Raw genomic sequence first — 243271 nt, 5'->3', positions numbered from 1 at the left:
GGAGAGAATGAGAACACTTAAAGGTAAATCTCGTACAAAGATGCTCAGGCTCCGAGAACAGAATGAGGTTATTTAAGAACAAGTGAAGAAGCCAAAGGAGCAAATGATAAATGAGGGTAATTTCCAACATATTGTGTGAAATACGTGGGAGGGAAATAGGTGAAATGGGGGAACTAATATCAACTATCCACAAGTTAATAACTTTTGTAGATTCAGGCATGATGGCATAGCCCTGTAATTTCATTACTGGAGAAGCTGAAGCAGGAGGATCTTGAGGCTGCCTTCGCTACATAATAAAATGTATATAAAAAACTGTGGTAAACATGCACTAAAATTCCTCTTCTATTATTACATAAAAGAACCTTAAGGGTACATGGCATTTTACTGAGGAAAGGAACAATGTATAAAGTTGAAATTACTGAGACAAAACTGTTTCAAATGACATCCCTTATCCAGAGCAATACGTTCTGATAAACATTGACCATTTTCAGCTTTACATCAAATTTATAGAATAAGTCACATTTCTAATTTCCAAGACAAGTTCGTCATATTTGAAATGTCTAACCTTGATACAACATTTGAAGTACTGGGTGGCTATGCATAATTACTTACTCTCGATGATGAAAGAAATTAGACATAATGACACGGATTCTGGGAGTCACAAACCAAAGGACTTACTGTAAAGGTAAGGTGAGAACGCTATGAAAGGACTAGACAGAATGCAGTGGTTATGTGAATTCAGTACTTACCCCGTGGAGCCGCATGATGTCGCTGTCTACCACGGAGTCGCATCTAGCCGGTGTACAAAGCGCGAGCTCTTGATTGCATTCTTCCAAGACTGCTGAATGATGGCGGATGCAGAAAAATCGAACGAACTGATGCGGAGCCACCCATAATTTCTTCTTTATGCTGAAACAAAGATCTTCTGATGGAAAGCACACAGGAGGTATTTGATATGGATTTAGCCACCGAAGGCAGACCGGGAAGGCGATGCCTGCTGCTCTCGCTTCTGCTGCTGGCTGCCTGGGAATCGGGGAGCGGCCAGCTGCGCTACGCGGTCCCCGAGGAGGCCCAGCACGGCACGTTCGTGGGCCGCCTCGCGCAGGACCTGGGGCTGGAGCTGGCGGAGCTGGTGCCGCGCCTGTTCCGGGTGGCGTCCCAGGAGCGCGGGGAGCTGCTGGAGGTGAACGTGCAGAATGGCATTTTGTTTGTGAACGCGCGGGTGGACCGGGAGGAGCTGTGCGGGCGGAGCGCGGAGTGCAGCCTCCACCTGGAGGTGATCGTGGACAGGCCGCTGCGGGTGTTCCACGTGGAGGTGGAGGTGGAGGACATCAACGACAATGCGCCTGTGTTCCCGGTAAGGGAGCAGAGACTGCTGATTCCTGAATCGAGGCTGCCGGATTCCCTGTTTCCACTGGAGGGAGCAGCGGATGCAGATGTTGGGCCGAATTCTGCTTTAACCTACAAACTCAGCCCCAGCGAGTATTTCGCGCTGGATGTGAAAACAAACAGAGATGGCAACAAACAAATTGGGCTTCTGCTAAGAAAATCTCTGGACAGAGAGGAGGTTCCAGAACACAGCCTCCTCCTTCTGGCCACGGATGGAGGCTCACCCGAGCGCACAGGCTCTCTACAGCTGCTGGTCACCGTGCTGGACGTGAACGACAACGCGCCCAGTTTTGAACAGTCCGAATACGAGGCGAGAATATTCGAAAACTCAGACCACGGGACGATGGTCATCAGAGTGAATGCTTCCGATCGTGATGAAGGAGCCAACGGGGCCATTTCATATTCGTTCAATAGCCTCGTTCCACCCATGGTTACGGACCACTTTAGCATAGATGCGAAAACAGGAGAAATTGTCACTAAAGGGAACCTGGACTTTGAAGAAGAAACATTATACAAAATCCGCATTGACGCGACAGACAGAGGACACCCGCCGATGGCAGGCCACTGCACCGTGCTGGTGAAAGTATTAGATGAAAACGACAATGCGCCTCAGATTGCGCTGACGTCTTTATCCCTGCCTGTGCCAGAGGACGCCCAGGTGGGCACCGTGATCGCCCTGGTGAGCGTGTCCGACCGCGACGCCGGGGCCAACGGGCAGGTGAGCTGCTCGCTGCCGCCACACCTGCCCTTCAAGCTGGCGTCCACCTTCAGGAACTACTACTCCCTGGTGCTGGACAGCGCCCTGGACCGCGAGGCCACCGCGGGCTACCAGGTGGTGGTGACGGCGCGGGACGGGGGCTCGCCCCCGCGGTGGGCCACGGCCAGCGTGTGGGTGGAGGTGGCCGACGTGAACGACAACGCGCCCGTGTTCGCGCAGGCCGAGTACACGGTGTCGGTGCGCGAGAACAACGCGCCCGGCGCGCACATCTGCACGGTGAGCGCGCGGGACGCGGACGCGCAGGAGAACGCGCGCGTGTCCTACGCGCTGGTGGAGCGGCGCGTGGGCGAGCGCGCGCTGTCGAGCCTCGTGTCGGTGCACGCGCAGAGCGGCCGCGTGCACGCGCTGCAGCCGCTGGACCACGAGGAGCTGGCGCTGCTGCAGTTCCAGGTGAGCGCGCGCGACGCCGGCGCGCCTGCGCGGGGCAGCAACGCCAGCCTGCAGCTGTTCGTGCTGGACGAGAACGACAACGCGCCGGCGCTGCTGGGGCCGGCCGGGGGCGGGGCGCGGAGCCACGCGCTGGCGCGCTCGGCGGGCGCGGGCCACGTGCTGACCAAGGTGCGCGCGCTGGACGCGGACTCGGGCTACAACGCGTGGCTGGCGTACGAGCTGCAGCCGGCGGCGGCCGGGGCGCGCAGCCCGTTCCGCGTGGGGCTGTACACGGGCGAGGTCAGCACCACGCGCGCCCTGGACGAGGCGGACGCGCCGAGGCAGCGCCTGGTGGTGCTGGTGCGGGACCACGGCGAGCCCGCGCTCACGGCCACGGCCACGCTGCTGGTGTCGCTGGTGGACGGCGCTCCGTCGCCGAAGCTGTCTGCGCGCGCGTCGGCGGGCCGCGTGGGCGCGGAGGCGTCGCCGCTGGACGTGAACGCGTCGCTGATGGTGGCCATCTGCGCGGTGTCCGGCCTGCTGGTGCTGACGCTGCTGCTGTGGGGGGCGCTGCGGTGCTGCGGGGCGGCGCGGAGCGAGGGCGCGTGCGCGCCGGGGAAGCCGGTGCTGGTGTGCTCCAGCGCGGTGGGGAGCTGGTCCTCGTGCCGGCAGAGGAGGCCCGGGCTGTGCTCCGCCGAGGGCCCGCCCAAGGCCGACCTCATGGCCTTCAGCCCCAGCCTTCCTCCCTGTCCTGGAACTGGAGGTGCAGGAGAGAGTCAAGACTTAAATATTGATCCTTGCCTCCAAGTAAGTTGATCTTTCGAAGTTCTTCATTCTCTTTGCTCTATTCGTTGTTGCTCTACTGTGTTTACATTTTGCATGTTTTTTCTCAGTGTATTTGAAGTGGTTTTATCTAAAAATATAACTTATTGCCCCTTTGAAGTATTATCATGGAGTTTTTTTTGGAGACATGTTTTTGTATGTTTAGTATGGTCTGAATTCTTAAGGACCAGTGGTTTCTCAGAAATTAATAACTATCACGTCCCATGCTGTCCATCCTTCAAATCAAGTTTTCATTGAATAATTTCCTCTCATAAGGTACATTGATTTTCCTGCCTAATCTTACTCATTCAAACCTTTGGAATTTGGTGTGTGTGTGTGTGTGTGTGTGTGTGTGTGTAATTTGTGTTGTTTCTTAGCTTTTTTTGATAATGTCTAATGCTCTACCATTCGAGACAAACTCCAGTTTTATCGGATTAATTAGATATGAGTGTTGGAGGTTGGAGGTGTTGCTCAGTTAGCAGAGCTCTAGACAATGAGGGAAAGCAGCATTACTGAGTTGCCATATGGGTTTTAGACCAGAAGGAAAGGAAGGAAGGGAAAAAGGAAGGAAGAGCGAAGGAAGGAGAAGAAAAGAAATAAAGGAGAGAGTGAGGAAGGACGGAAGGAAAGAAAGAGGCAGACTCAGGTATTTCCCTGTTTCTGCTTACACTAACTTAGAACCATGACCCTCAGATCTCAATCTTCTGATTTTCTAGGATTACAGGCTTGAGTCAACACTGCTCGATTATGTTTCAATGAACCTTTAACCTTATTTCATAGAGATTGCTTGAAATATACACTTCACTAATACTTTGTACTTACATTGATGTTCATTTTATTATCTTAATTCATCTATCTTTTTTCTTTTTTGTCCTAAGATATGCTTGTATGTGGAAAGGGTTCCATTACAAAATTTCTATTCATGCACACAGTGTACTTTGAACATTTTTTTCTTTCTAATTCCCATAGTATTTTCCTTGCTTCAAACATGGAGTGACATACTATAATGATTTCACATATTAATTTTCAGTCGAGTGCAGTGGCGAATTCCTGTTATCAGAGCTGCATGGGCAGCAGAGATTGGGAGGATGGAGATTCAAGGCCAACTTAGACAGTTTGAGAAACCCCATCTCAACTAATAAAACTTGATATGTTGGGTGATACTTGTCCTTGCAGTATGTCAGAAGGGTAAATACGAAGATAACCTAGGTGAATTGTGTTTTATGTCTTTCCGGGTGTAAATGTGAGAATCTCCTGGGAAAAACTAAATCTTTTGGAGAATTTTTAAAAAACTTTTTCAATAATTGAACATTTTTTTGTTGTTGTTGTTGTTGGTCCTTGGGCCTGAACTCTGGGCCTGGGTGCTGTCCTTGAGCTCTTCCATTCAAGGGTAGCACTCTACCATGTTGAGTCAGTGCTACTTCTAGTTTTTTGGTGGTTAATTGGAGATAAGAGTCTCACAGACTTTCCTAAGAGGGCTGCCTTTGAACTGTGATCCCCAGATCTCAGCCTTGTGAGTAGCTAGGATTACAGGCGTGAACCACTGGCACCTGGCAATTGAAGATTTTTTTGAATAACTGAAGGTTTTTTGAACAGCTGTGTTTAGGAAATAATTGCATTTAGCCTGCTAAAATCTAACACAAATTCAGCAATATAGTAGTGGTCACTTTTACATCAGTTGGATTATTGTAAAGTACACTTCGTAGAATGTATGTGGTCCTGTGCTCAAATGCCAATAGTATAAGCTTCCCACCCCACATTGACATTTAAAGTGACTTACCAACATATTTTATAAGTACAGTGCATAATGATTAGATTAAATGGAATAACTGGATTATTGTAGATGAAATGTATCATTTGTGTATATCCACAGAATCATTCAGGATTATCAGCACTCATCAATTCATGTAGAAAGATTTAGCATATATATATATATTATATTTGAAAAGTCCAAAGTACTTTTCTTGCTGTATTTCAAGTTTTTCATTCTTATTTTCCCCTCTTTGCTTCTTATGATTGTTTCAGTTGAATTATACTAACAAGTCCTTAGGTTTTGATCATGACAAGACTCAGTATAAGGCTTCTAGTACTCCAGATTTTTTGGGGGGTTGAGATCAGAACTTGAACTCGGTACCTGATGCTTTCACTCATTGGCTAGTCCCCTACCAACTGAACCCCACCTCAAACCTCAAGATTCTTGTTATTCACGTACTTCTTAAATTTTTATCATATGTAAAACAGTGATGTAATCATTTATGATCATATTTTATTTCCTTTGCCCAACTGAAAGGAATCTAAAAGCTAAATTATTTTTCTGGTTCATGCTTAATATTTCAGTTGCCCATTTGGTTTTGTATGTTTAGCTCAATAATATTAGGATGGAATGTTGAGCCTTCTCTTTGTGAAAGTTATTTTACTCTTACACTTTTTGTTCTGTCTACATCTACACTGCCTTCAGTAATGGTATAACTTAGCTAATTTCTCCTCCTAAATGTTATTTTTTCAAAAGGATAGAAGCATGGCTCTTTTCTACAATTGAGCATTCTCCTTAAAACTCATGTCAAAAATGGTCCTCTGTTCTTCCAACTTCTTAATTGACTTTTGAGTATTATTTGGGTATACTCGCCTAAGAAATAATTGGGAGCATTTAAGTTTTTGAGTGTTTCATGAGGTTGAAGGGGAAAATAAACTATGAGATCATGGCAATGGTACAGACAGTAGCAATTCACGCTACCTCTTATTTCTTTTTTTTATTTTTTAATTGAACACAATTTTTTTTGTTTGTTTTTGTTTTTGTGCCAGTCCTGGGCCTTGGACTCAGGGCCTGAGCACTGTCCCTGGCTTCTTTTTGCTCAAAGCTAGCACTCTGCCACTTGAGCCACAGCGCCACTTCTGGCCAGTTTCTATATATGTGGTGCTGGGGAATTGAACCCAGGGCTTCATGCATACGAGGCAAGCACTCTTGCCACTAGGCCATATTCCCAGCCCCGAACACAAATTTTTTTGACAAGGTGTTGTGCAAAAAGGGTACAGTTACATAGTAGGGCACTGTGTACATTTCTTGTGATATCTTACGCCCTGTTTTTCTATCCCTTCTCTAGGTCAGGTAGACATATATACAATATACAATGTATCAAGAACATATACAGTAGCCACGTGGCCACTCCCAAGAAAGTTCGCCTAGGGCTTTAAATGTAATGTCGATATTAGACAATATGTCGACAGTAGTCTTATATGAACGTATATACATAGCTTTTGAGCTATTGTATTCCCCTGAGGGGTCAATTTTTGACCTTTATATGTTGAGTAATTGTTTGGTTTTAGTTACATACTGGGGTCGCTGCCCCAATCCTGTGGGGAATACTATTTGACAAGCAGTTTTTGGTTGCACAGACTTGGTCTCTACTGTCTCTCTGTCTCCCTTTCTTAACAGTCATATATCAGGGAGATCATGCCCCTTCGTTTTCTGTGCTCTAGTCTTGTCTCGCTCAACATTATTTGTTCGAGTTCTGACCATTTCCCTGCGAATAACAGTATTTCACCATTCCTAATCGCTATGTAGTATTCCATTGTGTATAAGTACCATATTTTTTGGATCCATTCAACTGTGGAGGGGCATCTGGGTTGTTTCCATATTTTGGCTATTGTGAATTGTGCCGCGATAAACATGGAAGTACAAATGTCTTTTTGATATCTTGGGTTTTGCTGTTTAGGATAGATGCCTAGGAGTGGTATGGCTGGGTCATAGGGTAGGTCTATATTGAGCTTTTTGAGAAACCTCCATACTGTTCTCCAAAGTGGTTGTACTAATTTGCACTCCCACCAACAATGGAGAAGGGTTCCTCTTTCCCCACACCCCCTCCAGCATTTGTTGTTGCCTGAGTTCAGAGTATAGGCCATTCTAACTGGGGTGAGGTGGTATCTCAGGGTTGTTTTTATTTGCATTTCCTTTACTACCAGGGATGTTGAACATTTCCTTATATGTTTCTTTGCCATTTTTATATCTTCTCTTGTGAAGTCTCTCTTTAGCTCCTTTGCCCATTTCCTAATTGGTTTATTGGGCTTGGAGGGTCTTAGTTTTCTGAGTTCTCTGTAAATGACAGATATCAGGCCTTTGTCTGTTGCTGTGCTGGTAAATATCCTTTCCCATATCGTTGGCTGTCTTTCTATTTTGGTGGCTATGTCCTTAGCTGTGCAGAAACTTTTTAATTTGTAGTAGTCCCATTTGTCGAGTCTTTCCCCTATTTGTTGTGCCCCTGGGACTATATTCAGGAAGTTCCTTCCTGTGCCTATAAGTTCTAGCGTCTTTCCTACTCTGTCCTTCAGTAGTTTCAAGGATTCAGGTCTCATATTGAGGTCCTTGATCCATTTTGAGTTGATCTTGTTGGTACATGGTGATAGGCTTGGGTCTACTTTGAGTTTTCTGCTTATGGCTGCTACCTCTTATTTCTAAGACTCAGAAAGAAACGATAGACAGAAATATGAACAATACAATAAAGATTCATGAATTTTGCTGTAAATGCAAGAAGTACTGAAATCCAGATTTGATCAGTCCATTGTTCTTTGGGATGAGATAACTGAAAAGAGACCTTTCCTGAAGTAGAAAGTAGGCACAAATGAATCCCAAGCACAACTTAAAAATTAACATCATTGTGGGTTGGGGGCATTGTTCAAGTGGTAGAGTGGCAGTCTAGCAAGCTTGAGCCCCAGAGCCACAGTACGGCACGAAAGCATAGAAATTACCTACTAAAGGTGAATAATAAAGAATTAAATGTACTATGGAAAGACATAATACAAACGGTATTGGAGATGGTAAAAAGAGAATTATTCCCAAATGATGAAAATAAAAAGAATTAAACACTCTGTATAGGAAGGATTCATTGCCTGGAACAGATTATATAAATGCTAGCAAATCATTTACTCTAAGCTGATAAAATACATGCATATTTCATTCTCATGCAAGACCTTCAACCAAATTCTATTCTTAAAATTACTGAAGAAAATATCAAATAGTCGTTTATATTTTTTGATTCTTTCCACTGGAGAGAGTGACCCAGGATCCTGAACATACAAACATAGACGGTTCTAAATTTCAGAACAAAATAAACAATCACCCTTTAAAATTTATGGTTGTTTAGCTCTTCAATTTCATTATAAATTCATGTTGACCACATGTAAAAAGTGTGTAGAAAGTTTGGCCAGGCACGAAAAATTATAATTATGGTCAGGCTGTGCTTTGGGAGGTCATTCTAAAAATGCCTGCTCCAGAAGGATACATCGTCTTCTACTTCAATAATGATTAATAAGAAAAAACTCAGACGCTGCAATGAAGTTTACAGGTCAGCGGTGCAGGGTTCATTCATACACAGTCTGTACTTACCCCGTGCGCCACAGGATGTCACTCTTGGCCATGGTATTCTCTCTGACTCAGGACCAATCCTCTCCCTCCCCCCACCCCTTTCCTTTTCACTGTGTAATGAACAATGGCGAGCCTAGGAGAGTGGAGCTGACAGAAGAAGACGATCCCTCTGCATTTCGAAGTAACAGACACCAGGTAGAAGAAGCTCTTGCTCTTGAAATGCTGTCCTCAGGCGGAGCCAAGCTGCAGAGCGGGAATCTCCTGTTATCACTTCTGCTCTTCACAATATGGAGAGCTGGGAGCGTTCAGCTCCGTTACGCGGTCCCCGAGGAGGCCCAGCACGGCACGTTCGTGGGCCGCCTCGCGCAGGACCTGGGGCTGGAGCTGCGGGAGCTGGTGCCGCGCCTGTTCCAGTTGGATACCAAGGGCCACGGGGAGCTGCTGGAGGTGAACGTGCAGAATGGCATTTTGTTTGTGAACGCGCGGGTGGACCGGGAGGAGCTGTGCGGGCGGAGCGCGGAGTGCAGCCTCCACCTGGAGGTGATCGTGGACAGGCCGCTGCGGGTGTTCCACGTGGAGGTGGAGGTGGAGGACATCAACGACAACGCGCCCGTGTTCCCTGCCGCACACAAGACTCTGTTTGTTCCAGAATCCAGGCTGCCAGACACGCGGATACCGCTAGAGGGCGCGTCGGACGCGGACACCGGAGCCAATGCGCGGCTGACTTACGCGCTGAGCCCCAGCGAGCACTTCTCCCTGGACGTCCCGCCCAGCCACGGGCAGGTCCAGCCGCTCGGGCTGGTGCTGCGCAAACCCCTCGACAGGGAGGAAGCCCCCGAGCTCCGCTTATGGCTCACGGCCACGGACGGAGGCAAGCCCGAGCTGACGGGCACCGTGCAGCTGCTCATCACCGTGCTGGACGCCAACGACAACGCCCCGGTGTTCGACCGGACGCTGTACGCGGTGACCCTGCCGGAAAACGTTCCCGTCGGGACCACAGTCGTGCAGCTCAACGCCTCCGATGCGGACGAAGGCGCGCACGGGGAGGTGGTGTACTCCTTCTCCAGCGACGTGCCTGCAGACACGAGGGCCACGTTCCGCATCGACGCGGTGAGCGGGGAAATCACAGTGACGGGCCGTGTGGATTTTGAAGAAAGGAAAGTGTACAAAATCCAAGTCGAGGCGTCGGATCGGGGCTCCCCGCCTCTGGTCGGTCACTGCACCGTGCTGGTGGAAGTGGAGGACATGAACGACAACGCCCCGCAGCTGACGGTCAGACCGCTCCGGCTCCCCATTAACGAAGACGCCCCCCTGGACACGGTGATCGCCCTGGTCAGCGTGACTGATCCAGACGCGGGAGCCAACGGACAAGTGTCCTGTTCCCTGACTCCCCGGGTGCCCTTCAGGCTGGTGTCCACGTTCAACAATCACTACTCCCTGGTGCTGGACAGCGCCCTGGACCGCGAGGCCACCGCGGGCTACCAGGTGGTGGTGACGGCGCGGGACGGGGGCTCGCCCCCGCGGTGGGCCACGGCCAGCGTGTGGGTGGAGGTGGCCGACGTGAACGACAACGCGCCCGTGTTCGCGCAGGCCGAGTACACGGTGTCGGTGCGCGAGAACAACGCGCCCGGCGCGCACATCTGCACGGTGAGCGCGCGGGACGCGGACGCGCAGGAGAACGCGCGCGTGTCCTACGCGCTGGTGGAGCGGCGCGTGGGCGAGCGCGCGCTGTCGAGCCTCGTGTCGGTGCACGCGCAGAGCGGCCGCGTGCACGCGCTGCAGCCGCTGGACCACGAGGAGCTGGCGCTGCTGCAGTTCCAGGTGAGCGCGCGCGACGCCGGCGCGCCTGCGCGGGGCAGCAACGCCAGCCTGCAGCTGTTCGTGCTGGACGAGAACGACAACGCGCCGGCGCTGCTGGGGCCGGCCGGGGGCGGGGCGCGGAGCCACGCGCTGGCGCGCTCGGCGGGCGCGGGCCACGTGCTGACCAAGGTGCGCGCGCTGGACGCGGACTCGGGCTACAACGCGTGGCTGGCGTACGAGCTGCAGCCGGCGGCGGCCGGGGCGCGCAGCCCGTTCCGCGTGGGGCTGTACACGGGCGAGATCAGCACCACGCGCGCCCTGGACGAGGCGGACGCGCCGAGGCAGCGCCTGGTGGTGCTGGTGCGGGACCACGGCGAGCCCGCGCTCACGGCCACGGCCACGCTGCTGGTGTCGCTGGTGGACGGCGCTCCGTCGCCGAAGCTGTCTGCGCGCGCGTCGGCGGGCCGCGTGGGCGCGGAGGCGTCGCCGCTGGACGTGAACGCGTCGCTGATGGTGGCCATCTGCGCGGTGTCCGGCCTGCTGGTGCTGACGCTGCTGCTGTGGGGGGCGCTGCGGTGCTGCGGGGCGGCGCGGAGCGAGGGCGCGTGCGCGCCGGGGAAGCCGGTGCTGGTGTGCTCCAGCGCGGTGGGGAGCTGGTCCTCGTGCCGGCAGAGGAGGCCCGGGCTGTGCTCCGCCGACGGCCCGCCCAAGGCCGACCTCATGGCCTTCAGCCCGGGTCTGACTCCTTGTCCTGCGTCTGCAGAGGGAGTCGGAGAGCCACCCACGTTTGTGGACTCTTCTGAGAAGGTAGGTTGTCTAGAACCTTCTTTATTCATACCTTTGTTTGCTCTGTAAAGGAATTACTTGTTTCCTACGCCGTATTTAGTGTTTTCATTTAGCTTTGGATCTGCGTTATGTCTTTTTCCTTTCCTACTGTGAATTATGCTAAATTGTTGATCAAGGACACATCCAGTATGAACTGAATTAACGTTATTTATTTTTGCCAACCCTGAGGCTTGGGCACTTTGTCTGAGTTTCTTTTGCTTAAGGATAGGCACTGTACCTGTTGAGCGACACTGCCACTTCTGGCTTTTTATTCTTTATGGGGTAATGGGGAATCGAATCCAGGGCTTCATGCATGGTAGGCAATCACTCTATGATTAAGCCAAAATCTCAGCCTTCAATTTTCTTTAATATGGATCTGGTAGTAATTCTGTTGTTTATGATAATCTCTTTGTTTTCCTTATATTTCCCTGGATTGAAACTTTCTTGAAATAAGATTGTTTTGCACCTCATAGTATTCCTCCTGTAATTTCTAGTAAACCCTAGAAAACAATTTGTCGATGTAGTACTGTAACTTTCTCAAAAAAGTTACAAATATAGCCCTGACAACTATGTATGTGTGTGTATATATATACATATATATATATAATTTCCCTAAGTATCTGACAGTGTAGATTGTGAGAATATTTTGATTGACAGGCTGTTCTATATTTAGACATTTATAATACATTCATGTTCTGATATAGAAAATATTTCCCAATAGAGCCTTCCTTCATAAAACAATTTTTGAGGTGTTCTCAGTTTGGTGATTTCATTTTGGAATATAAAGTTTTTGTCTTTAGAATTTTCTTGAAATGTCTGGTTTTGAACTTAAAATTTCCCTCATCTTAGATGAGAATTTACTTTTCCTTCAGTATTACATAAGACAAGATTCTGGATAGGAGATCTATACTTTTTAAGTCAGTTTGTTTTACGCTTACTTTTTTTCTTGCTTGAAGTTTGTGGCTTGCAAGTTGCCCTTATGTACATTGTAATTTTAGACTATCCATGCTGTATTTTCTCAATTCTTTTTTTTCTTTTTGGTCTTGGGGCTGTCTCTTAGCTCTTTTTATTCAAGGCTAGCACCCTACCACTTTGAACCACAGCTCCAATTCCAGTTTTTGGGTGGTTAATCGGACATAAGAGTTCCATAATCACTTCTCTGTCCCAGCTGTCTTTGAACCACAATCTTCAGTCTCAGCCTCTGGAGTAGCTAGGATTACTGGCATGAGACAGCAGTGCTTGGCTTCAACTCATTTCTTCTTTGCTTTTACAAACTTTTCTTATACCCATGTCGAGGTTTTAATGTGATCTGTATATCTCCTTCCCATTCATCTTTTTATGTCATATTGTATCAGTTATTTTGCAAGGTATTCTCTAGTTATAGTATCAATGCTTGCTTCACAAATATGAAGCTCTGCGTTCATTTCCTAGCACCCAAATTATCTCATCTCAGTGGACTAAGAGTAGCCTTTATATCTGAATAGAATCATAGCAATTATGGTGAAAATGCAAGTACATTGTATTTAAGATAGATTATTTCATGGAGTTCTTCCTCTAAAAACAGTATGCAAAACTTGAGTAGAGTCTGAGATCCTGTTGTGAAACCTACGTCTATCAGCATAATTCATGTTATGTTCATACTTATGTTTTCAAATATACTTGGTTTTGTAGCATTTTCTGTTCTATGCAGCAGTTGAGCTTGGGTTGAATTATTTGAGGATGTAGTATTGATTGAGAGAAATTATAAATTGGCATTTGGCACAAGACAAATTCCTTTTTGTTGTTCTTGTCCTGGGCTTTGAATTCAGGACTTGGTTGCTTTCGCTGAGCTTTGCTCAAGGCTAGTGCGGGACCCACTAGAGCTCCAGCCCCACTTCTGGCCTTTTTTTGGTGGTTAATTGGAGATAAGAGTGTCTCGGACTTGCCTACCTGGGCTGACTTTGAACCATGATCCTCAGATCTCAGCTTCCTGAATACCTAGGATTACAGGCATACGCCACTGGTGTGCCACTAAGCCAAATCCTTTTTTGTCTCTTAGAGCTGTTTTTGGAGCATTCCATATGTCTGTACAGGGATATTTACTCCTTATCAATCATGGCTATTATTGGTAAATTAGTCCTTTACATTAATATTTAGTGTCTTCCCAGATTATAGGCTGTCATCACCTTCCACTTTCAGAGGAACTGTACATATCTTAATAGTCAACACATTTTTGAGGGCATTGTAAAACATGAGCACAATGAGATTTAGAAGTTGGGACTGAATAAGAGTGAGAAACTCAACAGAGTGGCGAAAATACGGGTCTCATCTTGTATGCTCTTGTAGGCTAAGCACCTCAATTCAAGCTAGCAGCAGGAAACCCAGAAGGAAGCCCCTCCTATCAGGTTTGAAGAAACAATCAGTAGATAGTACAAACTCAGTTTTGACTCCCTTCTAGGCACTTTAAGAGTGAAAGGGGCAGTGAAAATAAACAAGGTCACAGATATAAACCACACCTGCCCGAGGCATACTGAGGGCTACGGTTAGCACGGCCTTAGGCCTACTAATGTTACCTGGGTAAGAAGCAATGAAATGTCTCCTTGAACATTGACATTTAAGACTTCAAAGTTTCCAAAAGAAAATTGCAAACAGTTACATTTTTTTTTTTTTTGGCCAGTACTGGGCCTTGGACTCAGGGCCTGAGCACTGTCCCTGGCTTCTTCCCGCTCAAGGCTAGCACTCTGCCACTTGAGCCACAGCGCCGCTTCTGGCCGTTTTCTGTATATGTGGTGCTGGGGAATCGAACCTAGGGCCTCGTGTATCCGAGGCAGGCACTCTTGCCACTAGGCTATATCCCCAGCCCAAACAGTTACATTTTGTTGAGCTCCAGTGGTGATTCTTGTTGAACTTATATTTTAGATACATTCTTCGGTTCAATGTTTAACCAAACACTTTTCTATTATTTGAAGAGAAGTGATTTAACCAGCTCCCGTTTTTCAGTATTAGAGATCCATATTGAGATATGGATGTTATTAATATCATTTGGTATAAAATGCGCATTTGCTGAACTGTACTTTTATTTATATTAGTTTCTCATGTTCAGATGATTATACACCTATTTTTTGATTATAAACTAAATTATAAGCTTGGTCTTTTTGCTTCTAGATAATAGTTGGAATTCAATACTAGTATTGTGGATGGATGGACAACTCATTACATTTTAATTTACACATTATAAGGGAATAATGCAATTCCCCAAATCAGGATTTGAATGGTTTTGACACTGAACTTGCTCTAAAAGATTAAAGAAATATAAAAAATAACATATTTTATAGAATGAGCAATTATATGCCAGGTTATATAAACTGCCACTTGAGTAGTTACCATTCCTGTTCATTTTCCTACTTGTAAATATTGTGGCTCTATTGTTTATATTTTAGTAATGACTGAAGTAGTTTGAAATGATCTATATATTTAGAAATATATCTTAAGTCATAATTGTTAAATTTTATCAATTAATTTTACTCAGGACCAAAGGTGTTTTTTTTAAATCACATTTTCCTTTTTTAAAACTGAGAATTTAAAGTTTTAGCCACATAGACATTAATGTATAATTTTGGGTAATCAATATTTAATTACAAGTTTTTAAAGATAAAAAACTTTTTTTTTGTTGGTTGTGGCGCTTGAACTCAGAGCCTGGGTCTTGTCCCTGAATGCTTTTGCTCAAGGCTAGTCCTCTCCCACTTTGAGCCACAGCTCCACTCTGGTTTTTAGTTGGTTTTGGAGATAAGAGTCTGACAGACTTTTCTGTCCAGGCTGGCTTCAAACTGCAATCCTCAGATCTCAGCATTCTGAGTAGCTAGGATTATAGGCCTGAGCAACTGGTGCTTGGTAAGAATTAATCTTAAGTGTAGGCATTGATGAAACAACCTGATGACATTGCATTATGTAAAGCTATTAGATAAATTCCAGAACTATAGCTTCTGTGTATTTGAAAATCTTAAATATAACAAGCATGAAACTATGTGGCTCTAAAAGTAGAAGTCACTAAATTGTCAGCTGCTTTATTTAGAATCATAACTAAGATATATTTTTGCCCCTGTAAAAATACCATAAAGTGAACTTTCCCCTCCATGTAACTGTTAAGTCAATGAAGGAACCTTGGTACTTTCTCAAAGACAAGAGCCAACCCTCTTTGTCAGTGTCATAGCAAAACAAAGGCATTGGAGAGTACAAAATTCCATAGATATATTTTTCCTGATAAGTAAGATTTATTTGTTTTGTTTTTTGTTGCCAGTCCTGGGGCTTGAACTAAGGGCCTGAGCACTGTCCCTGGCTTCTTTTTGCTCTCTGCCACTTGAGCCACAGCGCCACTTCTGGCTTTTATCTATATATGTGGTGCTGAGGAATCGATCCCAGAGCTTCACGTATACGAGGTGAGCACTCTACCACTAGGCCATATTCCCAGCCCCCTGATATGTAAGATTTGCTCATGAACATTATGAGAACTCATGTGTACAAACTGAGGGTTGACAATAATTCTCATGCTTGGAATGTTCATTCTCCTTAAACTATTATCCAAACCATGTAAGATGTTACAATCCACCCATCATAATACAATTTTACCAGTGTTATAAAAGTGGAGGCTGACATCTAAGGATCGTGGTTCAAAGCCATCCTAGGCAGGAAATTCCATGAGACTCTTATCTCCAGTTAATCACCAGAATAAGGGAAATGGTACTGTGGCCCGAGAGGTAGAGAGGTAGAGCCTTGAGCTGAAGAGCTCAGGGACAGTGCCCAGGCCCAGAGTTCAAGCCCCACAACCCACAAAAAAGTGGAAACTGTAAGATATGGTAGTGACCACTCACCAGGCTTGTAACACTCTAAGTGGAGAACTAGCTGGTGCTGAAACTGAATTATCTACATGTTGCTTGTGATTGGCACTTAGGAGTTACATGTATTTCATAGGGAAAAGATACTTGAAACTAGCCTAAAAGTTTACCAAATGTCAACTACAAAGAGCAGTAACTCAGTATTATAACTTGAATATACTTATGCTTGTCACCAAATAAAATCGTATTACACTCAGTATACAACTATTAAGGTTATTTTGAAAAATAAAACAGCAATAACAAGGTTAGGGAAAGAATTACTCCTTAGGTTCTACATGAAAGAAAAATGTGCACTTTGGCTCTATAGAACTTGTTCCATATACGAAAGAGATACAATACGAAGTCTGTTTTTTCTAGCTGTTCATGAGGATAAACATTTGTAAACAGAACTAAAAGGTATGAATGAAGTTATTAAGAATCATGGTTTCGTACTTACAAATTTAGCCACCGGATGTCGCTGTCGTCCATAAAATGCGTAGCTTACAGGAACAAAGAAGTAATCCACTGAGTCTCAAGGACCAGGAAGTGGCTGTACTGTGACATTTCAGCCATCCCGATAAGAAAATGGAACTAAGAAACCGAGCAGGAGGTATTAGTGCGTGTGTGCGTTCCAGACGGAGTCCTCCTGGGTTTGTGAAGCAAGAACAAGGTAGGCGATTGGGCTACAGATCCAGCAGTCTGGGATCCCGGCGTCTGCTGCTCTCGCTTCTGCTGCTGGCTGCCTGGGAGTCCGGGCACGGCCAGCTGCGCTACGCGGTCCCCGAGGAGGCCCAGCACGGCACGTTCGTGGGCCGCCTCGCGCAGGACCTGGGGCTGGAGCTGGCGGAGCTGGTGCCGCGCCTGTTCCGGGTGGCGTCCAAGGAGCGCGGGGAGCTGCTGGAGGTGAACGTGCAGAATGGCATTTTGTTTGTGAACGCGCGGGTGGACCGGGAGGAGCTGTGCGGGCGGAGCGCGGAGTGCAGCCTCCACCTGGAGGTGATCGTGGACAGGCCGCTGCGGGTGTTCCACGTGGAGGTGGAGGTGGAGGACATCAACGACAACCCGCCCGTGTTCTCTGTAGCAGAACAAAAAATCTTGATACCAGAATCGCGACTCCTTGACTCCCGATTTCCACTGGAAGGAGCGTCAGATGCAGATGTTGGAGAGAATGCAGCGCTCACCTACAAACTCAGTTCAAATGAGTTCTTCAGCCTTGATACTATAAACAAAAAAGACAGAGGCAAATTTCCAGTGCTTGTTCTGCGCAAAGCACTCGACCGCGAAGAAAATCCTCAGCTTAAATTGTTGCTGACTGCAACCGATGGAGGCAAACCTGAATTAACTGCATCTGTTTCCTTATTGATCGTGGTGTTGGATGCCAATGATAACGCGCCTGTATTTGACAGATCCATATATGAAGTGAAGATGTATGAAAATCAAGCCAACCAAACGTTATTAATACGGTTAAACGCTTCTGATGCAGATGAAGGGCTAAACAAGGAACTAGTCTATTCCTTTAGCTCTTTGGTGCCACCTCTTGTAAGAAGGAAATTTGTGATAGATGAAAGGACAGGAGAAATAAGGGTGAATGATGCTGTTGACTTTGAAGAGAGCAACAATTATGAAATTCACGTAGATGTTTCGGATAAAGGATATCCGCCTATGGCTGGTCACTGTACTGTCCTGGTGGAAATCCTGGATGAAAACGACAATTCACCAGAGATAGTACTCACGACATTGTCGCTCCCAGTAAAGGAAGATGCCCCGGTGGGCACCGTGATCGCCCTGGTGAGCGTGTCCGACCGCGACGCCGGGGCCAACGGGCAGGTGAGCTGCTCGCTGCCGCCACACCTGCCCTTCAAGCTGGCGTCCACCTTCAGGAACTACTACTCCCTGGTGCTGGACAGCGCCCTGGACCGCGAGGCCACCGCGGGCTACCAGGTGGTGGTGACGGCGCGGGACGGGGGCTCGCCCCCGCGGTGGGCCACGGCCAGCGTGTGGGTGGAGGTGGCCGACGTGAACGACAACGCGCCCGTGTTCGCGCAGGCCGAGTACACGGTGTCGGTGCGCGAGAACAACGCGCCCGGCGCGCACATCTGCACGGTGAGCGCGCGGGACGCGGACGCGCAGGAGAACGCGCGCGTGTCCTACGCGCTGGTGGAGCGGCGCGTGGGCGAGCGCGCGCTGTCGAGCCTCGTGTCGGTGCACGCGCAGAGCGGCCGCGTGCACGCGCTGCAGCCGCTGGACCACGAGGAGCTGGCGCTGCTGCAGTTCCAGGTGAGCGCGCGCGACGCCGGCGCGCCTGCGCGGGGCAGCAACGCCAGCCTGCAGCTGTTCGTGCTGGACGAGAACGACAACGCGCCGGCGCTGCTGGGGCCGGCCGGGGGCGGGGCGCGGAGCCACGCGCTGGCGCGCTCGGCGGGCGCGGGCCACGTGCTGACCAAGGTGCGCGCGCTGGACGCGGACTCGGGCTACAACGCGTGGCTGGCGTACGAGCTGCAGCCGGCGGCGGCCGGGGCGCGCAGCCCGTTCCGCGTGGGGCTGTACACGGGCGAGGTCAGCACCACGCGCGCCCTGGACGAGGCGGACGCGCCGAGGCAGCGCCTGGTGGTGCTGGTGCGGGACCACGGCGAGCCCGCGCTCACGGCCACGGCCACGCTGCTGGTGTCGCTGGTGGACGGCGCTCCGTCGCCGAAGCTGTCTGCGCGCGCGTCGGCGGGCCGCGTGGGCGCGGAGGCGTCGCCGCTGGACGTGAACGCGTCGCTGATGGTGGCCATCTGCGCGGTGTCCGGCCTGCTGGTGCTGACGCTGCTGCTGTGGGTGGCGCTGCGGTGCTGCGGGGCGGCGCGGAGCGAGGGCGCGTGCGCGCCGGGGAAGCCGGTGCTGGTGTGCTCCAGCGCGGTGGGGAGCTGGTCCTCGTGCCGGCAGAGGAGGCCCGGGCTGTGCTCCGCCGACGGCCCGCCCAAGGCCGACCTCATGGCCTTCAGCCCCAGCCTTACCCCCTGTCCAGTGCCGAACATTGGAATGGAAGATCAATTAGTTGGCGGCGATGAATCTGGGAAGGTGGGTGTTCACTTCTTTTACATTTTGCTTCTATGAAGTTTTCCTTGTTCCATTTCATCCAACTTGTGCACCCAACTCGATTTTGGGTTCTTGGTAGGATTATGCTGAAATATTTCTAGTGACGCTTTGAAATGTCGTTTTATCTTAAATTCATTCCCATTTATCTTTCCTACTCATTGTCCAACTTTTCTTGGTACTTAGTATTTTCAGGTTTTCTGCAGGCAGTATGCTTTCTCAATAAAACGATTTAGTATGTCCTATGATGATTTGTTTTGATAGTCGCTTTTATTTTTCAACTATTTCATTTTTGAAATTAAGTTTTGATTTGATCTAATTACAATAGCAAGAGGCTGCACACATCAGTGTCTTTGTTCCTGTGATTTTTCCCCCTTGAAATATAGAGATAATCAGTATATTAAAACTTAAATAATCAGTTCTTCAACATTCCGTGGTTTTATTTGTTCTTTAAACATGCAGTAAGTTACTCTGGAAGTTATCTGGCGATTGTTTTTGAGGTCATGTGAATGAAGTGTTTTAGACTTTAATTTTTTATTGTCATTTCGATAGTATTGACCCCTTCTAGTGTGGATTATTCACTTTTCATTTAAAAGAATCGGCGCTGTAGTTGTTTACTTATTTTATTCAGCTCTTCTTCACTCATTTTATTGGTATTAGGCATTGGTTATTACAGCCAATTACTGATGTGTCAAATTTAAGGATGTTGTCATGATAATGGTTTAAAAATTGAGAGTATTTGAAAATCATCTTAAAACCTCATCCCGTGTGTGTGTGTGTGTGTGTGTGTGTGTGTGTGTGTGTGTGTGATAGTTGAGTTGGAAACAAATGTCTTTTTTATGCTAGGTAAGTTATCTATTAAAGTCTCTTTTTATTTTTAAAATATAGTTTTATTGTTCTCATTAGGTTTACATAGGATTTACCCTTTCGTAACTCAGTTCATGGGTACCTTTCTTTTTTGGACACTATCAACCCTTCATTTTTTTTTTTTTAAATTTTGAGAAGACTGGATACGTTTACTTTTTGTCAAATTAATACTAAAAGTGTTAGACTGAATACCTCTTAAATTATTTGATTTGGTTTGATATATGGTGAGCTTTGTTTAATGGATTCTCTAGTTATTTTTAGCCAGATTTACATTGAATTATATATACTCAAGTGTGCAAGGAAGTATAATTTGCATGGTGGCAAAAGTATGATGGCTTTTCTGAAGCAAGTTGTCAAAGCTGATACTCCTGGCTTCCTTCTTTTTGTTAGAGTATTTCCATGTACTGGTGCAAGTTATCATCTTGACTATAGAATTAGCTTTCTGTTTCATTTTCACCACAAAGATTGAATGTGTTATTCAGTGTGTGCTTCCCAATAACTTCCAACCAATGTTGGCATTTTTATGCAAGTTTAACAAACCCAAACAGGGTCATCGAGGCAGGAATTGGAGCATGGCATTGTTGTAAGAGTTGGTACTTTCAGTGGCTGGTCTAGACTCCAGCTCTTAGAGATTACAAGTGATAAAGTAATGCAGAGTTTACAGTTCATTTGAAAGTAGACTAATATTTTATGAATGATATTCCTTAACCACAGATACTTGAGATGTTCCCCGAATACCTTTTTAATTTTTTAAAAAATCTTGGCTGTTTTTGTAGTGGGGATTGAACAAAGGATCTAATACATAGTATACATGCTCTTCCATGGAGCTACTATCTTTGTATATTTGGTATTTTGGTATTTGTATCTTTTAATATTTGGTATTATGTTAAAGTTTCTTCTTTTTCCTTAATAAGAGACTATCTTCTTGAAAAATACTTCCAAATCTGAGCTATAAATGCAACAGTTACATTTTACCACTTTAATTTTGTTTATTTTACTTTATCATCTTTTTCATGTTTCTTGTTTTACATATTTTTATTTTTATTTCCTCTTGGAGGGACTTGCTATGTAGCCCAGGCTGACCTCTGCCTCACAAAATCCCAGGATTACAAGCCGCCACATCTGGCTTAATAGTATATTTTGAGATGAGTAACTAACACATAGTTTACTGTGATATTATAATTATTAGCTATAGGAAAACCTTAGAATGTGAAACTTGACAAATGGCATTTTTTTTTGTTGATTGTGGGGCTTGAACTCTGGGCCTGAGCGCTTTTTCTGAGCCTCTTTGTGCTCAAGGGTAGTGCTCTACCCCTTGACTCACAGTGCCCCTTCCAGTTTTTGAGTGGTCAATTGGAGTTAAGAGTCTCGGGAGGACTTTTCTGTCTGGGCTGGCTTCCATCCATGATCCTCAGATCTCAACCTCCTGAACAGCTAGGATTATAGGTGTGACCTACTGGTGCCCAGTTGACCAATTGCATTTTATATGTGCTTAATAGGTGGCAGAATTCTTATCACAGAAATTTAATGTGCATTCATTTCACTACAGTGTCATTCCCAAAGAGACCAAATTATTTCAATCAGAAAACATGGAGTTTTTAGTATTTCTTTGTTATTATGTTTGAATTTAATGGACTAAAATTTTTCCTTTTATTATTTTATGCAATATGTTGGCTTAGGACTTAAGTCTTCCAATTAATTAGAACTATAAGTATAAATATAGATTTATGATAATACAATCACTGTCTTAAGGAGACTGAATCCTACTTTTATATAAAATCTAAGATTCTTTTGCCTATTCATTTATGATGGTTTCTTAGTAGGGAAATTTGGGATTTTCTAAATAGCTTCTATTTTGCTGGAAGGATTCAGATATTAGCTAATTTGTTTCTTATATTCTTGAGGAAATTACCACACTTTCTTAAGACAATGCTGATAAAGTTAATTGCCACTGACAAAAGTTTTTTTTTTAATGAAAATGTTAATGTACTTTAGCTAAAAGCAGTAAATAAGACTAAATGAATGAGGATTGGAGCAAACTTTGTATTCTGGCTTCTTCAAATTAATTCTAAAAAAGACTGTAAATAGACAAATATAATTGGACATTCTGACATTCTTGAATGGTAAGAGGACTATCTTCAGAAAAGAAGCAATGGATACAATTCATAGTGAATTTGTCCTACAGAGTGGAAATGGCATTCATTCACCTTTAAGGGATACAGTGATTGGAAAGGAGCTCTAAGATGAAAGATAGTTTACAGACATACTTAGAGCCTGCAGAATCCCATGCTGGGCAAACCCATTAGTGTCAAAACAAAAAAGAAGGGGATAGTAGCATATTGGCATTGATTTGAAATCCCATTGTGCTGAGGTGATATATTGAGTTATCATCTATAAAATCAGACCAAATGTTTAGGACATGTTAACAGTGAAAAGGTTAAGCAGTGAAAATTTGTAGACTTCTAGGAATAGACATGGTAAGAAGACACTCAAAATGTTGTCTTATTAAAACTGAAAAAGAACCCCTATCACTGACATTGTAGAAACGTACTCATGTCCTTACACAGGATAGTGTAGGTCGAGCAGCAGTACATTCTTTTAGATGTGTATAAACAAGACAGAAAAATTTCATGGAATTCTAATTGTAAAACAAAACTACCCTTAACAATCTACTGGTCACATGGAACACAAAAGACTTAAAAGCCCACCAAGAAGAACCTGGGTAAATGGAAAAGTATTCAAAAAGCACCACGAAGGTAAGAGGAGTTAACACACAGTTGCACTTACACCCGGAACCACAGGATGCCGCTGTTCTCCAGGAAGAGTCAATTTTTTTTAACAAAAGCAAGTCATTATCTGCACATCAGAAAGAAACTCCACGGTTCCGGCGCTTTTAAAGACAAGCGACTCACCCAAACCGTAAGGTCAGCTGGAACTATCCAAGGGAAGATCTCGAGGAAAAGGTCTTCAAATAACCGCACCCTTTTGGCTGTGAAATTTTGCTTTACTAATCCAAAGAAGAGACATGGCTTTAACTGCCAGACCGGATGGCCCGGGATCCCCGCGTCTGCTGCTCTCCTGGCTGCTCCTCCCCGCGCTCTGGGCGGCCGGGCGCGGGCAGCTGCGCTACGCGGTCCCCGAGGAGGCCCAGCACGGCACGTTCGTGGGCCGCCTCGCGCAGGACCTGGGGCTGGAGCTGGCGGAGCTGGTGCCGCGCCTGTTCCGGGTGGCGTCCAAGGAGCGCGGGGAGCTGCTGGAGGTGAACGTGCAGAATGGCATTTTGTTTGTGAACGCGCGGGTGGACCGGGAGGAGCTGTGCGGGCGGAGCGCGGAGTGCAGCCTCCACCTGGAGGTGATCGTGGACAGGCCGCTGCGGGTGTTCCACGTGGAGGTGGAGGTGGAGGACATCAACGACAACGCGCCCGAGTTCCCCTCCGCACACAAGACTCTGCTCATTTCCGAAACGAGAGCGCTGGGCTCCCATTTTTCACTAGAGGGCGCCTCCGACGCGGACGTCGGCACCAATGCCTATTTGAGTTACCATCTGAGCCCCAATGACTATTTCTCCCTGGAAGTTCCAACCCAGGACGAGCAGGTAAAACCTCTGGAACTGGTATTAAAAAAACATTTAGATAGAGAAGTAGATCCAGAGCTTCGCCTGGTACTTAAAGCGACGGATGGGGGCAAACCCGAGCTGACAGGAACGGTGGCGCTACGCATCACAGTGCTGGATGCCAACGACAACGCGCCGGTGTTTGACAAAGCAGTCTATCGAGTGAAACTGGTGGAAAACGCAAGAAATGGCACCCTGGTGATTAGACCTAATGCCTCGGATGTGGATGAGGGTTCCAACGGTCACATTCTTTTTTCTTTTGGAGCCGATGTTTCTCCTAAGACGCGGGCCACTTTTCATATTGATCCCTCCAGTGGAGAGATTAAAGTAAACGGAAATATAGATTTTGAAGACACGGAATTATGGAAGATTCAGGTCGAAGCAGTTGACAAAGGCAATCCTCCAATGTTTGGTCACTGCACAATCTTGGTAGAAGTCTTGGACGTCAATGATAATGCCCCGGAATTGCTGGTAACGTCTCTCTCGCTCCCCATTCGAGAGGATGCGCCCGTGGGCACCGTGATCGCCCTGGTGAGCGTGTCCGACCGCGACGCCGGCGCCAACGGGCAGGTGAGCTGCTCGCTGCCGCCACACCTGCCCTTCAAGCTGGCGTCCACCTTCAGGAACTACTACTCCCTGGTGCTGGACAGCGCCCTGGACCGCGAGGCCACCGCGGGCTACCAGGTGGTGGTGACGGCGCGGGACGGGGGCTCGCCCCCGCGGGGGGCCACGGCCAGCGTGTGGGTGGAGGTGGCCGACGTGAACGACAACGCGCCCGTGTTCGCGCAGGCCGAGTACACGGTGTCGGTGCGCGAGAACAACGCGCCCGGCGCGCACATCTGCACGGTGAGCGCGCGGGACGCGGACGCGCAGGAGAACGCGCGCGTGTCCTACGCGCTGGTGGAGCGGCGCGTGGGCGAGCGCGCGCTGTCGAGCCTCGTGTCGGTGCACGCGCAGAGCGGCCGCGTGCACGCGCTGCAGCCGCTGGACCACGAGGAGCTGGCGCTGCTGCAGTTCCAGGTGAGCGCGCGCGACGCCGGCGCGCCTGCGCGGGGCAGCAACGCCAGCCTGCAGCTGTTCGTGCTGGACGAGAACGACAACGCGCCGGCGCTGCTGGGGCCGGCCGGGGGCGGGGCGCGGAGCCACGCGCTGGCGCGCTCGGCGGGCGCGGGCCACGTGCTGACCAAGGTGCGCGCGCTGGACGCGGACTCGGGCTACAACGCGTGGCTGGCGTACGAGCTGCAGCCGGCGGCGGCCGGGGCGCGCAGCCCGTTCCGCGTGGGGCTGTACACGGGCGAGGTCAGCACCACGCGCGCCCTGGACGAGGCGGACGCGCCGAGGCAGCGCCTGGTGGTGCTGGTGCGGGACCACGGCGAGCCCGCGCTCACGGCCACGGCCACGCTGCTGGTGTCGCTGGTGGACGGCGCTCCGTCGCCGAAGCTGTCTGCGCGCGCGTCGGCGGGCCGCGTGGGCGCGGAGGCGTCGCCGCTGGACGTGAACGCGTCGCTGATGGTGGCCATCTGCGCGGTGTCCGGCCTGCTGGTGCTGACGCTGCTGCTGTGGGGGGCGCTGCGGTGCTGCGGGGCGGCGCGGAGCGAGGGCGCGTGCGCGCCGGGGAAGCCGGTGCTGGTGTGCTCCAGCGCGGTGGGGAGCTGGTCCTCGTGCCGGCAGAGGAGGCCCGGGCTGTGCTCCGCCGAGGGCCCGCCCAAGGCCGACCTCATGGCCTTCAGCCCCGGCCTTCCACCGAGTTCTGGTTGTGGAGATAATGGAGTCCAACAGGAGAGCTTTGAGAATGTAAGTACAGTAACCCTGGGTTGTATTTAACGTGTTCATTTCCTTCATGTGGATGACCAATTTATTATTTAAGTTCATGGGTTTTGTGGATTTGTTTCATTTTAGTCTTTTTCCTGGAATGACTTATTCAGCGCACATTGGAGATAGTGCTATCTTTCCTTGCTTTTCATTATTTGTACCATGAATATTCTTTGTATACTCCTGCTGATACAGAATTCAAAATTAGGCATTGAGTCTGCTCTGAAGATAATTGAAATATTTAATAGAGGCACAACTCGTCTACTCAATTTTGCAGAAAGTTCCTTCCTTCCTTCCTTCCTTCTCCCCCCAGTCTGTGTTTCTTTCCTTGTTTCTTTTGCCAGTTTTAGGCCTTGATCTTAGGGCCTGAGCACTGTCCCTGGCTTCTTTTTGCTCAAGGCTAGGGCTCTAATACTTCAGCTGCAGCACCACTTCCAGCCTTTTCAGGTTATATGGTGTTGAGGAATTCATCCCAGTGCTTTGTGCGTGGTAGGCAAGCAATTTACTGCTAAGACCCATTCCCAGCCCCAGAAAGTGTATTTCCATTCCAACTGGTATTTTCTAGTTCTTAGGAATATATTCAAAAGACCCCAGCGATACTTATTTTCATAATTTGAGTTTTAAAACAACATTGAATAATTCTTCTTCCTCTTTTTTTGCCAGTCCTGGGCCTTGGACTCACTGTCCCTGGCTTCTTTTTGCCCAAAGCTAGCACTTTGCCACTTGAGTCACAGTTGCCACTTCTGGCCATTTTCTATATATGTGGTGCTGGGGAATGGAACCCAGGGCTTCATGTATAGGAGGCAAGCACTCTTGCCGCTAGGCCATATTCCTATCCCAACATTGAGTTCTTAATTTTGATAATACAGAATTTATGATCCATCCACCTTCTTTTTTGATGAATTTAATGTTCAATGACATGCTTTTTAGAGATGGTGGTAGCAGTGAGTTCAAGATGCAGTCTTGACTTTGAAAATCATCTTTCTCTTCTCATTAATTTGCTTAATATTTTCAAACTCATTTTTTCCTGTAGGCTTTTGACTTTAAAGGCAGAGAATACTTTGGTTATTTATTTTAACTTCTGCTTATCTGATTGTTGAACTCATTGCTTTTGTCCCCATATGTCATTTACTGTTTTATACTTATTTGGAAGACTACTTTGAGCATGAACCCACTTATTTTTCTTCCATTCTTGGTAGTTGTCCTAAGGGTGTAAAGAAGTACTTCCATGTAGGAAAGTTATATTTCTTTGTGCTGTGAATTTGAGGGTCTGCTTATGCATGGAGAAATGCTACTCCCATTGGGGACAAGTTGATTCAAGTTGGTGTTGGATGAGTTATGAATAAGGGCTATGAAATATCAATAAAGGCATTTCCACTTGACAGTCATGATGTGGATCACATTTCAGAATGGAACATGATACTGCAGATAAGTTCTTATACTGGAGTTTGAACTCAGGGTCTCATATTTCCTAAGAAGGCACACTCCTTCTGAGCCAACCTTTTCCCTTTTATTTGTTTGGTTTTGCATTGTTGTTGTTTTTTTGCCAGTCCTGGGGCTTGAACTCAGGGCCTGAGCACTGTCCCTGGCTTCTTTTTGCTTAAGACTAGCACTCTGCTTCTTGAGCCACAGCGCCACTTCTGGCTTTTTCTATATGGTGGTGCTGGGGAATCAAACCCAGGGCTTCATGTATACGAGTCGTGCACTTTACCACTAGGCCATAATCCCAGCCCCCTTTCCCCATTTGTATACTGGTTATTTTTAGATTAGGTCTCACTTCCTGTTCTGTAGCACCTAGAATGCAATCCATCATATTTTCCACAAAGGTAGAATGATAAGCATGTGGTATTGATTGAGAAAGGGTCTTGATATATTTTTCTTGGACTGGGCTGATCTCAAACTATAATCCTCCTAAGTAGCTAGGATTGCAGGTATGAAACACCAGTGCCCCACGTCTACATACATTTGAAGTAAAACACTTTTATCTCAATACCACATTCATGGGAATTATTTTCTTCAAAGGGATCCCAGAGAACTTGTACTTACAGTTTGTAAAGATGTCTGTCAAACTTTGTAGATGGTTACTTTGTGTTTTTTTGGGGGGTTATAATTTCTCTGTGCCAGTCATGGAGCTTGAATTTAGGGTCTGGGCACTGTCTGAGATTTTTGTGCAAGGCTAGCACTCTACCACTTGATCCACAGCTTCATGTCTGGCTTTTTGGAGATATGAGTCTCATGGACTTTCCTGACTGGGTTGGCTTAGAACCTTGATCCTCAGCTCTCAGCTTGGTAGGATTACAGGCATGAGCCCCTGGCTCCTGGTTCTTTTGGGTTCTCATTGCAATTTTTCATATGGAAGGAAAAACTACACATATGTATGCACGTATGGAAGAGAAAACCATGATATAAGAAGGATGAAGTTAATAGAGATGCTGAGGTATCAACGGGAAATTTTTGTCTTGAAAGTTGAATTTTGGGAGGATGATGGCTATGAAGATGAACATTTGGGACATCATCTCCTATATTCTAGTTTCTGTTGTGGGAGCATTTTTCATTTATAGCTAAAGGAACAAGAGCATTTTTTTTGCTTTGCATATAGTGAACTACTATTCTGTGTATTTGCTAGATATGGTGTGAAGAGCTTAAGATCTTCTATTTCATTTAGTCCTATGTGTGTGTGTGTGCGTGCATGTGTGCACGTGTGCATCAGTACTGGGTCTTGAATTCAGGTACTCAAGGCCTCCTGCTATTCCTAGGCTTATTGCTCATGAGCCACACCTCAATCCTGAATTTTGCTGGTTAATTGGAGATAGAATTAGATTGCAGTCTCCTGAGTAACTGGGATTACAAGAACAAGCCATTCTTTTAGTCAAGGCAATGTAGAGCTTTCTTCAGCAGATCTTTTCTCTGTTCAATACATTGGTTGCAAACTCTTTTCCTCTGGCTGTTCTCAAACTGTTATCCCCCGTCTACTATATAGACAGGATTGGAAGCTTGAGGACCACTTCCATGCAGTATCAGGGTTCTTTAAATGATGTATTCATGGTGTTTACAATGTTGCATATTTTATTAACCACTTTAAGATAGTGGTTTCCCATGAAAAGCTTTAGCTGCGAATAGATCTTTCTGGATCTAGTCTTGTGTGTATCATAGAAACCAATGATCTGAGGTCAAATAAGCTCTGTTTATTTGAATAAACCACAACAGAGCAGAGTCAACGCCCTTGAGTAAATTCTACAGTTTTGTTAGGATAATATTTGGAGAACAACTTATAATCTGATTTTGAATAACCTCTTAAAGTTCTGGGAGTGGACTCACATTTTATTCCTGTGTATGTTTTCCGAAATAACACTAGAACTACATGGAATATTAGAAGATGATAAGACCAATAGACTATAAGATTTTGTACTCTAACATATGATGAAAAGAATTTAAGACTAATCAGATTAGTTTAGTAAACGCCATGCACAAAATCAATTGATCTTTAATTGCACCCACAAAGTCATTGATACAGTGAACCGATAAAATTTCTTAGTATTAACTAGTCTGATGCCAGATTTTAGGCCTATTTCCAAAGATAAGGTCAGAAAGAGCAAAAATCTCTACTCTGGGAGTGACTGAGATGGTGACACCTGAAACACTACAGCCCAAACATGCCTGCAATAGATCATCACCATATTATGGATTCAAATAACATTACCAAATTATTTAATGACTTGGCATTCACTCAGTGTACTTTATATATTCATGAGATATGTACGATTAGCAATTAACACTTAAATTAACATCTTGATTTAATTCAAATATGTGATACCATCATCTTTTCTGGGTTAAAGTATTTACGCTAGAATGATATTTATCCAGAATCACTTCTCTAAACTTCTTTTTTTTTTTTAAGTAAAAAGATGGATTTCTTGGGGAAGTGAAAAGTATACTGACTGGCCAGGGTCATGGCCCAGACTCTGGTGCTGGAACCGCAACCGTAAATAGCAGGCTGGCTGGCCAGGGCTGCAGCCCAGACTTGTCAGCTGGGACTGCGCGCCCCAGGGCCGCACTCGGGGTTGGGTTATAAAGGCCAACACCCACTTCTTTTTTTAAATTTTTATTAATTAAATTTTGTTGACAAGGTGTTGTGCTAAAGGGGTACAGTAACATAAGGCAGCGAGTACATTTCTTGTGATATCTTACACCTTCGTTTTTCTTTCCCTTCCCTAGATCATGTAGGCATATATACAAGACCCAGTGTACCAAAATCATATACAGTAACCACGAAACACCCACTTCTGTTGCACCATTTCTTCTTTACTCCTAAGTGTTAAGTGGATATGAAAATGCAGGGGCAAATGCAACAAAATTACATTTTCAGGATGAGAAAACTAAAAGCAATGATTCCTATTTTTCACTCTAGTACTGTATGAAATTCCATTCTCATCTGCAAGACAATAGTCATTTAATCTAACTGCTTGTTTGCTTGAGTATTTTCTATGGTTTAAGAATAATATCAAACAATGAGTGAATATATGTTCAAAATAATTTCCCTTGGTTCAAATGAACCAAGGAATTGGTTCATCACCACCGGCAAATTTGATCCTTCTACAACAAACCATTTCACCCATGTTTCTTGATTGAATTAATAAAACCAAATTGCTTATGTGGAAAGACCAAAATAATACAGATATTTTCACGGCGATTTTACTGAATGACAGTAGAATTCCCGAAGATTACTTTTGTCATATTATCGACTCTTATGTTTAAAAAACTTATACTATTAACAATGCAACTAATGTGAGAAATCATGTGTGTCAAAGGAAAAATTCATCTATATGAGATTTTTCCTATTTTTATGTTTTCTATGTTCTAAACAACATTTTGAATGTCTTCCCGATTGCTTTCTTGTTGTTCTTAAATGGATATAAAGTCACTTGTAACCCCAAACCAGTTGAATGCAATAGCAAATCAGAAGAAAATTAGGTATGATATATATTGCAATATAAGTAGAAGAGAGGTTTGTTGGCAATTTCACCACAAAGAAATGATCAATATAGGATGTGCTAATAACCCTGCTTTGGTCATGACACAATAGGTACATATGTTGAAACATTGAATTGTACCCCATAAATTCGTATTAGGATTGTATGTCATCTTAAAGAAATCAAGAGTTTTAAGAAGGATAATTGACATGGATAAGAACATGGCATGCAGAACATAAAGTCTGGGCGTGTTGCTCAGTCGGGGAACACTTTCCTAGCATACAGAAGGCTCTAGGTCTGGCAATCTCCCCCCACCTTCCAGGCGTCAGCACTGCCATATGCATTTTGTATTCCTTTAAGTGTCCTAGTAGCCTAAGTAGCAAGGAAGACTGGAATGAAGGGAATTCAAATTTTATATTTTATACGAGGGACAAGGCCTTCAGGAAACGGTTATCCTAGTTTTAACATGATACAAAAACCTATAAATATTTAGAGAAATAAAAAAAATTACTTGAGTGAAACAGAACCAATGCTTTAAATATGATGTTAGCGAAGAAATAAAGTGCCATTTCCACATATATTTGGTTTGAATATAACTTAAAATCTGAATATTCAGCAAATAAGAATTTTGTGGAGTTGTTTACGGAAAAGGCTTTCGGAAGTCGTGGGGGAAAGGAAGGCACTCACAGTTGCAGGCACCAGGTGGCGCTCGTGACTCGAGGGAGAGAGTTGTGTCCTCGCCTGGGCGGCACAGTCCGGCATCCATAGGAAAACGACTCCATCGGGCTGAACGCTGTGCACGAATCCTTTGAACCTTCTCAAAAAACCCCAGCGCGACTTTAAACCTGGACTGAGGTCTCTGGTGCTGTAAGTGCAAAGACTTTTTATTTTAGAAGCCAATTTCCTATGCCATGTTAGGCTTTCAGACAAGGGGATTGGGATCCCCGCGTCTGCTGCTCCCCTGGCTGCTCCTCCCCGCGCTCTGGGCGGCCGGGCGCGGGCAGCTGCGCTACGCGGTCCCCGAGGAGGCCCAGCACGGCACGTTCGTGGGCCGCCTCGCGCAGGACCTGGGGCTGGAGCTGGCGGAGCTGGTGCCGCGCCTGTTCCGGGTGGCGTCCAAGGAGCGCGGGGAGCTGCTGGAGGTGAACGTGCAGAATGGCATTTTGTTTGTGAACGCGCGGGTGGACCGGGAGGAGCTGTGCGGGCGGAGCGCGGAGTGCAGCCTCCACCTGGAGGTGATCGTGGACAGGCCGCTGCGGGTGTTCCACGTGGAGGTGGAGGTGGAGGACATCAACGACAACGCGCCCGAGTTCCCCCTCAAAGAGCAGAAGCTGCTGATTTCGGAATCTAAGCAGCCCGAGTCCCGCTTTCCACTCGAGGGCGCGTCGGATGCGGACACGGGGGAGAACGCTGCGCTGGTCTACACACTCAGTCCAAACGAGCATTTTTCTCTAGAATCGCCAACAACTAGTAAGCAGACGAAAAGACTGTCCCTTGTATTAAAAAAGCCTCTGGATAGAGAGAAAGCCCCGGAATTCAACTTGCTCCTGACGGCTACCGACGGAGGGAAACCTGCACTCACAGGCACAGCGCAGCTGGTGGTTCGAGTCCTGGATGTCAACGACAATGACCCGGAATTTGATCAATTAGAATATAGGGTGAAGTTGACGGAAAACACCCCCGAGGGAACTCTTGTGATAAAGCTGAACGCCACGGATCGAGATGAAGGAATCAACCGCGAGGTCACCTACGCCTTGTTATCGGTCAAGCCCAGCGGAAGACGCTTATTTACACTGGATGAAAAGAGTGGAGAAATAAGGGTGAATGGAACGTTGGATTACGAAGAAAATAACTTTCACGAAATTGAAGTGCAGGCCACGGATAAGGGGACGCCCCCCATGGCCGGCCACTGTACAGTGTGGATCGAAATCTTGGACACCAATGACAATTCCCCCCACATCGAAGTGAATTCTCTCTCATTCTCCGTCCCCGAGGACGCTGAGCCCGGCACCGTGATCGCCCTGGTGAGCGTGTCCGACCGCGACGCCGGCGCCAACGGGCAGGTGAGCTGCTCGCTGCCGCCACACCTGCCCTTCAAGCTGGCGTCCACCTTCAGGAACTACTACTCCCTGGTGCTGGACAGCGCCCTGGACCGCGAGGCCACCGCGGGCTACCAGGTGGTGGTGACGGCGCGGGACGGGGGCTCGCCCCCGCGGTGGGCCACGGCCAGCGTGTGGGTGGAGGTGGCCGACGTGAACGACAACGCGCCCGTGTTCGCGCAGGCCGAGTACACGGTGTCGGTGCGCGAGAACAACGCGCCCGGCGCGCACATCTGCACGGTGAGCGCGCGGGACGCGGACGCGCAGGAGAACGCGCGCGTGTCCTACGCGCTGGTGGAGCGGCGCGTGGGCGAGCGCGCGCTGTCGAGCCTCGTGTCGGTGCACGCGCAGAGCGGCCGCGTGCACGCGCTGCAGCCGCTGGACCACGAGGAGCTGGCGCTGCTGCAGTTCCAGGTGAGCGCGCGCGACGCCGGCGCGCCTGCGCGGGGCAGCAACGCCAGCCTGCAGCTGTTCGTGCTGGACGAGAACGACAACGCGCCGGCGCTGCTGGGGCCGGCCGGGGGCGGGGCGCGGAGCCACGCGCTGGCGCGCTCGGCGGGCGCGGGCCACGTGCTGACCAAGGTGCGCGCGCTGGACGCGGACTCGGGCTACAACGCGTGGCTGGCGTACGAGCTGCAGCCGGCGGCGGCCGGGGCGCGCAGCCCGTTCCGCGTGGGGCTGTACACGGGCGAGATCAGCACCACGCGCGCCCTGGACGAGGCGGACGCGCCGAGGCAGCGCCTGGTGGTGCTGGTGCGGGACCACGGCGAGCCCGCGCTCACGGCCACGGCCACGCTGCTGGTGTCGCTGGTGGACGGCGCTCCGTCGCCGAAGCTGTCTGCGCGCGCGTCGGCGGGCCGCGTGGGCGCGGAGGCGTCGCCGCTGGACGTGAACGCGTCGCTGATGGTGGCCATCTGCGCGGTGTCCGGCCTGCTGGTGCTGACGCTGCTGCTGTGGGGGGCGCTGCGGTGCTGCGGGGCGGCGCGGAGCGAGGGCGCGTGCGCGCCGGGGAAGCCGGTGCTGGTGTGCTCCAGCGCGGTGGGGAGCTGGTCCTCGTGCCGGCAGAGGAGGCCCGGGCTGTGCTCCGCCGACGGCCCGCCCAAGGCCGACCTCATGGCCTTCAGCCCGGGTCTGACTCCCAATTTGGATAGGGAAGATGAAAGGGAGAGACAAGATTCAGGATCTAACCACGCTGGACAGGTGAGTTTTCCAATATAAATTCTTCCTTTGCAAATGTGTATGTTCAATTATTTGTTGTTCGCTTTTGTGGAAAAATTCAAATGGATATTCAACTTACTTTCAATTGAACAATTTCGGCCTTTTAATCATACAGTCTGATCATCAAGCATAAAATTTCTTCTTCATTGAATTATCAGTGAGAAATTTGTATTAATGGCAAGGATTATTTGTCTCTTTGATACTTGAGAAGTAATCACTTTACTTTATCCCCTATTCACACCATTTTATCTCTAATCATAGTTGTTTGGTTGAGCACTGGGAGTTATTTAAATTTGGTCAGGATTGTTAGTAATGTTTCAGTGTGATTGTTTTCATTTCATGAGATCAGTTGACATTTAGTAAAAGGTTCGTATCGATTTTTGAACCCTCTTCATTTGCTCTGAAATGATTCACATTTTTTCTGGTGGTTTTGTATTCATAATAGTTGCACTGTTGTAGTAAAACTGATTTCAGCATGTTTGGAGATAAAGAGGCAAATCTTTCATTCTAATCTACTGTTGGCATTAAAGTAATTAATTGCTCAGTCTGAATTTTTCTCATGAAATGGCAAAATATTTGTCAAATATTGCATGCTCACACAAGACTGCTTGACTTATTCTTCCAATATAACCAAGGCAATTAAAATTCTTCAGTCAAATATTTCACCGTTGCTTAAGGAATGCATGTATTAGCCATCTATCTATAAGCAATAACATCTGCTTTCTCTGTTCATTAGTTTTTTGTTGTTGTTCATTGTGAAGCTTGGACTCGGGGCCTGAGAGATGTCTCTGAGGGCTTTTGCTCATGGCTAGTGCTCTATCACTTTAGACCTAAGTGCCACTTCCATTTTTTGAGTGGTTCGTTGTAGAGAAGAGTCTTACAGGGACTTTTCTACCTAGGCTGGCTTTGAACAAAAATCCTCAGATCTCAGCCTCCTGAGTATCTAGGAGTACAGGTGTCAGCCCGTGGTGCCTGGCCTCTCATTTGCTTTCTTTCCTACTTTTCCATATTTATGTAGAAAGGAAAAAGTTATCTCCATTAAGGTGGATGCATGCTGACAATTATCATTGCATACCTTTCACATTTTAATGGCTTTAAATATCTGAACGCCTATCTTTAATGTTTGTTAGTTTCTCTTTCCATATGGTATAATCGTATCAAGGGTCTGGGAAAGCTCTTTTACCTCTAGACTGTTTTTCGTTTCTATGATGCTTAGATGCTGTTGTGTGATAGAACCACAAACTCCTTCAAGAGCATGGCCATTTTCCCTTACACATTAAGCCATTTGACACGAAGGAATCCTTGCTAAAGCTCATTTTTGATTTTGGGGTCAAGAACATCATACTGAAGCATCAAATCAATGAACCCATTTTTTGGAAATAATTATTTATTGTCAAAGTGATGTACAGAGGGGTTAGTTTCATAGTAAGGCAGTGGGGTACATTTTTTGTACAACTTGTTACCTCCTCCCTCATTACCACCCCCCTTCTCTTTTCCCTCGCCCCCATGAGTTGTTCAGTTGGTTTACACCAAATGGTTTTATAAGTATTGCTTTCGGACTCATTTGTCTTTTTATCCTTTATCTCTCGATTTTGATATTCGCTTTCCCTTCCCTAGTTCTCATACCAGTATATACAGTATCCAGGGCACTCAGATGGGGTCAATGAACCCATTTCTTAAGTGTTTAAAATTAGACAACATGATACATAATATAAAACATCTCCTTAGAAAAAGTGGTTACATTATTATATCAATGATGAAACTATGTAAGGATAATAAATGTGAATATTATGTAGGCCATCCATTATTGCCTATCTTTAAAGGTAGAGAATAACTAGATCATGTAAGTTGAAATTTAAAAGACATTGAGTTATTTTGATTAATTTTTATCAATCCTTATACATGACAAAAATGGTTAATGAACTAATTTTTAAAAAACAGATTTGGGGTTTTTATGTTTAGTCTTCATGATAAGATTACATTCTTTAGTGTGAAATTTTAGTTCCATTTTATTTTCTAGTTCAATCAAGTGAAAGCTAAACTTAGAATTTTCTATTTGTTTATCTCTAACAGTGCATGAGTGGTACAAAATTCAAAGTTCTTTTGCAATTATGGTATGCTGACATTTTTGAAGGTGGAAAATATGGGGTGAATAAACTTCATGGTGACATTAGATTATATATATATATAGAGAGAGAGAGAGAGAGAGAGAGTCTGGTAACACCCCAATTGAAGTGTTTCTTATCATTTCAGATCCAGTTTTAGAACTGACTTATGCTTGTGGAACCATTCTCAGTTGTATTTTATTTTTTATATCAAGGTGTCTCAGTTCACATGATTAAATGTAAAAGATTGGCAAAAAATTGATTCAAAGATTTTGGTGTGTACATTCATGAACTTATAAAATCTATAGTTACTTGTTAACTATGAGCTGTAGCCTTGTTGACAATCTAGTCTTGAACTAATGAAATTATAAATTATTTTTATTTCTACTTGCATAATAGTTCCCGTTCTGATTTTATGAAGAGAAGTACATTTTGAGTAACTACTAACTGACCTGTAGAGGAAGATTTAGAGAGGAACTAAATGCCACATCAGGCTCTACAATACTTAAATAGGTCTTTTTTTATATTAGCCCTCCATTGTCACTCTACAATGTTGTGATGTTTAGTGTTTTTGGTTGAACATTTTACATGAAAAAGATTTCATCTTGCTAGAACAAACTCCCTAGAACTGCCACTCAGGCTTTGCTTTAAAATGTTGCTATGGTGGGGAGAACTGTGGCCATGAAAAGCCATCACATGTAAGCACAAAAGAACCAAAAATAATGACACTTCACATATTTATGTTGAATTCTAATATTTACTAGTTTATGACTAAAAAATTTAGGTAATGAAATTCTGGTTAGTTTTTAAACATTTTTGTTTCTTTTTTTAAGATGAGAGAATTCTTCCCAATATGTTTTATAGACTGCTTCAAAGAGTGAAAATAATCGAAACACTGAATTGTAAGTCATAACCAGGCAGGGGAGAGGTATACTTTTCTTTATATTATTCTCCATGACAGTTAAAGAATAGCTTCTATTAGACCATATTTCAAAGATTAATGATAAGCTTTGGAGCACAGGTTTTAAAAACTACATAACTATAGACGTATTTTTGTTTTCTTACTAGTATCACATGTGTATATAATATATATTTGTGCACAAATATGTGCATATATGTTATTGAAACGGATCCATAAAAATATCCAAGAATCGAGTGACCAAAAAACGATGAATCTCTAAAGAACCTAAGGATCTGTCTTGTATTTACATAATCTGTCGCATGATGTCGCTCTAATCTCAAAATAATGAAAAAGGAAAATTTGTCACCGCACCCACATTCCAACCATTCACAGGACTGACTCCACACTGACAGGAACTCAAGATTAAGCTTACGGAATAAATACTTACAGAAATCGGAGGCTCTTCCTAAAAGATCTCCTGCTCGGGCTCCTTCAAAACGGGCACTTGCACTTGGAGGATATCACTGTCTGCCATGGTGTTCATCTGGGGAGGAGCCCCGAGATCCCCGCGTCTGCTGCTCCCCTGGCTGCTCCTCCCCGCGCTCTGGGCGGCCGGGCGCGGGCAGCTGCGCTACGCGGTCCCCGAGGAGGCCCAGCACGGCACGTTCGTGGGCCGCCTCGCGCAGGACCTGGGGCTGGAGCTGGCGGAGCTGGTGCCGCGCCTGTTCCGGGTGGCGTCCAAGGAGCGCGGGGAGCTGCTGGAGGTGAACGTGCAGAACGGCATTTTGTTTGTGAACGCGCGGGTGGACCGGGAGGAGCTGTGCGGGCGGAGCGCGGAGTGCAGCCTCCACCTGGAGGTGATCGTGGACAGGCCGCTGCGGGTGTTCCACGTAGAGGTGGAGGTGGAGGACATCAACGACAACCCGCCCATCTTCGCAGAAACAGAACAAAAGGTACTCATTTCGGAGTCTGCGCCTCTGGACAGTCAGTTTCCTCTAGAGGGAGCTTCGGATGCGGATGTGGGCATTAACTCTCGTCTGAACTATGTGTTGAGTCTCAATGAGTATTTTACACTGAAACTAGTAAAAAAGGACAAAAGTGTATTGCCTGTATTACTTCTTCGTAAGTTATTGGACAGAGAAGAAACCCAAGAACTGAGTTTATTGCTGATGGTTATTGATGGAGGTAAACCAGAGTTAACTGGATCTGCTCAGATTCAGGTAAGCATCTTGGATGTAAATGACAACGCACCTGAGTTTGGGAAGCCTAGTTATAAAGTTGTGCTGTTTGAAAATGTCCCAAACGACACCAGAGTGATTCAGGTAAACGCATCCGATCCGGATGAAGGCTTGAATGGAGAAATTTCCTACGGAATCAGAAAGATTCTGCCAAGGAGTGAAAACTGTCAATTCTCAATAAATGCGGACACCAGTGAGATTAGAGTTTATGGGAAGCTGGATTTCGAAGAGAATAATGCTTATGAAATTCAAGTTACTGCCATGGATAAAGGAATTCCTTCCATGGTCGGGCACAGCATGGTTCTGGTGGAAGTTCTGGACCTGAATGACAACGTACCGGAGATAACCATGACTTCCATGTCCCTGCCTGTGCCAGAGGATGCGCCCGTGGGCACCGTGATCGCCCTGGTGAGCGTGTCCGACCGCGACGCCGGGGCCAACGGGCAGGTGAGCTGCTCGCTGCCGCCACACCTGCCCTTCAAGCTGGCGTCCACCTTCAGGAACTACTACTCCCTGGTGCTGGACAGCGCCCTGGACCGCGAGGCCACCGCGGGCTACCAGGTGGTGGTGACGGCGCGGGACGGGGGCTCGCCCCCGCGGTGGGCCACGGCCAGCGTGTGGGTGGAGGTGGCCGACGTGAACGACAACGCGCCCGTGTTCGCGCAGGCCGAGTACACGGTGTCGGTGCGCGAGAACAACGCGCCCGGCGCGCACATCTGCACGGTGAGCGCGCGGGACGCGGACGCGCAGGAGAACGCGCGCGTGTCCTACGCGCTGGTGGAGCGGCGCGTGGGCGAGCGCGCGCTGTCGAGCCTCGTGTCGGTGCACGCGCAGAGCGGCCGCGTGCACGCGCTGCAGCCGCTGGACCACGAGGAGCTGGCGCTGCTGCAGTTCCAGGTGAGCGCGCGCGACGCCGGCGCGCCTGCGCGGGGCAGCAACGCCAGCCTGCAGCTGTTCGTGCTGGACGAGAACGACAACGCGCCGGCGCTGCTGGGGCCGGCCGGGGGCGGGGCGCGGAGCCACGCGCTGGCGCGCTCGGCGGGCGCGGGCCACGTGCTGACCAAGGTGCGCGCGCTGGACGCGGACTCGGGCTACAACGCGTGGCTGGCGTACGAGCTGCAGCCGGCGGCGGCCGGGGCGCGCAGCCCGTTCCGCGTGGGGCTGTACACGGGCGAGATCAGCACCACGCGCGCCCTGGACGAGGCGGACGCGCCGAGGCAGCGCCTGGTGGTGCTGGTGCGGGACCACGGCGAGCCCGCGCTCACGGCCACGGCCACGCTGCTGGTGTCGCTGGTGGACGGCGCTCCGTCGCCCAAGCTGTCTGCGCGCGCGTCGGCGGGCCGCGTGGGCGCGGAGGCGTCGCCGCTGGACGTGAACGCGTCGCTGATGGTGGCCATCTGCGCGGTGTCCGGCCTGCTGGTGCTGACGCTGCTGCTGTGGGGGGCGCTGCGGTGCTGCGGGGCGGCGCGGAGCGAGGGCGCGTGCGCGCCGGGGAAGCCGGTGCTGGTGTGCTCCAGCGCGGTGGGGAGCTGGTCCTCGTGCCGGCAGAGGAGGCCCGGGCTGTGCTCCGCCGAGGGCCCGCCCAAGGCCGACCTCATGGCCTTCAGCCCCAGCCTTCCTCAGCCTCGAGAGGATGAACTAAATCATCACAGCGAAGTGAGTAATTGACATCATTGAAATATTTTTGTTTCTCAATTCCTTGGTTTATCATTGAAATGGTATTCAATTTGCTTTCATAATATTATGTGGTTTGTTTTTGTCTTAGTCTTGGCACGTTTCGTTTCAGAGCCGGGTGCTGGTTCCTGAGCTTCTTTTGGTCTTATCATTATCTTTGAATAAACACCTAGTTATTTCAAGTCAGACTTGCCACTATATTATTTTTATATAAATAAAATGTAACAAAATCATTGATTTAACTTGCTGAAACCATCATTGAAAGCAGTAATTTGTTTGGCTCTTTTTCTGTCTTGGTGGCACACGAATAACGGCACATCTTATGATTAATGCTATGGTTTTGCAGTGCTGGGAATTAAACGCTCGGCCCTTGAATGCTCGGCAAGCACTTTATCCTGAATTTACGTTCTCAGCTCTCATAATATTTTCTGTTTCGCTGACATGTGGCTCATTATGTATTCCAGGCTGTCGTTAACCTTTCAATCTTCTACTTCAGCCTCTTTAATAGTAGGACAACACCTTACATGGTTGATGGTATTCTTTGATTTAAAATGTCAGAATAGGTATGGAGTTCTTTTGCTGTCCTTGCCATCTACTGATACTTTCAATTGAATTATTTCCATCAATTATCAAATAAGATCTGTAGTGCGAGTTCTACAACTACCACCCCTAGTTTACAGAAAAGAGTGGAAACCCCATAGGTATGGAGAAGTGGTTTATACCTAGTTTTACAGTATCCCAAAGTCATTATGTTGTAACAATGCTCTGTTCCCATTATAAGTGAACCTTCAAAAGTACATTTTATATTTTCCCACTTTCTCCTACAAATGTATTAAAAAGCTTCTCTGTGCTCAACATATAAAACCTTCTACCTTTTAGCCTGGTTTGGAAAGCATTAAACATACCACCATTTTCTTATCTTCTAACATATGTTTAATTGATCATTTTTGAACAAATATATTGAAATATATTGTCTAGGAAATATTCCCTATCTTAGAAGGGAGTCAGCTCCAGTGACTCGGCAATATTTTATGCTAATGTGTCTTGAAGGATAGATAACATTTCAAAATAGAAAAGAGTTATAGAGGGGCGATAAATGAGCTGAGTTCTCTTTGTTTAATGTATACTCAAAAACTAGAGATTCTGAAGTCTCAAAAGCTAGTAGAGCATATTCTATAAGAGTTTAGATATCAAAAAATGAAGACATGGAGACTTAAGTTATGGCAGTAGAAACGAATCAAAGAACCACATACAAGAGGCATTAGTAAAGTAGAAGCAGAGAAATGATGACTAATTCAACACATATAAGAAAGAAAAAGTTGATGATACTTGCTTTATTAGTTTGGTCAACTAAGAGGATGAGATTTTCCTTAAAGATATTTGCTAACAGAACTGGAGAAACTGTGTGTGTGTGTGTGTGTGTGTGTGTGTGTGCATGCAGTCAGTGGTTGGAAAGCAACGTTTAGGAACGTACTAAATTTGAACCTCTAGGATAAGTTTATTGTGATTGAAAATATGAGTCGTGAACTCAGATGATAGATATTGATTTGATAGTAATTATGAATAATAAAATTATGAAACTATGCAATCATTAAGAGAGTTAGTTTGAACAAATAATGTGCACAAGAAAATAATTTAGGTTGAGCAATTATATTAGTTTCTAGGGCCGATATATGAAAAGACCAATGTGTGGTATAAGAGAAAAACTTTTATTCTCGCAAAACTTGGGGATCAGAAGCCCAAATTCAGGGCATTGTTTAGTTTGTGTTTCATGTGGAGAATTGAGATGAAAACCCTTTTATTTGACCTACTATCGTAGGCTTAAAATCACAGGGAGAATAGTCTAGCCAACATAAAAATAAATGTGCAGTGCATCAAGTACATGTTAATCATTGGTGAAGAAAAGGAGCTAAACAGTTTTCTCCAGAAGTATTATGTTTAATTACATAATTAGAAGTGTGACACTAAAGGAAAAATAGTCATGAGGGACTGACGGCAAAGATGAAAATGTTAAAGAGAAAAGAATGGAAAAATAGGGTTGGCTTTATAAGTATGGACAAATTTTCTTTGAACAAGTAAGGAAAAATGGAGAATATGAAGGAAAATATTGATGTGAAAAAAGAGCCCTAAGTTACTGTTTGATGACTTGTATCTCAAAGGGAAGATCATGTGAAAGTTGTAGTAGAGATGAAGTTGAGAAAGGAGATTATAAATTTCTTTGAGGGTTCAATTAAGATGAGAATAAACATCTAGACTCATCATGGTAAAGCAGGCACTTTATACTGAGAAGATCAGTAGGAAGAATATAGAAAATGTGTAGTTAGGGCTGGGGATATAGCCTAGTGGCAAGAGTGCCTGCCTCATATACACGAGGCCCTAGGTTCGATTCCCCAGCACCACATATACAGAAAACGGCCAGAAGCGGCGCTGTGGCTCAAGTGGCAGAGTGCTAGCCTTGAGCGGGAAGAAGCCAGGGACAGTGCTTAGGCCCTGAGTCCAAGGCCCAGGACTGGCCCCCCCAAAAAAAAAAGAAAGAAAGAAAATGTGTAGTTAGGTTAACTGTATGTTTTCACCTAAGGAGAATGTTAGCAGCTGAATCTATATAGGTGAATGAATTAAGGGTGTCTCAAGTGTATAGAGTAAATGATGGGGTCTGTGGTGTATGTGGAGAAGTGAAGCAATGCAAGTAAAGTCTGATGCACAAAAAGTACTTGGATAAATCAAGTGATGATTCCCATTGTAAGAGTAAAATATGCTAGAAATGGCAGAACAGGAAAAGATTAGGGCAATACCAAATACTCCACATAACTTTTCAGGTGAGCAGGGACACAGAAATGAGTCCAAATGATCATTGAAACTAACATCATACACAGAACAGGCATGATAATTATTGGGGCTGCAGTCTCTTTCTCATTATGGTATTTGGCCAGGTATGACTTGGTATCCATAGCAAAAGCAAAATTCCTTTCTCTTTCTTTTTAAAGGTGTATTAATAGCTTTGTGTAGTTAATGTTACAGACCTGGAACACAAGAATCAGTTTAGATGACAGTAAGGTTTAGTGAGGATGAAATAAGATTGGGGTGGTAAAAGAAGTTTAACTTGTAAGTGGTTTAAACCTATTAAAATGCATAGGTTGTTCTTGATGTCTTTTCTACAAAGAGAACTGAAAAAGTTAGAGCAATGTTGTACAGATTACTGTGTATTTATACATAAACCACAGACACACAGTTGAGTATACACTTCCTACCAGCAAAGATGTATTCCACACTTCACACTCAGAAGAATGTATAAACATGATGTATTCATTAAACTTTCCTTCTGGTACTGAGGTTTGAAATCAGGAACTCGTGCTTGCTTGGTGGTCCGCCTACCGTTCGAACCACACCCCAACCCCCCAAATCAGGTATATTACTTAACAACATCTGCCATTATTGGTTTCATTATGTGATTGCTAAGTTCCCATTTGGAGTCAACGGCTGTTGTGTGTAAAAAGTCTTGAAAACCATCACAAGAAAAGGAAATCACCACAAAGCCTGCATGACTGAAAGAACTAGAGAATGATTGATCCAAAACACATGTGTAATAGTCTTCCTTTAAAAATTCAGCATAGAAATTAGCACATATAAAAACATTTGTGGAAGAAGTGGAAGACATCAAAAATTGTCCAAGGCAGAGTGCAATAGGATGATTATATCTGGAAAGGCAAACATTGAATCTTCAATCATATATTTCCAATGAAAAATCAGAAGGTAAAAAATAAAGCTCTACATTGGTGGAAAATAGGAAGATAGCGATCCTTACATTTACACTCTCGTGCGCATGGTGTCGCTCTTCACTGGAACTCTTCTGCAGAGAAAGCTACCGTTTCTTCCTCCAGAAAATTTGCCAGCTCTCGGGAAATCAGTTGCAAATTCTCTTCCAGTAGGACGTCATAAAAACTGGTCCTTGCGAGGCATTTTCAGGCAAAATATTTTATATACTGTAGCCTTTTGAGCGTACCATGCTGTTTTCCTGGCAAAGAAGCCAAAGATCCCGGCGTCTGCTGCTCTCCTGGCTGCTCCTCCCCGCGCTCTGGGCGGCCGGGCGCGGGCAGCTGCGCTACGCGGTCCCCGAGGAGGCCCAGCACGGCACGTTCGTGGGCCGCCTCGCGCAGGACCTGGGGCTGGAGCTGGCGGAGCTGGTGCCGCGCCTGTTCCGGGTGGCGTCCAAGGAGCGCGGGGAGCTGCTGGAGGTGAACGTGCAGAATGGCATTTTGTTTGTGAACGCGCGGGTGGACCGGGAGGAGCTGTGCGGGCGGAGCGCGGAGTGCAGCCTCCACCTGGAGGTGATCGTGGACAGGCCGCTGCGGGTGTTCCACGTGGAGGTGGAGGTCGAGGACATTAATGACAACCCGCCAGTATTTCCTGAAAGGAACAAAAGCATAATCATTGCAGAATCCAGCCCTCCAGAAACGAGATTTCCACTAGATGGCGCATCTGATGCAGATATTGGAGTAAATGCGGCCTTGACTTACCGACTAGATCCCAACGACTATTTTGCTTTGGACCCACCGAACAATCGTGAGCAAATGTCTTCGTTGTCACTAGTGTTAAAGAGAACATTAGACAGAGAGGAAATTCAGGAACATAGTTTGTTATTGACAGCCACTGATGGAGGTAAACCCGAGCTCACCGGCACAGTTCAGCTGCTGGTCACCATTGCCGATGTGAATGACAATGCCCCAGAATTTGATCAACGCATTTATAAAGTGAGAGTGTTGGAGAACGCATTTAATGGGACCTTGATAATCAAACTCAATGCCACGGATCCTGATCAGGGCACAAATGGAGACATAGTCTACTCCTTTAGAAGACCTGTATCTTCGGCCGTGCTACGTGCATTTGACATTAATCACTACAGTGGAGAAATTAGGACAAAAGGCAAACTGGATTTTGAAGAAAAAAGGTCTTACGAAATTCCCATGGAAGCAAGGGATAAAGGAAACATTCCAATGACAGGTCACTGCACTCTTTTGGTGGAAGTACTAGACATAAACGACAATGCACCGGAGGTAACGATCACTTCTCTCTCACTCCCTGTGAGAGAGGATGCGCCCGTGGGCACCGTGATCGCCCTGGTGAGCGTGTCCGACCGCGACGCCGGCGCCAACGGGCAGGTGAGCTGCTCGCTGCCGCCACACCTGCCCTTCAAGCTGGCGTCCACCTTCAGGAACTACTACTCCCTGGTGCTGGACAGCGCCCTGGACCGCGAGGCCACCGCGGGCTACCAGGTGGTGGTGACGGCGCGGGACGGGGGCTCGCCCCCGCGGTGGGCCACGGCCAGCGTGTGGGTGGAGGTGGCCGACGTGAACGACAACGCGCCCGTGTTCGCGCAGGCCGAGTACACGGTGTCGGTGCGCGAGAACAACGCGCCCGGCGCGCACATCTGCACGGTGAGCGCGCGGGACGCGGACGCGCAGGAGAACGCGCGCGTGTCCTACGCGCTGGTGGAGCGGCGCGTGGGCGAGCGCGCGCTGTCGAGCCTCGTGTCGGTGCACGCGCAGAGCGGCCGCGTGCACGCGCTGCAGCCGCTGGACCACGAGGAGCTGGCGCTGCTGCAGTTCCAGGTGAGCGCGCGCGACGCCGGCGCGCCTGCGCGGGGCAGCAACGCCAGCCTGCAGCTGTTCGTGCTGGACGAGAACGACAACGCGCCGGCGCTGCTGGGGCCGGCCGGGGGCGGGGCGCGGAGCCACGCGCTGGCGCGCTCGGCGGGCGCGGGCCACGTGCTGACCAAGGTGCGCGCGCTGGACGCGGACTCGGGCTACAACGCGTGGCTGGCGTACGAGCTGCAGCCGGCGGCGGCCGGGGCGCGCAGCCCGTTCCGCGTGGGGCTGTACACGGGCGAGATCAGCACCACGCGCGCCCTGGACGAGGCGGACGCGCCGAGGCAGCGCCTGGTGGTGCTGGTGCGGGACCACGGCGAGCCCGCGCTCACGGCCACGGCCACGCTGCTGGTGTCGCTGGTGGACGGCGCTCCGTCGCCGAAGCTGTCTGCGCGCGCGTCGGCGGGCCGCGTGGGCGCGGAGGCGTCGCCGCTGGACGTGAACGCGTCGCTGATGGTGGCCATCTGCGCGGTGTCCGGCCTGCTGGTGCTGACGCTGCTGCTGTGGGGGGCGCTGCGGTGCTGCGGGGCGGCGCGGAGCGAGGGCGCGTGCGCGCCGGGGAAGCCGGTGCTGGTGTGCTCCAGCGCGGTGGGGAGCTGGTCCTCGTGCCGGCAGAGGAGGCCCGGGCTGTGCTCCGCCGAGGGCCCGCCCAAGGCCGACCTCATGGCCTTCAGCCCGGGTCTGACTCCTCTGGGTTCAGCCGAGGAAACATGTCAGCGGGAAGGGGACGTTGAGCACCTGAAAGAGGTAAGTTTGAGTATTTAACAATTGTTTTTACGAATATGGTTTTACTAATATTTTTTAAGCTTATTTATTTATTGTCAAAGTGATTTACAGAGGGGTTACAGTTTCATACATACGGCAGAGTCAATTTTTCAAACTTGTTACCTCTTCCAGTTTTCTCCCATTGCCCCCTCCCCAATTCCCCCTTTCCCCAGTGGTTTACAGCATATAGTTTTGTAAGTTTGCTGTTGCACTGGTTGCCTTTTACCCCTTGTCTCTCCACTTGGACATTCCCCCTTAGCTTCCGGACTTCTGATAAATGTATATACAATACCAAAACCAGTTACAGTGACACTGGGTTTAAAACTATGGGGAAGGAAGACAAAAGAAAATGGAATTATTTCACATGGTACGTTGAATATAACAACAACAATGATAAACCATGTTTTTCCATCATTTGGAGTTCATTTCTCTCTCTCTCTCTCTCTCTCTCTCTCTCTCTCTCTCTCTCTTTTTCTTTTGCCAGTCCTGGGCTTAGACTCAGGGTCTGAGCACTGTCCCTGGCTTCTTTTTTCTCAAGGCTAGCACTCTGGCCACTTGAGTCACAGCACCACTTCTGGCCGTTTTCTATATATGTGGTGCTCAGGAATCGAACCCAGGGCTTCATGTATATGAGGCAAGCACTCTTGCCACTAGGCCATATTCCCAGCCCTGGAGTTCATTTCTCTTAGCATCATCTTCTGTGTTCATATGCACATAGCTATTGAACTATTGTGATTTTCTGCCAGGACTATCCTAAACATGTACTAATTTTATTACCCATGAGGGAAAACCATGCAGTCTAGGTTTCTTTTAGGTCTGGCTCACTTCACTTAGTATGATTTTTTCCAAGTCTTTCCATTTCTTTACTAATGGGGCAATGTCATTCTTTCTGATAGAGAGGCATTGAATTCCATTGTGTATATGTATCACATTTTCCTGATCCATTCATCTATCGAGGGGCATCTGGGTTGGTTCCATATTTTAGCTATGGCAAATTGTGCTGTGTTGAATATAGTGGTGCTGGTGGCTTTAGTGTGGTCTTGCTTGTAATCTGTTTGTTAGATGCCCAAATGTGGGGCTGTTGGCTCATAGGGGAGTTCTGTGTTTAGCCTCTTGAGGAACCTCCATACAGCTTTCCAGAGTGGTTGAACAAGTTTATAGTCTTACCAACAGTGTAGTCACCTGTAACAAGCTAAAGCTAGATTCTTATATATCACCCTGCACCAGAATCAATTGCAAATGGATCAGAGACCTTGAGGTAAAATCAGATACCCTGAAAACATTGCAGGAAGGAATAGAAGAAATACTTGGGCTCCTTAGCACATGTCAAAACTTTCATAATAAAAGCCCAGAAACACAACAAATCAAAGAATGATTTGGACAAATGGGATTGCATGAAACTGCAGAGCTTCTATATGACAAAAGACATAGCTTTCAAGATAAATAGAAAACCCTCAGATTGGGAGAAATTCTTCACTGGCCATACAACAGACAAAGATCTCATTTCTAAACTATATGTAGAACTCAAACAATTGAATTCCCCCAAAACAAATTCTCAAAGAACCAATTGCCCCCTTAATAAATGAGCTAAAGACCTAAACAGATACGTCTCTGAAGAAGTGAGAATGGCCAAGAGACACATAAAGAAGTGCTCAACATACCTGGCCATAAAATAAATGCAAATCAAAACAACATTGAGATTCCATGTCACCCCATCAGAATGTCCATTATCAAGAAAACTAATAACAACAGATGCTGGAGGGGATGTGGCCAAAAGGGAACCCTACTACTCTGTGGGACTGTAACCTAATATTTTTATTAAGTATGTTTTTACTAATAGGTTGTAAAACTTACTCATTTAAGCAATTTGCAACCCTGATTTTAAGATTATTTATTCAGTATTTAATCCCCTTCATCCTTGATTAATCCCTCTCATTATTTGGATTTAATGTTCTTTCTATAGTGCAACCTCATTGTCTCAAACCAGAAATACTTTGTTTTTGTTGCATTCTCATTTAATATGTTTATATGTATTTACAAAATCCTATGGTATGAGATCTTAGACAGTTTACAAAGATGGTTCTAATGAAGCTAGCCAGAAATACAAAGATCTGGTCCTAAAAACTTAATTTACATATACATGCATACATATATTAAATACTTTATAAATAATTGTTTTTGCAGAATACATTTTGTTCATTTATCCTTGTTTTCTTCAAGATACATAATTGTTTTTTCTCATAAGAAATTCCCTGTGGGGCTGGGAATATGGCCTAGTGGCAAGAGTGCTTGCCTCCTACACATGAAGCTCTGGGTTTGATTCCCCAGCACCACATATATGGAAAATGGCCAGAAGGGGCGCTGTGGCTCAGGTGGCAGAGTGCTAGCCTTGAGCGGGAAGAAGCCAGGGACAGTGCTCAGGCCCTGAGTCCAAGGCCCAGGACTGGCAAAAAAAAAAAAAAAAAAAAAAAAAAAAAAAATTCCCTGTGAATTTCTTTTCCCATTTTATCTGTGCTCAAATATCACACAATTATGTATACACACCTAAAGATTTTTTTGCTATTGTTTCTTTTAAAAATGAACACATCTTAGGCATTTTATGTCTCCAGAATCTCCTGGCACTCCTAATAACAGCGTAATATTTCATAATGCTGAGAGCTCATGATATATTTATTATTCCCTTATATATGAGTAAACACTTTGAATTTATTTTGCTTTGTTTTCCCTGTAAAATATGTTGTACTATCATCTTATGTATTCCCTAAAATAGCAGTGGTTCATTTCTATGGGATTTATTTTGCCATGTGGAATTGGTGCACAAAAGAGAACATTAATGTCAGTAATGTTGACTTAAGTTTCTAATCCCAGCTATATGGGAGGCACGGATGGGAGGATGGTGGTCTTAAACTCTTCTGGGACAAAGGCATGAGATGCTTCCTGAAAGATTAGCTAGACCAAGAAGTGCTAGAGGCATGGCCAGGAACCTCCAAAAAAAAGGAAAGGATATTAAGTTATATTTTGATTTTCAAGTATATTGTTGCATTTCAAGAATTTAAATTCCTATCAGCTAGTAATGAACACCATTTCTCTTTTATACCTGGAAGGAATAAAGAACTAACTTTTTTTCTAATGTGATATCCATAGAATGTCTCGCTGATACTTTAATTTTAAATTCATATAGAACATCAGTGGATTTGAGCACCTTTTCATCTGTGTTTTGTTCACTTAGATTTGATATTCTTCAATTCACTGATTAAAGTTTTTTATCCATCTTGATATTGAAAAACAATTTTTGGGGGTTTCAATGTGGTAAAATTATCAATAAAATATAATAAAGTATTGGCAGTTCGTCTGTGAATTACACCATTATTTCCATATATAATTTTATTGCCTTGTTTACAGTATATTTTGCCGTACGAAAGTGCTTACATTTATATATTAAAACATTTCTTTTTTTCTCTTATGCATCTTAAAATCTATAGGTTTAGTTAGAAAGGTCTTTCCAAGTGCTACAATGAAATTCCTTGTGTTGGGGTTGGTGGACCCTCTGTCTGGCATGAGAGACACCGAGGTTTTATCCCCTAGGCTCCCAAAACATGCAATAGTTCTCAACTATACATGTATATTAAACACTGTGTTAGTGTTCTGTATGTTCCAGGCATGTTCTTACATTAGGAATTTTGCCATGAAGTTCATTCTTTTTGGTAAATTTGGATTTCCAATTGGTGCCATTTTCTTTTTATCTGAAGAATTTCTTTAATATTCCTGTAGTGAATATGTACTCTCAATGAATCCCCTTAGATTTTTGTGAAAATCCTCTTAGATATACATTTCATTCCTGTGAAAAATATTTTTGCTCTGTGTAGTTGACAATTTTTTTTTGTACTCACCCTGCAGCTTGAACTCAGGGCCGTACACTTCCTGAGCTTTTGTGCTCTAGACTAATCCTCTACCACTCAATCCAGAGCTCCACTTCCAGATTTTTAATGATTAATTGGACATAAAATTCTCATGGACTTTTCTGCTCAGGCTGGCTTTGAACTTCAGTCCTCAGATCTCAGCCTCTTGAATAGCCAAGATTACAGGCATGAGCCAATGGGCTTGACTTGATAGTTACTTTTAAGGCATCATTCCATTGTCTTCACAGTTATATAGTTTCTGGTGAGAAGATAGCCTTAATTATTCCTTTTGTCCTTCTGTATATAATCTTCTCCTTCTACCCACTTTCCATGGTTGCTAATAAAAAATGTCACTGATTTTTGTCACTTACTTTTGCAAATTGATTATGTGCTTTTGTCTGTTTAAAAAATCTTTATTGTCTGGTATTTTTTAATGTTAGCTGTTAGGGTTGCTGATTCTTGAATGAATGGATTAACCATTTTCATTCAGTTTGGGAAAACTTTTAGTCATATTTTTGCAACATTTTTCTTTTTTTCTAAGCCTTTCTTGAATTACATACATGTTGGACGGTTAGATATTATTCTTCAGATCATTGAAGCTTTGCTCGTTTTTGTGTTTTTCTTTCTGTGCCTCATTGGATATCTTTTGTTTGTGTATTTTCAAAGGTTTCAAATTCACTGATCTTTCCTTTTTTAAGTGATGAAAATCTGTTAATCCTAGCCAGTACTTTTCTCTTTATTTCCTATTTGTGTAAGATTCCTTTTGGGTCTCAAATTTTTATTTTATTTATCTCCACTTAATTTTCATATTTTGCCTATGTTCTTGAATATATAAGCCTAATTATAATAAATGCATGAACAATATTTTTTTTACTAATTTGAACTTTTTTTGTCATTATGTGCTTTTTTTCTTGTTTTCCCTTCTTTTTTGGCCAGTCCTGGGCCTTGAACTCAGGGCCTGAGCACTGTCTCTGGCTTCTTTTTTGCTCAAGGCTAGCACTCTACCACTTGAGCCACAGCACCAGTTCTGGCCATTTTCCATGTATGTGGTGCTGAGGAATCGAACCCAGGGCTTCATATATACGAGGCAACCACTCTTACCACTAGGCCCTATTCCCAGCCCCTTTTTTTCTTATATACGTTTTATTTCTTTCATCTCTAGATCTTTGGTCAGATTCCAGATATTTTGAATTTTAAAATGTCAGGTGCTCAGTGTGTGTGTGTGTGTGTGTGTGTGTGTGTGTGTGTGTGTGTGTGTGTGTGTTTAAAGTTGTGGTTGTCAACCACGAATAATATTTCCCCCAGGAAACAATTTGACAGTGTTTAAAAATTGCCTCAGAGAGGGTAATGTGGACAATCTTAGGGTTCTTCTCATTTGTGTGTGCTTTCTCACTGCTTATCTAGTCTTGAAAATAGTTCCTTTATATGTCTTGTGTAGTTTTCTCTTCTCTCTCTGTCTCTCTGTCTCTCTCTGTCTCTCTCTCTCTCTTTCTCAGCTTGAACTCTGGGTCTGGGCGCTGTCCCTGAGCTCTTCAGCTCAAAACTAGTGTTCTACCAATTGAACCACAGTACCACTTCTGATTTTCTGGTGCTTATTGGAGATAAGAGTCTCATAGACTTTCCTGCCAGGGTTGGCTTTGAACTGTGATCCCCAGATCTCAGCCTCCTGAGTAGCTAGGATTGTAGGCTTGGGCCGCCAGTGCCTGGCTTTGTGTAGTTCTCTTTTTGTTTATCATGGATAGAAAAAAAACAACACACTGAAGTCCACACTTTATTCTATGACAAACAGTATCTTATCTATCTGTACTGTTTCTTTAAATTCCAATACAATAGCAGTAGATTTGGGCACAAAATTGTGCTTAAATGTGGATATCTGTTTGTTAATTCTGTTTTTTTTTTTAACTTTTATTAATTACATTAAGCATACTTAGTAGAAGCATTCAGATAGCCGGTCACAAGTGGCTCATGTCTGTAGTCCTAGCTAGGCAGGAGGCTGAGATCTGAGGATCATAGTTTGAAGCCAGTCTGGCAGAAAATTCTGTGAAACTCTTATCTCCAATTTACCACCAAAAAAGTGGAAGTGGAGGTGTGGCTTAAGTGGTAGAACAGTAGCCTTGGGCAGAAAAGCTCAGGGAAAACACCCAGGCCCTGAGTTTACAACCCAGGATCCCAGGATTGGCACACGCACACACACACACACACACACACACACACACACACACACACACACAGCATGGAGATGAATACTAACATTCCCTTTTAAACTCAATATAATGTCTTTCTCTTAATGTTGAATTCAAATCAATCAAGTTTGTATTATGGGTGGTATGCTTCATTACAATTTTAGATTCCTTTCAGTTGGGCAAAGGAAATAAAATATGATCATAAATGATTACACTACTGTTTTATGTATGATAAAAATTTAAGAAGTATGTGAATAACAAGAATCTTGAGGTTTGAGGTGGGGTTCAGTTGGTAGGGGAGTAGACAATGAGTGAAAGCATCAGGTACCAAGTTCAAGGTCTGATCTCAACCCCCCCCCCAAATCTGGAGTACCAGAAGCCTTATACTAAGTCTTGTCATGCTCAAAACCTAAGGACTCATTAATATAATTCAACTGAAACAATCATAAGAAGCAAAGAGGGGAAAATAAGAATGAAAAACTTGAAATACAGCAAGAAAAGTACTTTTGACTTTTCCCTTCCTTAGGTTTTAAAAAATAATATGTATGTGACAATTCCAATGTGTGAATATTTTGGTTCATAGTACTCCATAATTCTGAAGCGTGTAAGTGATAATCAACTAAAATGGAATTAATTCCTGAATGTGAGCATGTCATTTTAGATTTTGAAGTTTATTATTCAGAAATAGAAGTTAAACTTCCTATAATTTAACAGAAAACACAGCATCCAAGTACTATAGTCTCTCAAAGTAATTGCCTTATTTTTGACATTTTATCAATATACTTTTTCACATATGGAAATTTAGAAGACCTTCTCAGGGCTCCTAATACACCAATATGTTTCTATTGTTACTAATGAATGTCACACCCCCCACTTCCTGAGTCACTTCAGTAGGGCTCAGCATTTAAAATAAAATTCATTTTCTTCTCTTCTCTTCCTCATGCAGTTGAATAAGATACTATGTCTCCCTTTCTTTTAAAATTTACAACTTTGGGTATTTTGAGCTGATTTTGTACTAATCCTTTAAAAAGAACTTTTGTTGTTATGTGTTCTTTTTACTTGGAGAGGAACTCATAGTAATCATGATTTCATAACAATTAAAAATTTCAATATCTATCCATTATCTATTTATCCACAAATAAATCTATCTTCTCGCATATATTTTATGTTCTTTGCTCACCAGTGGTTCCATTTTTCCCCAATTTTTTATTTAATTAAAATATTTTCTACTTTTCAAAATGTATGTGCCACTACTGGGGCTTGAACTCAAGGCTTTTCACTCTTGATTAGCTTCTTCATTCAAGGTTGGTGCTCTAACACTTACGCCACCCCTCCACCTCTAGCCTTTTGCTTGTTTATTGGAAAAGTCTCATGGACTTTTCTGCCGAGGTTGGTTTGGAAATATGATCCTCAGATCTCAGCCTCCTGAGGAGAATTACAGTTTTTTTTTTGTTTTTTTGTTTTTTTTTGGCTAGTCCTGGGCCTTGGACTCAGGGCCTGAGCACCATCCCTGGCTTCTTCCAGCTCAAGGCTAGCACTCTGCCACCTGAGCCACAGCGCCCCTTCTGGCCGTTTTCATATATGTGGTGCTGGGGAATCGAACCGAGAGCTTCATGTGTAGGAGGCAAGCACTCTTGCCACTAGGCCATATTCACAGCCCAGAATTATAGTTTTGAATCTGCAATTTACACTTTCCTGGCTGACATACTTTCTAGTACTATAATTTATGGTAAATATTTGGAGCACATACTTACTGAGTTCTTGTATATCTTTGGAAAACAACCTTTTCAGTCTGATGGATCTGTGCTGTAAACCCTTGCCATTCATCTTTACTCCTTTCTTCTTAAAAATAAAAAGACTTGTAGATATTTGCTTAATACTCTGGGTTATAATATAATATAATACTACTTCATCTATTTTGTTACTCAAGGAGACTGCTGTTGAAGAAAAATCGCTGAATGCTTAGGATATGTAGAGTCCAATCTTCTAACATTACTCAGACTGTAAGATTATTCAGTACTCTAAGATTACTCAACCTTACCTATAGCATATATATGATAGGTCTAAGCACCCATAACCCCAAACCCTATGGAATAGGCTATAATATACTGCCACAAAATACTGATTCTGGGTCTTTTGTGGGTCAGAATGAATTTTTTGATTGTTTTATCTATCTCAATGAAGAATGATATTGGTGTTTTGATGGGCATTACATTGAATTTGTAGATACTCTTATGCAGCACTCTCATTTCCACAGTATTAATTCTGCCGATCCAGGAATATAAGATGTTTTTCTAATGTCTTCTTCAATTCCATAGTTTTTACTGTAGATGTCCTTCACTTCCATGGTTAAGTTGATTTCTAGGTATTTCAAAGTTTTCAAGGCTACTGCAAATAGGATTGCTTTCTTTATTTCACTCTTCTCATTGCTGATATACAGAAAAGCTACTGATATTTTGAGGATTGATTTTTAAATACTGCTACTTTGCCAAAGTTATTTATCAGCTCTTGGAGCTTTGGGGTGGAATCTGCAGGGTCGTTTAGCTAGAGGTTCATGTCATCTACAAATTGGGGTAGTTTTATTTCTTACTTTTTTTTTATTATTTTCTTGTCTTCATTTTATATTTCTCTGGTGGCATTAGCCATAGTCTTGCCTTGCTGTTATTCTTACTCCGGTTTAGCTTTTACTTCTGGGAAAATTATTTTTCTTTCTTTACTCCTTCTTTCTTAAAATAAAAAGACTTATAGATATTTGCTTAATACTTTGGGCTATAATCTAATACTAGGTCATCTATTTTGTTCCTCAATTCTTTTCTTTTAAGCTGAGGACATTGAGAGCTCTTTCAGTTGACCATTTATACCTTTGACACACCCATTATTTTGGTTTGTTTTTGTTTTCGCTCTTAGCACTTTCTTAATGGCACTACAAGTGCTTCTGGCTCACCTCATACACTTCCTGTGCCAGTTCTAGAATAATCTTTTCTTACAAGGACCCCTGATTCCTTTTATTGAATTGGTTTAGAAATCATTGGTTTGGAAATTGGTTTAGAAATAATCCAATTATGAGGAAATAGCAAACAAGCCATTCTACAAGATAAACCACCAGTAGTCTTTGGAAATGCCAAGCATGTGATAGAATGAGGAACTATTCCAGCTTAAAGGAGTTTATTTATCATCACTAAATGTTCTCTGTGATTCTGGAATGGAATCTAGACCCTAGTACAGTTTTTTTTTTTCTTTTGCTATAGATGACACTGTTTGACAATTCGCAAAACAGGAATCAAGTCTGTCTTTACCTAGTTGTGTTGTATCTATGTTAATTTCCTGATTTAGCTAATCCTATTGTGGAATGTAAGAAAACATACACTACTTGTGAGGGCATATCATATTTGCAACTTTAAAACAGATCAGAAGAAAAAAAATCAAGTTTTATTAGGTGCTCCCATAGTTCATGAAAGACATTTCTGGGCCCTCTGCTGGCACAACTAAGGAAATAGATACATATTTCTTTTTGTAGCTATCTGCATCTATCTTAAGTGAAATGTAGCTTTCCACCTCAACAGAGAAAAATGACCCCACAACTCATCATTCATTTGTTTAATTGTTCACTACCAGCATATATGTATAATGATTTCAGAACTGTCAAATCATTTTATTAACTGGAGTGCAACACTATGTAAAGGGTTTTTTTTTTGTCTTTAGTTTTACGAGTTCCATCTGTTTCCAAAGTTGCCTGGGTTGACACTTTATTACTCCATCTCCTTCAGTGAGGTTATTTCTTATATTTGTATTCTTTTACCGCATGTTGTATTTCTTCCCAAGGTAGTAACATTAAGGTTTATTTTTCATGCTATAAAGTAGTATCAGATTGAAAAATTATAACAGTATCATACAGAACAGTTTCCCCTGTGTTTCACCTACTAACTCTCCCTATGTCATCCCACCTTGAACACATGGCAAAAACCAATTTTTCATTTCCTGTAATTTGGAATTTTACAGTGTGTAAAATTTGCAGACTACTTTCTTTACCTTAGCAATATGCACTTAAGATTTATCCATTGTTTTGTGTCTTGACAATTTATTTTTACTGATGAATATATTCCATTGTACAGATGATTGCTTATTCACAGAGCAGTGAATATTTTGATTATTTTTGTTGATTAAGAACAAATCTATAAGTATCCATGTATAGTCTATGTATCTTTTTCTCTGTTTCTACCATATTGCCTTAGCTAGGACTTCCAAAACAATGTTGAATAGAGGACAACCTTGTTTGTTACTACTTTTAGGGGAAAGATTCTAGTCTCTCAATATAATTATGATGTGGTTGGATAGTATTTTCTAACTATTGCATTGTTTGAGTTCTTACATATCTTGGATACTAAACTCTTGGAAAGTATAAGGTTCACACATATTTTCTCAAACTCTGCTCACAAAACTTGTAAACTGCCTTAGATAGTGAAGAACTTAAAACAGTTTCAGAGCTTCAAGAATAAAATTAAAAGATCAAAAAAGAACACAAAAAGCAAGCTGGCACAACTCATGAAACAAGAGAAATGCAAAATAGTCACAGAAGTAAAGCAACATTGAAGAAGTAAATAAAAATGTGAACAGGCTCTATTTAGCATGTAGTCAGGGACAGGAGTTCTGGGGCTATGGTTTAGTGGTAGAGTGCTTGTGTAGAATGCAACAGGACCTGGGTTCCAGACCTAGCAGTGCGTAAAGCAATCCAAACCAAATGAAACCAAGACAGAAGCTCACGTGAAAAGGTTGACAAAAATAAATGGGAAATAACATAAAATTTAACAAATTAAAGAAGTATAGCTGTGAAATGTAGAAAAAAGAGAATGGATATACATACTCCTCGTGATGGTCCTCAAGGAGCTCTGATCTTTAGAAAAAAACCCAACAATATAAAGGCACCATTCAAGAAAAAAACTTGGAGATACAAGTCAACTTCAGATGTAAACAACTAACAATGTAGGTCTAAAGTGTCTTTAGCAGGCTCAAGTTAAGGGCAGCAGATGGACAGTGGGAATGGCTTCTTCTGTCATATTGAAATTTTGGTCTTTAAAGGAATCACATATACAGTGTTTGAAATATAAGGGCTAGATCCTCACTTCTTCTTCTTCTTTTTTTTTTTTTTTTTGCCAGTCCTGGGCCATGAACTCAGGGCCTGAGCACTGTCCCTGGCTTCTTTTTTGCTCAAGGCTAGCACTCTGCCACTTGAGCCACAGCGCCACTTCTGGCCATTTTCTGTATATGTGGTGCTGAGGAATCGAACCCAGGGCCTCATGTATATGAGGCAAGCACTCTTGCCACTAGGCCATATTCCCAGCCCGATCTTCACTTCTTGTAGCTTGATAACTAGTCTGTAGTAAGAATAAGTTCTTATCACATTTTGAGTATGAAATAGGAAATTATTTTTATAGAATAGTATTTTTAATAAATTGGATATAATTATTAAAAATAACAAATAAATACAGCAGAGTTAACTGTAGTATAGAATCATAAAGCAAGGCCCCGGAAACTTTAGAAGGTATCATGGAGAAAACTAGCTCTTTAAAATATAAACTTAAGAAATGCTATAGTGATTTTACTGGCAAAGGTCCTAAGGAAAATAATAATAATAATAATAATACACAACAACAATAATAAATACAAGAGAATGCTGTGTGCCAAGAGAACTTTAGCTATTTATGTGTCTGGAACTTAGCTAGAAACTGTATAAACAAAATCAAATGATACAAAATCTGCTCTCAGTGATTTTCTACTCTATTAGGCTCAATTTGGGCACATTAAAGCTACTTTACAGAAGTAAAATTAGTTTAATGTGATGGCGAAATTCTGTTGATTTACCTAAAATATTCTTAGGGAATAATCTTAAGTACTAAGGAAACTTGTGGGAAGTATGCTTTCCTTTTGCTGACATAGTCTTTGGTGAGCATGAGATTTACTCTTCTTTGGCTTGGAGATCTCTAATAAGAGCTGATGCAATATAACCAGAAATTTTGGGAATTACAACTTAAGGCCAAGTGTAATGGGAGGGCCTTATATTGGTAGTCTGGACAGCAGAGGCCACACAGAAATCAAGATTATGTTTTCTAACTTAAAGTATATTTCCTTTAAATGAAACCTTGGAAATAACTGTAATAGGAGAAACTAGAGGAAAATGACAAAACAAAATATTAGCCATGAAAGGCTTACGAAAGCGAAGTTGTATTAATTCAAGGTTTTAATGTTTATTTGGTTATCTTATCCAAAAGGTTAAAAATCTGTAGTATTTATCTTTGGGATATCTTTTCCTAGATGTTGCTTTGTGACAAACTCTAGCTTATTTAACAAGAATTCAGTGTTATATCTAGAGTGAGGATTGCATAGGACAAGACAGATGTCAATAAGTAGGAGTTAGGTACTTTTTTTTTTTTTTTTTGCCAGTCCTGGGCCTTGGACTCAGGGCCTGAGCACTGTCCCTGGCTTCTTCCTGCTCAAGGCTAGCACTCTGCCACTTGAGCCACAGCGCCGCTTCTGGCCGTTTTCTGTATATGTGGTGCTGGGGAATCGAACCTAGGGCCTCGTGTATCCGAGGCAGGCACTCTTGCAGCTAGGCTATATCCCCAGCCCTGGTACTTCTTGACACATATGAAATCCTTTGGAAGTAGACACCAGTAACAGTTTAAATGGAAAGGCACAAAAAAGGGCAAATGTGAGAAACATGCAAAGGAGTTTTGATGAATATTCGCACGCTCATCCTGTTCTCACACCACAATCCATGCGAGTTTCTAACCCTGGGTAACACTGCAGGCTTGACTGCAGCTATAAACATAGGTACACTTCTCCAGGTGTAGTTCCTCAACTGGGAATGGAAAACTGGAAAGAATGATCTTTCATCTCAAAGCACTTAGCTGGACTGGCTGCATTACATTAAGATGAGGATTTCAAATGCTATTTTGTGGCACTGAAGCAGATAATTAGTTTGTGTTTTGAACTCTGATAAAATAAGTTCAATTTTTGTGGGCTGTTTTGCCTCCTAACAAGGTGTTTCAATAACTCTACTTAATGGGCTGGCACGTTTCTTGCTTTAATTCTTACCTGGTTCCTTAATTCATAAAGTCAAATTTACCAGAGTGCATTTGCCAGGTACATCACCTTATATCACATCTTGTTTCTTCCAGTTTTTTGGAAGAGATAGGGGATGGCCTTGTGATGTTGGGGGGGTTCACTCAGTAGAAACCTGGGTTATCACTTTTACTTTTGACTTTAGAATACAATGTTGGGTAAACCCCAATTACAACTGCTTAAATATAATAAAATATAATTTAAAAAAAACCCAGAACGTCGGAGCTGCCCCTTTCCCCACTATTTAAATAAACAATAAAAACGGACTTATTTTGAATTTATTAAGTAGTTGTGCAAAAGGGTTATACAATTCCATAAGTCAGGTTATGAGTACAATGCTTCTTGGTCAATGCCGCCCCTTTGTTCTCCCCCATTTTCTGCCTCCCCTTCCTCCCCTCAAATTACCTCACTTTATTTTTTACATAATGTACGTTGAATATGACTGCATAACACCTATATTTAAATGTACACAGAAATCCAGAGAATTGTGTCATTACCTACATGCGTCCTCACCTGGTTCCAACAATAATCAATACTTGTAGTCAGTTTTCTAGTCAAAATGTTATATTCTGGGATTTTCATTCCTTTTGTCTTCCATGTTTTGATTCTTGGAGCCTTGGATCTGACAAACGTGTTAAAAGAAGGATGTGAGTGAGAAACGCACTGTTTCACCAAAATCCTTTGGATCCGTTTTAACTGACCTCTCAGTGAAAGCAGCCGGGTTGTCGGCCGGGACCCGGTGGTGTTTGTGGTGGTCTAGAGATGAAGTCTCTTACAGAACGAATCATTACTCTGACTTCCATGTCCACGGCTGGATTGAGAGCGGAGTTGGAGGAAAGCGTGCCCTGCGCTGTTTTCTGAGGAGCGAGGGGACGGGTTTCCAGAGCTTTCCCGCCTCTCCTCGCCGTCCCAGGGCCCGGGGGACGCGTCCTCTTGGGGACCAGTTTGCACCTTTCTCAGGTTCTCGGTCGTTCCGTAAATCTGGCGCCCGCGGGCTCCGGGGCGCCCGAAAGCCTGAGTCCGGAGGACCGGGAAAGCGGCTCCCCGGCCCGAGCCGCCCCTCCTGGACGCCCCTTCCGAGCCCCGGGCGGCTCCTCCACCCGCGGCGGAGCGGCTGAGCCGCAGCCCTGGGCCGGGGGCCCCTGCGCTGGCTCCGGAGCCTGGAAGGCGGGGTCGATCGCGCTCCGGGCCCCGCCTCTCGCCCCCGCCCCGCGCGGGCCCCGCTGTCGGGGAATCCGTGCGTGCGTCCGCGCCCCCGGGACTCCGCGGTCGGCTCTCCCGGGCACTCCAAGGGCGGACCAGTCCGTGTCTCCCCGCGTCCTCCCGGTCCTGCCCGGCGCGGGTGGCCGGCGCCGCGGGCCGAGGTCCCGGCAGCGGCCCCGGGGGTGGGCGGACGGGGCGCCGCGCGGGTCCCTGCTCCGGCCGTGCGCCTCCGCTCTGCGCCCCTAGGCGGCGCTGGGGGCCCCTCGGCGCCGGGCTCGCCCCCACTTCGCAGACGGCGGCCCGGCCTCCAGCCTAGCCAGCCCGGCTCTTAGCGGGCCCGCCCGAGGGGGCTCCCGGGGGTTCCCGGGGCGCCCGCCCCGAGCCTGCCCTCCGCCGTGGCGCGCGCTCCCGGGCCCCGGGCCGGCGGAGCGCGGGCGCGCCGCGGGAGCATGGTGGGCTGGCGGGCGGCGGTGCTCTGGCTGTGGGTCGCCTCGGGCGCGGCCGCGGGGCAGCTGGAGTACGCGGTGGTGGAGGAGGTGGAGCCGGGCGTCGCCGTGGGCAACGTGGCCGCCGACTTGAAGTTGCCCGCGGCTGCGCTGCCCTTGAGGAACTTCCGCTTCCTGTCCGGCCACCGCGAGCCCTACTTCGGGGTGGACCCCGGGAGCGGCAGCTTGGTGGTCCGCGAGCCCGTGGATCGCGAGCGGCTGTGCGGCCCCCGAGCCGCCTGCGTCCTGACCTACGAGCTCGTGCTCCAGGACCCCGTGGAGCTGCACACGATGCGAGTTCACGTCCTGGACGCCAACGACAACGCCCCCCTCTTCCCCGCCGGGGACGTGCGGCTGCACATCCCCGAGTTCCTGACCCCCGGAGCCCGCTTCCCGCTCCCCAACGCCCACGATGCCGACGAGGGGAGCAACGCCGCGCTCAGCTACCGCCTCAGTGCCACCCCGCATTTCCGCCTGGAGATGGCTTCGCGGGGGGACGGCAGCACGTACCCGGAGTTAGTGTTGGAGAAGGCGCTGGACCGGGAGCAGCGGGTCTCCCACCCGCTGGTGCTCACGGCGCAGGACGGGGGGCGGCCGGCGCGCTCCGGGGACGCCCGGGTCACCGTCGTCGTGGTGGACTCCAATGACAACGCGCCCGTCTTCCAGCGCTCCGTGTACCGCACCAGGGTTCCCGAGACCGCGTCCAACGGGACCGTGTTATTTCAAGTCCAGGCCTCGGATGCGGATGAAGGCGCCAACGGCGAAGTCTGGTACTCCCTAAGCAACAGCACCCCCGCGGAGTGGAGGCACCTCTTTCACGTGCACCCGAAAAGCGGAGAGGTGCGGGTCGCTGCCTGGCTGGGCCCCCCCGAAACAAGACTGGAAGCCTACGTAGAAGCAAGAGACCAAGGCGCTTTCAGCCTAGCCAGCACCGCTAAACTGCTGGTGGAAGTCTCTGATGTGAACGATCATGCCCCGGAGATGGGCTTCGTGACTGTCTACAGCCCCGTGCCCGAGGATGCCACCCCCGGCACCGTGATTGCCCTCCTGAGTGTGACAGATGAGGACCTTGGTCTCAATGGTAGGGTCATTTGTAGCATGGCCAGCAGTGGGCCTTTTCAGTTGAAGGCTTCTTTGGACAACTACTACAGCCTGCTGACGGATGGGCCCTTGGACCGGGAGCAGACAAGTGAATACCAGGTCCTGATAACTGCCTCGGATGGTGGCACCCCCCCGCTCAGCACCCAAAGGACACTCACGGTGTCAGTCGCTGATGTGAATGACAATACACCCAGCTTCCATCAAGCACACCAGGAGCTTTTTGTGGCTGAGAATAATGGCCCCGGAGCCTCTTTAGGCCGAGTTTTTGCCAAGGATCCAGACTTGGGGATGAATGGCCATGTCTTTTATGAGCTGTTGGACGTTATTTCTGAAGGGTTGCCAGCCTCTAGCTTAGTGGTAGTGGAGCCGTCCAGTGGGGCGATTACTGCCAAAACTTCCTTTGACTTTGAGCAGCTCAGGGGCTTTCACTTTCAGGTGGAAGGCCGGGACGGGGGCATTCCTCCTAGAAGTGCAACCGCGACCGTCAATTTGTTTGTGATAGACAGGAATGACAATGCTCCGATCATTTTGTTTCCCTTGCCCAGAAATGGCTCTATCCCAGTGGAAATCGTACCTCGCTCTGCCAGAACTGGACATTTGATCACAAAAGTAGTAGCAGAGGACGCAGACAGTGGTTCCAATGCCTGGCTCTCCTACCACATCTCCCAGGCTTCTGACCCTAACCTCTTCAGTATTTCAGCTCATAGGGGAGAGCTGCGTACTGCACGTTTAGTTCTTCCCACAGACGCAGTTAAGCAGAGGGTGGTGGTAGTGGTTCAGGACCATGGAGAGCCGCCGCTTTCCTCCTCTGTCACTGTGGGTGTGCTGTTGAGTAACTCGGCCCCTCAGATCCTTCCAGACTTTGAAGATGTGTGGGAACCAGGAGGACAGCTTTCTGGGCAGAACTTGTATTTAGCAATTGCCTTGGCCTGCATTTCCTTCTTGTTTCTGGGGTGCTTACTTTTTTGTGTGTATACCAAATTGAGACAGAAGCCAGGTTGTTGCTCCCAGAGCTGCTGTCACTCTTCCAAGGATCTGAAGCATGGAAGAAGGATGACTTCTAATCCTTACATGACATCAGCCGCCGTAGATATCACTACAATTGAGAGACTTTCTCAAACCTATCTCTACCGGGCCTCTCTGGGGCTTGGTTCTGATAATAGCAGTTTATTTTTCTGTGGGGAATACAACGCTACTGACCTGAGAAATCTGGCCACTGGTGTAGGACTGAATATGCCAATATCCTGTGTTCAGATTCGCAACAGGAAAGGAGATCATGCAAATGTCAGTATCATGGTAAGCGACATTTTTTTGGATTTGATTCCTGTGACCAGGAAATAGATGCTAGGGGTTCTGAAATATTTCTTAGATAAACATTTGATAACGTTTAGTCAGTTAAAGTGAGCAACTCTTAACCAAGAATTCTGGGACTAGAAAAGTATTAGAATATTGTTGTGGCCCAAAAGGAACTTAAAGTTTGTTTTTGAGCAACCAGGGACAAACATAAAAACTTACTAAAACAATAAAAGAAATATTGCCCAGGGGTCTAAAATTAAAAATAATAAAGTACCAAGATTTTTTTTTGGGTAACACATGTGTAAGGCACTTTGACACCTGAAATGAAATGATGAATAAGATATGAGGCTTCACATTATGAGCAAAGTATGGAAAAAGAAACAACTCTTTAAGCCATTACAATATATTATGAAAAGGTGATGATAACCACAGAATATATAAAAATTACAGTGTGCATTCAAAGAAGGGAGAGAGAAAACATCCGGGGAAAGTGGAAGGGATCAGAAAAGACTCTGTGATAGATTCGTATTGTGAATGCTTCACTACACAACATACACTATATCCTGTACTTGTTAGGAATACTGCTGTGGCAAAATAATCTTTGAGGAATGCATCCCAAAGCACAGCCAATGACTCCAGTATTTTGTAAATACATAGAAATAATAACCATGTCTCAAGGCACTTGTAAGGAAGATAATACTATTGCATATAGGACTTGATAATCTTGTGTTTTCAGTGTATTTCACAAAGAAAAAAAAGATGAGTAATCCTGATGTCATAAACAATTTTATGTTTAAGGCTAGACTTACTACTCAATTTCCATTCAACTTAGATTGAATTTTCTTACTATTTAGAAGTCAAACAGACTTAGCAAATAGGAAACCGCCATATTTGAGAGTAGTGCATCTACTAAAGAGTGACGTGGTCAAGTATTTCCCATTTATCTATGGTGGCTTTTTACATTAAAAATTTATGATGGGAGGCAGAACAAAATTGTTTACATCACTACTAACAAGTTTGTATGATTACTTTCTGGCTTTTTATAAAAATCATGGATGCAAGAAATCACGGATGCAGATATTAATGAAAGGAATAAAACATTCCTTGTTTTATTCTAGGCAATGAAGGGGAAAAGTGAATTATGATTTACTGTCCCTCACAAAATATGTCCACTGCAAATATAATAGATTTACAGCCAGTATAAGTATGTATACTTAGTATTTTCACATGATATAATCTATAAGACGATTTCTGAATGAACAAGTATGTAAATATGCAAATATATGAATTGAGTGTTAACACTATTCAACATGGTGGGAGAAACTTTAACTTTCTTTTCTACTGTACGTGTGTATATGGTTGTGTAGTGGCCATTTGAAATATATGTTGATATTATTTTCTTCTTGATGACATGTATTAATGAAACTGCTTATTGGGGGTATTTTTTTGGTACTAGATCTAGCATGAAAAGCCTCTATTTTAGGGCTAAAGGTGTAAGGCTAAAGTTCTGTAGATGAAGAAAGAACTATTAGGGCCACACATCTAGTGAAATATTCAGAGAATGCTATGTATAGGATCTCAGTTAATTTTACAGGAGAAAACTGATTCACCCCAACATTCACATTTCAAGTACAAAGCACTTAACATAATGTTAATATTTTCCCGATCAAATTCCCTCTCCTCTCCTCTCCTCTCCTCTCCTCTCCTCTCCTCTCCTCTCCTCTCCTCTCCTCTCCTCTCCTCTCCTCTCCTCTCCTCTCCTCTCCTCTCCTCTCCTCTCCTCTCCTCTCCTCTCCTCTCCTCTCCTCTCTTCTCCTCTCCTCTCCTCTCTTCTCCTCTCTCTCTCTCTCTCTCTCTCTCTCTCTCTCTCTCTCTCTCTCTCTCTCCTTTCTTCTTTTCATCTTCTGTAACAAACAGAGATGAGAATACCATCACTACTATTCTGACTTGGAGAATACTAGTGAGAATACCACCAGTGAAGTTTGGAAAGTCAGGAACTATTTGAGATATACATTTTTTAACCATAAAAAGCAATTTGAGTAAGTCATAGGCAGGTCAACAACTCTAGAAGTTAGAAGGAAAAGTAACAAAAGGAAAAAAAAATCTGCTACCTAGCCATACCACTCCTAGACACACACCCAGAACATCACAAGCCAGGATACCAAAGAGACACTTGCACATCCATGTTCACTACTGCACTATTTACAATAGCCAAGTTGTGTAAGCAGTCATAAAATAGATGAGGGGATCAAAAATTGTGGTACATATACACAGTGGAGTTTTACACAGTCATTAGAAAGAATACTATTATGTCATTTGCAGGGAAATGGATAGACCCAGAGCAAATCATATTAAATGAGGTAAGCCAAGCTCAGAGAGAAAAGTGGTGTGTGTTTTCTCTCTTACGTGAAAGCTAGATCTAAAATACACTGGGACATGATAAATTATGCGGGACTCTAGGCACTGACATGCAGTGAGACCAAAGGAAGAGACTGTTAGGAAAGGAACACAAGGCAAAATGCCAAGTTAAGAAATGATTGAATCCACAAACGCAAAATGCCTACGTGCCTCTGATCATACAAAAAATATTTACCGAAATGAACTCCAGGAAATTGAAAGGAAAGTTTTTTTTTCTTTGCTGCTATTTTTGTTTGTTTTTTTTCTTTTGCCTTGTTTATTCATTTATTTGTCTTTAGGAGAGTAAAGGGAGGCACAGAAATGAAGGGTGAGAGGGTGAACAGATGCAGCAGTAGTACTCACTAGACACTATGTTGAAGATGAACTGTACAGTTTGTGGTTGGAGATGGAAGGGAAAAACTGGGAGAGAGCAAAGGAAGGGGTGGCATTGTCCAAAGAGAAATGTACTATTTACCTGATTTATATGACTGTAACCCCCCGTAAGCACCCCCCTGTAACAATAACAATTTAAAAAAGGAAAAATATGGTTAGTACTGGAGAAAAATGCCCCTCATTTTGTTCCATCTTTAAACTTCCGTGACTGATAAAGTAACAAGGATCTGCTATTTATGCAGGACTATTATGCTGTTCCATTCATTCAGCCGCACTATTATTATCCAGCTTTATTGGTACTATATGTTCAGATACCATTGGCTTATTTTTTTATGCAACAGGTAATAATTTCTTTTAAATGTGAGTGAAATAACTTCAGTGCACTTAGGGCATTTGTACTTCATACAGACATTTATTATTTGTTTCTCTTATTCAACTTCATGTTTCAATTTTTTGTGTGTGTGCCAGTCCGGTGGTGTGAACTCAAGGCCTGGGCACTGTCCCTGGCTTCTTTTTGCTCAGGGCTAGCACTCTCTCCTTGAGCCACAGTGCCACTTCCGCCTTTTTCTGTATATGAGGTGCTGAGGAATTGAACCTAGGGTTTCATGTATGCTAGGCAAGCACTCTACCACGAGGCCACATTTCCAGCCCCTGTATTGGCTATTTTTAGATAGCATATGTTAGTGTAGCAAAATGCATGAGAAACTTAGCATTAAAAATTGCATATGAGCTGGGCACTTGTGGCTCACATCTGTAATTCTCAGATTTACGGGGTTCTCAGGAGGCTGAGATCTGAGAATCATGTTTCAAAGTCATGAGAGTCATTTCTCCAATTCACCAAACGAGAAGTGAATTTGTGACTCAAGTGGAGGAGCACTAGCTTTGAACAAAAGAGCTCAGAGACAATACCTAAGTCCTGAGTTCAAGCTCCATGACTGACAAAAAAAAATTCCATAGGAGAATTATAATTTGAAATACTAATGCTATATTAATGTGTTATTGTTTCAGAATTAAACTAATTTTCCATGATATATAGAATATGGAACAGTTCCCCTTTGCAATGTTAGTTTATAGCTAGTATAATACTTTGGTGATCAAGGCATTTTATTTTTAACACACATTTCCTAAACAAACTTTCCCTAGGATTCTGAGATATTTCCTAACATCTATTTTAACTTTCAAACTGATGACCATACTTTAAAAAAATCATTAGAGTGCTGTAGCTAAGGAACTTTGCATGCATGTGAAATATAATTGGCTTAAATCACTCATTTATGCAATATAATAATATTTTTGTAATCAGTAAAAAGGAAAGAAAGATGGTATTATAGTTTGAGTGGACAGACAGTAAAGCAATATCGGGGAAACATATGAGTGGGAATGTATTGACAATATGTCTGATAATGTTAGTGACCTATTGATTTTTGTTGTCTTTAATATTTGCAGCATTCAGATGCAAACAATAATAATCCAGAGACTAAATTCACTTAGCTGAGTTGCAATGAAAGTAGACTAAATTGCTAAAAGGTTTTCCAGTGCTCAATTGGATAGTATTTGAATATCACAAATGTCAACATTTGGCAAGACATCAAGTGAATATGGAACAAAGTCTAGGATTCTGACTGAAAACATTTTGGGATATAAGGATTTGTTGGAATAAATCTTAAAAAAAAAACCCTAAATGATTGATAAAAGATGAACACTTACAATTTTGATTGATGGGATAAGAGAATGGCTCAGAATATAAATAAGTTACAAGTCTTTTAAGCTGTACATATGAAAATAAAAGTATAGGATAATTTCCTCAGCACACTATAAACTCAGAACAGTATATTATATATCCATCTGGAACCTGTTTTGGAGTCTAGGAATGAGTATATAATCACATTCTCTGTGCTCTGCAGAGAGAGAGAAAAGCCTTTTTTCCATTCCATCCTAAATTCTTGCCTGTTCCTAGAGCCATCTGGTTGCCATCTACATATGTTTGGTTTCTATAGAGGCTCCCTAATGCCGTATCATCAGAGATGTACTGTCTGGAACCAGGCACATTGTAGTTATCTTTTAAAATCTTAAAGCAAAGATTGCAGCTGTTTTGTTTAAACTCAAAATGAAGTTGACAGCAAGTAAGAACAACAAATTAAGGCGTCTTAAGTGAGATGGCTCGTCCCCGTAATCCTAGTTACTCAGGAAGCTGAGATCTGAAGATGGGATCTGAAGCAGTTCAAGACAGGAAGGTCTGTTGAGATGCTTTATCGCCAATTAAACACTGAAACACTTCTCCCCTCAAACTGGAAATGCAGCTGTGGTTCAGGTGGTAGAGGTTCTAGCTTTAAGAAAAAAAAAAAGCTGAGGGCTGGCATTTAGGTCCTGAGTTCAAACCCCATGATCAGCACGCTGCATGCACACGAAATACCTGCGCGCGCGCGCACACACACACACACGAAGCATATCTTAATACTGTTTTTTAATTTCATTTTAATAGTGGGGATTTTGAATCTATGTTTTCTACGTATTTCTTTTCTTTGTTTCTCTATCTGTGAGTCTGTCTGTCTGTCTCCCTAGTACTGGGTTTGCACCTATGTTTATCAATCAAGATTGGTTTGTCCTCTCCTCCCATCCTCTTACCCCTTTCTTCTCCTCCCCTCCCCTCCCTTTGCTCCCTCCCTCTCTTCCTCTTGGCTTGCTTGCTTGGTTGGCACTTGAGCCATGCCTCCAGCTGTCATTTTCTTTTCTCTTCAGGGCTTGTTATTATCAAGGTTATGATGGCCCAGTTAAACTAGTTAGAATTTCTATCTCCCTATTTCTATCTCCTTTTCTCTAATATTTTCCAGTGTTTAAGCTTGGTGATATATTTCTCCTAGCTTTTGGTTTGTTTTTTTTTTTTTTGGTGGTTTTCTTTTTGTTTTGTTTTAGTCAGTCATGGGGTTTGAACTTAGGGCCTGGGCGCTGTCCCTGAGCTCTTTCACGCAAGGCTCTAGCACTTGAGCCACAGCACCACTTCCGGCCTTTTCTGTTTAAGTGGTACTGAGGAATAGAACCCAGGGCTTCATGCATGCTAGGCCAGCACTCTACCACTAAGCCACATTCCCAGCCCCTGAACATTCTTTCCCATGTCTTTTGTTACAAATATTTTGCATTTTTATTGGCTGTAGAATTCATAGTGGAAACGGGCTGGGAATATGGCCTAGTGGCAAGAATGCTTGCCTCATATACATGAAGCTCTGGGTTTGATTCCCCAGCACCACATATGTAGAAAATGGCCAGAAGTGGCGCTGTGGCTCAAGTGGTAGAGTACTATCCTTGACCAAAAAGAAGCCAGGGACAGTGCTCAGGCCCTGAGTCCAAGCCCAGGACTGGCAAAAAAGAAAAGAATTCATAGTGGGAGCTAATGGATGATAAGGTATGTTTTCTGTTCTAATACATGCTACAAACATTTCCCCAAATTAGTTGGACCAATGTGCTCTCTCACCAGCATCATTTGAGAATTTTACTTACTCTAGATCCTTGTAATATTTGGTATTACAAGTTCCTTTAATTTTCATCATTATAGTGGTATGACTAATATTCATTTGTGTGTGTGTGTGTGTGTGTGTGTGTGTGTGTGTGTGTGTGTGTGTGTGTGTTGTGTTGGTACTGGGGCGTTCCTTTATGTAATTTTCCAAAGTCAGATTTATTGATCATTTGGAAAACATTGGCTCACTGAGCTATGCAGATCTTTCAAATGTGGATGCATGTTAGCATATAATATAAAAAAATCACATTTTCAGCATGACCTTTGCTCATAGATACCCAAATTGCCTACAGATCACATTTTAAGAATCACTGTTCTTGGAGGGCGGGGATTGGGGAGGAGTGAAGGTGGCAGAAAAATGAGGGAGTAGATAACAAGTTTGACAAGAAATGTACTCACTACCTTACCTATGTAACTGTAACCCCTCTGTACATCAACCTGACAATAAAATTAAATTAAAAAAAGAATCACTGTGCTAATGCAATTATCCTTGTTTATTTACTAAGTGGAACTTGTAGAAAGAAACCCCTCCCTCTCTAGCTGTTTGATCATTCTGAGGCAAAGTCACCTGAGAAAGGCAGGATAAACTCTTTCGCTATATTTAGCAGTCTTTACAATAATTATTTGGTTCCATAGTGTCCTACAAAAGGGACTAATCAATTTGTGTGTGTGTGTGTGTGCGCGCACGCACACGCATGTGCCAGTGTCAGTACTGGGACTTGAACTCAAGTTCTTTGCTTCCACTCAGCTGGCACTTTTTACCACTTGAGCCATACTTCTAGTTCCAGGCTTTGCTAGTTAGAGACAAGAATATCTCTGGTTTCTCTGCTAAGGCTGACATCAAACCCCAATCCTTAGATCTCAGAATCCCAAATAACTAGGATTATAGGCATGAGCCACTGGCATCTGGCCTCCTTCTTGCTTTTTGTTAATAGAAACTCCTAATTTCAATGAGGTTTAATGTATCAATATTGTCCTTTATACTCACTATTCATTTTGTCCTTTCAAAAATGTGGTATTCTTCAAGGTCATGATGATGTAACTCTTATCGTCTCCTAGAACGTTGTTCAATAGAATTTCAGATATGTTGGGACATACGTGTGTGTGTGTGTGTGTGTGTGTGTGTGTGTAATGACATGTGATTGTTGAGCACTTGAAATATAGCCAGTCAAACTGAGAATTTGAATGACTTATGTTACTGATTAAGCTTAAATATAAATAGCCATATCTGGTTAGTGGTTGCTGTAGTTCCAGAAGCTTTCTTGTTTTAGCTTGAGCATACAGATCTTAAGTCACCTGATACTGTGTTCTTAATATGATATAATGAAGAAGTCAGGATTCATTTTTTCCTGTGCATCAACCCAGTTGGATTTTCTATATATACACAACATTAACAGCTGAACAACCCAGTTGGATTTTCTATATACACAACACAGTTATCATTGTGCTGCTGTTAGTAGTTTCTTACTATCATTTCTCCAAGTTTACAAATTTGATTTCCTTATGTATCCAAGATGTTTCTAAAAGTACCCTTTGAGTTTAATTTTGGGTGCTGTTTTCATTTGGAAGGTTTCTAATTGGTTAAGTCTGCTATAACTTTTAGTTTTCTCTTTTAGTATTAGTTTTCTCTTTCCTGCAATTTTTTTTCTTTTTTGTCTGTCAGATGGCTTGAACTCTGGGCATGGGTGCTATCCCTGAGCTCTTCAGCTCAAGGATATTGTTCTACCACTTGAGTCACAGCGCCACTTCTGGTTTTCTGGTGGTTAATTGGAGATAAGAGTCTCACGGACTTTCCTGCCCGGGCTGGCTATGAACCACAATTCTCAGATCTCAACCTCCTGAGTAGCTAGGATTACAGGCGTGAGCCACTGGCACCCAGCTATTTCCTGCAAAAACATTTAAAGCTTGCATTTTATTTTTAACTTTAAATCTCTATCCAATATTCTAGACTCTAAGTTTGCAAGTATGGTTTTGTTATATCATTTCAGTTGCTTTTCTTTCTCACAGCTGCATATTTTCATGCATGCCAGATTTTTGTTGACTTGTGATAGTTATTACTCTGAAAATATCATTTGTCAGAAAAGTTTAGATGAAGGTACTTCCTTTCAGGATAGGCTTTTATTTACTTCTGTTAGTGCCTGACTTCTACAGCCTGTTAACAATGTTAAATAAAATTTAAGTCTTGAAGGTCCTTGGATATTTAGAATATATGTTTTCAGCTGGAAATATACACAATGTCCAATATACAGTCTGAAGTTTATAAGTATATATTTCTTCCTGTTTTTTCCTCATCATTCCTCTAGGCTGGAGATTGAAGGATTTAGTTTTGTTATACCAGTAGCTAGAGAATTTGGCTCTTTGGCATTTAATATTAATATACTTTGGAGGTCCTATAACAATCATGTTTTGGGCACATCCTGGTTTTTAATGTTTACTTATTCACCTCATACTTTTCTGAAATTTTGCCCACATTTGTGTTGATGAATGGTTTTAAAACAAATGGTGAGTCCAGTATTATGCTGACTTCTCTGGGGTTAGGGTCCATCCAGAATTTGTCCCAGGAGTTTGCAACTATCTTGACAGATTCCGAAGCCTTTTCCAAGACAATTGTTTTAATATTTCATTCAGAATATTTAGTTGCTTTCAGTAGGATGACTGCTGTGAATAATTTAGGATGCAATTACCTGCTATTCCCTATTCTACCATCTAATCACTAGCATACTAGCATCTAAGTAACACTGAAATGCTTTTGTATATATCTTAAAATATTTAAATTACTTTTCCCTTGAAGACAAAAGTATCTTGACTTCCCAAAACTTTGATATGATATATATCTCTTATTGATTCTAGAAGAAAATTATTCAGAAATAACATCTATGAAATATTTACTAATAGGACACATGCTTTTCCCCAAAATATTACAAAATCAAACTTTATTAAAGGGATATTTCTCACTTTACTTGACATGAAACAATTTTCATATTCCCCTACTTTAGTCATTCCACTTGATAAACACATTTTTAACAGAAAATAAGATGTGGAAAGAAATAAGATATGATTCATATCATTAAAAGATATTTAACAGTAGCTGGGTGTTGGTGGCTTACACATGTAATCCTAGCAAACCAGGAGGCTGAGATCTGAGGATTGTGGTTCAAAGCCAGCCCAGGCAGGAAAGTCCATGAGACTCTTATCTCCAATTAACCACCAGAAAACCAGAAGTGGCACCGTGGCTCAAGTGGTAGAGCGCTAGCCTTGAGCTGAAGAGCTCAGGGACAGCGCCTAGGCCCAGAGAACCCCATGACCGACTTAAAAAAAAAAAAGATATTTAACAGGCATGTAGCCCATCAATTACAATACAATCACATTCAATCTAAAATTAAAATAAAACCATACTCCATAGGAAACTCAGAGGGGAAGCAACCAACTTAGTATAGTATTTGTCAAAGTACAGGATAGGAAAGGAAGTCTTTAACAGAATAATCAATACATCGGGAAGCAAGGGAGTATAAAACGGGAGAATGTGTATTTCAGTTACCATGAACTTATGGTGTTCATAAGAAAACATAGAAGTGGCTGAAAATAGTTTTATTTAGCTGAAGCATACCGTATGTATACAGGCAAGTGTCTTGTCAGATTTCTAGGTAAATCAAATCCATTTCAAGGGAATTAAAAGATCCCTCAACCTAATGATGAGGATTTTAGATTTTATCCTACAGAGATGGAGAATCAGTAAACATGAAAAGGCATCAGAGCGGGGCTGGGGGTATGGCCTAGTGGCAAGAGTGCTTGTCTCCTATACATGAGGCCCTGGGTTCAATTCCCCAGCACCACATATACAGAAAATGGCCAGAAGTGGCGCTGTGGCTCAAGTGGCAGAGTGCTAGCCTTGAGCAAAAAGAAGCCAGGGACGGTGCTCAGGCCCTGAGTCCAAGCCCCAGGACTGGCCAGAAAAAAAAAAAAAAGGCATCAGAGCAACTAGTCTACTAAGTATTATCACTTGTACATCACAGGTAGTTTGCAAAAAGAAGAAATAACCTGTAATACCAACACCCAAGTACAGTTACAATTATGTATTGATGTAAATCCTAAAAAACACTTCCATGAACATTTTAAGTGTGTGGTGTTTTACTATAAAGTTAATTTTAATTTAAAATAGACTGAAGTATTATACTAAAGGAGAGAAGGTTTAGCACTTCCCTTGACGAGGATAGAGGAGATCTTTGATTCAGACAACATACATATGTCACCTACTTTGTGACGTCTAACCATCATCCAATAAATAAATGTAAATAAGGTGAAATTCTGCAAAATATGTAATTCAACATTTTTGTTTCAAATTTAAAGTCTTAGATTATTGCAAGGTATTTGTCATCTTAAAAAATGACAGTTATGGGGGACCACAATAACTCAGATTGTTTCCATAGTAAATGGTGACTATATGAGAGATGCTCACAGTGTCTTTGTACACTAGGAGTCGAAAATTGTGAACTTAGAAAATCAAACTATTTTCAATGAATAATTATTTAGATCACTGTATAATTAATTGAGTTAAAATCGTATAAAAGTCCCTGTATAGTAGATGTGGATCCAAATAATTACACATTTTATATTCACCAGTGCTAACAATAATTAAATGGCTAAGAGCAATGTTCAGAAAAGCAGAACATATGAAATATATAGAAATGAGATTTTAATGAGATGAAAGGGAAAACTAAAATTTCATTGCATAAATGTGGTGGCATATGTATTCTTAGGATGAATGTTTTGTGTGTAAATGTGTATGTGATGATTCTGGGGCTTAAACTCAGTGTCTGGGCACTGTCCCTGATCATTTTTGCTCAAGACTACTGCTCTACCACTTGAGCCACAGCTCTACTTCCAGATCTTTGGTAGTTAATTGGAAATAAGGGTCTCAGGGATTTCCTGCCCATGCTGACTTTGAATCAGAATCCTCAGATCTCAGCCTCCTAAGTAACTAGGATTACAGGCATGCTTCATCACTGACAAGCTTCTTAGAAAGAATTTTGCAAAAGTGTATTTTTCCAAAGTTAGCTGGATTTGGACTTGTGGCAATAAGATTGTTTAACAAGGTTACTGACATTTTTTTCCCCAAAAATTTACACTTAAAAACAAGTACACAAACCAGCCCAGGCAGAAATCTGTGTGAGACTCTTTATCTTCAACTAACCACTAAAAAGCTATATTTGGAGCTGTAGTTGAAGTGGTGGAGTACCAATCCTTGAGCAAAAGCTAAGGGGGCACTGCCCAGACTCTCAGTCCAAGTAGCAGTACTAGTACAGACACGCACACACACTCACACACACACACACGAACAAGCATGTGGAAAAAATATAGAGTTTAAATATAAATATTTCAGTAGCAGAATTATATAGTATCCATTGTACAAGACCAACCTGGAGGAAGGGAGATTAGACTACTATTAAAATACCCAGTTAATAAATCATAGAGATTTACACTGAGCCTAGGAGAAAGAAATTTAATATGATTTGAAGGAGAGAACTGACAGGGCTAAATTTCTAAATATGAGGAATAGAGTAAAACAACAAAGAGAATCTATCAAGGTTCTTGGAAATGATGAGTTCAATTTTGGCAATGTCATTCAAGTAAAGGTAGATATCAATTGAGTTCAGAGAAAGGCTGGATTGTAAAGAGAGATTTCATCATATATAAAGTTAACATCTGGGGCTGGGAATATCACCTAGTGCTCGCCTCATATACATGAAGCCCTGGGTTCAATTCCTCAGCACCACATATATAGAAAAAGCTGGAAGTGGCGCTGTGGCTCAAGTGGTAGAGTGCTAGCCTTGAGCAAAAAGAAGCCAGGGACAGTGCTCAGGCCCTGAGTCCAAGCCCCAGAACTGGCAAAAAACAAAACAAAGTTAATACTTCATGATTGAGTGTGAATGGAACAATAAGCAATGTACAAAGTCAGAGGTAGAATGAGAAAACTAAAATCCTTTTTTTGGGTGGGAGATGGGGCAGTCCTGCAGGGGTCTTGAGACTCAGGGCCTGAGCACTGTCCCTGGCTTTTTTTTGCTCAAGGCTAGCACTCTGCCACTTGAGCCACAGCACCACCTCTGGCCATTTTCTTTCTTTGTTTCTTTTTTGTTTTTAGAGGAGTATATATTTATTATACTATTTACAGGACAAGATTAAATGCTAAACACAAATACACCATATACAATATGTGATTATACATATGTACAGATATAAGATGATATGAAGATGACAGACAGACATAAGAGAAAATCAATGTTTAGGAAAATAATTTTCAAGGGTCTACACCTTAGCCTTACAGAAAAACAATTTACTCCACAGAGGCCAATTGAGTTTCCTAGAAAACTAGAGTGAAATTGAAAAAAAAAGAAGAAAAAGAAAAGTGATTTGGGAATAGTTCAGATTTTCTAGTCTTTTTTTAAATTGTCAAACTGACATACAGAGCGGTTACAGTTTCATACGTTAGGCATTGGATACATTTCTTGTACTGTTTGTTACCTCCTCCCTCATTCCCCCCTCTCCCTCTCCCTTTCCCCTTCCCCCCTGACTTGTTCAGTAGATTTACATTAAACAGTTTTGCAAGTATTGCTTTTGTAATTGTTTGTCTTTTTTACCCTGTGTCTCTCGATTTTGGTATTCCCTTACAGTTTCCTAGTTCTAATACCTGTATACACGGTTTCCAATGTACTCAGATAAGATACAGAGATAGTGAAGGTACGACCACAGGAAGGGCCTCTGGCCATTTTCTATATAAGTGATGCTGGGGAATCGAACCCATGCATGTTAGGCAAGCACTCTACTCCTAAGCCACAATTCTAGCCCAAGATTAAAATCTTGTGGAAAGTATTTTAATGTCAGAAAGAATCAAAGAAAGAATGTACTGGAGAAGAAATAGTAGGCAATGAACATAAAAATCCAGGAAAGAGTGCTTTATACCAAACAAAGGGGAGAGTTTGAAGAATACTTTGATTGCAGTTGTAGATTATCACAGAAATCAAAGTGGTCTCTGATGTATTCATTATGATGCTCTTGCACTCTGCTAAAAGCAGCTTCAAAGGGTAAAGATGCAGCCTCGTAAGCTTATAGTTAGTTGACAAATGGCTATAGGGTTTAAAAGGTTAGTGATTAGAAAAGTTGGTAATTAAAGGTCGGACGTCTCTTAGGTGGAGCGGAAGATCATATTTTCTACTTCAGATGACTTAATCAATGTTTTATACATTTGAAGACCCACAATTATCCTGGCTACTATAGAAGTCTTTTCAGAATTTGTCTGCGTAGAATAGGATGAAGCAAAAGTACAGTGTTCTAATCAAATGTTGATTTGGACTTTATTCCTCTAATTTATATACTCACACATTCTAACAGTAACTATCAGATTATTTTGCCTTGAAACATCTTGACAAGTTTGAGCACTTCTTTTGGAAGGTTCTGGGGTTTCCTACTATTTTTGTATTTTACAACTCTGTTGAAGCTCTGTGGTGACATTTGTATGTTTCTCCTTAGTCGTGAAGTGAGACATTAGAACTTCCCTTATTTCTCATAATCACCTATTTCACTATATAGTTCCTATCATTTCAGAAACATCTCTGTTCTCAATGTACAATTAATATCACTTTGTTTCTTCTGTAAATGATTGTAATTAAAAATATCATCTTAACCTCTCAGAATACTTGAGGGTATAATTGTTCTCTGACACAATTGTCTTTGGCAGCCACATTTGGGACTATTTTGGAAAATACTAAAAATACTTTTGATCAAGTCTAATAATTAATTGCAAATTGCGACTAAGCCAGATTTTTTTGGTATTCCCCATTTGAGCACTCAGAAGTAAAATAGATATTCAGGAAGTGAATAAGACAGAGTTTGCCATTTCTGTTCTGTTGATATTTGAAAAATGTCATGCAATACAGCAATATTTTACATTTGGCTTCTTCTCTTCAAAAGAGAAGTATATTCTATATCTCCTTCAAAGTGTTCTAAGGTTAATGACACCCTGAACAGATATTTAATTATTAATGTGAATAAGATTAAATGTATCTCCTGAGCTCCTGTCCTCTGTCACTAAGAATTAATTTAAATATTGACAAAGTTATAGGAGTGCTGTATGTATACTGGTTCACTGTCAGTTACAATTTGTGGCTGTGATGTCTCAGAAGTTTTGTTTCACTGAAAATCAAATGGACTGAATTGTCGTGGTGGTCCTTACATCTCTCAGAAGAGCAAAGGGACCTAGAATTTTGAGAGTACCAGCTTGTGCTTCTTATTTGGTATCATTCATAATCTGTTGCCCTTGGGCTCACAAGTGTTTCACTCATATTGAGTTTACCACCAAACAAGAATTACCTTCTGTGTGGTAAATAAGAATTCATGCTCTTACTTAAAGGTTTGATATTTCTTATTTAATTTATGTAGCTGATCAGAAGAGCAAATTATGAAATTTTAATCTTTAATTTTGAATATTTTGGGTCCCATCTGCTTTACATACTTGAGAAACACTGTTTTTATTCTTATAATTTATTTATCAATTAGTAAATAGTTCTTTAGAAATTCTCTGTTGCAAAGTATATTCCTAGGTGGTCTGATTGAATTTAAGAGCTTTTTTTCTTTTTAGTTTATACAATGGATGAATATTCTCTTTCTCAACACATAGTGTGGAGTATTTATAACATCAATAATTTAATTTATATCTAGGGTATAAAATTATTACTAAGAAGCTGTAAGTCCCAAGAATACCTTGGATATAAAATAGTTTAAATAAAAAAAAAAACAACTATATGGGGGCTGGGAATATGGGCTAGTGGTAGAGTGCTTGCCTCCTATACATGAAGCCCTGGGTTCAATTCCTCAGCACCACATATATAGAAAAATCCAGAAGTGGCGCTGTGGCTCAAGTGGTAGAGTGCTAGCCTTGAGCAAAAAGAAGCCAGGGACAGTGCTCAGGCCCTGAGTCCAAGCCCCAGGACTGGCAACCCCCCCCCAAGAAAACAACAACAACAACAAAAAAAAACAACAACTGTATGCAATTAAGGCAAAGGTATCTCTATCTCTCTGTCCCTGTCCTTGTCCCTGTCTCTCTCTCTCTCTCTCTCTCTCTCTCTCTCTCTCTCTCTCTCTCTCTCTCTCTCTCTCTCTCTCTCTCTGTACTGATATTAGGGCTTGAACTCAAGGCCTAGGCACTATCCCTTAGCCTTTTTTTTTTTAACTCAAGGTTGATGTGCTACCAGTTGAATCACAGATCTGCTGATGGTGTTTGGTGATAAGATTCTCATAGAATTTCCTACCTTGTCTGGCATTGAACCATAACCCTTATCTCTCAGCCTCCTGAGTCGCTAGGATTGCAGTCATGAGCTACTGGAGCCTGGTGATATTGCAGTTTTTATAAATTTGCAGATTAGCTGTGTGGGTTCTCCAACTTGGTTCCACTTTTGAAATTTGCGTTGGCTAGTGTAGGACATTCATACTTTTAAACAAACTCTAGGATCAGCTTGTTAGTTCCTACAAAACAATATTAGTTAATTTTATTGGGAATGTGTTGAATGTATAGAGTAATTTGGGGAGATATGACATCTAAACATTGAGTCTCTGTTTCATGAACATATAGTCTTTCATTTATTTGAGTCTAAAAATTTCTCTCAGTAATGTTCAGTAGTTATTAGTGGTGAAAGTTGTTAACCTATTCCTAAATATTTTATAGTTTTAAAATAATAAATGAACTTTATTTTTTTTCCCTTTTCAATTCATTTGCTAGCATATAAAGCACAGCTGTATATCTGTAAGCACAAGACTTAAAGATTCCTTGGAATTTTATCAGTAAAGAATCACATCATTTGCAAATAGAAACATTTATTCCTTTCTATCTTTTATACTCATTATTTCTTTCTATTACTTCATTACAATGGCTAAGAGCCCTAGCACAACATGAATAGAAGTGAGCGTGAACATCTTTGCCTTATTACTTATACTTAGAGAGAAAGAGTTCCTCTTTTTCCAGTAAGTGTTAGGTTAGCCATAGATTCTTCATAAATACTTTATTAAGTTGGGGAAGTTTTATTTCTGGTTTGGTTGCTCAAAGTTTTCTCATGAGTACGTGCTGAATTTTGTTAAGTGATTGCCCTCTTGAGCATACAGGTTGCTTTTTTATCCTATTGATGTGTTGGTTACATTTGTTTCTGAACATGGTTTCCATTGCTTAAATGAACTCCATGTAATTGATAATATTCTCTCATCTTGGGGTGGGCTTGTGCCTCAGTGGTACAATACATGCTAAGCATATGAGACCTTGGGTTCAATCCTCAGCATTCACCCAACATAGTCTCTCATTTTTAATATCTGCATGATTTGTAGTGACAATAATTCTTTCTTTCTTGGCATTTTTTATATTCTCTGTCTCCTTCTCTTTCTATATATCTGTCTGACACACATTCTCTCTCTCTCTCTCTCTCTCACACACACACACACACAAACACACACACATTGTTCTGGCTAATTGATTGAGGATTGATAAGTTGTGCTTACATTTTTCAGGAGCCAGCTTTTGGCTTTATTGACAGATTCTCTATTGCTTATTTGTTTTTATTTCACTTATTTCTGCTCAATCTTTTCTCTATTTGGGGGATTTTGTACACTTTTTTTTTTTTCGCCAGTCCTGGGCCTTAGAATTCAGGGCCTGAGCACTGTTCCTGGCTTCTTTTTGCTCAAGGCTAGCACTCTGCCACTTGAGCCACAGCGCCACTTCTGGCCGTTTTCTATAAATGTGGTGCTGGTGAATCGAACCCAGAGCTTCATGTATACAAGTCAAACACTCTTGCCACTAGGCCATATTCCCAGCCCCATCTATTTGGGGGATTTTGCTTTGCCCTTTTTTAGGCTCTTTAGACTTATTCTTAGATAATTAGTTTATAAAGTTCTTTTTAATAAACAAAGTTAAAGCTGTAAATTTATCTCTAAGAACTGCTTTATCTAGCATACTTTGACATGCCTTTTTGTTTTTCATCATTTGAAAGTATGTTCTAATTGCCTTTAGGATTTACTTTTTCATTCATTGTTTATTTAGAACTGTGCTCAAATTTACAAATGTTTACAGTTTTACTAGATATCTTCTTACACTTGACTTCTAGTCTAATACTTTTTTTGGGAGGCTGAGAATATGCTCTGCATAATTTCAATCTTTTAAAAACTTATTTGGACTTATTATATAGTCCAAAAATGTGTCTGTCTTGGAGAACACACCAAGTGCATTTGAAAAAGTGCTGTTGTTAAGTATAAGGAATTATAAATATAATTATATTCTATTTTTCATATCTCTATAGTTTTTTTTGCTAGATGTTCTATCACTTACTTAAAGAACAGTGTTAAAATCTCATATTTTGTCTCCTTATTTGTGTCTATTTTTACTTCAGGTAATTTGAAGCTGTGTTACTAGGCATACCCAATTATAATTTTTATAATTTACTTATTTTTGAAACTTTTATCATAATAAGGCTCTTTTTGGGCTAGTTGTGCTTGTCAAATATATTTTATCTGACATTAATATGTATCATTTAGTCCCATGCTTACTGGTATCACCTTAAAAATTCAGTTCTTTCCCTTTTTTCCTTCTTCCCTCCTTGCCTCCCTCCCTGCCTCCCTCCTTCCCTCTCTCCCTTTCTTTTTCTCTTGCCTTTTAAATTCAGGATATTATATTTTCTAGGCAAGTGCTCTACCATTTGAGCCATGTCATAACCCACTGTTTGTTTCAAGTGACTTTACAGAAAGCATATTGTTAGACTTGCTGTTTCGTTTTGTTTGTTTGTTTGTTTGTTTTTGGCCAGTCCTGGGGCTTGGACTCAGGGCCTGAGCACTGTCCCTGGCTTCTTTTTGCTCAAGGCTAGCACTCTGCCACTTGAGCCACAGCGTCACTTCTTGGCCGCTTTCTGTATATGTGGTGCTGGGGAATTGAACCCAGGGCCTCATGTATACGAGGCAAGCACTCTTGCCACTAGGCCATATCCCCAGCCCCCTCGTTGTTGTTGTTTTTTTGTTTTTTAATGTACTAGTACTGGCATTAGAACTTAGGGACTGGGCACTGCCCCTGAGCTTTTTTGCTCAAGGCTAGCACTCTATCACTTGAGCTAAAGCTATACTTCCAGCTTCTTTGCTGTATAATCAGAGACAAGAGTCTCATGGATTTCCCAGCCTGCCTGGCTTGGAAGTGCAATACTCAGATCTCAGCCTCCTGAGTATTTAGTATTACAGGCATGAGCCATTGGTGCCCAGCAATCTTGCTGTTTTATCAGTTTTGCTTTTCTTTGTCCTCTAATAGCACAGTAAAATAAAGTATGCCTGGAGATAATTTGTTTTATTCCATACTTATATATCTATGGTAAAATTTAATTTGTGAATTAGGTACACTAGAAGATTAAAAACAATAACTTAAAACAGAACCTTATAACAATAAAAAGCTGTGTGAATATTTTCTCTCCATCTCTCAAATATCTTGTTGTTCTGCACTGTATTTTCAGACCATGGTTGATCACAGGCAACTGACATTGTGGGACATGAAACCACAGATGAAGGGGGACTACTGTACTCTCAAAAGCCCTCTGAGAGTTGATAGTTACTTTGTGTAACTGACATAGAACAATTGTACATATTTACAAGGTAGTATAATATTTCAATGCATTTATATAGTATATAGTGGTCAGGTTAGAATAATAGCACATACATTACAATACTTATCATTTGTTTGTGCAGCGTACATTCAAAATCTTTTCTTTTTGTTATTTAAAATGTACAATAAATAATTGTTAAATGTCATCACTCTACTATAGAACACTAGAATGTACAATTGTTGTTTAACTGTTCTTTAGACAAACTCTGCTCCTTCTTGTCTAGAGGCTACAGCTCTCTTTTGAGATTACTTAGGAAAGTGGACTCAGCTTTAGAACTGATGTTTTAATATTTTGATTAAATATGTAATTTATCAGAGGATTAAATTTAATGCTTTTTTATTTCTTGGTAATGGGCCAAATACATATTTATATAATTAAGTACCAATGAACATATATTCCTTTTCTTTTTTTTGCCAGTCCTGGGGCTTGGACCCAGGGCCTGAGCCCTGTCCCTGGCTTTCTTTTGCTCAAGGCTAGCACTCTGCCACTTGAGCCATGGTGCCACTTCTGGCCATTTTCTGTATATGTGGTGCTGGGGAATTGAACCCAGGGCTTCATGTATACGAGGTAAGCACTCTTTGCCACTAGGCCATATCCCCAGCCCCAAACACATATTCTTAAAGATATAAACTCCAACCTTACTGGATATAAGGTGATGATTTTAAACCCACAATACATTAATCAACTTAAGTAAAATAAATCCAAATAAATAGGCTGAATTTTCTAGTGAAGCTGTGATATCATGTAATATACTTTTCATGGACATCGTATAATATAAATTATAATTTCAGTCTTTTATTAAAGAGAACAAAATATTTTGGTAGACATGATTTTATGTTTCTTCCTTACACTATGAGCTGAAACTTTTGGAGACAAGTCAGAAGTAAATGAATTGGCTTATTTAGCATTAACGCAGTGTATGAACAGACATAAAATTTAAGGAAGCATTTTGGTATGTCTAACTAAAATTTAAATATGAATGGTGTGTGTGTGTGTGTGCGTGCTCACGCGCGCTGCTCCTGGGGCTTGAACTCAGAGTTTGGGCACTGTCTCTGAGCTTATTTTGCTCAAGGCTATTGCTCTACTCCTTGAGCTACAGCTTCACTTCCAACTCTTTGGTTAATTGCAAATAAGAGTCTCATGGACTTCCCACCTGGGCTGACTTTGAACCACGATCCTCACATCTCCTGATTAGGATTCTAGGTGTGAACCACTGGCATCTGGCTAAATGTGACTACTTCTAACTGATCACCTCTCAGGCTAAACATATAAACATCTGTATGAACACACTTTCAGAAAAACACATACTCAACTGTGGAGTAAAGATATGCTAGCCATTGCATAGATCATCTGTACAATGAATATTATATAATCAGAACAATGAATATAATGTCTCATTCTACTACAGATGATCTGTGAAATGACTATTATGTTACTTTTACTAAGAAGGAAGAAGTACTTGATGTAGTACTAACATAGAAAGATGTATGTATATGATATATGTTAAGTAAAAAATTAAAAATAAAATTGTGAATAAAATATAGAGTGTTATTTCATATTAGTAAAATCTCTCCCTCTCCCTGTCTATATATGTAAATGAAAATTTAGAGGGATATGCAATTGTCTGTTAGTAGCCTAATTGCAGGAAAATGTCATTTTATAAGACTTTCACTTTCACTTAGCAATTCTGTATACATTGAATTTGGTTTAAGAGTATGTGCCTTTTAATCTGGGAGCTGTTGGCTCATGCCTGTAATGCTAGCTATTCCAAAGACTGAGATCTGAGGATCACAGTTCCAAGCTAGCCTGGGAAGAAAAGTCTATGAGACCCATCTCCAATTAACTATAAAAAAGCTGGAAGTAGAAGCTGTGGCTCAAGTGGTAGAGCACTAGTCTTGAGTAAAAAAACCTCTGGGATCACCTTATGTGATCATATGTACATAGCTATTGAGCTATTGTGATCAGCTGCTAGGACTATCCTAGACATATACTAATTATTACCAATGCGGGAAACAATAGTCTATGTTTCTTTGGGTGTGGCTCACTTCCCTTAGTATTTTTTTCCAAGTCTTTCCATTTCCTTACGAATGGGGAAATGTCATTCTTTCTGATAGAAACATAGAATTCCATTGTGTATATATGTCACAATTTTTTGATCCATTCATCTCCTGAGAGGCATCTGGGTTGGTTACATATTTGAGCTATGGTAAATAATGCTGCAGTGAACATGGTTGTGCTGGTAGCTTTAGTATATAGCCTTGCTTGTGATTCTTGAGTGAATGCCCCAAAGTGAGGTTGTTGGGTCATAGGAGAGCTCTATGTTTAGCCTTTTGAGGGAAGTTATTTCTTTTTCTTTTGTTTAGCTTCCCTATGGTTTAGCCCCTGTTGTCACTATATTTGATTTTGATACCCTGAGTATTATATATATATGTTTGTCTGAATTAGGGAAGGGGAATATCAAAATGGTGAGATAAAGGGTAAAAGGTGAACCAATGCCACAATACTTACAAAACAGTATGTTGTAAACTATCTGTACAACTCGAGAAGGGGCATTGGGGAGGAGGGAAGGTGGGAGAAAAATGAGGAAGGAGGTAACACATTTGACAAGAAATGTACTCACTACCTTATGTATGTAACTGTAACCCTTCTGTACATCACCTTAACAACAAAAAATAAATAAATTCTCTGGGACAGTGTCCAGGCCCTGAATTCAGGTCTCAGGACCACAGACCACAATATATATATATATAATATTTTTTTAATATTCTTGAACCTAAATAAGATAGAAGACCAATTAGAAAATAAAAATAAATTATAGGAAACTCACAGCTTGACTTTTTCAAGATAGTTGTTACTTAGTTAATGGGTTATCATCTGTGATTATTTACCCTCAGAAAGAATGACTTCATGTAATTTGAAAATCTCCTTCTCTTCAATTCCTGCCAACTTAAGGAGCCTTAAACTCTCATATTCTGTAAAGCATAGTCATTCAATGTGTCTTGTGAATACATTGATTTATGAACCAATAAAAGTTTTATATCCAGTTGAAATTTTAAATGAACATATGATAATTGGATCAAAAGAATAGTAGTTTAGTTTGAGAGTACTGTAGCAAACCAGTCATGGGAGGCTATGATGAAATATTAATTACAAAGGATATTGAACATCCAAAAGTGACAACTCTGTTGTAATAGATGTAATACTGAATTAAAAAGTGGGTGAGAATTTTACCAAGCTCTACTTGAAATCAAGTTCATACTTCTAGCAAATTATCAACTCATTCATCTTTCATATCTTAATTAGTGTTACCCCCAAATTATGTTTAGTTCACTAAATTTATTAGAGACTTGACCAATAGCTTAAATTAGTAATAAATTAAAATAAAGTATTCATTAATTTCAGAGGTGCTTTTTTTTTTTTACCTATTTTGTACTGAAAAGTTATATCCAGTTGTCACTTACTAAGATATGGTGTTGTAAATGCATCAAGTTGAATGGCTTTAAGACCACTGAGACCCTTTCATTCAAAGCTGCTTATACAACCAGTCCTAGAGTTTTCTTCTTGGTTCTTTCAGCCAAAGGTAGGACATTTCATTTGATTGAGATAGAAAATAAAACATACAAACAAAACCAAAGAATGTATGTCATTTCTAAATAACTGTAATAAAATGAGCTTTGATACAGAAAGACTTTTGGTATCACTAATTATCTCATCAAAATATGTTCAAGTGTCTTTTAATATTCATAAACAGTACATTTTAACTGAGAAAATCTAGAGGATTTGTATTCTACCCATGTTCTGTATTACACATATAACTACTAAGAGAATTATGTAACAAAAATCTATCATGAGGAGTAGAAAAACATAGATTGGGTAATAGTAATGAAAGAAGAGATTGGTAAACAAAATATAAATCCTTTCTACAGTATGATTTTACTAAGGCCAGTGTGTGTGTGTGTGTGTGTGTGTGTGTGTGTGTGTCACGCCTAGGGCTTGAACTCAGAGTCTAGGTGCTGTTCTTGACATTTTAATTTTTGTTCAAGGCTAGTGTTTGGGCCAGAGCTTCAGTTCTAGCTTTTTTTTTTTGGGGGGGGGGGTATTAATTGGAGCTAAAAGTCTCATACGTTTTTCTACCCAGGCTGGCTTTGAACCATAATTCTCAGAATCTCAGCTGCTTGAGTGGCTAGGATTATAGGCATAAGCCACCAGTGCCTGGCTAACAATAAGATTCTTACTTGGGAGTACATGTGTACAGGTCAGATGTCATATTAAGCTGCTAAAACAAACAGGGAAATGAGTGTCTGGGAATGTGGTATAGCTCTAGAACATTTGCTTAGTATGTATGTAGTTCGGGGTTCAATCTCCAATACTCAAAACAGAAAGAAAGACCAATATTATTGGGATGATCATTATTCCAGATACTTGGTACTCTGGAAATAGGACTAGATGTTTTGGGGACTTGGGTAGGCTTTTATTCTTTTTTGTCTTCTAAGCAGCAAATACAATGAATAGGTTTAGAAAGCAGAACCTGGGCTGTGTTTAAACTAAGCTCAAGTCCTAGCTTGCAAAACAGTTTAAGTTCAAAGTGCCTCAATCATTTCTATCACATAAGTATGTATGTATGTATGTATGTATGTATGTATGTATGTTTGTTTGTATGTATGTATGTATGTATGTAAGTATGTTGTGTATCCTATCTATCCATCTGTCCATTTATTGGTAGCAAATCTTGCTACTGGATTGACCTAGGCTCTTGTCATCTCTTTGTCTTTGTCTTAAGCCATTAATAAAACAACGTTGAATAAGATGAGAACAAGGCAGACCTTTTAGTCTTCCATTAGAATTCCAGGTTTCCATTTTGCAGAATTCTTACTTTCCAGGTTGAAGTACTCCATTAATAGATTAATAAACACACTTGGACATGGTTCAAACAATTATGAAGTCACCTAACTATACTGTGTGTGCTTATGTATACATAAAGAGAGATATGTATATGCATATATAACCACATGTAGGAATTAATGAATACTTTGGCTAAACACACTTGGAAACATTGGGTACAAGAATGTTATTCAATGCCAAATTCCCATTTTATTTTATTCTGTGGCTAAAATCCCAACAATTGCAAAGGAGAAACAGGGCCAAAGTTTTCTATTAAAATAAGAGGGCCAAAGTGATGAATGGAAACTTGGAAACATTTTAATACCAGTACTCGAAGCCAGAAATTAGTTTAAATACTATGAATTAAAATTTAGGAATTTGGGGCATGTGCTGAATCTTATATAGAACATTGACAGTAATTTTAGTGAATTAAAAATATTGCTTAACCTACACAGTTGTGATTCTTATTCCTAAGTAGCTTAACCTGAAGCTGGAATGGCCCAGACACTTGCTGTTTTTTGTCTTAATTCATTGATAAATTGTTGAATAGGAGAAGAGCAAAGGTGGATCCTGTAGGGCCACATTAAAATGATCCTTCTAGGTTGAAGTATTCCACTAATAAACATTCTTGGGCACTGCTACTCAAATAATTATGAAATCACCTTACAGTCCAGTATTGCAACCTTTCTTCTTTTTTTTTTTTTTTTTTGCCAGTCCTGGGCTTTGGACTCAGGCCCTGAGCACTGTCCCTGGCTTCTTTTTTTTTGCTGTAGGCTAGCACTCTGCCAACTTGAGCCACAGCGCCACTTCTGGCCGTTTTCTGAATGGAACCCAGGGTACACTCTTGCCTCTAGGCCATATTCCCAGCCCCCTTTCTCCATTTTTGTTTTGTTTTGTGGATATGTCGGGAGACTGTTCAATGAATTCAGATAAATTGTGCCTGGAGCACTATCCTCATTAATGACTCAGCCCACTAAAAATCTAAAATGCCAATTGGAAAACAGTAATTCTATGTGCTTTGTTTAAAGTTAGCAGTTTTTGGTTAAGTCAAAGTAGTTTTTAGCATGTTTTCATTTCTAAGTACTCACTAACAATCACTGTATACCAATGTCTATCAAGTTCAATAGCACTTTTTTATAAAGTAAACTTGATTCCCTAGTTAAATATAAATATATATGTTCTTTCAGTACTTTGGACTATTTTTTAATCTGGTTGCCAACACTTATATCACTTCTATGCTTCCTAATATCCTATTAATTTTGAGGTTCATGTTACACTTAATGATTTTGTTCTATGAAAAATAAAGACTTTAGGTAAGATATTTTCTAAATAAATTTTACCCTTTAGTCTGTAGTTATTCTTTTTTTTTTTTGGCCAGTCCTGGGGCTTGGACTCAAGGCCTGAGCACTGTCCCTGGCTTCTTTTTGCTCAAGGCTAGCACTCTGCCACTTGAGCCACAGCGCCCCTTCTGGCCATTTTCTGTATATGTGGTGCTGGGGAATTGAACCCAGGGCCTCATGTATACGAGGCAAGCACTCTTGCCACTAGGCCATATCCCCAGCCCCTGTAGTTATTCTTAAATAGACTCACTCAAAGTAGTGATGGGGAAATGAAATTTTATTTCATCTGTTGATATTGTCATTTCCTAGCCTTTTGGCCTTTCTCTTCTTTTTTTTTTTTTTTGGCCGGTCCTGGGCCTTGGACTCAGGGCCTAAGCACTGTCCCTGGCTTCTTTTTGCTCAAGGCTAGCACTCTGCCACTTGAGCCACAGCGCCACTTCTGGCCATTTTCTGTATACGTGGTGCTGGGGAATCGAACCTAGGGCTTCATGTATGGGAGACAAGCACTCTTGCCACTAGGCCATATCCCCAGCCCCTCTCTTCATTTTTTTTATTGATAACCTAAGTACCTTTAAAATTTTCTAAGCAAATTTTACATACTGCAGCCAAATGTCAACACTGTATATTTCTTTTTTGTTTTCTAGTCTTGGGGCTTGAACTCAGGGCCTGAGCACTGTCGCTGGCTTCTTTTTTGCTCAAGGCTAGCACTCTACCACTTGAGCCACAGCGCCACTTCTGGCTTTTTCTGTACATGTGGTGCTGAGGAATCAAACCCAGGGCTTCATGCATGCTAGGCAAGCACTTTACCACCAGGCCACAATCCCAGCCCCGCAAAGTATATTCTTTATGGAGCTGAATGAATATAAACAGTACTGCCCATTTTTTAAACAAGATGTATTTTGTGTTTTTATTGTTTTGAGTCATAGCCTCAGTGTAGCCTAGGTTGGCCTGGAATCAGTGAGCTTCCTTCCTCAGCCTCCCAAGAGCTGCAATTACAGGTGTGTGTACCATCATTCCTAGTAATAAAAGAAAAAAAACCCACTTTGATGATACCTATTGTCTCTTCTTTATGTTGTAACTTGCTCAGTTTGTGGAAATTAAAAGCTGCAAATTAAAAATGAAAACCAAGAACTGTAATCCCTTTGTGCATCACCTTTATGAGGACAATATATATAGAAAAAACCAGGTCCCTCTATGTGATAGATAACAGCCAAAACCTGATCAAATTAATGACCATGTGCTTTTACCCATGGTAAAAGAAACCCATAAACTCTCCAAAGAAAGATTATTTGTAATGATATTAATAACGGAGAAAGGAAATTCACGTGAATTGAATTTACTGAGTGTCAGCATTTTTTTTGGATAGGCTTAATTATGTTGTGTTATGATTGGTTTTGCTTTTATGACCAATGATCTCATGAGAGATGTATTTTACAAATATAATTAAGAAATATAATTGAGGCATATCTTTTCAGAGCTTTTGTCTAGCATGAGGTAAACAAACATAATGCTGAGTCTATGGCTCTTCTGTAACCATATCACTTTTCTTATTAGTTTTGGGCAAGCAATACCTTTATGAATGTATTATTATAAGCCTTAGTATTTTGTTATTTTGGTATAAAGCAGAAACAGTGATAATTAATACTGCTTTTAGGCCAAGGCCTTGCTAGGACCCACCAACTTTGTTAATGGAACCCAGTTCTCTGCATTTGAAATGATTAGTTTCATTTCTTTGACAAGTTTAAAGGTAGAAATCTATAATAAAATCATTTCAGGATCTTGTTCTTTCTGTTTATAAGATAGGATTTTTCCATATACAACAAACTGGAAATGCTTGAGTTGTAGCAGCTGCTCTTGAATTAAGTAAATTATGACCTGAAGCAATTTATATTTGTTGAGAGTCTATAAGCTATCCTACACTATGAAAGGGACACAAATAGGACATGGCTCTTGATTTTAGATTGCTTATAATGAAATAAAGTATTTGGCTGAATTAATGAATGATACATTAGCATTCAGAGATATACTGTAGACTATTAAAAAGAAAATAAAAAAATCCATGTGCTTAGAATAAAAAATGACTACTTCATGGATTAGATGAATTTTGAGCTGAACTTCAAATTATATATGAATATATATTACGAATAAAATTTAGAAAATGAGGGGAAAATGAGGGGAAGCTCTTTAAAATTGTATGTCTATTTAGAATTGTACAAGTTATTTTACAAATGTTTCTATTAAAAAACATTAATTGAGCTCCTCTGTGCCAATCTCTATGCTGGGCTCTGGAGCTGCAGCATGTTTAGGAACTTCTCCATACTCAGTAGAAAGATAGTTCTGTGTCCAAAGGGTGAATGTCATTTGAGGAGGGTGGGGGTGGGAATAACTCCCTTGAAGGAATTCTCATGGCAGATGCTGTTTTTCTTGGTAACATAAAAAAGGGGTTGTACTTTGGTTTTCAAAAGATAAGGTAAGTACTCAAAGTCATTAGGACTGATAACAACGGGAAAGCTGGAATTTGGTGTATAGTCACCCTCTTCCTCCTCATTGGTTTCTTTTTTTAAAAAAAATTTTTAAAATTTTACTATCAAACTGATGTACAGAGAGGTTACAGTTTCATACGTTAGGCATTGGATACATTTCTTGTACTGTTTGTTACCTCCTCCCTCATTCCCCCCTCCCCCTCCCCCTTTTCCTCCCCCCCATGAGTTGTTCAGTTCATTTACACCAAACAGTTTTGTAAGTATTGCTTTTGTCGTTGTTTGTCTTTTTTTTACCCTGTGTCTCTCAATTTTGGTATTCCCTTTCAATTTCCTAGTTCTAATACCAGTATACACAGTTTCCAATATACTTAGATAAGATACAGAGATAGCATAGGTACAACCACAGGAAGGGGATACAAGAATATCATCAATAATAGAATCTACAGTTACATAGCACGTTGAAAGTAGTTACAACAGTGATATAACAATCGTTTCCATAACATGGAGTTCATTTCACTTAGCATCATCTTATGTGTTCATAAGGGTATAGCTATTGGGCCTTGTGATGCTCTGCTATGACTTGCCTATACCTGTGCTAATTATTCCCTATAAGGGAGACCATAGAGTCCATGTTTCTTTGGGTCTGGCTCACTTCACTTAGTATAATTTTTTCCAAGTCCTTCCATTTCCTTACAAATGGGGTAATGTCATTCTTTCTAATAAAGGCATAAAATTCCATTGTGTATATGTACCACATGTTCCTGATCCATTCGTCTACTGAGGGGCATCTGGGTTGGTTCCAGATTCTAGCTATGACAAATTGCACTGCGATGAACATTGTTGTGCTGGTGGTTTTAGTGATGATTTTGTTTGTGGTCTTTTGGATAGATACCCAAAAGTGGGGCTGCTGGTTTTTTAAATGTCATAGTAACAGGTGTTTTTATGTGTTAAGGAGCTATGCCACATATAGACTTGTAAACTAAAGATGTTTCCTGATGATTGTAAAGTTGATTTTAACGACACCCATACCAACAGTTACTATTCAAGTTGTTTTACATACATTAGCTTATATAGTCACAATAATAATCCTATGAATTTTACCTAATATCACGTTTCTCATTTAAGACAAGTAAACTGAAGATTAGGTCGTGTTATATGTCCAAAACCACATAGTCATGCATAAACAGAAAAAGGATTGACTGCAAATCCTATGTTCCTAATCTAATCATTGTTTTATTTAATTTGGGGCACTGGAAGGTTCAAGGAAAGGAATGCCTAACAGTGTGATTGAGGCATTAGCATTACTATTTCCAGAAATGACTTACTAACAGTCCAAGCAATCACATTCCAACAATTGGCAGGAGTTTCAGTACAATAGTGTGAGGAATAAAATCATTATAGTGTCAAACATAGAGAATTCCATCTCTGTAGTACAATGTCATTGAAAAAGAAGCTAAGTGTGTTGGCTCAGTTTTTTTTCTTTCAATGAGAGAGTAAATACTATTTGGAATTTACAATCCTGCAAGCATCAAAATGAACCTGGCAGGTGTTCTTGCTGAAAGATGACAGTATTGCTAAAAGGCAAATCTTCCTTTTTCTCCCAAACCAGGGCACTTGGGGGCTTCTGTCAAAAACATTGCTAAGCCTCTGTCACTTTAATCTCTTCTTTAAGTGCCTGTGATCTTTTCTGGGGCACAGGGCCATGCATGGTCAGTGCCCAGGGGCGGGCTTCTGAGCTGTGGGCAGCCATGGCAGCTACTGTGTGAGCTGGGAGGAGATGAAGGGGGAAAAAGGTCACTTTCCCTAACAATTTATAACTTGATTCCACTTATAAGCCATTTGTTTTCAGAAATAAGTAATGGGTGAGGACATAGGCCAGGTCTACAATTGGTGCACTTGAGAAATTAAGGCTGCCTGAGATCAAATTACCACAGCCAAAAGACAGAATAACCAAGGGATATTTGGGGAGGATGCAGACAGAAGAGGGAGAAGCCAGAGACCTAAGGAAGGAGACAGGAATAGATTTGGATAGAAATTGCTTCCCACTCTGAACCCTTGATGGAACGAACAAAAAGGACAAATAAGATGCAGCAGTGATTGGAGGAAGCTGGGAGTTTCTCTAGATAAAATTAGGTTGTGGAGTGTTGTTAGTGCCCTTGGTGGTTGGAATGAATGAAGGGATGTGCTAGTTCAGGCCTTTGAAAACTGGATGTTAGGATCATAACCGTGGATCCTTCCATGGTTCTCTCAAAGAGAGAAGAGTGCCAAATGTCAGGTCTCACCCAGGGTTGATTCCACTCCATACTCAGAGACCCAGGGAGAGTATCTGCAAATGCAAGGGTACTTGGAGATGAGGAAGAGAAAAGACATTAATTAGTGAGTGCTTTTTGTTGTTGTTGTTGTATGACAGGGATAATTTAAAACCTCCGTGAGAGAGATGAGAGGACTGGGAAGAATGACTATTCAGAACGAGAAGCAGAGGCAGTAACACCACACTGAAGGCTTCCTCTGCTGCTTCTGCTTTCTTACTCACTGAAGAGCATTTATCTATATGTGTCCTTTGGAGCAATATAAGGGGAGTCTTAGGGGCACAGAAACACAGGCCTACAAACCTCTCATGTTATAGAAGATAAGTTGCTGCCACGACAAACCCCAGCTTCCTATATTTTGCTTAACAGTAGCGGATTATTATTATTTTTTTCTGCCAAGTAATGGAGTTCGAATTCCAACCTGGCTTGGAAGATCAAGAGTACCTCTCTTGATTGAATGTTTTGCAGGCTCTTGAAGACATTGTCCTCCATTAAAGAAAATAAAATTTAAAAATCAGTCTTGGAAGAGAATGTCTTGAATGATGGATTGGGCCGGGGGGGGGGGGGGGCAGGGGGAAAGAAGCAAAGCAAAACCAGCCGTGAAGATTGGGGAAGTCTTGCAAGATGCATCTCTTAAAATTTCGGCTGTGGTCCACAGGGGTCAAATAAGAGGTTTTCTTACAGTTTCACGGAGCCAATTGTTTATAAAGAGAGAAATTTAAGCACTGAAATACGGGCTTATTGCCAAAGCACACACCGAAAGGGAGGCCCCATTGGCTGGGGGCAGTACTGAGTGCTGGATCCCAGGGTGCTAGTTTTAGGTTTCTTCCCAGAAATAGGAGGGCACGTGTTAGGGGCTGTGCTTGGACCGAGGGTTTACGCAGGCACTTTCTGTGTTACTGTGAGAGAGAGGCTGTGGACAGCTCAGCAAACAATCACCCCCACCCTGGCGATCCCGGAGCGCCCTCCCCCCCCCCCCCCCCCCGCCACGCTCGTCCCCTCTGAATGGTCCCCGTTCCTCTCCAGACGCGACGGACTCGGGTCGCGGGCGGCGCGCGGCCGGGGCGGTGGGGGCGGGGAGGACAGGGAGTGGCCTGGTTCCCGCGGTCCGCCGGGACCCGGCAGGTCCGGGGCGCGCGGGAGAGCGGGCGGGAGTCGCCGGGGCGGCTGGGCAGCGCGGGGCCGCGGTCCGTCCCTCCTCCCCGCGGTGCGGGAGCGGCGCTGGGCCGGCGGCGGAGCGCTCCCCTCGCCTCGCCCCCTCCCCTCGGCTCCCTCTTCCTCCCTCCCCGCGGGAGCGGCGGCCGCGGCGGCAGGAAGCGACTGGAGGCGGCGCCGGGAGATGGGGAGCCAGCGGGGGTCGCGGGGCCGTCCGTCCGTCCGCGGGCCCGCGAGGGGAGCGGCCCCGGGCGTCTGCTAGCGCGCGAGGCGCGGAGGAGCCGGCCGGGGGCCGCGCGCGCGGGGGCGCAGGCGGAGGCGGAGGCGGAGGCGGGGCCGGGCGTGGAGCCCCGCACGGCCAGGCTGCTGCCTCGGGCCCTGCCCGGCTGCCTCCGCCGCCGCCGGTGGCTATGGAGCGGGCGGCCGCGCAGCCACGCGCCCGGCGGCCGCCACCCTGGCTGTCTTGGCGGCGGCTGCTGGTGCTGCTGCTGCTGCTGCCGGGCCCGGCGGCCTCGCAGCTCCGGTACTCGGTGCCGGAGGAGCAGGCCCCCGGCGCGCTGGTGGGCAACGTGGCGCGGGCGCTGGGGCTGGAGCTGCGGCGCCTGGGGCCGGGCTGCCTGCGCATCAGCCACCTGGGCGCGCCCAGCCCGCGCTACCTGGAGCTGGACCTGGCGAGCGGCGCGCTCTTCGTCAACGAGCGCCTGGACCGCGAGGCGCTGTGCGAGCAGCGGCCGCGCTGCCTGCTCAGCCTGGAGGTGCTGGCGCACAGCCCCGTGGCCGTGAGCGCCGTGGAGGTGGAGATCCTCGACATCAACGACCACGCGCCGCGCTTCCCGCGGGCCGACTACCAGCTCCAGGTCAGCGAGTCCGTGGCACCCGGAGCGCGCTTCCATATCGAGAGCGCGCAGGACCCGGACGTGGGGGCCAACTCGGTGCAGACCTACGAACTCAGCCCCAACGAGCACTTTGAACTGGACCTGAAGCCCCTGCAGGAGAACAGCAAGGTGCTGGAGCTGGTGCTGCGGAAGGGCCTGGACCGCGAGCAGGCCGCCTTGCACCGCCTGGTGCTCACAGCCACAGACGGGGGCAGCCCAGCCCGCTCCGGCACCGCGCAGATCTCCGTCCGGGTCCTGGACACTAACGACAACTCTCCTGCCTTCGATCAGTCCACCTACCGAGTCCAGCTGCGGGAGGACGCGCCTCCGGGCACCTTGGTGGTGAAGCTGAACGCCTCGGACCCGGATGAGGGTTCCAACAGTGACCTCCTGTACGCCCTGAGCAGCTACACCTCGGACCGGGAGAGGCAGCTCTTCAGCATTGATGCCAGGACCGGGGAAGTTCGAGTCAGCGGGGCACTGGATTATGAGGAGGCCTCCTCCTACCAGATCTACGTGCAAGCGACCGACCGGGGTCCAGTGCCCATGGCCGGTCACTGCAAGGTGCTGGTGGACATTGTGGATGTGAATGACAATGCACCCGAGGTGGTGCTCACCGTCCTGTATAGCCCAGTGCCCGAGGATGCAGCACCCAACACTGTGGTGGCCCTTCTCAGTGTCAATGACCAAGACTCAGGTCCCAACCAGAAAGTGAGACTGGCTCTGGAGGCCACGTTGCCCTTCCGGCTGAATGGCTTTGGAAACTCCTACACCCTGGAGGTGAGCGGGCCGCTGGATCGGGAGCGGGTGGCTGCCTACAACATCACAGTGACCGCCACGGATGGGGGAATACCACAGCTCAGGGCCCAGCGGACATTTCGGGTGGAGATCTCTGACATCAATGACAACCCACCAAGCTTCTTGGAGGACTCCTATTCCATCTACATCCAGGAGAACAATCTGCCAGGGGTGTTACTGTGCACCGTGCAAGCCACAGACCCAGATGAAAAGGAGAATGCAGAGGTGACCTACTCTCTCGTAGACCGGGAGATTCAAGGGCTGCCAGTCACCTCGTATGTCTCCATTAACAGTGCCAGTGGCAGCCTTTACGCTGTCAACTCCTTTGACTACGAGAAGTTCCGGGAGTTCTTTGTGACTGTGGAAGCCCAGGACAACGGGAGCCCACCACTGAGCAGCACTGTGACTGCCAATGTGTACGTGGTGGATACGAACGACCACGCCCCACACATTCTGTACCCTACCTCAAGCAATTCATCACCAGCCATTGAGATGATGCCTCGAACTGCCCCAGCTGGGTACCTGGTCACCAAAGTCATAGCCATGGATTCAGACTCTGGGCAAAATGCTTGGCTCTTTTACCATCTAATCCAAACTTCTGACCTGGACCTCTTTAAAGTAGAGCTGCACACAGGAGAAATTAGGACTACCAGGAAGATAGGCGATGAAAGTGGTACAACTTTCAATCTGACTGTGGTGGTCCGTGACAATGGAGAGCCGTCACTATCAGCCTCTGTGGCCATTACAATAGCTGTGGTGGACAGGGTTTCTAAAATCCTCCCTGATACTCAGAGACACGTTAAGAGCTCTCGGACATACTCTGAAATTACACTTTATCTGATAATAGCATTAAGCACAGTGTCTTTTATATTTCTTTTGACAATCATTGTTCTGAGCATCATCAAGTGCTCTCACTACACTGCCTACGGCACTTCGTGCTGTAGAGGTTTCTGTGGAGTGAGGGAGCGGTGTCCTGCAGAACTGTACAAGCAGGCCAACAACAATATTGATGCCAGGATACCACATGGCCTCAAAGTGCAGCCTCATTTCATTGAGGTGCGAGGGAATGGCTCCCTCACCAAGACCTACTGCTACAAGGCCTGCCTGACAGCAGGATCAGGGAGTGATACTTTTATGTTTTACAACACAGGGCTCCAGACAGGACCAGGACCTGGGGGAGCCCAAGCAGCAGTGACTGACAACAGGCACCTCACAGGCCAAAGTGGGCAGAGTGCTGGGAACCTGATTATTCTCAAAAATGAGGTTGTTCCTCACAATGAGGTGAGATAGTGGCCAAAGAGTCTTCTAGAAGATCATGCTTTTTTTTTTTTACATGTCTCTCCATATGATGTGGATGGTTTACTGACTTAGTAGTTGACAGGAGTTATTGATAAATTGTGTTAGTACTTCATATTGGCTTGTAATATGCTGTTTCCTTTCTTAAAAAAGTAGCACTATGAAATGGTTTTACTTCCCATTTTCTTTTCACATGTGTCAGGAATCATCCATTCAATTGTTTGAAAAGTGAGGATTAATTTTAAATATGTGATACGAAAGCACAGCTCTGTAGAGAAACAGAACAGGCCTGGGAATAAGGATAATGTTTTAGGAAACAACATTATGTGATTCAAGGAAGAAAGGCCTCTGCTGTTATTTTTTAAATCTTATAGGAGTGTTTTTATTTGTTTATTTTCCAAAAAAGCTCTGAGACCTCTAGGGGTCATTGGGGTCACCTCTGGGTACCAGTCACGTTTGTACTTTGGACTGTCTGCAGTGTAGATTGTCCAGGTAGTATCTGTAGTAATTACACTAGATAATGTAACAGGATCCTTTGGAAACTCACATCATGACAAATCCATAGTATGTAGACTTTCCATTGAATCCAGAGTTTGCTGTAGCTGTCTGATGTGGCCCCTCTTCTGTAAGAGGAAATGGGTAATGGTTAAGGCAAACCTTAAGTACTAATCTGTCTGGCTAGGCAAGGGAGATGGTAGAATGCTGTGTGGACGTTGAACAGCAGAACAGAAACTGGAGAGAAAGAGAAAAAGAATTCTAGTTTGCCACCTTTCTTGGCATACTCCGAATTCATTTGAAGATTGTATTCCTACACTCCTCTTAAGTGCAGTCCATCATCTTTTGATTCCCTGTGGATCATTTGATGAGATATGAAGTAGACTTTTCAAACTCCTCATGGCTTTAAGTACAATAACAATACTTGCAAAGTGCATGCCCATTTTTTTGTCTGCAGTTTGATTTGTGATAGCTACAAAAGGCTTGGAAAGTAGATGACTTTTCTGCACATGAGGACAGATACTAGCAGCATATGTACTAGGTTTGACTTTTAAGCATAAGGCAATATTGCTCAGTTATGAAGAATGTATATAAATCATTGAAAAGTGCATGAATGCATCAGTGTGTTTGCATAGTATTTTTGTCTCTGTGCGTGCTTGAATGTTTGAAGCAATAGAGATCAATAGAGTGATATATTAAACTTTAATTGCAAAAGCCAAAAATTTACCCCATAAATAGTGATGAATTTCCTTCTGAACCACTAGTTTGTAGCGAGGGCTATTAGAGTTAGTTCTAATATTTTATCTCATATATATGTATATATGTGCCATTCTTAGAGCTTGAACTCAGGGCCTGGGCACTGTTCTTGAACCTCTCTCTGCTCAAGGCTAGCGCTCTACCATTTGAGCCACAGCTCCACTTCCTGCTTCTTCTGTTTATATGGGACTAAGAAATTGAACCCAGAGCGACATGCATGCTAGCAAGCACTGTACTACTAAGCCACATTCCCAGCCCTCTTCTATATTTTTATGATGTATTTTATTCACATCTTGTTACATTTTATTAATGTTCATATTGTCACATGCTACATCAATGACAATCTTGAAAGAAGTCATGCATAAGCACAGAAGTTTTCATTATTGGTTGATTTTCCTGTGGGTCTTGCAGAGAGCTATATTTGCTTATCAGAAGAGCCTCATGTTCATCTATGCTGAGTAACCACAGGAGGCAGACTGCAGATTAAGAAAATGGAAGGGCAGTGAATCAAAGATACCAAAGAAGTGGTGAATCAGAAATCTTAGATCATAGCATTTGGAAGCATACAAAAAGATTTGGGTTTAAATAATGATACTGTAGGCATTTAGCAAATTCCTATGAAGCCCTTAGGGACCGGCATTGGTTGCAGAAGAATAGAATGCAAGCCGGGCAACGCTTACCTTTGCCACCAGCTGTGAGCTGAACCTCAGAGAACTGACATTCTCACCCTTTCCTTACTGATTGCTTGGGGCAATTTGATACATGAATATGTTTCTGTCTTACATTGACCTCTATGTTCATAGCTGCTTTTGTACACAAACCTTTAATCTAGGGAGAAAATTATGACAGAAAGTGATTACTCTTGTGGGATTTTGCCAGGACAGTACAGGGACTTAATAGAAGTACATTTTCTGCTGGACACTTTCTTCTGGAAGCTCTTGAAATAATTGCAGTTACAGGGTAGAGAGTGAGTCACGTTTTTACAGCATGGCAAAACAGGAACAAAAGGAGCTTGATTTGGAAAGTCATCATTGCTGTATTAAGTTGTTACTTTCCTACACTGAGTTTTCTCTTTCCTTACTGCAAATGTCAGGAAAGTGCTGGGGGTATAATTAATGCCATGTACTTAGATTAAAAGTGGGTAGGAGCCACTTGCTGTTGTTAGCTCCTGCCTGTAATCCTAGCTACTCAGGAGACTGAGATGTGAAGAATGTGGTTTGAAGTCTGTGAGACTTTTTATTTTTATTTTTATTTATTTATTTATTTATTTTTTGCCAGTCCTGGGCCTTGGACTCAGGGCCTGAGCACTGTCCCTGGCTTCTTTTTGCTCAAGGCTAGCACTCTGCCACTTGAGCCACAGCACCACTTCTGGCCATTTTCTGTATATGTGGTGCTGGGGAATCGAACCAAGGGTTTCATGTATATGAGTCAAGTGCTCTTGCCACTAGGCCATATTCCCAGCCCCTCTGTGAGACTTTTTACCTCCAATTAGCCACCAAAAAGCCAGAAGTGGAGCTGATATTTAGGAACTCGGAATTAATTTTTTTTAAAGGAGGGAGAAACAAAATATAATTTAAAAAAGATGGAAATGAAGAGTAAAGGAATTTGTACTCACTGACCATCCTCCTGCATTAAAGTTTCCTGTGATGTAATATGTATAAATGTAGTTTTAACCCCCATTCCCTGTAAGCCATGCATTAAAGAAACACTTACAAACATCCAGCATAGTAGGAAATAAGCTCAGAGACGTTATGTAATATGCACAGTGACAGCGAGTAGTATTTTAAGATATAATTGTCTGACTCCAAAGATTTCTTAGTTAAATGGTAGAAGTAGCCAGAAATCTCAGTGTTCATATTACTTTTGAGATGTGATATGTAGACATTTTGGATACTATTTGAATAGTTCATGTACTAGTATAAATTGATTGCCTTTGCAAAGAGTAAGGGTATGCAGAAGGAGATAATACGTGTGTGTGGGTGGATGCAGTAAAATGTGACTAGCAGCTAATATATTGGTTTTTACTTTACTATTGGCAAAGCTTACAGAGATAGTTTATCTCTGTTCTTTCATAAAGTTTCTCTTTTTGCTTATTAAACATAATGCTCTAATCTACTGGTGGATTTTATTTAAAAATATTTCATCTCATGAGTCACCTGTGCAGGAAAGGGCTGAATTCATCATTGGAGGCTTCTAAAAGCCTCACATTAAAAGAGTTGGCACTGTAGTCATAGTCTCCATAAGAAAAGATGGGATCTTCAGATAGAATCTCTATATTTGTGGTATGATTGCTAATGAGTCACCCTCAGTATTCTGGGTAGATTTATCCAACTTTTCCTCCATGGAACTAGTTGGCACAGCATGTAGAAATTACGAAGGAACAGCAGAGAGATGTTTAAGTTTGTATTCACTTTCACTTATTTTAAAGCAGTTGGCCACCAAATCCTTAATTGTTTTTGCCATTGCCTGTGCATATTTACCCTAAATCCAGATGCAGTGAACTGAAAGCTTTAGCCTCTCATTTTTGTTTCTTAATTTCCTCCAGGGTTGCATGATGTTGATTTTTTTTTTTTTTTTTGGCCAGTCCTGGGCCTTGGACTCAGGGCCTGAGCACTGTCCCTGGCTTCTTCCCGCTCAAGGCTAGCACTCTGCCTCTTGAGCCACAGCGCCGCTTCTGGCCGTTTTCTGTATATGTGGTGCTGGGGAATCGAACCTAGGGCCTCGTGTATCTGAGGCAGGCACTCTTGCCACTAGGCTATATCCCCAGCCCCGTGATGTTGATTTTTTAAAATTACACAGTGATCAGAGTAAACAAAAATTCTATTCATTCATTCATACATTCATAGTGGTCCTGGGTCTTGAACTCTGGGCCTGGGTGCTGTCCCTAAGCATCTTTTGCTCAAGGTTAGCACTCTACCACCTAAGCTACAGCACCACTTCTGGCTTTTTCTATGATTAATTGGAGATAAGAGTCTCATGGACTTTCCTGCTCAGACTGGCTTCAAACCTTAATCCTCAGAGCTCAGCTTCCTGAGTGGCTAGGATTACAGGCATGAGCCACCAGCACCTGGCTCATTTCAGTGCTTCATCTCTGATAACCAAATAGGTAGGTAGGTAGGTAGGTAGGTAGGTAGACAGATAGATAGGTATCTGGTGATACTAGGGCTTGAACTCAGGGTCTTGTGATTTCCAGGCAGACACTCTACCACTGAGCCTTGTCTCTAGCCATTTTGGTGCACTGGTTATTTTGAGAAAGAGTCTCACTTTCTGTCCTTGAGTATTCCTGGACTGTGATCCACCTATTTTAGGTTTTCCATCCTAGCTGGACTAGCAAGTGTGTACAACTATGCCCAGCATCTTTCCATTAAGATGGATTTCTCAGACCTTTCTTTTCAGATTGGTCTGGAGCCATGATCCTCCCACATAACTTAGCATCATAGGCGCATGCCTTTGTGCCGGGCTATCAGTTGAGATGGGATCTTGTGAACTTTCTGCCAGGGCTGGCTTTGAACCACAACCCTCCCATTCTCAGCTTTCCAAGTAGCTAGGGTTACAGGTATGAGCCACCAGCACTTGGTTCTGATAGCTAGTTTTTAATGGGTGGGGCTATTTTGTTTTGCCAGTTTTGTTTCTGTTGTAGGACTGTTCTGAGAAAAGGTTTTCTTTGGTCCAATATTACTTATTTCCTTTGTTTTTCTGCAGACTGCTGAGCCAGATGGAATTATGGTTGAGCTCTTCTTTCTTTATCTTGTGCACATTCTGATTGATGAAGAAATCTATTTATTGTGGCTTGAATGTCATTGGCTTATCCTTTCCTCTGACACAGGAGTGAGCTGTCACATGGGCATCTGGTGTAACTCAGAACACTCTACAGGGACATAGCCTGGCATATTACACATTGTCTATTGGCATGCTGTTTGCTTGACAGAATAGTAGAGTCAATTCTGGATACTTGCCATGGTTGGCAACCAATGTTTGCTCTCAATGAGAGGTCAGAATAATGTCAGTTTGTGAATGTTTGAGGAAAAATTACCATCACCAACCCCAGAGATTTAGCAGAATTTGATAGCACTAAGCCTCTATATGTTTTTGAATGTGACCTTTATAGGACTTCACCTGGGTAGATTTTCTTCCATACATATTATAAAACAAACATAAATATAGCTGAACCATATGACAACATTTTGAGTAATTTAATCTATAATCATAGGTGCAAAAAAAACCCCTAAAGGCAGGGAGATTCCTTAGCAGTTTTAATTCTGTTAACCTAAAAATTATGCAAGCATTTTTCTTTCCAGAATTTCAAACTGACTCATGCACAGAAATACCTGACATTGCAAAGGTGAGGAGAAATGTTAGTTCCTTTCTGGCCTTGCAGGTCAGAACTCTGGGCTCCAGGGAGGTAGATGTAGCTGTTAGTGAGAGGGTAGCTGCTGCACTAGCAGGCTGTGTATTGAGAATTATGCAGACTTAGTGTTTTTTGTTGTACCGGAACCCATTGGATATATAAGTCATATTTACTGTACTTTCCTGCTCTGTGAATTAGGACTGTAAATGGCCATTCAGAGAGAAGTATTCTACACAGAATTCTCAGGTTTATCATCTTCTTACTTATAACACAAAAGTGATTGCTTTCAATGTTATATCCTTTTTGTCTTAATATAGTATTTTTCCTACTGTTTCATAACAAATTACCATCTCACCCACTTGGTATCTCATAGTCCTTCACTATGTAGCTGAATTCTCTGCTCGAGTTTTTCTAAGGCTGAATTCAACATGTTGGCTGGGCTCAGTACTCTTGTGGAGGCTCTGGGGAAGAATACACTTTCCAGCTCATTTAAGTTGTTAGCAGAATTTAGGTCCTTGGGGACTGTGACCCACATTTTCTTACCTACTGTTTCTGGAGGGTCATTTTTCCATTCCCAGAGGTTGGTATTAGGCCCTGCCACACTGGCCTGCTCCATCTTCAAGACTGGCAATAGAGAATCCTCTCTCACATGGAATCTCTCTTATATCTCATACTTGTCTCACTATCTCTTACCCTAAAACTTGGATTTAAAAGGCTCATGTGATTGAGTTAGTCCCACTCCTTAAACACAACTGAGCTCTATTATGCAATGAAAATGTGGGAATAAGATCTGTCAAATCACAGTTTGGAGATGATGCAGGGAAGTACATTGGCTGTGGGAGATATTGGCACCATCTTAGAATTCAGCTCAACAGAGTTTATCCCAATGTTCATAAAATATCATTATGAAGAATCTTCTGTAGAAACATTCTAATAGAGCCCTGTTATCTAGAAACAAGGAGATATTCCATGTCGTTTCAAGTCTCAGAGAGCAGCTTATTGATGATATCAATGTATATTTCCATGGTTATAAGACAATGTTATTTCACTCTGCAGTCATGTGAGTTCTTGAACAACATCGGATTTATTTACCTGTTTCACTTTAAATCTGTTTTAGAAGAAGCGATTCATCCTTCTGTATTTCAAATATCCTATGGCACAAATTAGAAATTGATTAATTAATTATAACTTATTACAGGATAAATTAATCATTGCTATAAATTGTGTGTGTGTGTGTGTGTGTGTGTGTGTGTGTGTGTGTGTGCCCTAGACCTTGAACTCAAGGTCCAGGTGCTGTCCCTGAGATTTTTCTCTCAAGGCTAGTACTCTATCACTTGAGCTATACTTCCACTTCTGGCTTTTTGTGGGTTAATTGGAGATGATCTCATGGACTTTCCTGCCCAGGCTGGCTTAGAACCAGGATCCTCAGATCTCAGCCTCCTTAACTAGGAGGATTACAAGGGTGAGCCACTGGCACTTGGCAATCTTTGCTATAATTTTAAGAGAAACTCAAATGGGTTCTTTTTCTTCAATGATACATAGACTACTTAACTGATTTTTTTCCACATCTGAGGTTTTGTTATTGTTATTCTAAAAGATTAAACTTTGGAACAATGGGAAATACTAGAGTTCTTCACTAATGGAAATTGGGGATAGTCCTGAGATGTAATGGCCAAATAATTGAGAACTAATAATCACAGTCCGTGTGTCCCTCATATGAGAGAAAGAAATCAATAGTTAACTTTTCAACTGAAAAATTTCCAAGTTTATTGCATTTCTGTTATGTTTAATTTTGTTTTATAATCGATTTATGTTGGCTGGAACCAATGTCTTACACCTGTAATCCATTCTAACTATGCCAAAGGCTGAGATATAAGGATCAGGGTTTGAAGCTAGCCTAGGCAAGAAAGTCCATGAGACTCATATTTCCAATTAGCCACCAAAAAGCTAGAATAGGAATTAAGGCTCAAGTGATAGAATACTTGAGCAAAAATGCTCAGGGACAGCAGTACCCAAGCCCTGAGTTCAAGCCCCAGGAGCAACATACACACACACACACACACACACACACACACACACACACTGATATTTTAGGAACTCAAAAGTAAGAAAAAGGGGGTTGAAAAAAGAAACAAAATGCACATTATTCCACCTAAGTTTATTTAAAGAGCATACTTATTGGGCGCTGGGAATGTGGCCTAGTGGTAGAGCCTAGTATACATGAAGCCCTGGGTTCAATTCCTCAGCACTACATATACAGAAAAAAAGCAGAAGTGGCGCTGTAGTTCAAGTGGTAAAATCTTAGCCTTGAGCAAAAAGAAGCCAGGACAGTGCTCAGGCCCTGAGTCCAAGCCCCAGGACTGGCAAAAAAAAAAAAAGCGTACTTTTTTTTTGTTTGTTTTAGAGGTACCTAAAATGGACTTGTCAGCGAAACTCACTAAATTAGGCAAATAATTTAACCTAATTCTCATATTTCTCAATTTGGTAACTTAAATATGACATTATTGACATTGTACAATATTTTATTTATTTAAAAATATTTTTAAAACATACTAAATACCAGAATACGTTTAGGTTCTGAAGCAGCATTTATGTATACTTGAGGCTATTTGTATGTTTTATGAGAAATCCATAAAAAAATCCTAGTATACAAAGAGAGCAGTAAGTCAGGCACTGGTGGGCTGGGAATATGGCCTACTGGTAAAAGTGCTCGCTTCGTATACATGAAGCCCTGGGTTCGATTACTCAGCACCACATATATAGAAAAAGCCAAAAGTGGTGCTGTGGCTCAAGTGGTAGAGTGCTAGCCTTGAGTAAAAAGAAGCCAGGGACAGTGCTCAGGCCCTGAGTCCAAGCTCCAGGACTAGCAATAAAACAAACACAATACTTCAGGCATTGGTGGCTCATACCTATAATCCTAGCTAGAAAACCTGAAATGGAGCTGTGGCTCCAAATGATAGAGCACTAGCATTGAGCAAGAAGCTCAGGGACAGTGCCCAGGTCCTGAGTTCAAGCCCCCCAGTTTACAAAAAGAACCCACAATGCACCCTAGATATACACAATAGTATATATAAAGTGCTTAGTCCATCATTTAATATTATATAACTTCTTAAAACAATATGGGGTACTAATTACTTTTGTCTTTCCTTTCCTGTTACTGTTATAAGATATCTCATAACTATGATCCATGTAAATGAACCTGAAAAGCATGTTGATTGTTATAGAAAATAGCAGCATGACAAATTATCTGTGTCATTGAGGAAGTAGGATTGCATAATGAACTGAGTTTCCCATTCAGTCCTGATAGAACTATGCCTTTCAGCAAAATGAGCTTGGTGATTTTATTCCAAAGATTAAGTTGTAGCAATTTTCATCATGTATGTTACCCAATCACAGGAAAACCTAAGTCAGTCTTTCTTGAAGGAAGATTTTCTCAGTGGACAAGGTAACACTGGCTGCTGGTGGCAAGAGAAGATATGGTGATGATGATGATAATTAGTAAAAATGTATTTCAGTTGCACTGTTAAGTTTATAAAATTATACTGCAAATGCTTTTTCTTTCATTGCCTGTGACACTACTGGTAGGAAATAGGAATTCCTGTTTTTTGGACTGTAGATATTTTATGTGAACCACCAGTAGTATCTTGTGAACTTTAAAGCCAAGGATAGAATAGCTTTCATGTTCATATCTGGCCATCAGAGTGGAAGAGGACCTAAGCGGATGGACCTTTGAGGTAAAATATTCCAGTGTGGTATTCCAGTCTGGGCCTTGGGTCTGGCTCTCTGGGTACCATGGAATGATCCCCAATCTGCTAGAAGGCTGGAATGCTGATTACTTCTCTCAGTGTTATGAAATGTGTTTACAAAATATGTTATATTCTTAAATGAACTACAAGAATAATGGGAACAAGAGTTTTGTTGACAGTTGGAAAATGGTTTATTTGTATTACTGTAGCTTTGTTACTTCTAGGTATGATTATTATAACCAAAGGAAAATACAAATAATTACAACCTCCTTCCCCCAATCTTTCCACTAGACCTCCATATTTAGTCATGGACCTACTTTGATCTGTTCATGAAAACACATCTAGAAGCAGGTCTATCATAAGTTTTTCATAATGAAATGGAGGCTAATTGAACCAAGAAAATGATAGTCATTAGTATCTAATGATTGTGAGTAGCATCTAAACAGCACATAGTTCCTCAAACCGTCTTTAGGTCTTTACATCTTCTCCTGGTTCCCTTTATTTTAGGCAGTTTGTAGACTGTGTACAAAGAAAAAGAAATCCAACAGACAGGTGGATGCAGAATGAGTCAGGATCTTCTCAGATTTCACCTACTCCTGGTTAAACAATCAGAGCTTAGCGAAGAGAAATTGAATGAGGAAGTAAAGCACTGCAACAGAAGCAGGGTACAAGAACCCTTCTTTGAAAAGGATTAGGTAGCAAAACAAGGTCAAGCTCAGCAGTGGATTGTTTTCCTATCTCTCTAGTGTCGTCTTCAGGCAATAGGAGAGCCAGCCTGCTGTCGGTTGCTGGTATTTTGACAGGGCATAGCCGCCCTGGGTCAAACTTGCTGCAGTCTGCAAAGCCAGCAGCAGATTGCAGTTCTCTGCAGTCAAGCCAGGCCAGCAGAATATGTGTAGGCTCGTGTCCACAGATAGCTAGAATGCTGAATAGAAGATGTGCCTTTAATGGGGCATTTGAGAGCAAAAGCAATAAAAAACGTTTCCTACCTCAAGTCAGATTGCCTTCTTCTAGTAGTTTAGGACAGAGACTTGCTTTGAGCAAAGCCAAGCCATAGCTGGACCTTACAATATTTCTCAATGTGATTTTCTTCCATGGCATTCAGATGTCATCTGAGAGTTGCACAGGAAATGTCTCATTCAATACTTTTGTTTAGATGCCTCAAAACATTTAATCCATTAGCTGCATTCCTGTTACGACATTGTTTTGCCATTTTAACAGAGCTCCTTTTGTGATTTTTGCAGCCACGACAGCCCAATCCTGACTGGCGTTATTCTGCTTCCCTGAGAGCGGGCATGCATAGGTATGTATTTCCCTCCAGCACTCAGGAGGAACGTTCACTGGAGACAGTTCAGATCAACTGTTCTCCAGAAACCACTGTTTAAGCTGACCAGCTTCAGATATACTAACAGGAAAATAGAATTCTTTTTGTCTTCATGTCTATTCCTAGAACTTAGCAGTGCCAAATGTGTAATGTCGTGCTGGAAATTAAGAGTTTCCCTGAAAAAAAAAAATCACAGACAGGTCTCAGTGTACTTTCATCCAAAGTAATTCCAGATTGCTCTTTCCTCTCTATTTATACTTTCTGTCCCTCCTGAAAAGAAAATTGTGACTAAAACGAGAAGGCATGTTTCAGGAGGTAGAGCACCTTTCTCACAAGCACAAGGGCTTGGGTCCAGCTCCATGTGCCACCAAAACTAGTGTACTTAGTGTAAATCAGATGCTTTCAGATTTGGGTACATTTTGCTGTGTATACGCATATGTTATCTACCTTGATTTTCTGTCTCACACTGACTGATTAACCACAATAATTGTTATGCTCATTCATGTTCGCTTTGTATACTCTCCTTGTCCCCTCCATCTTTTTTGCTCTTTTACTGTAATCAACAGCTTGGGCTCTTCGTACAATGAGCCATATGAAAGGATTTTATTGCATATCTGCAGACCAAATCTAGCTTGCTTTAAATTAGCCTAGAATAATAGTATCACTCGAAGACTCAGATTAAATATAATTTTGCTCTTTCTACTTTGACTTTTGTTTTTTGTCAGTTGCAGACCTTGAACTCAGGGCCTGAGTGCTGTCCCTGAGCCCCTTTGTGCTCAAGGCTAGCTCTTTAACACTTGAGCCACCATGCAACTTCTGGTTTTTGAGTGGCTAATTAGAGTTAAGGCTCTCATGGGGACTTTCCTGCTTGGGCTGGCTTTGAACGGTGATCCACAGATCTTAGCCTCCTGAGTAGCTAGGATTACAAGTGTAAGCCACTGGTGCCCAGCTTTACTTTGTCTTTTTTGACAGTAATTATTATTTCCAGAGCTGATCTACTATCTATTATCCATTCATTATTTTTTTTTACTGTCTTTGTACATAAAATGAGGAGTGCCAAGAAACTGATAATCACATTATCAAATGATTTAATTTCAAAGAAGAAATAAATTCTAAATTTAAGCCCTTCGAATATCTGGACAACTGCTAATGGAATCTGTATCAAACCTATATCTGTGCCTAAAGGAAAAGCTTATGTGTAGAGTTAGTGAAAAATTAGTTTTAGGCCATTAAAATGCACTAAATTAAAAGAAATTAATACCCTTTCAAGCATTACAAATGAAAGAAATCATACTGGGTGCTATTTCTGAACTAGAAGTAATCGAGGAAGGGCACAAGATTTGTAGTTGGCTTGGAAGGTGTCATATTGCAACTGGGTCATGATTTTAGGCCAGCAACTGGCAGATTCTAGAATGCTAGGACTTCTTTAGGAACTCAGAAGGAATTTTTTATTGTCAGTAGAGACAAACTTAAGCCTTTGTGTATAACTGAGCTACAACAGAGCCACATAATGTGTAAAGACGTGTTTTATACTGCCAGCTCTTACCTTTGCAAGTGAATTGGCGTTTTGCTTGAAAAGTACCAAAGTTATGAGATGCACCTTCAAAATGACACTATTGAAACATATTATTTCCGTGTCCTATTTTCAAATGAACTAGAAAGCCAAATGTGGTCTTATTCAGATTTCAATTAAGATGTCATAAAATTTAAATAGGATAAAAAATAAAACCAAAATTGATACTACAGAGTCATTTCTGTCGCACAGTGTAGTACACTGGGTCTTTTGAGAATTTGCTCTCCATTTCTGCTTCGACACTAAGATTTAAAAATGATACTTGCCCTCTGGTGGGCTCTCTGTTAGATTCAGCGAGCACAACACAGTGAGCATAACATGGTATTAATGAAAACCAAAATTACCATAAAGATATATATGTTTACTGTCAGTGTAGTATCGCAGGCAGGAAGTCAGTCATGCTTTTACAGTTTACACAGGTGACTGAGTGCTCAGCAATAATTGCTTCAGTTCAAGCGCGTGAAAAATGTGTTCGCTTCAGTGTGTCTCCAAAGATGGGAGCGATTACTGAGGGTGAAAGAACTGGGAAGTGGCTTGTGGTCTAACCCTTGTCTGGCTTGTATGTTATTCAGCTCTGTACACCTGGAGGAGGCTGGCATTTTACGGGCTGGTCCAGGAGGACCAGATCAGCAGTGGCCAACCGTGTCCAGTGCAACACCAGGTAAAACGCTGGGGTTTCTCTGCATTTTTTCGGGTCTGGAAATTGTGAGGAATTTTCATAGCTCTCTTTGCATTCTTTCTTTTCTTTCATACAAATAGGATTTGCAGGCAAAATGAACATTTTGAGGTATGCTTAGAGTGCTTCAAGTGTTGAAAAGAGATGACATAAGAATAAGGGTGGGCTAGGATGTAGCTCAGTAGCCAAGTACTTGCCTAGCAAGTGCAACGTCCTGAAGAAAATAATACCGTTCAAGAGTAAGGGTACATGAGTGTGTGAAGTTCTTATAAAAACAATCAGATAGCTTTCAAATGCTTAGGCCATCCTAGACACACAGAAAAATCTGGTGGCTGCATGTACATAGATAATACTACCATCAAAGACCTTTTGGTTGAAGACAGTACAAACCCACTCAAAGCAAAAGGGGATAGACAGACAAACAGACAGATAGAGGAGATAGGGTTTCTCATGCATGTGGGACGTTATCAAAGTTAAGCCATTGCTCTTTTTCAGTCTAAGTCAAAAAGCAAGAACTGCCTCTTCCTATACGGCAACATTCTCTGCAGACAGAATGTTACAGCCTTGACATGCACACTGCCAAACATGCTCAGTTCACAGTCTCTTAGTTTAGAGGACCAATGGGACTGGTTCCTAATCTAAAGTTTCAGGAAAGAGATTCTGTAGTGTAGGGGGAAAAATACCAATTTGCTGGGTAAGCAATGGGAAGTTGCTTAAAGTCACATTTCCTTATTTTTGGCCAGTCATTCAAGGGGCACCATAATAAAAATACGGCTTTGGAGACTTATCTCTGTGACAGTTTTAGAAAGGGAGGTTTGCGGGTTGCTAGAGATTGTAATGTGTCTGTCATGATTCTCTATTAATCAACCAACTATAGTGAACATAATAGCTACTAATTACCAAGCTATAATATGCCTACAGACCGTGCCAAGTACATAAATGTTTAAATTACTTTATTTCTGATGAAAATCTTGCAAAGGATTTATTGTATCTATTTTAATTTAAAAAATGGAAGAAACTGAGAGGTTAACAAATGTAGCCAAGTTCACATGGTTTATAAGTAGCCAAACTAGGATTCAAGCACAAATGTGTCTAGCTCTAAATCCAAATGTATATAACACATATACAGGGCTGGGAATGTGGCTTAGTGGTAGAGTGCTTGCCTTGCATGCAGGAAGCCCTGGGTTTAATTCCTCAGTACCACAGACACAGAAGCCAGAAGTGGTGCTGTGGTTCAAGTGGTAGAGTGCTAGCCTTGAGCAAAAGAAGCTCAGGGACAATGCCTGGGCCCTGAGTTCAAGCCCAGGGCTGGAAAAAAAAAGTAATAACACATTTATTGATGGTATAGTTGGCTTGCAAGAATCCATCCAAATTCCATTGAGTACGTACATACGTACATAACAGAGGACATAAGAATGTGAGTGTAAAAAGTTCTTTCTAAAAATAACCAGGTGCCTTTCAGATGATTAGCCTAAATAACATGTGCAGCTAAGGGCCTATTTTTGCTGGCAACTCTAAGGGCCTTCGTTGATTCTAATCAGCCAGCATTTGCTATATATGAATGTTGCACAATTCATCTAAGTGAGATCCAAAAAATGCACAAGTTGAAACAATTTATTAGAAAGCTAATAATCCCAGATGGCAAGGGAGGAACATGAGAGAGTTCATTACCCAAATCTTCAACCTCAGTGCCAGCAATGGAGGGCTGAAAATGAAGAAGGAAGTGGTTTTAGATGACCAAATGTGGCAGGATTAAGGAGGCACCTGGCAAGGTAAGATCTACTCAACTAAAGCTTCCTCACGAAACCAGCCTTGTTACTCTGCCTTCATTTCAGAGGTTTTGTTCTCATGAAGGTACAGGGAGTCACTCTAGTGAGGCAGGAACTAGCCTTGAGTCCATTCTCCTCTCGTTGACGATGCTGGTTGTGTACATTCCTAGAGAAATACAAAAGGAGGATCGCTGGTTATTTCTTGGCAACCGGCCCAGGTCTCTATTTTAGATTGAAAAGGATGGTAAGAAATGATACATTTGACAGCAGGGAGGGAGGGAGTCTCCTTGTTGCCCTTCGCTATTAGCCGCAGGTGCCCGAGGCATGGTTCTCATGGGCTGTGCTATAGAGCTCACATCTCTCAGTTAATCAGTTGGAAGAAGTGGCCTTGCCATGCGTCTCAGCATGCTTCCCCACCAATGGCACACAGTCCAAGGGCCCTCTTCTGCCTTCTGCTCGGTCATTTTGATACTTTAAGGTTTTATGTCTCAAAATACGTTCTTCACTCTTGGAGAGGATATGGTACCAAGAATCACGAAACATGTGATTTTGATTCGTATCTGCGTTAGATTCCAGGACCAAACGTGGATAAAAATTTTCTAAATTCTCCCTTTTTAGTTACCCTTTCTGCAAACAGAACATAATCACACTTTTCTTACTGAGTTCCCATGAAAAATAGAAGAGGTCTGAGAGCTGATCATATTGCTGGACATATGCTATTAATAAGTGTCTACTCCTCTTACTCCTCTTATTTCTTGATACTTTTATTGTGTGCGGCTTCTGATAGGGCCTTGACTCATAACCTGACGGCCAGAATTCAGTTGCTCTCCTTTGCAGGCCCAGGCGCCTGCGCCTCTTGAGGTTGCTTGGGTCTTCTTGACTTCTCTATATTCCCATCACCCCAGCTCTCCCCTGGAGATAGAGTGAAAAAAAGGAAAATGCTCCCCAATTGCCTCCAATCCCAAACAGAGCCCGTGTTTCATTGATTCCATCGCCCTTAGTGCTTTGTAGTGAAGGTGCAGTTGCTTCTAGAAGGCTTCTTGTAGTCCAAGTTTCCTTACACTTGTGTCTGTGCTCTTTGTATACCAACACCTGCAGCAGCTGCAGCCGTATCATAAAGGGATTGGGGCAAGCTTTGCGCGATTCCTTATTCATATGTGTTTCTGGGACTTGTTTTCCTCCTTTGATTAATTCTTTTGCTTTGTTACAAAACTGTTCATTTATTTTCACAGTGTGCAAAAGCCATAAAGATACCACTCTGAAGGGATCAATGGAAACATCACCAGGTGATGTTTTCTGCAGTATAAACAAGCCAGGCATTAAATTAGTTAATCCTGATTACTGGTTCTTTCCTCAAGCTTTGCCCCTTGTGTGAACAAACCTGGATCATGGGCTTTCTTATTGCCTTTCAGCTTCCCTTGAGACTGAGCAGAGAGAGAAAACTAGCTAAATGGGGAATACAGTTATAGCTTCTTTTTCAGAAAGAAGGCTGCATTGGGGGAGGGGTGTTAAAGAAGCAGTTACTTGTGAAAAAAAAACCCAAAACTTTCTCAGTGTGAGTGCTTTGAAGAGGTCTTAACAAATGCTTTCTTGAGGAAATTCTGGGAGATTATACAGCAATGGTCCTTGTCTGTAGAGGCCCTGGCTGCTTTGCTGTCTCCTATCATTCTTCCGTGCTTCTCTTTCTTCATTTCCTGGGATGTCAGAACTCAGCTGATGCAAGCCAGAGGTGGTTCTGCAGGCCTGTAAATTTAGCACCTGGGTGAGTTGGAAGCCACCCTGAGCTACAGAGAGAGACCTTGTCAACAGATAAAAACAAACACCCCAACTCCAACCTACCGAAGACAAAAGTAAACTTGTTTTAGAATGGGAAATATAATTGGCCTACTGTATCTTTCAATTTGTGCTCACACTAGGCATTCACAGATATTTTTCTGATCGTTCTTTCCTTTACAGTATAGTTGAACAACTTTTTATTAGCATTTTGTTTGTTTGGGCAGCACTAGGGTATGAACTGAGGACATTGAACTGTACCATATGAGCTATGCCCTGCTTGTTTTTTGTTTTGCTTTAGTTACTTTTCAGCTAGGGCTTCATGGTTTTGTTTTTATTTTCTGGTACCTGGGCTCAAACTCAGGGCCTCACACTCCATTTTCTTGTTCACAGTTAATACTCTACTACTTGAGCCATACTACCAGCCTGGCTTTTTGCTGGTTAATTGACCATGGAATCTCTCAGACATTTCTTTCTTTCTTTCTTTCTTTCTTTCTTCTATTTTTTGCCAGTCCTGGGCCTTGGACTCAGGGCCTGAGCACTGTCCCTGGCTTCTTTTTTGCTCAAGGCTAGCACTCTGCTACTTGAGCCACAGCGCCACTTCTGGCCTTTTCTATATATGTGGTGCTGGGGAATTGAACCCAGGGCTTCATGTATACGAGGCAAGCACTTTTACCACTAGGCCGTATTCCCAGCCACTCTCTCAGATATTTCTTCCTGAACTAGCTTCAAACAAAGAGGCTCCAGATCTCAGCCTCCTGAGTAGCTAGTTTTAAAAAAAAAATACTAGTGGCATGAGCCACTAATGCAAAGGGTCTGTGGTTTTGCCCATGCTAGCCTCAGACCACAATCTTCTTACCTGTGGCCTTCAATGTAGCTGGAACCATAGGCAGGAACCACCACACTCAGCTTCCTGAATGAGATAGGTCTCATAAACTTCTACACAGGCTAGCCTTGGAATGTGATCCTCCCAGTCTGCCTCTGAGGATTACAGGTGTGAGCTACCACGCCGGACTTAGATAGCATTTTCATTTTATTGTGTATTTGTAAGTCATATGCAGACACTTTGAAGTACAGATGAGGACGCGCACAGTTTGTATGAAAATATATGCTCCTTGAGTGTCTGCAGGTCTGAGTGTCCACGATGATCTGGAACCCGTCCTCAATAGATACCAAGGGGGGACTGTTCTGTCTGTTGTTCAGAGAGCACAGGGAATTCCAAAGCACACATCTCTGCCAAACATAACATTATAACTTGTGAAGCAAGACCCCAGGGCATCTGGGACCAAGCAGTGAGAGATTAGTCAGGTAGGCGAGGCGACTGTGGCAACCAGGCCCTGTTGGAGAGCCTTAGTTTATGATGACTAGGCAATGGTATCAAAGTACAGTTCCCGGAGAAGCAATACCAACAATACCTAGGAACTTGCTCAAATGTACATTTTTAGGCCTTACCTTAGACTTACCAGATCAGAATTTCTTAGCAAACTACATTTAAACAAATACTCAGTTTGATCCAAATAGGCCCTAAACTTTCAGCATTGACTTACAGTAAATATTTTTGACATTGTCTGGTATCTTTATGATTCTTGTGGGAAGCAGGGGCCTTTAACATACCAGGGAGATAATTGATTGCTAAGAACTCCAGCTCCAGAGTCAGTGACCCTCCTTCGAATTCCTCCTCTGCCACTCAGTGGTTGTATGCCTCTGGGACTATTTAAATGCTCTAGTCTTTTATTTTTCCATTTTTCTTTCTTTTCTTTTTCTCTTCGTTCCTTGCCCTCCCAGCCCTCCCTTCCTTGCCTTCCCAGAGCTTCATGGTTGCTAAGCAGTACCTTACCATTTGAGCCACACTCCAGTCTCTCTTTGCTTTAGTTATCTTTCCATTACTTAGTTATTTTGTCAAGGGCCTTCCTGCCACTACAATCCTCTTACCTATCCTTTGTAGCTGGAATTACAGGTGAGAACCACAATACCTCTTTGGTGAGATGGAGACCTTGCTTTTTGTCTGCATTGACGTCAAACCACATCCTCCTGATTTCCAACTCTGAGTAGTCAATTCACAGTTCCATTCCCTGTAAAATACAGATAAGAGTGCTCTACATACGGATGTTTTAAGAATTAAGTGACAAAACATATATTCAAGAGCTTAGAGAACAATAAGAACTTAGTAAATAGCAGATTTTTAAAATGACTTTTCTGTAGATAAGTCCATTCTTCCATTTAAAATTTAGACCTGGGTCTTTCTCTGTAGGAAACTGTCACAGAGATTTTTTTTAAAGTACTTTTTTGTAGTTGTTTGTTTCCTTGGGGTAATTGCTTTTGCCCTGGTTTGTCTCATCTCTTTAATCTGTGGAAAATGGAGAGAGTCTATGTGCCCTACTTTCATAGGACATCCAGTCTATTATTTATCTTAGGGATTCCTGCCTTTCTGAAAAACCACCTCCCCAAGGAGAGACTCCTTGGAGACTCTGTTTCTAAATCTTCCCCTGAAAGAAGCCCTGGTCCTGGCGTTTTTGGAGTACATTTAGGAGACCTGTCATCATGAATTTTTCTATCTCATCAGTGAGTGTAGCCTCCAGCCTCGTTGGAGAATTTAGAAAGCATGCTGTTCCACTAACCTGCTCACCCTCCACTTCTGCCGTTGTCATGGCAATCTCAGGCCGGGGAGGTGTGTGCACGTCCTTACTAGGGGAAAAAAGGAGATCAGGAAAGCTGTGAGTAGAGCAGCTTCCTCCTGTCGGCATCCCTCACTCTCGCTTTCCATCTGACAGCTCACGAGTGCCCGCACGGCTTGGCCATTCCTATCTGAGCAAAGTAAGTCCTTGGGAGATGCAACTTTGCTTTCAGGGAATGCAAGCTCAATGCATTTGCTGGCGTCCTCTATATAGCGTATGATGTCGTGAGGATTTGTTTGTTGTGGACTCTCTGGGATGCAGGGAGCAAGATGGTGCGGGAAAGAATGAACACTCTACCTAGGAGAAGCATGAAGCCTAAAATCTTTTTTACTCCATCCAAGTGTCACTTCCTTCATTTCCTTCTTGGAGGAATACTCTGCACCTTTATTTTATTTTACGTGCCAGTGCTTGAACTTGGGTCTGAGTGCTATCCTTTAGCTTTTTTGTTCAAGTTTGGTGCGCTACCACTTGATCCACAGCCCCACATCTGGCTTTTTGGTGGTTAGTTGGCCTTCTCTGGGCTGGCTTCGAACCGTGACCCTTAGATCCCAGCTTCCTGAGTAGGTAGGATTATAGGCATGAGCTACAAAAGCCTGGCAGCACTTTCATTTTAAATTGCCATGTAAATAAAAGACTAGACTCAGGATGTCCTGTTTTTCCTGAAATGAAACATTCCTGTGCAGTAAACAGTTTCTGCGATTGTCCTCGTGTCGTATACCCTGTATTTCCTGCTCGTCTCTCATTCCCTGTACCATTTTTCTAGGGTTGGTAGTGCTATGGTCAGAGTAAATGCCATGATTCCTAAGAAAAGAACCTTTTCCATTGGAGACCATATGTCTCCTGAAAATTATCCAATCTCACATGCACTCTGATGTGTGCCTCTGGATGTTTTGAGGATGTATAGAACAAGGAGCGAAAAGCAGCAAGAGCTGAAGTTTCCCTCAAATCTCAGAGATTCAGGATCAAGAAGGGGAGACTCATTACAGTTTCTTTGGTTATCACGGATCCCTTCAAAATGTCAACTGTCTTGGAGCAGAATAGTATTGTTCCTGAAAATTTTGCTCTGAGAAACAACTTTTGACTACACCTTAGGAAATCCATGCAGCTTATCTTCTTTTTATCTGAGAAGGTTATCTGGAACCAAACAATTTCTGAATTGCTATTCCCACTTACTTGGCACACTAGTGTTTGCAGCTTAATTTCTTAAGCCTCTTATCAAAGGCAAGAATCAAGTGTCTCCTGGGGGAGATCCTAATGTTTCAAAGAGCCAAAGAGCCTGACTGCTCTCAAAAAAGACTACCAGCATCTTGGAGAGCATTGTGCCAAGCAGAAATGTAGGATGGTGAGTCTGCTCTTTGGAAGTGGAGCTGTGGCTCAAGTGGTAGAGCACTAATCTTGTGCACAAAAAGCTTAGAGATAGCACAGGGTCCTGAGTTCAAGCCCCAGGACCAGCAGCAGCAGCAACAAGTCAACTTTTTAAAAAACTGGGTGCCGGTGGCTTAGGCCTGTAATCCTAGCTACTCAGAAGGCTGAGATCTGAGGATCTCTGTTCAAAGCCAGACAGGAAAGTCCCTGAGACTCTTATCTCCAGATAACCAACAGAAAACTGGAAGTGGCACAGGGGCTCAAAGTGATAGAGTACTACCCTTGAGCTAAAGAGCTCAGGGATAGTGCCCAGGCCCAGAGTTCAAGCCCCAGGACCAACAAAAATAGAGTCTACACTGTGTTCTGTTGGAAAGATTGCTGGAGTTGTTTATAATTGGGGGGCGAGGAGCTCCTCCTCTCTGGGAGGTGCTTATGTAAGGAAGACCTGTTTCTGAGCTAAGTTTATGGTAAAAGTATACTGATGAGTTGTGATTCCTTTAAACTTTGTATCTCTAGAAGCCTTGCCCTTAGCCTCATCAAATACCAGTAAACCAGAAATTAAAGTCATCTTGGTGACAAAGGAATTTTGTAGTGAATATTTTTTGGAGAAACTCATCCCAGATTCCAAAGGAACTTGAAAAACTCATCTTCACCTAAGCAATCAACTTTGTGACTGAGAAGGTCATTGACTAATGTGGGGAAATGGTCAGGTCCAGCGCTCCCTGGAGACCAAGGGCCTCTGGGGAAGGCCTATAAGATTGCTGGTTGTCAAGAAGCCTGGTAATGAGTGTATGGGCTGGCGAGGGGGCTTTAGCCTCAGCACTGGGAGTCGCATTATTCACAAGGAGGAGGGAGAGATGTAGATGCTGTTCTACTCTTACCTCAACGAGACCAAGAGCTTCTACAGCAACAATGCTGTCTCGAATGGTGTTATTTCCCAAAGAAAGATCTAAGCAAAGACAGGAGTGGTCAGTCCAGAAGATGACATTATAAAAGGAAAAGGATGTTTGTGCTACTGTTTAAACAGGAAATCTGAGGGCTTTATATAATTAAACTCAAGAGATATAGCTATAGAAGTTTATGGCAAAGTAACTTTTGGAAACAAAAATTAGACCCACAAGTGACCTGGGACACTGAAAACTTATCATTACTGGAAATGTATCACTTGTTTGCTGAATCCCAAACACTGGGGATCTAAATCACAACTTCCAGCACATCTGTGTAAAAAACAGCGAAGTAAAGTTTAAGAAGAGTGAAACTGCTTTGTACAGAAAGTCTAAATGTACAAGCAGTAGACCAACCCTTTATTCATAGCTTTGCTGTGTTACCTATTAGGCTAAAGGTCTTCTTTGACTTTGTATTATAGATACTGTTTTACCCAAGAACACACCTGGCACTTCTCTAATAATAATCCTAACAATTACCTATTATAATAATGATAATAATAATCCTAATAATCACCTGGAGCGAGATGAATACTCTTGGGTAAAGGTCTGTGAAAGGCTAGGAGACCTAGCCAGTATGGGCAAAATAACATTATATGTATACCAATCTGCATTTAAGAGAGGTCAGATTCGAGGAGCTTATATAAATAGATATGTAAATAGCTCTGAGGAAGGCATCTTTGAACCAGTGTTTGGTGATAAGCCATAGAATAAAAAAAATTCTCTTCTCTTAGCTAAAATCTATTAGCATAGAGAGAGAGAAAAAACGAGAGAAAGCATCTCCTGAGGAAAGTTTTTGGAAATATGTGTGACATGGAGAGGATCTTTGTTGATTACCTTTGAAGTCTTTAAACCTTGTACCATTGCCTCTTGTCGTACGGACATAGTCTTTTAGAACAAGAGGAAGAAAGACTTAACAATGCCTACTGTTTATTGAGACTTGTAATATAAACACTTCATATATGTTACAAATAACTTTAAGATAGAAATTCATTATGATTCCCACATTTCAAGTATGGAAATTGAGGCTCATAGGAATTAAGTGACTTTATTATACTCATACAGCTAGTAAATGTGCTGCGCTCAACATAAGAAATGTTTGTTGAATTTACTAATGGATATAATATCAAAGGTGATATCTGAATCCATGCCTGCTGGAATTCAACCTTATACACATAACGTGTTACACTTAACATGTTGCCCCGCATGACAAGTAAAGGAAATAGGTTAATAGTTCCACTGTCTGAGTTCCAGGCCAATTGTCAGGGTCTATATTAGTAATATATACACACATATTGTATGTGTCTGCATGTGTGTGTGTCTGCGCGTGTGTGTAATTGTGGAACCATTTGAGATAATGGGAAGAGGCAGAGGGTGAACAATACAGAAATACATTGTGTCTTTTCTTAAGTAGTTGAGGTTTGGAGGGAAGGTGGGTATTTAATTAGACTACACAAGAAAATTAGTAGTCTTTAAATGAGTCCATTCTTTTCATTATACCCTCTTCATGTTCCTAATATGCACCTTATTTTACCTTCACCTCTACTAAAATTTACAGACACATAGACACAGACAGACATAAACACACACACACACACACACACACACACACACACACACACACAGCCACCTCTGCCTGAACATGAAAGACATTGTGGTAGGCAGAATAATGCCCCACAAAAGGCCCACATCCTGATTGCCAGACCTTGTCAATATGTTGTTATATAAGAAGGAACTTTAATAATGTGACTAAATTAAGGATATTGAGATATAGAGATTGAGTAGGATTATCCAGGTAGCCTCAACGCAATCATAGTGTTCTTAAAAGTGAAAGAAGGATTTGTAGATGCTTCATTGCTGTACTGCTTGGATTACCCACTTACCAATCTGGAAGAAGTCAATTACAGGACACGGCAGCTAGTGAAAAGTCACTGTCCACAAAGGGATGACAGGGACAGGGAAAATGCACACTTCTTATTTGTATGCATCTATCATCTGTGTCTAGGTGAAAGCAAACTAAATGTGTATCCAGGACTTCGCTGAAGGAGAAAAGAGAAGAGTTAAGTAAGTCTAGTCTGTATGTAGGTGGCAGGGTGACTTGAGGGGGGATTGCTTCAGTCAATATTCCTTATCAAACCTTTTCTTCAATAACATTTCCTATATTGACAAGGGGAGGCAGGGTGGCTTGGGTTCAATTCTATGTGTACATGTGGACCTCAGGATTTGTTTGAGTTTTTTTAGGCACATCTTGAGTAATGACCTAATTTTACCATAGCTCCCTCTAAAGGCTGAGATCTCTTTGTACTCTTAGCACTTGATTAGAGATTAAACCAGTCTTTATACTGCTGGCAGTGATAAGGCCATAGAACCCATGAAAGACCCATCTCAGAGGTCAGCATCCCTATGAGTTCTAAGTGTCAAGCGCCGTCAGTCCAACTACTGTCCCTGCTGTCTATAGTCAGGAGTCAGCATCACTTCAATTTCCTTCTGTTACACAAGTATAAATTCATTCTAAATATTTGCTTTTGAGAAATTTCTTTAGGGAGTATGATCTTTTTGGTGTGTTCCTTTAAAATTAAGGTTTTAGAGATACAGAGTTGCCTCTTTGGTCTTTCTCAAGGTTACAACCCTACCTCCAGGATAATTAATAGCCTCTAAATGACTGTGATTTGAAGAGCATGGGGAGATCCTCTGACAAACTTCCTGCCCAGCAGGTCTCTGAAAGTCAACCATTAACCACCACCAGCAGCAGCTTTCTCACTTAAGATCCTCTTTCATTCTACCCTCTCACTCTTCCGCCTGTCTGTCCCTCTCGTATATAGATAGAGGTAAAAAAAAAATCTAAGATATAAAATATAGTCAGGTGCCAGTGGTTCATGCCTGCAATCCTAACTATGTAGGCAGCTGATAACTGGTTTGAAGCCAGCTTGAGCAGAAAAGCCTTTGAGACTCCAACTCCAGTTAACCAGCCATAAAAACAGGCTGGAGGAATGGCTCAAGTCGTAGACCACTACCTGTACATAAGAAAGCCCAGCAAACATGAGACCTCTGATTCATGCCCCATTTCTGGCTAAATAAATAAAATACTCTGTTTAGGGGTACTTTCCTTGGTTTAGCTCCAGTGTAGAGCTGTAGTGTAGAACTTTCTGTATCGTCATCAATCAGGCCAGAATCACCCTGTTTCTAGGTGGCATGAGTAAAGTATTAAATGTAACAGTCATATCTGCACAATCTACTGGGAGAGACAGGAATATAAAGAGATAAGATGGAAATATGTCATGCGATGAGGGCTATAGTTGTTTCACCAAGAAGCAGGAACAATGAGGGGGAAGAAAACTGGGACAAACCACCAGGTCCTGTCAATATAGTCTATCCCTATGATAATCAGTACAAATTCTATGCAAATAAGGCAAGATGGTTGGCCTTTCCTAACAGTTTCCACAGGGCCCAAGCCCTTTCTCATCAACAGCAAATAATTGATATAACAGAAGTCCAGAAAATGGAATTGAGAATTTAGGGAATAAACCCAGAGATTAATAGTGGATATTGCAGAATGGCAGGTGATGAGGGATGAAGAGAAATAGAATTCTAGGTTAAAAAAAAACAACCACAATAGATGCAAAAAAAAAATCACCTGCATTATCTGGGTGAATAGAAGACGTGCATTTGATGGGTGGGTGGGATAGAGAGCTGGTGGGAAATGAGATCAGAAAGGTAGACTGGAATTCGATGTTGTAGGGTCTTAAGTGTCTTCATTAAAAATAAAAACCACAAAAACATGCAGCTTCATTTTCTGGCAATGGAGATTCATTAGGATTTTGTTTGCTTTGGGAAACAAGATTATTTTAAGCTTAATAAGCTTACTTAGCTTGAAAAGTAACCTGTGAGGTGTTAAGATGAGCTCAAGATCTAAGAACTATGTTTTCTTCTTCCAAAGCATGGATTGGAAAGTTGAAGTGTCTAGACCTGGGTATTGAAAGTGGCGGTAAATATAGCAATTTTTTATGTCTGTATAAAGGACTAGCTTGAAAATGTTCTTAGGAAATTCTGTTAAACTTGGTGTGATCAAGACTGAGAAAATCAGATTTGTGAGCGTTGGCCTTATGTTTGTGTCTGAAGGGAATCAGCAGTACACAGTGCTTCCAATCCCTGCTGTCCTATCTATGAACTGTGCAATGTGGGTCTCTGATTCATGAATGTGGGGGAAAGAGGGAAAGATTGTAGATTGTAGTCATGATTCAATAACATATGCAAAATGCTTGTGTTGGTTCTTAGCTTGTGGGAAGGACCCCCAACATGTTATCAGAACTATTTTCCCTCAATTAAATGTCCCAATGCTTAGCAAAATGCCTGCTGCAAAGTCAATGGAACCTCGAATGTTTTTGCTAGATTAAATGGGTGGGATTGAAGTGCGCAGAGTAGGTGGTAGTGATGGAGGTGAGGGGCCTTTCACGATCCAGTGCTCCGTCTGCCACAGTGTTCGGACAGTGACTCCATTTTAGATGTTCACTGCGTGTCTAGAAATGGTTCCTCAAGGCTAAGAAGTGACACAGCAACACAGAGCCTGGGATTGCTGCCAAATTGTAAGAATCACAGATTGCAATGTGAGGGAGGAGCGTAGAGGAGCTGGAAAATTCAACCTCAGCTTGAAAGCTACTTTATGGTTAGGCAAAAATGATAATGGCTCACCCAGTCACAATCCCACGTAGAGCTGTCTGTGTGAAGCCCTAGGCAAAGTCACCGTCACTGCCTGCACAGAAGGAAGAACCCAGTAGCGGGCTGGATTCAGGCCAGTTTGGCTTCAGGGGACCCATGTTCCAGAAAGGTCCGGCATGGCTTCATAGTATGCTATGACTGTCTTGGGGTTCTTAATTTCTTAACAAAGTCCCCTTGCCCATTTTCATGTGCTTTAGATACTGCAGATTCTGTAGTGGGTCTACACTAGGGGGTGTCTCAGTTGTTGAGCCACATTGACCTACTGTTTCTTTAAACCCCTCTCTCTTTCTCTTGCTACTTATTTGATTTTTTGTTTGTTTGTTTTGTTTTGTTTTTGCCAGTCCTGGGACTTGAACTCAGGGCCTGAGCACTGTCCCTGGCTTCTTTTTTGCTCAAGGCTGGCACTCTGCCACTTGAACCACAGCGCCACTTCCAGCTTTTTCTGTTTATGTGGTGCTGAGGAATCAAACCCAGGGCTTCATGCATGCTAGGCAAGCACTCTACCGCTAAGCCAGATTCCCAGCCCTACTTATTTAGTGTTTTGTTTTTTTTTTCTTTTTTTTTAACCAATCCTGGGCCTTGGACTCAGGGCCTGAGCACTTTCCCTGGCTTCTTTTTGCTCAAGGCTAGCACTCTGCCACTTGAGCCACAGCGCCACTTCTGGCCATTTTCTATATATGTGGTGCTGGGGAATCGAACCCAGGGCTTCATGTATATGAGGCAAGCACTCTTGCCACTAGGCCATATTCCTAGCCACTTATTTAGTTTTAAACACAACAAAAATTGTGAAAAATTAAATCTGTGCAGAACAAAAAAATGAGTAATACCTCATTGTTTACTTCCTTTTCTGCTCTCTAGAAATAACTGTTGCTAATAGTGTACCTCTCCCAGAATTTTCATAAAAGCTTACATGTATTTTTAAATATAATATAATTGCATTGTTGCTGCACATATTAAGAGCATAGCATTATCTGTATTAAAATGATCATTTCTCTCAACGACTTCTGCTTTGGTAAAGCAACCACTGTTAACAATTTTGGAAGTGTCCTTCAATTAATTTTTAATTTAAAACCTTATTTTTTTTAAGATCAGTTTTTATGTGGCAGAGAAATGGAGCAGAAAGCACAGAGTTCCCTGTATGACCTTCTGCACTGTCAGTCAATATCTTGTGCCTGAGTGGTAGTGTGTGTGTGTGTGTGTGTGTGTGTGTGTGTGTGTATAAGAGAGAGAGAAAGAGAGAGAGAGAGATGAAACATGCCTAGTGCTGGTGGGAGCTGGGAGCTCACACCTAGAATCCTAGCTACTCAGGAGGCTGAGATCTGAGGATTGTGGTTCAAAGCCAGCCTGGGCAGAAAAGTCGCTGTGAGACTCTTATCTCCAATTATCCACTCAAAAACTGGAGGTGAGGAAGTGAAACTATGGCTCAAAGTAGTACAGTGCTTGCCTTGAACAAAAAGAGCTCAGGAACAGTGCCCACGCCCTGAGTTCAAGCTCTGTGACAGACCAAAGAACAAAGAACAAAACCATTCCTGGTGCTAGTGGCTCATGTCTGTAATCCTAGCAATTTTGGAGCTTGAGATCTGAGGACCATGGTTCAAAGCCATCCCTAGCTAGTTCTTATCTCTAATTAACCACCAAAAACCAAGAAGAGGAACTGTGGCCCAACTGGTGCTAGCCTTGAGCACAAAAAAGCTTAGGGACAGTGCTTTTAGACCCTAAGTTCAATTCCTAGGACTGGCGCGTGCACACGCGTGCGCACACACACACACACACACACACACACACACCCCTATACTGGAAAATACATATTGGAAAATATAATGGAAGATGAAGTCTGTAGTTTGCTCTTCCAAAAATTTTCAAATTAATTTTTAGTTATATAAGTTATACATTTTTCCTGTGTTTTGAAAATATGTAGCTTTTCACAAAGCAAAATAGAATAATACTATGTATGTAGCTTGGGGTACATTTGTATGTTTCTGTGTGTTTTGCAGATATCTTCCTAAGTACATATAGATCTACTTGAACTGTAGGCCTATATTTTAATTTGTGTGTCCAATTTCATAGTGTTTTTTTGTTTTTAAATACTGCAAATACCTGCTTTGTAGAGGTATATTATGCATCCTACTATTTGTAATGGGAGTGTAGGGCCATGGGAAATGAAAGTCATAAAACTGGTATTTTCTTATGTGCAGTTGTACTGCACTTGCTATATCTTCCCATTGATCTCTGCCCTTTTCGCTAGTATTATATGTCACTTGACTCAGTAACGCCATCATTAAGAGACTTAGCCCCTGTTGTGAATAATAGTGATGAAAGCTAAAATGTGTTCAACATCTAAATTACATGCCATGTTTAACTACTTTCCAAGTATAAGATCCTTTAATCTGTATATCAATCTCCAGAGATAAATCTATTGTTGCACATACATTTTACTAAAAAAAACAACAACAAAAAACAGAGACACCTAGGGCTTAATAAGGTCATATAGAAGAGGAAGATCAAAATCTGGACTGTTTGATTTCAGAGTCTGTGCTCTTAGTCATTGGCAATACTGTCTCTAGACATCTTTATAACCGTTACTCTACTTGTCTAAAACTTAAAACTATTATTGTATTTATTCACTTACTTATCTTTTTCTCCCACTAACACTGTAATGCACCAAAAATAAAGTACCTATCCCAACAGTATTCTTATCTCTATTCCTAATTCTTAGTAGAATAGCTAATTTGGTATACATAATAAATAAGTTGAGTTGCATGAATAACAATGACTTCAGGAGGCCACTATTATATCCATTTTACAGATGAGGAAATTATCAAGGAGATATATATATATATTTATATATATATTACTATAATATAGTATATATATATTACTATAATATAGTAGAACATGGAAAGAAGAGGGTCTTTGATATGTAGTCCAGTGTGCTTTCTACCACGTATTAGCTGCCTCCTTCAGAAGGCCCTGGAGAAGAAAGAGCTCCTTCCCTATCAACTATTTCTAAGCTGGAAAATAAGCCTGGAAGCCCTCAGTGGCTCCTAGAAGGGGCAGCACTTGATGGGAGGAGGGTCTCTGTAAAAAACAGTTCCTGGAAATACTCCCTACTGGAATAGGTTGTTAAGAGGGAAGTTGGGTTCCTTGTGGACCGCTACAAAATAGCAACACCTATCTTTTTTGTTGTTGTTTTGGTCCTGGGGCTTGAACTCTGGGCCTGGGCACTGTCCCTGAGCTCTTCATCTCAAAGCTAGCACTCTACTACTTTGAGCCACAGCACTTCCCATTTTCTGGGGATGAGAGTCTCATGGACTTTACTTCCACGGCTGGCTTTGAACAGAGATTCTCAGATCTCATCACCCTCCTAAGTAGCTAGGATTACAGGCATGAGCCACAGGTGCCCAGTTCAACACCTATTCTGTATTTTGGAGTTTCTGTATGCCAGACTTCACTCTGTTATTTATGAGCCTTGTCTCTCTTTAATGCTCACAATACCATTCAATGAATGTTGTATCTTGGTTTTATGTGTGGGGAAAAAAAGAAAGGATGATGAGAGGCCAAGTGGTGAAGCTATAATTCTAGCTCAAGGCTGTGTGAGAAGGAACCTACATTCCCTAAGCATCCCCTCCCATGCAGCACATAATAGCCAGCTAAAGAAGGAGGATTTGAGAAGAGACTGTAAAGGGAAATTGCCCTCCCTAGATCCTGAGGACCTTAGCAATCAGAAAATAAGGTAGAGATAAACCATGTAGCCTGGGCCCTGCTGGGCTGAGGGGGTCATTGAAAGAAGAAATGTGACTTTATTAAGCTGACTGAACATGTGGAAAGATTTGAAACCAGCCATCCCAGTGTTTGAATCTGGGTTTGCAGCACATGGTGTCTTTATGCTTTAACCTAGAAATGGCAGCGTTATTTTGGGCACAAAGCGAGAGCCGTGGCTTTAAAAATATGCCAAGTGTATTTCTCTCTTCCGCTTCAAGATTACTGAAAATGAGCCCAGCTGTGGCCTGAGGCAGCAAACAGTGGTAAGCTCTTCTTCCAGATAACTCATCCCACCCAGAGAGTGAAACACTCAGGAATGGGGGGCTGCAGCCACCTGAGGTGTGTGTGGGGGGGGCACTGGGTGGCTGGAGGAGGATCGGCCTTCTGCTGGTTAAGCCTGACTTCCAATCCCAAACACCAATCCATCTCCATCTCCAGCAGCTATGGGGATCAGTGCTATGTGATTCATCTCTCTCTTCCCACTCATGCCTACAGCTCCTGAAGAAGTTAAGGAAACAAAGAAACTGTCGGGTTATGAAACCAGGGAGTCAGTGAGAGAATAGATTTTCAGCTTCATTATCAAATACCTGTGTGATGTAGGGCAAATCATTCTGCTGTGATTTAAGTCTTCCTTCGGGTTTCTTATCTATAAACCAATAAACTTTAAATATAATATATAATTTTGATTAATTATAATAAATTGGGTTATTTAAATACACCTAGGCAAAATACTCGATAAACTGCTTGACTCCGAATAAGCAATCAATAGTCTTTAAACAAATGAATCTTCTGCTCTGATTATGCTAGCAAGTTAAAGTAAGTGAGGTTTTACTTTGTGTCAATCACCCCGCCCCCTGCCCTGAAGCATAATTACATTTAATTGTAACAGTCATTTGAGGCGGGTGCTATTATTGTTTGCTTTGCAGATGGAAACGGAGATACTAAGTAATTTGCTGAGCATCACAAAACTTACACGGTGTAGCTAGGTTTAAACCTTGGTATTCTGATTATAGAGCTTAAATTCTTGGAGCACAGAGAGTTTATATTTACCTTCGTTTGTTTCCAAAAACAGAGAAGCATCAGGGAGATGCTTGCCCTGGTGTTTGAGCGTCCTCCCTGCCTCTGCGATGCTGGACAAAATGTGCGTCTCAGACGCTTTCCCGCGTGATTCCCTGGCGTGGTCCATAAAGAGTTGGGGGTGGGGGTGGGGGGCGGTGCTGGCCCCAGCGATCCGCAACACCCCCACTCCCCACCCCCAAATGGCGAGAAAGGGGGTGGAGACCACGCTGATGCAATGTTACACCCTTGATCGTCCCCGGCAGAGGCTTCTCTGCTGCTGCTGTTGTGGTTGTGCTTTTGCGAAGCATGTGTTAATGCCACAATCTGCTGAATTCGGAGAGACAGGGGTGAGATGAGGTTGGTCCCCGGAAAGCCAGAGGGGCGCCCGGGAAGTCGGCTGCTTGAAAGACTGCAGTGGGGTGGGCCCCGGCGCAGAGGTGACTTAGAAGGAGGGAGAGGGGGCGGGCCCCTGGAAGTGCAACCCGCACCCCCAGAACCTGCAGAGCCTTTCCTGCCCGAGCTCCTCCCCGGGCGGGCAGCCAGCAGGGGCAGCCAGGAGGGGCAGCCCGCCCCGGGGCGAGCGCGCCGTCCCGGGAGGAGCTGGCCGGCGGGGCCGGAAGCGCGCGCCGGTGCTCCTTTAATGGCTTCTGCTGGCTGCTCTGTGACTCAGCGGGCCGGGCGGTGGGCCGGCCCCCGAAGTGCTGTCTGGCAAGATAGGCCCCGGCTTTCATCAAAATGATGGGTTTTCTGGAAGCTCTTTATTAACCTCGGCGCTGAAATCTCTGGGATGGTAACAAAAGGATGAATGGGGAGCGAAGGGGCGGGGCTGAGGCCTGGAGACCGCGCTGTGATTTCCCCGACGACTTGTCACCGGGGGCATCCACACCCTTCCCCCACCTCCGCTCCCTGCAGTGGATTCGAGCTTGCAGGCCCCGGCCTGCGTCTCAGTGAACCCAATAATAACCCTAACAACTGCTATACTTAGGCTTGGGGGGTTGCAAAGGACTTGGGCATACAGCCCACAAGGAGTCTCATAGCTGGAGGCTGCTTAGATTTGAGACCTAGGTTTCACCTTTAATATCCATCGGACTTAGACGTGGACCTTAGCCATACCTACTCCGTATGGCTCTAGTGAGACTTAGAGAGGAAAGCCATGGAAAGTAGAAAACATCTTCCTGGCCTTAGTGGTTGTCCAGAGCAGTTCAGAGTGGGGAGTTTCAGGGTGAGTTTTACAAGTGTAGCATTTGCTTCAAAATCTTCAGGACCTTCCCTGGAATTTGATTTCTCCACCACTCTTAGTCCCTAAGGCTCCACTTCATAACGGAGGCAGCCAGGCCTGAAAGAAGCAAGTTGAGAATTTTGCCCAAAAGACCCAAAGGCAGTGCACAGAATGGATCACATGAAGTTGACAGTTACCTCCAGAAGGCAGTTCTTAAAGAACAAAATGAAGATATACATGCTTTTCTGTTTAAAAAAATATTTTAATATACAAGTGATACATGTCAAGATCCTTCAAGTGCAGAAAATAGACCACACGGCCTTGTGGTTTTCTTTAATGTATTGTTCTGATTTTTATGTATATCCCTAGACATTGTGAAAAATTAACAAAGTACTCAACAAAAATAATCATGTTTTATAATTATGATTATATTTTTAAAAACTTTTAAATCATGCTGGATTGAAATCCGAACATCTGCAAAGAGCTCTGCCAAACACAGAGACTCCTGCCAAGTTGTCCATTGGAAATCTTCTTTCCAGGCTCCAACGAGGCCATTCTTTTGGTTCTTAACTGCATCTCATTCGTGTCTAAGGGTGAGCTAAGTCTCTGGAGGGAGATCTCTGCTAGGAGAAAAGAGGAAGCACTGAAAGAACAGACATTTCCTCAGTTGAACATTTGTGGAGACTAGCCTCTGGCTGGAATTTAGAACAGGATTGGTTCCTCTTTCCTTTTTATCTTCTTCAAATGGTACTATGTCCTTTTTGAATCTGTCACAAAGTCATAGCATTTTATTGGCTAAGCTAGTCCAGGGTCTGCAGGGCTGATAGCCAAACAGAACTCAGGTTAAGAAGGTCAATAAATGCTGTTTATCAGATCCTTAAGCCGTCTTCTCAGCTGTGTGAGTCACAGGGCAGATACTGCTCAGCCTTTAGAGATGTTTTCCTTCCACAACAACCTGAGTGGGCACTTCAGGAGAGAGGGATTTGAGAAACCACCTTTTGTTCTGCTCTGTGAAAGCTGCACACTTGGATGATGTACCTGAATAGACCTCGGATTGCTTCTAGGAATTTTGGCTGTCAGTCAGACCTAAGACTCCTGGTGAAGCCCTGGAAGCTCAGGGTAAAGAAGCTGATTAGCTCTGTGCAGCCCTGATGTGAGGAGGTCACTGTGCCAATAGACTGGCTACTAATGTTCTCTAACCCCACAAAATGGGTGGCTCTCTGGGCTCTGCATCTCGAGATGACAACCCTGAGGCCTTATGTAATTGAGTCATGGCCATGGCTGGAAAAAAAATTCATTCTAGGCTCTTGTAAAGGCAACTAGAGACTTACGGGGTGGTTCTGAAAACCAATTCTGAGTCCCACATCAGAGGCTTTAATTTTTTTTTAATTTGTTACTTTTAGTCTCCCAAAAATAGAGCCTTTATTTGAAAGGTTAACTTAGAGGTAGATTTGGGCTGAATTTAATTAACGATTTGCTTATCTTAGACAATTGAAAGCAATTGAAAAAAAAATCCCTTACCCCATCTTGAAAGTGTGATCAAGTCAATTCTGCCAGGGCAGATACGGTGTAAGGGAAGGAGTTTGGTGGGGAGAAGACATTTATTCCCTCCCCCTCTGCTTACAGTAAAGTTACATATCTGGTACTCTTAATCTCAAGAGCTCTGCCATATATAGTTAGCCATATGTGATGCCATTTATGGAGCTCTTCCATTGCGCTCAGGATCAGGTTTAGCACTTTACATGCATTACCTCACTGACTTTAGGGACTCCAAAAGTACCATCTGTGGAGAGCTGTTGGAACTGCTGAAGAGGTACCATTTCCGCTTCTCATAGCAGTACCTTTATACATCCACCCAGCAAATATTTACGTAAGTAGTAGGACAGCAATTGTGCTAGGCATTGTCACACAATAGTGAATAAACCTATCTTGCCTCAGTAGTTGGTAGACCTAAGAGTTAGATACTACTAGCGGAAGGGGCTACTTGCTTGGCTACTCTAGTCATAGAATGCCAATCTGAGGAGATTTCATTCAAGCGCTTGAAGAGTAAGGAGTCATTCTAAGAATGGAGCACATTTGCGACAAAAGGAATACATATATATGTACACACACACACACACACACACACACACACACACACGCGTCTTGATGGAAAGCAATGTTTGAGGAACTGAAGAAAGTTGGTGTGCCTGGAGTATAATGGGAAGAGGAAGACTTGTAGATTTGAGAATAAAAAACATTAGATTTTTTGAAAGAACTTAAATGTTTTAATAAAGAATTGGAGTTTTTTTTCTTAAGGTAATAGAAAGCCTTTGACTTATTTTAAGCAGGAAGATGCCCTAATCTGATGTTATTTTTAAAGGATATTACTATGTATGCCATACTTCCATTTTTTAAAAGGGAGGATGACTTTAAAGAACACTGGGTAGAAGATTAGAGAAAAGCAAACGCAGAAAGAGATTGTGCAAGAAGGAAGCTATTGCTGTAATTTACATAAGAGATAATGACTTTCAGAAAAAGAATGGAAAAGAAAGAGAAAGGAATCAAGATAGAGATGACAAATTTTGGTAATGTTATAAATGGAGTATGAAGAATAAAGAAAAATGGAGACTGGAGCTCTGGCCTTCCTGGCTTAAGCAGTGGAGTAAGTCAGATAACATCTGACACTGGAAAGATTTAGAGAAGAATAGGTGAGAGGAAATCAAACCTAGATTTTAGATTCCCTCACTTTGTGATTTTCCTAAAGTTTCCAATTAGAGATATCAGGTAGGCAGTTAGACCCATGAGATTGGAACACTGAGAGATAGGGATTTTAAATACAAATCTGTTCTAGCTAGCATATTTTAAATATCTTTCTTCCAGTCCTGTGGCTTGAACTGAGAGCCCTGGTACTGACCCAGGGCGTTTTTGCTTAAGGTTAGTGTTCTTCCAGAGTTCTACAGCTCTACGTCTGGCTTTTTGCTGATTAATTGGAGATGAGTCTCATGGACTTTCTTACCTGGATTAGCTTTGAGCTATGATTTTCATACCTCAGCCTCTTGAACAGCTAGGATTACAGGTGTGAGCCACGGGTGCCCAGCTTCTGAATTTTTATTTTTGAGGCAGAATCTCGTTGTAGCTCAGATTGGGCTTGAACTCCTGATCTTCTGCCCCACTTCCTAAGAACTGAAATTGTAGATATTTATACCCAGGAACATAGGTGAAATTCATAAAGAAGAGAATATAGAGAAAGCTGAGGAGAGTCATGGTCCAAACCCAACAAAGCTTCAACACATAAGAGTCTGCTAAGGAGGATGATAGAGATAATAACCAGAAGGAAAAGTCAGGAAAATAGTCAGACTCTTTGGAACTGGAGATGCCTCCACAAAATATAGGAAGGTTGAGTTCTAGGCAATTAAGAAGAAGCAAGTCCAGGAAACCTCTCTGCCCTTCTGTTTGCCTAAAAACTGAATATAGATTTTCAAAGAAAATATATCTTTGCCAGGCATTGGTGGCTTACACCTATAATCCTAGCTACTCAGGAGGCTGAGAGCTGAAGATCCTGGTTCAAAGCCAGCCAGGGCAGGAAAGTCTATGAGGCTCTTATCTCCAATTAGCCACCAGAAAACTGGGAGTGATGGTGTGGTTCAAATGATAGAGCGCCAGTCTTGAGCTGAAGAGTTTAGGGACGGGCCCAGAGTTCAAGCACCATGAGCAAAAAAAAAAAAAGGAAGAAGAACAAATAGAAGATATATCTGTACCTGCATCTACGAAGCAGAGAAAACATTTAACCATAAAAGAGAGTTTGAAACAGCCTGGGGATAGCACCAAAAGATTCTATAGTAAAAACCTTAACTATCTAGTCTTTGTGTGGCATTTATTGATCTTACTGTAATTTGCTGCCCATGATACTCAAAGTCTTTTTCTTTTGTCTGTCATATCCTAAAAAATTACTGTTCTTAGCTGCAGATGTTGTAAGCCAGAATTCAAAGCTACTTCCTTGGGAACTGGTCCTTCTCTCAGTGTCTCTCATGTGCATCTTAAATATAAGTGTTAGGAAGCTTCTATTTGTTTCCTCTTGTAATAGGGGTTTATTCCAACTAAGAACATGTGAAGCTTTTACTACATGACAGAATAAATAAATAAGTGTTTCAAGAGGAAATGACTCATGCTTCTAAGGAAATTAATAAGATGAGGATTAAAATGTGATCGTCGGTTTTGGAAATAGTATAGTGCAGTTGATGTGAACAATGTTAAGAAAAATAAAACAAAAAAAATGAGTGGTCAAGGACACTAAACTAGAGGAGACTGATAGTGATAGGAACTAAGGAATGGAAAGAGCAGACACACACAATATCAAACTGTAACCGAACATAAATGTTATTTGACAGAACTTTTTACCTCTCCAGCAGAGGATTAGTGTCAGGTACATAAATACTTCTGTGAGGTCAGAGAGTTCCAGTGTCGCAGCCAGTGGGATCACTTTCCCCAGACAAACCATTTACTCTTTCTCTCCAGCTCTGACTTCTGAAATCATTGGTATACTTCATGGTTTCTTTGGGAATGGCTGTCTGGGCAGCAGCTTCTTTCCTATTCTACACTGACTCTGCTATTTGTTTGTGATTTTTTTTTGTTTTTCAGAACCAGAAGCAGGAGAAGTGTCCCCACCCGTTGGCGCCGGTGTCAACAGCAACAGCTGGACCTTTAAATATGGACCAGGCAATCCCAAACAGTCCGGTCCCGGTGAGTTGCCAGACAAATTCATTATCCCAGGATCTCCTGCAATCATCTCCATCAGGCAGGAGCCTTCTAACAGCCAAATTGACAAAAGTGACTTCATAACCTTCGGCAAAAAGGAGGAGACCAAGAAAAAGAAGAAAAAGAAGAAGGGTAACAAGGCCCAGGAGAAAAAAGAGAAAGGGAACAGCACGACTGACAACAGTGACCAGTGAGGTCATCAAATGGAAACAAGCCACTTAGCCAGTTTTTGTAATAATGGCAAATCTCTCCCATGTAGCAATTCCCTGATCCTTTCTCCTACCCCCACGAGCCCTCTGAGACCTCAGAAATCTGCAGAAAGTTCCCTGTGTCTGTCTAGATCCCATTTAACAGCTTTTGTCTTAAAAGTTTTCCTAAGTCTGGTGTTAACTCTCTGAGCCACTCTGGCTTGTTTTCAGAACCTAAAAAGCAGGCCCACGTTTCCCTTCTTCTGCAACACAAAAGAAAGGCTTCCCAGCCCCACCCTGAGAGTGGGACTTTCTTCCCTGATCTCCCAGAATCCTGTCTTGATGGCACTTGCAGCGCAGGCTCAAAGGTTTTCAGATTGTTTGTGGCCCGTGTAGCCACAACAAATGTTTGAGGGCCAAATATTGGCGGGAATAGGCCAGGTTAGACTAATGTGCTCAAGAATGGCTGGGGAGCGAAGGGAAATAAACAGCTAGAGTCATTCTGGAGGGGAAAAGTGAAACTCAAAGAGACCAGACTTTCTAAATTGTACAACTCAAGAAGTGATGATCACCCTCTACCAGACAAAACTATCCCCACTGACAAGGTTTTAGGAGCCCCTAATGTCTGTTGGCTGTAGTATCATTGTACCTAAAACCATATAGTGCAAGCCAACAGCTCAGAGTTTAACAGAAGGCCAGCAGGGGCAACTGAAGCAGATCTGATGTGTTTCCTGTACGTGTTCTGTGCTCACTTTATTCAATATTCTTTTGCACACAATGTTTCTGAAAAGGCATGATCCTTTTCCAACAATACATATGCAAAAGCAAAAGAAAAAAATCCAACACCTCACTTTATGCTGTTTGTCGTTTGATAGATTTGTTTAGAAAAAAAAAAGAGAAAGTCTATAGCTATAAATCTCTAAAGAGAAATATGATGAATACAATTCCCCTGAACTTCCCTCAAAAGAGAATTCAGTCTACAGCCATTGAAATGATCGTTGCTGCTACTGAAGTGCTTTAAGAGAATTGCCTGGACCATCTGTATTATACCGGCCACCTGCCAATCACAGCTTTACTCTTTCAGGTCACTCTGGGGCTCCCTCTTGCATGTATTAATTACTAATAAAAGAATCTCTCTCTCTCTCTCTTTTCTAAGAAAAATGATGTGCACTTTGAATACACAAACTTCTCTCAACTATAATATCAAGACCCAGAAATTGAAGAAAAAATACTGTTTTCTCATCCATACAGTGAGCAGACTTTTCAGTCCTCTAATTCTGTGACTTGTCTTGGTGTGCTAGCCTACACCTTCTCTTTGGTTTAGACTTCCTTTTCCATAACACTCTGAATTGCTAATCTTACTAACACCTATGATGTTACCTGAAATCAATCTCCCATATGTATGCTGTATGCTATTATAAGACTCCTGAAATATACTTACTCTGTGCTTGTGTATGTGAATGTTAATGCAACTATTACCTAGAGTGAACTTTAAGCTTTATTGTTGAATGTAATCCCATTATATTTCCTTTTGTACACCTGTGGAAAAGTGGAGTAGTGTTTTTTTTTAAACCATTGTTAATCAGCTTTTGTGTATGAAAGACACAGTAAAATTTCTTTCTTAAATCAAGATACGGTGATTCAAGGAATTTTATTTGTGGTCAGCCAAGAGCTGTCTCTTGCCAAGACTCCTGCTGGCAAGAGCATGAATAGAGCCTTTTTTTTTTTTTTTCTAGTAACAATTCTGGAATGAGTACTGAAGATATTCCTTGAGGGTATGCAAGCACAAATTTTATGAATCTGACATCTTGGAAGTTGCAGGAAACTTTGAAATTCTAATGTTATCTGGAATATCAGCTCATGGAAAATAATAAAATTTACTGTCATCTTAAATAAGGCATTTTAATTTTGTTATGCACAGTTTAGCAGTTTGCTTAATTGTATTATATATTTAAAAGTTAATATAAAAGAGGTAGGAGTCTGTTATAAAAAAAAGCATTAAATCTCAAAAAAAGTGTCTTGTCTACTTCTAGCTTCATTCTCCCATATTTTGAAGGGTGTGTAATTTCAGCTCTGCAGGATTGCATGGGGTAAAACTTGTTGCAAACACATGTGAACCATTGCTACATTGTAGGTTGTAATCATTTTGCCCCACTGAAGCCCATGTAACTGACCTTACGTGCCTTTTGAACTAGGAGAATCGGGCTAATTTATTAATGATGATAATTACAATGTATCTGTTTAGCACTTTTTAAATTTGCAGAAGTGCTTTCCAATCCATGTTAGTTACTAGTTATTACAGCTGTAAGGATAAAACACGTCATGTGGATTCATTTTTAATTGGTGCTATTGGTATTTCCTCTGTTATTGCTAATAAATGGAAAATGGTGGTATGAAAGCAATGGTGGTCATTTCTAAGTAGAGTAGAAGAAAATAGAACATGGATTATCACTAGCTATTACTACAAAAGAAGATATTGCTGAAATATGAAACTTACTGTGTCAATCTCTGCCTGACACCCTGGTTTTTATGTTCATCACTAAGGCAAAACACCAAAGAAATCAAAAATCAAACTGTCTCCATTATTGCTGAAATGGGCAGCGAAGAGGTTGCATTATTTCAAAGTACACTGTTGTAGTCTTTAACAAGAGTTTCAGCAAACCAATTTTTATCACTAGAGCCCTTGCGGTCATCTTGTTCATTACCTTGTTTCATTCTTACACTTCTGTACAACTGGGAAGTAAAATAATGCCTCCAAGAAATTAATTTTTATTGAGTACAGAGTATGTGCCAATCACACTATAGTGTACATGCTCTGTAACAAATAGATTAGATTGTCCTTCTGAGTTCAATTTTTATGAACATAGGCTTTATGCAATGGTTCTCAGCATGGAACAATATTATTCTCAGGGGACATTTGTCAATGTCTGGAGACATTTTTTTTATTACCTGGTAGTGGGGATGCTACTACTGGCATTTAGTGGGTAGAGTATACGAGTGGTCTTAACACCCTACAACGCAGAGGATAGCTCCTGGCAACAAATCATTTCTAGATCCAAATGTCCATAGCGTGAAGATTAAGAAACCTGGAGAAAGACTGACCATATAATTTCTTTAGTTCACTTTTATATGTGTGTGTACCTATACTAGGGTTTGGATTCAATGCCTAATGCTCTTGATTGGCTCTTTTGCTTAAGGCTCTGTCTCTACCACGTGAGCCACAGCTCCACTTCTGTATTTTTACTGCTTAACTGGAAATAAGAATCTTACAGATTTATGTGCCCGTGCTGACTTCAAACCTCAATCCTCAGATTTGAGCCTCCCGACTAACTAGGATTACAGGAATGAGCCACCAGTGCCCAGACTACCAATGCCCAGCTGTTGATGTCACTTTTAAGGTGGAAAAGAGATTACTCCAGGATTCAAGATGTGACTAGGAACTATATTTACAAATAACCGGCAACAGCTCTGTCACTAACTAGATAGGGAGCCTTAAATTACTCCTTCCTTCTGTTTTTCAGTCTCAATTTTCTTATTTCTAAATGATAATAATTATAGGATAAGTCTTGTATTTGTGAGGAAGTTGTAGCAAGATAATCTCAAAAAAGGTTTTAGCATTATGTCTGACACATCACAGTGCTGAACAAATCATTATCAGTAATCATTCCCTTACCTCTTTATCATATATGTGTCTATTAGACTCAAGATACTTTCCTGTTGAGTAAAATGTGAATGAGAAATGGTAAAAATAAATCAATGTAGAGTTGGCACAAAAACATTTTATTGGTTACTTCCAAATTTTGCTCAACTCTGGAGGCAAAGAGTCAGTGTGATAGCTCTTTCCCTATTTTCATTCTGAATAACTACCATTGCAGTACGTGGCTGAGTGACCAGTGTGTTCATAGCTTTTCCACTTCAATGCCCAATAGTCTGAAAACCAAGGACAAAGGGTTTGAAGCCACCATTGCGTGCTCAAATGAATAAATCGCATAGGAGCCTATATATGACAACTTCACAAGGAGGAGAGTCACATCTAACTCACATTTCTTTTGGCAGTTGGGCAAAACATCTCTAGAGTTGCCTAGCATCCTACAGGTAATGAAGAACAAGTCACATCTCTCGTAAGGTGATGCTACACCATAGTCTCACACATACAGAACACAAGATTCACTCTTTAAAAGAACTGCAATAAGCTAAATACTAATGCCTCATACCTGTAAGGCTAGCTACTCAGGGAGGCTGAGATTGCAGTTTGAAGCTAGCTCAGACAGAAAAGTCCAATATACTCTAGTCTTCAATTAAGCAGTAAAAAAGCTGGGCTGGAGATGTGGCTCAAGTGGTAGAGTACCAGTTGTGAGCAAGAAGCTGAAAGCTGTGGCCCTGAATCCAAACTCTGGAAATATCACTGACATACAGTTTCTCTCTCTCTCTCTCTCTCTCTCTCTCTCTCTCTCTCTCTCTCTCTCTCTCGTAGCCAGGTAGGGAAAGTGCTTCTTGGTTTCTTTTTTCACTTATTGCCTGTTAAGCATGAAATCTTAAAGGTCTTTTGTTTTAAATAATCTATGTGCCTGTCTTTGAGCTTAAGCCCCTCTGAGAAGGCACTAGTGGAGTTACTTCAACAATATGCAATCTAGTCTGTATAAAAATGAGGAAGTAAAAATAAAGGAAGTAAAATGAAGAAACAAATAGTGAGGAATATAAAACTGGGCAATTTGTTGTGTTATAAACTTAAGTCAAGGGATCATGTATCCACAAAGAACATGAACAATTCAGAGAGCAGCTCCTTTAAGGACAGAGCTGAAAAAAAAATTGACAATTGATGCATAAACACAAAGGAGGATTAAATGGCTCCTATTTTAGACTTTGCCTTCATTACCTTTTATTTAGTATTATGTAGTATTGAATTCTTATTATAAAAGTAATACATGGCTAGTGGCAAGAGTGCTTGCCTCATATACATGAAGCCCTGGGTTCGGTTCCCCAGCACCACATATACAGAAAATGGCCAGAAGTGGCGCTGTGGCTCAAGTGGCAGAGTGCTAGCCTTGAGCAAAAAGAAGCCAGGGACAGTGCTCAGGCCCTGAGTCCAAGGCCCAGGACTGGCCAAAAAAAAAAAAATGTAATACATGTTCTTTTAAATAAAGAATCCGGAGGTGTATTCGGAAAAATTGCAAGTCTTCTCACCACCTTCTTTCAGTTATCTCTCACAAAGGTTTCTAATATTAACAGTTTGAAATGTGTTTTTTTTTCACATTTTTCTCCATGTATGCATTCATCTATGTGTTTACACATAGGTTTGTTTTCTTTTAAGTTTTAGATGTGTTTTCCACATTTTATATATGCATGCATTCCTATATGTCATTGCATATAGGTTTGTTTTCTTTTTTTTTTTCCTTTTGCCAGTCCTGGGGCTTGGACTCAGGGCCTGAGCACTGTCCCTGGCTTCTTTTTGCTCAAGGCTAGCACTCTACCACTTGAGCCACAGCGCCACTTCTGGCTTTTGCTGTTTATATGGTGATGAGGAATCAAACCCAGAGCTTCGCACATGCTAGGCAAGCTCTCTACCGCTAAGCCACATTCCCAGCCCTGCTTTGTCTTCTCTTAAAACAATGCCATGATTATTGCCCTATAATTTTTATGTTTTAAATTAAAGCAACACAGAGGTCTCTTCAGGTCAATTCTTTATAAAAGTACCTTTTAAATTACTGTATAAATTCAAATCTGAATGCATTTTACTTCTGCCTTCATTATCGCCCTTCGGTACTACACATAAAAATAGCACTTTTTTTCCCCCAATGATAAATTCCATACACGAGCTTTATAAACAGCCTAGCCTGAACATATTCCAAAGAGCAAAATTTGGAAACTTGTTTTGAAATTCATGTGACTTCCTCTTTAATAATCATATCCCTTTATCCGAACACAGACTCATTTTTAGTAATAAACAGTGGGTTATATATAGTCCTATTTATAGAGGGGTTATGACAAACAGGAATAGATACATTCACAAGACAAACAGGCAAAGGTTAAAGGGATTTGTTTCATTTATATTTCCAAATAGTTTGGAGGGAGCTCCAGTTCACCTGAAGGCTTCCCTGTGCAATCACAGACTGAGATACATGGGTGAAAGAAGGGGCCTCCAGGACAATGCGGACGCTAGCGCATGGGTCAAACAGCAGTAGGTAGCAGTCTCGTGCTTTTTGTGGTTGTTATACCTTAGCTGAGAAGTGGATGTATAAACTTAGTACCTATGGAAACCATTTTACTCTAAGAAAATAAACTGCCTAGCACATATGAATCTGAGACAGCCAAGGGTCAAGGAAGACATTCATATTTTTTTTAAGTCCAAATAGAAATGGTAGCCTCTCTGTATAACACCTTAATAATGACAATACAATCATATTTTAAAAAGTTCTCATAACATGGGATGCAGCAAACTGACATCCCAACTTTACAAGCCAATGCTGGTAAGGCAATTCTAGAACATAGTGTACATACTTGGGAGTAATCGCTGGGACAGGAAGGCAAGGCTACTGGTCACCAGGGTAAAGGTCTTATGCAGGCGGAACTGAAATCAGGCAAAATTAAAATATTCAGGTGCTTTCTTTGCATAGGACACAGACAAAGGCTGTGAGCTAAGATCATTTCTACCAGCAGCTATGTGCATTGCAGACTAGAAACCAATTCCATTTAGCTTAAGAAAAAGGACATAACTATATAATGACACAGGCTGTCTCTTGAAACTAAGGATGAGGATGGGGCTGGGCTTGCAGAAGGAACCACAAGCGGTCATTCAAGAGCCAGATTTCTTTTCCTAGAATTTCTCATCTGTAATTCTCTCCATTAATCTGTTTCATTCTTTTTCTATCTCAGCAGACCAGCTCCCTTTTCTTCTTTCCCTGGGTTCTAAATTTGGACTTCATTGATTCAGTGATAAAGGAAAAAAATACTTTCTTTTTCTATATACTCATTCTAAATTCTTCGTGGAGAGAAAAATGGATTGGCTCACCTCACCTAGCCTGTGGTCCCAGCAGCCGTGGGCTGGAGATGGCGGTGCAAACGAGACCTTTGAAAAGAGAAAGATGATCCGATCCATGAAGCCAAGTTCAGTAGCCTAATCATAACTGCTGTTCCCCAAGGGTGTACTCAACATCAGTGTTGTCAAAATTAGAAAATTAGGGCCGAAAAGAAATTTATCAATGAGAAAACGCGAGCCCAGGGGAAAATGAATAACTCACTCCGTGTCTCACAGCTAGTCAATGACAAAACAAACTCATTCTCTTATTACCATGTAGTGTGAGAACAGAGGCCACCAGAACTGAAAAACAATATCTATTTCATTGTATTTTTTCCATGATATTTTGAGAGCCATGAATAGTATAATTTAGAGAAGCTATGTGAATTTTATAGAGAGTAATGTTTTCTTTTTGTTGTTTTGGTTTAGGTTACTGAGACAGGGTCTCAGCACTAGTTGCCCTCAAACTGTGGTTCTGCCTCACTTTTCTAATTGCTATGATTATGTGTATGCATTATTATTCATTGACACAGAGAGAGAGAGAGAGAGAGAGGAGGTGTTTGTTATATTTAACTTCTCTTGTTATACAAAATCCTGCATTATTGATTTCTTGTTATTGATTCTAAAAGCAAAAGTTTCTTTTTTTCCCTTGAAATAAAATATATAAAAGTTTAGACTAAGCCAGGCACCAGTGCCTCACGCCTGTAATCCTAGCTACTCAGGGGGCTGAGATCTGAGGATCAAGGTTCAAAGCCAGCCAGGGCAGGAAAGACATTGAGACTCTCACTTCCAAATTACCATCAGAAAACTGGAAATGGCGCTGTGGCTTAAGTGGTAGAGTGCTATCCTTGAGCTGAAGAGCTCAGGAATAGTGTCCAGGCCCAGAGTTCAAAATAAAATAAAAGAAGTTACCACTAAGAATTTGAAGGACTTAGGGATGTGGCACAGTGATAGAGTGTTGACTTAGCACACATCAGGCCCTGGGTTTGATCCCCAGCACACACACACACACACACACACACACACACACACACACACACACACACACGGGTGATGGGAGGGAATTTAGAAGCTATTCTTGCACTCTCTTTTGAATACATATGTAATCAGGTATTGGAAGGACTTAATAAAATGGATAGGAATGTCTCAAGTGGTAGAACACCTGCTAGTAAACCCAGAGTTCAAATCCCGTTACTACCAAAAAAATAAAAATAGTGCCTTTCTTCCCAGGGTACCAAGTTAGTTAAGAAATGCAATATGAGTGGCACAAAAGAAGGAAATATTCTTTTTATTATTGTTAAAGATGAGTTAGAGGACATAGATTAGTGTGCAGCCCAAATGTGGCTCTAAATGAACCTCAGTATCTGGGGGAAAAAGACAACACGAGGGGAGACAACTTTTTAATCCCAGCAGGCAATACGGTTGCAAGGAGGGAAAGAAGCAGAGCTGAACCAGATATTAACTCTTCATTATTCCCCAAGTTGACAAGTCCTTCCCATCTAACAAAGCAATGGATAAAGGAATAGAGAAAAGCTTGCAGTGTGATTGAATTCTCTAGAAGGAAAAACAGCTCAAATGTGTGCTCTGCCTAGAAGGGACCAGCAAGAGGAGAGGACACTGCTCAATAAATACGCAGGTATGTTTTACTTCTCTAATTTGATTTTCCCCACCTACATGCAAATAAGTCCATTTAACTACTTGCATGTATTCTATGATACCATTATCCTATATTTAACTTAATCAGCTCCTGGTTCATAGATATTGAAGTCTTTTAATTTTTTCACTACCACAGAAAGTGCTCCAGTGAGTACTATTTTTTTTTGCCACATTTGGCCCCTTTGCTCAGTTATTCCTTAGAGTTTGTTTAAAATGTGGAATGAAAGTTGAATATGGAAAATAACATGCACACTAAATGTTTTATATATAGATACAGCATTGTCTCTGTATTGGTGTGTTTTCAGATCAACAGTTGTGAGAATTTCTACATCTTGTCCTGTATTGCATATTACGTTTCAGTCCCTCTCATTTTGAAAACATGCTAAGCAAATGATTGTCATTCAGCTCTCGTTTCCTTATGTGCTATAAAGTTATATACTTTATTCCACCTCTTCCCACAGAAGAATATCAACCGGTCTAAATTACAGAGTCAACTCTTTACCAGAATATAGGATGCCTTTCAGTATCGGGGCAGAAAGTTTGGCTTTGCAACTGTGTGAAAAATTGATGATGTTATTTGGCTCAGTGGATATATTAGATAGATTAGTGTATTATCTCAGAATCAATGTTCAGTATATATATTTGTGTAGTGGATAATTACTGTAATAAATGCAGACTTGACACTTTAGTAGAAGAAACATAGTGCATTATGCCGGCATCCCAAAGGGACTGCTGGATTGGGCGCTTAGAAACTATCAAGCACAGAAGGCCAATTGTTTGGCTCTAGAATTCTATCCTTCAGTCTTCATCATGGACAAACGAGAGGACACAACATTTGCCTTCTGTTTTCTTGAAAAGTACTTCACATGCCATTATTTCTGGTTCTCTGGGCACATGAGGAGAAGTATCACTAATTCTCAAAGTAGCAAGGCCAGAGCCTGCGGCTTGTAGGTATTAACTTCACTGAAAAAAAAAATTGGTAGACTATGTTAACAGCACCAACAAAGTAAGCTGTCTATATATCAAGAAAGATAACCAAGGCTGGTACCAGTGGCTCCTACTTGTAATCCCAGATTCTCAGGAGGTTGAAATTCAGAGAATCACTGTTTGAAATCAGCCCTGGTGGAAAGTCCTCCAAAATAAGTAGCAAAAGTGGTAGAATGCCGGATTAGCAGACAAACTGGGCAAGTATAAAGCCTTTGAGTGCAAACCTTCTTCCCTGCCCCCTTCCCAAAGACAACTAGGTTAAGTGGCTCTGTAAAGAGATTAAGATCTTTCCAGGCCTTGGGTACTATCCCATTCAGAATGGCAATCAGCAAGAAAACAACAAGTGCTAGTGAGGAATTGGGGAGAAAGGATCTCTCTCGACTGTTTGTGGGAATGTCAACTAGTATGATCATTATGGAAACCAGTATAGAGAGTCCTCAAAAAACTAAAAGCAGGGGCTGGGGATATGGCCTAGTGGCTAGAGTGCTTGCCTCGTATACATGAGGCCCTAGGTTCGATTCCCCAGTACCACATATACAGAAAATGGCCAGAAGTGGCGCTGTGGCTCAAGTGGCAGAGTGCTAGCCTTGAGTGGGAAGAAGCCAGGGACAGTGCTCAGGCCCTGAGTCCAAGCCCCAGGACTGGCCAAAAAAAAAAAAAAAAAAAAAACGAAAAGCAGACCTTCCTTATGTTCCTGGCATGCCACTCTTTGGCATAGATCTGAAGCCACTTAAATCAACATATAATAAAAAAAAATTCCTGCACAGCCCTGTTTATTATAGCTCTGTTAACAATATCCCAGCTGTGGAATCAACCAAGGCACCCAACAACAAATGAATAAAGAAAACATGTATATATATATATATGTACATGCATATATGTACATACATATGTGTATATAATTTCTTTATTTAGCTGTAAAGAAAAATGAAATGATGTAATTTGCAGAAAAAAAACGCATGAAACCGAAAAGCATCATATTCAGTGAGATAAGCCAAGCTTAAAAAGCCAATATACAAGTTAGGCACTAGTGGTTTACATTTGTAATTTTTTTTTTTTTTTTTTTTTTTTTTGGCCAGTCCTGGGCCTTGGACTCAGGGCCTGAGCACTGTCCCTGGCTTCTTCCCGCTCAAGGCTAGCACTCTGCCACTTGAGCCACAGCGCCGCTTCTGGCCGTTTTCTGTATATGTGGTGCTGGGGAATCGAACCTAGGGCCTCGTGTATCCGAGGCAGGCACTCTTGCCACTAGGCTATATCCCCAGCCCTACATTTGTAATCTTAGCTAATCAGAAGACTGCGATCTAAGAATCATGGGTTGAAGCCAGCCTAGGCAGGAAAGTCTGAGAATCCTATTTCCAATTAACCACCTAGAAAGCTATCAGTGGAGCTATGGGTCAAGTGGTGGTAGAGTGCTAGCCTTGAGCAAAAGAAGCTCAATGACAGCATCCAAGCCCTGAATTCAAGCCCCAGGACTCTCCCCTCCATTGCAGATAAAAAGCCAACTACAATATTTTTTTGCTCATTTGTGGCTTCGAGACCTACAATGATGATGACGATAATGATGACAATGACAATAGGACAGGAATGTAAAAAGGGGACTGTTTGTGGAGCTCAGTGGTAATGGGCTGGGGAGGTAATAATAGGGGAAAGAAGATACTAGGGTGTAATGGAGAGGTGAACGTGTTCAAATTACACTCTCATACTATAAATGTATGTTAATTTAAAAAAAATTAAGGGGCTGGGAGTGTGGCCTAGTGGTAGAGTGCTTGCCCAGCATGTAGGAAACCCTGGGTCAATTCCTCAGTACCATGTACATGGAAAAAGCCAGAAGTGGTGCTGTGGCTCAAGTGGTAGAGCTCTAGCCTTGAGCAAAAGAGGCTCAGGGTCAGTGTCCAGACCCTGAGTTCAAGCCCCAAGACTGGCAAAAAAAAAAAAAAAAAATTGAAATTCTTCCCAGGCTGGTCACTGGTGGCTCCTACCTGTAATCCTAGCTACTCAGGATGCTGAGATCTGAGGATTAGGGTTTGAAGCGAGCTTAGAAAAGAAAGTCCAGGAGGTTCTTATCTCCAGTTAACCTCCCGAAAAGCTAGGAGTGGAATTGTAGTTCAAGTGGTAGAGTTCTAGCGTTGAGTGAAAAAGGTCTGTGACAGCACCCAGGCCCTGAGTTCAAGCTCCTGGACCAGCATCAGGAAAAAAAAAAATCTTCCCATTAAAAAAAAAGCTGGTAATTTGACACTATACCTATTTGAATGACTAGGAGTTAATTTCTGCTTCTTTTTTCTTTCTTTCTAGCACTCTAATGTATCCTTTTAGATATTCTCCATTGATTCTTTTCTACTTTTATTTGCCATTTCTTCTAACCAAAATTTTGTGAAACATCTTTCTTTATGTAACCCAGGCTGTCCCCAAACTCATAATTTCTTGCCTCTGCCTCTCTAGTGCTGGGATGATAGGCATGCTTGCAATAATTAAGCTAAATTTTAATTTTTGCAGTTTACCACATTTCATGCAGGACATGCGAATTTACTCTTTACTGAGTACATTTGCATGTCCGTTTAAAAATCTATGTTTTCCTTCATATTTTGAAGGCTTATGCTGAGTACTCAGATATTTTTATTTTAATTTCAGGAAAACAAGCATATTTTAACCTACTAATAGGAAATGGAAAGCGTCTAGAAGAAGCTGATAATGTATGGAGACAACTGTTCTCTTCTAATTAAGAAAATGCAAATCACCTACTTTTATAGTTCTTTTCAATTTATTTCCCTTTCTCTTTAATAACCTGTGGAGCTAGCAAGCAGAGAGCCAACAGGAGGAAAATTAGAAATGCAGATAGGCCGAAGGTAGAAAAGGTTATTTTTTTTCACTCCCACCATATTAGAACAACATAAATACCATTTACATTAAGGAGATGTTTATCAGTTAAAGCATAGAAAAACTAGACTAAAACAAATGTGCTTACCTATTACGTATCTGTTAAGGAAAGGAAATTTCTAAGCTTAAAGGCCAAAAATGAAAGCACAAGGAACAGAATTGAAATGATTATATAAATTCAATTTTAATTCCACATTTAAAATGCAAATGAACTGCAATTTTTTTAAACAGAAAAAACAATGAAGGATAATTGTAATTGAATGAAGAATCCTAAAAATTATTAATATTGTTGTTTTTGGTTGTAGTATTTATTTTTGCTTTTAAGCATTTTTTTTCTTCTTAGGGAGGGGTATGGGGGCATAAAAAGGGAAGGAGAAACAGCGAGCAAATGGAATCATACTATTCAGTATACACGATGTGGAAAATGAACTCTTGTAACTTGTGGGCAGGGATGGGAGGAGGAAATGGAGCAAGCAAAGGAAGGGGAGACATTGTCCAAAACAAAGACGTGTACACATTACTTGACTTATAAACTAGTAAGCCCTCTGTGTAACACCTTAGCTATGACCATAAAATTATATTTAAAAATTCATCAGAAAAATCGCCACACTATGAGACATAAAATAGATAATTCACTATGAAATCTTTACTGTGGAAAATGTTGAACCATTCTACTTCATTAAAAATACAACGAAGGTGGGTGCTGGTGGCTCACCCCTGTAATCCTAGCTATTAAGGAGGATGAGATCTGAGGATCACGGTTCAAAGCCACCCTGAGCAGGAAAGTCCATAAGACTCAGAAAAACAGGTGTGGAGCTGTGGCTCAAGAAATAGAGTACCAGCCTAGCACTTAAGATAGCCTTAGAGGTCACTTAGCCTAGCACTAAAGTTCAGGAACAGCTCCTGGGCTCTTCTTGCTCAAGCTCCACAACTGACCTGGCCCACCCAAAATACATCTAAATAATTAGATTAAAAACTAAAATAATTAGATACCTTTTGTTGCCTGTTAATTAGGATCAGAGGAGCAGGTCAATAGCACTTCATTCGACTACCAGGCGCAAGACTGTGTGCTCAATCCTCAGCAGTACCCCCCAAAATATTTTTAAGTCCCTATTTCTGATGTTTGCATAGATATTAACCAACACTTCTTCTTCCCTCCTTTTTGCTTTCTGCAGGAGCCCAAATGACTTGATGAGAAGCCTGTGCACTTGATCCTTCCCTTCTTCTGAAGGAAAACCACTTTGCTGGCTGATGGCCGAAGGGGTAAATACGGTATGAATAAGCCATTCTTCCTTTCTTCCTCTTGGATCAAGCTCTTTACCCAAAGCCTGTGCTTTACTCTACACTGGTGGGGTGATAGATATACCTAGCTTGGATTCAGTTGTAGAGATTAATATAAAAAAGAAGATTCGTCTGGAGGTATGAACATATTCTTCCCTTATGTCAGACTTGATCATGATAAAAGTATATTTTAGGTGCCATCTGTATTCTTTGCTTCACACTTCCACTGCTTTAAATACTGGCCATAAAAAAGAGGGGTGCTATTTATTGGGACCTGTCCAAATCTAACCCTCTTATACTATGTACTTAAAACTTTAAAGATGTTGGAAGCATTTTGTTCATTTCTGGGAATTACAATTACACAAAGATTTATCACTAATGTCTTCATCACATTTTCAAAATTAATGATACAATTATGGTTAATGCACCTGTATTGCATCATTAAAAGGCAAAAATCAAGATGTAAAAGAATATACATGCTTTAATCATTAAACCAATATTTTGTAGTACCTACTATGAGCCAAGTACTTTGCTATGTAAAATAAAATACAAAGAAAAAGAACTGGAAGAAAATATGCCAAAAATCCTATGAATGATTATTTGTAAGAAGCAGAACAAATTCTGATATCCTCTTTCTGGTTTTATGGCTCATTTTTCTTTTAAAATTAACATGGATCACTTTTATGACTTTTAAAAGTATGTTCACCATAGTATGTTGAGAACTCCTAAAACTCAATGATAACAATAAACTAAAAATGACCCAATTTAAAACTGAGTAAAGGGCTGGGGATATGGCCTAGTGGCAAGAGTGCCTGCCTCATATACATGAGGCCCTGGGTTCGATTCCCCAGCACCACATATACAGAAAATGGCCAGAAGTGGCGCTGTGGCTCAAGTGGCAGAGTGCTAGCCTTGAGTAAAAAGAAGCCAGGGACAGTGCTCAGGCCCTGAGTCCAAGCCTCAGGACTGGCAAAAAAAAAAAAAAAAAGAAATAAAACTGAGTAAAAGCTTTTGAATAGACATTTCTCCAAAGAAGATATGCAAACTGCAAATAAATACACAAAAGAAGTATAATATACCTGATTAATAATGAAATGCAAATCAACAGTACAGTGAGACATGGGTTCAAACCCATTGCTGTCTGAACCAAACAACAACAAAAAATGGAAGATAAATGTTGGTGAAGATATGGAGAAACCGGAATCTTTGTGCCCTGTTGGAAGGGATATAAAATGATATAGTCACTGTGGAAAATAGTGATTTTTCTTTAAAAACAAAATAGAGCCAGGCCCAGAGGCTTACACTTATAATCCTAGCTACTCAGGAGACCGAGATGTGAGGATTGAAGTTTGCAGCCAGCCTAGGCAGAAAGTCTGCAAGACTCTTATCTCCAAAAAACTACCAAAAAAGCCAGAAGTGGATCTGTGGCTCAAGTGGTAGAGCACTAGGCCCTGAGTTCAAGCCCTAGGACCTGTACCAAAAATAAATAAATAAAGGACTATCATGTGACCCAGCAATTCCGCTTTGGGGAATTAAAAGAAGGCCTGGTGCCAGTGCTAGAGTTGCTGGCCTTGAGCTTGAAGAGATTCAGGGACAGTGTCCAGACCCCGAGTTCAAGGCCCAGGAAGGACAAAAAAAATAACAAAGAAGGAAAGAAAGAAGGATCTTAGAAAGATACTAATATAATGATTATTCATAGCAGTGTTACTCAGAATAGCTAAACATGCAGGCTGGACAAGTGTCCGTCAATGGATGAATGGATAAGTGAAATGTATCTTGCATATATGTGTATGCATACATAGAGAATATTATTCATACTTAAAAAGAAGGGGGAAAAGAAAGGAATCCTAATATACAGTATGAATCTTGGAGACATTATGCGAAGTGAAAAAGGCTTATTACAAGAAAAAAACCACATAATTTTGCCTATTTGAAGTAGAATGGGTAATATAAAAATGATCGTGAGGTAGTGGTACTAGGGTTTATGAGAAGGGGTAGAAAGCATTATTATTTAATGGGAACAATAATTCAATACTTTAGTAATTCAGTTTCACAAAATAAAAGAGCTGGGCACTGATGGCTCAGGCCTGTAATATTAGCTACTTAGAAGGCTGAGGTCCGAGGATTGGGACTCAAAGCTAGCCAGAGCAGACAGATCTGAGGGACTATCTTCCAATTAATCGGCAAAAAGCTGGAAGAGGAGGTATGGCTTGTGTGATAGAGTGGCAGTCTCAAGCCAAAAAACCAAGTGCAGTGTGAGGCCTTGAGTTTAAGCCCCAGTACTGACATTAAAACAAAACAACTCACTCGCAAAACCAAAAGACAAAATGAAGTCATGCACCACATCACAATGTTTTTCTCAACAACTCACTATTTATACAATGGTAGGCCATACAATTATAATAGAGCTGACAATTCCTATACTCCTAATATTCTACATTTAGATAGATTTATATAGATACACATTTACTGTTGTGTTATAAATACCTACAGTGTTCAGTACAAGTTAACATAATACACAGGTTTTGCCTAGAAATAACAGGCTGTATTATGTAGCATGTAGTATCTGGATTTGTGTAAACATCATATGACACATGAATGACAAAATCACCTAACAACACATTTCTCAGAACATGTTCCCATCATTAAGTAACAGATTCCTGGCTATTACTATTCACACCATAGAGCTAATTTCTCTATATTAACATAGTTCCTAAAATTAATAAGAAAAACCTAAAAGAGCCAGGTACCAGTGGCTCAGCCAATAATCCTAACTACTCAGGAAGCTGAGGTCTGGAAACTGCAGTTTGAAGCCAACCTAGATAGAAAAATCTGTGAGACTCAGTCTGTAACTAACCAGTAAAAAGTCCAGACTGGAGGCTTGGATTAAGAAGTAGAACAATAATTGTGGGTGGAAAAGTAAAATAGCAAAACTGAAGTAATTACTTCAAAAATTAGGATAAATCACATAAAGTATGATATAGTAATATTTTTAGAATTTAAAATAATGGAAACATTTGGCAATCTCTTAGAAACTAACAGGCTAAAATAAATCCTTGAGTTGCCTAGAAATGGGAAATGTTTTTTAGTTTTTAAAAGACATAAAATTATCAGAAAAGGCCCAGGTACTGGTGGCTCATACCTATAATCTTAGCTAGTCAGGAGGCTGAGATCTGAGAATCGCCATTTGAAGCCAGCCTGGGCAGGAATGTATGTGAGACTCTTAGCTCCAATTAATCGCCCAAAAAGCTGGAAGTAGAGCTGTGGCTCAAGTGGTAGAGAGCTAGCCTTGAATAGCATCAGTGAGGACAACCAGAGCCCAGTATCTGAGTTCAAACTCTAGGATCAGCGCAAAAATTATTCAGAAAAATTTAAACAAGCTCAGTCACATCTGTATGAGCTATACACACTAAAACAATTCTAAGTGTAAGTAACTGGTAGAATTGCTAGAATTAGCATGAGAAAACAGTGTCCAGTTAAAGTTCAATTACAGTTAGCAAGTAAAAATTTTAGCATGTTTCATACGGTATTCCCCATACAATGTTAGGAATATATTATAGGGAAATACTATTTGAATCACATTAAGTTCAACTTAACTGGCTTCCTGTACTTTACCTGACAAGGATTGGGTTTTACAAACAGAATAATTCACAATCTTTGGGGTTGTAGCCTGCGTGTTATTGATTTTTCCCCAGATTAGAATCACAATGCCCAGTAATTGAGAATTACTGCTCTAGAAATGTTAATTTTAGACATATTAATTAGGCAAGTAGGCATCAGGTGAATTGCTGTTAGGTGAATTGATATCAAGGTGAATTGAATCCCTGTGACCATCATAACATGTTATATAAGAAGGTTGTTCAGGTCCCACTGAGAACCTAATTCATTTTGTAGATATTATTTACAGGGTTGCATTTTGAATTTGGAGCCTGCCTCTGGTTTCTTTCTTTTGTAAGTGAGCTGTCTTTGGAGAGACACAGTTTGCTTTGCTTGACTCTTAGCTAAGGCTAAGACATAAAATTTCTCTCCAACTTGGAGGTTAGAGTGGGAACACTGGTTTTAAGTCAAGCATGACACAAACATCTCCTTTGGCTCTTTTAGACAGTTTTCTTTTTCACTTGCATAGATGGAGAAACTGTAGGTAAGAATAATTTGGTGACTTTTAAGGAACACAGCCAGTGGCAAACTCAGAAATTCTGCTCTCTTAACTCATTAAGTTGATTTAATGAAAGACATCATGGCAAAAGTCTCCAATTTTGGTTAGTGTTGATCAGAAAAGCAGATAACACATATATTTCCAGACATTGTTCCAGAACAGAATGTCACCTGATGGTATTTCTTTTTTTCCCCATAGTGGAAGTGCTATCTGTCTACTCATCAGCTCCAAACAACCACTGTGGCAGAGAAGAATGGGCTGTTATTTGATGCCAAATTGAATCTGCAGAGATTCAGTGAACTCAGACTCGAGAATTATTACAGTGACTCACTATGTGTGTGTCTGTTTGTGATTTTTAACAATGATAGCAAGGTAGGCTTACTTTTAATTTCCTCTTAAATATTAGGATGTTTCAAAGTGTCCACAGTTACTGATTGGGACCTTGTGTTTCTGATCTTGGTGATAGAAGGTAGCCAACTTTTAAACTAAAAATGAATCGTCTGCAAAGTTCTAACTGAACTGTCCACATTTCAAGAGTACTTATCCAAACCAGAAGGAAACATGGATATTTTTCAACTCAAGACTAATTTTTAGTCGTTCTTATTGTCTGTTTGTTCTTAGAGGCCACTGACCCAAGGGAGAACCGTCAGCACGGGCAGCTTGGCTGGTATCTCATGATTCTGTTTCTGTGTGTGTGTGCCAGTCCCAGGGCTTGAATTCAGGGCTTAGGCAGTGTCCCTGAAGATTTCTGTTCAAGGCTAACACTCTATCATTTGAGCCACAGCTCCATTTCCAGCTTTTTTGGGTAGTTAATTGGAGATGAATCTCTTGGGCTTTCCTGCCCAGCCTGGATTCAAACCATGATCCTCAGATCTCAGCCTCCTTAGTCGCTAGGATAACAGGCATGCGGCATGGGCGCTGGCTATCCCGTGATTCTTAACTCTTCAAAAGCAAGTGCTCAGGAGGAGATTTGGCTTCAAAAAGGTAGAAAGCCAGACACTTGATTTTTCTCACCATGGATAAACCAAAGGCTCTGGAAAGAAATTATCCTAGCAGATGGCAATCGCTCCTTGTCTCTGGTCTCCATCTCTTCACAAGTAAAACAGAATCTCTGCATGGTCCTCTGCTTAAGGAAGACACCGGTTTTAGGTGAGAGTTTCCCCTAGTCCCAAATTCTGAATATTTATGACAAGAAATCTTCAACTCCTCATACTTTAGTCATACTCCTCTAGTCTTGTGGTCTATGTGCCTTGGACTCTCAAAAATAACCTGTTGATTTAAGTTCCCAGAAGTTCCCAGATCTCTCATCGTATCTCTTCACCCATAAAGTAACTCCTCTGTGGCTTTGTAGGTTTATAGGTTTTATGCTATGAAAAGGAAAGTGCTGTCCCTCTCAGTTCCTTATATCCTTCCACTGTCCTCTGGTCAGTCATTAGTAAAATTCCTTATCTACTTAGGCTTTTTTTTCCCCCTGAAAAGTTGCCCTCATTATTTAATGGAAAGAAATTATCCCTGGGAACTTTACCTCCAATTTGTTAGTTTTAAAAATTCAGTTGTGGTTTCTCCTTTGTACTATTGGGCCTCGTGGTAGAATTTGCTTTCTGGCTTATCTTTTTGACTTCAAGATTCCTGTTTCTTCCTTGTGGCTAAAATCATTCAGCTTAGAACTTATAGAATGAAATGCTACCATCACCTACCAGTCCTTGAAGTGTTATCTGCCGACTCCATGTCGCTCAGTTTCCTTTCTCGAGGCATTTAATGGCTGGCTTTTCATTCTTTCCAGTGTTATTCCAGCCCATATTCTTGGCAATTTCAATATCTGCAATGTTGGTTCTTCTAATTGTTTCTTTTATCCCTAGACCCTCTTTCTCAAGTATTGAATTCCTACCTATATGAAGGTATAGTATAACCTTCATGTTTCAATAACTACAACATTGTCCAATATCAAACTTTCTGGCTATCCTTCCAATTTTTCTAACTCAATCCCTCCCAGACCCTAATTTGAAAGACAATTTCAGCCACGCCAATACATCAAAACAATTCTATCTGTCATCATTTCATAATCGCTACCACTTTACTTCTTTTCAGCTGAATATGTGTGGTTAATCATGATAAACTTTCCATCCAGGGCCAGGTTGTTCATGCCTGTAATCCTAGCTACTCAAGAAGATGAGATCTGAAGACAGTCTGGGCAGGAAAGTCCATGAGACTTTTACCTTCAATTGACCACCAAAATGCTGAAAGCAGAGCTGTAGTTCAAGTAGTAGAATGCTAGCTTTGGACAAGAGGGCTCAGACCCAGCATCCAGGGCCAGAGTTCAAGCCCCAGGACCAGCACACACACACAAAAACATAATCTTTCCATGTTATTACCCTTAGTGCCGTGATTTTCTCTCATTATAACATATTTGCTCATAAAAATCCAACGCTGGGGTTGGAGGCATAACTCAGGTGGGAGAGCACCAACCAATCAGATACTGAGCTTGAATCCTAGCCTCAGACCAAAAAAAAAAAAAAAAAAAAAAAAAAGAATCCAGTGTTTTGTAAATCGACAACTTGGCCTACACCAAACCTGGATTCACATAGATTATCCAAGAGGATACGATGCCACATATCCCCAGCTGTTATAACTTTGTGTGGTGATTACAAATTTCTTAAATGGTGCTGAATGCAGGGTGACAATCTTGAGGATTTTTTTCGAGCTCATTTACTCTCCTTTTTCATCCATTCTGCCTCCATTGCTTCATACCTTCTGATACTTTTCTAACCTTCAATATTTCCCCATCCTTTGCATTGGTGTAGCAATTTTTTTTAATAAAGTGAGCAGAAGATTGAGTCTACAAGCTCTTACCACACTGACCAGTCTTTGTCTTCTTACACACTATCCTATTTTGTGTGACAGGCGGACTGGCTATTCTGCTAGCCCAGGATACCTTTCCACTTGTGATTCATACCTTCCCAAATCATATTCTCAAGGAAAGTGCTTTTTACCAGCCACATGTTATCAGTTTTTTCCTCTCTACTGGATCTGTCCCGTCACATCCAAGCATGTTATTTTTCACCTCTTAAAATAACCATCTATTGACCTCATTTTCCCTTTCGGTCACTGCTCCTTTTTTCTTTATAAAAAAAATAATAACTCATTGAATGAATTCCCTAAAAAACAATTCCTATACTGACCATCTTCAATTCCTCTCCCGATTTTTCTTTTTCAAGTTTAAAATAATTGTGTCTAAACAATTAGTACTCATTGCTACTTGGAATATTCCATCTTATCTACCATCAAAATGTAAGCAAAGCCCAGCACTGATGGCTCATGCCTATAATCCTTGCTACTCAAGAGGCTGACATCTGAAAATTGTGGTTCGAAGCCAGCCTGGGCAGGAAAGTCTGTGAACTCCATCTAACTGTCACAAAAGCCAGAAGTGGAGCAGAAAAAGAAAGTGAGGAGAAAGTACTTATGAAGAGATTGATGATTAACGTAGCTTTAATTTAGGCAAGGGCGTATAGGCCATTAAGGAATTTAGATCTTACTAAATCTAAAAAAAGAAGATGAGATTTTACTAATTCCAAGTGGGAAGACGTTGATTGCTTTTAAACATGAGTATGACATGATCTGTCTTCAGTATTCTTAAGGATATATTTTACTGCAGTAAAATTTAGACATACCATGCATAAAGCATAGTGCGTGCAACAAAACTTTACTGATTGGTAAAAAAGAAGTGGGCAATAACCCAAATGAGGAACCATATGGAAAGTTTTCTTTTGTTTCTAAATTTTCACTTAAGGTACTATTATCTTTATGAGATTTGGTCATATTGTGACATGTAGTCGCAGTTTGAAGAGTACCATTACTATATTTTGGTCTATAGAAACAACAGTATATTTATCCATTCTATTTTTAAATACAATTGGATTGCTTTCAGTTTTTATTTATGAGGAACATATTTGTACATATATTTCAGCACACACATATGTCCATATTGAGTGCATGTATATACACACATAATATATGTCTCTGTACACACACACACTCACACACACACACACTCACATATACCTATTAAGGCAACTTTACTGAGTCATAAAGTGTGCTTCCATTGAAGTTAATGCTGACAGTTCTCCAGGTAGGCTGTGCATATTCGGCAATACGTGAGAGTAAGAGTTGCCCCATCGCTGTCAGCTTTCATTTATTTATTTGGTAGTGACTCAAATGTCCATTTCTTGGTGAATAATGATCGTGAAAATGTTTTGGTTATTGGATACTTAGACATTCTCTTTCATTGAATGCCTACTCACTGGCCTAGTACTTGGATTAAAAAAAAAGAGGTGTGAATTCTGTATGGAAGTTATATTAGCCAGTGTTAAGCATTTGTTCAGTTCTGGTACAGCAAGTCTGGTATATTTCTAACAAACTTTCAAGTGTTCCTTTATAGAGGGAATGCTATAGGAACAAAGATGCTCTCTACAAGATCATTGGAGTGCAAATCATCTGAAAATTAATGATGAAAGCTGCAGTCAAATCACACTTTCTGAAAAGTGCTGTTTTTGCCTATAGCATAGATTTTCCAGTTTTCCCTCTGCAGGTATGGGCCTTGAACTCAGAGCCTGGGCACTAACCCTTAGGGTTTTTTTTTTTCCATTAAAGGTTAGTGCTTTGCCACTGGGACCACAGCTTGTTAATTGGAGCTAAGAGTCTTGTAGACTTTACTGCCCGGCCTGGCTTTGAACTGTAATTCTCAAATCTCAGCCTACTAACTAGGATTACAGGCATAAACCACCAGTGCCCAGTTTGTACTACAGTTTTGTCTTCCCTGAGGTCAATTTTAAGATTCAGTAGCTCAATGGTGAAGTACAGGTGAAGGACCCTTTGTTCCAACTTTAGCACACAAAATAAAAGAATCACATCCTTTTATGAATCGAATCTATTAATGAAATTTCCTCTAAACACAAGCTTCACAGAAATTTAATGATGGAGGGAGAGAAAATGCAATGCTGCATAAAATTTAGCTTCACAGCCTCGGGGGGGGGGGCGGGGAATTTAATTCCACAAATTTGAAACCCAGCTAGATGAATTCTGAGACATAAATATACGGAGGAGAAAGGGCATGTTCAATTAATGGGATTTCTGGCTTCCTGCCCAGAGAGATTCTGCAAAATCTTACACTGCAAGGTAGAGTGGCCCCTACCACTGTAGGAACACCCCGGAGGAGGAGGGCTCTGCCCAACAATGAATCCACTTTGTACCGCCTGTCCTGTCGTCCTGCCCTGCAGGCTGGCAGGCTTGCTTCCACTGCGTGACTTTCTGAGCTTGCTTATTTCCTCTTTTTAAAGATCGCGCACCTGAAACTGACTTGGTTATCATTACCTTCTCTCATTTTCCCTCCCTCTGTCTTGTTTCTTTCGTTCTTTTTTTTTTTTTCCTTTTGCTCCTCCCAGAGTGGCAAAACCATAGCAAAGCCCTCTGGGGGTGGGGTGTGTGTGTGGGGGTTCAACCTGGGAAGAAGTAGACTGCTTCTTTCATCTGTTGTGGATCTTTATAATTCATATTCAACTCTGGCCAGCTTACCTCTGACCTTGACAATTCTCTGCAGCTAGTGATCCCAACTACGATGGTTTCTGAGAACTGGGGCTGCTTTTCACCCCCACCCCCACCCTCCACCCCCTCCCTCACCCCCCTCCCGCACCCCGCCCTCGCAATCCACTCCGCGGCCTCCAGCGGTGTAACGCGCGGAGCAGCCTCGCTCGCATCCCCGGCTGGCCGGGCTGGTGCTGCTCCCGGGCCCGCGCGCCGCGTCCCCCCCCCCGCCCCCCGCCTTCCATGACACCTTCCTCGGCTCAAGTCTATATTTGAAGGGCTCCGGGCGAAATTAATTTCCCCGGGGGCCGAGGGGAGCGGGGCGGGAGGAGGGGGGAGGGTCTGACGGGCGAACCCCGGGGCCGCCTCGCCCGCCCTCTGCTGGTGAAGGAGCGCCACTGCCGCGGCCAGACGCGGGGCGGGGTGGGGTGGGATGGCGGGCGGGGGGGGGTTGGGGGGCGGGGGGAGGAAGCGTCCATCGCGTAGGGGTGCGTCGACCGGAGAAGGCGGCGGGCTGGCATTCGACAGTGAATCGAACGCTCCCGCCCCTATCTCATGGGGCCCTGATTCTAGCGCCGAGCGCCGCCAGGGGATGTGCAGCCCCCCCCACCCCACCCCACCCCCGGGACTCCGAGCCCGGACCCCGCCTCCCCGCGACGTGCCCTCCGTGTGGCCAGGGCGTTGCTAGGCAACCGGGGGACGTGACACAAACTGTCACTCACAGAGCAGCCTCGGCCTGATTAGTGAAGAGGCGGCGGGGAGGGGGGGGTGCGGGGGAACACCCCCCCAAACAGCCGCTGCGTGGGTCTGCAAGACTGAAGGGGAAAACGAGAAAAAGCAGGGGGTCCCCCCTCCTCCACCCCGCCCCCCCGATGGTTTCAGGAAGGCTGACGGGCCGCGTCGTGACGGGCGCGGCGCCCGCCGCCATGTCGCAGGCGGGGCTTGGTTCCGCCTCGCTTCCCCCCCCCCTCCGCCCGCGGCCCGGGCTAAACCAACACGCGGGGGCTGGGGGGACCCCAGGGCTGCCCCGCGGCAAGGCCCCACTCGCCGGGGGCTCGGGTTCCGGCGGGCCGGGAGAGAGGCAAGGGGAGCCAGAGCGGGGAAGGACTCCGACACCCGCGGTGTGGGCTCACAGCTGTGGGCCCGTCGGAAAATGCCCCAGAACGGGAATCCTGCCCCCATCACCGCCCCCCGCACTAAGGCATGGTTGACCGGCCCGTCACGAGGCCCAGGGAGCCAGCCGGGATTGGCCAGGTCCTTGGTCAGGTGACGGTCTCCGCAGCGAGTCACGGGACGGATCTGGGCGGTGTCGCTGTCCGCGTCTCGGGTGCTGAACTTGCAGGCGTGGCCAAGGAGAGTTCCCAGACATGACAGCTTCCGGTAGGGCGGGGCCGCAGGGGCGCCCAGGAGAGGGTGTCCATCTGCCACCTGGTGGTGGAAGAGGAAACTGCCGATGATAAAGTTCAAAAAGTCCTTTAAAGCAAGACCCCAAACTCCTAAGATTTACAAATTGGAGGGTTTGGGGATTTTTTTTAGACCTCAGCAGGTGGTTCTTAGGAACCCTTACTATTTTAAAAGCCACACAGGAGTATAGACGAATGGATAATTTCCAGAATGATCTGTCACTTCCACCGAAGAAAATGATTTAAAAATGTGTCACTTTGTCCAAGTATGTCTTCCAACACATTTTGCTATCAAATAAGTATTTTAAAGTATGGTAAATATTTACTAAAACGTTAAAATATATTTTACAAAAATAAGGGCTAAGAAAACTCTACCGTTTTGCCAAACACACTCAAGGACGCTTAGGCAAGAGTTCTGCTCTGATCTGTTTTTGGAAGATTAAAGTTGTGATTACATTTGGAAAGTGAGAAAAATGCAACTGAAATTCTAGGAGAAAACACTGCTTTTCTTTTATCCATGTCTAGCATATGAGCTATAAAAAAACCTTTCAACAGGAGAAACATGATAGTCTTACAGATTTTACTCTGTGTATTTTTACACTATTTAATAGTGGTGATCAAGTCAGTGTGAAAGATGTGTGTAATTTCGGATGGAGAACTTTCCAATTGCTTTGTACACAGAAGATATTTAATATATGTCAAGAAAAAAATCAGAAGGCGATAATGACTTGGCTCACCAAAATGTTGTTTTAAAAATAAAATGTACAGAACGATGCTATAGGCTTTTTTTAGAGGCCATGAAATAAGAACCCCAACTGACCATCTAATTTCTATGTCCTTTGTGGTAATGTCTCCTCCCCAACTAGTTCAACACTAGTCTTCCCAACTTTCAAAACAAATGATTGCTGTATAATCAGACTGTTATTTTATGTTTAGGTGTATGGACTAACTTTCTACAATAAGTGCAGCAAGTTGAGAGTAAAGTCAATTTTTTCAAGTAAATGTATATCATTCTTAAAAAATAGATCTATCCAGGAAGAACACTCAGTTTTGTTTGTGAGTTGTCCAGGTATCCCTGGATTTTAACATGGAAAGTAACAGTTACCATTTCTGTTTTAAGATTCAAAGCAAAATTTTATTGTTGAATATTCATTTCAATCAAAGCCACTGAATTTTGTATTGTTAGTTACCTGCAATGTTAAAACAAATTGGCTAGAGTTTAATAAGGGGAAGAATTGGTAGCCTAATCTAGCCTTCATTTGATTAAATTGAGGGGTTTCTGCACATTCCCAGATGTATAGCCAGCTGTAACCTACACTATCAATAGAAAAATAAGTATGAATAAGAGCATGAAAGCCATCTGTTTAAAATAAGAGTGTAATTTAAATCTGTTTTGCTAATAGTACTCATTTATATTGTGGCTTCTTATGTTACTGTGAGAGAATGAAACATTATATGTGTGTACACATGTTGAAAAATAAGAGGTATTGTCATATAAAGCAACAGATGGGAGCTCAAAAGCAGCTGCAGTAAACCGAGCCCCTCAAAGAAAGACTTCTTACCCCCAAAGCATCCTGTACCTGCCAAAATGAGAAAGAAGTCTCAAATGCATGAAAGGACATAAGAGAAGAATAGAATTATAACAGTTCAGAACTACAGGTGTGGCCTCAATGCTTTAAAATACATCTGCTTCTAAAATAGTTTTTTTGGGGGAATCAGGGTTAAGTAGTACACATATAAAATAGGAGGGGATCCCAGATATTAATATGGTTGTTAAAATATCAATATTCAATATCAGTATTTAAATTGAGAAATGGCTTGAAGTTTGGAGATAATATTAGAAAGAAGAACTGTGGGAAGGCCTTAATACTATAGTTAGTACATGTCTTCTAAATTATATTGAAAACAATGTCAAAACTGAACAGAACAATCTCAGAAGCATTTAAAGATATATATGACTTAGAGACAAAAATATTTTACGTGTTATAATAAATTAAAATCTAAAATGATTTTATAAACAGGAAATATTGAAAAACAGTATGTAGTTTAAAAAAAAAACCACCAAACCTGTTTGTATCCAGTGTTGGGGCTCAGAAAATGACATCCCAAAGTATGATACTTTGGGTTAATGAACACCTCACACTAAATGAGATTGGAAGGTCTTCGCGGCGGGGGGGGGGGGGGGGGGGGGGAAATAATCTCTTACTTTCTGACCTCCTATCTTGACTCTCTTTAGTCCCTAAAGTAATCCATACAAATAAAAGTTCCTCTTCCTCAAGGCAGGTCGTGGATACTTGGAATTTTCTTCCCTAAAGCAAGACAGAAAACCCGGAAGTTTTACTCTAGTCTTCCTGTGTAGGAGTTGCTGAAAGAAATCATCTGATCTATTTTGTCTAATATAAGCCACACACTTTCATGTTCCCATATTAATGGATTAATAACTGTATTTCTATTTACATTGGAAATAATTGTTAATTACATTTCTCAGGCTTGCTTGAACTGACATTCAAAAATCACGTTCTGGTAATAGTACAGTAATTCAAATTTTTTATGTATAGTCTAAGGCTTATATAATAAAGAAGTGTATTGATAGTACTGGGAATTAATTATTCTGACTTTGGTGGAAAATATAAGCCTGAATGGGAGAAGGAAACGAGGAACTTTACACTTGTGAATTGAAAGTGTATCTCCCATGATTTCATATATTTTGTTTGTAGGTACACACACTTGTGCAATATAATTAGAAGTGTGTACTAATTCAAGATAAACTTCATGTATATTGGAAATCACTGGTTAATAAAACTATTTTGGACATGTAGCTTCAATAACTACTGATAATTATAAAAATAACTAAAAAGATACTTCTTTTCTCATACTGGAGATTGAATCCAGAGGTTCAAGTATGCTAGTCAAAACCTACACCACATGGTCTAGGCCTTTGGCCTTATGAGTCTTTTTTTTTCTCTCTAATAGCTAGGATATTTTTTTTTTTTTTTACCCAGGCTGGCCTCAGATTTGACACCCTTCTGCTTCTATCTCCAAGGTAGCTGGAATTATAATATGTACTACTATAATGAGCTGAAAAATATTCTACTAACACGGTAGAGAGCCAGGCATGGTGCTGCATGCCTGTAACCCCAGCTACTTGGGAAGCAGAGGTAGGAAGAACAAAGCCTGAGAATGTTATGGTGAAAAGCTGGAGATTCTTCCAGAAAAAAACAAAAGAAAGGGGATTGGGAACATGGCTCGTGTGGTAGATAACTTGCTACTACACTGGAAGCACCGAATTCAGCCTCCAGCACCGCCCCACAAGGCAGTGACATGAAAAAGAATTCACTGCCATGGAATAAAAGCCAGTATCATAAAATATTTTTTCTAAACTGTTCTTGTTTAAATTAAAGAAACACGACAACTAAAAAGGGTGTGCACCACCATATTTACTGCAGCTCTACTCACAACAGCCAAATTATGGAATCAGACTAAGACTCATCAACAGATGAACAGATAAAGAAAATGTAGTATATGTGTGCTATGGAGAATTATTCAGCTGTAAAAGCAATAAAATTATGTCATTTCTCTCCAAATGGATCGAATTGGTGTTAAGTAAACTAAGGGAGACTCAGAAAGACAAATATTACATGTTCTCTCTTATCCACAATGTAGATCTAACACAAAAAAGTCATGAATGTAGAAGGAGGGCGACTGGGCAAAGACCAGTGGGGCAGGGAACAAAGGCCGTGGAGAAGGAGAATGTGATCAAAGTTCACACATAAAGTCACGATGAAATCCATTTAAACAAATGTGCAAGAATGCTACAAGGCAGGAGTTGGGGGAAAAGGTTAAAAGTTATGAAGTGGATAAAGTCAGAGTACATTCTATGCATGTAGAGAAATATCACAATTAAGCCTTTCACTTTTCTTGGTCATGTGGTGATTAGGGCTCTCTTATAATTAGGCCTTTTATGTTGTACATTTATGCTAAAATTTATGCTAAAATATAATATTATATATTATACTATACTATATTATTAACTATATTATATTAATCAATAATATATACGAATAAAAAGAACATTTATAAGCCCCCTCCCACCAAGATATCATGTTTATACTCATGTGTGGAATCTAGACCTAAAATAAACACATATTCATGGACAGTACATATGTATATATACCCAAATCTATCTATCCATCTATCTATCTATCTGTTAAACTCAATATGAATCAAACTAAGAGATTACTTTAGGAGAAGGGAAAAGGGAAGGGAAAAGGAAGAAAATAAGGTGAATAATAGGGAACTCATTGAAAGTATGTATGAAACAGAATAAAGAGCCTCAATGAAAACTGGCAATCAATAGAGGTTGAAGGGGCAAGGAAAGAGAAAGAGTCTCTGTAGCAGAGGCAGTCCGAGGAGAAGAGGAATGGGTTAACAAGGAAAACGAGAGAAGGATAGTTACATTGTTTGAACCCATGAAGTGAAGGTGAGATTGAAATGTACTGGAAATGTAACAAAGATATCTCCACCCAGTATAACTAATATAAGCTAAGAAAAGCAAAATAAAATTAAACACACCCAAGACAAAGGAAGAAACACATTTGATACCATAAGCCAGGTGCCGGTGACTCACACGCGTAACTCTAGCTACTGAGAAAGCTTAGATCTGAGGATCACTATTCAAAGCCAGCTTAGGCAAGACAGTTCTTGAGACTCTTGATCTCCAATTAACCACTAAGAAGCCAGAAGCAAAGTTGTGACTCAAGTAGTAAAATTCTAGCTTTGAGCAAAAAAAGTTCAAGGATAGTACACAAGCCCTGAGTTCAAGCTTCAAAACTGGCACAGAAAAAATAGAGATTAATAGAGGGAGTTAATCTCATTAAAGTACAAGGTATTAAGGTGTGGAATGCCATGGTAAAACCCTTTGACCAATTAATATGCATGTAAGAATGAATGACAGGAACACAAAACAGGTCCTGTTTGTGGGTGGTTATTATTGGAGTAGGGAGGGGGGAGGAAAGTTAAGAAGGGTGACTGTGATGAAAGTACTTATAGTCATGACTAAAAGTAGAATGTTGAAATTGTTCCTGAGAACTCAGAGAATGGATTTAAGGAAGAGTTATTAAGGAGGTAAGTATAAGCAAGGCACAGTGTGTAAGCCTCCCTGGACAAGTAATAGCGGCTAATGAAATATTTTAAGTAAGCAAACACAAAAAAAGAAAAAAATAAGCATAAAGTAATATTTCTTGAACCACATATTTCTTAATGTATTGTTTTTAAAATTAATTACTTGAAAATTGATTAAGACTTCCTAGAATGTATAATTTGTATACCACTAGAAGAAATTTCTTCTTTAAAATAATCTCTTTGGCTGAGTGCCAGGGGTTCATGCCTGTAGTCCTAGCTACTTGGGATGCTGACATCTGAGATTATGGTTCAAACCAAGCCAAGGAAGGAAAGTCCATGAGACTCTTATCTCCAATTAATCACCAAAAAGCAAGAAGTGGACCTGTGACTTGAGTGGTAGAGCACTAGCCATGAGCAAAGAAGCTCAAGGACAGCACCTGGTCCAGCGTTCCGCCCCAGGACCAGCATGTGCACATGTTCTCTCTCTCTCTCTCTCTCTCTCTCTCTCTCTCTCTCTCTCTCTCTCTCTGTCTGTCTGTCTGTCTCATTCTGTGTCTGTCTGTCTGTCTGTCTCATTCTGTGTCTGTCTGTCTCTCTGTGTGTCTCATTCTGTGTCTGTCTGTCTGTCTGTCTGTCTCTCTCTCTCTCTCTCTCTCTCTCTCTCTCTCACACACACACACACACACACATTTTCTTTTGCCAGGAGCTGGTGGCTCATGTTTGTAATCTTAACTTTTCATGATGCAGAGATCTGAGATTGAAATTCAAAGTCAGCCTAGGTAGGAAAATCCATGACTCTAATATCTAGTTAGCCACCAAAAAGTGCAAAATGGAGCTATGCCTCAAGTGGTAGAGTTCTAGCCTTAAGCAAAAAAGTTCAAGGACAGCACCATAGCCCTGAGATTAAGCTCCAGCACCAGCATTAAAAACAAAGAAAAACCCCAAACTCCTTTTTGAGGCTGTTAAATAGCATTCTCTACTGCTTTCCCCTGTAAGCATACATTGATTTTGTACACATATGACCTGGTTTTTTTAATTTATAAAGAGTTATTTAGGACCCCAGATCAGAATAAAGAACTACTACAAGTAAATTGGAAAAAGACAAATAATGGAATGTAAAGGAAAAGAGAACTAGAAAAACTTAAAAAAATATGTTCCATGAATATATACACATATGTATATATTGCCCTATATCATCAATAGCCAATAATTAGAGAAATGCAAATTAATAGATAGCAGAATATGAATATATACAGCCATACAGGTAAAGTTATAGAAGACAAATATTGTGATGTGCTATGGTCTAAATATGGTTTGTCTACTCAAAAGCTCATGTTCAAATTCAATCCCTATTAGGAAATGCCAAGAGGTGGTATGACTGGAACTTATGAAAACAAACCTCATGGCCCTGCCCGGCTCCGCGACCGGGCTCGGCAATACCCTGGGATCATTTCAGCTGATTCCCAGCCTGGAGGAGGAACGCCGGACCAGGCAGTTCAGATTTTCCACGCTGCCCGAAAGAATGGCAAGTTTGAATGTAACAAATGAGGAAGTTCTTTCACCCAGAAGTCGGACGGACCTTCATGTTCATCAGAGAACACACAGGAGAGAAACCTTATGAATACAACAAACGTGGACAGACTTTGGCATGGATAATGGAATTCACACAGTTGAGAAACCTTGTAAACATAGACAGTCTTTCAACCAAAATTCACACGTTCGCAGGCCTAAGAGAATTCACACGTGAGAAACGTTAGGAATGTAATAGATGTGGAATGTCTTTCACCTGGAAGAAAACTCAGTTTGCATTGGAGAACCCAAACAGGATAAAAGCCTTGTGAATGTAAATCCATTTTTTAAAAAGAACTCTTAAAACAGGCTCAGATTGTGTGGTGAGCAGCAACCAGAGGAGCGAGAGCTAACAAAGAATATTGCTCATAAAGTTTACTTGCACATATGAAAATACAATGTGCTCATTGAAATGGCTTTGAGAGAGCAGGGAGGAGAATAAGAGAGGAAGATGTTGATCAGGATACATGGTTTGCATGTGTGTAAATGTCACAACTAATGTACTGCTAACATTAGTAACAATAAATAAAAAAAAGTAGCTTCCTGGGCTGGGGATATAGCCTAGTGGCAAGAGTGCCTGCCTCGGATACACGAGGCCCTAGGTTCGATTCCCCAGCACCACATATACAGAAAACGGCCAGAAGCGGCGCTGTGGCTCAAGTGGCAGAGTGCTAGCCTTGAGCGGGAAGAAGCCAGGGACAGTGCTCAGGCCCTGAGTCCAAGGCCCAGGACTGGCCAAAAAAAAAAAAAAATAAAAAAACAACAAAAAAGTAGCTTCCTGGGACAAATGTTTGCACAAATGTGGGGCCAGGACCACTTGTTACATTTACATAGACTTAGATACAAATTGTTTTAGATGTCAAGAATTTCTGAAACATCCTCATTGCTACTTTTGTGACTTGACTGAATCGTTTAACATCTTTAAACTTTAGGCTCTATTCTGTTAACTGAAAGCACACATGCACGCATACATATGGCAACTACATAGTAAAAACTTAATTATGTTATTAATAAGGAGAAGTTAACATGACATCCTACATAATTTCATAGAAAAGTCCATTCTGTGCATATTAGGTAACATAATGAATTCTACTGAATAATCAACAAACATATTGTCTCTAAAGTAAACATAATTGTCTGAAAAAACAGTCAATATGTTTAATGAAATTAACAGCAAGATAAACTTAGAAATCAGACTACTCAGTAAAATTTAAATTTGTCATTGAAATCAGTTATTTTAGAATATGTCTCTTTCACAAGTGTTCCATTTGATTTTAGACAATCTCTTGTTTAATGTGTACTTAAAATAAAGGTAATCTTAATGGCAAAAAAAGAGAAATGATAAAATAATGGCATTCACAGGGAAATGGTCAGATCTTGAATGGATAATGTTGAGTGAGACAAGCCTAGAGCCCAGAGGACAAAGGCACATGGTCTCCCTGATATGTGGTTGTGGAGGGGGAGGGGAGAACAGTAGAGATCATGTCTGTGAAATAACAAACTTCTTTTCAAATGGTATTTCTACATGTTTTGGTCAGCGACTTTACATCATGTCTCTAAAACCAAACAATTACTAAATAAACATAAAAAGGTCTAGGATAGACCTGCCAGGAGCACAATAGCTCAACAGTTACATACATATGATTATATAAGATGAGGCTAAGCAAAATGAACTCCAAGAGATGGATACAGGAGGATTTTACTGTTGTCAGTATGTTTAATGTACTAGGTGAATTTCCTTTGATGTACCCCCTGTGGTCACTGTATATGATTCTGGTACACTGGATATTGTATATATGCTTATCTGAACTGGGGAAGGGAAAGAAAAATGAAGGAGGATGTAACAAATAGGACAAGAAATGTACTCATGACCTTATTATGTAACAATACCCTCTCTGTACATCACCTTATCAATAAAATTTAATAAAAAAAGAGGTGGGACCTTTTGAGATTATTTGTGTGATTATTAGTTACTGGGTTATTTCAGAAGGCGACCTTGCTATAAAAGCCAGTGTGGATCAAGTCTCTCTTGCACTCCCTGTCCTTCGCACCCTGGAATGGCCTTCATTGCCTGGGGTTCCGCCAGGTATGCCGTTCGCCAGGTATGTCCCCTCACCTGAAATCATGAGACAAAATGAACCTCTTTTCTCTACACATTACCCAGTTCATGATATTGTGTTATCAGCAACAGAAAATAGACGAAGGCATAAGATATTGGTAAATATTTGAACAACTAGACGTTACACTGATGATAATACATTGGTATAATTTTTTTTTTTAAATATGAAGAGGGCTGGGGATATGGCCTAGTGGCAAGAGTGCTTGCCTCATATACATGAGGCCCTGGGTTCAATTCCCTAGCACCACATATACAGAAAACGGCCAGAAGGGGCGCTGTGGCTCAGGTGGTAGAGTGCTAGCCTTGAACAAGAAGAAGCCAGGGACAGTGCTCAGGCCCTGAGTTCAAGGCCCAGGACTGGCAAAAAAAAATGAAGAAACTTTTATTTAAGCACTTTGAGAGAAACAGTTCTAAGACCATTAGAAGTCATAATGAATATTACCTCATGTCAATTTTCCCAACAAATAGAATTGAAAATGACTTTGTTCATAGTTTTAAAACTTTAATTGTGATATATTTTTATAGTTACTCAGCAGTTCTACTCCCCCTTTAGTTTGAAATGCGTAATAATATGTGTGCAAAATGTAAATATTAACTTACTGTTTAATACTATCTCAAACTACTCTTTTTAATTTTTTTATTTAAAATTTTTTCTTATTTATTGTCAAAGTGATGTACAGAGATGTTACAGTTTCATACGTTAGGCCTTGGGTACATTTCTTGTACTGTTTGTTACCTCCTCCCTCATTCCCCCCTCCCCCTACATTGGTATAATTTCTTAGAAAACAGTTTAGCAGTATTGTGCAAAAAGAGCATGCCCTATGACATCAGCATTACTTCTATGTATACGTTCTTTCTTCCAAAATGTGCATACATATGCATAGAGTGTCTTGTGCAATGATATACAGCACAACAGAGTGAGTAAATACATTTTGATGAGTTCCTCCTAAAACGACAACATAAGCAGTCCTTGATATTTAGAAGCTGGCCTGATATATAGACTAGTGTTCTCCTGTTGAATAAAAATAATTTCAACAGATACTAATCTCAGAGAAGTCTGATATATAGTGGTTATAGATGAAGAGGAAAACAAGAGTACCCCACAATCATATCTAGGCACAGACAAAAAAGAACATCATGCAATCCATAAAAATTCAGATCCACCAATCATCTCCCTATTCTGGCTAATATTACTAACTGTGAACTATTTGTCAATACAGTGATGTTAGCTTTTTATCCAATCCTTATTTTATATAAAAGGAATATTCATGAAACTGTCATTGAAACAGCTGCACCTCTAACTTCTAATAGCATTTAGGCCAGAACAAAATCCTCCAAGTCTCTTCCAAATCAGCTAAAAGAAAACCAGACATCACATGTCTATTTCAAATGACTTTCTATTAAAATGCTCCATGCTTCTCTATGGTGTGTCGTTTTTGTTCATTGTGAAACACAATTTTGTTTAACCACAGGTGTGTTTCTGACACAGGTGTGTTTTTGGCAAAAGTTCATTGACAATACACACTTTACTTCTATCAAATAGAAGTATATGAATGCAAGCTAACCACTGTATCAATCTCACATTCAACTAAATAATGAAAGAAAAAACTGGATTCCAAATACCACTTCCTGTACATTTCATATATAGTTTTAAGAAGAAGTGAAGGAAGACAGCTTAATTCTTACACTGGGTGGAAAGTGTCTGGTAGAGACTGAGGAGTTGGCTAACTCTTTCATGTCTGGATGTCATTAATACTTTGCCTACATTGTTTCTATTGACTTTGTCCTACTAGAAAAAAATATGGCTTAGGTTTCCCTTAAGTGACAGTAACTGTAAAGCATCTAGAATTTAAAGTGCTTAGCACAAATGGCGAAGCAAATCTTTTTCGTAATTAACATGAGCCAGGTCAGAAAATAAGTTCTATTTCTTGTGCAGCCATGAGTACTCTAGGAACTAGGCGTGTGATTACACCTGTTAGGACTTTAGTTCCTGGGTTTTTTTTTCTTTTTTAAAGTAGGGAAGATAGATTGGATTTTATCTTTCTGTTTTAAAGTCCCAAACCAGGCATTGATCTTTAATTGATTTATCTAATACATCACCTGTGAAACAGAGTGATGTATTTATTGAGAGCTTACACTTTGCAGTCAGACCAAACTAAGCTGCAATTTACCTCTAACATTCAGTAGGAAGATATTGGATGTGACCTAGTCTCTCCTGTGACAGTTTTATCACCTAACATATCTAATACATATTACTGCCCTCATAATCATAAGCGATAAGCAGCAGCTGCTTCCTGAGCTCTTGAGGATTCTGGGGCCCAAGGAGATGGTTTTGTGTACATCAAGAGACCCCCCCCCCCCCCCCGTCTAGCCTCCCATCAGTGGGCTTACTGGACCCCAGCAGGTACAGTCCTGAAGAATGCCGGCCCGTTCTGTTGCCTTCTGCTTTTCCTCTTCCCCGGCTCTCTTGATGCCCCATTCAGTTTGGCTCCAGGAGAAGGTGGGGTGGGGGGGCCCTTTGCCATTTGAGGTGCCCTGTGGAGTGTGCAGATGCAGCTTTAAAGTTGTCACTGCTGTGGTCCCCGAGGACCGGCAGGAGCAGTGACTTCACCTTGCGCGTGTATCCTTGGCTTCTCAATTCCCAGGGACTTTTTTTTTCTCTCTCTCCTGAAAGGGAATGAGCAGGTGCGCGTGCGGTTCCTCTGGCAACAAACTTCCCCGCTCCGCCCGGCTCTCAGGAATGACGGCATCCCCATAAATACCCGCGACCGGCCGGGGAGTTAGTTGCGTTACTCCAGGCGAGTTGTCTTGCAGGTGCAAACCAGCTTCCCCGGCTGGGCTGAGCCTTGGGCGGCGCCGCGGTTGGAGGCCCGGGAAAGGGGGGCGCCGCCTTCGCCCCCCTGCCTGCCTTTCTTACAGAAGTGAAACTCGAGCCCCGCGGGCCCCGGGGGTGCGGACTGGCGGGGATGGCGCGCGCGCGCGGCGGCGGGCCGGTGAGCGCGCTGCTCCTGCTGGTGTGCGCGGCGGCGGGGGCGCGCGGGGCCCCCACCCTCCGCTACTCGGTGGCGGAGGAGATGGAGAGCGGCTCGTTCGTGGCCAACGTGGCGAAGGACCTGGGGCTGGAGGCGGGGGAGCTGGCGGAGCGCGGGGCCCGGCTGGTCTCCGAGGGCCCCCGGGCGCACTTCCGGCTGCACCGCAGGACCGGGGACCTGTTCGTGAAGGAGCGGCTGGACCGGGAGGCGCTGTGCGGCCGGGCCGACCCGTGCGTCCTGCCCTTGGAGATCGTGCTGGCGGCGCCGCTGCAGGCCTTCCGCGCCGAGGTCCGGGTGTTTGACATCAACGACAACGCGCCCGTGTTTCCAGACCAGGAGCCGGTTTTGAGGATCCCGGAGAGCACCCCGCTGGGCTCCCGCTTCCCGCTGCAGAGCGCCCAGGACTTGGACGTGGGCCTCAACGGTCTCCAAAACTACACGCTGAGCGCCAACGCGTACTTCCACCTGCACGCGCGCTTCCGCGGCCACGGGCCCCGCTGCGCCGAGCTGGTGCTGCGCGAACCCCTGGACCGCGAGGCGCAGCCCGAGCTCAACCTGACCCTCACCGCGGTGGACGGCGGCTCCCCGCCCAAGGCCGGCTCGGCGCACCTCCGGGTGGTGGTCCTGGACGTCAACGACCACGTGCCTCAGTTCTCCCGCTCGGTGTACCGCGCCCAGGTGCCCGAGAACAGCGCCAACGGCTCCTTGGTGGCCACGGTGACCGCCACGGACCAAGACGAGGGCACCAACAAGCAGATCACGTACTCGCTGGCCCCGAACCCCGAAGCCATTCTGCAGACGTTCCAGGTCGACGCTCACACCGGAGAGGTTCGACTCCGAGGCCCCCTCGATTTCGAAACCACGGAGACCTACGACCTGGACGTCCGAGCCACCGACGGCGGCGGCCTCTCGGCGCACAGCAAGGTCCTGGTGGACGTGGTGGATGTCAACGACCACGCGCCCGAGGTCACGCTGTCCTCGGTGTCCAGCCCGCTCCCCGAGGACGCGGCCCTGCGCACGGTGGTGGCCCTCTTCACCGTCCGAGACCCCGACCGCAGGGTGGGAGGGAAGATCACCTGCTTCCTCAAGGAAGACGACGCCCCCTTCGCGGTCAAACCCACCATCAGGAACTCCTACTCCCTGGTCACCGACAGAAGCTTGGATCGAGAAGCCGTCCCCGGGTACAATGTCACCCTGGTTGCTGTGGACACCGGGCCGCCCAGCCTGTCCACCGAGACCGTGATAGAGGTGCTCCTGTCCGACATCAACGACAACCCTCCCGTGTTCCGGGAAGAGTCCTACGTCTTGACTGTTCGAGAGAACAACAGCCCCGCGGTTTTCATCGGCAAGGTCCACGCTGGGGATCTGGACGAGGGGGAGAATGCCCAGGTCACGTACTCCCTGCTGCCTCCCCCAAGTGGAGATCTGTCTGTCTTTGCTTACATTTCCATAAATCCGGACAATGGGAAGCTCTATGCGCTCAGAACCATGGATTACGAGGCCATCCAAGATTTCCAGTTTGTGGTAAAGGCAACGGATGGGGGCTTCCTATCCCTGAGCAGCCAAGTCACCGTCAGAGTGGTGGTGCTGGATGACAATGACAATCGCCCCATGATCTTGTACCCGCTGCAAAATGGTACGTTTCCCTGCAACGACCTGGTGCCCAGGTCGGCAGAGGCAGGCTACCTGGTGACCAAAGTGGTGGCCGTTGACGGCGACTCAGGGCAGAACTCTTGGCTCTCATACCACTTGCTGAAAGCCACGGACCCTGGGTTATTTTCTGTGCAGCCACAAAATGGAGAAATCCGCACACTGAGGCAGATATCCGAGAGAGACCCAATGATGCAGAAGCTAGTCATCGTCGTCCAAGACCATGGACAACCACCTCTCTCCACTACTGCCTCACTCAACATCCTGTTGGTGGAGGGCTTTTCAGAACCCTACCTGCAGTTCCGGGATCCAGCCACGCATTCTACAAAGGTAAATCCCACCACCAAACATTTGGTTATCTCTCTGGCTGTGCTTTCTCTTCTCTTTCTTATCTCTGTCACAGTCATCTCCAGCATACACATTTGCCACAAGATTAAACACCGGGACAAGTTCACAATTCAAGAGCATTTCTACGACGACTGTAATTTCCCTCACAATCTGGTGCAAGGGGGAGGCGATGGATCCTTATCCCAGCCTTGTTCATATGAAATGTGCTCAGCCAGTGGTACTGGCACGAGTGAGCTCAGGTTTCTGAAGCGCTTTATGCCCAATTTCCCTTTCCCTCATGCCACTGGAGAGGAAAAACCAGAGAATGGTCCCAGTTTACCTTCTAATAGGAAAAGGTCCCGGGGGTCAGAGGGCCATGCTAGGGTACCCGATGATTATATGTAGTTCTTACTAACAGTCCTCAGGGAGAGAGGAGAATACTATGTTTGGTATGCAAAACGATCCCATCCTTACTGAAACAAAAATGGTGGCTTCGGTGGTATTGCAGCTTTGGTGGAGACAGAGCAGTACCTAGTTTGCTGAAAATGAGAAATACAGTAAAGTTTTCCTTACTTAGTACAAAACATTTATCCAGATCTCTAAGCCATATATATACCATCACGTTTCCATTTAGAAAGCTGTTTAAAGAAATGCCATTGTGTGTAAGCGTGTATACGGGAGGACCTCTTCTCCATCTCTTCTGTGGTAGGAAAAAAATATCAGATGAAATGCTCTGAAATGCTTAGCTCCACAGAGATAGTTGGCTATTTGCCTTTAAATTCTCATCCACTAGATAGTAATGCATTACAGGGAAGCAAAATAGCCTCTAATTTTGGGGGTGTATGTGGAGGTGGGTGGGTGTGTACATGTGTTCGCACACTTGCATGTATGTAGTGTTGGTACTCAGGGCTTAGGTTTTTCCCTCAAGGCCGGTATTCTGTCACTTGAGCCACAGCTCCCCTCTGGCTTTTTGGTAGTTAATTGGAGATAAGTGTCTCATAGACTTTCCTCCCAGGGATGACATCAAAGCATGATCTTCAGAGTTCGGTCTCCGGAGTAGCTAGGATTACAGGTGTGACTCGAGTGCAGCTAGCTTGCATTTTTGATACACTAGGAATGAATTAGGTTGAGAACCACAGACACAAATTATTATTCAGCAACATCTAAGGTTTTGTTTCTGGTGGGTATATATCATCTTAAACCAATGTCTTGCATGCTAGCCTTCATAATCCTGAATATGCCTGGTGACGGATGGTGCTTATAGACAATCATGGTAAGAGGAAGGGTAAGGGGACAAAAGGACTTCTATGTAAACATGAATAAGAGATCAGGAATGTTCTCCAGAACTAAGTTTGTAGATCACTTCCTTCGTTCCTTCTTTCCTCCCTCCCTCCCTCACTTTCTCTTTCTTGCTTGCTTCCTCCCTCCAGCCTCTCTTCTCCACTCCCCCAGGGGGGGAATGGCATAGAGTTTGAACTCTGGGTCTCACAGTTGCTAGGCAAATGCTCTACTATTCAAGCTATGCCCCAGCCTTCCATCTTTAGTTTGTATGTGAGGTTACTGCTTTTGCTTGGGCCAGTTGCTAACTGCAAGCCTTCTCCCTAGGCCTCCCATATAGCTGGGATTATACTTGTGAGCCTCCATTCTTAGTGTATTCCTTGAGATAGGCTCTCCATTTTAGCCTCACATGGGCTTCAAACTGAGGCTCTTCTGGCCTCTGGATTCCTGAATAGCTGGGGTTACATGCTGATGTGACCATACCCAGCCCAGACACAGATTCTAATGGGTGTTTGGGATTGTAGACAAGTCTCAACTCTTTCTCATATTCCCAAGTTCTTGTCTTTTTAGAAAGTTACTTGAATATGAGTAATGAAAGGTGGAGGAAGATAAAATTAAATTAGGATTGTTGTAGTTAATTAGCACCACAGAACAGTTTAGAATATTTTATGGTGCTATTAAGTACCATACAAAATTATTTTAAGCTCTTTTGTAGCCTGTAGAACAGCTAAATAATAAAAAGACATTAAAAACGAGTTCTTCATTTGGCAGCACTGGCAAAACTGACCTGAGGGTCACAGTTCAAAGCCAGTCCAGGCAGGAAAGTCTATGAGACTTGTATCTACAATTTCCAACCAAAACAAAGCTGGAAGTGGAGCTGTGGCTCAAGTGATAGAGCAGTAGCCTTGAGCAAAAAAAGCTCAGGAACAAAGCTCTAAGTTCATGCCAAGACCAGCACACACTAAAAAATAAAAATGTAAAAAGACACTTAGTCTGCTGAGTGTTGTGAAGTGATGATGTAAGAAACTGAAAAATAAAATGAATTTTCTAGTAAGCTCTTATAAAATGAAATAGGGAAATAAATTACCCTTCTCTTGAACCGTTGTTATTTGACTTCATAAATTATTTTAGTTTTAAAATATGGAAGTATTTAAAATATTGTAGCTTTGACACATTAAAACATTAGCATAGTTCAAGAATGTCACCAATTCTAACTGCTTTGAAAATCAAGGTTGTTTTAACAAGGCTTTAGTTGTGTGTCTTATTTTATGAAAATCTGTGTAAATTTACACTTTCAGTCTTCTCTCTCATATAGGAAGGCATACTTAGCTGAAATGGTAACAATAGTATTTATTTTAAAACTCATTAAATATACCACATCATATTAATCGAGGAATACTTCATTCTTGGATTTATTACTGATACCCAATGGTGGTACCTGGCTGTCTACTCGATGACCAGGAACACAATAAAGTTAGTGCTAAGTCATTTTATTTAATGGAGATGTTTAGGGTAGAATTGGAATCACCTATGGGTGCTTTCAATATTTTCATATTTTGAGAACAGATGAAGTAAATGAAGATTAGCAATGAATTACAGGTGTGAGCCACCGGCACTGGGGTTAGCATTAACTTTTATAAGTAAGCAGTAATTATTTAGTAAAACACAAACAAAAACTACCATTTTGTTGATATTGATATTTTTAGTGAAAGGGTTTGAGTCCAAGGTCTTTCACATTTGCGAAGCATGCACTCCACCACGAGGCTAAACCTTCAGTTTAGAAAGTACTATTTTATCTTTTTTCCTTCTTTTATGGGATGAGGGTTTGAACTCAGAGCCTTGCACTTGCTAATGCAGGTACTCTGCTACTATTTTACAGTCCAGCGATACGTGCATAAGCAATACTACCTGGCTTAATATGAAGGATAAAGGAAGGTGGCGTAGATAAAGGATCCAAAGACTGAAAATGTCAAACAGCAGTGAGGTCTGCACACACACAAGCACACAGTGGGAAGCAGACATAGATTTGGCAACTTAAAAAATTTTTGTACATTAGGTTAAACCCTGTTATTTTATTCCATCATTATTTCACAAAGGAAATACAATATAAAATGGTAAACACAATACTCTCATGAAGGAAGCAATTTCACAAATTAAAATATACGATTCTGTGAAAAATTATCCTGCTGTTAGCTTTTTAATTTTGCTCTGGACCAATGAATATTTTGTCACTGATTTCAAGTTTGAAAAATATGGGAGTAAATGCTTATCTAATGTTTATCTAGACTTCAAATTCCCATAAAAATATGAATTGCACCTGATAAGTACAAACTAAGACCATCTCTACTTCAATTCACCAAGGGTGAGTCATTTATATACTAGCTGAGATTACACAAGGTTTCTGTCATAAAATTAAGAATGGAAATAATTATGGCCATTACTCTCCCCAAATGGTAAACAGCATCAGAAATATTCATATTTTTTGAAAGTTTAATCCAAGAGGCTTGGGCAATGTATATAAAAAGGCCATGATGATAAATATTTTAAAAACTATTGCGGGCACTGGTGGCTCATACCTGTAATGCTAGCTATTCAGGAGGATGACATCTGAGGATCATGGTTTGCAGCCAGCCTAGGCAGGAAGGTCCATGAGACTCTTATCTCCAATAAACTACTTAGAAAAAGCAGGAAGTTGGGCTGTAGCTCAAGTGGTAGGGTGCAAAGTATCTCTGGGACAGCACCCAGGACCTGAGTTCAAGCCCCAGGACTGGCAAAAAAAATTACAACTGCCTTAAGCAAATTGCTTCAATTATTTTCAATGTTTTCAAATATTTTCACATGTATAAGTCTACATTTCTTTCTTTTTTTTGTTCATCATGAGCTTCGAACTCTAGGCCTGGGCACTGTCCCTGGACTCCCTTTGCTCAAGGCTAGAACTCTATCACATGAGCCACAGTGCCACTTGGCAATATAATTTTAGACTTAGAAAACTACAGAAATACTCAGAGTTCCTGTGTATCCTTCACTGAGCTTCTTAAATAGTCTTAAACACAGTCATGAAAATTAAGAAATGAAATATAACACAACTCTGTTACACTACAGCCTTAGATCTCACCAATTATCCCATTTTCTGATCAAAGATCCAATACAGAAACCCAGAAGTCATTTAGTTGGTATGTGTCTTTGATGTCTACTACCCATTCCTATGCTTTCTGTCTCCCATAACTGTGAGCCTTTTGAAGAGTACTGGTTAATATTAATAAAATGCCTGTTTGGGATTGCTATTTTCTCATTAGATTGAGGCTATGCATTAATTGGTAAGAACACCACAGAAATGATGTGTCTTTCAATGTATGATAGCAGCTACAATATGCTGTAACAGTGATGTTAATCTCTTTTTATTGTAATTTTTTTACCATGTTTATCATTTTAAATGTGCATAGTAGTTCAGTAATGTTTGGGTGAAGTTGATCATTATTTTGTGCTGGAGATCCAACTCAGAACACTGTACATGCTAGGCAAGTGCTCCACCATTGAGCTATATCCCTGGCCCTAAAGTGATGCTAGTATTTGTCAGTTAGTGAAGGCAATGACTGTTATGCTTCTCTAAAGTAAACACTATTAGTATTCATATTAGTATTAAATACTTGGAGCAATACTTTGCAGCTGTGCAAATATCATAATCTACTTAATTTTAGTAGCTTCTTCTGTGTATTTTCATAGGGAATTGATGCAATAATATTCTAGTAGCCACTCCCTACTTTCCTGTTGTTACATTAGTTAATAAAATTATTCTACAAGAAAGACTTTTCACCATTTTCACATTAAGTTCTTTGTATCTGAACTCATGGATATTTGTTATTTAGGTTATAACCCAATGGCTATCATTGATTTTCTTGTTCGGCAAATCCTCTCAGCTGAGATTTTCAGACTAAAATTATTCACAGAGAAGATATTTTGATCAAGATTAGAATTTTGAATCTTATATGTTAAGAAAGCATTAATTTCTCTAAATTGTTAAGGCTTATTCATGATAAACATTTGAACTTGAAACATAAGTATATTGACATGATTTAAAAATTTAATTACAGATATAAAATTGTTAAGTATTGAATGTGAAATTTAAATTTTATTATGCAGATGATTTTATATATTTATAAACTATTTATAATAGAAATGCCATGTAAAACAGATGTATATGTTGAAATTAAACAGAGATATATAAGAAATGGAATTCTGCTGTCTGGTTTTATGTAATTTTCCTAAAAATAAATAAAATAAACTACTTTACCATGTCTATGTATTTTTTGTTATTCTTGTAAGTGAAATTACATATATTATTCTCTAATATATATACTTTCTGCAGAGTATGTTGTCGGGATCTGACGGATCCCTTTCTCCCCGATCTCCCAGAAAATGCTTGAACCCCAAAATCTATGAAAGGGCACTCGGCTTTGCCTTCCACCGGCAGAAGGCCAAGGCGTACTCTTATGGAAATACGCTAAGTTGAGGAAAGGTTGCTGAAGCCTCCCCTTCCCCCATCCCCTCACATGTCAGGAGCGGAGGCCGAAGAAGGCATCAGGGAGACGCTATGATGGTTGAATGAGTCTCAAAGGATTTAATTGGGAGGGGGGGTTATATAGCGGCAATGGCGGGAAAGGGAATGACCCGGGCCATTGGCCAAGCCGGACTGCCCATCAGGTGATGTCACGAAACTTCCCCTGTGGGCTGGACAATCCCTATCATGGTGGCACGCAGGTGTTCGCCCCCCAGGGGCGGGGGGCTTCTTTTCCGGTGTGGGCTCCCTCCCACACTGTCCCAGGGCTGGGGGAAGGGCAGTGTCTCGCTCTGGGTGCCCTTCCCCCACCAAGGCCAAAACTGAGTCCCCAACAGTATGTGACTAACTCTATGTCCACTCTTCAATCAAAAGTTTGATTCATTTCCAAAACTATATATTACTTTTTAAAATTTAATTTTATTGTCAAGGTGATGTACAGAGGGGTTACAGTTACATATGTAAGGTAGTGAGTACATTTCTTGTTAAACATTGTTACCCCTCCCTCAGTTTTCTCCCACTTTCCCTCTCCTCCCTAACCCCCCCCCCCCGCAAGTTGTAAAGTTCATTTCCAACATATTGTTTTGTGAGTATCACTGTTGCATTGGTTCACCCTTTGTCCTGTCTCACCATTTTGTTGTTCCTCTTCCCTTCTTCAATTCAGCTAAGCGTATATAGAAGACACAGGGTAGGGCTTGAGCTCAGCCTGGGCGCTGTCCCTGAGCCTCTCTGTACTCCAGGCTCGCACTGTACCACTTGAGCCACAGTGCCCACTTCCAGCCTTTTCTAAGTAGTTTATTGGAGATAAGGAGTCTCATGGACTTTCCTGTCCAGGCTGGCTTTGAACTGAAGTCCTCAGATCTCAGCCTCCTGAGTGGCAAAGGTTACAGACATGAGCCACCAGTTCCTGGCTAAATTTAAATTTTGATTGACAAGATAGCCTGAAAATATTGTCTCTATAAATGTATACTGAGTGTGCATGTCTTCACACAAAGGAAAATAGCTAGTAATAGGGTGAATAACTCAGTATGAGAAAAGTAAATTGTATTAAACATAAAATCAACACGTTTAACACAGAAGGTTTTTCTCAAAAGATACTGCATGCTCTTCAATTTATTCACTTAAGTGAATGTTAAGTATTATGCTTCTATTGGGGAAAACAAACTTCTTAAAGAAAATGAGACGTTATGATTAATTAGAAGACAAAAAAATTGCAGACAAACTTTTACATGTTAACAACAGCAACAATAGCAGCTTTAGAAGAAAAGATGTTCTTGTATTTATTTGAAATTAACAGTTTTAAAGTGCTAAATTATGTAAATCTAGACTTTTGTTTTGGTAACCTTGAGTCATAAAAGCGTATTGTACTTACTATGGAATATTTATTCTAATTTCAACACCAATGTTAAATTGTGAATGTTTATTCTGCACATCATATTCACTAAACAACTTCAGTGAATGTCCAGGTGCTTGTTTGCATGGTTCAACTGGCACTATAAATGGAGTATTCTTATCTGAAATGCTTGTCTTAGAAGTGTTCCAGATTTCAGTTTTTCTTATTTGGGATACTTGCACAAACCTTGTCTTCTGAGCATAACTTACACAAAAATCTGAAATCCTAAACACCTTGGGATTCTCAGAAAATTTTGACATCTGAAAGCATTATTTTGTTTCCAGTTCTTTGCAGGGGGGAGGGGGGAGAGTGGGCAGGTCTGCTTAGCTCTTGCCCATTCTCAAACATCAAACCTTTAATTTAACAATAGAAGAGCCTCCTCCTCTACCTCTTCAAAAGAATTCTGCAGCTCAATATCCTGGATGTTGACTAAAAAAGAATCAGACTTTGTCTCAGAATGAGCTTTAAATATGTTCCAGCAAATAGGACTCCATGAAAAGTCTGATCACACTAATCTGTTACTTCTCAAGAATCTCGGACTTCCAATACAACAGTCATAGACAGACAATGCAAGATGGAACATATAGATAGCACTGTATTTGCAGTCAATATCAGAGCCTACAGTGTTGTCATATGGCCTTTTCAAATGTTTCACATTTTCCAGAAAGAATAAATTTGATCAAGACATTGTATTTATAAATGACTTGAACTTAAACTCCTTCATGCAGCTGAGAAATAGAGAAGTCACATTTTGAGAGGTTCAATGGGGAGTTTTTATTAGAAAGCTGGTGACTGCAGGTGGACTTTCATCACAAAGACCTACGGCCCCTTGAATACACTTAGAAAACTCAGCCATGACAGTAGTAAAGCAAAGAATGAGCCAAAAAACAAAACCAACAAACCAGATCAAACCTCAATTAAGAGCTAAAGTGGGACACCATGGTGACCAGAGGAGAGCCAAGAGCCAGGAGACGGGGGACACAAGGCATGGCATAATGACACCTAAGCTGGGGTGGGCCTAAGTAGAGTCAGCGTCACAGGGCAGGGTCACAGGAACTCAGCAGTCTCTCGAGTTCAAGGCACATGACTGACAGACTCAGTAACCTATCATCCAAGTCCCTACCCCTGCCTCTGGGAAGTCAGCCATGCCCAACACCTTGGGGTGGAACCTCCCTGCCTCTCCCATAAATACAGGATGGTGCCAGTTAAACCCAATTGCCTACCATTTACCAAATGGCCATGAGGGTGCCCGTTACATCCCATATCCTTATTTCACTCCGGAGGCTGGGATCTGAGGATCACACTTTGAACCCAGCCAGAGCAGGAAAATCTGTGAATTCTTACCTCTAATTAACCACCAAAATGCTGGAAGTGGAGCTGTGGCTCAAGTGGTAGAGATCTAGCCTTGAGAAAAAAACAAATGCAAAAACAAAAAGCCCTCAGGGACCATGCCCAGTCCCTCAGTTCAAACCTCAGAACAAGCAGCAAAAAAAAAAAAAAAAGGAAATTTCTTGTAAGATGGACCAACAGGAAAATCTTACCTTTCGAGTAGGAGAAACACTTGGGCTCCTTGGCACAGGACGGAACTTCCTTAACAAAGACCCAGAAATGCGACAAATCAAAGAAAGGTTGGACAAATGGGACTGCATCAAACTGCAGAGTTTCTGCAGGGCAAAGGACATAGCTTGCAAGATAAACAGAAAGCCCACAGACTGGGAGAAGATCTTTACCAGACATTCAACAGACAAAGGCCTCATATCTAAAATATATGCAGAACTAAAAAAATTACATTCCTCCAAAACAAAGCCACAAAGAACCAATAGCCCCATCAAAAAGTGGGCTAAAGACTTAAAAAGAGACTTCTCTGATGAAGAAATGATAATGGCCAAGAGACATAGGAAAAAGTGCTCTACATCACTGGCCATCAAAGAAATGCAAATCAAAACGACATTGAGATTCCATCTCACCCCAGTAAGAATGTCCTATATTAAGAAAACCAACAATGACAAATGTTGGAGGGGATGTGGCCAAAAGGGAACCCTACTTCATTGTTGGTGGGAATGTAAACTGGTTCAGCCACTCTGGAAAGTGGTATGGAGATTCCTCAGAAGGTTAAACATAGAGCTCCCCTATGACCCAGCAGCCACACTTTTGGGCATCTACCCAAAAGACCACAAACAAGAACACACTAAAGCCACCAGCAAAACAATGTTCATCGCAGCACAATTTGTCCTAGCTAGAATTTGGAACCAACGCAGATGCCCCTCAGTAGACAAATGGATCAGAAAAATGTGGTACATATACACAATGGAATTTTATGCCTCTATCAGAAAGAATGACATTGCTCTATTTGTAAGGAAATGGAAGGGTTTGGAAAAAAATTATACTAAGTGAAGTGAGCCAGACCCAAAGAAACATGGACTCTATGGTCTCCCTCATAGGGAATAATTAGCACAGGTTTAGGCTAGTCACAGCAGAGGATCACAAGAGCCCAATAGCTATACCCTTATGAACACAAAAGATGATGCTAAGTGAAATGAACTCCATGTTATGGAAACGACTGTTATATCACTGTTGTAATTACTTTGAACATGCGATGTGAAACCATAGCTTCTATTACTGATGATCCTCTTGGATCCCCTTTCTGTGGTTGTACCTGCACTATCTCTGTATATTATCTGAGTACATTGGAAACCATGTATACAGGTATTAGAACTAGGAAACTGTAAGGGAATACCAAAATCGAGAGACACAGGGTAAAAAAAGACAAACGATTACAAAAGCAATACTTGCAAAACTGTTTAGAGTAAATCTACTGAGCAACTCCTGGGGGGAAGGGGAAAGGGGGAGCGGGGAGTGGGGAACGAGGGAGGAGGTAACAAACAGTACAAGAAATGTATCCAATGCCTAAAGTATGAAACTGTAACCGCTCTGTATATCAGTTTGACAATAAAAAAGCTAGAATTTTTAAAAAGAAAACATAGCCAATAAACCTGACATCTCAAAAAAAAAAAGAAAGAAAATCTTACCTTTCTTTTCTTTGTGTCAGTATTTAATATCCTCAAATATAGTGTAGGAAAACCAAGATGATACAAAACAAATTCAATGTTGCATATGCAGTATGCAATGTTGCACATTCAATGTTGGTGAGAAAATAAAAGTACAACTTATTAAGTGTATTGAATAAAATACACTCTATAAATATGAAACTTATGTCTTGAATTTGCCTTAATGCTTAAAATTATTTTTAAGTAGCTATAGAAAGGAGTTTAAGTTCAAGTCATTTATAAATACAATGTCTTGATCAAATTTATTCTTTCTGGAAAATGTGAAACATTTGAAAAGGCCATATGACAAAACTGTAGGCTCTGATATTGACTGCAAATACAGTGCTACCTATATGTTCCATCTTGCATTGTCTGTCTATGACTGTTGTATTGGAAGTCCGAGATTCTTGAGAAGTAACAGATTAGTGTGATCAGACTTTTCATGGAGTTCTATTTGCTGGAACATATTTAAAGCTCAATCTGAGACAAAGTCTGATTCTTTTTTAGTCAACATCCAGGATATTGAGCTGCAGAATTCTTTTGAAGAGGTAGAGGAGGAGGCTCTTCTATTGTTAAATTAAAGGTTTGATGTTTGAGAATGGGCAAGCAGAGGGGCAGAGAGGGAGAAGGCAAATATATATATATATATTTACATATATATATATATGAATTTAAAATCCATGGACTGTGGATTTAATAATAAATAGACATTGGACCCAATGGGCAAACCCAGTGAGACATTGACACTGCATTTCAGTTGCTAATGGAAAATGAGTTGCATTTTCTCAAGCTGAGTTAAAACTTATGGACATAGGGCTGGGGATATGGCCTAGTGGCAAGAGCGCTTGCCTTGTATACTTGAAGCCCTGGGTTCGATTCCCCAGCACCACATATACAGAAAATGGCCAGAAGTGGCGCTGTGACTCAAGTGGCAGAGTGCTAGCCTTGAGCAAAAAGAAGCCAGGGACAATGCTCAGGCCCTGAGTCCAAGGCCCAGGACTGGCAAAACAAAACAAAACTTAAGGACATAAATTACCACTCCCCAGTGTATTCCTTGACCTAAGTATGGTAATTTAAAAACTGGTAAGCATTTTCATTGGAATGGAAATTCCTACAAATGGCAGGATGTAAATATATAAAGAACAGTGTTCATATGGATTGCTTGAATCCTAATTCCTGTCTATTTGTTCACTTGCTGAGACAGTGGTAGCAGGAAATATCCTGAGCTAGAATGGGCAAGTTTCTCAGTAGCAAGAAATATGGTCATTTTAACCACAACAATATTCAAATGTGAGTTCACCACATATATTCAGGTCTGTACTGACCTTCACCCCAGTTGTGGAATAAATTTTAAAATAGAATATATAAATTGGTAATAAAAACTCACTAGTAGCCAGTCCCAGTGGCTCATGCCTGTAATGGTAACTATTTAGGAGGCTGGGATCTGACAATTTGAAGTCAGCCTGGGCAAGAAAGTCATGAGACTTACCTCTAATAAATTACCCCAAAAAAGCTGGTAGTAGAACTGTAACTCAAAGTGGTAGAGTGCTAACTTTAAGCAAAAGAAATGCAGGCCCCAAATTCAAGCTCCGAAGCTGCCAAAAATTAAAAATAAAGTGAACTACTAAATTTTATGGATTCCAAGTTAATACTAATGTACAGTCTAGGTTCTAACATCGAAGACACCCTAATGGGAATGATAGACATCTTTGAAGGGTCAGGAAATAGGAACTATTTGAGACCATTGTTGCTGTTTTCCAGTGTCAGATCCATACCAGAGGGAAAAATGCTTTTTTTCCATAACACCACCCTCCTCTCACTGTAATAAAGGTAAACAGAGATAGATGTATCCATTAAAGTTTTCAAGCTGAAAATATGGAAAATAACCACTGTTTATTTTTGCCAACTCTACAGTTATGAAGGACAAAAACACAACCTCAGAATGTATACATTTTAGTAGTGATATTCCAAATAATCTACTTATTGCTGGTGTGCAGTAGATGTAGCACTCCACCAACACAAAAAACCTGTTTGCTCTGTCATCTCTGAATTGTATGGCCTTTCAGACAAGTTCTGAATGAGGGAAATAGACAGCATCTCTACTAAGATAAGAGTGTGGTTGGTAGTGTAGCTGGTAGTGTCTGATGGCTAAGGAAATTCACTCTTAATGGAATAAATGAATATGTGGTGCATAAATGTAAATAAATGAATACGTGGTACATAAATGAATATGTGATGTTCAAGGTAGTGACAGCAGCAGGAGACTAGGTTTTGTAGTTCTGCATTTCCTATCACTTACTCAAGGACTTGAGTCCCAGACTATTTGTCAGAGATAGCTTCAGATTTCTCACTTAACAGCTTTTAATTTATTATGGGATCAGTATTCTGTTGCTATATCCCCAATCTGCTTTTAGGGCATACATTCAAATAGCACACCCAGGTGACAAAACATACCATTTTCTCCTTTTCCAGAAATATTTTCTTATATTTCTTTAGTGTATCTGAGTTGATCATTTTGTATTTTGTCATCAGGTTCTCAGTTTTCTTCCTTTCCACACATATTCTTTTCCTTTTCCAAATCTTTGTATCTATTCCTATTTAATAACTTTATAGTTATATTTAGTTACTAACAAAATGCCATATTTTATTGTGAAGTGTTAAATTTCAATTGTATTATTCTTTTGCCAGTCCTGGGGCTTGATCTCAGGGCCTGAGCACTGTCCTTGGTTTCTTTTTGTTCAAGGCTAGCACTCTACCACTTGAGCCACAGCACCACTTCTGGATTTTCCCCCCTCTTTATGTGGTGCTGAGGAATCAAACACAGGGCTTCATGTATACAAGGCAAGTGCTCTAACACTAGACCATATTCCTCCTTCCACTGTATTATTCCACTGTATTATTAATAGAAAATATATAGTGATCTACTAGAGTACTTTATTATTATTATTATTGTTGTTATAAAGGTGATGTACAGAGAGGTTGCAGTTACATAAGTCAGGTAAAGAGTACTTTTTTTTGAACCATGTCACCTCTTCCCTTGCAAGAATACTTTAACTTGGTATGTTTGAACCTGTTTTAAGAACCAGGGATTCCTGAGAAAGGAATATATATTACTCTCTCTCTCTCTCTCATATTTAGAGATAACACCCATACTTCTTACTAACCCCTTAAAATTGTCTTTTCCGGAATTTCATATCATTGGCGTTTTCCCCCCACCAAGCACTATGCATTTAAGTCTCATCCATATATTGCTGTAGCGTTAGACATAGTTATTTATAAGAAATACCCTTTAAGCTATCAAAAGGATGAACTTCAAAAACTGCAATAAACTACATCTTGTTTGGGGCTGGGGATATAGCCTAGTGGCAAGAGTGCCTGCCTCGGATACACGAGGCCCTAGGTTCGATTCCCCAGCACCACATATACAGAAAACGGCCAGAAGCGGCGCTGTGGCTCAAGTGGCAGAGTGCTAGCCTTGAGCGGGAAGAAGCCAGGGACAGTGTTCAGGCCCTGAGTCCAAGGCCCAGGACTGGCCAAAAAAAAAAACAAAAAAAAAAAAAAAGAAAAAAAAAACTACATCTTGTTTAGAGCCAGATTTAACACATAACCTCAAAAAGGGCATTTTGAGGGCTGGGGATATAGCCTAGTGGCAAGAGTGCCTGCCTCGGATACACGAGGCCCTAGGTTCGATTCCCCAGCACCACATATACAGAAAATGGTCAGAAGCGGCGCTGTGGCTCAAGTGGCAGAGTGCTAGCCTTGAGCGGGAAGAAGCCAGGGACAGTGCTCAGGCCCTGAGTCCAAGGCCCAGGACTGGCCAAAAAAAAAAGGGCATTTTGAAGGATAACTGGGGAAATTAGAAGTTTTATGGATTATTTGGTATCTAACTTTTTCAGATGTCATCATTAAATTGAGGTTATATTTAAAATTATCCTATCCAGGGCCTGTAATCCTAGCTACTCAGGAGGCTAAGAGCTAAGGATCATGGTTTGAAGCCAGCCCAGGCACGAATGTCTGTGAGACTCTTGTCTGCACTAAACTACCCAAAACAAAAAGCTGGAAGAAGAGCTGTCGCTCAAGACATAGATTGCTAGCCTTGAACAAAAGAAGCTCAGGGACAGCACCCAGGCCTTGAGCTCAAGCCCTAGAACTGGAACCAAAAACAAAACATCCTATCCTTTAAAGAAGAAAATAAATACCTATTGACACAAGGAAAAAGAAATTCTTCAGCTCCACGCAGGTATTTTATGTGGCACAGTCACTTCAGAAGTCAGGGAAATGGAAGAGCACAGAAGCATTCTCATTTGAATTGTCTTTTCCTGTGTATCATTTTTGGTTGCATTTGATGATAATCAAACCACCACCAACTTGCACATATGTCCAAATTCTGAATAAAGCTGGGAACGGCCTAGTCAAAGCCTTCTTTCTGTCATACCCTTCCCTTTTCTCTGGAACCCAGTTTGAAAAGAGCTGCTTAGATTTGTGATGAAACCGACCATTGTGTATGCTTGTCCTTATATTAGGGGTGCGATGAAAAGCCCTTAACATATACGTAAGACTTCATACATTTCCATACTACTTAAAAAAGTCAGTTTAGATTATTAAACGAAGCACCGTGATTTTCTTAGGTTGAGAGAAAACAAATACTAAGAAAAGACGCAGGGTGGCGCTGCAGACTTAGAAGTGGAATAAGCCAAGCACTCGGCTGACTGCATTACCTCCGTGCTCAGCTGAAGACCGCCAGCAGGAAGAGGAGGCTTTCTAGGACGGTCACTCTGGGAAATCAGGCCGCTGGATCGTCCACTTCTCCCCGGGTGTGCAAGATACTGGGATTTGCAGCCAGTGATAACAGTGACCCGGAGCTGGAGCGAGTTTGCGGAGAGAGGAGAGATGTTGGAGGCCAGAGAGAGAAAGGAGCTCTATCGGAAACAAAGGCAAGTCCTGATATTCTTTGTTTTACTGGGCATAGCTCAGGCTGGTTCTGAACCTACGCTCTATTCAGTGGCTGAGGAAACAGAGAGTGGCTCCTTTGTGGCCAATTTGTTAACGGACCTGGGGCTGGAGGTGGAAGAGCTAGCTTCCAGGGGTGCTCGGCTGGTGTCTAAAGGGAAAAACCTGCATTTGCATTTGGATAGGCAAACCGGGGACTTGCTGGTAAATGAGAAACTGGACCGCGAGGAGCTCTGCGGTTCTACCGAGCCCTGTGTACTACCTTTCCAGGTGCTACTGGAAAACCCTCTGCAGTTTTTCCTGGGCCAGTTGTGGGTTAAGGACATAAATGATCATTCCCCGGTTTTCTTAGACAACGAAATAATTTTGAAAATTCCAGAAAGTATTGCTCCTGGAACTACTTTCCTAATAGAACGTGCCCAGGATCTGGATGTAGGAAGCAACAGTCTCCAAAATTACACACTCAGCCCCAATTTCTATTTTCATCTGAAATTACAAGATAGCCCTGATGGCATATTACCACAGCTGGTGCTGGAGAAAGCGCTGGATCGGGAGGAGGAGCCGGAGATCAGGCTAATCCTCACTGCCCTGGACGGTGGGAATCCACCCAGGTCCTGCACTGCCCTGGTCCGTATTGAAGTTGTGGATATCAATGACAACGCCCCGGAGTTCACAAAGCTTCTCTACGAGGTGCAGGTCCCAGAGAACAGCCCCGTTGGATTCCAGGTTGCCACTGTCTCGGCTAGGGACTTGGACAGTGGTATTAATGGAGAAATAGCGTACACGTTTTCTCAAGCCTCTGAAGACATCCGGAAAACATTCCGCGTCAATGCAAAATCCGGAGAACTGCTTTTAGCACGGACCTTGGATTATGAATCCATTCAGACTTACACAGTAAATATCCAGGCAACAGACGGTGGGGGACTTACTGGAGGTTGCGTGGTGTTTGTCCAAGTGCTGGATTTGAATGACAACCCGCCGGAACTGAGCATCTCCACGCTGACCAACGAGGTCCCAGAAAACCTGATGGAAGCCCTGATTGCTGTATTCAGTGTTTCGGATCCTGACTCGGGAGACAATGGGAGGCTGGCGTGCTCCATCCCGGACGACCTGCCTTTCCTTCTGACACCCTCCGTGGAAAACTTTTACACAATCCGGACACGCTCAGCGCTGGACCGGGAGGAGAGAGAGGAGTACAACATCACCATCACCGTGACGGACGCGGGGAGCCCCCGGCTGCGCACGCAGCACACGCTCGCCGTGCGCGTGGCCGACGAGAACGACAACGCCCCGGAGTTCACGCAGGCCTGCTACACGCTGCGCGTGCGCGAGAACAACAGCCCCGCCCTGGCCCTGGGCAGCGTGCGCGCCACCGACAGGGACGCGGGCAGCAACGCGCAGCTGAGCTACTCGCTGCTGGCCGGGCCGCAGCCCGGGCCCGACGCGGCGGCGCTCGTGTCCATCGACGCCGACAGCGGGCAGCTGTTCGCCCTGAGGCCGCTGGACTACGAGGCCCTGCCGGCGTTCGAGCTGCGCGTGCGCGCCGCCGACCGAGGCGCGCCCCCGCGCAGCAGCCAGGCGCGGGTGCGCGTGCAGGTGCTGGACGCCAACGACCACGCGCCCCGGGTGCTGTACCCGCCGCAGAACGCGTCTGCGCCCTGCACCGAGCTGCTGCCCAGGGCGGCCGAGCCGGGCTACCTGGTGAGCAAGGTGGTGGCGGTGGACCGCGACTCGGGCCAGAACGCCTGGCTGTCGTTCCGGCTGCTGCAGGCCACGGAGCCCGGGCTGTGGGGCGTGGCGCCGCACAATGGCGAGGTGCGCACCGCGCGGCCGCTGAGCGAGCGCGACGCGCCCCGCCACCGGCTGCTGCTGCTGGTGCAGGACCATGGCGAGCCGCCGCGCTCGGCCAGCGTGGCGCTGCACGTGCTGCTGGTCGACGGCTTCTCGCAGGCCCACCTGCCGCCGCCCGCCGCGCCGCCCGAGCGCGCGCAGCCCGACCGCCTGGCCGCCTCGCTGCTCGTCGCGCTGGCCGCCCTGGCCGCCCTGGGCCTCGCGGCGCTGCTGCTCTTCGTGGCCGGCAGGCTGTGCCGGAGGCGCGGGGCGCGCTCGCGGGGCGGCTGCGCGCTGCCCGACCCCCCGTTTCCTGCGCGCCTGCTGGACGCGGGGCCCGCGGGGACGCTGGCGCGCGGCGGCCGCCACCTGGGGGCGCTGCGGGGCGCGACCGGCGCCACCGAGGTCAACTCGCTGAAGCCAATCTTTCCAAACCTGTCTCCCCAGATTCCTGGGAACGAGATAGAGGGAGCGCCGAGCTTCCGCAATAGTTTGGGGTTCAGTATTCAGTAACATGAATGGTTTCCTTGGATTTTAATGGTGACTCCAGAGCCACCAGTGAGTTCAAGTGTCAAAAACCAATCCTCCCTCCCCTCTTGCCCCAAGGCAGTGGAAAGCCCTGTCTCAGAGCTACCAGTGTGACGTGTGTCTGCTGAGACGTTCTAGGACAAATGAGTTCAAGTTTCTGAAACCAGTGATACCTAATTCGCATAGGCATTCCCTTGGTCCAGGAATGGAAGGAAATGGAGACTGTAGTAATGACCTAGCTTTTTTGCATCGTTAAAATAGTTTTTTTTTTTTACAATGTTTTATTCTTGTGTTAACTTTAGAGTAGTTTTCCTGTTCTTCCTATAATGGAGTTTCATAATAACTAGAAGCATGTCTGCATGATCTGTGTTATCTTTTCCCCATGGCATAAGGTGAACATCTGTAAATCTCTTCTTTCAAAACCTGACAAGGTGAAGTAAAATATAATTCCTAGTTCTGGAACAGCTCAGGAATATATATATGGGGAATAAAGATGGAAGTATATTTTACACATCAATTTTAATTCCTTGTATATGCTCGTATTCATTGTTGGTCCTTTGGCTAAGTGCAGAGCAGTAACACACTGAGGTATAATTGGTCTGGCAAAGAACTGGTACAGGTAGACTGTCTGGCTCTTGTTTCAGTTTACCTTCAGACCATGAATCTTGTTGGATGCTATTTTCTTTTAAAGTGATCTATAATTGTGTTGTGCAGTAAAATATACCTTAAATCACATATAAAACCTGTCACAAGAAAATAGAGAAGCCACATCTTGAAAGTTCCAATATTGGAGTCCTTCCTGGTAAGCTAGCAGTCTGAAGGCTGGCCCATTGCCAAATCCTGAAAGCCTGGAACAGAGCTGGCACCAAGCTTTTCAAGACAAACGTCACAGGTTGGGTGGAGATGAAGCCTCAGCAAAGCAATTTACATACACATTACATTACACATTATACATACATTATACAGGGAGAAGAATACCGCACGCCCGGGGCTAACCAACACCAGGTATCTACATATTCCTCAAGGCAGGGTGGTCCTGGCTCAAACGATGGAGGCGGGCATCTGCAATTCAAAGGCTGGCTTGTCTCACCTCTGGGTCTTGGGGCTGGGTGCACAGCTCCCCAGCTCCTGGCTAGACTCTATGATATCTGTCAAACCAACAGCCCTCAGCACCTGGCCAGGCACCGGGATGGCTGTGACTCAGTTTCCACACTACAAGTGCACTTATTTTCATTCCCATATCAGTATCAGTTGATATAATAATTGTAAAGTGTTTCCCACTGAGTTTCATCCATGTTAACACAGGTAGGAAGTTGCACTGTATGTACATAGTAAGGTGAAACAGCATAGTAGTGAAACTGTCTTTTCCCCCAGTTTGAGAAACATGGAGCACTGCATTTTCATTGATAGCAAAACTGTGCTGAGTCAAAAGGTTAGGTTTTCAGTCTTTTTGGTAGTAAGTACTATGTATATGATCAATACAGTCCGTGAAAAGTATGTCCCAATGTTGCAGGAATCTTCCAGAACGCTGTGTGTGCACGTCTAAGTATGTGCCACACCCTCTGCTCAGAATCACCAGTGGGCCTCAGGCATGTTAGGCAAGCATGCTATCACTGAGCGGTACCCTCAGTCTCCAAGAAGATTGTGTAAAGGGAGATGCTTCATCTGTTAAGGAATGCCTTCCTTGCCTCCTTCTTTAGCATCCCTGTTCTCTTTAAAAAGACAATGGTCCATTCTATAAGAATTACATATTGATGCACCTATTGCAGAATGGATGCTTTAAAGAAACATACTTGATCTAGAAATAACACCTGAGATGAAAGGAAAACCTTTTATAGGTGGTCAGATATATGTATATAGGTGTGTATTTCGTAGTTAGGAAGATACGTTAGATATGTGTGTGTGTCTTTTACAGTAGGACTTTAATGATAGAAACAAGGGACTAAGACAATCATCACAGAATAAAAAAACACGGTCCCTGGTGAATCTGGAGTCTCACTGTCATCACTAGATTGCCTACTTCTGAAGTTATTTTTCTTTTTTTTGCCACCAAGCTCTTCAGCTCAACGCTAGCATTCTACCACTCAAGCCACAGCACCATTTCCAGTTTTTTTGGTGGTTAAGTAGAGGTAGGAGTGTCAGGGCCTTTCCTGCCCAGGCTGTCTTTGAACATCAATGCTCAGATCTCAGCCTCCTGAGTAGCTAGAATTACAGCAATTGGCAGCTGAGTAATTTTTAAAGTTAACTTTTGAAATTAAATCTGCCTGTCTATCTATATTTATTTTTTGGGGGGTTTGAATTGATTTTATTATTCTGTAAACTATGTGTATTAAAATGTGCAGAGTTTAAGTGTACAGATTGATGTTTTGATGTTCTTATTTCCTGATTTCTAATTTAGTAAAAAGACAATCTTTTTGCCTTTTCCCAACCTAAGGAGATTAGCATATTCTTTACATATGAGAAAACTGAGGCTTATGAAGTTAAGTATCTTGCTTATGTTTCCAAATAATAAAAGGAAACATTTGAAACATAATTTAAGTCTACCTTAATCTATTGCCTCACTTCTAAACAATATACTGCATTGGCAGGCATTCATGGGTAGCATTGTTTTCCTAAATTTATCTATTAATCTTACTCATAGATCGTGAACAAAATTTCCCTGTCAAAATGTAACCTTAAGTCAATCATTTGTATTTGTTTTTATACAAGTGACCATACTACTTGAGAAGATAATCTCAATGTGCTACAGAAGCACTGACCTAGGAAACTGGTTTACACCCCCCAATTAATCTTCTTGAAAATCAGCCTAATCATGTTCCTGTATGGTTTTAGCATGTCATATGCATTGTTGCAGAAATTGATGCCCTGAATAGGAAGTAGAGTTACCCTATGGTTTCATTTCTTAGGCTTTTTCTGTAGCCATTGTGTGTGTGTGTGAATTTTCACATTTTTATTAAATTAATGTACTCTATTTCAGCATGTGTGTTTGGGAGCAATTGCTATTCTAGTATTAATTGTAATTGAAGATTTTTAGAAAGGTACAGAAAATGTTGCAGATGAATTTTATAGCTAAGTAAATTAGAGATCTAGAAATTCAGTAAGGAAAAACTGTAGAGACCCATTTATTTTCTATAAGAATAATCATATGTCTTTGGCAACCCCCTTAAAATTATACTGGGAAAATCTAAGGATGTCAATGAGTTTATTCTGAAAGAGTGACTATTCAGAGAAGGAGAAATTTCTTAGCATTTGCAATATATAATAACATTCTTATAAAAGTCATCGATTATTTGTCAACTGAAAACACATGCTTTTGTTATTGGTCTTTTTTATATTGCTAACAAAAATGTCACAAGCTTAATTGTTTAAACAATAAATTCATATTATCTCTAGTTTTGTAGATGAGTAGTTATGAGCCAAATTAGTAGATATGAGTCTTACTGAGTTAAAATAGTCAGCAAAGGGATGCACTGTATTTTGGTAGCTCAAGAGAACCTGTGTTTTTCTGTTTACTGTCTTCTAGAGGCTGCCATCATGGCTTGCCTTGTTGCTACTTTATTCAACTTTAAAGCCAGAAACATTGCTTTCTTCTCTGGTCATTTTCAAATTATATTTCTATTATCTTTAAGTAGTTGTATAAAGAAGTTACAGTTCAACAAATCAGTATATAAGTACGCTACATCTTGATTGATGGTGCCTCTTCTGTTATTCTCCCTCATCTCCCCAACCCATCCCCTCCCATGAATTCCTCTGGTTATTTTTTAATAGTTACATCTCCTAAGAGTAGCCAGGAAAGGTCCTGTCCCACCGAGATAACACAAGGTCTTCCTTTCACAAATTCTTTAACAGTGAGGTGTGTGAAGACTTTTTTTGCCACATGATGTGACATTCAGATTTGGAAACATCTTTGAATAGACAATGTTCCATTCTATAAGATTTCCATGGGTGACACATCTACCACAGATTGACTGCTTGGGAGGAAAGTATTTGCTGTATAAACACCACCTGTGATCAAAGGAAGGTGTACATACAGGTCTTTATAGTAGAAATGTAGGCCTTATGGATTTAATGTTGAATTTAAGATAGTTTAAAAAAAACCTCTAAAACTCATGAATAAAGACATGCAATTAATAAGAATATCACAAATAACTTGTGAAGAGGGGGAAACATGCTAGAGAACAAACTCAGAGCATCACACTTGCTAACCATATGTTGTACCTCTGATTATCGGCCCTGCACATCATGAATCTTCCCTGCAGTTAAATTCAAATTACAAAATTGGAAACCTTGAACAAGAATCCAAATAGAAGGACCGTTTTCCATGCAGAATATATAGGACTCTTGCAATTCAATTATAAAAAAGATGAGTCAAGCAAACCAAAATGAACAACTATCTGAATAACTTTTGCAAAGGACTGTGTCGGTGGTTACTTAACACATGTAAAGATGATCAACTTTCTCAGTGAAATACAAATCAAAATCATAGCAACCCACGAGGATGAAGCCAATGAAAAATTCAGTGACACGGTGTTGGGTAAAAATATTAGAACCCTAATACCCTTTTGGTGATAAAGTAAAATCTTGCAGTTACTTTGGAAAACATTCTAGTGCATATCTTCAACTGCTAATTAAATTATTTAAGTAAACCCTCAACATCATCAGTCAGTAATATGGGTGATACTTTTTTCTTTGTATTCTTTCCCATGAAACATTATGCAACTTTATACTCACCACTCGGTGTTTTATCTAACATAACCAACCTATCCCTACATTTTGGACAATTTTGAGTCCTGATAAATCAGAACATGCAGGAATTCCGTGAGAACGCATGGTGGCGCTGCAGGTTAAGAAGATGGAATACAACACTCGCCTCTGCAACTCCGGAATCACAGCCAGTTTCTCACAGGAGCGCTTGGAACAAGCACAGGATAAGCTTGTGGGTTAGAGCAAACGCCAGTGAAAAACCTTTTTTTAAAAAGCCTTTTCGCTGTTTGGTTCTGACGTTCAGCTGTGCAGGACGAAGTACAAGGATCCTGGGAACACCAGAAGCTCCTGTGGATCAAAATTTCAAGAAAGAGCAATGGAGAATGGATGGATCCCAAATCAGAGGCAAAGGCAAGTCCTGATTTTCTTTGTTTCCCTGAGCCTGTCTGGGGTGGGCACGGAGCTGGGGCCGTATTCCGTGGTGGAAGAAACGGAGAGAGGCTCCTTCGTAGCCAATCTAGGGAAAGACCTGGGGTTGGAATTGTCACAGTTGTCCACCCGTGGGGCCAGAATAATTTCCCAGGGAAACAAGGAGCATTTGCAGCTCAAGGTACAAACTGGAGATTTGCTCATCAATGAGAAAGTAGATCGCGAGGAGCTGTGCGGTCCCACGGAGCCTTGCCTATTACATTTCCAAGTGCTGATGGCAAAGCCCTTGGAGATAGTTCAGGGTGAACTGAGAGTGAGAGACATAAATGACAATTCTCCTGTGTTTACTGAAAGAGAGATGGTTTTTAAAATACCAGAAAATAGTCCACTAGGATATTCATTTCCTCTAAATAATGCTCTGGACTTGGACGTAGGAAACAATAGTGTCCAGAAGTATGCAGTCAGCCCAAACTCCCATTTCCGTGTTCTAACCCGTAATCGCAGCGATGGTAGGAAATACCCCGAGCTGGTGCTGGAGAAAGAGCTGGACCGGGAGCAGGAGCCTGAACTAAGATTAACCCTGACAGCACTGGACGGCGGCTCCCCACCTCGGACTGGGACCTCACAGGTCCGCATTGAAGTGGGAGACATCAACGACAACGCCCCTGAATTTCAGCAGCCTGTCTACACGGTGCAAGTCCCCGAGAATAGTCCGGTAGGCTCCTTGGTGGCCACGGTCTCCGCCAGGGACTTAGACAGTGGAGACAATGGGAGAATACTGTACACGCTTTCTAAGTCTTCGGAAGAAACGAGCAATCTGTTAGAAGTCAATCCGATGACCGGGGAAATCCGGCTGAGGAACCGGGTAGACTTTGAAACGGTGAGGTCTCATGAAGTGGACATCGAGGCCACGGATGGAGGTGGTCTGTCAGGGAAATGCAACCTCATCCTACAGGTGGTGGACATCAATGACAACCGGCCGCAGGTGACCGTGTCCGCGCTCACAGACCTGGTCCCCGAGAACTCCGCGGATGTGGTGGTTGCAGTGCTCAGTGTTTCCGATCGTGACTCTGGAGACAACGGGAAGGTGGTGGCTTCCATCGAGGAAGATCTTCCCTTTCTTCTGAAAGCTTCAGGGAAGAACTTCTACACCCTGGTGACGGAGCGGCCGCTGGACCGGGAGGAGAGAGAGGAGTACAACATCACCATCACCGTGACGGACGCGGGGAGCCCCCGGCTGCGCACGCAGCACACGCTCGCCGTGCGCGTGGCCGACGAGAACGACAACGCCCCGGAGTTCACGCAGGCCTGCTACACGCTGCGCGTGCGCGAGAACAACAGCCCCGCCCTGGCCCTGGGCAGCGTGCGCGCCACCGACAGGGACGCGGGCAGCAACGCGCAGCTGAGCTACTCGCTGCTGGCCGGGCCGCAGCCCGGGCCCGACGCGGCGGCGCTCGTGTCCATCGACGCCGACAGCGGGCAGCTGTTCGCCCTGAGGCCGCTGGACTACGAGGCCCTGCCGGCGTTCGAGCTGCGCGTGCGCGCCGCCGACCGAGGCGCGCCCCCGCGCAGCAGCCAGGCGCGGGTGCGCGTGCAGGTGCTGGACGCCAACGACCACGCGCCCCGGGTGCTGTACCCGCCGCAGAACGCGTCTGCGCCCTGCACCGAGCTGCTGCCCAGGGCGGCCGAGCCGGGCTACCTGGTGAGCAAGGTGGTGGCGGTGGACCGCGACTCGGGCCAGAACGCCTGGCTGTCGTTCCGGCTGCTGCAGGCCACGGAGCCCGGGCTGTGGGGCGTGGCGCCGCACAATGGCGAGGTGCGCACCGCGCGGCCGCTGAGCGAGCGCGACGCGCCCCGCCACCGGCTGCTGCTGCTGGTGCAGGACCATGGCGAGCCGCCGCGCTCGGCCAGCGTGGCGCTGCACGTGCTGCTGGTCGACGGCTTCTCGCAGGCCCACCTGCCGCCGCCCGCCGCGCCGCCCGAGCGCGCGCAGCCCGACCGCCTGGCCGCCTCGCTGCTCGTCGCGCTGGCCGCCCTGGCCGCCCTGGGCCTCGCGGCGCTGCTGCTCTTCGTGGCCGGCAGGCTGTGCCGGAGGCGCGGGGCGCGCTCGCGGGGCGGCTGCGCGCTGCCCGACCCCCCGTTTCCTGCGCGCCTGCTGGACGCGGGGCCCGCGGGGACGCTGGCGCGCGGCGGCCGCCACCTGGGGGCGCTGCGGGGCGCGACCGGCGCCACCGAGGTCAACTCGCTGAAGCCAATCTTTCCAAACCTGTCTCCCCAGATTCCTGGGAACGAGATAGAGGGAGCGCCGAGCTTCCGCAATAGTTTGGGGTTCAGTATTCAGTAACATGAATGGTTTCCTTGGATTTTAATGGTGACTCCAGAGCCACCAGTGAGTTCAAGTGTCAAAAACCAATCCTCCCTCCCCTCTTGCCCCAAGGCAGTGGAAAGCCCTGTCTCAGAGCTACCAGTGTGACGTGTGTCTGCTGAGACGTTCTAGGACAAATGAGTTCAAGTTTCTGAAACCAGTGATACCTAATTCGCATAGGCATTCCCTTGGTCCAGGAATGGAAGGAAATGGAGACTGTAGTAATGACCTAGCTTTTTTGCATCGTTAAAATAGTTTTTTTTTTTTACAATGTTTTATTCTTGTGTTAACTTTAGAGTAGTTTTCCTGTTCTTCCTATAATGGAGTTTCATAATAACTAGAAGCATGTCTGCATGATCTGTGTTATCTTTTCCCCATGGCATAAGGTGAACATCTGTAAATCTCTTCTTTCAAAACCTGACAAGGTGAAGTAAAATATAATTCCTAGTTCTGGAACAGCTCAGGAATATATATATGGGGAATAAAGATGGAAGTATATTTTACACATCAATTTTAATTCCTTGTATATGCTCGTATTCATTGTTGGTCCTTTGGCTAAGTGCAGAGCAGTAACACACTGAGGTATAATTGGTCTGGCAAAGAACTGGTACAGGTAGACTGTCTGGCTCTTGTTTCAGTTTACCTTCAGACCATGAATCTTGTTGGATGCTATTTTCTTTTAAAGTGATCTATAATTGTGTTGTGCAGTAAAATATACCTTAAATCACATATAAAACCTGTCACAAGAAAATAGAGAAGCCACATCTTGAAAGTTCCAATATTGGAGTCCTTCCTGGTAAGCTAGCAGTCTGAAGGCTGGCCCATTGCCAAATCCTGAAAGCCTGGAACAGAGCTGGCACCAAGCTTTTCAAGACAAACGTCACAGGTTGGGTGGAGATGAAGCCTCAGCAAAGCAATTTACATACACATTACATTACACATTATACATACATTATACAGGGAGAAGAATACCGCACGCCCGGGGCTAACCAACACCAGGTATCTACATATTCCTCAAGGCAGGGTGGTCCTGGCTCAAACGATGGAGGCGGGCATCTGCAATTCAAAGGCTGGCTTGTCTCACCTCTGGGTCTTGGGGCTGGGTGCACAGCTCCCCAGCTCCTGGCTAGACTCTATGATATCTGTCAAACCAACAGCCCTCAGCACCTGGCCAGGCACCGGGATGGCTGTGACTCAGTTTCCACACTACAAGTGCACTTATTTTCATTCCCATATCAGTATCAGTTGATATAATAATTGTAAAGTGTTTCCCACTGAGTTTCATCCATGTTAACACAGGTAGGAAGTTGCACTGTATGTACATAGTAAGGTGAAACAGCATAGTAGTGAAACTGTCTTTTCCCCCAGTTTGAGAAACATGGAGCACTGCATTTTCATTGATAGCAAAACTGTGCTGAGTCAAAAGGTTAGGTTTTCAGTCTTTTTGGTAGTAAGTACTATGTATATGATCAATACAGTCCGTGAAAAGTATGTCCCAATGTTGCAGGAATCTTCCAGAACGCTGTGTGTGCACGTCTAAGTATGTGCCACACCCTCTGCTCAGAATCACCAGTGGGCCTCAGGCATGTTAGGCAAGCATGCTATCACTGAGCGGTACCCTCAGTCTCCAAGAAGATTGTGTAAAGGGAGATGCTTCATCTGTTAAGGAATGCCTTCCTTGCCTCCTTCTTTAGCATCCCTGTTCTCTTTAAAAAGACAATGGTCCATTCTATAAGAATTACATATTGATGCACCTATTGCAGAATGGATGCTTTAAAGAAACATACTTGATCTAGAAATAACACCTGAGATGAAAGGAAAACCTTTTATAGGTGGTCAGATATATGTATATAGGTGTGTATTTCGTAGTTAGGAAGATACGTTAGATATGTGTGTGTGTCTTTTACAGTAGGACTTTAATGATAGAAACAAGGGACTAAGACAATCATCACAGAATAAAAAAACACGGTCCCTGGTGAATCTGGAGTCTCACTGTCATCACTAGATTGCCTACTTCTGAAGTTATTTTTCTTTTTTTTGCCACCAAGCTCTTCAGCTCAACGCTAGCATTCTACCACTCAAGCCACAGCACCATTTCCAGTTTTTTTGGTGGTTAAGTAGAGGTAGGAGTGTCAGGGCCTTTCCTGCCCAGGCTGTCTTTGAACATCAATGCTCAGATCTCAGCCTCCTGAGTAGCTAGAATTACAGCAATTGGCAGCTGAGTAATTTTTAAAGTTAACTTTTGAAATTAAATCTGCCTGTCTATCTATATTTATTTTTTGGGGGGTTTGAATTGATTTTATTATTCTGTAAACTATGTGTATTAAAATGTGCAGAGTTTAAGTGTACAGATTGATGTTTTGATGTTCTTATTTCCTGATTTCTAATTTAGTAAAAAGACAATCTTTTTGCCTTTTCCCAACCTAAGGAGATTAGCATATTCTTTACATATGAGAAAACTGAGGCTTATGAAGTTAAGTATCTTGCTTATGTTTCCAAATAATAAAAGGAAACATTTGAAACATAATTTAAGTCTACCTTAATCTATTGCCTCACTTCTAAACAATATACTGCATTGGCAGGCATTCATGGGTAGCATTGTTTTCCTAAATTTATCTATTAATCTTACTCATAGATCGTGAACAAAATTTCCCTGTCAAAATGTAACCTTAAGTCAATCATTTGTATTTGTTTTTATACAAGTGACCATACTACTTGAGAAGATAATCTCAATGTGCTACAGAAGCACTGACCTAGGAAACTGGTTTACACCCCCCAATTAATCTTCTTGAAAATCAGCCTAATCATGTTCCTGTATGGTTTTAGCATGTCATATGCATTGTTGCAGAAATTGATGCCCTGAATAGGAAGTAGAGTTACCCTATGGTTTCATTTCTTAGGCTTTTTCTGTAGCCATTGTGTGTGTGTGTGAATTTTCACATTTTTATTAAATTAATGTACTCTATTTCAGCATGTGTGTTTGGGAGCAATTGCTATTCTAGTATTAATTGTAATTGAAGATTTTTAGAAAGGTACAGAAAATGTTGCAGATGAATTTTATAGCTAAGTAAATTAGAGATCTAGAAATTCAGTAAGGAAAAACTGTAGAGACCCATTTATTTTCTATAAGAATAATCATATGTCTTTGGCAACCCCCTTAAAATTATACTGGGAAAATCTAAGGATGTCAATGAGTTTATTCTGAAAGAGTGACTATTCAGAGAAGGAGAAATTTCTTAGCATTTGCAATATATAATAACATTCTTATAAAAGTCATCGATTATTTGTCAACTGAAAACACATGCTTTTGTTATTGGTCTTTTTTATATTGCTAACAAAAATGTCACAAGCTTAATTGTTTAAACAATAAATTCATATTATCTCTAGTTTTGTAGATGAGTAGTTATGAGCCAAATTAGTAGATATGAGTCTTACTGAGTTAAAATAGTCAGCAAAGGGATGCACTGTATTTTGGTAGCTCAAGAGAACCTGTGTTTTTCTGTTTACTGTCTTCTAGAGGCTGCCATCATGGCTTGCCTTGTTGCTACTTTATTCAACTTTAAAGCCAGAAACATTGCTTTCTTCTCTGGTCATTTTCAAATTATATTTCTATTATCTTTAAGTAGTTGTATAAAGAAGTTACAGTTCAACAAATCAGTATATAAGTACGCTACATCTTGATTGATGGTGCCTCTTCTGTTATTCTCCCTCATCTCCCCAACCCATCCCCTCCCATGAATTCCTCTGGTTATTTTTTAATAGTTACATCTCCTAAGAGTAGCCAGGAAAGGTCCTGTCCCACCGAGATAACACAAGGTCTTCCTTTCACAAATTCTTTAACAGTGAGATGTGTGAAGACTTTTTTTGCCACATGATGTGACATTCAGATTTGGAAACATCTTTGAATAGACAATGTTCCATTCTATAAGATTTCCATGGGTGACACATCTACCACAGATTGACTGCTTGGGAGGAAAGTATTTGCTGTATAAACACCACCTGTGATCAAAGGAAGGTGTACATACAGGTCTTTATAGTAGAAATGTAGGCCTTATGGATTTAATGTTGAATTTAAGATAGTTTAAAAAAAACCTCTAAAACTCATGAATAAAGACATGCAATTAATAAGAATATCACAAATAACTTGTGAAGAGGGGGAAACATGCTAGAGAACAAACTCAGAGCATCACACTTGCTAACCATATGTTGTACCTCTGATTATCGGCCCTGCACATCATGAATCTTCCCTGCAGTTAAATTCAAATTACAAAATTGGAAACCTTGAACAAGAATCCAAATAGAAGGACCGTTTTCCATGCAGAATATATAGGACTCTTGCAATTCAATTATAAAAAAGATGAGTCAAGCAAACCAAAATGAACAACTATCTGAATAACTTTTGCAAAGGACTGTGTCGGTGGTTACTTAACACATGTAAAGATGATCAACTTTCTCAGTGAAATACAAATCAAAATCATAGCAACCCACGAGGATGAAGCCAATGAAAAATTCAGTGACACGGTGTTGGGTAAAAATATTAGAACCCTAATACCCTTTTGGTGATAAAGTAAAATCTTGCAGTTACTTTGGAAAACATTCTAGTGCATATCTTCAACTGCTAATTAAATTATTTAAGTAAACCCTCAACATCATCAGTCAGTAATATGGGTGATACTTTTTTCTTTGTATTCTTTCCCATGAAACATTATGCAACTTTATACTCACCACTCGGTGTTTTATCTAACATAACCAACCTATCCCTACATTTTGGACAATTTTGAGTCCTGATAAATCAGAACATGCAGGAATTCCGTGAGAACGCATGGTGGCGCTGCAGGTTAAGAAGATGGAATACAACACTCGCCTCTGCAACTCCGGAATCACAGCCAGTTTCTCACAGGAGCGCTTGGAACAAGCACAGGATAAGCTTGTGGGTTAGAGCAAACGCCAGTGAAAAACCTTTTTTTAAAAAGCCTTTTCGCTGTTTGGTTCTGACGTTCAGCTGTGCAGGACGAAGTACAAGGATCCTGGGAACACCAGAAGCTCCTGTGGATCAAAATTTCAAGAAAGAGCAATGGAGAATGGATGGATCCCAAATCAGAGGCAAAGGCAAGTCCTGATTTTCTTTGTTTCCCTGAGCCTGTCTGGGGTGGGCACGGAGCTGGGGCCGTATTCCGTGGTGGAAGAAACGGAGAGAGGCTCCTTCGTAGCCAATCTAGGGAAAGACCTGGGGTTGGAATTGTCACAGTTGTCCACCCGTGGGGCCAGAATAATTTCCCAGGGAAACAAGGAGCATTTGCAGCTCAAGGTACAAACTGGAGATTTGCTCATCAATGAGAAAGTAGATCGCGAGGAGCTGTGCGGTCCCACGGAGCCTTGCCTATTACATTTCCAAGTGCTGATGGCAAAGCCCTTGGAGATAGTTCAGGGTGAACTGAGAGTGAGAGACATAAATGACAATTCTCCTGTGTTTACTGAAAGAGAGATGGTTTTTAAAATACCAGAAAATAGTCCACTAGGATATTCATTTCCTCTAAATAATGCTCTGGACTTGGACGTAGGAAACAATAGTGTCCAGAAGTATGCAGTCAGCCCAAACTCCCATTTCCGTGTTCTAACCCGTAATCGCAGCGATGGTAGGAAATACCCCGAGCTGGTGCTGGAGAAAGAGCTGGACCGGGAGCAGGAGCCTGAACTAAGATTAACCCTGACAGCACTGGACGGCGGCTCCCCACCTCGGACTGGGACCTCACAGGTCCGCATTGAAGTGGGAGACATCAACGACAACGCCCCTGAATTTCAGCAGCCTGTCTACACGGTGCAAGTCCCCGAGAATAGTCCGGTAGGCTCCTTGGTGGCCACGGTCTCCGCCAGGGACTTAGACAGTGGAGACAATGGGAGAATACTGTACACGCTTTCTAAGTCTTCGGAAGAAACGAGCAATCTGTTAGAAGTCAATCCGATGACCGGGGAAATCCGGCTGAGGAACCGGGTAGACTTTGAAACGGTGAGGTCTCATGAAGTGGACATCGAGGCCACGGATGGAGGTGGTCTGTCAGGGAAATGCAACCTCATCCTACAGGTGGTGGACATCAATGACAACCGGCCGCAGGTGACCGTGTCCGCGCTCACAGACCTGGTCCCCGAGAACTCCGCGGATGTGGTGGTTGCAGTGCTCAGTGTTTCCGATCGTGACTCTGGAGACAACGGGAAGGTGGTGGCTTCCATCGAGGAAGATCTTCCCTTTCTTCTGAAAGCTTCAGGGAAGAACTTCTACACCCTGGTGACGGAGCGGCCGCTGGACCGGGAGGAGAGAGAGGAGTACAACATCACCATCACCGTGACGGACGCGGGGAGCCCCCGGCTGCGCACGCAGCACACGCTCGCCGTGCGCGTGGCCGACGAGAACGACAACGCCCCGGAGTTCACGCAGGCCTGCTACACGCTGCGCGTGCGCGAGAACAACAGCCCCGCCCTGGCCCTGGGCAGCGTGCGCGCCACCGACAGGGACGCGGGCAGCAACGCGCAGCTGAGCTACTCGCTGCTGGCCGGGCCGCAGCCCGGGCCCGACGCGGCGGCGCTCGTGTCCATCGACGCCGACAGCGGGCAGCTGTTCGCCCTGAGGCCGCTGGACTACGAGGCCCTGCCGGCGTTCGAGCTGCGCGTGCGCGCCGCCGACCGAGGCGCGCCCCCGCGCAGCAGCCAGGCGCGGGTGCGCGTGCAGGTGCTGGACGCCAACGACCACGCGCCCCGGGTGCTGTACCCGCCGCAGAACGCGTCTGCGCCCTGCACCGAGCTGCTGCCCAGGGCGGCCGAGCCGGGCTACCTGGTGAGCAAGGTGGTGGCGGTGGACCGCGACTCGGGCCAGAACGCCTGGCTGTCGTTCCGGCTGCTGCAGGCCACGGAGCCCGGGCTGTGGGGCGTGGCGCCGCACAATGGCGAGGTGCGCACCGCGCGGCCGCTGAGCGAGCGCGACGCGCCCCGCCACCGGCTGCTGCTGCTGGTGCAGGACCATGGCGAGCCGCCGCGCTCGGCCAGCGTGGCGCTGCACGTGCTGCTGGTCGACGGCTTCTCGCAGGCCCACCTGCCGCCGCCCGCCGCGCCGCCCGAGCGCGCGCAGCCCGACCGCCTGGCCGCCTCGCTGCTCGTCGCGCTGGCCGCCCTGGCCGCCCTGGGCCTCGCGGCGCTGCTGCTCTTCGTGGCCGGCAGGCTGTGCCGGAGGCGCGGGGCGCGCTCGCGGGGCGGCTGCGCGCTGCCCGACCCCCCGTTTCCTGCGCGCCTGCTGGACGCGGGGCCCGCGGGGACGCTGGCGCGCGGCGGCCGCCACCTGGGGGCGCTGCGGGGCGCGACCGGCGCCACCGAGGTCAACTCGCTGAAGCCAATCTTTCCAAACCTGTCTCCCCAGATTCCTGGGAACGAGATAGAGGGAGCGCCGAGCTTCCGCAATAGTTTGGGGTTCAGTATTCAGTAACATGAATGGTTTCCTTGGATTTTAATGGTGACTCCAGAGCCACCAGTGAGTTCAAGTGTCAAAAACCAATCCTCCCTCCCCTCTTGCCCCAAGGCAGTGGAAAGCCCTGTCTCAGAGCTACCAGTGTGACGTGTGTCTGCTGAGACGTTCTAGGACAAATGAGTTCAAGTTTCTGAAACCAGTGATACCTAATTCGCATAGGCATTCCCTTGGTCCAGGAATGGAAGGAAATGGAGACTGTAGTAATGACCTAGCTTTTTTGCATCGTTAAAATAGTTTTTTTTTTTTACAATGTTTTATTCTTGTGTTAACTTTAGAGTAGTTTTCCTGTTCTTCCTATAATGGAGTTTCATAATAACTAGAAGCATGTCTGCATGATCTGTGTTATCTTTTCCCCATGGCATAAGGTGAACATCTGTAAATCTCTTCTTTCAAAACCTGACAAGGTGAAGTAAAATATAATTCCTAGTTCTGGAACAGCTCAGGAATATATATATGGGGAATAAAGATGGAAGTATATTTTACACATCAATTTTAATTCCTTGTATATGCTCGTATTCATTGTTGGTCCTTTGGCTAAGTGCAGAGCAGTAACACACTGAGGTATAATTGGTCTGGCAAAGAACTGGTACAGGTAGACTGTCTGGCTCTTGTTTCAGTTTACCTTCAGACCATGAATCTTGTTGGATGCTATTTTCTTTTAAAGTGATCTATAATTGTGTTGTGCAGTAAAATATACCTTAAATCACATATAAAACCTGTCACAAGAAAATAGAGAAGCCACATCTTGAAAGTTCCAATATTGGAGTCCTTCCTGGTAAGCTAGCAGTCTGAAGGCTGGCCCATTGCCAAATCCTGAAAGCCTGGAACAGAGCTGGCACCAAGCTTTTCAAGACAAACGTCACAGGTTGGGTGGAGATGAAGCCTCAGCAAAGCAATTTACATACACATTACATTACACATTATACATACATTATACAGGGAGAAGAATACCGCACGCCCGGGGCTAACCAACACCAGGTATCTACATATTCCTCAAGGCAGGGTGGTCCTGGCTCAAACGATGGAGGCGGGCATCTGCAATTCAAAGGCTGGCTTGTCTCACCTCTGGGTCTTGGGGCTGGGTGCACAGCTCCCCAGCTCCTGGCTAGACTCTATGATATCTGTCAAACCAACAGCCCTCAGCACCTGGCCAGGCACCGGGATGGCTGTGACTCAGTTTCCACACTACAAGTGCACTTATTTTCATTCCCATATCAGTATCAGTTGATATAATAATTGTAAAGTGTTTCCCACTGAGTTTCATCCATGTTAACACAGGTAGGAAGTTGCACTGTATGTACATAGTAAGGTGAAACAGCATAGTAGTGAAACTGTCTTTTCCCCCAGTTTGAGAAACATGGAGCACTGCATTTTCATTGATAGCAAAACTGTGCTGAGTCAAAAGGTTAGGTTTTCAGTCTTTTTGGTAGTAAGTACTATGTATATGATCAATACAGTCCGTGAAAAGTATGTCCCAATGTTGCAGGAATCTTCCAGAACGCTGTGTGTGCACGTCTAAGTATGTGCCACACCCTCTGCTCAGAATCACCAGTGGGCCTCAGGCATGTTAGGCAAGCATGCTATCACTGAGCGGTACCCTCAGTCTCCAAGAAGATTGTGTAAAGGGAGATGCTTCATCTGTTAAGGAATGCCTTCCTTGCCTCCTTCTTTAGCATCCCTGTTCTCTTTAAAAAGACAATGGTCCATTCTATAAGAATTACATATTGATGCACCTATTGCAGAATGGATGCTTTAAAGAAACATACTTGATCTAGAAATAACACCTGAGATGAAAGGAAAACCTTTTATAGGTGGTCAGATATATGTATATAGGTGTGTATTTCGTAGTTAGGAAGATACGTTAGATATGTGTGTGTGTCTTTTACAGTAGGACTTTAATGATAGAAACAAGGGACTAAGACAATCATCACAGAATAAAAAAACACGGTCCCTGGTGAATCTGGAGTCTCACTGTCATCACTAGATTGCCTACTTCTGAAGTTATTTTTCTTTTTTTTGCCACCAAGCTCTTCAGCTCAACGCTAGCATTCTACCACTCAAGCCACAGCACCATTTCCAGTTTTTTTGGTGGTTAAGTAGAGGTAGGAGTGTCAGGGCCTTTCCTGCCCAGGCTGTCTTTGAACATCAATGCTCAGATCTCAGCCTCCTGAGTAGCTAGAATTACAGCAATTGGCAGCTGAGTAATTTTTAAAGTTAACTTTTGAAATTAAATCTGCCTGTCTATCTATATTTATTTTTTGGGGGGTTTGAATTGATTTTATTATTCTGTAAACTATGTGTATTAAAATGTGCAGAGTTTAAGTGTACAGATTGATGTTTTGATGTTCTTATTTCCTGATTTCTAATTTAGTAAAAAGACAATCTTTTTGCCTTTTCCCAACCTAAGGAGATTAGCATATTCTTTACATATGAGAAAACTGAGGCTTATGAAGTTAAGTATCTTGCTTATGTTTCCAAATAATAAAAGGAAACATTTGAAACATAATTTAAGTCTACCTTAATCTATTGCCTCACTTCTAAACAATATACTGCATTGGCAGGCATTCATGGGTAGCATTGTTTTCCTAAATTTATCTATTAATCTTACTCATAGATCGTGAACAAAATTTCCCTGTCAAAATGTAACCTTAAGTCAATCATTTGTATTTGTTTTTATACAAGTGACCATACTACTTGAGAAGATAATCTCAATGTGCTACAGAAGCACTGACCTAGGAAACTGGTTTACACCCCCCAATTAATCTTCTTGAAAATCAGCCTAATCATGTTCCTGTATGGTTTTAGCATGTCATATGCATTGTTGCAGAAATTGATGCCCTGAATAGGAAGTAGAGTTACCCTATGGTTTCATTTCTTAGGCTTTTTCTGTAGCCATTGTGTGTGTGTGTGAATTTTCACATTTTTATTAAATTAATGTACTCTATTTCAGCATGTGTGTTTGGGAGCAATTGCTATTCTAGTATTAATTGTAATTGAAGATTTTTAGAAAGGTACAGAAAATGTTGCAGATGAATTTTATAGCTAAGTAAATTAGAGATCTAGAAATTCAGTAAGGAAAAACTGTAGAGACCCATTTATTTTCTATAAGAATAATCATATGTCTTTGGCAACCCCCTTAAAATTATACTGGGAAAATCTAAGGATGTCAATGAGTTTATTCTGAAAGAGTGACTATTCAGAGAAGGAGAAATTTCTTAGCATTTGCAATATATAATAACATTCTTATAAAAGTCATCGATTATTTGTCAACTGAAAACACATGCTTTTGTTATTGGTCTTTTTTATATTGCTAACAAAAATGTCACAAGCTTAATTGTTTAAACAATAAATTCATATTATCTCTAGTTTTGTAGATGAGTAGTTATGAGCCAAATTAGTAGATATGAGTCTTACTGAGTTAAAATAGTCAGCAAAGGGATGCACTGTATTTTGGTAGCTCAAGAGAACCTGTGTTTTTCTGTTTACTGTCTTCTAGAGGCTGCCATCATGGCTTGCCTTGTTGCTACTTTATTCAACTTTAAAGCCAGAAACATTGCTTTCTTCTCTGGTCATTTTCAAATTATATTTCTATTATCTTTAAGTAGTTGTATAAAGAAGTTACAGTTCAACAAATCAGTATATAAGTACGCTACATCTTGATTGATGGTGCCTCTTCTGTTATTCTCCCTCATCTCCCCAACCCATCCCCTCCCATGAATTCCTCTGGTTATTTTTTAATAGTTACATCTCCTAAGAGTAGCCAGGAAAGGTCCTGTCCCACCGAGATAACACAAGGTCTTCCTTTCACAAATTCTTTAACAGTGAGGTGTGTGAAGACTTTTTTTGCCACATGATGTGACATTCAGATTTGGAAACATCTTTGAATAGACAATGTTCCATTCTATAAGATTTCCATGGGTGACACATCTACCACAGATTGACTGCTTGGGAGGAAAGTATTTGCTGTATAAACACCACCTGTGATCAAAGGAAGGTGTACATACAGGTCTTTATAGTAGAAATGTAGGCCTTATGGATTTAATGTTGAATTTAAGATAGTTTAAAAAAAACCTCTAAAACTCATGAATAAAGACATGCAATTAATAAGAATATCACAAATAACTTGTGAAGAGGGGGAAACATGCTAGAGAACAAACTCAGAGCATCACACTTGCTAACCATATGTTGTACCTCTGATTATCGGCCCTGCACATCATGAATCTTCCCTGCAGTTAAATTCAAATTACAAAATTGGAAACCTTGAACAAGAATCCAAATAGAAGGACCGTTTTCCATGCAGAATATATAGGACTCTTGCAATTCAATTATAAAAAAGATGAGTCAAGCAAACCAAAATGAACAACTATCTGAATAACTTTTGCAAAGGACTGTGTCGGTGGTTACTTAACACATGTAAAGATGATCAACTTTCTCAGTGAAATACAAATCAAAATCATAGCAACCCACGAGGATGAAGCCAATGAAAAATTCAGTGACACGGTGTTGGGTAAAAATATTAGAACCCTAATACCCTTTTGGTGATAAAGTAAAATCTTGCAGTTACTTTGGAAAACATTCTAGTGCATATCTTCAACTGCTAATTAAATTATTTAAGTAAACCCTCAACATCATCAGTCAGTAATATGGGTGATACTTTTTTCTTTGTATTCTTTCCCATGAAACATTATGCAACTTTATACTCACCACTCGGTGTTTTATCTAACATAACCAACCTATCCCTACATTTTGGACAATTTTGAGTCCTGATAAATCAGAACATGCAGGAATTCCGTGAGAACGCATGGTGGCGCTGCAGGTTAAGAAGATGGAATACAACACTCGCCTCTGCAACTCCGGAATCACAGCCAGTTTCTCACAGGAGCGCTTGGAACAAGCACAGGATAAGCTTGTGGGTTAGAGCAAACGCCAGTGAAAAACCTTTTTTTAAAAAGCCTTTTCGCTGTTTGGTTCTGACGTTCAGCTGTGCAGGACGAAGTACAAGGATCCTGGGAACACCAGAAGCTCCTGTGGATCAAAATTTCAAGAAAGAGCAATGGAGAATGGATGGATCCCAAATCAGAGGCAAAGGCAAGTCCTGATTTTCTTTGTTTCCCTGAGCCTGTCTGGGGTGGGCACGGAGCTGGGGCCGTATTCCGTGGTGGAAGAAACGGAGAGAGGCTCCTTCGTAGCCAATCTAGGGAAAGACCTGGGGTTGGAATTGTCACAGTTGTCCACCCGTGGGGCCAGAATAATTTCCCAGGGAAACAAGGAGCATTTGCAGCTCAAGGTACAAACTGGAGATTTGCTCATCAATGAGAAAGTAGATCGCGAGGAGCTGTGCGGTCCCACGGAGCCTTGCCTATTACATTTCCAAGTGCTGATGGCAAAGCCCTTGGAGATAGTTCAGGGTGAACTGAGAGTGAGAGACATAAATGACAATTCTCCTGTGTTTACTGAAAGAGAGATGGTTTTTAAAATACCAGAAAATAGTCCACTAGGATATTCATTTCCTCTAAATAATGCTCTGGACTTGGACGTAGGAAACAATAGTGTCCAGAAGTATGCAGTCAGCCCAAACTCCCATTTCCGTGTTCTAACCCGTAATCGCAGCGATGGTAGGAAATACCCCGAGCTGGTGCTGGAGAAAGAGCTGGACCGGGAGCAGGAGCCTGAACTAAGATTAACCCTGACAGCACTGGACGGCGGCTCCCCACCTCGGACTGGGACCTCACAGGTCCGCATTGAAGTGGGAGACATCAACGACAACGCCCCTGAATTTCAGCAGCCTGTCTACACGGTGCAAGTCCCCGAGAATAGTCCGGTAGGCTCCTTGGTGGCCACGGTCTCCGCCAGGGACTTAGACAGTGGAGACAATGGGAGAATACTGTACACGCTTTCTAAGTCTTCGGAAGAAACGAGCAATCTGTTAGAAGTCAATCCGATGACCGGGGAAATCCGGCTGAGGAACCGGGTAGACTTTGAAACGGTGAGGTCTCATGAAGTGGACATCGAGGCCACGGATGGAGGTGGTCTGTCAGGGAAATGCAACCTCATCCTACAGGTGGTGGACATCAATGACAACCGGCCGCAGGTGACCGTGTCCGCGCTCACAGACCTGGTCCCCGAGAACTCCGCGGATGTGGTGGTTGCAGTGCTCAGTGTTTCCGATCGTGACTCTGGAGACAACGGGAAGGTGGTGGCTTCCATCGAGGAAGATCTTCCCTTTCTTCTGAAAGCTTCAGGGAAGAACTTCTACACCCTGGTGACGGAGCGGCCGCTGGACCGGGAGGAGAGAGAGGAGTACAACATCACCATCACCGTGACGGACGCGGGGAGCCCCCGGCTGCGCACGCAGCACACGCTCGCCGTGCGCGTGGCCGACGAGAACGACAACGCCCCGGAGTTCACGCAGGCCTGCTACACGCTGCGCGTGCGCGAGAACAACAGCCCCGCCCTGGCCCTGGGCAGCGTGCGCGCCACCGACAGGGACGCGGGCAGCAACGCGCAGCTGAGCTACTCGCTGCTGGCCGGGCCGCAGCCCGGGCCCGACGCGGCGGCGCTCGTGTCCATCGACGCCGACAGCGGGCAGCTGTTCGCCCTGAGGCCGCTGGACTACGAGGCCCTGCCGGCGTTCGAGCTGCGCGTGCGCGCCGCCGACCGAGGCGCGCCCCCGCGCAGCAGCCAGGCGCGGGTGCGCGTGCAGGTGCTGGACGCCAACGACCACGCGCCCCGGGTGCTGTACCCGCCGCAGAACGCGTCTGCGCCCTGCACCGAGCTGCTGCCCAGGGCGGCCGAGCCGGGCTACCTGGTGAGCAAGGTGGTGGCGGTGGACCGCGACTCGGGCCAGAACGCCTGGCTGTCGTTCCGGCTGCTGCAGGCCACGGAGCCCGGGCTGTGGGGCGTGGCGCCGCACAATGGCGAGGTGCGCACCGCGCGGCCGCTGAGCGAGCGCGACGCGCCCCGCCACCGGCTGCTGCTGCTGGTGCAGGACCATGGCGAGCCGCCGCGCTCGGCCAGCGTGGCGCTGCACGTGCTGCTGGTCGACGGCTTCTCGCAGGCCCACCTGCCGCCGCCCGCCGCGCCGCCCGAGCGCGCGCAGCCCGACCGCCTGGCCGCCTCGCTGCTCGTCGCGCTGGCCGCCCTGGCCGCCCTGGGCCTCGCGGCGCTGCTGCTCTTCGTGGCCGGCAGGCTGTGCCGGAGGCGCGGGGCGCGCTCGCGGGGCGGCTGCGCGCTGCCCGACCCCCCGTTTCCTGCGCGCCTGCTGGACGCGGGGCCCGCGGGGACGCTGGCGCGCGGCGGCCGCCACCTGGGGGCGCTGCGGGGCGCGACCGGCGCCACCGAGGTCAACTCGCTGAAGCCAATCTTTCCAAACCTGTCTCCCCAGATTCCTGGGAACGAGATAGAGGGAGCGCCGAGCTTCCGCAATAGTTTGGGGTTCAGTATTCAGTAACATGAATGGTTTCCTTGGATTTTAATGGTGACTCCAGAGCCACCAGTGAGTTCAAGTGTCAAAAACCAATCCTCCCTCCCCTCTTGCCCCAAGGCAGTGGAAAGCCCTGTCTCAGAGCTACCAGTGTGACGTGTGTCTGCTGAGACGTTCTAGGACAAATGAGTTCAAGTTTCTGAAACCAGTGATACCTAATTCGCATAGGCATTCCCTTGGTCCAGGAATGGAAGGAAATGGAGACTGTAGTAATGACCTAGCTTTTTTGCATCGTTAAAATAGTTTTTTTTTTTTACAATGTTTTATTCTTGTGTTAACTTTAGAGTAGTTTTCCTGTTCTTCCTATAATGGAGTTTCATAATAACTAGAAGCATGTCTGCATGATCTGTGTTATCTTTTCCCCATGGCATAAGGTGAACATCTGTAAATCTCTTCTTTCAAAACCTGACAAGGTGAAGTAAAATATAATTCCTAGTTCTGGAACAGCTCAGGAATATATATATGGGGAATAAAGATGGAAGTATATTTTACACATCAATTTTAATTCCTTGTATATGCTCGTATTCATTGTTGGTCCTTTGGCTAAGTGCAGAGCAGTAACACACTGAGGTATAATTGGTCTGGCAAAGAACTGGTACAGGTAGACTGTCTGGCTCTTGTTTCAGTTTACCTTCAGACCATGAATCTTGTTGGATGCTATTTTCTTTTAAAGTGATCTATAATTGTGTTGTGCAGTAAAATATACCTTAAATCACATATAAAACCTGTCACAAGAAAATAGAGAAGCCACATCTTGAAAGTTCCAATATTGGAGTCCTTCCTGGTAAGCTAGCAGTCTGAAGGCTGGCCCATTGCCAAATCCTGAAAGCCTGGAACAGAGCTGGCACCAAGCTTTTCAAGACAAACGTCACAGGTTGGGTGGAGATGAAGCCTCAGCAAAGCAATTTACATACACATTACATTACACATTATACATACATTATACAGGGAGAAGAATACCGCACGCCCGGGGCTAACCAACACCAGGTATCTACATATTCCTCAAGGCAGGGTGGTCCTGGCTCAAACGATGGAGGCGGGCATCTGCAATTCAAAGGCTGGCTTGTCTCACCTCTGGGTCTTGGGGCTGGGTGCACAGCTCCCCAGCTCCTGGCTAGACTCTATGATATCTGTCAAACCAACAGCCCTCAGCACCTGGCCAGGCACCGGGATGGCTGTGACTCAGTTTCCACACTACAAGTGCACTTATTTTCATTCCCATATCAGTATCAGTTGATATAATAATTGTAAAGTGTTTCCCACTGAGTTTCATCCATGTTAACACAGGTAGGAAGTTGCACTGTATGTACATAGTAAGGTGAAACAGCATAGTAGTGAAACTGTCTTTTCCCCCAGTTTGAGAAACATGGAGCACTGCATTTTCATTGATAGCAAAACTGTGCTGAGTCAAAAGGTTAGGTTTTCAGTCTTTTTGGTAGTAAGTACTATGTATATGATCAATACAGTCCGTGAAAAGTATGTCCCAATGTTGCAGGAATCTTCCAGAACGCTGTGTGTGCACGTCTAAGTATGTGCCACACCCTCTGCTCAGAATCACCAGTGGGCCTCAGGCATGTTAGGCAAGCATGCTATCACTGAGCGGTACCCTCAGTCTCCAAGAAGATTGTGTAAAGGGAGATGCTTCATCTGTTAAGGAATGCCTTCCTTGCCTCCTTCTTTAGCATCCCTGTTCTCTTTAAAAAGACAATGGTCCATTCTATAAGAATTACATATTGATGCACCTATTGCAGAATGGATGCTTTAAAGAAACATACTTGATCTAGAAATAACACCTGAGATGAAAGGAAAACCTTTTATAGGTGGTCAGATATATGTATATAGGTGTGTATTTCGTAGTTAGGAAGATACGTTAGATATGTGTGTGTGTCTTTTACAGTAGGACTTTAATGATAGAAACAAGGGACTAAGACAATCATCACAGAATAAAAAAACACGGTCCCTGGTGAATCTGGAGTCTCACTGTCATCACTAGATTGCCTACTTCTGAAGTTATTTTTCTTTTTTTTGCCACCAAGCTCTTCAGCTCAACGCTAGCATTCTACCACTCAAGCCACAGCACCATTTCCAGTTTTTTTGGTGGTTAAGTAGAGGTAGGAGTGTCAGGGCCTTTCCTGCCCAGGCTGTCTTTGAACATCAATGCTCAGATCTCAGCCTCCTGAGTAGCTAGAATTACAGCAATTGGCAGCTGAGTAATTTTTAAAGTTAACTTTTGAAATTAAATCTGCCTGTCTATCTATATTTATTTTTTGGGGGGTTTGAATTGATTTTATTATTCTGTAAACTATGTGTATTAAAATGTGCAGAGTTTAAGTGTACAGATTGATGTTTTGATGTTCTTATTTCCTGATTTCTAATTTAGTAAAAAGACAATCTTTTTGCCTTTTCCCAACCTAAGGAGATTAGCATATTCTTTACATATGAGAAAACTGAGGCTTATGAAGTTAAGTATCTTGCTTATGTTTCCAAATAATAAAAGGAAACATTTGAAACATAATTTAAGTCTACCTTAATCTATTGCCTCACTTCTAAACAATATACTGCATTGGCAGGCATTCATGGGTAGCATTGTTTTCCTAAATTTATCTATTAATCTTACTCATAGATCGTGAACAAAATTTCCCTGTCAAAATGTAACCTTAAGTCAATCATTTGTATTTGTTTTTATACAAGTGACCATACTACTTGAGAAGATAATCTCAATGTGCTACAGAAGCACTGACCTAGGAAACTGGTTTACACCCCCCAATTAATCTTCTTGAAAATCAGCCTAATCATGTTCCTGTATGGTTTTAGCATGTCATATGCATTGTTGCAGAAATTGATGCCCTGAATAGGAAGTAGAGTTACCCTATGGTTTCATTTCTTAGGCTTTTTCTGTAGCCATTGTGTGTGTGTGTGAATTTTCACATTTTTATTAAATTAATGTACTCTATTTCAGCATGTGTGTTTGGGAGCAATTGCTATTCTAGTATTAATTGTAATTGAAGATTTTTAGAAAGGTACAGAAAATGTTGCAGATGAATTTTATAGCTAAGTAAATTAGAGATCTAGAAATTCAGTAAGGAAAAACTGTAGAGACCCATTTATTTTCTATAAGAATAATCATATGTCTTTGGCAACCCCCTTAAAATTATACTGGGAAAATCTAAGGATGTCAATGAGTTTATTCTGAAAGAGTGACTATTCAGAGAAGGAGAAATTTCTTAGCATTTGCAATATATAATAACATTCTTATAAAAGTCATCGATTATTTGTCAACTGAAAACACATGCTTTTGTTATTGGTCTTTTTTATATTGCTAACAAAAATGTCACAAGCTTAATTGTTTAAACAATAAATTCATATTATCTCTAGTTTTGTAGATGAGTAGTTATGAGCCAAATTAGTAGATATGAGTCTTACTGAGTTAAAATAGTCAGCAAAGGGATGCACTGTATTTTGGTAGCTCAAGAGAACCTGTGTTTTTCTGTTTACTGTCTTCTAGAGGCTGCCATCATGGCTTGCCTTGTTGCTACTTTATTCAACTTTAAAGCCAGAAACATTGCTTTCTTCTCTGGTCATTTTCAAATTATATTTCTATTATCTTTAAGTAGTTGTATAAAGAAGTTACAGTTCAACAAATCAGTATATAAGTACGCTACATCTTGATTGATGGTGCCTCTTCTGTTATTCTCCCTCATCTCCCCAACCCATCCCCTCCCATGAATTCCTCTGGTTATTTTTTAATAGTTACATCTCCTAAGAGTAGCCAGGAAAGGTCCTGTCCCACCGAGATAACACAAGGTCTTCCTTTCACAAATTCTTTAACAGTGAGGTGTGTGAAGACTTTTTTTGCCACATGATGTGACATTCAGATTTGGAAACATCTTTGAATAGACAATGTTCCATTCTATAAGATTTCCATGGGTGACACATCTACCACAGATTGACTGCTTGGGAGGAAAGTATTTGCTGTATAAACACCACCTGTGATCAAAGGAAGGTGTACATACAGGTCTTTATAGTAGAAATGTAGGCCTTATGGATTTAATGTTGAATTTAAGATAGTTTAAAAAAAACCTCTAAAACTCATGAATAAAGACATGCAATTAATAAGAATATCACAAATAACTTGTGAAGAGGGGGAAACATGCTAGAGAACAAACTCAGAGCATCACACTTGCTAACCATATGTTGTACCTCTGATTATCGGCCCTGCACATCATGAATCTTCCCTGCAGTTAAATTCAAATTACAAAATTGGAAACCTTGAACAAGAATCCAAATAGAAGGACCGTTTTCCATGCAGAATATATAGGACTCTTGCAATTCAATTATAAAAAAGATGAGTCAAGCAAACCAAAATGAACAACTATCTGAATAACTTTTGCAAAGGACTGTGTCGGTGGTTACTTAACACATGTAAAGATGATCAACTTTCTCAGTGAAATACAAATCAAAATCATAGCAACCCACGAGGATGAAGCCAATGAAAAATTCAGTGACACGGTGTTGGGTAAAAATATTAGAACCCTAATACCCTTTTGGTGATAAAGTAAAATCTTGCAGTTACTTTGGAAAACATTCTAGTGCATATCTTCAACTGCTAATTAAATTATTTAAGTAAACCCTCAACATCATCAGTCAGTAATATGGGTGATACTTTTTTCTTTGTATTCTTTCCCATGAAACATTATGCAACTTTATACTCACCACTCGGTGTTTTATCTAACATAACCAACCTATCCCTACATTTTGGACAATTTTGAGTCCTGATAAATCAGAACATGCAGGAATTCCGTGAGAACGCATGGTGGCGCTGCAGGTTAAGAAGATGGAATACAACACTCGCCTCTGCAACTCCGGAATCACAGCCAGTTTCTCACAGGAGCGCTTGGAACAAGCACAGGATAAGCTTGTGGGTTAGAGCAAACGCCAGTGAAAAACCTTTTTTTAAAAAGCCTTTTCGCTGTTTGGTTCTGACGTTCAGCTGTGCAGGACGAAGTACAAGGATCCTGGGAACACCAGAAGCTCCTGTGGATCAAAATTTCAAGAAAGAGCAATGGAGAATGGATGGATCCCAAATCAGAGGCAAAGGCAAGTCCTGATTTTCTTTGTTTCCCTGAGCCTGTCTGGGGTGGGCACGGAGCTGGGGCCGTATTCCGTGGTGGAAGAAACGGAGAGAGGCTCCTTCGTAGCCAATCTAGGGAAAGACCTGGGGTTGGAATTGTCACAGTTGTCCACCCGTGGGGCCAGAATAATTTCCCAGGGAAACAAGGAGCATTTGCAGCTCAAGGTACAAACTGGAGATTTGCTCATCAATGAGAAAGTAGATCGCGAGGAGCTGTGCGGTCCCACGGAGCCTTGCCTATTACATTTCCAAGTGCTGATGGCAAAGCCCTTGGAGATAGTTCAGGGTGAACTGAGAGTGAGAGACATAAATGACAATTCTCCTGTGTTTACTGAAAGAGAGATGGTTTTTAAAATACCAGAAAATAGTCCACTAGGATATTCATTTCCTCTAAATAATGCTCTGGACTTGGACGTAGGAAACAATAGTGTCCAGAAGTATGCAGTCAGCCCAAACTCCCATTTCCGTGTTCTAACCCGTAATCGCAGCGATGGTAGGAAATACCCCGAGCTGGTGCTGGAGAAAGAGCTGGACCGGGAGCAGGAGCCTGAACTAAGATTAACCCTGACAGCACTGGACGGCGGCTCCCCACCTCGGACTGGGACCTCACAGGTCCGCATTGAAGTGGGAGACATCAACGACAACGCCCCTGAATTTCAGCAGCCTGTCTACACGGTGCAAGTCCCCGAGAATAGTCCGGTAGGCTCCTTGGTGGCCACGGTCTCCGCCAGGGACTTAGACAGTGGAGACAATGGGAGAATACTGTACACGCTTTCTAAGTCTTCGGAAGAAACGAGCAATCTGTTAGAAGTCAATCCGATGACCGGGGAAATCCGGCTGAGGAACCGGGTAGACTTTGAAACGGTGAGGTCTCATGAAGTGGACATCGAGGCCACGGATGGAGGTGGTCTGTCAGGGAAATGCAACCTCATCCTACAGGTGGTGGACATCAATGACAACCGGCCGCAGGTGACCGTGTCCGCGCTCACAGACCTGGTCCCCGAGAACTCCGCGGATGTGGTGGTTGCAGTGCTCAGTGTTTCCGATCGTGACTCTGGAGACAACGGGAAGGTGGTGGCTTCCATCGAGGAAGATCTTCCCTTTCTTCTGAAAGCTTCAGGGAAGAACTTCTACACCCTGGTGACGGAGCGGCCGCTGGACCGGGAGGAGAGAGAGGAGTACAACATCACCATCACCGTGACGGACGCGGGGAGCCCCCGGCTGCGCACGCAGCACACGCTCGCCGTGCGCGTGGCCGACGAGAACGACAACGCCCCGGAGTTCACGCAGGCCTGCTACACGCTGCGCGTGCGCGAGAACAACAGCCCCGCCCTGGCCCTGGGCAGCGTGCGCGCCACCGACAGGGACGCGGGCAGCAACGCGCAGCTGAGCTACTCGCTGCTGGCCGGGCCGCAGCCCGGGCCCGACGCGGCGGCGCTCGTGTCCATCGACGCCGACAGCGGGCAGCTGTTCGCCCTGAGGCCGCTGGACTACGAGGCCCTGCCGGCGTTCGAGCTGCGCGTGCGCGCCGCCGACCGAGGCGCGCCCCCGCGCAGCAGCCAGGCGCGGGTGCGCGTGCAGGTGCTGGACGCCAACGACCACGCGCCCCGGGTGCTGTACCCGCCGCAGAACGCGTCTGCGCCCTGCACCGAGCTGCTGCCCAGGGCGGCCGAGCCGGGCTACCTGGTGAGCAAGGTGGTGGCGGTGGACCGCGACTCGGGCCAGAACGCCTGGCTGTCGTTCCGGCTGCTGCAGGCCACGGAGCCCGGGCTGTGGGGCGTGGCGCCGCACAATGGCGAGGTGCGCACCGCGCGGCCGCTGAGCGAGCGCGACGCGCCCCGCCACCGGCTGCTGCTGCTGGTGCAGGACCATGGCGAGCCGCCGCGCTCGGCCAGCGTGGCGCTGCACGTGCTGCTGGTCGACGGCTTCTCGCAGGCCCACCTGCCGCCGCCCGCCGCGCCGCCCGAGCGCGCGCAGCCCGACCGCCTGGCCGCCTCGCTGCTCGTCGCGCTGGCCGCCCTGGCCGCCCTGGGCCTCGCGGCGCTGCTGCTCTTCGTGGCCGGCAGGCTGTGCCGGAGGCGCGGGGCGCGCTCGCGGGGCGGCTGCGCGCTGCCCGACCCCCCGTTTCCTGCGCGCCTGCTGGACGCGGGGCCCGCGGGGACGCTGGCGCGCGGCGGCCGCCACCTGGGGGCGCTGCGGGGCGCGACCGGCGCCACCGAGGTCAACTCGCTGAAGCCAATCTTTCCAAACCTGTCTCCCCAGATTCCTGGGAACGAGATAGAGGGAGCGCCGAGCTTCCGCAATAGTTTGGGGTTCAGTATTCAGTAACATGAATGGTTTCCTTGGATTTTAATGGTGACTCCAGAGCCACCAGTGAGTTCAAGTGTCAAAAACCAATCCTCCCTCCCCTCTTGCCCCAAGGCAGTGGAAAGCCCTGTCTCAGAGCTACCAGTGTGACGTGTGTCTGCTGAGACGTTCTAGGACAAATGAGTTCAAGTTTCTGAAACCAGTGATACCTAATTCGCATAGGCATTCCCTTGGTCCAGGAATGGAAGGAAATGGAGACTGTAGTAATGACCTAGCTTTTTTGCATCGTTAAAATAGTTTTTTTTTTTTACAATGTTTTATTCTTGTGTTAACTTTAGAGTAGTTTTCCTGTTCTTCCTATAATGGAGTTTCATAATAACTAGAAGCATGTCTGCATGATCTGTGTTATCTTTTCCCCATGGCATAAGGTGAACATCTGTAAATCTCTTCTTTCAAAACCTGACAAGGTGAAGTAAAATATAATTCCTAGTTCTGGAACAGCTCAGGAATATATATATGGGGAATAAAGATGGAAGTATATTTTACACATCAATTTTAATTCCTTGTATATGCTCGTATTCATTGTTGGTCCTTTGGCTAAGTGCAGAGCAGTAACACACTGAGGTATAATTGGTCTGGCAAAGAACTGGTACAGGTAGACTGTCTGGCTCTTGTTTCAGTTTACCTTCAGACCATGAATCTTGTTGGATGCTATTTTCTTTTAAAGTGATCTATAATTGTGTTGTGCAGTAAAATATACCTTAAATCACATATAAAACCTGTCACAAGAAAATAGAGAAGCCACATCTTGAAAGTTCCAATATTGGAGTCCTTCCTGGTAAGCTAGCAGTCTGAAGGCTGGCCCATTGCCAAATCCTGAAAGCCTGGAACAGAGCTGGCACCAAGCTTTTCAAGACAAACGTCACAGGTTGGGTGGAGATGAAGCCTCAGCAAAGCAATTTACATACACATTACATTACACATTATACATACATTATACAGGGAGAAGAATACCGCACGCCCGGGGCTAACCAACACCAGGTATCTACATATTCCTCAAGGCAGGGTGGTCCTGGCTCAAACGATGGAGGCGGGCATCTGCAATTCAAAGGCTGGCTTGTCTCACCTCTGGGTCTTGGGGCTGGGTGCACAGCTCCCCAGCTCCTGGCTAGACTCTATGATATCTGTCAAACCAACAGCCCTCAGCACCTGGCCAGGCACCGGGATGGCTGTGACTCAGTTTCCACACTACAAGTGCACTTATTTTCATTCCCATATCAGTATCAGTTGATATAATAATTGTAAAGTGTTTCCCACTGAGTTTCATCCATGTTAACACAGGTAGGAAGTTGCACTGTATGTACATAGTAAGGTGAAACAGCATAGTAGTGAAACTGTCTTTTCCCCCAGTTTGAGAAACATGGAGCACTGCATTTTCATTGATAGCAAAACTGTGCTGAGTCAAAAGGTTAGGTTTTCAGTCTTTTTGGTAGTAAGTACTATGTATATGATCAATACAGTCCGTGAAAAGTATGTCCCAATGTTGCAGGAATCTTCCAGAACGCTGTGTGTGCACGTCTAAGTATGTGCCACACCCTCTGCTCAGAATCACCAGTGGGCCTCAGGCATGTTAGGCAAGCATGCTATCACTGAGCGGTACCCTCAGTCTCCAAGAAGATTGTGTAAAGGGAGATGCTTCATCTGTTAAGGAATGCCTTCCTTGCCTCCTTCTTTAGCATCCCTGTTCTCTTTAAAAAGACAATGGTCCATTCTATAAGAATTACATATTGATGCACCTATTGCAGAATGGATGCTTTAAAGAAACATACTTGATCTAGAAATAACACCTGAGATGAAAGGAAAACCTTTTATAGGTGGTCAGATATATGTATATAGGTGTGTATTTCGTAGTTAGGAAGATACGTTAGATATGTGTGTGTGTCTTTTACAGTAGGACTTTAATGATAGAAACAAGGGACTAAGACAATCATCACAGAATAAAAAAACACGGTCCCTGGTGAATCTGGAGTCTCACTGTCATCACTAGATTGCCTACTTCTGAAGTTATTTTTCTTTTTTTTGCCACCAAGCTCTTCAGCTCAACGCTAGCATTCTACCACTCAAGCCACAGCACCATTTCCAGTTTTTTTGGTGGTTAAGTAGAGGTAGGAGTGTCAGGGCCTTTCCTGCCCAGGCTGTCTTTGAACATCAATGCTCAGATCTCAGCCTCCTGAGTAGCTAGAATTACAGCAATTGGCAGCTGAGTAATTTTTAAAGTTAACTTTTGAAATTAAATCTGCCTGTCTATCTATATTTATTTTTTGGGGGGTTTGAATTGATTTTATTATTCTGTAAACTATGTGTATTAAAATGTGCAGAGTTTAAGTGTACAGATTGATGTTTTGATGTTCTTATTTCCTGATTTCTAATTTAGTAAAAAGACAATCTTTTTGCCTTTTCCCAACCTAAGGAGATTAGCATATTCTTTACATATGAGAAAACTGAGGCTTATGAAGTTAAGTATCTTGCTTATGTTTCCAAATAATAAAAGGAAACATTTGAAACATAATTTAAGTCTACCTTAATCTATTGCCTCACTTCTAAACAATATACTGCATTGGCAGGCATTCATGGGTAGCATTGTTTTCCTAAATTTATCTATTAATCTTACTCATAGATCGTGAACAAAATTTCCCTGTCAAAATGTAACCTTAAGTCAATCATTTGTATTTGTTTTTATACAAGTGACCATACTACTTGAGAAGATAATCTCAATGTGCTACAGAAGCACTGACCTAGGAAACTGGTTTACACCCCCCAATTAATCTTCTTGAAAATCAGCCTAATCATGTTCCTGTATGGTTTTAGCATGTCATATGCATTGTTGCAGAAATTGATGCCCTGAATAGGAAGTAGAGTTACCCTATGGTTTCATTTCTTAGGCTTTTTCTGTAGCCATTGTGTGTGTGTGTGAATTTTCACATTTTTATTAAATTAATGTACTCTATTTCAGCATGTGTGTTTGGGAGCAATTGCTATTCTAGTATTAATTGTAATTGAAGATTTTTAGAAAGGTACAGAAAATGTTGCAGATGAATTTTATAGCTAAGTAAATTAGAGATCTAGAAATTCAGTAAGGAAAAACTGTAGAGACCCATTTATTTTCTATAAGAATAATCATATGTCTTTGGCAACCCCCTTAAAATTATACTGGGAAAATCTAAGGATGTCAATGAGTTTATTCTGAAAGAGTGACTATTCAGAGAAGGAGAAATTTCTTAGCATTTGCAATATATAATAACATTCTTATAAAAGTCATCGATTATTTGTCAACTGAAAACACATGCTTTTGTTATTGGTCTTTTTTATATTGCTAACAAAAATGTCACAAGCTTAATTGTTTAAACAATAAATTCATATTATCTCTAGTTTTGTAGATGAGTAGTTATGAGCCAAATTAGTAGATATGAGTCTTACTGAGTTAAAATAGTCAGCAAAGGGATGCACTGTATTTTGGTAGCTCAAGAGAACCTGTGTTTTTCTGTTTACTGTCTTCTAGAGGCTGCCATCATGGCTTGCCTTGTTGCTACTTTATTCAACTTTAAAGCCAGAAACATTGCTTTCTTCTCTGGTCATTTTCAAATTATATTTCTATTATCTTTAAGTAGTTGTATAAAGAAGTTACAGTTCAACAAATCAGTATATAAGTACGCTACATCTTGATTGATGGTGCCTCTTCTGTTATTCTCCCTCATCTCCCCAACCCATCCCCTCCCATGAATTCCTCTGGTTATTTTTTAATAGTTACATCTCCTAAGAGTAGCCAGGAAAGGTCCTGTCCCACCGAGATAACACAAGGTCTTCCTTTCACAAATTCTTTAACAGTGAGATGTGTGAAGACTTTTTTTGCCACATGATGTGACATTCAGATTTGGAAACATCTTTGAATAGACAATGTTCCATTCTATAAGATTTCCATGGGTGACACATCTACCACAGATTGACTGCTTGGGAGGAAAGTATTTGCTGTATAAACACCACCTGTGATCAAAGGAAGGTGTACATACAGGTCTTTATAGTAGAAATGTAGGCCTTATGGATTTAATGTTGAATTTAAGATAGTTTAAAAAAAACCTCTAAAACTCATGAATAAAGACATGCAATTAATAAGAATATCACAAATAACTTGTGAAGAGGGGGAAACATGCTAGAGAACAAACTCAGAGCATCACACTTGCTAACCATATGTTGTACCTCTGATTATCGGCCCTGCACATCATGAATCTTCCCTGCAGTTAAATTCAAATTACAAAATTGGAAACCTTGAACAAGAATCCAAATAGAAGGACCGTTTTCCATGCAGAATATATAGGACTCTTGCAATTCAATTATAAAAAAGATGAGTCAAGCAAACCAAAATGAACAACTATCTGAATAACTTTTGCAAAGGACTGTGTCGGTGGTTACTTAACACATGTAAAGATGATCAACTTTCTCAGTGAAATACAAATCAAAATCATAGCAACCCACGAGGATGAAGCCAATGAAAAATTCAGTGACACGGTGTTGGGTAAAAATATTAGAACCCTAATACCCTTTTGGTGATAAAGTAAAATCTTGCAGTTACTTTGGAAAACATTCTAGTGCATATCTTCAACTGCTAATTAAATTATTTAAGTAAACCCTCAACATCATCAGTCAGTAATATGGGTGATACTTTTTTCTTTGTATTCTTTCCCATGAAACATTATGCAACTTTATACTCACCACTCGGTGTTTTATCTAACATAACCAACCTATCCCTACATTTTGGACAATTTTGAGTCCTGATAAATCAGAACATGCAGGAATTCCGTGAGAACGCATGGTGGCGCTGCAGGTTAAGAAGATGGAATACAACACTCGCCTCTGCAACTCCGGAATCACAGCCAGTTTCTCACAGGAGCGCTTGGAACAAGCACAGGATAAGCTTGTGGGTTAGAGCAAACGCCAGTGAAAAACCTTTTTTTAAAAAGCCTTTTCGCTGTTTGGTTCTGACGTTCAGCTGTGCAGGACGAAGTACAAGGATCCTGGGAACACCAGAAGCTCCTGTGGATCAAAATTTCAAGAAAGAGCAATGGAGAATGGATGGATCCCAAATCAGAGGCAAAGGCAAGTCCTGATTTTCTTTGTTTCCCTGAGCCTGTCTGGGGTGGGCACGGAGCTGGGGCCGTATTCCGTGGTGGAAGAAACGGAGAGAGGCTCCTTCGTAGCCAATCTAGGGAAAGACCTGGGGTTGGAATTGTCACAGTTGTCCACCCGTGGGGCCAGAATAATTTCCCAGGGAAACAAGGAGCATTTGCAGCTCAAGGTACAAACTGGAGATTTGCTCATCAATGAGAAAGTAGATCGCGAGGAGCTGTGCGGTCCCACGGAGCCTTGCCTATTACATTTCCAAGTGCTGATGGCAAAGCCCTTGGAGATAGTTCAGGGTGAACTGAGAGTGAGAGACATAAATGACAATTCTCCTGTGTTTACTGAAAGAGAGATGGTTTTTAAAATACCAGAAAATAGTCCACTAGGATATTCATTTCCTCTAAATAATGCTCTGGACTTGGACGTAGGAAACAATAGTGTCCAGAAGTATGCAGTCAGCCCAAACTCCCATTTCCGTGTTCTAACCCGTAATCGCAGCGATGGTAGGAAATACCCCGAGCTGGTGCTGGAGAAAGAGCTGGACCGGGAGCAGGAGCCTGAACTAAGATTAACCCTGACAGCACTGGACGGCGGCTCCCCACCTCGGACTGGGACCTCACAGGTCCGCATTGAAGTGGGAGACATCAACGACAACGCCCCTGAATTTCAGCAGCCTGTCTACACGGTGCAAGTCCCCGAGAATAGTCCGGTAGGCTCCTTGGTGGCCACGGTCTCCGCCAGGGACTTAGACAGTGGAGACAATGGGAGAATACTGTACACGCTTTCTAAGTCTTCGGAAGAAACGAGCAATCTGTTAGAAGTCAATCCGATGACCGGGGAAATCCGGCTGAGGAACCGGGTAGACTTTGAAACGGTGAGGTCTCATGAAGTGGACATCGAGGCCACGGATGGAGGTGGTCTGTCAGGGAAATGCAACCTCATCCTACAGGTGGTGGACATCAATGACAACCGGCCGCAGGTGACCGTGTCCGCGCTCACAGACCTGGTCCCCGAGAACTCCGCGGATGTGGTGGTTGCAGTGCTCAGTGTTTCCGATCGTGACTCTGGAGACAACGGGAAGGTGGTGGCTTCCATCGAGGAAGATCTTCCCTTTCTTCTGAAAGCTTCAGGGAAGAACTTCTACACCCTGGTGACGGAGCGGCCGCTGGACCGGGAGGAGAGAGAGGAGTACAACATCACCATCACCGTGACGGACGCGGGGAGCCCCCGGCTGCGCACGCAGCACACGCTCGCCGTGCGCGTGGCCGACGAGAACGACAACGCCCCGGAGTTCACGCAGGCCTGCTACACGCTGCGCGTGCGCGAGAACAACAGCCCCGCCCTGGCCCTGGGCAGCGTGCGCGCCACCGACAGGGACGCGGGCAGCAACGCGCAGCTGAGCTACTCGCTGCTGGCCGGGCCGCAGCCCGGGCCCGACGCGGCGGCGCTCGTGTCCATCGACGCCGACAGCGGGCAGCTGTTCGCCCTGAGGCCGCTGGACTACGAGGCCCTGCCGGCGTTCGAGCTGCGCGTGCGCGCCGCCGACCGAGGCGCGCCCCCGCGCAGCAGCCAGGCGCGGGTGCGCGTGCAGGTGCTGGACGCCAACGACCACGCGCCCCGGGTGCTGTACCCGCCGCAGAACGCGTCTGCGCCCTGCACCGAGCTGCTGCCCAGGGCGGCCGAGCCGGGCTACCTGGTGAGCAAGGTGGTGGCGGTGGACCGCGACTCGGGCCAGAACGCCTGGCTGTCGTTCCGGCTGCTGCAGGCCACGGAGCCCGGGCTGTGGGGCGTGGCGCCGCACAATGGCGAGGTGCGCACCGCGCGGCCGCTGAGCGAGCGCGACGCGCCCCGCCACCGGCTGCTGCTGCTGGTGCAGGACCATGGCGAGCCGCCGCGCTCGGCCAGCGTGGCGCTGCACGTGCTGCTGGTCGACGGCTTCTCGCAGGCCCACCTGCCGCCGCCCGCCGCGCCGCCCGAGCGCGCGCAGCCCGACCGCCTGGCCGCCTCGCTGCTCGTCGCGCTGGCCGCCCTGGCCGCCCTGGGCCTCGCGGCGCTGCTGCTCTTCGTGGCCGGCAGGCTGTGCCGGAGGCGCGGGGCGCGCTCGCGGGGCGGCTGCGCGCTGCCCGACCCCCCGTTTCCTGCGCGCCTGCTGGACGCGGGGCCCGCGGGGACGCTGGCGCGCGGCGGCCGCCACCTGGGGGCGCTGCGGGGCGCGACCGGCGCCACCGAGGTCAACTCGCTGAAGCCAATCTTTCCAAACCTGTCTCCCCAGATTCCTGGGAACGAGATAGAGGGAGCGCCGAGCTTCCGCAATAGTTTGGGGTTCAGTATTCAGTAACATGAATGGTTTCCTTGGATTTTAATGGTGACTCCAGAGCCACCAGTGAGTTCAAGTGTCAAAAACCAATCCTCCCTCCCCTCTTGCCCCAAGGCAGTGGAAAGCCCTGTCTCAGAGCTACCAGTGTGACGTGTGTCTGCTGAGACGTTCTAGGACAAATGAGTTCAAGTTTCTGAAACCAGTGATACCTAATTCGCATAGGCATTCCCTTGGTCCAGGAATGGAAGGAAATGGAGACTGTAGTAATGACCTAGCTTTTTTGCATCGTTAAAATAGTTTTTTTTTTTTACAATGTTTTATTCTTGTGTTAACTTTAGAGTAGTTTTCCTGTTCTTCCTATAATGGAGTTTCATAATAACTAGAAGCATGTCTGCATGATCTGTGTTATCTTTTCCCCATGGCATAAGGTGAACATCTGTAAATCTCTTCTTTCAAAACCTGACAAGGTGAAGTAAAATATAATTCCTAGTTCTGGAACAGCTCAGGAATATATATATGGGGAATAAAGATGGAAGTATATTTTACACATCAATTTTAATTCCTTGTATATGCTCGTATTCATTGTTGGTCCTTTGGCTAAGTGCAGAGCAGTAACACACTGAGGTATAATTGGTCTGGCAAAGAACTGGTACAGGTAGACTGTCTGGCTCTTGTTTCAGTTTACCTTCAGACCATGAATCTTGTTGGATGCTATTTTCTTTTAAAGTGATCTATAATTGTGTTGTGCAGTAAAATATACCTTAAATCACATATAAAACCTGTCACAAGAAAATAGAGAAGCCACATCTTGAAAGTTCCAATATTGGAGTCCTTCCTGGTAAGCTAGCAGTCTGAAGGCTGGCCCATTGCCAAATCCTGAAAGCCTGGAACAGAGCTGGCACCAAGCTTTTCAAGACAAACGTCACAGGTTGGGTGGAGATGAAGCCTCAGCAAAGCAATTTACATACACATTACATTACACATTATACATACATTATACAGGGAGAAGAATACCGCACGCCCGGGGCTAACCAACACCAGGTATCTACATATTCCTCAAGGCAGGGTGGTCCTGGCTCAAACGATGGAGGCGGGCATCTGCAATTCAAAGGCTGGCTTGTCTCACCTCTGGGTCTTGGGGCTGGGTGCACAGCTCCCCAGCTCCTGGCTAGACTCTATGATATCTGTCAAACCAACAGCCCTCAGCACCTGGCCAGGCACCGGGATGGCTGTGACTCAGTTTCCACACTACAAGTGCACTTATTTTCATTCCCATATCAGTATCAGTTGATATAATAATTGTAAAGTGTTTCCCACTGAGTTTCATCCATGTTAACACAGGTAGGAAGTTGCACTGTATGTACATAGTAAGGTGAAACAGCATAGTAGTGAAACTGTCTTTTCCCCCAGTTTGAGAAACATGGAGCACTGCATTTTCATTGATAGCAAAACTGTGCTGAGTCAAAAGGTTAGGTTTTCAGTCTTTTTGGTAGTAAGTACTATGTATATGATCAATACAGTCCGTGAAAAGTATGTCCCAATGTTGCAGGAATCTTCCAGAACGCTGTGTGTGCACGTCTAAGTATGTGCCACACCCTCTGCTCAGAATCACCAGTGGGCCTCAGGCATGTTAGGCAAGCATGCTATCACTGAGCGGTACCCTCAGTCTCCAAGAAGATTGTGTAAAGGGAGATGCTTCATCTGTTAAGGAATGCCTTCCTTGCCTCCTTCTTTAGCATCCCTGTTCTCTTTAAAAAGACAATGGTCCATTCTATAAGAATTACATATTGATGCACCTATTGCAGAATGGATGCTTTAAAGAAACATACTTGATCTAGAAATAACACCTGAGATGAAAGGAAAACCTTTTATAGGTGGTCAGATATATGTATATAGGTGTGTATTTCGTAGTTAGGAAGATACGTTAGATATGTGTGTGTGTCTTTTACAGTAGGACTTTAATGATAGAAACAAGGGACTAAGACAATCATCACAGAATAAAAAAACACGGTCCCTGGTGAATCTGGAGTCTCACTGTCATCACTAGATTGCCTACTTCTGAAGTTATTTTTCTTTTTTTTGCCACCAAGCTCTTCAGCTCAACGCTAGCATTCTACCACTCAAGCCACAGCACCATTTCCAGTTTTTTTGGTGGTTAAGTAGAGGTAGGAGTGTCAGGGCCTTTCCTGCCCAGGCTGTCTTTGAACATCAATGCTCAGATCTCAGCCTCCTGAGTAGCTAGAATTACAGCAATTGGCAGCTGAGTAATTTTTAAAGTTAACTTTTGAAATTAAATCTGCCTGTCTATCTATATTTATTTTTTGGGGGGTTTGAATTGATTTTATTATTCTGTAAACTATGTGTATTAAAATGTGCAGAGTTTAAGTGTACAGATTGATGTTTTGATGTTCTTATTTCCTGATTTCTAATTTAGTAAAAAGACAATCTTTTTGCCTTTTCCCAACCTAAGGAGATTAGCATATTCTTTACATATGAGAAAACTGAGGCTTATGAAGTTAAGTATCTTGCTTATGTTTCCAAATAATAAAAGGAAACATTTGAAACATAATTTAAGTCTACCTTAATCTATTGCCTCACTTCTAAACAATATACTGCATTGGCAGGCATTCATGGGTAGCATTGTTTTCCTAAATTTATCTATTAATCTTACTCATAGATCGTGAACAAAATTTCCCTGTCAAAATGTAACCTTAAGTCAATCATTTGTATTTGTTTTTATACAAGTGACCATACTACTTGAGAAGATAATCTCAATGTGCTACAGAAGCACTGACCTAGGAAACTGGTTTACACCCCCCAATTAATCTTCTTGAAAATCAGCCTAATCATGTTCCTGTATGGTTTTAGCATGTCATATGCATTGTTGCAGAAATTGATGCCCTGAATAGGAAGTAGAGTTACCCTATGGTTTCATTTCTTAGGCTTTTTCTGTAGCCATTGTGTGTGTGTGTGAATTTTCACATTTTTATTAAATTAATGTACTCTATTTCAGCATGTGTGTTTGGGAGCAATTGCTATTCTAGTATTAATTGTAATTGAAGATTTTTAGAAAGGTACAGAAAATGTTGCAGATGAATTTTATAGCTAAGTAAATTAGAGATCTAGAAATTCAGTAAGGAAAAACTGTAGAGACCCATTTATTTTCTATAAGAATAATCATATGTCTTTGGCAACCCCCTTAAAATTATACTGGGAAAATCTAAGGATGTCAATGAGTTTATTCTGAAAGAGTGACTATTCAGAGAAGGAGAAATTTCTTAGCATTTGCAATATATAATAACATTCTTATAAAAGTCATCGATTATTTGTCAACTGAAAACACATGCTTTTGTTATTGGTCTTTTTTATATTGCTAACAAAAATGTCACAAGCTTAATTGTTTAAACAATAAATTCATATTATCTCTAGTTTTGTAGATGAGTAGTTATGAGCCAAATTAGTAGATATGAGTCTTACTGAGTTAAAATAGTCAGCAAAGGGATGCACTGTATTTTGGTAGCTCAAGAGAACCTGTGTTTTTCTGTTTACTGTCTTCTAGAGGCTGCCATCATGGCTTGCCTTGTTGCTACTTTATTCAACTTTAAAGCCAGAAACATTGCTTTCTTCTCTGGTCATTTTCAAATTATATTTCTATTATCTTTAAGTAGTTGTATAAAGAAGTTACAGTTCAACAAATCAGTATATAAGTACGCTACATCTTGATTGATGGTGCCTCTTCTGTTATTCTCCCTCATCTCCCCAACCCATCCCCTCCCATGAATTCCTCTGGTTATTTTTTAATAGTTACATCTCCTAAGAGTAGCCAGGAAAGGTCCTGTCCCACCGAGATAACACAAGGTCTTCCTTTCACAAATTCTTTAACAGTGAGATGTGTGAAGACTTTTTTTGCCACATGATGTGACATTCAGATTTGGAAACATCTTTGAATAGACAATGTTCCATTCTATAAGATTTCCATGGGTGACACATCTACCACAGATTGACTGCTTGGGAGGAAAGTATTTGCTGTATAAACACCACCTGTGATCAAAGGAAGGTGTACATACAGGTCTTTATAGTAGAAATGTAGGCCTTATGGATTTAATGTTGAATTTAAGATAGTTTAAAAAAAACCTCTAAAACTCATGAATAAAGACATGCAATTAATAAGAATATCACAAATAACTTGTGAAGAGGGGGAAACATGCTAGAGAACAAACTCAGAGCATCACACTTGCTAACCATATGTTGTACCTCTGATTATCGGCCCTGCACATCATGAATCTTCCCTGCAGTTAAATTCAAATTACAAAATTGGAAACCTTGAACAAGAATCCAAATAGAAGGACCGTTTTCCATGCAGAATATATAGGACTCTTGCAATTCAATTATAAAAAAGATGAGTCAAGCAAACCAAAATGAACAACTATCTGAATAACTTTTGCAAAGGACTGTGTCGGTGGTTACTTAACACATGTAAAGATGATCAACTTTCTCAGTGAAATACAAATCAAAATCATAGCAACCCACGAGGATGAAGCCAATGAAAAATTCAGTGACACGGTGTTGGGTAAAAATATTAGAACCCTAATACCCTTTTGGTGATAAAGTAAAATCTTGCAGTTACTTTGGAAAACATTCTAGTGCATATCTTCAACTGCTAATTAAATTATTTAAGTAAACCCTCAACATCATCAGTCAGTAATATGGGTGATACTTTTTTCTTTGTATTCTTTCCCATGAAACATTATGCAACTTTATACTCACCACTCGGTGTTTTATCTAACATAACCAACCTATCCCTACATTTTGGACAATTTTGAGTCCTGATAAATCAGAACATGCAGGAATTCCGTGAGAACGCATGGTGGCGCTGCAGGTTAAGAAGATGGAATACAACACTCGCCTCTGCAACTCCGGAATCACAGCCAGTTTCTCACAGGAGCGCTTGGAACAAGCACAGGATAAGCTTGTGGGTTAGAGCAAACGCCAGTGAAAAACCTTTTTTTAAAAAGCCTTTTCGCTGTTTGGTTCTGACGTTCAGCTGTGCAGGACGAAGTACAAGGATCCTGGGAACACCAGAAGCTCCTGTGGATCAAAATTTCAAGAAAGAGCAATGGAGAATGGATGGATCCCAAATCAGAGGCAAAGGCAAGTCCTGATTTTCTTTGTTTCCCTGAGCCTGTCTGGGGTGGGCACGGAGCTGGGGCCGTATTCCGTGGTGGAAGAAACGGAGAGAGGCTCCTTCGTAGCCAATCTAGGGAAAGACCTGGGGTTGGAATTGTCACAGTTGTCCACCCGTGGGGCCAGAATAATTTCCCAGGGAAACAAGGAGCATTTGCAGCTCAAGGTACAAACTGGAGATTTGCTCATCAATGAGAAAGTAGATCGCGAGGAGCTGTGCGGTCCCACGGAGCCTTGCCTATTACATTTCCAAGTGCTGATGGCAAAGCCCTTGGAGATAGTTCAGGGTGAACTGAGAGTGAGAGACATAAATGACAATTCTCCTGTGTTTACTGAAAGAGAGATGGTTTTTAAAATACCAGAAAATAGTCCACTAGGATATTCATTTCCTCTAAATAATGCTCTGGACTTGGACGTAGGAAACAATAGTGTCCAGAAGTATGCAGTCAGCCCAAACTCCCATTTCCGTGTTCTAACCCGTAATCGCAGCGATGGTAGGAAATACCCCGAGCTGGTGCTGGAGAAAGAGCTGGACCGGGAGCAGGAGCCTGAACTAAGATTAACCCTGACAGCACTGGACGGCGGCTCCCCACCTCGGACTGGGACCTCACAGGTCCGCATTGAAGTGGGAGACATCAACGACAACGCCCCTGAATTTCAGCAGCCTGTCTACACGGTGCAAGTCCCCGAGAATAGTCCGGTAGGCTCCTTGGTGGCCACGGTCTCCGCCAGGGACTTAGACAGTGGAGACAATGGGAGAATACTGTACACGCTTTCTAAGTCTTCGGAAGAAACGAGCAATCTGTTAGAAGTCAATCCGATGACCGGGGAAATCCGGCTGAGGAACCGGGTAGACTTTGAAACGGTGAGGTCTCATGAAGTGGACATCGAGGCCACGGATGGAGGTGGTCTGTCAGGGAAATGCAACCTCATCCTACAGGTGGTGGACATCAATGACAACCGGCCGCAGGTGACCGTGTCCGCGCTCACAGACCTGGTCCCCGAGAACTCCGCGGATGTGGTGGTTGCAGTGCTCAGTGTTTCCGATCGTGACTCTGGAGACAACGGGAAGGTGGTGGCTTCCATCGAGGAAGATCTTCCCTTTCTTCTGAAAGCTTCAGGGAAGAACTTCTACACCCTGGTGACGGAGCGGCCGCTGGACCGGGAGGAGAGAGAGGAGTACAACATCACCATCACCGTGACGGACGCGGGGAGCCCCCGGCTGCGCACGCAGCACACGCTCGCCGTGCGCGTGGCCGACGAGAACGACAACGCCCCGGAGTTCACGCAGGCCTGCTACACGCTGCGCGTGCGCGAGAACAACAGCCCCGCCCTGGCCCTGGGCAGCGTGCGCGCCACCGACAGGGACGCGGGCAGCAACGCGCAGCTGAGCTACTCGCTGCTGGCCGGGCCGCAGCCCGGGCCCGACGCGGCGGCGCTCGTGTCCATCGACGCCGACAGCGGGCAGCTGTTCGCCCTGAGGCCGCTGGACTACGAGGCCCTGCCGGCGTTCGAGCTGCGCGTGCGCGCCGCCGACCGAGGCGCGCCCCCGCGCAGCAGCCAGGCGCGGGTGCGCGTGCAGGTGCTGGACGCCAACGACCACGCGCCCCGGGTGCTGTACCCGCCGCAGAACGCGTCTGCGCCCTGCACCGAGCTGCTGCCCAGGGCGGCCGAGCCGGGCTACCTGGTGAGCAAGGTGGTGGCGGTGGACCGCGACTCGGGCCAGAACGCCTGGCTGTCGTTCCGGCTGCTGCAGGCCACGGAGCCCGGGCTGTGGGGCGTGGCGCCGCACAATGGCGAGGTGCGCACCGCGCGGCCGCTGAGCGAGCGCGACGCGCCCCGCCACCGGCTGCTGCTGCTGGTGCAGGACCATGGCGAGCCGCCGCGCTCGGCCAGCGTGGCGCTGCACGTGCTGCTGGTCGACGGCTTCTCGCAGGCCCACCTGCCGCCGCCCGCCGCGCCGCCCGAGCGCGCGCAGCCCGACCGCCTGGCCGCCTCGCTGCTCGTCGCGCTGGCCGCCCTGGCCGCCCTGGGCCTCGCGGCGCTGCTGCTCTTCGTGGCCGGCAGGCTGTGCCGGAGGCGCGGGGCGCGCTCGCGGGGCGGCTGCGCGCTGCCCGACGCCCCGTTTCCTGCTGGGCTGCTGGACGCGGGGCCCGCGGGGACGCTGGCGCGCGGCTCCCGGTATGAAGTGTGCAGGGTGGGAAGCGCAGGGGCCCATGACTTTCAATTCCTTCAGCCTCGGTCACCGCACCTCCCACCCCAGGGCTCTGGGGAAGAAATAGCAGACAATGCTTCCATCCGAAATAGCGTTGGACTCCAATAGAGGTCTCATTATGATAAAGTGGGTTGGGTTGTTCCTTTTTTTCTTTCTTTTTTTTTTTTTGATCTAATCCAGACATGGAGTTTTCATGTGTTAGAAAAAAAATGTGCATTCAGAAATCAGTGGATGTTAGCGTCACAGCGACTCTGTCCCCAGCTTCCCGGTGAGGTGTGTGTGGTGAGAGGATCTGGCGCCAGTGAAGTCAGGTTCTTGACTCCAAGCATCTCCTACTTCCTTCCTCAGGGCGCAGAGGGAGGGGATGACGAAAACCTCCGCTTCCCTAACAGCTTTGCGTTCAGCTGAATTTTGACCAGATCCTTCTGAACCCTCTCCCCTCCCGCCTGCCTCTCTCTCTCTCTCTCTCTCTCTCTCTCTCTCTCTCTCTCTCTCTCTCTCTCTCTGTTTACTGCTTTGCCCATACCCATTTGAAAGTACCTGTCTTATTCTAATATTGTGCATGTAACTTAAATTTGTGGCTATTTTCTTTCAATGAACATGAACTCCATTTGTATTTTAATTTTGTTTAGTATGGCAACATAGTTATATTTAAAGTGTGAACGAAAATTTTGTACCTTGGGGACTCTTTCATTTTTAGAGAGCCTTTTCTGAAACTCAGATTCCCAGTTCCCTGGTGATTTCAAAGGCCTCCATTTAAAAAGTTGGTATCATTATTACAGTACACTATAGGACAGTTAAAACTTGGAAGCCCAGACTATTTTCCTTAGAGCCATTTAGTCTTGTGTATCTTTGCTCTGTGCATTTTCTCTGTAAGTCTTTACAGGGGTGTATTCAAGAATAACGTAACACCCTTATTCTATTTATCTAGATATATACCTTAAAGTGACAACATGTAAGATTTATTACTTCTTTCGAGACTGTAAGGAGCCTGATTGAGTCCACAGAAAATTCACATTATGATCATCCTGTTTTTGTTTAACAAACTCAGCTGGGCACAGTGGCTCTTTTTGTAATTCTGCTTACTCAGGTACAGTCTGGGTGAACTGAAGTTAAGGCTAGCTCAAACCAAAATTCTTGAGCTGTCCATTTCATTATTGTTATTGTTATTATTATTGTTTTAAAGTTTGGCTTGGTGTCACATACCTGTCATCTTAGCTACACCTAGGAATAGTTATAAGGATCTTGCTCTAAGGCCTGCTCTGTGAAAGCTCAAGTATTGAAAACAACAACAGCAACAACAAACAAACAAAAATAACTGCAAAACCCAGTGCTCTTTACACATCCATTTAAATTATCAAAAGATTTCTACTAACTCTTGACTCCTTACAAATATTGAAAAAAATATACAGAGAATATATGTTTGTTCTTTTTTTTGGCCAGTCATGAACTCAGGGACTCAGGGACTGAGCACTGTCCCTGAGCTTCTTTTGCTCAAGGCTAGCACTAAAACTTGAGCCACAGCACCACTTCTGGCTTTTTCTGTTTATGTGATACTAAGGAATCAAACTGAGGGCTTACATGTTTGTTCTCTACCAACTTAGAAATATCTGTTGTTGTTTTTTAAAGAATTTATGGAGGCACTTGGGATTCAATAAGAAAGAAGCCTGTGGGTAGAGTGTAGGTAGTTCCACTCACTCATGCAATGCCCTGTTTATGTATCAATCTATCAATCAATCTATCATGTATCTACCTGTCTACCTACCTGTCCTTCAGTTATGTTGACTTTTCAATGTTTTATATAAAAGTGTTTGCATTATGTGTATGGCTAGCTCCACATTTATTGCATGATCAACATAAGTCACTAAGTTTAGGTCTGTTTAAAACTCTGAATGATTGAAAGAAGAGTAGTTATTTCACTTGGTATGCATTAATACTTAAACATGCTAAAATAGGTAATGAACAAAATTTGCTGGAATTAAATTCTTTTTGATGTACAATGATTCGTGTCTTTTAAAATAATTCAGCAGAAAAGTGTTATTTAAACATTATCCAATCATCACTCCCTAGTGTGTCCATCTGTATTTGTTTTTCCTTTTATTCCTTAATTTTAGTCCCTTGCTCTCTACTGGTGTATGCAATATAGATGGAGAAATTGCACATTCATCTTTATATTTTAAAAACAAATGACTCATCCAAATTTTATTTCTTTCAGTTTAACTTGTGATCTACCTTTTAAATGAAATTCATTTGTTATTCAGCCGATCTTTACTTTTCATATTATTTTCATGTGTTTGAATGAGCTATACTATTAAGGTTATAATTTGGAGATCTCCTTTTGAGATTAGCAGCAACACTGAGTTCTACCTTGGCATTGGAAGTCTCTAGCCACTACAATCTTAGGTCACAATGTGGCTGCCAGTGATATAACAGCTGTTTCAGTACCTTGAAGTCATAGCTCAACAAAAGAACAAGTTATGGAAGGACAATTGCAATTCATTTCAGTATCTTTGGCATCAGAAGTAAAGTCAATAGATGAGCTAATACATAGCATTCCTGATAACTAGTGTAGGGATAAAAATGAAGTTATATTGAACACATATGTTCATGTTGCTTTGTCTGCCTTACAATGGTCTCCTTTTGTTATTAAAATGAAATGCATGTGCCTGTGTTTTGGACTCACTTTATCTCCCCACCCTTCTCACTTACTCTTGAGAAGAAGGTTCTGGGTCTACGTTGCTTTCTTATTACCTAGAATGGCTGTGGTTTGTTCTCCCAGGACCTTCACATCCTCTGTGGTGAGACTGGCAAGTACACCAGTCATGCTTCAGGCCCAGATGAAATGGTGGAACTTTAGTGAAGTCTTCTTAACCAATCCTCATCAAGTTAAGGCCTCCTTCATGCACAGTGTATTCATGTTAGCTCGCCTATAAAGCTTTCATACTATTTGAATATTTGTTCTAAGTACATATACTTCCTTTGATGTAAGACACTATGATCTGTAGACATTGCCTGGTTTCTACAAATTCAATAATCACCTATGCAGATTAAGTAATTGTCAAATTGCTGTTTAATGAGGAGAGGAGAAAGTCTCTAAAGAGGGGTATGGGGGGGTGTGCGCGCGCGTGCACACGCGCATGCACACACTGGTTCCATGGCTTACCCTCAAGGAATGGTCACTGTCCCTGAGCTTTTGTGCTCAAGGTAGTACAATTTGAGCCACTTCTTGCTTTTGGTTGGTTAGCTGAAGAGATTCTCGAGGACTTCCTGCCCTGGCTGGCTTTGAACTGCAATTCTTAGATCTCAGCTTCCTGAGTAAGATTACACGAGCGAGCCACTGGTGTCCGGCTCTAAAGTATTTCTTAGGAATAAAAATGTGTAAGCAGGGCTGGGGATATGGCCTAGTGGCAAGAGTGCCTGCCTCATATACATGAGGCCCTGGGTTCAATTCCCCAGCACCACATATACAGAAAATGTCCAGAAGTGGCGCTGTGGCTCAAGTGGCAGAGTGCTAGCCTTGAGTAAAAAGAAGCCAGGGACAGTGCTCAGGCCCTGAGTCCAAGCCCCAGGACTGGAAAAAAAAAATGTGTAAGCAATGAGCCCGTGAAACAACCTACCATAGTTTCTTTCCCACCTTGCTTTGTCAGAGAGTTTTCATTACTATAAATGCAATTCATATTTTACTAAACAAGAATGGAAAAATGAAATCACACATAGGATAGCGAAGTATGGCATCATTTAAAAACAAAATCCTCTTAAATTTCTGTATAATAAATATAGGTGAGGGCAGTAGCATTGTTAGCAGGTATAGGCTCCTACAAAACCGTGTAAACGAGGGCTCTTTCAGGGATAGTACCTTCTTTGAAAGGACTTAATTTCCATAAGTTGTGCTTACTTATGTGACCCCAGAAATCCCTCCAGCAGTCAACTGGGTTTCATGAGGAGCTCCACAGAATCACTTTTTCTAAAAGTTTTAAACTGCCAATGAACGCGTGGTGGCGCTGTTGACTAAAGAAAGGCGAATTACACTGTGCTTTCCTGTGATGCACGGAGCCAGAGCGAGAAAGCCGGGAATGCCAGCCCGGGCAGACTGTTCCACCAGCTTATCTGAGCCTCTGGACAAGGATTTGCTAGGCCATCTGCACAAGCCGAGGGGTAAAAGGCTTGGCTTTCCCTAGCCCCGCTGAGGCTGGCTTTAGAGACGGTTCCTTCTGGAAGAACCAGGCAGGAAGTGAAAATGGAGGCTGGAAGGGAACGCTTTCTTACACAAAGGCAAGTCCTGCTTCTCTTTATTTGTCTGGGTGGGTCTTTGGCTGGGTCGGAATTGAGACGCTATTCTGTGACGGAGGAAAGCGAGAGGGGCTTTTTAATCGCCAATGTAGCCAAGGATGTGGGGCTGAGGGTGGAAGAATTGGCCACAAGGGTGGCCCAAGTTGCGTCCAGAGGGAACAAACAGCATTTCCAGCTCAATTACCAGACCGGTGATTTGCTCCTGAATGAGAAACTGGACCGAGAGGAGCTGTGCGGTTCCACGGAGCCATGTGTCCTGCCGTTTCAGGTGCTACTGCAAAATCCTTTCCAGATCATCACAACTGAGCTCCAAGTCATAGATATTAATGATCATTCGCCGGTGTTCTTTGAGGATGAAATGCAGGTGCAAATCCCAGAAAGCTCTCCAAGGGGAGCAGTGATTCCTTTGGGAAATGCTGAGGACTTGGATGTGGGAAGAAATAGTCTCCAGAACTACACCCTGACTCCCAATTCCCACTTCCACGTGGTCACACGGAGTCGCAGGGACGGAAGGAAGTATCCGGAGCTGGTGCTGGACGAAGCGCTAGACCGGGAGGAGCAGCCGGAGCTCACTTTGGTCCTCACGGCGCTGGATGGCGGCTCCCCTCCACGGTCCGGGACCGCCCAGATCCACATCTTCGTCCTAGACATCAATGACAACGCGCCCACATTTGCACAGCCGCTCCACGAGGTTCACATTCCAGAGAGCCGTCCTCCCAGCTCCGTCATCGCGACTGTCTCCGCTTCCGATCCAGATGCAGGCAATTATGGGGCGATTTCATACGCATTTTCTCATGCTTCGGAAGAAATCCTCAAAACCTTTCAGCTGAATCCAATGACCGGTGATCTGCAACTAGTCAAATGTTTGGATTTCGAAACAATTAGAACTTACGAAATAGACATAGAGGCCAAGGATGGAGGAGGCCTGTCAGGAAAATGCACAGTCATAGTTTCCGTGGTGGACGTGAATGACAACCCACCGGAATTAACCATGTCGACGGTGAACAGTCCTATTGCAGAGAACTCGGCAGAGGCCGTGGTGGCCATCTTCAGGGTTTCAGATCCCGACTCGGGAGACAACGGGAAAACGACGTGCTCCATCCCCAATGATCTCCCCTTTGTCCTCAAACCCACGGTGGAGAACTTCTACACCCTGGTGACGGAGCGGCCGCTGGACCGGGAGGAGAGAGAGGAGTACAACATCACCATCTCCGTGACGGACGCGGGGAGCCCCCGGCTGCGCACGCAGCACACGCTCGCCGTGCGCGTGGCCGACGAGAACGACAACGCCCCGGAGTTCACGCAGGCCTGCTACACGCTGCGCGTGCGCGAGAACAACAGCCCCGCCCTGGCCCTGGGCAGCGTGCGCGCCACCGACAGGGACGCGGGCAGCAACGCGCAGCTGAGCTACTCGCTGCTGGCCGGGCCGCAGCCCGGGCCCGACGCGGCGGCGCTCGTGTCCATCGACGCCGACAGCGGGCAGCTGTTCGCCCTGAGGCCGCTGGACTACGAGGCCCTGCCGGCGTTCGAGCTGCGCGTGCGCGCCGCCGACCGAGGCGCGCCCCCGCGCAGCAGCCAGGCGCGGGTGCGCGTGCAGGTGCTGGACGCCAACGACCACGCGCCCCGGGTGCTGTACCCGCCGCAGAACGCGTCTGCGCCCTGCACCGAGCTGCTGCCCAGGGCGGCCGAGCCGGGCTACCTGGTGAGCAAGGTGGTGGCGGTGGACCGCGACTCGGGCCAGAACGCCTGGCTGTCGTTCCGGCTGCTGCAGGCCACGGAGCCCGGGCTGTGGGGCGTGGCGCCGCACAATGGCGAGGTGCGCACCGCGCGGCCGCTGAGCGAGCGCGACGCGCCCCGCCACCGGCTGCTGCTGCTGGTGCAGGACCATGGCGAGCCGCCGCGCTCGGCCAGCGTGGCGCTGCACGTGCTGCTGGTCGACGGCTTCTCGCAGGCCCACCTGCCGCCGCCCGCCGCGCCGCCCGAGCGCGCGCAGCCCGACCGCCTGGCCGCCTCGCTGCTCGTCGCGCTGGCCGCCCTGGCCGCCCTGGGCCTCGCGGCGCTGCTGCTCTTCGTGGCCGGCCGGCTGTGCCGGAGGCGCGGGGCGCGCTCGCGGGGCGGCTGCGCGCTGCCCGACGCCCCGTTTCCTGCGCGCCTGCTGGACGCGGGGCCCGCGGGGACGCTGGCGCGCGGCTCCCGGTATGAAGTGTGCAGGGTGGGAAGCGCAGGGACCCATGACTTTCAATTCCTTCAGCCTCGGTCACCGCACCTCCCACCCCAGGGCTCTGGGGAAGAAATAGCAGACAATGCTCCCATCCGAAATAGCGTTGGACTCCAATAGAGGTCTCATTATGATAAAGGTGGGTTGGGTTGTTCCTTTTTTTTCTTTTTTTTTTTTTTTATCTAATCCAGACATGGATTTTTAATGTGTTAGAAAAAAAATGTGCATTCAGAAATCAGTGGATGTTAGCATCACAGCGACTCTGTCCCCAGCTTCCCGGTGAGGTGTGTGTGGTGAGAGGATCTGGCGCCAGTGAAGTCAGGTTCTTGACTCCAAGCATCTCCTACTTCCTTCCTCAGGGCGCAGAGGGAGGGGATGACGAAAACCTCCGCTTCCCTAACAGCTTTGCGTTCAGCTGAATTTTGACCAGATCCTTCTGAACCCTCTCCCCTCCCGCTTGCCTCTCTCTCTCTCTCTCTCTCTCTCTCTCTCTCTCTCTCTCTCTCTCTCTCTCTCTCTCTCTCTCTGTTTACTGCTTTGCCCATACTCATTTGAAAGTAACTGTCTTATTCTAATATTGTGCATGTAACTTAAATTTGTGGCTATTTTCTTTCAATGAACCTGAACTCCATTTGTATTTTAATTTTGTTTAGTATGGCAACATAGTTATATTTAAAGTGTGAACGAAAATTTTGTACCTTGGGGACTCTTCCGTTTTTAGAGAGCCTTTTCTGAAACTCAGATTCCCAGTTCCCTGGTGATTTCAAAGGCCTCTATTTAAAAAGTTGATATCATTATTACAGTACACTATAGGACAGTTAAAACTTGGAAGCCCACACTATTTTCCTTAGAGCCATTTAGTCTTGTGTATCTTTGCTCTGTGCATTTTCTCTGTAAG

General features: G+C 43.2%; 15 protein-coding genes and 1 pseudogene across 18 annotated transcripts; all 16 read left to right on the top strand.

Annotated features, from left to right (window-relative positions):
• The first annotated feature begins 847 nt into the window (after positions 1-847).
• LOC125340045 (protocadherin alpha-C2) lies at positions 848-137254 on the top strand. Of its 3 annotated transcripts, XM_048331448.1 has the most exons (5): positions 848-1315; positions 9297-11324; positions 108159-108217; positions 110384-110472; positions 134390-137252. In XM_048331448.1, exons 1-5 carry the CDS (start codon positions 929-931, stop codon positions 134698-134700), a joined length of 2874 nt encoding a protein of 957 aa, XP_048187405.1. In that variant the 5' UTR covers positions 848-928; the 3' UTR covers positions 134701-137252. The 3 variants fall into 3 exon arrangements, with proteins under 3 accessions (XP_048187405.1, XP_048187403.1, XP_048187404.1); XM_048331446.1 differs by lacking the exon at positions 848-1315 and having other exon boundaries at positions 8790-11324; positions 134390-137251; XM_048331447.1 differs by lacking the exons at positions 848-1315; positions 9297-11324 and adding an exon at positions 94912-97554 and having other exon boundaries at positions 134390-137254.
• On the top strand, positions 16513-25653 carry LOC125340044 (protocadherin alpha-10-like). Its single transcript, XM_048331445.1, has 2 exons — positions 16513-19255; positions 23634-25653. Exons 1-2 carry the CDS (start codon positions 16778-16780, stop codon positions 25572-25574), a joined length of 4419 nt encoding a protein of 1472 aa, XP_048187402.1. The 5' UTR covers positions 16513-16777; the 3' UTR covers positions 25575-25653.
• Positions 30613-33849, top strand: LOC125340047 (protocadherin alpha-11-like). Its single transcript, XM_048331450.1, has one exon. The coding sequence runs from the start codon at positions 31444-31446 to the stop codon at positions 33847-33849; it is 2406 nt and encodes an 801-aa protein (XP_048187407.1). The 5' UTR covers positions 30613-31443.
• Positions 37389-39761, top strand: LOC125340162 (protocadherin alpha-12-like). The gene has a single exon (XM_048331612.1). It carries the CDS (start codon positions 37389-37391, stop codon positions 39759-39761), a length of 2373 nt encoding a protein of 790 aa, XP_048187569.1.
• On the top strand, positions 43402-46174 carry LOC125340161 (protocadherin alpha-13-like). The gene has a single exon (XM_048331611.1). The coding sequence runs from the start codon at positions 43769-43771 to the stop codon at positions 46172-46174; it is 2406 nt and encodes an 801-aa protein (XP_048187568.1). The 5' UTR covers positions 43402-43768.
• Positions 61010-63654, top strand: Pcdhac1 (protocadherin alpha subfamily C, 1). The gene has a single exon (XM_048331449.1). It carries the CDS (start codon positions 61028-61030, stop codon positions 63503-63505), a length of 2478 nt encoding a protein of 825 aa, XP_048187406.1. The 5' UTR covers positions 61010-61027; the 3' UTR covers positions 63506-63654.
• On the top strand, positions 73927-74037 carry LOC125340258 (annotated as a pseudogene).
• Positions 137255-171418: 34164 nt separating the features above from the next.
• On the top strand, positions 171419-173866 carry Pcdhb1 (protocadherin beta 1). Its single transcript, XM_048331648.1, has one exon. The coding sequence runs from the start codon at positions 171419-171421 to the stop codon at positions 173864-173866; it is 2448 nt and encodes an 815-aa protein (XP_048187605.1).
• Positions 173867-183237: 9371 nt separating this feature from the next.
• Positions 183238-191256, top strand: LOC125339880 (protocadherin beta-2-like). 2 transcript variants are annotated; one of them, XM_048331207.1, is made up of 2 exons: positions 183238-183249; positions 188652-191256. In XM_048331207.1, exons 1-2 carry the CDS (start codon positions 183238-183240, stop codon positions 191025-191027), a joined length of 2388 nt encoding a protein of 795 aa, XP_048187164.1. In that variant the 3' UTR covers positions 191028-191256. The 2 variants fall into 2 exon arrangements, with proteins under 2 accessions (XP_048187164.1, XP_048187163.1); XM_048331206.1 differs by lacking the exon at positions 183238-183249 and adding an exon at positions 184498-184508 and having other exon boundaries at positions 188645-191256.
• A 4780-nt stretch (positions 191257-196036) lies between these two features.
• LOC125339876 (protocadherin beta-16-like) lies at positions 196037-198748 on the top strand. The gene has a single exon (XM_048331200.1). The coding sequence runs from the start codon at positions 196123-196125 to the stop codon at positions 198517-198519; it is 2397 nt and encodes a 798-aa protein (XP_048187157.1). The 5' UTR covers positions 196037-196122; the 3' UTR covers positions 198520-198748.
• Positions 198749-203528: 4780 nt separating this feature from the next.
• On the top strand, positions 203529-206240 carry LOC125340038 (protocadherin beta-16-like). The gene has a single exon (XM_048331436.1). It carries the CDS (start codon positions 203615-203617, stop codon positions 206009-206011), a length of 2397 nt encoding a protein of 798 aa, XP_048187393.1. The 5' UTR covers positions 203529-203614; the 3' UTR covers positions 206012-206240.
• A 4780-nt stretch (positions 206241-211020) lies between these two features.
• LOC125340039 (protocadherin beta-16-like) lies at positions 211021-213732 on the top strand. The gene has a single exon (XM_048331437.1). It carries the CDS (start codon positions 211107-211109, stop codon positions 213501-213503), a length of 2397 nt encoding a protein of 798 aa, XP_048187394.1. The 5' UTR covers positions 211021-211106; the 3' UTR covers positions 213504-213732.
• Positions 213733-218512: 4780 nt separating this feature from the next.
• On the top strand, positions 218513-221224 carry LOC125339867 (protocadherin beta-16-like). The gene has a single exon (XM_048331168.1). The coding sequence runs from the start codon at positions 218599-218601 to the stop codon at positions 220993-220995; it is 2397 nt and encodes a 798-aa protein (XP_048187125.1). The 5' UTR covers positions 218513-218598; the 3' UTR covers positions 220996-221224.
• Positions 221225-226004: 4780 nt separating this feature from the next.
• On the top strand, positions 226005-228716 carry LOC125339870 (protocadherin beta-16-like). Its single transcript, XM_048331183.1, has one exon. It carries the CDS (start codon positions 226091-226093, stop codon positions 228485-228487), a length of 2397 nt encoding a protein of 798 aa, XP_048187140.1. The 5' UTR covers positions 226005-226090; the 3' UTR covers positions 228488-228716.
• Positions 228717-233496: 4780 nt separating this feature from the next.
• On the top strand, positions 233497-236273 carry LOC125340202 (protocadherin beta-16-like). The gene is made up of 2 exons (XM_048331647.1): positions 233497-235838; positions 236139-236273. Exons 1-2 carry the CDS (start codon positions 233583-233585, stop codon positions 236271-236273), a joined length of 2391 nt encoding a protein of 796 aa, XP_048187604.1. The 5' UTR covers positions 233497-233582.
• A 3829-nt stretch (positions 236274-240102) lies between these two features.
• Positions 240103-242493, top strand: LOC125340201 (protocadherin beta-3-like). Its single transcript, XM_048331646.1, has one exon. The coding sequence runs from the start codon at positions 240103-240105 to the stop codon at positions 242491-242493; it is 2391 nt and encodes a 796-aa protein (XP_048187603.1).
• The last annotated feature ends 778 nt before the right edge of the window (positions 242494-243271 follow it).

Source organism: Perognathus longimembris, chromosome 22, assembly GCF_023159225.1.
Source record: "Perognathus longimembris pacificus isolate PPM17 chromosome 22, ASM2315922v1, whole genome shotgun sequence".
NCBI lineage: Eukaryota > Metazoa > Chordata > Mammalia > Rodentia > Heteromyidae > Perognathus > Perognathus longimembris.
Note: the sequence above shows the minus strand (reverse complement) of the source record. Positions and strands in the feature narration are given on the sequence as shown.

What these genes read in the sequence shown, in the direction of transcription:
- LOC125340044 (XM_048331445.1), top strand. Translation starts at nt 16,778, where the DNA reads ATGGAACTAAGAAACCGAGCAGGAGGTATTAGTGCGTGTGTGCGTTCC. An exon ending in GCGGCGATGAATCTGGGAAG is followed by an intron (nt 19,256 to 23,633) that starts GTGGGTGTTCAC and finishes TTTTCACTAGAG; the next exon opens with GGCGCCTCCGACGCGGACGT.
- LOC125340047 (XM_048331450.1), top strand. Translation starts at nt 31,444, where the DNA reads ATGTTAGGCTTTCAGACAAGGGGATTGGGATCCCCGCGTCTGCTGCTC.
- LOC125340162 (XM_048331612.1), top strand. Translation starts at nt 37,389, where the DNA reads ATGGTGTTCATCTGGGGAGGAGCCCCGAGATCCCCGCGTCTGCTGCTC.
- LOC125340161 (XM_048331611.1), top strand. Translation starts at nt 43,769, where the DNA reads ATGCTGTTTTCCTGGCAAAGAAGCCAAAGATCCCGGCGTCTGCTGCTC.
- Pcdhac1 (XM_048331449.1), top strand. Translation starts at nt 61,028, where the DNA reads ATGGTGGGCTGGCGGGCGGCGGTGCTCTGGCTGTGGGTCGCCTCGGGC.
- LOC125340045 (XM_048331447.1), top strand. Translation starts at nt 95,011, where the DNA reads ATGGAGCGGGCGGCCGCGCAGCCACGCGCCCGGCGGCCGCCACCCTGG. An exon ending in AGGTTGTTCCTCACAATGAG is followed by an intron (nt 97,555 to 108,158) that starts GTGAGATAGTGG and finishes TGATTTTTGCAG; the next exon opens with CCACGACAGCCCAATCCTGA. An exon ending in CGTGTCCAGTGCAACACCAG is followed by an intron (nt 110,473 to 134,389) that starts GTAAAACGCTGG and finishes TTTGTTTTTCAG; the next exon opens with AACCAGAAGCAGGAGAAGTG.
- Pcdhb1 (XM_048331648.1), top strand. Translation starts at nt 171,419, where the DNA reads ATGGCGCGCGCGCGCGGCGGCGGGCCGGTGAGCGCGCTGCTCCTGCTG.
- LOC125339876 (XM_048331200.1), top strand. Translation starts at nt 196,123, where the DNA reads ATGGAGAATGGATGGATCCCAAATCAGAGGCAAAGGCAAGTCCTGATT.
- LOC125340038 (XM_048331436.1), top strand. Translation starts at nt 203,615, where the DNA reads ATGGAGAATGGATGGATCCCAAATCAGAGGCAAAGGCAAGTCCTGATT.
- LOC125340039 (XM_048331437.1), top strand. Translation starts at nt 211,107, where the DNA reads ATGGAGAATGGATGGATCCCAAATCAGAGGCAAAGGCAAGTCCTGATT.
- LOC125339867 (XM_048331168.1), top strand. Translation starts at nt 218,599, where the DNA reads ATGGAGAATGGATGGATCCCAAATCAGAGGCAAAGGCAAGTCCTGATT.
- LOC125339870 (XM_048331183.1), top strand. Translation starts at nt 226,091, where the DNA reads ATGGAGAATGGATGGATCCCAAATCAGAGGCAAAGGCAAGTCCTGATT.
- LOC125340202 (XM_048331647.1), top strand. Translation starts at nt 233,583, where the DNA reads ATGGAGAATGGATGGATCCCAAATCAGAGGCAAAGGCAAGTCCTGATT. An exon ending in CGCGCGGCTCCCGGTATGAA is followed by an intron (nt 235,839 to 236,138) that starts GTGTGCAGGGTG and finishes CTTCCCGGTGAG; the next exon opens with GTGTGTGTGGTGAGAGGATC.
- LOC125340201 (XM_048331646.1), top strand. Translation starts at nt 240,103, where the DNA reads ATGGAGGCTGGAAGGGAACGCTTTCTTACACAAAGGCAAGTCCTGCTT.